At 26.6% G+C, this 288,358-nt stretch overlaps 2 protein-coding genes and 3 long non-coding RNA genes across 5 annotated transcripts; 2 read left to right on the top strand and 3 right to left on the bottom strand.

Annotated features, from left to right (window-relative positions):
• Positions 1-12,682: 12,682 nt before the first annotated feature.
• Positions 12,683-14,347, bottom strand: LOC135924668 (uncharacterized). Its single transcript, XM_065459765.1, has 4 exons — positions 14,260-14,347; positions 13,853-13,947; positions 13,552-13,659; positions 12,683-12,982 (listed from the first exon to the last, which is right to left on the bottom strand). The coding sequence occupies exons 1-4, from the start codon at positions 14,345-14,347 to the stop codon at positions 12,683-12,685; spliced, it is 591 nt and encodes a 196-aa protein (XP_065315837.1).
• Positions 14,348-45,776: 31,429 nt separating this feature from the next.
• On the bottom strand, positions 45,777-46,511 carry LOC135922306 (uncharacterized). The gene is made up of 3 exons (XR_010570838.1): positions 46,368-46,511; positions 46,184-46,278; positions 45,777-45,839 (listed from the first exon to the last, which is right to left on the bottom strand). It is a non-coding gene; the product is annotated as an uncharacterized LOC135922306 (long non-coding RNA).
• Positions 46,512-47,320: 809 nt separating this feature from the next.
• LOC135922274 (uncharacterized) lies at positions 47,321-49,092 on the top strand. Its single transcript, XR_010570824.1, has 3 exons — positions 47,321-47,648; positions 47,710-47,793; positions 48,956-49,092. It is a non-coding gene; the product is annotated as an uncharacterized LOC135922274 (long non-coding RNA).
• A 6,158-nt stretch (positions 49,093-55,250) lies between these two features.
• LOC135922273 (uncharacterized) lies at positions 55,251-57,515 on the bottom strand. The gene is made up of 4 exons (XR_010570823.1): positions 57,338-57,515; positions 56,039-56,175; positions 55,848-55,907; positions 55,251-55,307 (listed from the first exon to the last, which is right to left on the bottom strand). It is a non-coding gene; the product is annotated as an uncharacterized LOC135922273 (long non-coding RNA).
• A 23,105-nt stretch (positions 57,516-80,620) lies between these two features.
• LOC135924652 (voltage-dependent calcium channel type A subunit alpha-1-like) lies at positions 80,621-241,954 on the top strand. Its single transcript, XM_065459745.1, has 45 exons — positions 80,621-80,788; positions 119,081-119,313; positions 176,732-176,932; positions 178,736-178,841; positions 186,840-186,979; positions 187,562-187,662; positions 189,864-190,016; positions 190,411-190,610; positions 190,967-191,070; positions 191,128-191,243; positions 191,295-191,354; positions 193,204-193,269; positions 193,344-193,413; positions 193,814-193,941; positions 194,213-194,325; positions 198,149-198,258; positions 198,325-198,456; positions 198,513-198,585; positions 198,654-198,774; positions 209,780-209,883; positions 209,961-210,079; positions 211,069-211,166; positions 214,342-214,488; positions 215,586-215,713; positions 215,760-215,866; positions 216,461-216,563; positions 216,628-216,788; positions 216,997-217,140; positions 217,344-217,545; positions 217,651-217,815; positions 217,863-217,973; positions 220,419-220,502; positions 222,243-222,377; positions 222,428-222,493; positions 222,709-222,800; positions 224,233-224,383; positions 224,649-224,776; positions 235,407-235,503; positions 235,802-235,907; positions 237,106-237,210; positions 239,378-239,481; positions 239,616-239,752; positions 239,874-239,979; positions 240,112-240,481; positions 240,599-241,954. The coding sequence occupies exons 1-45, from the start codon at positions 80,642-80,644 to the stop codon at positions 241,888-241,890; spliced, it is 6,936 nt and encodes a 2,311-aa protein (XP_065315817.1). The 5' UTR covers positions 80,621-80,641; the 3' UTR covers positions 241,891-241,954.
• The last annotated feature ends 46,404 nt before the right edge of the window (positions 241,955-288,358 follow it).

Here is a 288,358-nt window from a genome sequence, read left to right as displayed (position 1 = left end):
AGTCCATTATTATGGTAAGAAATCAAGACAGATTAAATTTTTAGAATACATATTAGCATTATCCAACTATAAGAGAATTGATAGAATTTAAAATAAACTAATACCATAACATATTATAATAGCATTATGTCTAATGTAAAATTGATAGTTTCTAAATTGAAAGTTTGAATACATAAAATTATATTGATAAATGCCTGCTTTCATGGCAGATGGTGAACAACATAACTGCTAATTTGAAAGATTGAATGTATATAATTATTATATTCTTAAATGCCTGTAATGGATTGTAATACCCAATAGTAGACCCATATATTATGTTGGATAGAAGTTACTGTTCTCAATGTTCTATTTTAATACTTGGAATTTAAGGGCCCCTAGTGTGAATGGACAAAGATGCCATATTTCTGGCTCTGTCCCTTCTACCCCTCTTCTAGCAATCCCTCACAGTTCCCTCTTAAATCCTTTGATACAGATATCTATTCTATCTACATCAAATTGTGTTGATATTACAACTTCAAACATTCTCAAATCTAATCCAACTTCAAACATTCTCGAATCTAATCCTGACATTCATATCATAATTCCTTCATTGACCAATTCCTTGGCCTTCCCAAACCTCGTCTGATCTCTAGAATTCCAAGATGTGCCAGACAAGTGGTTTCTACCAATTATGCCCAATTTCTCTTCTAAGGACATGTGGTCAGCCTTCCTTTTATTTTGTCACAAATCTTTTCAAATTCCTGCTGCGAATGGTAATTCTTTTACTAGGAATATTATTCTAATGCTAATTATGAACCACATATTATCATAACTCATAACTGCAACAAAAAACAGGACGATTTAAATTTCAAAATTGATAACAAAATAAACAATTTGGACATAAACGGTGCTCTCAGACTATGTAGCTCCTTTGACATACTTGCCCAGTGGACGCAGTGTCATACCAAAGACTACTAGACAGGCATCCCCAGACACTGAAAGCTATAATGATTTATGAAACCAAAAACCACCCTTCTCCGATTTTCACTTCGGAAGAAGTATTTAAATCAGTGAGATCTTTTCAGAAACAAGGCTCCTAGATTTGAAGGTATCAAACCTTTATTTCTTCAAGATTTAACTACTCCCATCCTCAACAGTCAAACCTCTTTATTGGATAAAATAACTCAATTATGCAACAAGGTCATTAATGGTGAGGTACCAGATTTTGCAAGGGCCCTCTTTTTTGGAGTCAAACTTGTCGCCCTGAGAAAAAAGAATGGTGATATTAGGCCTATTGCTGTTGGTGCTTTATATAAAAGATTATGTTCCAAGTTAAAAGCAAGCAGAATTTCTGCACAAATATCTAATATACTTCTTCCTCTTCAATTTGGGGTGGTACGAGCTCAGGCTGTGAAGCAGCTGCACATATAACTCATATTTATGCTCAAAATACTACAATTGCTCAACATCTTGTAAAAATTGATTTTACAAATGCTTACAATAGCATTCACAGATAAGTAATAATTTCACAATTTATTAAAAGTTCCCAATTTTTATAAACTATATCCTCTCGTCCTATAAGAAACCATCACATTTGGTATTTGGCCATTATATCTTAACCTCTTCTGAAGGTATTCAGCAAGGTGATCCCTTAGGCTCCATATTATTTTGTCTTGGCATCAATGATTTGATTACTAAAATAAACAATGACTGCAAGTTGCCGTTACACTTATGCTATATTGATGATGGGGTCATCTCTGGCAAATCTGTAGAGGTGGTAAATCAATATTATTAAAGCTTCTACTGACAGCCTCGGACTGGCAATTAATCAAATCAAAACTGAGTACTGCGATATTATTATAATTCCGCAAAAAGTTTTTGGTTTTAGGCATGTTCCCTTAAAAAATCTATCGAATTTGGGCTCTCCCATTGGTGAGGAGTCAGTGAATTCTTTTTTTAGCGATATGGATGATATCTTTGAAAATTTAAAACGCATTCTTCCTTGTCTTTCCACTCATAAGGCCTTTTTCATAATTCTGAATTTCTTTAACATCCCTAAAATCCTTTATGCCCTATGATCGAGCCCATTATTTTTAGAGAGGGAACATTTAGTGAGATTCGAAACCAGAATAAGAGTCATCCTTAGCAACTGCTTAAATACACTTCCTTCCAAACATGGCGGCCTTGGTATAAGATCCCCATTGTCGATCTCAATATGTGTGTTCATTGCTAGCCACCTTCAGGCACGTATATTAATTGACCAACATCTATCTGTCCACGATCCTTTTTTGAAGACAGCTAAGAGAGAATGGGCAAAATCCGTCACAACCACAACCCTATTTCCGATCTCTGTAAAGCAGAAGGATTGGGATTTATCACCTGTGAAAAACTCCGTTGATTACCTTATTTTGAGTCTCTCAGACCATTGGCTAGATCCACATTTATTGAACTTATCAAAGATCGGAGATATGAATTTTTAGATGTTATTCCATTTACCAATCTCAAACTCGAATTGAACAACCATGAGCTCAGCTATGCTCTATGTATCAGGCTCAACATTCCCTTTTCATTACCATATAAATGCAGCAAATGCCATACTGATGATAACAATATGGCGCTGTATCCTTTATATTGCAATCGTAATCCTGGTCGGCAAACTCGACACTTGAAGTGCAATCAAATCATATCTCTTGCACTCAGGTCAGCTGGTTTTCCTAACTCAATGGAGCCTTCTGGCCTATTTTCCAATAGTAGGCGTCCTGATGGGGTCACACGTATCCCATGGTCTCAAGGAAAATTTCTAATATGGGATTTCTCTTGTCTGGACACTAACTCCCCCTCCAACTTTAACGTTACGCTCTGAACAGAGCTCAAAATTTTAAGATCGGCAAATATAGCGCTGATTCCTCAAATTACATATTCATAACTATCATTTGCCCCACCTTAACTACATATGGTTTGCTAAAAACATTTTTAAAGACGTTGACCGCCCAGTGGTCCCTACAAAAAGGGGGGGGGGTCCGAAGCAACTATATCAAAAAATTTGAGTGGGGGATTTTTTTTTTTAAAATTTATTTAAAATTTTTTATTTTAAAATTTTGAGTGGGGGTACTTTTTTAAAAAATTATTTATTTAAAATTTTTTGTTTTAATATTTAAAAATTTTTTAAAATTTAATTCTTTGTTTTGCTACATCTATTCATATCCAATTGATTTCTGGTTGATGTTTGTAATAATAAGATCCCCCTTCCCCTCCCCCTTCCCCTCCCCCTTCCCCTCCCACTTATTATTTAATTTAATATGTATTGATGGAAATTTTGGTCGATGTTTAATAAATTAGGTTGTTATCCAAGATTTCTTGCCATAAATTATTTTTCCAATTTCAAAATATGCCGAAAAATATTACCAAAAAAATAATATGTGTTAGAAAAAAATATAATGTTTGACTCTTTTAATGATCATGGAATTTAATCGTGATATTATTGCGCATGAATCTTCACAGGCACATATGATGGCCGATTATGGAAGGCTTTCACACAACAAAAATTCCATATTACAATTTATAATACCCCAGAAAGAATGTGTAGATAATAACCGTTCTATCATAAGAATAATAATAAGATGTCTACGTTATTTAATATCTCGTAACCAAGCCTTCTGGGAGAAAACAAGAAGGCAATATGACGGGTCTTATTAAACTCATTGCAGATTCTGAACCTATACTGGGAGAAAAAAAAATAAGGAATTAAAAACGAAATTATATTCAAATCTATTATCATATAATAACATAAATATTCTCATTGAAACCATGAATATGGTTATAAAAAAATTCAATATGAGATTGAATTTAACAGGTGATTTTCAATCATAGTTGATGGCACATGATATTTCGAAATCAGAAGCAATAGCTTTTATAGTAATATATGAAAATAGTGAGACGCCTACGCCCAATGAAAGACTGATAGACATACATTGTATGGGAAATACAAATTGTCTCGATATTAAAAATAATATAATATCCAAACTTGCATGAATTTACCTCTTGAAGTCCTAGTTGGGCAAAGCTATGATGGCGTCTCAAACATGAGTGGAAGAATCAATGGAGTGTAGGCTTTGATTAGAGCGGAGGCGCCAAAGGCAGCTTTTATTTAGTGCTATTGTCATCGATTAAATTTAATCATTGTTCAATTATGTCAATCAATAAATGAATTACGAAATGTTTTAGAAATATTAGACGAGATTATATATTTTAATGGTGTTAAAAGATATGAGGTGCTCAAAGCATATCAGAGTAATGCAGTGACAAAATCGCAACAATTTCTACGCATTAAGAATACCACTCGGTAATATAATCTTATTTGTTTAGATAGAAGCTGGCTATCGTCTTATTCTTATAAAGCTATTGTAAATTATTTTCTACTTTATGATGCCCTTTAACAAATTTAAAGGATTCTGAAGATCTGCCATTTCCACTATGGCTAGTGCTATAGTCTTTAGAATAGAAAAATTTGATTTTATCTTATCACTTTGTCTTTTGGATAAAATATTGTTGATAACAAGTTTGGCTTGAACAAAATTGTAAACCATTTCGAAGGATATAGGATTTGCAATAAATCAAATTCTGGCAAAAGATTGCTTAATTAATTTGAGAAGTATGATATAAATTATTGTCTTAATTATTTTTTAATCTTAAAAGATTATAACACTAAATTTTTGATGTTATTTCAAAGGCACAAGATTTTATGAAGGAGAGAAATCTACCTTTTGATTTTAAAAGTTCTAGACTTCAAACATTACAATCCAAAAAGGAGAGGTATATTATATATATACTTTCTCCATTAAATATAATAAATATTTTTAGCTTTAAAATAGGTGTGTTTTATGCTGCACTTGATTTGATTATTATGCAGTTTAATGAAAGATTTAATGATCAATCGATAAAATTTTTAAATCAAACATCATTTTTTACACCAAAGGGAATGGCGGAAAAGTCAATTATTAAAGAAGATATCGAGGATATCTGAATTTTACCATTTAAATTCAAGTCAAATTTTCGAAGAAATGTTGAAGTTTAGAAATATTTATAAGATGGCCAAAATGGGGGATGTAATTATTACTCATGACCTAGAGGTTCAATAATCTAAAGATTTGTCAGATTCTGAGAATTGTAAATTTATTTAATTAAAATACTTATACCAATACATTATTTAGCTTCTTCTGATGATGATGATAATTCAGGTACTTATGATTCAGAATGTAAAAACTATTCATTTATTTTACCATATCGTCTACTTTAAAATTTTTCTGCTTTCCCTAATTTAACAATTTTATATAAATATTTATTAACCATTCCTACAACCTCACGTACTGCCGAAAGAATCATGAGTAAAATTAAATTAATTAAAACAAGACTTCGTAGTACCATGAAAGATCCATTTCTCAATAATTTAACCATTTTATCAATGGAAAAATTTTTATTTAAACAATTAAATATTGATGAAATTATAAATTCTTTCGCTTTCTCTTCCCCTAATTTATCTAAATTATTAATTTAAAAAATATTTTTAAAGTAGGGGAAATGTGGCATAAATGGCCATGTTTTTGCTTTTTTGAAAAAAGGTATTAAAATTTATGTTTAACCAAACAAATTTTATACCAATGTGTAGCCTAAATATTAATCTTTAAAATAAAATTAGAATCAAAGCTATATGTATAAGTTTATGAGCTAGATGAGGTTATGTGAAAGTTGTTTTTCTGGCCAGTCCAAACATAGTATGTATTGACTGGCCATATACTATGTGTTAATTGGCCATAATATATTATTTAAGAATTTATTTATAAATATAAAATAATACAATATGAAATACTTGTTGATATTTCTACATTTTTTTAGTTATATAAAAAATTAATTATACACTAATTTAATTAGTATTAAAATCTCAATTTATTACCGCATCTATTTAATGATAATATTATAAATTAATATCTTAATTATCATTTTACTAAACATTCTTAAGCTTCTTCATCATTTTATTTCACCAAATGTTGTTTTGCAAGAGCTTTTCATTTTAATATGAGTATGTGAATGAGCGAATTGTGGCCAATCATACATGGCCAGTCAATACCCACCTATCTATTATTATTAAGCGCCTTATATGTCTATTAAATAAAGCTTTTAAAGTCTAATTTTTTGTGTGAATAATGCTAAATGCCTAATGATAATATTTATATAAAATATCAATAATCTAAATTAGTAATATTTTCACCAAACAAAAAAATGTGTAAGGTGATTTTTCCAGAAAGAGGTACTAAAAACAGTTTATTATTTTTTTATTCAATTACTATATTCAATAAATGAACTTAGGTAAGGTACATATCATAAATATACACATTTTGACCAATTTTGAGAGAAATTGGTCTAATAGATAAAAAAAAAGGGTGGTGGCCAGTCTTCAACCATGGCCGTTTATGGCACATTTCCCCTATATATTTTTTGCATTTTATTTATATTATATATTAAATGATGCAATAAAAATTATTTTTGAAATTTATGGGTGTCATAAAATAATTAACATTTTTTCGAAGGGGGGGGGGGTACTTTTCAGGGGGTATTCTGCTTTGTTCGCTATGAAAGTTTAGGGGCCACTGTGGCCGCCTAATCAGAAAAAATTCTGGGGAGCCTCGAGAAGGTTTTTACTTAAGGCAGAGCATCGCAATAGCCATTCTTAGGCTAATTATATTTGTTTTATTAATTCGGTCTCTCCTGTGATTAGGTGAAGGAGGTTTTGAATAATTTTGCTCCTTTCTTTCGCTTTTATTTATTTTGTATTTTACATTATTTTATAATTATGCCTCAATATTGTCCTCTTGTTATTATGATTTTCTTTTTCGTAATCGTTTACTAATTATATTAATTATATATTTTTCATTTTATAAATTATACAATTATAAATTAATTACTAGATTTAAATAAAGATTTTTATAACTTTATATTAATTAAAATATTAATTTATTATAATTATAACATTCGTATGATCTTTTATTAAATATATCGCGATTTCTACTTATGACCTTAAAATATATCGCGTTCTACTTATGAATAAAATATATCGAATTTACAAGCTTGAGTCATTATCGGCTAAATTGAGCCTATATACGCAGCTAATATTGAGTTAAAAAATATGAGGTGTATATTTGTATTAAATTTAATATTAAATGTATTTTATTCATAAAGTTTTGAAGGAATATAACACCATCCTTTTGAAGAAGGTGAACGTTGAAAGCAAATGCACTCGATTTTTGTCATTGAACGTTGAAGAAGAATGCGTCTGATTTTTTTTATAAATGCACTAGTAGTTTATAATCCCACATTATATGCTCACCCAAATGTTCAATCTACTATCATGTTTGTTCTATGATATAAATCTTAGCAATTTTTTATTATTTTGCCTGTAATCAGGGGCATCGCTGGCCTTTAAAATCTCAGGGGGCTCAACTAAAAAAATTTTATGGAGGGCTTCGCCCCCCATACCCCCCAATTTGCGGGCCTTCGGCCGGGTTATATATTTATATATTTTTTAAAATTTATAAAACAATACAATACAAGACATTTCTAAAAATAATATTTTTTAATACAAAATCTATTTATTAAAGTATAAATATTTTCGATTGTTGATAAAAAAATTTTGCGTCTAAAGAATTATAAATGATAAAAAAGGTTAATTAATTCATATATATGCCTCAATTGATAATGGGTTTTGAAAACTACATAATATAATATTAGCAACTTATATTGTCAAAAGGTCATGAAACTAATATAACTCTCTATTACCATTTTAGATAATAGAATGGACTAATAAGAAAAAATTTATAGACCTTACCAAATCAACAATTCTTGAAGAAGAGAATATAAACGACCAATCCAAATCATAAAACTATATGGTGGTTAGAGCTTCCTCTTAGATGACATGATGGAAGCTAGATAAGTAATCGAGAAAATTATTGTATGATATTAAATTTCTAAAAGATTATCTTCCATTTTTAATGATATATAAACGACTACACACTTGACCATTATTGCTTATCTAAAATATGCGATCATGTGCTCTCAGCCACTGTAGTAATAATCTTAAATTACATAGCCACACAAGATGCTGGTTAACAGTCCTAGCCATGACACTCACGATGGTAACCCATATCAGAATTTATTCTGTTAGATAAATTGATAAAACAAAAACACTAAAAACCTTTAAAATAAATTATGCAAATATATTGAAGCCTTGAGTTATTTACACGGCAAAAATGCCATATTAGAAATGAAACATTTTGTAACTACAAAATAAGAACCAGAGTGATATCATGAAAGCAATTAAGATTTTATATATTATTGTCGCACCATCTCTAGTTGGTATATTATATCTTAAAATAATAGTAGTTTGTAATAATATTAAAAATATATTCGTATTAAAAATTTAACTCAAATCTATATTCCTAAGAAGAAAATAGCTTCCTAAAAACACGTAAAAAAGAGAAGAAAAGATATCGAATTTATTACATCCATTGTGGGATAAATAATATAATACGCTTAATATTAATTATATTGTCAATTATTAGATGGCGTTAAATATTTATAAGCAAATTGTTACTTATATTTATTATCAAAAGCATTTATTAGTAAAATTTTAAAAATATTAACTGTAATATATTATATAACTGTCAGAGGCATTTTACCTAATATTTTATAAAAAATATATATAATAGAGGATTATAAACTATATGTCTACTTACTTTTTATAAATAAATCTTTAATACTTATTTCGATTTGGACCTTGAAAATAATTTTAGGAAGAAACATGATAATTAAATTTAAAAATCAATAATATAGTTGATTAGTGATTTTGAACTCGGCTAAAATATTAAATTATTAATTTTCAATTAATAAATGATTATATTTATTTAATTAGGGTTATATAATAATTTAAATAATAAAAGTCAATTAAGCTTCAACTGTTAATGCTAAATTAATATTTAGTGAGTGATATTGTTATATTTTTAACAAAGAATTTGATTGCAAGCTGACAGAGTATAATATATATGTAATAATCTAATCTAATAATTAAAATAGTATTCATTTAATAAAAATTAAGATAGTCTTATTAATTTTTTAATAAAATTAAATTTATATTTTACTCAATAGAATTATAAAAGAAATTATTCAGAGGGCAATTAAAAACATTTATTTTTAGCTCAAGGGGATAAAGGAGCCATTAAAAAAATTTTTTGCTTTAGGAGGCTATTCAAACTTGGGGGCTATAGCCCCTGCGCCCCCCCCCCTAGCGACGCCACTACCTGTAATGTTTATTTCTTTAAAATATTTATTAAGCGGATTGAAGCATTAATATAATAAATATTCACTAATTATTGATATAAGTATTTTCACTCTTAAGGCATGATATACATTTGGCTTATAATAAGGTTACTTTTTTTGTGGGTGGAAAATTGATCAAAGAATTAATTAGTATTCTATATTTTCTATTCTATCATGATGTCAATTTCGACCATTCTTATCTTGCTAATAGTTTTTTTTTCTTTATACTGTTTATTAAACGGATTAAAATAATATATAATTAACATGAAACATTGTTAAAATTTTCAGAATAAATTCTTTCAGTAGCTTTTTAATCGTAAGACTAGCCAAAATTTTGTTCCTTATATTTTTTTTATTTTTTTCTTTATACTGATTATTCAGGGGCGTCATTAACCTTTGCAACCTCAGGAAGCTCAAAAAATTTTTTTTTTCTTTTTTAAAGCCAACATTATCTAAAATTACTTTTTTCAAAGCTAATTCTTACCTATTTTTATTTTTTTAGTTGTATAAAAAAATTTAAATTTGGAGGGGGATCTTCAAATTTTTCAGGGCTCGAGCCCCTGCGCCCCCCCACCCCCTAGTGACGCTACTATGATTACTATACTGATTACACCCATTGGGACTAATAAAGCATGAGAAAACATTGACATATATTTTAGAATTAGTGTGTAAAATTGTTCAGTCAACTTTAATGGGCGATAATATTAAGATATTATAGCAAAATATTAATAACCACAGGAAAATCAATAATATCTAACCATAATTTTTATAAGAGGTAGCAGAAGGGGGCAAGTGTTGGTTTAGGGGGGAAGGGTCCACAATGATCTTTTTTAAACAGCCAATATCAAACAATTAAATATATATTTATTAAATATTAACTATTTTCAAACATATTTAAGTATTTAATTTCAAATTAAAATGAATAAAAATTATTTTTACAATATTTACCCTATGAAATTAATAATTTTTTAAATCTTTTAAATTAAATAATTTTGGTAGGAAACCTTATATAATTTATTTTTTATTTTTTTACCTTTATAATATTAATATTAAAAAAAATCATAATTAATCAATTGTGCTTTAAAATAATTTCAAATTAAGGTTTAGATTGTAAGATAAATACCATATATCTACAACATGTTTTAGTCTTCTTAATGATTCATGATCCATCATTTTAATAGGGGGAGGTTAACACTGTATGATATGTAATATTTATTCATATAAATTTTGGTAAATTATCAAATACATATCTTTTCATACTCATACCTTTCTGAACTATCATAACTTTCTAAATATGTTTTTGTTAATTTTCATGAATTGTTTAAGTATGGCAATTGTGAGATATTGACAAATAATATTTTGTTGTAATTGTATCGGTTCATATTTATCTACTATAATTTAATTTGGTAATTTTTTGTGGCACTAAGTAATAATGCCAAAATTCTTTATCTTTTATTTTTAATTAGTTTCTTCCCCACTATTAAATTGTCAATTTTTTAAATGTAAATTGCAATATTCTATACTGTTATCACTTTTATTTTTAAAAAAATATATAAATCTAAATATATCTAAAAGCATGACAAACCTGAAAATGAAAGTAAATTTAAAAGTATTTTCTGTTTTAATTTCCATAAATATTTATTTAAACCTTTGTTTTACTAATGTGAAAAATATTAAAATAAACATTTTTTTTCCTCTTTCTATTATAGATTAGATTCAGTAAAAAAAAAAAATTGTTAATAGAATTTGGACTCCGGGGTAAATAATTCTTTTCTATTAAATCCTCTAGCTTCCTCGATATATTCTGATTATTAAACATTATCCTTCAAAATGTGATTTATTTGAATTTTTTTTATATATATATTAGATATTATATGCTATAATTTTAATTCTATCTGTAATATAATTAATTATGTGCAATAATTATGCTCAAATTTATGTTCTATACTCTATAAAACTATGCCATTTATGATAGTTGCAATTATGACATAATTTATGGAATAGGCTGTTTAAATATATATATAATATATTTATAAAGTTTGCATTACCGACATTTTTTAAAACGTATTTGTATTTATATTTAAATACATACATTTATAAGTGTATTTTGAATTTGAGATATAAAACCCCGGCCCGGCTTCTACTCGTCCTGAGCCATTTAAAAAAAATAATCTTGGGCTGAGTTAGGCCTAAAATTTAAAAAAAGATTAGGGTATTAGAGTCGGGCCGGATCAAATTCTTGTAAGAAGCAAGGTACAGATATATATTTTTTAAAAATTATTGAATTTTCTAATTTCATTTAATATATTCGGGCCGGGCTGATAAATAATATTTTTTTATTTCATGTCGGGCTTTTCTGGATAAATGTTAAAAAAAAGTGTAGGATCAAGCCGGGCCGGACAAATTTAAAAAAAAAATTCGACCCTGGCTTGAAAAATATACTCAATGTAAATCACTAATTTGAATACATTTTTTTTGAAAATTTACCCAATCCTGGATACATTCATAGCTTGGTTTTCTACGATTAAAATATTTTCAGAGCCTTCATTACTTTATAGAAAAACAAAATAAATAAATTTTCTCAAGTAATTAAACCTTCAATTAGAATTTAATTTTATTGCAAATGTTTTGATCATTCAGTATCATGACAGTTAGTAGCCATTTAGACAAAGGGATAGGTTTAGGGTTCAACCCCCCCCTCCATCAATGGAAATTTTTTTTCTTTCTCTCTTTAGCTTTCACCTTTTCTAATGGTAAGCTCCTTCAATATCTCTCTCCACCTTATGCTATTTATACTATCTCTTTTATCTAGTTTATACTTCTTTACGTTTGCCCATCACTTCCAAACTCTCAACCTTATTTCCTATGTAGTTCATGGGCCTTCTCATTGTGTTCCCATACCACCTAAGTCTGTTCACCATTATCTTAGTTTTAATAGGCTAGGCACTACCTTTTAACTTCCTATTATTCTTGTAAGCCGACCATTGATGAACTTCCTCGGCTATTGTGAAGCCTTTGTGCTACGGACCATTGTTATATGGCCCATATACATACTGTATTATTCTTATATATTTTTTGGGAACCTTTTTGTGGCGTAGCGACCACCAGATAAGATTTCTTGGGATTCTATCGAAGGATATTTCTATATCGAGAAAGACCATGTGTAGCTTTTTGTTCTTTTCCCTATATTTTTCACTCATTTGTCTAATTGCGTGGATAGCATCAGTTGTTGATCTTCCAGGCATAAAGCCAAACTGAGTCTCTCCTATTTCGATTATGTCTCTTAATCTTTTTTCTATTATTTTTTCGTATAGTTTTAGACAGTGTGACATTAGTTTTATGCCCCTGTAATTTTGACAATTGTGTGGGCCCCTTTATTTTTGAAGATAGGGACTAGATAGATCTTCCTCCATTTTTGAGGAGGTATTTTATTGTATAGATTTGTGAGGAAATGTATTCCATCATCTCCTAGTGCTTTAAGGCTTTCTATTGGAATATCATCTGGACCCCTAGCTTTGTTGTTTTCCATATGCTTGAGGCGTATGATTAACTCTTGTTCTGTTATTGGTGGTATAAGGTTTTGACATGGGGAGTGTTCATCTAGATGTAGTATGTGGAGATTAAAGTTGAGAAGCTCCTGAAAATATTATTTCCATCTATTCATTATTTCTTTTTCCTTTATTATCAATTTACCATCTTTATTCTTGATTACTTTCGGAGCTCCGTTTATATCCCTAGAATTCTTTTCTCGCTGTTGGCTAATCTGTATATTTTATTTTGCCCTTCTTTGGTATGTAGTTCTTCATACCTGTAATCTTATGCCATAGATTTGGCCCTAGCTACCGCCTTTGTAGCTATTCTCTTGGATTTTTTGTATCTTGTATTGTCATCTGGGTTTTTGGATTTTTACCATATTTTACAAAGGGCTTTTCTCCTGTATAGTAGTTTGTACCTCTTCATTCCATCACCATAGTTCTTTGTATGATTTGTTACCTCCCCTTGTCAAGCCTAGTGTTGATTTGGCAGTGTCTATTAATCTGGATGAAATGTCTGTCCACATTTTTTCACTGACTTGTGAGGAATCTATTGTTTCAATGTTTGCATTGATTGCAAAGGCATCTGTCATTGATTTTAATTTACCCCATTTGATGCATGATTCAAGTTTTATCTTGCTTTGAGTGGATTTATTTTTGAGGTGTAAATAACTTGTGTTGCGCGGCAATATCTTCTCCTGGGATGACTTTGCAGTCTTTTACATCTTTTAATCTTCTGCGAGTGATTAGCATGTAATCTATCTGTGTTTTCCTTGTACCACTTTCATATGTTATTAAATGACTGTCATTTTCCCTATAGTAGGTGTTGGTTAAGGCAAGGTCGAAGGCTTGCACAAATTTCAGTATATGCTCTCCTTCATCATTTCTCTCTCCATATCCAAAACCACCATGATGCCTTTTGTAGCTGTCTCTTGCTTTTCCCACATGCGCATTTAAGTCACCACCATTATAACTAGGTCATCCTTAGGGTATTCCATTACAGTTTCATAAAGGATAGCTCTAAAGTCATCTTTCTCTTCTTCTTTGCAACCCGTTTGAGGAGCATATACTGAAAGAATGTGTAGGATTGACCAATGCAGAGTTTTATTTTCATTAGTCCATCAGAGATCCTGTTGACTTCTATCACTGAGGAAGTTAGATCTTGACTGAGGATAATGCCGACACCGTTCCTATTGCTAACAATTTCATTATAGTACAATTTATACCCATCTCCAATCATTAAGGTCTTATGACCGTCTCTTGTATGCAGGCTATATCAACTTTTCTCTTGTTCAACTGATGTCAATTCTCTCGTCTTACCTTTAAGTGTCCCAATATTCAAACTTGCTAATTGTCTTCTTTGCTTTGACCTTTATTTTACTTTTCACAAGATGGAGGTCTACACCTTGCGCTTCGCTTGGAGGGAAGGCCCTAGCTTTCATATTCCTATTTTTGTTTTTTTCCTTCATTTTTGTTTATCGGACAAGTATTCTTAGCATCCGGCTGTCCAGGCCTGTCGGTGATCGGAGATGTCATCTTTAAGCGCCGAAATTCATCTTACCATATGTCTTTACACATCAATCATCGAAGAAAAATCTGAAATTTTTTTGAAAATTCTTATGTTCCTTACCAGGATTGAATCTGGGACCTTCAGTTTTGTTTCCAAGCATACATCATAACCCACTGTGCCACCCCCGGAAAATATGAATAGGTAAAATTTTGTATTTTATTATGTTATCTAGTCGACATTTTTCTTTTATTTCTTTTAAATTAATTAAACCCCCTCCATACTTTTTTATTTATATAAAATCATTTAAGAAAATTTATTTATATATTTAAAGGTAACATAGAAAAATCTCAAAAATTTTAACAATACTCTGCACATTTAATTTTTAATCAAATTTCCACATAAGATTTTTTTTTAAAATTATATTAAAAAATAAATGAAAACGGAAGATTTTCTAAGATGTTATAAATCTTATGAGATGGATGTTTGATCTTTTCTTTTTCAAGTGTAAAAGCAAGTATGATTACTTTACTAGACCATGATTTAAACGCTTGAGAGGAAAATATAATCTATTATCGTTTTCAATTCCACAGTTAACAATCCATCTTATTTTGATATCACAAGTCGAATTTATTATTTTTCATGTTATCGCTACTAATTTATAAAAATATCAACTATACACAAGTATTAATCTAATTTTTTAAAATATATATTCAATTATATGTTGTATATTGCATGGTTCACTTAAGTAGAAGATACCCGGGTAAGTTGAGTTCAGGGAAACGTTGGCTCACTCCATTTATAATTTGAGCTATTATTTTATAAGATTAAAATTTGAGCCTAACATACACATGATTGACTAAAAAAAGATTTGAAAAATATTTAGTATTTTAATTTTCACAGAAGGAAATGTGTTTTGGTATGCCAAAAGTATAAAAAAATAATTGCCAACTTTATCGTATATATTTATAAATAAAGCTTTTAAAAATTTAATAAATAAATTTTAGGAAAATTTAAACTCTATTTTTCGGGTATGACTAAATACTGTCTTGCTAAACTGTCTTGCTAAAAAGCAATTAATTATAATTAATCATAATTTGATGATAAAATATCTTTTAAAGAAAATTTTTCAAAATCATTTTTTTTATTTTACATAAATCAATTTTTAATTAATTAATAAATTGATATTAAATATCAAATAATTTAAAATTCTATTTTTACTTAATATTTTTGGAAAAAAATTATATTTATTAGCTTATTACAACTTATATTTTATTTTTCAATTACAAAATTTAACAAATTTATATCCATAAGAGGGCGTTAAATACATAAATATGAAAATATATTCTATGGAAACCAGAATAAATATTGGATAGCGCTTTTTTTTGTATTTGGGTGTAAATACATGTGAAAAACCTAAAAAAATTTAAAAAATAGAGGTTTCTTTGAGATTTAATTAATGAGTAGGTTTAGAAGCGAAAAATAGTAGAAAGTTTGTAAGGAACATATTGCTGGCGTTATTGATCAAAATCTCTTCATTTTTGGTTTATACGTGTATATTTAGGTGTTAAACATTATCCTAAAAAATATTTTGAAAATATTATGATTTGACCGAATGCCGGGCTTAAAACCGACCACTTACTAAATATTCGATCTACCAAATTTGGTAGTATATTATTTGGAAAATGTTCATTTTTGGTTAATTTATCTATAAATACGTGCAAATCATTATCCCAAAAAATATTTTAAAAATATCACGATTTGACCGATAACCGATTTAAAACCGAAATACTGTCTTGCTGGCGTTATACATAGAAAATTCTTCATTTTTGGTTTATACGTGAACAATAACGTGTTTTCATTATCCTAATTAATTTTTTGAAAATATTATAATTTGACCGAATGGCGAGCTCAAAACCGACCACCTACTAAATATTCGATCTACCAAATTTGGTAGTAATATTATTTGGAAAATGTTCATTTTTGGTTTAAATATCTGTATATACGTGTAAATCATTATCCCAAAAAATATTTTAAAAATATCGTGATTTGACCGATACACGATTTGAAACCGGCCCAATGACTAAATACTATCTTGCTGGCGTTATACATGGAAAATTCTTCATTTTTGATTTATACATGAACAATAACGTGTTAAGCATTATCCTAATTAATTTTTTGAAATATTAAGATTTGACCGAATGGCGAGCTCAAAACCGAACACTTACTAAATATTCGATCTACCAAATTTGGTAGTAATATTATTTGGAAAATGTTCATATTTGGTTTAAATATCTGTATATACGTTTAAATCATTATCCCAAAAAATATTTTAAAAATATCGTGATTTGACCGATAACCGATTTGAAACCGAAATACTGTCTTGCTGGCGTTATACATAGAAAATTCTTCATTTTTGGTTTATACGTGAACAATAACGTGTTAAGCATTATCCTAATTAATTTTTTAAAAATATTATGATTTGACCGAATGGCGAGCTCAAAACCGACCACTTACTAAATATCGATCGAATATTTAGTAAGTGGTCGGTTTTAGGCTCGGCATTCGGTCAAATCTTTTCAAAAAATTAATTAGGATAATGCTTAACACGTTATTGTTCACGTATAAACCAAAAATGAAGAATTTTCTATGTATAACGCCAGTAAGACAGTATTTCGGTTTCAAATCGTGTATCGGTCAAATCGCGATATTTTTAAAATATTTTTTGGGATAATGATTTGCACGTATTTATAGATAAATTAACCAAAAATGAACCATTTCCAAATAATATTACTACCAAATTTGGTAGATCGAATATTTAGTAAGTGGTCGGTTTTAGGCTCGGCATTCGGTCAAATCTTTTCAAAAAATTAATTAGGATAATGCTTAACACGTTATTGTTCACGTATAAACCAAAAATGAAGAATTTTCTATGTATAACGCCAGTAAGACAGTATTTCGGTTTCAAATCGTGTACCGGTCAAATCGCGATATTTTTAAAATATTTTTTGGGATAATGATTTGCACCTATTTATAGATAAATTAACCAAAAATGAACCATTTCCAAATAATATTACTACCAAATTTGGTAGATCGAATATTTAGTAAGTGGTCGGTTTTAGGCTCGGCATTCGGTCAAATCTTTTCAAAAAATTAATTAGGATAATGCTTAACACGTTATTTTTCACGTATAAACCAAAAATGAAGAATTTTCTATGTATAACGCCAGCAAGACAGTATTTCGGTTTCAAATCGGTTATCGGTCAAATCGCGATATTTTTAAAATATTTTTTGGGATAATGATTTCCACGTATTTATAGATAAATTAACCAAAAATGAACATTTTCCAAATAATATACTACCAAATTTGGTAGATCGAATATTTAGTAAGTGGTCGGTTTTGAGCTCGCCATTCGGTCATAATATTTTCAAAAAATTAATTAGGATAATGCTTAACACGTTATTGTTCACGTATAAACCAAAAATAAAGAATTTTCCATGTATAACGCCTTCAAGACAGTATTTAGTCATTGGGCCGGTTTCAAATGGGTTTTCTGTCAAATCACGATATTTTTAAAATATTTTTCGGGATAATGATTTACACGTATTTATAGATAAATAGACCAAAAATGATTATTTTCCAAATAATATTAACACCAAATTTGGTCGATCTAATATTTAGTAATTGGTCGGTTTTAAGCTCGGCATTCGGTCAAATCATAATATTTTCAAAATATTTTTTAGGATAATGTTTAACACCTAATTTACACGTATAAACCAAAAATGAAGAGATTTTGATGAATAACGCCAGCAATATGTTCCTTACAAACTTTCTACTATTTTTCGCATCTAAACCTACTCATTATTAAATCTCAAAGAAACCTCTATTTTTTAAATTTTTTTTAGGTTTTTCACATGTATTTACACCCAAATACAAAAAAGCGCTATCCAATATTTATTCTGGTTTCCTAAGAATATATTTTCATATTTATATATTTAACGCCCTATTATGGATATAAATTTGTTAAATTTTGTAATTGAAAAATAAAATATAGGTTGTATTGAGCTAGTAAATATTTTTTTTTCCAATAATCTTAAGTAAAAATAGAATTTTAAATTATTTGATATTTAATATCAATTTTTTAATTAATTAAAAATTGATTTAAGGAGCCAAAAAAAAAAATTTTTTGCTTCAGAAGGCTATTCAAATTTTTCAGGGGGCTCTAGCCCCTACGCTTCCCCCTAGTGACGCCACTGCAGCTAAGATTATTTATATTATTATATATATTTTTAGGCATTCAAAAATCAAACATAGCAAGATATATATCAAAAAAGAAGAAAGTAGAAAATTATACATTACTTGCAATGAGAATGTATTTGCATACAACACCTCTACCCTTTAAGATTAGCTTTCCAAGGCTTCCTTCGTTAGTGCCCCACCTTCTCGCACTTCCAACTCTGAACCGTTCATTGAGGACGTTGTTGTCGTCCGACAAAACCTTAATTTATGCATTCCTCCGCATGCCCAACATGCTAATCGATTCTTCCTAACCCAATATGGCTCCATTCTTCGTTCTATCCTTTGTCTTCTGGGTATTTCCTGCAGTAACTCTCCGTATCTTTGTTGCGCTTCTACCCTTGCCGCTTCGAATCTGTTTGATTCGGCTGATCCATCTGCTTCCCTGATTTCCATCTTGATAATCTTGTTTCCTACTCTGACATATGATGCCATCTATAAAATTACTATAAAAATATATATCTTTCATAATCTTCTAATAATCTACTATTCACCTGATAATTTCTTCAGCGTTTAAACCCTCATATAGGTCTATCATTAAATTTATTTCCTCGAGAATGATTATACTCCTCATTGATCTCTTGAAATTATGATTCTCCTAATTATGTATCATCAATTTTCTTTCATCTAACAATATGATTCTCAAATTAGGTCTATCATCAATTTATCTTTTTTTAATGGTATCCCCTGATAAATTATGATTTTCATCATTATGTCTATCATCTATGATTCTCATAATTATGTCTATCCTCAATTTATCTCTTTAATTGTATTCCCCGGTATATTATGATTCTCATCATTTTGTCTATCATCAATATGATTCTCATAATTATGTCTATCCTCAATTTATCTCTTTAACAATTGATTCTTATAATTAAGTATATCATCAATATGATTCTCATAATAATGTCTATCATAAATTTATTTCTTTTAATTGTCTCCCATATCTTTTACTTGCCCTAAGCTTCTCAGTCTTACTTGTTTCAGGTGTTTATTAAAAGTGCCTTCTTGCCCTTCAATCTCTACTTCTACTTTCTTTTTTCCTACATTCTTACTTATTATACCCTTCCCCCATTTAACTGGACCCTCAAACAGTAGAATCCATACTAGACTTCCAACTTTAAATTTATCATCATATGTATTCTCCTTTTGCTTTATTCTTTCTTTCAGAAAATCTAATTCTGTTCTTGTTTTTCTACCTAAAAACATCTCAGATGGTGAATTTCCTTTGCTCGTTTTAGTATTGTTATATGCTAATAATAACAACCACCATTTTCCCTCTCCATATTTTTCTTTTTTTAGCCAGCTTTTAACAATAGCTACCATTCACTCGGCTTGCCCATTACTTCTCGGGTAATGTGGTGGCGATACTAAATGTTTAATATTCCACCTATCACAAAATTGATTAAAAACTCTACCTTTAAATGCTGGGCCTCCATCCGAAACTAAAGTTTCCATTAATCCATATTTACCTGCAAAATCTTTTATTTTAGTCAACGCTATCTTCGTAACCTGAAACCTGTTGAAAATCTATCCATTTCGATCCAGCATCTACCATAATAAAATATCTTCTTTTTTCATATTCTAAAAAATATACATGTATTCTTTTACATGGAATGTCCGTTTCTGGCCATTTATTAGCTTTATTCTTTGGTGGTACATTAGCCCACATGTTACATGTCTCGCAGCTTCTAGCTAATTCTTCAATTTCACTATTCATCTTGGGCCACCAAATATATTCTCTTGCTTTATTCTTCATTCTTTCTATGCCTTGATGTCCTGAATGTAATACGGCTAATGTATCTTTTCTTAACTTAATCGGTATCACTAATCGATATCCTCTCAATAAACAATTGTCTTCTATATTTAATTCATTCCTTATATTTTTAAAAGCTTTGTCTTCACCTTTCCATTCTGCCTCTCCTTTCAAACAAGTTCTAATTCTTATTAATTCTTCATCTTTTTTGGATATTTCCTCTATTCTTTCAAACGTTATCGGTTCTTCTCTTGTATCTATCTTCAAAGCTCTTATAACTTTACTATTTAATATTTCCTCCTCTTCTATATATTCTAAACTATTGCTACTGTATCCTTGTTTGTACTGTCTTTTTTAAACAATCTCGATAATATATCTGGTAAACAATTTTGTTTACCTACTCAAAATCGAAATTAAACTAAAATTAACCATCTCTGTAGTCTTGGTGACATCATAAGTTCTTTATTTTCTTTTTTGAATAAATCTACCAAAGGCTTATGATCCGTATATAAAATAAACCTTCTTCCAATCAGATATTCTTTGCACTTCTCTAGCCCGAATTTCACAGCCAGAGCCTCTCTCTCGATCGTGGAGTAATTTTTCTCAGTGCTACTAAACCGCCTCGATAAAAATAAAATCGGTTTCTCAACCTTATCAGTCATCTGTAATAAACCTCCTATACCTTCATTAGATGCATCAACCGCTAATATAATATCCAATTTCTCATTAAAACAATTTAAAATCGGTTTCTCTACCATCTTTATCTTCAATGTTTCGAAACTTTTCTCCTGTGTTTTTCCCCATTCAAACTTTTTATTTTTCTTTAATAAATCATACAACGGTGAGGCGATTTCTGCAAAATTTTTAACAAACCGATGATAATAATTCGTTGTTCCCAAAAACGCCTGTACTTCAGTCTTATTATTTGGGGCTCTCATATTCATTATCTTATCTATATTCTTTGCAATTGGAGCAATTTCATCTCCCTTTATAATATGTCCTAAATACTTTATTTTTCTTGTTCCAAAAACACTTTTATTAATATTAGCTTTTAAACCATTTTCTAATATAATATCTAACACTTTAACTAACCTAGCATTGTGTTCTTCTTCTGTTCTACCAGATATCAAAACATCGTCTAAATAATACATTATTCCCTTTATTCCTTGAAATAATGCCGCCATAGTTCTTTGAAATATTGGAGCTGATACTTTCAAACCAAATGGTAAACGACAAAAAGCAAATAATCCTCTATGCGTTGTAATCGTTAATATCTTACTTGTTCTCACACTTACCTTTATTTGCAAGTAAACATTCGAAAAATCTATCTTTGAAAAAATTGTTGCTCCTCTTAAATTAGCTAGCAATTGTTCTATTCTAGGTAATGGATATCTTTTTATTACCCATGGGTTAACTGATACTCTATAGTCTATACACAGTCTTAAACTGTTATCTGATTTTCTTATGGGAACTAACGGTGTTGCCCATACACTATGCATTGGTTTTATAATTCCCTCTTTTAACCATTTGTCTAATTCCTTATTTATATCTTCTATACACGAAAACGGCAATCTTCTTGTGCTGCAATATTTAGATTGATAATCTTCTTCTAATCGTATATCAACTTCAAAATCTCTAAGAGTCCCTAATTCTTCTTTATAGACTTCCTTATATCTATTCAAAATAATCTTTATTTCTATGTTAAAACTGTCCTCAACAACATTCCGTTCTACCATTTTATTAATTCCTTGTTGTTTATCTTCGACTGTATTTACCTCTATTGTCTTTATATCTATTTCCTATTTTCTTCTAAGTTACTTCTATATCTAATTAAAAATTCTGGTGTTCGATTTTTGAGTTTATCGAAAACTATATCCTGTTTAACTCTTAAACAAGGTAAATCAGTCTTCTCTTTATCCTCACTTCTTATTATCTCATTCGTTATTTTGTTTTTCTCACGGACATTTTCAAACAAAGACCACCAATTATACTCAGGACCTATCTTTTCAATGTCATTCCAACCTAAAATAGGCTCTATCTTTAGTGTCGTAATCCATAACTTTACTTCCTTATTTATATCTAACAATTTTATCACATAAAAACCTAGAATTTTAACCATGCTACCTTCTAATTGTCTAACGTTTATTCTCTTTGCAATGAATCTTTCTTTTGGAAAATATTTATTAAAATCTTTTACACTCATTAGGCTAATCTCCGCTACTGTATCCAATAAAAAACATATCTCTGCTTCTTCAGCCTTTATCTTGACTCTCGGACATTTATTTTTCATTAAAAAATCCTCTAATTTAATCTTTCGTACATCTACACCAGTTACCTTTTATTCTATATATTTCAAAATTCCTACTTTCTACCTTTATATTTCTCTCTTTACCTATACTTCTATTATTATTATCAACATTAACACACTCATTATCATCACCGGATTTATCATTAACATTATTCTTACTTGAACTAAAATTATCACCATTAGCAAAATTATTATTACAACCTTTATCCTTAAAGTTAAAATATTTATTCTTACCTGAATTAAAATTATCAACATTAGAAAAATTATTATCATTACAAAATTTATCATTAAAATTAAAATATTTATTATTACCTGAATTGAAATTATCAACATTAGAAAGATAATTATCATTACAAAATTTATCATTAAAATTAAAATATTTATTCTTACCAGAATTGAAATTATTTACCTTAAAAAAATTATTATCATTACTACATTTATCATTATATTAAAATATTTACTCTTACCTGAAATAAAATTATCAACATTAGAATAAATATTATTATTACCAAATTTATCATTAAAATTAAAATATTTATTCTTACCTGAATTAAAATTATCAACATTAGAAAAATTATTATCATTACAAAATTTATCATTAAAATTACAATATCTCTCTCTTAGTCATTTATTGAAATTTTCTTGTGTGTGTCCTTCTTGGGCACAACTATTGCACCTTACAATTGAATTGTTTACTCTGCAACTTATAGCCACATGGCCATTCTTGCCACACCTCGCGCATCTTAGATTCTTCGTTATTTCACATTGGCGCGACATGTGGCCCGGCTGACCACAACTATAGCAAATTATTTGTCTGTAATTATCCGTTCGTATGAAGTTGTTTTGTCAAAAAACAAAGAGTTCAAATGTTTAATCAGAAAGAATAACTAAAGAAAACACGGAACTGAAATTTGGATCTATATCTTTATTAAGTCACAGTAAGTAAAATTTCAAAAGTTTATTTAAAATTGAAAATCATAAAAATTACAAAGTCATGATCTATAAAAAAAAACCAACAATATATATTGTTCTCTAATAAAAAAAATGACTGACATTTCTTTAAATATATACACTAGATAAACAAATACATATATATATATATAAATTGATTGACATTCTATTATAAAAGGTATCATTTATGACAGTTTATATTTCTTTTCTTATCTTCCTCTCTTAATATATTCTTAATATTTTCTAACTCTTTACTCTCTATCTTAACGTAAGTCGTATTTCTTCCTATAATTAAACCTAACATGAAACTTAAAATTAGCAACAAAAATATAATTATGCTTATATTTTCAAGTATTAAACTTAATAAATTTATTTGCGTAATATACATTAAAGTGTACTCAATAGCCACTTGATTAAAATAATTTTAATTAATCTTAAACAATTAAATAAATATAAACATACGAATAAAACCAATACAATGATCCAAATTTTATATAACATCAATAAGAAAACCGAAATTATCAAAAATTTTATATATATTAATTTATTTATTTATTTTTTTAACCTAGTTCCAATGTATAATTAGACTGACCTTCGATCTTCTAAAGCCTGGATCAATCACTATAAGGCACCACTGTACCAATATGGGATTGATATTTATTGCTGAGGCTAGTGGGAGAGACTGAATATAATGTAATATATAAAATTTATTAAATTCGGTAATCTTACGGATGTTACTCTCAATATAATCACTAGTCGGAAATCGTAACCAGTTTAATTCTAATATCCTTTTTTCTTTTTATCTTTATGAATGATTTTCTTTTATTTAAAATCTTTTCATTTTATTGATCTTTTAATATTCCAAAATTATAATTTCGTAAAAATTCATCCAAAAAAATAAGTAATCAAAAATTATATGTTTCTTTTTCAACTATAATCAAAAATATTCATATTCATAGACATTTTCAAATTAAATATATTTATTTGCATGCAACAAAATTAATAAAAGTTCACCTATATAAATTTGAATACCACAAAATTAATAATGACTCATCTATATATGTATTTGCATACAACAATATTCACACCATAAAGGTGTTTAATAAAGTGGAGAGAGATAATATTGCTAATTACATATTAAAACATTTAAGAAATTTTATAGACTGACCAAAAAAATGGTAAATAAGATTAACTTAAAACTAGATTTTAATTTAACATCTTACATGCAATGTTAAGGTAAATTACATTCCAGTCCTTATTATAGGGTATGACTAAATACTGTCTTGCTAACTGTCTTGCTAAAAAGCAATTAATCATAATCAATCATAATTTGATGATATATAATATCTTTTAAAAAAAATTTTTCAAAAACATTTTTTTTATTTTACATAAATCAATTTTTTATTAATTAAAAAATTGATATTAAATATCAAATAATTTTAAATTATATTTTTACTTAATATTATTGGGAAAAAATATATTTACTAGCTTATTACTTAAATTTTTTTTTCAATTACAAAATTTAACAAATTTATATCCATAAGAGGGCGTTAAATACATAAATATGAAAATACATTCTTAGGAAACCAGAATAAATATTGGATAGCGCTTTTTTTGTATTTGGGTGCATCGTCTACATGACAGGATTTTCACTGGATGCAAACCCCCTTCAAAAACCTTTGCCTACCCCCTAAAAAATTAACGTCACCTTCGGCGGCGGTGTCTCTTTATTATTATTTTCACCTTTATAATTATATTAATACTCTTTTCAGAGAATTTATAAGAATAACTTAAATTAATCTATCTCTACTACCAACTATCGATATTTTGTGAATATAAAAAATTTATTTTTTAGATAATAGATTCAATTAAAACCTCCATTATTTACAATGAATTAATTATTATGGTATTATGAGCTTGCTGATATATCTAAACCTTTAAATTAAAAAGGATAGCAGAAAATTTTATTTGGAAAACAATGTGTATATTTGTTTGCAATATATGGATTTGGTCGATAATTGTATTATAATATTTCTATAATAAAAGTATTAATTTTTACAGCAATAAATTTTATCCTATTTCATCTCAAAATTTAATAGATAACCCCCCAAAAAATAAATCCTACCCCCTCAAAAAAATAGGATGCAAACTGTTCCTACCCCTCCCGCTCATGTAGACGCTGTTTGGGTGTAAATACATGTGAAAAATCTAAAAAAAATTTAAAAAATAGAGGTTTCTTTGAGATTTAATTAATGAGTAGGTTTAGAATCGAAAAATAGTAGAAAGTTTGTAAGGAATATATTGCTAGCGTTATTGATCAAAATCTCTTCATTTTTGGTCTATACGTGAACAATAACGTGTTAAGCATTATCCTAAATAATTTTTTGAAAATATTATGATTTGACCGAATGGCGAGCTCAAAACCGACCACTTACTAAATATTCGATCTACCAAATTTGGTAGTAATATTATTTGGAAATTGTTCATTTTTGGTTTAAATATCTATATATAGGTGTAAATCATTATACCAAAAAATATTTAAAAAATATCGTAATTTAACCGATAACCGATTTGAAACCGAAATACTGCGTTGCTGGCGCTCTCTATGGAAAATTCTTCATTTTTGGTTTAATAGTGAACAATAAGGTGTTAAGCATTATCATAAATAAAATTTTGAATATTGTGGTATTATGTAAATTTAATATTGTACGAAATTTAACTTTTTTATATTTGAATAATAATAGTTTAATTTTATATGTTTATTCTTCGAAAAATTAGTAATAGTTATACTAGATTTTACATTTTTATATTTAAATGATAATATTTTAATTTTATATTTTTATTCTTCGAAAAATTATTATATTTAATATGCAAATAATTATGTATATATATCAATTTTCAATAAAGTTAGTTAGAGAGTGAAATTTTATAAAAAAGAAAAATTTGTTTTACATTAATTATAGTATCTGAAATTAATTATAGACAGAGAGATTCTAAATATTTCTAAATAGAGAAAAGTAATACGATAATTTAATAAATTGGAATTATTTAAAAGAGTTTACATTATATTATTTTAGGTGTGCTCAAAAGTAAGTGGTTAACAATCGTTATTATTAAAATTAATCCTTTATTTTATTTATATAGATTTAATATACCTTTGATTCCTAATTAGCTCTCCCAATACAACATTAACACCCTGAGTTAAGTTCGGACTTGTAACAATTTGGACCGAAGTAAATCAGGGCCTGTTAGATATTCACTTAGGAATTCAAAGGTAAAAACAAATTTATTTTTATGTTATATAAATTATCATTACTTTTAGTTATTATAGTAGTAATTTTATATGTATGCAATTTTTTTAAATTATTTAAAATTTTATTAATTAAGTGGTTATTGAGTACTTTATAATGTATATTACACAGATTAACTTATTAAGTTTAGTTTTTGAATATATAGGTATAATTATAATTTTGTTATTAATTTTAAGTTTCTCGGTAGGATTAATCATAGGTAGAAAAACTTCGGTAATAAGATTGGAAAATACAGATTTAGAAAGAATAAAGAACGCTATAAGAAAGGAAAGCAAGATAAGTCAAATAAATAATGTAGGGACAATTAAATGTTACAGTTGTGGAAAGTTCGGACACATTTCGAGGCAATGTGATTTAACTGGACATTTAAATTGCACGAGATGTGGACGGAAAGGCCATTTAGTAACAAATTGTAGAAGTTTTGAAGATAATAGTTTAATATGTTTAAAATGTGGAATAAAAGGACATGTTCAGGAAACATGTAACAGATGACTATATAAAAGAGAGAATAATTATATAAATTATAATAGTAATAGTATATCTGATTTTTATAATTTTAATTGTAAATTAGGAATAAATGATAATAATTTAAATGATTTAGAATATTCGAATAAATATAAGATAAATGATAAAAAAATTTTTGAAACAGAAAACATATGCAAGATTGATTTGGAAAATATTATAAGGAAAAATAGATGTCCTAGGATTAAAATAAAGATAGGTGAAATGGAAATTAGCTTTTTATTAGATACAGGAGCCGAGATTAGTTTAATGAATGTAAAAGAATTTAATAAATATTTTTCAAAAGATAGATTCATCACAAAGAAAATAAAAGTGAGACAGGTAGATGGGAGCATGATTAATTCTTGGTTTTTATATAATAAAATTGATAGATATAAAGAAGGAAATAAAGTTATGGATAACGACACTAAATATGGAACCAATTTTAGGTTGGAATGACATTAAGAAGATAGGTCCTGATTATAAGTGGTGGTCTTTATTTGAAAATATACAAGAGAACAACAAAACAACTAAAGAGATAATAAGAAGTGAGGATAAAGAGAAGACTGAGTTACCTTGTTTAAGAGTCAATCAAGAGATAGTTCTCGATGAACTTAAAAATCGAACACCAGAATTTTTGATTAAATATAGAAGCAACTTAGAAGAAAATAAGAAAACAAGAGATATAAAGACAATAGAGGTAAATTCAGTCGAAATTAAACAAGAAATTAATATTATGGTAGACAAGAATGTTGTTGAGGATATTTTTGACAAAGAAATAAAGATTATGTTGAATAGGTATAAGGAAGTCTTTAAAGAGGAATTAGGTACTCTGAAAAATTTTGAAGTAGATATAAGATTAGAAGAAAATTATAGGCCTAAGTTTTGCGGCATAAGAAGATTACCATTTTCGTGGATGGAAGAAATAGATAAAGAATTAAATAAATGGTTAAAAGACGGAATAATAAAACCTATAGTGCATAGTGAATGGGCAACACCTTTAGTGCCCATAAGAAAACCAGATAACAGTTTAAGATTGTGTATAGACTATAGAGTAACAGTTAATAAGTATGTAATAAATGAAAAGTATACACTACCTAGAATAGAGGAACTACTAGCGAATCTAAGAGGAGACACCCTGTTTTCAAAGATTGATTTTTCGAATGCTTATTTGCAAATTAAGGTGAGTGAAAAGACAAGTAAGATACTAATACAACGCATAGAGGTTTGTTTGCATTCTGCCGACTACCTTTTGGTTTGAAAATATCGGCGCCAATATTTCAAAGAACGATGACGGCGTTATTTCAAGGAATAAAAGGAATAATGTATTATTTAGATGATGTTGTGATATCTGGTAGAACAGAAGAAGAACACAATTCGAGATTATTTAAAGTGTTAGATATTATATTAGAAAATGGTGTAAAAGCTAATTTGAAGAAGAGCGTTTTTGGAGTAAAAGAAATAAAGTATTTAGGACATGTTATAAAGGGAAATAAGATTACGCCAATTGTAAAGATAAGATCATGAATATGAGAGCCCCGAATAATAAAGCGGAGGTACAAGCGTTTCTAGGAGCAACAAATTATTATCATCGGTTTGTTCAAAATTTTGCAGAAATTGCTACACCGTTGTATGATTTATTAAAGAAAAATAAAAAGTTTGAATGGGGAGAAGCACAGTAGAAAAGTTTCGAAAATTTGAAAATAAAGATGGTAGAGAAGCCTATTTTAAGTTGTTTTAATGAGAATTTAAATATTATTTTAGCAGTCGATGCTTCTAATGAAGGTATAGGAGGAGTTTTATTACAGATGATCTATAATGTTGAGAAACCTATTTTGTTTTTATCGAGACGATTTAATAGCTCTGAGAAAAATTATTCCACGATAGAAAGAGAGGCTTTAGCAGTGAAATTTGGACTTACGAAATGTAAGGAATATCTGATAGGAAAAAGGTTTTTATTGTATACGGACCATAAGCCGTTGGTAGATTTATTTAAGAAGGAAAATAAGGAACTTATGATTTCACCTAGGCTGCAAAAATGGCTAATTTTAGTTGGTAATTTCGATTTTGAGATAAAATTCAGAGAAGGTAAACAAAATTGCTTACCGGACATTTTATCAAGATTGTTTAATAAAGATATTGAAGACAAAGAGCCAGTAATCAATAGTTTAGAATATATAGAAGAAGAAGAAAATGTAAATGGTAATATTATAAGAGCTGTGAGTATAGATACAAGAGAAAAACCTATAACATTTGAAATAGTAGAAAAGATATCCCAACAAGATGAAGAATTAATAAGAATTAAAGCTTGTTTAAAAGGAGATAAAGCGTTTAAAAAAGTTAAGAGTGAATTAAATATAGAAAACAATTGTTTATTGATAGGATATAGATTACATGCGAAAGAATACATGTAGATTTTTTAGAATATGAGAAGAAAAGATATTTTATCATGGTAGATGCAGGTTCAAAATGGATAGATTGTCATCAAGTTTCAGGTTTATCAACAAGAGTAGCTTTAGATAAGATAAAGGATTTTGTAGGCAAATATGGATTAATGAAGACGATAGTATCAGATGGAGGTCCAGCTTTTAAAGGTAGAGCATTTGATAAATTTTGTGATAGGTGGAATATTAGACATTTATTATCACCACCTTATTACCCAAAAAGTAATGGACAAGCTGAGCGAATGGTAGCGTTAGTAAAGAGTTGGTTGAAAAAGGAAAAATATGGAGAAGGTAAATGGTGGTTATCATTGTTAGCATACAACAGTACGGAAACAGCAAAAGGAAAGTCACCAGCTGAAATATTTTTAGGAAGAAAGACGAGATGAGAATTAGATTTTTTAAAGGAAAAAGTGATAAGGAGAGAACAAGTAGAGATTGAAAGATTTCCAGTAGGAAGTTTGGTGTGGGTATTGTTGTTTGATGGGCCTTTTAAATGGGGGAAGGGTGTAATAAGCAAAAATATAGGGAAAAAAAAGTAGAAGTAAAGATTGAAGGACAAGAAGGAGTTTTTACAAGGCACCTGAAGCAAATAAGGCTTAGAAGCTTAGGGCCTTAGAGAGAAATAAGAAATACACGAAGGATTAGAAGAAATAAATTGATGAAAGACGTAATTATGAGAATCAGATTTACTGATGAGACATAATTAAGATATTCATAATTTAGAAAGGAATAAATAGATGATATACATAGTAGAAGAATCATAATTGAAGGAAATAAAAGATAGACTTAAAGAGTAGAGAAGAAATTTTAACCTAGTATAGAGAAATAAGAGTTCGAAGAATATATATATGTGTATAAAGTATTTTATTTAGATGGCCTCATATGTTAGAGTTGGTAACAAGATAATGAGGATCGAGATAAGAGACGTTGACGGTTCAGAAGAATCAAACAGATGGGTAGAAGTGGCAAGGAATGAAGCCAGACGAAGATACGGGGAGTGGTTACAAGAAGTTCAGACTAGAGCAAGATGGGATCGAAGAACAACCCCATATGGTGCAAGAAGGAGATTAGATTGTTGGGCCTGTGGTGGAGAACATAAATTACGGTTTTGTCCCAGCTTGGAGTTAACAACGAATAATAATTCAAGTGTACCGAGCAGGAACATGGTAGAAGCGGCGAACACAATGGGGGTAAGGGAGAACTGAAGAAGGGAGATGTGGTATTATGTAAATTTAATATTGTACGAAATTTAACATTTTTATGTTTGAATAATAATAGTTAAATTTTATATGTTTATTCTTCGAAAAATTAGTAATAGTTGTAGATTTTACATTTTTATATTTAAATGATAATATTTTAATTTTATATTTTTATTCTTCGAAAAATTATTATATTTAATATGCATATAATTATGTATATATATATGATTCAATTTCCAATAAAGTTAGTTAGAGAGTGAAATTTTATAAAAAAGAAAAATTTGTTTTACATTAATTATAGTATCTGAAATTAATTATAGACAGAGAGATTCTAAATATTTCTAAATAGAGAAAAGTAATACGATAATTTAATAAATTGGAATTATTTAAAAGAGTTTACATTATATTATTTTAGGTGTGCTCAAAAGTAAGTGGTTAACAATCGTTATTATTAAAATTAATCCTTTATTTTATTTATATAGATTTAATATACCTTTGATTCCTAATTAGCTCTCCCAATACAACATTAACACCCTGAGTTAAGTTCGGACTTGTAACAAATATTCTAAGATTTGACCGAATGGCGACTCAAAACCGAATTTGATTTTATAGGTGTAAATTCATGCGATTCTTTAATAGATTTCTTATCATAATTATCATTAATTGGATAAAATTTTATATTATTTAAATTTAATTTTATAGGTATAAATTTAGGCGATTCGTTAATAGATTTTATATCATAATTATCATTAATTGGGGAAAATTTTATATTATTTAAATTTGATTTTATAGGAGTAAATTCATGCGATTCGTTAATAGATTTATTATCATAATTACCGCTGATATCATTAATTGGGGAAAAGTTTATATAATGTAAATTTGATTTTATAGGTATTGTTGGATTATGCAAATTTAGTTATAAGATATTTATGGAACAAAATTAATTTAAATGATGGATTTTTATTTTATGTGTTTATTTCTTCGAAAAATAATATTTGTATATGCAAAATAAATTTTACATTTTTTTATAGTTTATGGAACAAAATTAATTTAAATGATGGATTTTTATTTTATGTGATTATTTCTTCGAAAAATTATTATTTTAATATGCAAATACTTATAATGTTTAATGGCTATAAAAAAATATATAAATAGCTAAGAAAAATAATTATATTTAAACGGATGATATTTTAAAAATTAATTTAATAAAAGAATTACAGACGATATTTTGTTTCTTCGAAATTTGTGTGAAATTTAATAAAAAGGAAAGATTTAATACAGAAAAAGTAAGTCTACGATTTAATAAATTAGAATTATTTAAAAGAGTTACATTATATATTTTAGGTGTGCTCAAAAGTAAGTAGTTAGCCATCGTTATTATTAAAATTAATCCTTTATTTTAATTATATAGATTTAATACACCTTTGATTCTTAATTAGCTCTCCCAAAACTGTGTTAACACCCTGAGTTAAGTTCGGACTTGTAACAATTTGGACCGAAGTAAATCAGGGCCTGTTAGATATTCACTTAGGAATTCAAAGGTAAAAAAAAAATTTATTTTAGGTTATTTAAATTATTATTACTTTTATTTATTATAGTAGTAATTTTATATTTATACAATTTTTTAAATTATTTAAAATTATTTTAATCAAGTGGTTATTGAGTACACTTTAATGTATATTACGCATATAAATTTATTAAGTTTAATACTTGAAAATATAAATATAATTATATTTTTAGTGCTAATTTTAAGTTTCACGTTAGGTTTAATTATAGGAAGAAATACTACTTACGTTAAGATAGAGATTAAAGAGTTAGAAAATATTAAGAATATATTAAGAGAGGAAGATAAGAAAATAAATATAAACAACTTCATACGAACGGATAATTACAGACAGATAAGTTGCTATAGCTGTGGTCAGCCAGGCCATATGTCGCGTGATTGTGATTTAACAAAAGATTTGAAATGCGCGAGATGTGGCAGGAATGGCCATTTAGCTATAAGATGTAGGTTAAACAATATAATTGTGAGATGTAATATTTGTGGCCAGGATGGACACACTCAAGAAAAATGTAACAAATGACTAAGAAAGAAATATTTTGATAATAATTTAATAATTTTTTTAATGTTGATAATTTAGTAGAAAATAAGAATAAATATTTTAATTTTAATAATAAATTTGGTAATAATAGTTTTTCTAATTTTAGTTCAGGTAAAATTAAGCATTTTAATTTTAATGATAGATTAGATAATTATACTAATTTTGTTAATGTTAATAATTGTAGTAAAAATAAGTATTTTAATTTTAATAATGATAATTTGGATAATGTTGAAAATGCTAGTGCAAGTAAGAATAATTATTGTAATAAGAACGATAAATTTTGCGATGATAAAAAGTGTTTTGACGTTGATAATTATAATTCAAGCGATATTAATAGAAGTTATATAAAATAAAAAATAGAGATTTTGAAATATATAGAATTAAAAAGGCAACTAGTGTAGACGTACTAAAGATGGAATTAGAGAATTTTTTAATGAAAAATAGATGCCCTAGAGTAAAGATAAACATGGAGGAAGCAGAAATTTGTTTTTTATTAGATACAGGAGCAGAAATTAGTTTGATAAGTATAAAGGATTTTATGAGATTTTGGCCAGGGAAAGAATTTGTTACAAAAAAGATAAGAGCCAAACAATTGGATGGTAGCATGGTGAAAATTTTAGGGTATTATAGGGTAAGGTTACCAAGAGTTAATAAAAGTATAAATTTGTGGATAACTACGTTGAAGATTGAACCGATTTTAGGATGGTATGATATAAGAACGTTAGGTCCAGTTTATAATTGGTGGAAATTTTTCGATACTATCCCTGTAAGTAATGATGAAAATAGTGAAATGATAGATTTCGATAGATTTAAGTTACCTATTATAGAGGGTAAACAAGAATTAGTTCGCGAGAAACTTAGAAATCGAACAACAGAATTTATTGAGAATAGTGAAATAATAAGGAGTGATTTCGATAGATTTAAGTTACCTATTATAGAGGATAAACAAGAATTAGTTCTCGATAAACTTAGAAATCGAACACCAGAATTTTTGATTAAATATAGAAGCAACTTAGAAGAAAATAAGAAAACAAGAGATATAAAGACAATAGAGGTAGATTCAGTGGAAATTAAACAAGAAAGTAATAATATGGTAGATCAGAATGTTGTTGAAGATATTTTTGACAAAGAAATAAAGATTATTTTGAATAGGTATAAGGAAGTCTTTAAAGAAGAATTAGTTACTCTGAAAAATTTTGAAGTAGATATACGATTAGAAGAAAATTATAAACCTAAGTTTTGCGGAATAAGAAGATTACTGTTTTCGTGGATAGAAGAGATAGATAAAGAATTAGATAAATGGTTAAAAGACGGAATAATAAAACCAATAGTGCATAGTGAATGGGCAACACCTTTAGTGCCCATAAGAAAACCAGATAACAGTTTAAGATTGTGTATAGACTATAGAGTAACAGTTAATAAGTTCGTAATAAATGAAAAGTATCCACTACCTAGAATAGAACAACTGCTAGCGAATTTAAGAGGAGACACCCTGTTTTTAAAGATTGATTTTTCGAATGCTTATTAGCAAATTAAGGTGAGTGAAAAGACAAGTAAGATACTAACGATTACAACTCATGGAGGTTTGTTTGCATTCTGCCGACTACCTTTTGGTTTGAAAATATCAGCGCCAATATTTCAAAGAACGATGACGGCGTTATTTCAAGGAATAAAAGGAATAATGTATTATTTAGATGATGTTTTGATATCTGGTAGAACAGAAGAAGAACACAATTCGAGATTAGTTAAAGTGTTAGATATTATATTAGAAAATGGTTTAAAAGCTAATTTGAAGAAGAGCGTTTTTGGAGTAAAAGAAATAAAGTATTTAGGACATGTTATAAAGGGAAATGAGATTACGCCAATTGTAAAGAATATAGCTAAGATCATGAATATGAGAGCCCCGAATAATAAAGCGGAGGTACAAGCGTTTTTAGGAGCAACAAATTATTATCATCGGTTTGTTCAAAATTTTGCAGAAATTGCTACACCGTTGTATGATTTATTAAAGAAAAATAAAAAGTTTGAATGGGGAGAAGCACAGGAGAAAAGTTTCGAAAAGTTGAAAATAAAGATGGTAGAGAAGCCTATTTTAAGTTGTTTTAATGAGAAATTAAATATTATTTTAGCAGTCGATGCTTCTAATGAAGGTATAGGAGGAGTTTTGTTGCAGATGATAGATAATGTGGAGAAACCTGTTTTATTTTTATCGAGACGATTTAATAGCACTGAGAAAAATTACTCAACGATAGAAAGAGAGGCTCTAGCAGTGAAATTCGGGCTTACGAAATGTAAGGAATTAATGATAGGAAAAAGGTTTTTATTGTATACGGACCATAAGCCGTTAATAGATTTATTTAAGAAAGAGAATAAGGAACTTATGATTTCACCCAGGCTGCAAAAATGGCTAATTTTAGTTGGTAATTTCGATTTTGAAATAAAATTCAGAGAAGGTAAACAAAATTGCTTACCGGACATTTTATCAAGATTGTTTAATAAAGATATTGAAGACAAAGAGCCAGTAATCAATAGTTTAGAATATATAGAAGAAGAAGAAAATGTAAAGGGTAATATTATAAGAGCGGTGAGAATAGATACAAGAGAAAAACCTATAACATTGGAAATAGTAGATAAGATATCCCAACAAGATGAAGAATTAATAAGAATTAAAGCTTGTTTAAAAGGAGATATAGAATAGAAAAATGTAGATAAAGCGTTTAAAAAAGTTAAGAGTGAATTAAATATAGAAGACAATTGTTTATTGAGAGGATATAGATTAGTGATACCGAATAAATTAAGAAAGGAAACCTTAAATGTAATACATTCAGGTCATCAAGGCATAGAAAGAATGAAAAATAAAGCAAGAGAATATATGTGGTGGCCTAAGATGAATAAGGAAATAGAAGAGGTAGCGAGGAGCTGTGAAACCTGTAACATGTGGGCTAATGTTCCAGCAAAGAATAAGGAAGATAAATGGCCAAAAACAGATATTCCATGCGAAAGAATACATGTAGACTTTTTAGAATATGAGAAGAAAAGATTTTTTATCATGTTAGATGCAGGTTCAAAATGGATAGATTGTCAGCAAGTTTCAGGTTTATCAACAAGAGTAGCTTTAGATAAGATAAAGGATTTTGTAGGCAAATATGGTTTAATGAAGACGATAGTATCAGATGGAGGTCCAGCTTTTAAAGGTAGAGCATTTGATAAATTTTGTGATAGGTGGAATAGACATTTATTATCACCACCTTATTACCCAAGAAGCAATGGACAAGCTGAGCGAATGGTAGCGTTAGTAAAGAGTTGGTTGAAAAAGGAAAAATATGGAGAAGGTCAATGGTGGTTATCATTATTAGCATACAACAGTACGGAAACAGCAAAAGGAAAGTCACCAGCTGAAATATTTTTAGGAAGAAAGACGAGATCAGAATTAGATTTTATAAAGGAAAAAGTGATAAGGAGAGAACAAGTAGAGAGTGAAAGATTGCCAGTAGGAAGTTTGGTGTGGGTATTGTTGTTTGATGGGCCTATTAAATGGGGGAAGGGTGTAATAAGCAAAAATATAGGAAAGAAAAAAGTAGAAGTAAAGATGGAAGGACAAGAAGGAACCTTTACAAGGCACCTGAAGCAAGTAAGGTGTAGAAGCTTAGGGCCTTAGAGAGAAATGAGAAATAAACGAAGAATTAGAAAGGAATAAATTGATGATAGACATAGTAGGAGAATCATAATTTAGAAAAGAATAAATTGATGATAGACATAGTAGGAGAATCATAATTTAGAAAGGAATAACTTGATGATAGACAAGTAGGAGAATCATACGTTGTAGGAAATAAAAGGGATGTTAGACTTAATTATGAGATTTATATTTTATAAAGAGTTAGAGAAGAAATTGTAACCTAGTATAGAGAAATAAGAGTCGAAGAATATATATATATGTGTATAAAGTATTTTATTTAGATGGCCTCCTATGTTAGAGTGGGTAACAAGATAATGAGGATAGAGATAAGAGACGTCGACGGTTCAGAAGAATCAAACAGATGGGTAGAAGCAGCTAGACGAGGCGAAACAAAGATACGGAGAGTGGATACAAGAAGCGCCGACGAGAGGGGGTCGCAGAATAGCACCGTATAGCACAAGAAGGAGAGTGGAATGCTGGGCGTGCGGGGGTGAACACAAACTACGGTTTTGCCCAAGTATGGAGTTGACCACGAATAGTAATTCGAGTGCACCAGGGAGGAACATGGTAGCATCGGCAAACACGATGGAGTTAAGGGAGAATTAAAGGGGGGAGATGTTGGATTATGCAAATTTAGTTATAAGATATTTATGGAACAAAATTAATTTAAATGATGGATTTTTATTTTATGTGTTTATTTCTTCGAAAAATAGTATTTGTATATGCAAAATAAATTTTACATTTTTTTATAGTTTATGGAACAAAATTAATTTAAATGATGGATTTTTATTTTATGTGATTATTTCTTCGAAAAATTATTATTTTAATATGCAAATACTTATAATGTTTAATGGCTATAAAAAAATATATAAATAGCTAAGAAAAATAATTATGTTTAAACGGATGATATTTTAAAAATTAATTTAATAAAAGAATTACAGACGATATTTTGTTTCTTCGAAATTTGTGTGAAATTTAATAAAAAGGAAAGATTTAATACAGAAAAAGTAAGTCTACGATTTAATAAATTAGAATTATTTAAAAGAGTTACATTATATATTTTAGGTGTGCTCAAAAGTAAGTAGTTAGCCATCGTTATTATTAAAATTAATCCTTTATTTTAATTATATAGATTTAATACACCTTTGATTCTTAATTAGCTCTCCCAATACTGTGTTAACACCCTGAGTTAAGTTCGGACTTGTAACAGGTATAAATTCATGCTATTCTTTAATAGATTTATTATCATAATTATCATTAATTGGAGAAAATTTTATATTATTTAAGTTTAATTTTATAGGTATAAATTTAGGCGATTCGTTAATAGATTTTATATCATAATTATCATTAATTGGGGAAAATTTTATATTATTTAAATTTGATTTTATAGGAGTAAATTCATGCGATTCGTTAATAGATTTATTATCATACGTAAATAAATGTGGTACGTTTCTTCACCGAAAATTGCTAAAGACACAGCACGATATAGACAATTTCCATCACCAATCGTTTTCCTTGGTGAAAATCTTAATAATATAGTTTGTTTTTAAAAAAATATTCATTATTTTTAAACAATTAAAAATGATTCAAATAAAAGTTTAATATAGTTCATATTATCTAATCAATATTCATATAAAAGCAGATTTTCCTTTTAAACGGCCTGGCCGAATTTTTTAAAAAAAATACCAATCCGGGTAGAATTTTTATTTTACAAAATTTTTTGGTAAGGCCATTGTCTTTTTTATATTTAAAAAAATTAAAATATGGCCTACTACATATACCCGGGGCCAAGGTTAAAAGTCTCTTATTGTTTTTGTAATATATATATATTTATATTTACTTCAATAATATTCTTGGTTGAATTCTCTCTAATATATGAATAGCAATTACATCAACATACCCGACTAGTCTATTTGAAGAATGATACATCATAGGCACAATATCTTCACTTTTTATCTCTTTAAGAATTTCGAGAGCCACCTCAGGAGATGGCTTCTCTATTAATCTAATATAAAAAAAATTTAATATTTATAATTTTATAAAACTTACCGATTCATATAGGGCAGGAAATCAGGCATTTTATCACAAAAAGAATATTTATAATTATATAATAATAATAAATTTTAACGGAAAATATTTAAAATTATTTATTTATTTGTTTATTATTTTTTTATGCACATTAATTTTTAGGAATATGCCAAATTATTTTTTTTAAAAATTATAATTTTGTATAAATTTTTAATTTTTATGAAATATAAAAATAACAGAAACCCGAGAATTTTCGATGGAGGTGAGGTGAGGGATGATTTTTTGTAGAAATTATTTATTTTGGAGATTAAAAATTTATTATAATTAAGATTATCTGAGCTTGGTATTCGGTCATATCTAAATATTTTCAAAAAATAATTTAGGATAATGCTTAACACATTATTGTTAACTTATAAACCAAAAATGAAGAATTCTACATGAGAGCGCCAGCAACGCAGTATTTCGGTTTCAAATTAACCAAAAATGAACATTTTCCAAATAATATTACTACCAAATTTGGTAGATCAAATATTTATTAAGTGGTCGGGTTTGAGCTCGCCATTCGGTCAAATCATAATATTTTCAAAAAATTAATAAGGACAATGCTTAACACGTTATTTTTCACGTATAAACCAAAAATGAAGAATTTTCTATGTATAACGCCAGCAAGGCAGTATTTCGGTTTCAAATCGGTTATCGGTCAAATCACGATATTTTTAAAATATTTTTGGGATAATGATTTGCACGTATTTATAGATAAATTAACCAAAAATGAACATTTTCCAAATAATATTACTCCAAATTTGGTAGATCGAATATTTAGTAAGTGGTCGGTTTTGAGCTCGCCATTCGGTCAAATCATAATATTTTCAAAAAATTAATTAGGATAATGGTTAACACGTTATTGTTCTCGTATAAACCAATAATGAAGAATTTTCTATGTAAAACGCCAGCAAGGCAGTATTTCGGTTTCAAATCGGTTATCAGTCAAATCACGATATTTTTAAAATATTTTTTGGGATAATGATTTGCACGTATTTATAGATAAATTAACCAAAAATGAACATTTTACAAATAATATTACTACCAAATTTGGTAGATCGAATATTTAGTAAGTGGTCGGTTTTGAGCTCGCCATTGTCAAATCATAATATTTTCAAAAAATTAATTATGATAATGCTTAACACGTTATTGTTCACGTATAAACCAAAAGTAAAGAATTTTCCATTATAACGCCAGCAAGACAGTATTCATTGGGCCGGTTTCAAATCGGTTTTCTGTCAAATCACGATATTTTTAAAATATTTTTTGGGATAATGATTTACACGTATATATAGATTTCTAAACCAAAAATGATTTTCCAAATAATATTACTACCAAATTTGGTAGATCGAATATTTAGTAAGTGGTCGGTTTTAAGCTCGGCATTCGGTCAAATCATAATATTTTCAAAATATTTTTTAGGATAATGTTTAACACCTCAATATACACTTATAAACCAAAAATGAAGAGATTTTGCTCAATAACGCCAGCAATATGTTCCTTACAAACTTTCTACTATTTTTCGATTCTAAACCTACTCATTAATTAAATCTCAAAGAAACCTCTATTTTAAATTTTTTTAAAGTTTTTCACATGTATTTACACCCAAATACAAAAAAAAAATTGCTATCCAATATTTATTCTAGTTTCCTAAGAATATATTTTCATATTTATGTATTAAACGCCCTCTTATGGATATAAATTTGTTATATTTTGTAATTGAAAAATAAAATTTAAGTTGTAATAAGCTAGTAAATATATATTTTTTTCCAATAATAATAAGTAAAAATAGAATTTTAAATTATGTGATATTTTTAATATCAATTTTTTAATTAATTAAAAATTGATTTATGTAAAATAAAAAAAATGCTTTTGAAATTTTTTTTTAAAAGATATTATATTATCAAAATATGATTCATTATGATTAATTGCTTTTTAGCAAGACAGTTTGGCAAGACAGTATTTAGTCATACTGGTCCTTTATAGGCTTAATTTAATTTATTTATTCTGATCGATTGATTTCTCACCATTTAAAATATTATTCACAATACTAAATTAATGAAAATTAGAAAATTCATTTCATACTTAAAAAATTAACTTGTTTATAGATTCTCATTGTGAAGATGTTCCCACCATTAAAACAGGGACGTCACTAGCCTTTACAATCTCAGGGGGCTCAACTAAAAATTTTTTTATGGGGAGCTTCGCCTCCCATCCCCCTATTCCGGCTATTGCCCGGCCTTCGGTTGGGTTTTATAAAAATATATTATACTTTTTAATTGAAATTTCCAAACTATGAACAATTAATTCTTAGCAAACTACATTGACAAAAGGTCATGAAATATAACGTTGTGTTACCATTTTAGACAATGTTTTATAGAATTAGAATGTACTAATATGGAAAAATTAGAAGAAGGGAATATAAATGGCTAGTCTAAATCATAAAACTATATTTTTAGATGTTATGGAAGCTAGATAAGTAATAAGTAATCTATAAAATTATAGTGAGATATTAAATTTCTAAAGATAATCTACTATTTTTAACGATATATAAACGACTCAGTGACCATTGTTGCTCATCTAAATTATGCAATCAAATGCTCTCAGCAGCAAGAATAATAATCTTAAATTATTTAGACACACAAATAATAGATACTGGTTAATTTTCAATCATAGCGACACTCACGATGTGAACTCATATCAGTGTTTATTATGTTTGATAAATAGATAAAATAAAACACTAATAATCTTTAGAATCAGGCGCGTACGCAGGAATTTGGTCTGGGAGCAGGGTTGCCAGGTCAAAATTTTCAAATTGTGGGAGAAATTAGGTATTTTGTTAGAGAAATATAAAAATTGTGGGAGAAATTGCTAAAAAAAGATTTAGAATTGACTTAGTTATCCGCTTATTATTTTTTATAAATATAAAATCTAATCGATTTTCCAAAATAAAATAGGTAATTATTTTTCAAAATAAAATAGCTAACTTTTTTTCAAAATAAAATAGCCAACTATTTTTCAAAATAAAATAGCCAACTATTTTTCAAAATAACTATTTTTCAAAATAAAATAGCCAACTATTTTTCAAAATAAAATAGCCAACTATTTTTCAAAATAAAATAGCCAACTATTTTTCAAAATAAAATAGCCAACTATTTTTCAAAATAAAATAGCCAACTATTTTTCAAAATAAAATAGCCAACTATTTTTCAAGATAAAATAGCCATCTATTTTTCAAAATAAAATATCCAACTATTTTTCAAAATAAAATAGGTAACTCTTTAAAATAAAATAGCCAACTATTTTTCAAAATAAAATAGGTAACTCTTTAAAATAAAATAGGTAACTATTTTCCAAAATAAAATACGCAAATATTTTTCAAAATAGGTAATTACTGTACGACACAAAATTTCTTAGAGTACTATCTTTATTATTAAAATAACATATTGATTTATTATTATATATTAATTTTGTTTAAAAATAATAACCAACGATCTTTTTTAAATACAAAAGAATGTAAACAAGATAAAATTTTATAAAAAAATTGTAATTTTACAATGTAAAAAAATAAATGTATAAATAAGATTTTATAAAAAAACAAACAATTTTAAATTTACAATGTAAAAAATATTTATAATCAGTGCGGGGAAGTTGTTCTACAGTATTTAGTTAATACAATGGGGGAATATGATATTTTGAGGTATCAAAAATCTTCAATGCATAAATCAGTACAGGGCATTCTATCAACATCTATTGCAAAACAAAAATATTCTTCAAAAATAAGAAATAATATAGATGCAACTACAGCTGCGGAAATGGTAAATACCTACATGCAGTACAACATTCAGAGAGTTACTCAACATCTCAATGTTGGTTGAATCTTTCCCCATAATATTTAACGACTAATATAAATGAAAAGTATACTTTGTAGAACACAAATGAGCAAGGCTATCATCAATGTTATAGGATATAAATCCAGAAGGTCAATTCTTGACGATTTGATAGATGTGCAAACATATGCAATTCTAACAAATTCATCTAATAAGGAGATATCAAAACATTTTCCTTGATCCTCCCCTATTTCAACAAAATTAATGTCATTTCAATAAAACTATTAAAAAAATTTTCTCTAGATATGAAATATCCAAAGACATAGCTAACCATATATAATGGTAAATATGGCAGATTTGGCAATACCAATGAATTGCATGGCAGCTTTCTGATCTGATAATTCCTCAGTGAATTTGGCAAAAACCAGAGTGTATTTACAGATTTGAGTCAGCATAATGTTGTTTGACAGGTTCCTCCTAATACACGCCATCGTAGAATTTCAAAATTTTACAAACCTTTAAAAAATAAATATATTATAAAAACTGCCCTAATATTTTGAAAAAAATTTTCAAAAATAAATGGCAGAAGTATATTTAGGAATTTTACATATAGGAAATCTACTATATGCTGTTAATATGCAGTTGCAATCAGAAGAATATAATTTAATAAAGGTTCACTAAATTATGCTGCAGAAATACCAAAGTAAGAATATTATTACTCTTATCGGATAATTATTAATAAGATTTAATATCATGTCATGTTTGAGGAGATTGTAATGCTTCTTTATTTTTATGATTTGCCAAAATATTCAAAATATTAATTTTACAATGTAAAAAATTAATTTATTTGATTTTATGCAAATGTAAAAATAAGATTTTATAAAATATAGAAAGTCAAATAGTTATAGTTAATTATATTTTATTTGAGATTTAAATAATGGAACTAAACGTTTACCGTCGTTATTAAGATATTTATAAGATTCCTGGCATGACATTTTATAATTTTGTTTAACCATTAACTCGGCCTCTAATGTTGTTTAAGCAATTCGATTTCTCTCCTTTCTCCGGGCAGTCCTCATCAGGCTAAAAATGCGTTCGGATGAGGCATTAGAATGAGGTAAGGAGAAAACATACTCACAAATTTTTCCCAAGCATGGGGATTTATCGTTATTACAAAAAAATTTCACCCATTTCTCCTCTGCTTTTAGACCATCTAACTTTAAGTATTCTGGCGAATCATAAAAAATGGAAAAAATTACAATCTCTTAAAACAAGGCTTCAATGTCTATCGGTAATTTTAATATATTTATTAAATTACAAAAACCATCAAATGATGGTTTCTGTTCCAAGGTCATAATATTTAAACATTTGTAAATAGAGTTATTAAAATCAAATTTTGATTGTAAATATTCTAAAATTGTCTTAATAAAAATATCTGCTTCATTTAAAAATGTATTAATTAGAGTATTATTTGAACATTTTATTATAATATTTTTAGCAATAGCGCCATAAAATTTATTATCTATTTTTAACTGTAGAGATGAACAGAGCTGTAGCATGATTTTGTGAATCTTTATCAATAAGGAATCTTCTGATTGCAACTGAATATTAACTACATGAAGTAGATTTCCTACATGTGAAACTAATCCCAAATATGCTTCTGACATTTCAACCTCAATTTCAAAATTTTAGGACAGCTTTTAAAATCTTTATTTAAGAAGTATTTCTTTAATGGTTCGTAAAATTTTAAAATTCTCTCGATGGCAGGTATTAATGATAACCACCTGATAGGTACATATCGTAACAACTAACACCATTCCAAATCAGATCACTCCACCAATTCTTTTAATTCAGTGACTCTTTTAGTTGGTGAACTAAATTCGTTAAAACATTACAATTACTTCGATATATACAGATAGTACATTCATTGCCTTCTTGCAAGAATTATGCAGTATATGGCATATACAGCCAATTGGTATTAATTCATTATTGAGCTGCCTCAATTCTTGAATAATATATCAATTATATTTATAATCTTTTGCTTGACATATACTTTATGGAATAGTATAAAAGTAAGTAGTGAAAAATATTATTTAATCAATATTATTCATCCACTAAATTTATTTAAAAGAATTAGAGATATTCTTCTAACACAAAAATTTTGAAAATGTCGAGTGGAGCACTGCAATTCTAGATAACGATATAAAATATATTAAGTAATTTAAAATATATTTATAATAATTATACATACTGTTCTAACTTCTATTCTTTCTAACACAAAAATTTTGAAAATGTCTAGTGGAGAATTGGATAATTTTATAAAAAATATATTTTAGAGCGGGAAAATAAAATAAAAGAACTAGACATATTTTTCGAATAAATATTTTAAAAAAATATAAAAATAATCACATACTGTCTCTCAAAATTATTATTTATATATTAAAAACATTAAAATGCTAAAAAAAAAATTGTGGGAGAAATTAAAAAATTGTGGGAGCTTTTTGTGGGAGATTTCTAATTGTGGGAGTTTTGTGGGAGTGAGATGTATGTGGGTAAACTAAAAAATTGTGGGAGACTCCCACTGATGGGGGGAGATATGGCATCCCTGATTGCAAATAAAAAATTATTTTTCCTTATATTATATTATCCAGTTTATTTTATCAATAAAAAAAATATAGATTAAATAAATTAAAACATTTCTAAGACTTCAGATAAATTTAGCTTAATCTTACCTTTTTATTTTTTGAAGAATTTCATAACTTAATATTATGAGATTATTAATCTTATGATGAAAATCAATAATTGTTTATTATAAATTAATAAATAGAAATAATATTCATGAATTACAAAAAGGATTTATAGATATTATTTATATTTAAATATATATAGTTACAATATATATCTAATATCATTTAAATTAAAAAAGATTATATAGATATATTTATTGTCCTTTAAATAGAATGGTTTTGGTCAGCTTCTGACGAATGTTGGTATTTTCATTTTGTTTATCTGCAAAATGATAAAATCTTATGTTTATGTAACGTTCTATTAATCTAATTAATTTTTGATAATGGCTAGATGTTTCTTCTTGATCTAGCATCAGATTATCAAAAATATTTGTTTCTATCACTTTTGAAATCACAAAAGATACTATTCGTTTAAATATACAAGGCCTTTTAATTTGATTATTATGTTCAAATGTACGGAAACCACTTTCAGTATTGGCATAATCTAGATACATCTCTGGAAGGAATTATTAATCCCTGATTGTTTTTAATTTTAATTAAATTATAGCTCTCTTGATCTTTACAATTTTTAACAATCATTGCAGAAATACATATATAACACTTTACCTTATTTTCGGATATAAGTTTACGTGTTATATATCCTGATATATAAGTTGCGATGTTATCAACGAATGGCGATAATTTTTGGATATCTGGAACATCTATAAAAGAAAAATCTATAGCTTGTATATTGTCATCATCATTATCTTGATAATCTCCACATTTGTATTATCGAATGGAATACAATTACCTGTGCATAAGGCTCCCATCTTTGCTATCATAACGCCTCTTATAGCTGATCGTAATTGATAGGCAGAAGGGTTATTATTAAAACCTCCTCTGCTTCGTAAACAGCTAAAGAAGAGCTCTAGATGATCTTGAGATGTTTTGTAGGTTAAAATATCTAAAATATGAAAAGCAATAAATATACAAAATATATATAATGCTAAATAAAATACTTGAGTTTGGGGTTAGGTCCTAATAATAATTCCCTCCCAATTCCCAAAATGCTTTTCATTGACAAGATTAAGCCTATAATGCAGACTTTTTTTTTGATCTATAAACGTATTTTCCACTTTCAAACTTTAAGGATTTTAAAGTTGTAATGCACATCTCAAAAAAATTTTCATAATAAGAAAGTGAATTTGTAGTTAGAGGTTTTTTAAACCCTTTAGCAACTAGATTCCATGTATTTAAAAAGTCAAACATTCTATAAAAATATTATTTAAAATATTAATATATTTTAATACTGATCAATCATTTGAATAAAGTCAACTGTGCTCTCACAATTTTCAAACCCATCAATCTTTAGCTCTTGTGCCAAAAGAATACCTTTTGTAACTGAGCTACTAAAAACTTGTACAGCAAGTTTAACCTTTAAAAAAAAATATAAGTATTACTTTCATTTTTTGTTTGTGATAGTCAATATGAGATTTATTAATTTTATTAGCAGCACGAAGTCCTTCTTTATCTTGTAAATTGTGAAGATTAGCTATATATTTCCAATTAATTATCTATTAATTTATAAAAATATATATTTTAATAGTAATTTAATTTACTGATCCATTATTATAAATTAAAATTTTTTTATCACCGAGAAGATTACTCAACAACTTAATCATGTGGCATACGTCCAACATAATGTAGACTTTTTCATCAAAATTTAATGGGTGAGTAAAATAGGGTATACATAGATCAGGATCAGGGTTGCCATGCCTCCCCCCATCAGTGGGAGTCTCCCACAATTTTTTAGTTTACCCACATACATCTCACTCCCACAAAACTCCCACAATTAGAAATCTCCCACAAAAATCTCCCACAATTTTTTAATTTCTCCCACAATTTTTTTTTTAGCATTTTAATGTTTTTAATATATAAATAATAATTTTGAGAGACAGTATTTGATTATTTTTAAAATAAATTTTAAATATTTATTCGAAAAATATGTCTAGTTCTTTTATTTTATTTTTCCGCTAATCTCCATCCAACCAATCCAATCCATTCGACATTTTCAAAATTTGAAGTTAGAAAAGTATGTATAATTATTATAAATATATTTTAAATTACTTAATATATTTTATATCGTTATCTAGATTCTATAATTGCAGTGCTCCACTCGACATTTTCATAGAAGAATAGAACTTTTAGAAGTGAACAATAATACCAAACAGATTTAAGTAATAAAATGTTCTATTTTGCTAATAATTTTATCTTACTGTAAAATTAAAATATTATATTAAGCACTAAACATTCATAAAATTTTCATAATAAATGATTTTAAATGGCTGTTAACAACACATATGGTTTTTATGATTATCATGTCATCTTTTATACAAACATCCTTTTTTTATCACACATTTCTCATCATTTTATAATAAAACCAAATAAAATCTTACTTTTTATAACATGCTACAATTTGAATTATTCTCTTACAAATAAAAATGTACATTGATATTTTTTAGCTTCATTAGTTTATAAAATCTATTTCAAATTAGATTGAATCTTTTTGTAAATAATAAATAACATACTTTTTCTTATAACTATAATATTCATTGTTTAAATTTATTAAAATCAATGTAAGATATAAATATTTTTATATATAAATAATTAATATTTATTATAAATAGGCAAATATATATATAATATTGAAAATATAACAAGTATAAGCTTAGAAAGTACTTGTTTTGTTAATCAATAAACTGGATATTAATGTATAGTAATATAATTAAATGAATGTATGTTAAAAAATTACTTTTACTCTATAATATGCCCCAGTCCTAGGCAAATTTTTTAATATGATTTTTACATTTATTTAAATAATTATTATCATTTTGATATAAATCAAAAAAATCATTTTTTTAAATCAAGATTTATGCTAACCCTATATTTCTCACTTTTAATTTTTCTCTCAATTAATAAACATAGCATATTAACCTCAATCAGTTTAATTTATAATCTTTAAGTTTAATAAGGAGAGGAGACCAAAATAGTTATGTAAAATTTGTGTTTTTAAATATTAAATACCTGATTCAGTTTAATTTATAATCTTGAGGTTTAATAAGGAGACCAAAATAGTTATGCTTATGGAATGGACAACAAAAATAGGACATTTTTTTGGCAAGAAAAAAAAGAAGGTTGCACCATCCTTTGCGTATTTGATTTTAAACTTTAATGTTGATTTTCTCATTTTAAACATTGGCAGTTGGCACAAGTGGATCACTCCAATTCTAGATCGACGATAAGCTGTGTATAAATAATAGTACAAAAGCAGTTTTTTTTGAAAATAATTTTTATTTTTATATATTTAATTAAAATATATATGTTTTATTGTCCAAAAAGCAACATCATATTTGGTATTGGCACCTCAACAACCTCAACTGGTATGAAACAAAAATCAATTAAGAATTTCTTCAAGAAATCAGTGCCAGTGATTCCTGAGGTGGTGGAACTTAAGCATCTTTGTGATCGTGTTCGTGGTATGTATAATTAATGTATATAGTATGTATAATTATAAATATATAATAGTACATAAACAGTTTATATTGAAAATAATTTTTCTTTTTATATATTTAATTATAACATTTTATTGTCCAAAAAACAACATCAGTATTGGAAACTGCTTTAACCTCTAAACAATCTAAATCTCAAGAAGATGACTATCATGGTATATATAAATAAAAATATAAAATATGTATAATATTTAGGATTTCTTAAGCTTATATTAAAGATGATTAGGATAATAATATTTTCTAAGTTCCACTTTCATTGCTAATTTTTAAAAATATTACTTCTAATATTAATAATATATTTTTTAAAATATAATAGTATATAAGTAATTTATATTGAAAATAATTTTTCTTTTTATATATTTAATTATAACATTTTATTGTCCAAAAAACAACATCAGTATTGGAAACTGCTTTAACCTCTAAACAATCTAAATCTCAAGAAGATGACTATCATGGTATATATAAATAAAAATATAAAATATGTATAATATTTAGGATTTCTTAAGCTTAGATTTAAGATGATTAGGATAATAATATTTTCTAAGTTCCACTTTCATTGCTAATTTTTAAAAATATTACTTCTAATATTAATAATATATTTTTTAAAATATAATAGTATATAAGTAATTTATATTGAAAATAATTTTTCTTTTTATATATTTAATTATAACATTTTATTGTCCAAAAAACAACATCAGTATTGGAAACTGCTTTAACCTCTAAACAATCTAAATCTCAAGAAGATGACTATCATGGTATATATAAATAAAAATATAAAATATGTATAATATTTAGGATTTCTTAAGCTTAGATTTAAGATGATTAGGATAATAATATTTTCTAAGTTCCACTTTCATTGCTAATTTTTAAAAATATTACTTCTAATATTAATAATATATTTTTTAAAATATAATAGTATATAAGTAATTTATATTGAAAATAATTTTTCTTTTTATATATTTAATTATAACATTTTATTGTCCAAAAAACAACATCAGTATTGGAAACTGCTTTAACCTCTAAACAATCTAAATCTCAAGAAGATGACTATCATGGTATATATAAATAAAAATATAAAATATGTATAATATTTAGGATTTCTTAAGCTTAGATTAAAGATGATTAGGATAATAATATTTTCTAAGTTCCACTTTCATTGCTAATTTTTAAAAATATTACTTCTAATATTAATAATATATTTTTTAAAATATAATAGTATATAAGTAATTTATATTGAAAATAATTTTTCTTTTTATATATTTAATTATAACATTTTATTGTCCAAAAAACAACATCAGTATTGGAAACTGCTTTAACCTCTAAACAATCTAAATCTCAAGAAGATGACTATCATGGTATATATAAATAAAAATATAAAATATGTATAATATTTAGGATTTCTTAAGCTTAGATTAAAGATGATTAGGATAATAATATTTTCTAAGTTCCACTTTCATTGCTAATTTTTAAAAATATTACTTCTAATATTAATAATATATTTTTTAAAATATAATAGTATATAAGTAATTTATATTGAAAATAATTTTTCTTTTTATATATTTAATTATAACATTTTATTGTCCAAAAAACAACATCAGTATTGGAAACTGCTTTAACCTCTAAACAATCTAAATCTCAAGAAGATGACTATCATGGTATATATAAATAAAAATATAAAATATGTATAATATTTAGGATTTCTTAAGCTTAGATTAAAGATGATTAGGATAATAATATTTTCTAAGTTCCACTTTCATTGCTAATTTTTAAAAATATTACTTCTAATATTAATAATATATTTTTTAAAATATAATAGTATATAAGTAATTTATATTGAAAATAATTTTTCTTTTTATATATTTAATTATAACATTTTATTGTCCAAAAAACAACATCAGTATTGGAAACTGCTTTAACCTCTAAACAATCTAAATCTCAAGAAGATGACTATCATGGTATATATAAATAAAAATATAAAATATGTATAATATTTAGGATTTCTTAAGCTTAGATTTAAGATGATTAGGATAATAATATTTTCTAAGTTCCACTTTCATTGCTAATTTTTAAAAATATTACTTCTAATATTAATAATATATTTTTTAAAATATAATAGTATATAAGTAATTTATATTGAAAATAATTTTTCTTTTTATATATTTAATTATAACATTTTATTGTCCAAAAAACAACATCAGTATTGGAAACTGCTTTAACCTCTAAACAATCTAAATCTCAAGAAGATGACTATCATGGTATATATAAATAAAAATATAAAATATGTATAATATTTAGGATTTCTTAAGCTTAGATTAAAGATGATTAGGATAATAATATTTTCTAAGTTCCACTTTCATTGCTAATTTTTAAAAATATTACTTCTAATATTAATAATATATTTTTTAAAATATAATAGTATATAAGTAATTTATATTGAAAATAATTTTTCTTTTTATATATTTAATTATAACATTTTATTGTCCAAAAAACAACATCAGTATTGGAAACTGCTTTAACCTCTAAACAATCTAAATCTCAAGAAGATGACTATCATGGTATATATAAATAAAAATATAAAATATGTATAATATTTAGGATTTCTTAAGCTTAGATTAAAGATGATTAGGATAATAATATTTTCTAAGTTCCACTTTCATTGCTAATTTTTAAAAATATTACTTCTAATATTAATAATATATTTTTTAAAATATAATAGTATATAAGTAATTTATATTGAAAATAATTTTTCTTTTTATATATTTAATTATAACATTTTATTGTCCAAAAAACAACATCAGTATTGGAAACTGATTTAACCTCTAAACAATCTAAATCTCAAGAAGATGACTATCATGGTATATATAAATAAAAATATAAAATATGTATAATATTTAGGAAATTTATTTTTATTTTCTTAGATAAGTTCCACTTGCATTCAAATATTAATAATTTATTTAGTAAGGAAATAATTTTTATAATTATGCGCATTCTATATTTTTAACTATCGTATTAAAATTAATGACAAATATTCTTAATTTACATTTGAAAATAATTATATAGGAATAAAAGCTTTAAAACGTATGTCTCCAAAATATTCGCCGTCTATATCCGATTCGGATGAAACTGGAGATCTTTCTGAAAATAGTATTTATTTTTTATAATTTTTGAAAATAAGCATATAAAATTAGGATATGTTTTTAGTTCATATAAATCATTTTTTTAATAAAATAGCACTTTGATAATTAATTTTGCTTTAAATATCCTAACAAAATTGATTATCTTTTTATATTTTATATACTATAGAATCCGAGAAAGTCAATAAAAGAAGAAAATATATATGTAAATATAACAAGATATGGGAGCAAAAATATGTTTGGTTGATGAGGCTTACAGGTAGCCATGCTAAATGTAGAATATGTCTTACAGTATTTAGTTACTACAATGGGGGGAATATGATATTTTGCGACACCAAAAATCGTCAAAGCATAAGTCAGTACAGGGGAGTCTATCAACGTCTATTGCAATACAAAAATATTCTCCAATAATAAATAATAGAGATGCAACTACAATTGCGGAAACTGTATATTCATATCATGTAGTTCAACATTCACAGAGCTGTCATCACAATGTGGGTCGAATCTCTTCCCCATAATATTTAACGACTCCAAAATAAGTGCTAACTTTACTTGTGGTAGGACAAAAATGAGCAAGGCTATCACAAATGTGTTAGGATTCCAAAATTGTCTTAATAAAAATATTTGCTTCATTTAAAAATACGTTAATTATAGTTATATTTGAACATTTTAATATGATATTTTTAGCAATAGCGCCATAAAATTTATTATCTATTTTTAACTGTAGAGATGAACAGAGCTGTAGCATAATTTTGTGAATCTTTATCAATAAAGAATCTTCTGATTGCAACTGAATATTAACTACATGAAGTAGATTTCCTACATGTGAAACTAATCCTAAATATGCTTCTGACATTTCATCTTCGAAAAAATTTTTCAAAATTTTTGGACAGCTTTTAAAATCTTTATTTAAGAAGTATTTCTTTAAGGGTTCGTAAAATTTTAAAATTCTCTCGATGGCAGGTATTAATGATAACCACCTGATAGGTACATATCGCAACAACTCACACCATTCCAAATCAGACCACTCCACTAATTCTTTTAATTCAGTGACTCTTTTAGTTGATGAACTAAATTCGTTAAAACATTTCATCACAATTATTTCGACATCTACAGATAGTGCATTCATTGCCTTCTTGCAAGAATTATGCAGTATATGGCATATACAGCCAATTGGTATTAATTCATTATTGTGCTGCCTCAATTCGGTAAATACACTTTGATTTTTGCCAAAATTAACAGAGGCATTATCAGCGCAGAAAGCTGACATGCAACTCATTGATAACCCTGAATCAGCTATATTTAGCATTATGTGGTTAGCTATATCGTTGGATTTTTCACTATCGGATGAAAAAAATTTCAATAGTTTTATAGAAATGCCCTTATTCTTGTTGAAATAGCGAAGGATCAGGGGAAATGTTTTAATATTTCCCTTATTTGATGCATCTGTTAAAATAGCATATGGATGCCCTTCTTTCAAATCGTCTAGAATTGACCTCTTGGATTCATGTCCTAACACATTTGTGATAGCCTTGCTCATTTTTGTCCTACCACAAGTAAAGTTAGCACTTATTTTGGAGTCGTTAAATATTATGGGGAAGAGATTCGACCCACATTGTGATGACAGATAGCTCTGTGAATGTTGAACTACATGATATGAATATACAGTTTCCGCAATTGTAGTTGCATCTGTATTATTTATTATTGGAGAATATTTTTGTATTGCAATAGACGTTGATAGACTCCCCTGTACTGACTTATGCTTTGACGATTTTTGGTGTCGCAAAATATCATATTCCCCCCATTGTAGTAACTAAATACTGTAAGACATATTCTACATTTAGCATGGCTACCTGTAAGCCTCATCAACCAAACATATTTTTGCTCCCATATCTTGTTATATTTACATATATATTTTCTTCTTTTATTGACTTTCTCGGATTCTATAGTATATAAAATATAAAAAGATAATCAATTTTGTTAGGATATTTAAAGCAAAATTAATTATCAAAGTGCTATTTTATTAAAAAAATGATTTATATGAACTAAAAACATATCCTAATTTTATATGCTTATTTTCAAAAATTATAAGAAATAAATACTATTTTCAGAAAGATCTCCAGTTTCATCCGAATCGGATATAGACGGCGAATATTTTGGAGACATACGTTTTAAAGCTTTTATTCCTATATAATTATTTTCAAATGTAAATTAAGAATATTTGTCATTAATTTTAATTCGATAGTTAAAAATAAAGAATGCGCATAATTATAAAAATTATTTCCTTACTAAATAAATTATTAATATTTGAATGCAAGTGGAACTTATCTAAGAAAATAAAAATAAATTTCCTAAATATTATAAATATTTTATATTTTTATTTATATATACCATGATAGTCATCTTCTTGAGATTTAGATTGTTTAGAGGTTAAATCAGTTTCCAATACTGATGTTGTTTTTTGGACAATAAAATGTTATAATTAAATATATAAAAAGAAAAATTATTTTCAATATAAATTACTTATATACTATTATATTTTAAAAAATATATTATTAATATTAGAAGTAATATTTTTAAAAATTAGCAATGAAAGTGGAACTTAGAAAATATTATTATCCTAATCATCTTTAATCTAAGCTTAAGAAATCCTAAATATTATACATATTTTATATTTTTATTTATATATACCATGATAGTCATCTTCTTGAGATTTAGATTGTTTAGAGGTTAAAGCAGTTTCCAATACTGATGTTGTTTTTTGGACAATAAAATGTTATAATTAAATATATAAAAAGAAAAATTATTTTCAATATAAATTACTTATATACTATTATATTTTAAAAAATATATTATTAATATTAGAAGTAATATTTTTAAAAATTAGCAATGAAAGTGGAACTTAGAAAATATTATTATCCTAATCATCTTAAATCTAAGCTTAAGAAATCCTAAATATTATACATATTTTATATTTTTATTTATATATACCATGATAGTCATCTTCTTGAGATTTAGATTGTTTAGAGGTTAAAGCAGTTTCCAATACTGATGTTGTTTTTTGGACAATAAAATGTTATAATTAAATATATAAAAAGAAAAATTATTTTCAATATAAATTACTTATATACTATTATATTTTAAAAAATATATTATTAATATTAGAAGTAATATTTTTAAAAATTAGCAATGAAAGTGGAACTTAGAAAATATTATTATCCTAATCATCTTAAATCTAAGCTTAAGAAATCCTAAATATTATACATATTTTATATTTTTATTTATAACCATGATAGTCATCTTCTTGAGATTTAGATTTTTTAGAGGTTAAAGCAGTTTCCAATACTGATGTTGTTTTTTGGACAATAAAATGTTATAATTAAATATATAAAAAGAAAAATTATTTTCAATAAAAATTACTTATATACTATTATATTTTAAAAAATATATTATTAATATTAGAAGTAATATTTTTAAAAATTAGCAATGAAAGTGGAACTTAGAAAATATTATTATCCTAATCATCTTTAATCTAAGCTTAAGAAATCCTAAATATTATACATATTTTATATTTTTATTTATATATACCATGATAGTCATCTTCTTGAGATTTAGATTGCTTTGAGGTTAAAGCACTAGTTTCCAATACTGATGTTGTTTTTTGGACAATAAAATGTTATAATTAAATATATAAAAAGAAAAATTATTTTCAATATAAACTGTTTATGTACTATTATATATTTATAATTATACATACTATATACATTAATTATACATACCACGAACACGATCACAAAGATGCTTAAGTTCCACCACCTCAGGAATCACTGGCACTGATTTCTTGAAGAAATTCTTAATTGATTTTTGTTTCATACCAGTTGAGGTTGTTGAGGTGCCAATACCAAATATGATGTTGCTTTTTGGACAATAAAACATATATATTTTAATTAAATATATAAAAATAAAAATTATTTTCAAAAAAAACTGCTTTTGTACTATTATTTATACACAGCTTATCGTCGATCTAGAATTGGAGTGATCCACTTGTGCCAACTGCCAATGTTTAAAATGAGAAAATCAACATTAAAGTTTAAAATCAAATACGCAAAGGATGGTGCAACCTTCTTTTTTTTCTTGCCAAAAAAATGTCCTATTTTTGTTGTCCATTCCATAAGCATAACTATTTTGGTCTCCTTATTAAACCTCAAGATTATAAATTAAACTGAATCAGGTATTTAATATTTAAAAACACAAATTTTACATAACTATTTTGGTCTCCTCTCCTTATTAAACTTAAAGATTATAAATTAAACTGATTGAGGTTAATATGCTATGTTTATTAATTGAGAGAAAAATTAAAAGTGAGAAATATAGGGTTAGCATAAATCTTGATTTAAAAAAATGATTTTTTTGATTTATATCAAAATGATAATAATTATTTAAATAAATGTAAAAATCATATTAAAAAATTTGCCTAGGACTGGGGCATATTATAGAGTAAAAGTAATTTTTTAACATACATTCATTTAATTATATTACTATACATTAATATCCAGTTTATTGATTAACAAAACAAGTACTTTCTAAGCTTATACTTGTTATATTTTCAATATTATATATATATTTGCCTATTTATAATAAATATTAATTATTTATATATAAAAATATTTATATCTTACATTGATTTTAATAAATTTAAACAATGAATATTATAGTTATAAGAAAAAGTATGTTATTTATTATTTACAAAAAGATTCAATCTAATTTGAAATAGATTTTATAAACTAATGAAGCTAAAAAATATCAATGTACATTTTTATTTGTAAGAGAATAATTCAAATTGTAGCATGTTATAAAAAGTAAGATTTTATTTGGTTTTATTATAAAATGATGAGAAATGTGTGATAAAAAAAGGATGTTTGTATAAAAGATGACATGATAATCATAAAAACCATATGTGTTGTTAACAGCCATTTAAAATCATTTATTATGAAAATTTTATGAATGTTTAGTGCTTAATATAATATTTTAATTTTACAGTAAGATAAAATTATTAGCAAAATAGAACATTTTATTACTTAAATCTGTTTGGTATTATTGTTCACTTCTAAAAGTTCTATTCTTCTATGAAAATGTCGAGTGGAGCACTGCAATTATAGAATCTAGATAACGATATAAAATATATTAAGTAATTTAAAATATATTTATAATAATTATACATACTTTTCTAACTTCAAATTTTGAAAATGTCGAATGGATTGGATTGGTTGGATGGAGATTAGCGGAAAAATAAAATAAAAGAACTAGACATATTTTTCGAATAAATATTTAAAATTTATTTTAAAAATAATCAAATACTGTCTCTCAAAATTATTATTTATATATTAAAAACATTAAAATGCTAAAAAAAAAATTGTGGGAGAAATTAAAAAATTGTGGGAGATTTTTGTGGGAGATTTCTAATTGTGGGAGTTTTGTGGGAGTGAGATGTATGTGGGTAAACTAAAAAATTGTGGGAGATTTTTGTGGGAGATTGTGGGAGATTTCTAATTGTGGGAGTTTTGTGGGATGAGATGTATGTGGGTAAACTAAAAAATTGTGGGAGACTCCCACTGATGGGGGGGAGGCATGGCAACCCTGTCTGGGAGGGGGGGATAATAAAATCTTTTAAGAAATATTATTGTTTTTTAAAAATATCAAGCATAAATTTATTAGGACTAATAACTATTTCTAATACACAATTTTAAATTAATGTGAATTATAAAAAAATTATCTGTAAAGAATCACTTAAATGACCCAAAATAGAAATTTGAATTTTTTGAGCCTATACAAAAAAGGGTTCTTAGGAATAATTGCATTTTGTATGTTATACATTTACAATGTAAAATCCAATCTTCGTTGTGATTGAGCTAATTTTCAATTATCTCAACCTTACTTGTCGTCAAATGCCTATGAATATTCAAAAGATCCAACCTTTCAATCTACTTTCAGATGTTGTACATTTTGATATGTTTTTCAGAGACCTGCAGGCCCGGCCCCCTGGCCGGACATTATTTTATTTTTTTTAAATATACAATTTATTTTAAAAAAATCTGGGCTGGGCCTGAAAATTTTATTTTAAAAAAAGCCGGGCTGGGCCTGAAAATTTTATTTTAAAAAAAGCCGGGCCGGGTCTGAAATTTTTTTAAAAAAACCTAGGCCGGGCCGTAAAAAATCTTTAAAAAAATTCCGGGCCGTGCCCTGCAAATGGTACTTCTGCAGGCCTCTGTTATTCTTCTTAAAAAAGAGAATGTTCTCTTATAAGTTTACTAATGGGAAAAGTTTATAAACCCTTTTAATACATTGGGAATTTAATCTAAAATGTGTTTGAAATAATGCAGAGCATCCCATAGCATTTTTTGGGACTATATCAACCATAGTTAATCTTATGAACATAGTTTCAGCTAGTAAGGCTTCATAAGATACTTATAATAAAAATCTAACAAACATTATTTTTTTAACACCATCTAAAAAAGGTTAGCTTTTGTGGAAGTTATTTGCAGATTAGTAAGTGCTGCATGATGAATTAAAAAATTCAATTATTTGGGTTATAAATATATCTGTATTTAAGATATACTCTTCTACTGATCCTATATTAGAGCTTGCCTTGCGACAAGTCGAGGGAGACAAATATTAAACATGTATAGCTCTGCTCTGACTCAACAATAAAATATAAAATATGAAATTCTTCATCAACATTAGCCCTAATTTCCTTGAGTTCTTATAAAATGCTCTCCGCTATCATCTTCTTAATCAAGTTAGTCTTTTTAAAAGTAATACTTAAAATAGTTGTATAATTAAATAATACATTCTAATGAGAAATAAAATTTGAAATAAGCATTGAATCCAATAATTTTCTTGCTTCTGAGGATATATTTCTTTCAGGCCATTGTGATATTTCAGTAATAGCAAATAATTGGCTCTTCTAACTCCTTAAAAGCTGTTACTGCTTGATGGCAGAGACTCTATCTCGTTGGACAATGTTGCAATTTCTTTTTCCCTGTTAGACAAGAAGTTTCAGAAATAATTATTATTTGACTAGAAATTTGAAAATTGTAGATAAATATTACGCCACTAAAAATTTGAAAATAAAAAGTAAATATTACGCCGGAAAACTTAAAATCGAAATTAATTGATAAAATAACTTAGTAGATAAATGTGATAATAAATGTAATTAAATATATATTTAATATGAGATACGAATAAATATTAACAAATATAAATTAATATAAACAATAATATTTTAAAAAAATATATCGGTATCTTCATTTTTTGGCTTTGGAGGGGGGGGGGATTTGTCCCCCCCCCTTCCCGCTGCGTACGTCAATGTTTAGAATAAATAATTATGCAAATATATTGAAGCCATGATTTATTTACATAGTAAGGATGCCATCTTAGAAATGAATTATTTAGTAATTAGAAAATATGGAAGAGTGATATGAAGAAAGCAATTAAGACTTAATATATTATTGTCGCACCACCTCTAGTTGGTATATTATGTCTTAAAATAATAGTAGTTTGTAATTGTTATAGATGTTAAATAAAATGACATTTTTATATTAAATAAAATAAAATAATATATTAATTAAAATAAAATAATATATTAATTAAAATAAAATAATATATTAATTAAAATAAAATAATATATTAATTAAAATAAAATAATATATTAATTAAAATAAAATAATATATTAATTAAAATAAAATAAAATATTAATTATAATAAATTTAAAAAAAAATAATTATAAAAATATAATATAAAATTAATTAAAATAAATTATAATATTATTTAAATTAAATTATATAAATTAAATTATAATATTAATTAAAATAAATTATAATATTATTTAAAAAATTTATAATAAATATAAAATTCGAATAACCTTTTATAAATATATCGCGAGTTCTACTTATGACCTTTTATAAAATATATCGCTAGTTCTACTTATGACCTTTCATAAAATATATCGCGATTTCTACTTATGACCTTTCATAAAATATATCGCGATTTCTACTTATGACCTTTTATAAAATATATTATATTATTTTATAATACTATATAAACTTAAAATTTTAGATATATTGATTTATAATGTAAAAATCATTTTTATTTTAATAAAATATTTTGTTTAATCTTAACTTGTCATCATGTGTTTCCATCATGGTGGCAGCGGAGGGATAAAAAAAGATGGTATCTTCTGATTGATATATCAATGATACTTAAAATTAAATATGAAAATTCTTAAATTAAAATTAAATATAAACTTTAATTAAAACATATGGGCACTTGGCAAACTATAGTTGAAAACTATTTAATTCTTATCCTAGTTATTGAAATATTCAAAGATAAAAATTTCCTGGCTGATATTTTCCTGAAAACTAACATTGATGACGAAAATTCAAACCAAACCCAGGCGAAAAACGATTCTTATAACTCAGATTAAAATGAAAGAATTTTATATGTCAATTTGATAATATAATAATATAGTGCTGATATGATAATATTTATGCCGAAATATGATAAAATATAAGACAAAGAGACAATTCTAAGTTCATAATTTTCGATTAAACCTAACTGTTCCACCTCAGGTTTAGGATTTTCAAGGAGGGGAATGTTATGGAAAATTTAAAGTAATTAATTTAAAAAATAAAAAATTTAAAGCAAATTAAAGATTTAAATAGATATTCGCAATTCGTAAATTAATTTTTAAAGCAAAATATAAATAGAAATATTCATAAATATTGAAATTAAATAATATAAACTTGATGATAATAATAAACTATTCTCAAATTGTGATAACTAAATAAATACCACGATGATGCAAATAAAAAATTTTTTATGTTTAATGGTTTCGATATGGATGATCAAGATACGACGACGATGAAGCTAGTACTAAAAGATATTGATGCCGCTAATTAACATAAAACAAGATCGATAAACAACAAATTAACCCGATGACTAATTCGCGATAACAAATGCCAAAGAAATTAATTGCTATAATAAATTCGACGATCGCGGAAAACAAATGGAGTTCTCAGAGAGGGGAATGTAGGTGTTAAATAAAATGATATATTAAATAAAATAATATATTAATTAAAATAAAATAAAATATTAATTATAATAAATTTAAAAAATAATAATAAAAATATAATATAAAATTAATAAAAATATAATGTAAAATTAATTAAAATAAATTATAAATTAATTAAAATAAATTATAATATTATTTAAAATAAATTATAATATTAATTAAAATAAATTATAATATTAATTAAAATAAATTATAATATTAATTAAAATAATTTATAATAATTATAATATTCGAAGAACCTTTTATAAAATATATCGCTAGTTCTACTTATGAACTTTTATAAAATATATCGCGATTTTTACTAACTTATTTCATTTTATTATATTCAAATTTATATTATTTTATAATACTATATAAACCTAAAATTTTAGATATAATGAATCATAATGTAAAAATCATTTTTATTTCCCGGCCCTAAGCCCGCCCAGGCCGGGCCCTATTTTAAATTATTAAAATATACCCGGACCGGGCCGGGCCTGAAATTTTTTATTTAAAATACCAGGGCCGGGCCGTATTTTTTTAAAAAACTTATACAACATGAATTATTATATTCGTCAATTAGATATGATTATAATGATTATATTTAGTTATGATTAATATAATGTTGGTGAAAGTTAACACTAGCTAACACTCATAGTATCTATTACATAAAATTATAGTTTTCCTGCCATGAAATAAATACGCAAAGGATTAAATATACATTATTATATAATATAATAGAAGATAGTGAGTCAAAAATGACGGGGAATGAGAATTTTCTTACTTTTATGATAGTTGCTACCTCTTATTTGAAAATAATATCCAATTATTATTCTTTTAATCCCTTCCCCCCTTCATGCCTGGTTTAATCCATTAAAACTAAGTGTAAATACTCTGGTTTGGTAAAATTAAATTTAAAGCTTTTACTTGATAATACCAATATTATTTGATAAACATTACTGATCATTTATACCTAATATTAAAAAATTCCCAGGCAAAGTACAAAGCCATAATAATTTTGAAAAATTCTTCCAAGCCCAGTGAATATAATAATTTTGGTAGTTGAGAACTGAAATAAAATATTTAAATAATCATAATGTTAAAAATACAATCAAAATCAGATTTTCATGGGCCTAGGTTTTTTGATCAGGCCGAGCCCAGGCCTGCATAAAATTTTTTTTAGGCCAATGTCTGACACATAGTTAATAATAAAAAAATTCTCAAGCATTCTAGCTCATAATATTTTGAAAAATTTTCCCCAAGCCCAGCCTAATATAATTTATAAAAATATTTTTCAAACCCAGCCCAACCTATAAAAATTTTATAAAAAAAATTTTCCCAAGCCTGGCCAACCCATAGTAATTTTCAAAATGTTTTCCCAACCCGGGAGATAGGTAAATCTCTAAAAACCATATCTATTTTTTATTCTATTTTAACCCAGCTCACCCCTACTTCAGACAAAGTTTAACCCATAAGACTGAGAGTGAATACTATTTTTATAAAAATATATTTAAATTAGCTTTTACCTGAGGGCCATATAAATATTCTGTGTTAAATATTACATCTATGCCTAATATTAAAAAATTCACAAGCCAGGTCCACTCACTTGGGAAAATAATAATTTTGACAGTTGAGAACTGATAAAATATATAAAAAGTCACAATGCATTTAAAAATACAATCAGAATGTGAAAGTTGCATGGGCCTTGGTATTTGATCAGGCCTGGCTATGTCTCCAAAAGAAATTTTCAGGCCAATTTCTAACCCATATTTAAAATTAAAAATTTTCAGGAATCTACGACTATATTAATTTTAAAAAATGTTTCCCAAGCTACTTCCAAGTCCATATTAATTGTAAAATATATTTCCCAAACCCAGGAAAACCCAGAATAATTTATTTTTTCCTTGGATCCAGAAAAATAGGTGAGATGTAGGGGTTTATAAGAATTAAATCTGTCTAATATATATATTTTTTTTGCCATTTATATTATTGGGAAAATTTTTCAAAATTAGGATCAAATATCTGATTTACCTATCATTCTACTGGTTAGCTCCTGCCTGGTATTTATATGAAAATCATGAATACATATTAAAGTACCATGCTAAAAATATGTTCATTCTAATTTAAATTTTAAACAAACCACCACCCTTCCAAATGATTTATTACTTAATTACAAAATATAAATTAAAATTTAAGACATTGTTATTAAATTACAATAGAAAAAAAAGGAAGATATTCTAAGTTAACAAATAATAGGAGGTTAACTTTAATCATTAGTCAAATTATATATAAGTTAAACAAAAAAGTTATACATTTAATCAAAAATGTTATAATAAGTTATGAAAAATATACATTCTACAATTAAATTATGAAGTTATGAGAAAATAAACAAAACTATGGAATGCATGTAGAAAGGCCAATTTCAGAAAAGATAAGAGAGATGCAAATATTTACTTAAGCATAAAAATTACCTGAGATATAAAGTTGTATAAAATTCAATGTGGAATGGATCCTTCTTAAGGGTTTTAACATAAAACTCTCATCTGCAAGAATAAATTCTTAGATTATAAAATACAAATGAATAAAAATTTATTTTAAAAGACTTTTTAATTGTACACATAAATTAAAATTACTAAATATATACATTATTAACATATTTTATAAAAATAATGGAAAATTTTAGAATAACCCTAAATAAATATAAATTTTTAAATAACACCTCATAAGATAGGAAAATTTCTGATTCATCCCTCATCAAATAAAAGAGAAAATTCTGATTCCCCTTATAATGGTTTAAATTTTAAATTATATATAAATTCAAGAATTAAAAAAGTATAATAAATCTCGTACTCTTTGAATCGTATCTATTTGATTAATTTTGTCAGATTAAGAAAAAAATTTTTTTTACCAGATTAAGAAAAAAAACATTTGCTGGGATTCGAACCCAAGTCCAATAATCCAAGCGAAGTTCTTGCCCGATTGGGCCACAGGTACTTTTCAAAATTAACGATTTTTTGAATATATATTATAAAGTGGGACATGAAAAGTGGGACATGAAAAGTGGACATGAGAGCGTAACGCTATTTTTGTGACATGGCTTTTATATATATTATTATAGATGTTATATTTTTTATTAATTAAAATATCAGTTTTATTTTATAAATACAATTAATATAATATATTCTCAAAATATTATTTACACAAATTTTTTAACAATTTGTAATATACTAAATATCTGTTTAGAATAAAAAAAAATAATTTTTAAAAAATCCAGGCCAGGCCCCCCAATTTTTTTTTTAAATATCCGGGCTGGGCCGGGCCTAAAATTTTTAAGCCCAGTGTAACGTGCTATTTTTACTCTGTATGAAAATTACTCATTTATTTAGTGATATTGACATTTACGATTGAAGTGCATAAATTTAATATTATATTTTTTAGTGATATTGACATTTTTGACTGAATTGTAAAAATTAAATATAAAAAATTTAGTGAATTGACATTTTTAACTGACTTATAAAAATTAAATATAATAAATTTAGTGATATTGATATTTTTGACTGACATGTTTTATTCCTTATAAAAATTACTCATTTAGTTAAGGAAATTAACATTTTTGACTGACATATTTTACTCCTTAGAACAACTAATCACTTATTTAATGATATTGATATTTTAAACTGACTTGTTTTACTCCTTATAAAAATTACTCATTTAGTTAAGGAAATTGACGATTTTGGCTACTTGTAATGATTAAATATAATAAATATAGTGATATTTACATCATTATAAAAAGTATACACTTATTTGACATTTATGACAATTTTTATTCTCTTTGCAAAATTTATTTATTTATAACTTAAAAAAGTCAAAACTTATTAAAAAAAATATGATATAAATAAGATACGCGATATAAATAAGTTACGCGATATAATTAATACACGCGATATAAATAAGAGACGCTATATAATTAAGATATATGATGTAAATAAGATACGCGATACAGTTAAGATATATGTTGTGAATAAAATACGCGATATGAATACATATATATGATGTGAATAAAATACGCGATATAAATAAGATTAAATAAAATTTATTATGCGGTCAAAATGCTCGCAATAATTTCTTAAATATATATTTACATTAAATTTTTTGATATTATGTAATATTTTTATTGGGGTATAATAAGCCCATTTATAAATAGTATGAATAACAATATTTTGTTCCATAAGTTGCATTTAGAGCCATGCCCGTTCTCTCCAAATATACATCAACGAGTTCTCCCCAAAACCCCTCCATCTGTTCAACAATATTTTTGCTTCTCTTAAAGAGACAGCATTGCTGTCTCAGAAAATTATAATGGCATTCGTCATCACAAACTTCTTTGCTTATACATCTATAATAATGATTAACAATAATTTATTGTAAATAAAAATACCTGAAGAGACAATTTCCATCACCAATAATCCGTTCGGTAGAATAATCATTTCCAATCACACCCTTATCATATTTTGGATATCTTTTCTTGATCGCAAAATGAAAGCGTTCAGCAGAATAATATATTTTCCAATTTCTGTTAGTAGGCAGAAAAAGATTTGTCTCCTCTTTCTTAGAAATTACAGTATCTAATATAATTTCATCATTTAAAAAATATGTATTAATCTACTAATTATACAAATTTTTACCTTTCTTATTTTGCATGCCCACTTCGCAATCTACAATCTTCAAATTGTGAGGCGGGGCAATTGCCTATGGCAATATTATGTATGTCTTGCATCTTGCAAACAACACTTTGAAAATGTTTTTCCCTATCTATCTCCTCAACATTATCTGGATCTATATCATAATCTTCATAATCTTCATCATCCTTAAATATAATTAAGTATAAAATATATAGTATATGTTTTATAATTGGTTTATTATACCCCACAAGCTTGTATTGCTTTTCTACCATACATCAGCTCAAAGGGCGTGAATTTCAAAGATTCCTGATCAGATGTGTTATAGGCAAATAATATGCCAGGCAGGGCATCTGTCCAAGTCAATTGATCATCTTTAATACACTTTAGAAGTGCATTTTGGATAGTTCTATTCACCCTTTCAACCATGTCATTTGCTTGGGGGTGATAAGCACTTGTCACCCTCTGCATGGTCCCCACGAGTTTGTGACAATTAATGCTAACTTCATTCAAAACTTCCGTCCTTGATCATTAATTTGAATCTTAAAACTAAAAGTAAAATTAATATTTATTATCAAATAAATCATACTTTTGCCCTGCCATATGTGCATAGTAATGAATAAAGGAATTTCGATACTGAGTTAGCAGTTTTATCCTTTAAGCATGGCTACAACATATTTGCTGAAGTAATCAACAGCTACTTCAATATATTTATAGCCATCCTCACTTTCTGGCAAAGTACACAAATCTACTCTTATTTGTGACCATACCTGTTATAATTTTTTTAAATTATATTAAAAAGAGTTAATCTTGCTAATTAATTTTAGTGTGGTCAAAAGATTAGAGATGGGCCAAGTAAAAAAATTCATATAAATTATAACCTGAAATTGTAGAGGCTTTACTATATAAACTAAAATGGATAATCATATATTTCATGTAAAAAGATTCAATGGATAATTTAATAAATTTGCTTACCTACCACTTTATATGGTTCTTCTAATAAGGAAAGAATAAACTAACTTAAAATTTAAATGGTTCAATATGTGAAAATATAAATAACATAATATATAAAAATAAGTGTCACATATATATAATATTGTCATACCATTAATAAAACTATAAGTAAAAAATATATAAAAAAACATTATATACAGTTAAAATGACTAAAACTATAAAAAATTTAACAAATCAATGATTTTTATATAATAAATTTTACTACCTTTGCTCTAACAGGAATTGATTGTAACTCATTTGTAGTTTTATCAAATCTTGTATTACATCTTTGACAAGTGTCATAGGAATTAATAAATTTGACTACATCATTTTTCATATTTGGCCACCAGAAGCTAAAATATAATATTAATTATGACACTAAATACATTTTACCTATCAGCCAATTTTTTATAAGTTAATGCCAAAATGGCCAGCAAGAGAGACTGCTTCAATATTATCATCACAACCACTGTGATGTGATTTGATAATTTATTTTCTCCTAATTATGTTAATAATAACTTCCCCATTATTTTTATGGTGATATAATTTTTCTTTGCGCATAGTAAACCTAGATGCTTTCATTTTTAAATTCCTCTTTTCCCCATTGTTCTTTGCCAAACGGGTGGGGGGATACTTATGGTACATTATGAAGTTTTTAATTTCTTCATAATCTAAAAAAGTTATATAAATATTAAATATTTAATTTACTTTCTTCATTATCAACTGTCATGGCTAAGAGGAAAATGTCAAAAATAATAATTTAATAGAAAATTTATGTTTTTTGATTGACAAGTTAGAAAAAATTGAAATTAAATTATAAAACATTTTTTTAAAATATATCATTATTGCAAATACACTGGTAAAAACTTATTCAGATATGTAAATACATATAATAGAAGTATAAGTATTAAATTTACTCATTAAAATAGGCCATAAAGAGTGATTTAAATACATGAGTGATTCTGGAACGTTACGGGCATGGCCGTAAAAAATTAAAAAAAAAAATCCGGGTCGGGCCGAAAATTTTTAATCGGGCCAGGCCTTACAAATGGTACCTATGCAGGTCACTGGTACAAATAAAATAACGTTTATATTGAATAAAGATCAGAATGGGATAATTTTAGTTATTTTTTAATCGGTTCAAACCTTTTTAACCAAATAAAAAGTAAATGTTCCTGGATTAATTTCTTCAAAAGAAGGATGATCTTTTGTGGTGAGATAATTTCTAACGGCGTAATTCAGACGTGAATGCTGAGATGATTTATTTTTGCCCCTGCCAGTTATGACTGTCAATTTATTCCACTTGTATGATTCGAAGCTAATTTATCAGTGTTTAAAGGTGATTATTATACATATATATTCTAAAATTTAGTTTTTAAAAATTTAGAGGAGAAAAAGTAAAATTAACTCGTATAATTTTTTATTGATAATTTTATCTTGCGCCCAATAAATGTATTTTTTAAGTTCTATAAACACTTCTGAAACATGTAGACCGTGTAAATCCAAAGTATTTCTAGGTTGTCCGTAACTATTAGTTCTCATATTCACAGCTTTTTGGCTTTCCAATTTGAATTTTGTATCTATTCCTTATTCGTTGGCCTTTAATATTGAGCTATGCCTGACCTAAAGAGCTTATTAGTAGAGTTGGCCGATTGATCGGCTTTAACCAAATAATTCTTAATTTTCTGGAATTTTCCCTCAATCATATACTAAAGCTCTTTGATTGCCGATGACTTTATTGGACGAGCTAGAAAAACATTTGCTGTTGACTGTATCGACTTAACTTTTGTTTATGAGGAGAGAACCTGAATCGATATGTCCCGGATGGATGGATGCTGAGGTTTTGACAATATGTGTTTTCGATATATAATTCCCCATCTTCGCTATCTTAGCACTCCTCTTCGGTATCGATCGGAATTTGATGTTTGATTTAGATTTTCAGAACTTTCAATAAGCGCGGTCTTTAATTGATCGTTTTAATAAATCGTAATAAGTAGGACTCATATTAGTCGATGGTAAAAGGTACAAGTTGAGAGATACGCAAAATTTAATTTTTAGAATAAATTGATGGAAACACATGATGACAAACTAAGATTAAACAAAAGATATTATTAAAATAAAAATGAATTTTACATTATGATTCAATATATCTAAAATTTTAAGTTTATATAGTATTATAAAATAATATAAATTTGAATATAAAATAAAATGAAATAAGTTAGTATTAATCGCGATATATTTTATAAAAGGTCATAAGTAGAAATCGCGATATATTTTATAAAAGGTCATGAGTAGAACTCGCGATATATTTTATAAAAGGTTATTCTATTCTAATATTATAATTATTATAAATTATTTTAATTAATATTATAATTTATTTTAATTAATTTTATATTATATTTTTATAATTATTAATTTTTAAATTTATTATAATTAATATTTTATTTTATTTAAATTTTATTTTATTTTATTTTAATTAATATATTATTTTATTTTATATTAAAATGCCATTTAATTAACAGTAATAATATCAAAAATATACTCGTATTAAAAATTTAACTCCTAACTGTTTTCCAAAGAAGAAAAAAAAGATATCTAACATGGATTACATCCATTGCGGGATGAATAAAATGATGATTAACTTTTGATAATATTTTTTATTCAAAATAAATGGATGGCTTTAGAGAATTGAATGCAAATTGTTGCTTATATTTATTATCAAAAGCATTGATTAGTAAAGTTTATTAGCTGTAATATATTCTATAACTTTTGAAGTGGCATTTTACCTAAAATTTTGTAACCAATTTTATATAATAGAGAAATATCAACTATATGTCAACTTACTTTTTATTAAGAAATTCCTTATACTTGTTTGGACGTTGGAAATATTTTTAGGAAGAGGCATGGGGTACAAATTTAAAATTGATTAATTTAGTTGTAAAGTGATTTTGAACTTGGCTAATTAAATATTAAATTTGTTAATTATCAATTAATAAATGATTATATTTATTTAATTAGGGTTATAAAAATAACTTTAGTAATACATCAATTAAGTTTCAACAGTTAAGGCTAAATTAATATTTAGACATTATGAGTGATGTTAATATTCCATTTAACAAAGAATTTGATTGCAAGCTGACATAGTGAAAATATAATTAATTTAATCTAATAACTAAAATAGCACTCATTTAATAAAAAATTAGATAGTCTTATTAATTTTTAAATAATAAAATATAATCTTATATAATAATTAATAGAAATATAAAAGAAATTGTTCAGGGGCTATCAAAAAAATTTATTTTTAGTTCAAGGTGATATTAAGAAGCCATTAAAAAAAGTTTTGCCAGGTAGCTATTCAACCTCCTAGTGACGCTACTGCATTAAAAATTATATCATCATTCACAATACTAAATTAATACATATCATACATAAAAATTATTAACTTGTTTATAGATTTCCATTGTGATAATCGTATTTAATTTTAAAATAAAATCAATATTAAAAATCTGAATAAATAATATTAGAATATTCATTTTATACTTAAAAATTATTAACTTGTTCATAGGATTTTATTGTGATATTAAAAATCTCTCCTCATTTAAATTATTGTCATCATTTATAAACTAAATTTATATTAATTATTTCATAAGAGAGATACAATTTACTTGTTTATAAAATTATTATTATATATAAATGAATATAGAACATTATAATAATATTATATTTTAGACTATACACATAGAACAGTATAATATAGTTATTAAAAATGTTGTAATATGCAAATGAATGCCTTTATAAAAAAAATATATTATTCAAATTATTACGATATTATTATAGACTATATAAATGAAGGAAAGATATATTTGAGATTTTGTGGATATAATTTATTTTTATTTTTGTTACTTTTTGTTACTTTTTTTGATTTTGATTTTGATTTTTCTTTTTCTTTATTTTTATTTTTATTTTTATTTTTATTTTTATTTTTATTTTTATTTTTATTTTTATTTTTATTTTTATTTTTATTTTTATTTTTATTTTTATTTTTATTTTTATTTTTATTTTTATTTTTATTTTTATTTTTATTTTTATTTTTATTTTTATTTTTATTTTTATTTTTATTTTTATTTTTATTTTTATTTTTATTTTTATTTTTATTTTTATTTTTATTTTTATTTTTATTTTTATTTTTATTTTTATTTTTTATTTTTATTTTTTATTTTTATAATTCTTTATAATGTTAATTGCCACTTTATAATTTATTATTTTATAATTAATATATATTAATAAAGAATTCATAAATTATATTATTATTTTAAATTTAATATTAATTATTTTTTTATCTTTTTTATTTACAATGATACTCAAAACCATGCAATTCAAAGTGGTGCCGAAGAGTGGACGTGTTCCTGGGCCACTTGAAAATTTCAGTCTAATGTCAGTCAATGGTTATATGTGGACAAGGAGTGTTGTCAAACTGCATGCTAATGCAAAAATTCTAAAAAGAATAGGGTAAGAAAAATATTTACAGAAATGTAATTAAAATTGAAAGGACGTATTTTTTTAAAAAAAAGTAGTAGAAAATTTATCGTTTAAAATTAAATTTACTTTGTATAAGAAAGATAATTAGAGTTATGTAAATCAAATTTTAAAGAAGAAATAAATTATTTTACGGTAGCTCATTTAGGTTTCGGACTATTTATTGTAATTATTGTTAAGATTAAGATAAAAAATTGTGTAGGAATATAATTATCTTAAATGAAAAACAAATTATAAAGGTATTTATAGTAGATGAGATATAAAGTTGTTATTATAGTTATTTAAAGGTGATAATTTATGAAATTAAGAGAAGTTACTCTTAAACCAACTGAATCTAATTGAGACTATAAGATGTTTTAGATTTTAGAAATTATTATAAGTTATTAAATATTTGATCATTGGAGATAACTATGATAAAGAAAAATGAACATAAATTGTTGAGATTAAATAAAGTTATTTGTAAAAATATATTATAATTTAAAATATGTGAGATTTAAAAGATAATATAATTTAAAAGATTCGGGGAATAAGATTAGAAAATAAGATGAACATACAATTATGGTTAGGAAATATGTTGATATTGTAATTAAGTTCTTATTAAAGATTTACGTTTAATCTTTATTTTAAGAGCTGCGAGAGATAAACCTACCTAAATAATCTAATATGTGAATAAGATACGCATAAGTTGATAATATTTAGTAAAATATTAGGTTGTTGATTAACCAAAATCTTCATAAAAAGAAACGGCTTTCATCATTAGATAATTCATGTCGCAATCGAGCTCATTTAGAGGTCAGATTTTTATTTTGGATCATTAATAAGATTTAAGACCAATTATTCATCATTTTTCAAATAATATCAGTATGAAAAGCTAAAAAAAAGGAAATACCAAGGAAGAAATGATAAAGGCTATTTTAAATTGGAGGTTTTAGATATAAGAAAATAGAAAATCAAAAGAATCAATTACCCTGAGCTTATAGATAAAAGATCAAAGAGTTATTTTTGTTGAGATATGAATAAGAAATACTTCGAAAGTTGATATTACAAGAGTGAAGAAAAAGATGATATTTTAAAAGGTTTTAAAAAAGAATAATTTAGAGTAAAATAGTGATATAAATAAAAAAGTGCTTTAGAAATATAATTGATTTGTGTTTTAACTATTGTTGTTCAACGACTAGATTTGAGCCGAATTTTAAAAACGGCTAACTCAATATTTTATCCAGATAAATATTACTCAGGCCTGAAGATTTTGCTCGTAGATGGCCCAAAGGTCTAGACATCTATTATTCTTTGGCTAAAATATTGAATTAGCCGTTTTTAAAAATCGGTTCAAAATGAGCCGTTTAACATTAGTTTTAACAAGTTAAAATTATGATAATCATAATTTTGTGTGTTTGAAAATTAGACATAATTGATTTTTTTGTGTTAGAATTATGAGATCATAATTTTATGTGTTTTAAAATTGATGATAGACATAATTGATTTGTTTTTTAAGTTGAGTTAGAATTATGTGATAGACATAATTGATTGTTCTATAATTTATGAAAATCATAATTTTGGGTGAGAATTGAGGATAAATAATTGAGTTGTTTTTTAACAATGGATGCGAGACTTATGAGAAGATAAGTCAGTTGTTTTTCAACAACGAGAATGAACGAAAAAGAAGAATAAAGAAGATGTTGTTTTTGAATAATGGGTGTGAGCCACATAAAGAAGAAGAAAAGTATAATATATTTTATTTTTCTTTAAAGAACATGAGCGTACAAAGATTCATTAAGTTAAACGAAATAAATGGTTAATACCACAAGAAGACAAAAATATTTTATTTTGGGTAAAAATTTAGAACTAAGATTTTTAGATTCAAGATACTCAAGAGAATCTTAAATTTAAAATCAGCTTTAGTCATGGTTGACATAAGATGTTGATTGATAGCTAAAGGACTACTACCTCAAATGGTTCAATGAAGATAGGGATCTAGGCTTCTTTGAGGGTAAAGGGGTGGTAGAATTTGAAATAATTATATAATTTATGTTGTATATTTTGACTATGTATTATAATTTAAAAAATTTTTTAAGAGAAAAAGTGACCAAATATTACAGGAATTAACAGATAAGTTAAGCAATTTAATAGATTAAGTAGACAGAATTAGATTAGAGGAGATAACCTTAAACATTAAGATTAATTTGCTATATTTATATATTTTATTGATATATGTATTACCGGAGATCTTAAAACAAAAATCAAGTGAGATAAAGAGACCTTAAGACAAAGCAATATTTCGGCACTTGCAAATTGTCGTAGAAGACCCAGAAGTCTAAAAGATCTACACGGTTAAAGAAATAGATGCAAGGAATCAATTTCAGGAGAACGTTGAAAATAAGCGACTAGATAGAATAAATGGTCAGACGTTCATGCTGCCATCGTTTATCGCTGACCATTTATCGCCAATTCTTTACCGAAACTTTAATGTAAGATACGGAAGTCGACAATCATAGGAAGAAGAATTCATGAAAATAATAATCACAGACCAATTATCGTCAATCGTATACCGAGATAAAGCGCTAGTCATTTATTATAAGAGAATGTTAGAAAAAGGCGACTAGCTAGGATAAATTGTCAAGAAATTCAGATGGGTAAAAGTTGAAAAAAGCAATCGTAATCAATTACCAGTTATAGTCACTTACGCGATAAAGCGCTATTAGTTACAAGAGAACATTAAAACAAGCAAAGACTAGGATAATTTATCAAAAGAATTTAAGCCGTACTTTAGAAGAAACAAAGTTGTAAAGAAAGACTAGTATCAATCGATAATCGTTGACTTGCAATCGTGAATCGTTGAAAGCAAGCGATAATCTGGTTAGTCAATAACTTGCAGAGATAAATAGCTAATCGGTTACCGTGGGTTGACAAGTAACAGAAGATAGGATTCAAGAATTTCAAGCTGTTATTAAAAGAAATAAACTTTGTAAATGAAATAAAGCGGTAATCGGATACAAACGGTGTTAAATGCTAAGAATATTAGACAAGGGACAGCCATTGTTAGAATTAGACATTGAAGGTTAAGAAGAATAGATTTGGTGGAGATACAAGATTAGTAAAGCCGAAACCGAAAGAAGGTTGATCGTTCTAATCTAAATGGGAGGGTGGTAATATGCAATATGCAAATGAATACCATTCAAATGAATACCTTTATAAAAAAATGTATTATTCAAATTATTACGATATATAGACTATGTAAATGAAGGAAAGATATATATTTGAGATTTTGTGGATATAATTTACTTTTTATTTTTGTTACTTTATATTTATTTTTCTTTATTTTGATAATATTAATTATTAAAATTTATTTTATTAAGCCTATAAAGGGCTGCAATATAATTTTATTTACCTTAATCAGGCATATAAAATATTAAATTAAAATCTAGTATATTGAGATCTTATCCATATATTTTTTTAAATGATAATATTAACATTATAGGTCACAAAATAGGGTTGATTGGATGGGCACACGGGAGTTGTGCTAAATTTGATAATTTTTTAAATAAATGTAATTAAATACTCTTTTTTTACCAAAATAAATTTCCTAAATTTTGCGAAATTTTTTTTTATATTTTATGAATTACAATATTATCAATAAAAAATGCGTTAATATAGTCTTTATAAAATATATATTAATTATTTCAAATATACTTTTGGGATTCAGAAGATGCTTTACTTATTCAGATTAGTCTAATATTATTGAAATTATTTAGGTCTGAACGAAAATTACCCCAACCATTCCCGGCTCCCCTATTTCAGATCATATTTTTTTTCAATAATAATTTCTTTTAACTTCTTCTATATTTTTCACTCTATCTTGAATCTTTATGCCAATTTTGGAAATTTTCCTATTCTGCTAATAACTTCTTTTTTATTTATTGCCTACCAAATGGATTTAAACTAAACTAAAATGAATTTAAACGAAACTAAAATGAATTAAGCATTAAGAGTGTGTTCTAATTCGAACACCTAGCCGTTTAGCCGGCTAAATGGCTCAAATCACGCCTAAGGCTTGACGGCATAGGTTTTTATTAGCAACTCGATTTCTTTTTGTTGCTCGCAGAACTGATTGAGGAAATAACAAGTATTAATATACTAAATATTAGCATAAATCATATTTAATTCTATATTTTCCATTTCGGCATGATGTATTTGGCAATATTTTTATTAATTTGTGATGGCATCTTTTTTTATACTGTTTACAAAAATTAGCTGTAATGAATTTTCAGTATAAATTGGCATCAAGATTCAAGATAGAATAAAATACAAAAGCACTAAAGCTATTATAAATTTTTTAAAAAAATTTTAGAAGGTGCCTTAGGCATCATGGATTGATATACAGTGTGATGCGCATATTTCAATTAAAATCCGTTGCCATAAGTAAAAACCTTATTGAGGATCACCAAAAATTAAACTTATTATTTGGCTGAGTGCCTTTATAAGTTCCAAGCATCCATAAGTATAAATTGTGTAAAGTGATATTAGAAATGTTACTATAATTGTTAATTTCTCTAATTTTAGCTCTAACCAAAAAAGAATTAGAACTTAAGGATAGAGCAAATGACCAACGTATAATATTTACTATAAAATTTTTATTTTATTTTTTTGAATAAATTTTATTTCTTTTAATATTTTATTTTGATATCATTTATAATGTATATAATTTTTAAATTGGAACAGTTTTGTAAATAATATATTTACAATAAAAAAATAATTTATATTTTTATTTTGATATAGTTTATATTGTATCTTATTTTATAGATTGGAATCGGTTTTAAATAGAAAAATTTATAGGATAATTTAATCATTCAATTTAAGCTTAGGTAAAAAATAAAAAATATATAATTTTATTAAAAAAATAAATATGTTTGTGGTATTTTTTATAGAATAAAATTTTAAAAAATTAAAATATGAACTTATTGGATATGATTCTAAAAAAAACTAATTTAAAAGAAATATATGTAATATAAGTCGAAATATAAACACGAAAGTTCGATTAAATAAATTAGTATTCTATAAGCGTAGAAAAATTTTGTATCTTGGATATATATTTTTATATGGGAAAAAAATGTGTTGGACAATATATATTTTAATATTTTAATCTTATTAAAATCTTAGAATATTTGGTAAAAATAATAACCCAAAAGCTTAAAAGTTTATTTAAATATAGGAAAACCAAAGATTTTTTACCAAAAATATTTGGACCATTACTCCTATCTATTAGCTAGAGAACAAGTTTTGTTTTATAAAATTCTTTAAAATCTCTATAATTAATTAAATATTTCATGAGAGCAACCGGCCAAAAAATATCTTTTTAAAACTATTCTAAATTAATACGCCATTAAATTCGGGTGTGATTTAAACTAAAGTTATATAATTAACTTAAAAATGATTTAAAAAAGAATAGATTAAAAATAAGAATGGGATGATAAATCATGGACTTAGAGAGAGGCATAGCATTAATTCAATTATAATAAAACAAGTCAATCTTAAACATTAAAATAAGGTAATCATTTTTTTCGGCGGCATCTCAATAATTAGAAAAATCATAGAATAATCTATATAAATGAGACAAGTAATTTTGTCAAATATTAACTCCTTCGAACAATTTTATGATGGTCTCATTTTATATTATTAGCGTAAAAAATTTTATATAGTAAGTTTATATAATAACTTTTTTAAAATTTATAATACTTCAAAATACAATAATGATTAATTCGTATTAAATTGTTATACGTGATGATTTAATTTTTCTAACATTTCACCAAACATAATATAAAATTTTGTATCTATTTTTTAAATAAGAGTTATAGAAAAAAAACTCATCGAAAAAAAGGAAACAAACATACTTGAATATATATTGTAAAATAAAAAAAAATGAGCTGATCTTTTTAAATTCCCTTTATATATCTATATTTTTTTGAATAAGGCATCTTTAATTTTATAACATAGGTGGAACTATGCAGACCTCAGACATTTTATAAAGGTTATTACTTAAATTCTTTTCGTATTATTGTCTGAATCTTTTAGTAGTTTAATATTTTTAGGTAAAGTATATATGTTCAAAATTATTTTTGATTTTGCTTTAGAGCTTAAGATCTGAAAATTAATTTTTAATGATAATGAATATAAAATATTTATGTCCTAATCTGATTTAAAAATCTATTTGAAATTTATATTGATGTCAAATATTTCTTTAAAAAAGAACGGCTTTGAACACAGGTCCAGAGATGTTTGATAGCTAAATATTAACTAACATTTGTATTTAGGCAATCAACAATATAAATAATGCATTATACAATCACAAAAACTCTTTAGAGTTACTCTAAAAGATAAAATTCACAATAGTTCATTTAAAATATAGTCTATATTTGTATAATAATAAACTTCATAAATAATTCATAAAGATAATTAATACATTATTATCCTTTAATCATTTAGGTATTGTAAAGAAAGAACTTTCTATATCTTGGTTAGAGATTAGTTTTAGTATACTACAATTATATGCGCTTATTTTGAAAGAAATATCTTAAATTAAAATATTTAAGTTATTCTTCTAATGCATACCATATAGTCTAGTAAATTTTGCTATATTTCTCATTATATCAGTCATTCTCTTCTCATTCCTAAAAATGGTTTGAGGGCATCTATGCCTTACTTTTTAATATCATTGTAAAAATTTATAAAATGCCTTTCTGAGCAAGGACAGACGCAATGAGTTGAAATTCCTAAATAAATTTTTTGTATTTTGAGACACCCCATATAAAGCTTGAGGTTAATAACATTTATCTAATTCATAAAAAAACATAAAAATATTATTAAAGCTATCATAATTTTCGTTTATTTATCTAAAAAAAAGATATAAAAATACAAAATATAGTTAACCATCAAATATAAAAACAACAAAAAATATATTAATTTATTAAATAAAAGTCGAGAGAGATACAAAGAATTTGTAATAAAAAGATATGGTTATTGTTTGTAATAAACGATAGATGAAAAAACGATTATTATTTTTAGAGCTTTTTACGAACATTAAAAAAAATAGGCAATTTTGAAATTTCTTTTTTATAGTAGGGTTAAAATTTTTTTTTAAAATAAGATAATTTCCATTTTAGAATAGTTATGAGCGATATATAGGATCATGTTTGATCAAGAAATCATCAAGATTCCTAATCCTATTATTTTTTAATGGAATAGCCAGAAACATGATCTTAAATATGAAACGTTTGAGGAATATGTATAATATTTCAAATTAACAAACATAAATGGAAAGGATAAAAATCAGCGAATAAATATACATTAAAGAATAAACAGCAGTTTCACCAAAATAGGCTAGAGGTAGACAGCAAAACCTTCATTAAACCACTAGGGTGGTTACGTTAAGTTAACATGAAAGTCTTGGTGAAATTTTTATAGCTACATACAATTTGTTCCAAATTTATCATCTGCAAAATATAAAAATTTTTCTTAATATAATGTTTTTTCATAGATAAAGAAGTTTATCCAATTATTTATGTAAAAGAAGGTTTAAGATTGTCATCAATAATGGTATTGGCAAAACCCTTCAAAAAAAATTATTTGGAAAAAATGTAGAAGAAAAAAAACGAATTTAATTTTATTGTTAATTAACAAAAAAAAAATTCTTTAATTTTAAAAAAAGATACATCAATGTTTTATTTGCCTCTTATAATCGATAAAAAATTAATTTTGTATTTTATTTTATTTTATTTTAAAGTTATATTATATATTTTGAAAATAATTTATAGTATTATAACGATATCTTTCTTAATAAAATAATAATTTATTCCTTGATTTTATGATAGTCGGATAGTCTGCATATTATAAAAAATGTTACTGTAAATTAGTTTGCGCGTAATTTCTAATTGTAGCTAATAGAACAAATAAATAATTGAATTTGGTGAGAGCATTTCTTATGAAAACTAATATCAAAATAAAAAAAGAGGGGAATACATTAAAATAAAAATACTACCATTATTTCAATTGGAGATAGAACTTTATTATCAAGTGGAGGTTGATAATTAGCCGGCGTAACAAGCTTTGTAGGCTCAGCGTATCGGGAGGCTAAAAAAAATATAATTTAAGATCATTCCAGAATTTAAAAAAAATATTGCAAAACTTTCAATTCAAAATGTTTAAATAAGATGTTTTTAATTGGAAGCGTTAATTAAAATGAGATGTCAGGCCCAAGCATTTCTAAGGCTTATTGAAAATGGTAGCTCAGCGAATTGCTACTGATTTAGATTCAATTAATGATTTAAAGTATTTACATATACCTAAATGTCTGATTTGTGTTCCATTAATTGATTCACTTGCTTGAATACCCAAAAGTTGAATATATTCTGTTAATTATATTTTTTTTAAAAAGGAGGAGGGCGTTGTGTAATCTCTAAAATTATCATACCAATAAAAAACTTAAAATTGTTGCATTTCCAATATCGATTTTTGGTCCATAAACTAAATAAAAAGTTTTTTTTTCAAAAAATAAAATAGAAAATAAAATACAACCATCATTGATGTATCATTGGGGCCAATTATCAGGCGATTCATATATTTTTTCGAAAATAAAATTTTGGACGAAGTGAGAGATTTCACAAATTAAATTTTTTAAATTATTTTTCGCGATTTAAAAATTTAAAAAATAAAATTGGTATGCAATATGAAAAATGATAAAATTAAAAAAATGGGAATTATCTTTTACTTTAAAAAAAAATATTCACCATCGTTTCATTATGGGGGAAATATTTCTGCAGATTTTTTTTAAAACTCAAATAAACGTTGCAAAACCTCTGCAACTTGTGATATACTAAATTTTCATAAAAAAAACAAAAAAAATACATGTTTAATATTAAAAAAATATATATGCACCTTTATGTCACAGACTTTATACATTTTTTGTATGTTTAAAGCTATTATTATCAGGTTATAATTTATAACGAAATAATCTTAATTTAATCTTGAAACCCCTTTTAATATCCTTCCTAAAGCATTTTTTTTCTGAAAAATGATTCGATTCCGAGGATTTAAACCACGAGCTAAACCTTTACCCCCATCTCAATTGCCTACAAGTTATGAAAAGCCAAAAACAAAATCCCAATTCGAAACGGACATTGGTGAAGCTAGACAAGGCAGAACTGCCCATCAGCCCACTGTAATTTTTTTAAACAAATATTATTTGTATTATAATAGTGATAGATGTAATAAATAATGGGAACCCATTTCCTTGATAAATTTTACTAAATATACGTATATTCCTATATACCGTATAGAGATGAATTATAGTGATTATACTTTAGAGATTAACCTCATAAAGTGTGGTTTATTAATTGTTATTTTGACACGTGTTTAATATATTGATAGATTAATATAAATAAGTTTTTTAAAGCATTCTATATATCAATATTGACATCATCCTTTGTAATTTATATTCGATTAACATCTCAATCTTCATTCTTCACTAATTAGTTTTTTAATATGCACTAAGTAGAAATTTTAAGAGAAAATTGTCATTATATATTAGACGTTTGACAATCCTTCCCAAAATATTTTAGAATATAAAAAAAACTGGTAACAAAATAAACACGTGTTATATGTCTGAAACTATATCTAGTATGCTTTTTTGGGAGGAAAATTATTAGGCCTAGGATAATAATATTAAACTAATTATACCACGAAAGATTTTAAGTGAAAATTTATAATAGATTTTTTGCATTTTCATATATAACATTTATTTGACTTGTTAATTAATGCCAATTCGCGAATTATAATAAATATTGTAAAAAGCTATACTAATTATAAGAAATTAGGTTTTGGATGCTTGATAATGCTTTTTAATATCTGATATTGTCTTATACGGTACACAATCTAGTATTTACCTGTAGTAAACTTGCTTTATAACATGTTAAACCTTGTAATAATAATAGTATTTAATTAGTCAGTAGTAGTTGAAAATTTGTTGTGATGTTCAAAAAGTTTTGCAGGGATAATAATATAATCACTGTCAGGAGATTTTCTGTTATTTTGAAGGTTTAATAATCTGATTTATATATGCCTCTAAGATCAAATTTGTAGAAATTTGAAGGTCTTGTAGGTCTAAAATATGATTGAAACCGAATTGATTTGGTGTTGTATTTAAAGATTTTTATAGGGCCTACTTTTCAAATAATTTTCAAGGAATAATGTTAGATTCTCTTTTTAAATATTTTCAATTAACGCCTAGGATAAAAATTCACCCAGACCTCTGTAATTTTTTATTTGAATGGTTTTTTGAGAATCCTTTTTTCTCTTTTTTAATTTAATTTCCAAAACATCTTTTTGGTCAAATATCTTAATTTGGTATATATTTAGATCTTGAAGATCTTTTCATGATACGATACGTTGCCAACTTGGTTTAGTAGGGGAGACCGTGGTAAAGCGATTACAGGGTAAAAAAAATTAAAGATAACTTCTTAACCATCTTGATGCAAAGATGCATTTTTATATCTAATTTCATGTATCTTCATTTGAAATATCTTTCTGGTTTGATATATTTTGCAAACGTTTTTACCCAAAAATTATAAAAGTAACCTTTATTATAATTTGTTTTAAGCAAAATATATTAATTATAATGATTTAAAAATTTGCATACATGTTTCTTAAAGTTTAAGCTATAAAATAAAATTTAATGAAAGTTCAGTGCTTTGCTAAAAGTTACTCAACAACATCTGTATAATATATATTACCTTGGGGTGAAGTCGATTAAAATTGCAAAAGGTAATTTTTAAATATTATCGTCTACACCACATAAAAAAATATTTTTATGCAAAAAAAGAACAGTAGTAAATAGTTTGTATGTTATTTGGGATAAAATTTAAAAAAATACTCGCATAAGGGAAGAATAATTAAAATGTACGATGTTCTTAAAATGGGCACATTCACAATGGGCTATTTTTGACAAATTCTTTTATATTCCCTCATTCTACTAATTAGTTTAAACTTAAAAGTGATGAATAGATGTCAAAATTGCAATATTTGTTCAATATAACAATAATGTTGTGTTCAATTTTATTTTCACTTTATTTGGTGCTTATTCATTTTATTTTCACTTTATTTTGGTGCTTATTCATTTTAACCTGTGTATGGGGTAAAATAACGAAAACGGCAAACACTTCAAATAATTAATCATAGTTCCTAAATTACCTTTTTTATTTTGAAGATGCGAGATTTGATTACATATATATCTAGAATTGTTCTGTTTTATTTTATTTCAAAATTTTATGGGAAAAATTTAAAATACCAATCGGTTTACCGCGTGTTCCCCTATTAGAGTATAGCTTTTTTGGGTAAGATGGTTTATACAAATTAAAAAAAATATATGCTTGGTCTTCCTGTCCTAGATTTATATTTTAATGTCATAAATTTATGTTATAAGCTTATATAGAATGATAAACCTTGTCAATCTTAACTGAATTATTAAGCCATTTAGCATTAATAAGATTGTGGTCTAATCGCGTTTTAGATTGCCCCCACTCATGAACATCCAACAATGAGGAAAACTTTAGTAATATGGAATTGATGGTCTTTAAGTAGAAGAAAAATCTATGACCAAATTCGTTGGTTCTATAATAAAATATGGTATTGCATAGAGAGACAAATAATATGAATCTGTTATAAAATCCCCTAGGGTGATCACGATATGAAGAGTATAAATACATAGTAAACATTTTTAATATACTAGATTTGACTACTTTTAGATAATAATGAAACGACTCTTCTATTAGATAGATAAAATATTTGGAACTCTTATCTTTTTCATGACGGTTAAATATCCAGATTTTTACAAATAAGAGATGAGAAAAGATTATTTATGACTTAAATAATTATAATTATGAAATTTTTTTATAATTTTCTGTAGTAAACAGTATTTGATTAGATAAATAATAGATTTTGCATAATAATATATAATTGGGCCAGAGAAGACATCTGTAATTATTTAAAAAATAACATATGCTTTAGAAAGTAGAATTTTTAACAATAATTATTTTGAGAAGATTTTATATGTTCCATTGGGATAAAGAATCCACAGGGATTCGGAAACTCTCAATTTTATATTTATTGAGGAATTTTAAAGTAAAATGTATTTTAGCAGCATATGCAGAGTAACTACTTTATGAATTTCAGTATATTAGTGCTATTATATTTTAAAATTTGTATGAAAATATATATAAAAATGAATAGAAGTTAAATGGGGTGGTGGGGGAGGGTACTTCATATTTACTGGAATATATTTCCGGTCAAATCAGATTTTCTAAATTTAAAAATTATCTTCAGTAAATTATTAAAAATTGGTGGATTCCATATTTCAATATGTCATATATATATTATTTTGTAAATGAATAAAAAATAACATTTTTCAAAGAGATTCCTTCTTAAGCAGTGTACATTTTTGATTTGAAAGCTTTAGCTCTTAATGCTAATACCAATATTTTGTCGAAAAGGTTTGCAAATACCAGACTAATCAGAAGACCCCCCCCCCCCCCCAGAGTTTATTCTTCTCCATCATCATTCACATTGGATCTTATTTATTTATAAATACAATACACTTGCTCTTAGATTGTTCTTTTTCCCCTCAGTCATGTTCCATTTTTTAGAAACTTTAAATGAACTAATATATAATTAAATTTTTTTTATTTTTTGAAAAGTGCAAAATCAAAATTATTTAAAAAAATAATATAGTAAGCTAAGGTAATAATCGGGCAAAGCCCTCAGAATAGATATTGAAGGACCGCCCAATTGCGTTGTGTTGTTAAGCGGCTCGATTTCGCAGAATATTATTTTAGCCAATATTACGCAACTCGAAATTTTTTAATAGTTGTCTAAACCTTTCTACCCTCTATGAGCAAAATCTCCAGACCTGCTTAATATTTTTTAGTTAAAATATTGGGCTAACAGTTTTTAAAAATAGAGCCGTTTAACAACACTAATATCTCGGTAAACTCCTAGCTAGGTCTCCGATAGGACATTTAAATTGCTTCCAGCCATGCAACTTAGCAGCCCATAAAAAAAGTAAGTGTTTTTGAAATGCATTTTAAGGTACAATAAGATATCCATGTGATTTGTTTATTGGCAAAGCAGGCATTACAGACATTGTTATTATATTTATGGAAAAATCTTTGTCTATTGATCTATCTATAATAATAGTGGTCACAATCATATGACAAAAAATTATTTTTGCATATTTACATATAGGTATTGGCCATTGCATAGAATTGTTATTGCAGTGTGGTGCGCACTCATAGTCAATAAAAAATTTTTTTGCGCTTCTCTTATAAATTGCTTCTTCTTTTTTAAGTATTTAACCAGACAAGAATTAATATTTCCTCTAAAAGTATATAAGTTCTAAAAAAAATTGTTGTTCTTAATCAATGATAATGTTATATATTTTATTAAATGTTAGAATATTAATAAATAAACAACAATCTAAAAAATCATGAATCATTTTTCGTAAATTTTTTTTAGTCAAACATGAAAACTGGAAATTATTAAGATATACACTTAAAAAATACCATTAAAGGTAGGCATCGTAGTTACTTCAATAAAAAATACTTCTAGTTGCGAAATATATTAAAAACAATAAAATATAATCTTTCTAAGGTGCAAAGTTTTTATTCTCAAATAGGATAATTGTTTATTATTATTAATAAAATAAAATACAAAATGATCATGACAGGAAAGTAATCGCTAATAAGATTGACATAAAACCATTTATATATATATTTTTTAATATAATAAAATTTGATACCTTGACTTAATCTAAAATGAAACCTAATTACTCGAAGAAAAATAATATATTACCATATATTTTCTAAAAAAACATAAGTATTTTATTATGAATGATTTAAAATTTAATGCCATTTCTAAAACTGAATAGCTTAAAACCAATATAAAGCAATTATTTTCATCCAAATATTGTATTATATTTAAAAGTATTTAACACATCTTAGTTTTAACTTTATTCATCAATCTTAGATTTGAATCTAAATTTTTTAACTGGATATTTTACCCGCAAACTTTTAGTGTCATTATTTTTAATAGGATTTGTAATTGACCAAGAAAATTTAATAGCTGAACTATCATTTTGTGCTGATTTTTTTTTTCATTTGTAGAATCAATAAATATAAATATTAAAGTCGGATATATAATATAATTTACAGAGAATAATTAATTACCACACTGTCATCCATTGCTATATATCCAGTTTGTTTTAATTTTATGAAAATAAACTCTGACAGATAGACTAACTTTTGATAAATCTAAAAGATATTTAATAAATTTAATATAAAAAATATACTCCAAATTATTTCAGGAAATAAAGCGATTATTATATCAGTATATTTAAGGATGTGTCTTAGGTTATGATTCAGATACAATTTAAGCAATATCAAGATACAGATTCAGAATTTCTAAATATTTTTAAGAAGAGAACTGGGAATATAAATTACTAAGCAATTATTGGGAATAATTACTAGTCAACCTAATAATATAGATTTGTGTAAAAATTTTAAAACTATCCAAATTATTAAGTTTTTAAATTAAGAAGAAGAAAAAATGAAAATAGAGATTATTCTTTATTTACCAGGACAATAATAAATTCTTACCTCAACGAACCTAATTTTGCCTAAATTATAATCCAGCATTTATAGAGAATTTTAGTGTTATAAAGCACTATACAAAGATTATTATAAATATTGAGTAACAAAAATGTTCTCAGCAAAATTTTCTGAAATTTATGGAATAAGTATCAGAGTTGCGAAAGGATACTTTTCAAATTTATCTAGATGTAGATACATGGCCTAAAATAGTATCTAGATATATGGCCTACAAATGCATTTGATACAGGTAAAAATTTTCCAGGATACATTTAAGAGACAATTAAGAAACATATTTATTAAAATCATGTAAAGTGTGCATAATGTCAAAATAAAAAAATATAGTTAAACTCAAATGTGAAGTGAACTAAACATTTTTTTTTTCAGATTGATATTTTATTTTTGTAAATAATTAAAGGATTATAAATAATATTCTGAAGATAATATATCGGTTAAATTAAATCTTTAAGATTTAAAAACGGCCCAGTAAATCTATATTTAAAACTGTTAATAACCCAGATATGTTACATCTTTACGACATATATATATATCATGATTTTTCATTTTGATGTAAATTTTTTGCTCAAATTAGAGAAGTATTATTCCTAAGTATATGATTAAAATAGTTAGGAAAAATTATTTGGGTGCATAGATTTTATTCAAACCAAGAACTCTAAACAGCTAAAATCAATATCGAATAGATTAATTTATGTAGATTAAAATTTTTTTATAAAAAATCATTTTATTTAAATTAATAATCATTCCTATTGTGCATATTGGGAATTAATTTTAATATTTTCTATAAAGTAATTGTGAACTATAATATCTTATAAAAATATTGAATATTATCCCAAACCTAATAATGTTGGTTTTACATTTTGTCTCTTTTGCCAATCTTTACATGAGAATTTTGTAAGTAGTTATATTTAAACAAAAATAAATTTTTTTGAGGTTAGTTTCAAGAATTTAATGATGATTTGATAATTTATTTTGGATAACTAATTTCGAAGTTATGGCAATTTATAGGAAAATATTTTAATAAAAAAATAATATTTTTGAATTTCGATTTAGTCCTTGTTTTAAATGGTCAAAACTATTGACGGAGTAAAGACCAGATCATCTACTTTTAAATATTTTGCAAAAGCATAGTTAATCTTTAGTTTTTTATTATTATATTTCAATTTCAATTTCAAAAACCTCGCGGAATTCCAATTGAATCAATTATTCAGGAGAAAATTCTTGATTTGTATGGAAAAGAAATGAATAGTTTAGCCATAGTCAAATAACATTCACATAAAAAGACCAGAGATAATATTTAAATTATTATTAAATCTATTCGTATTCGTATTAAAGGGCATCTAAATGTGACATTATCTAGGGAAAAACGCAGTTTGCAAATCTTGTTAATTTGACTCAAAAAGTGAGAGAAACGACAAAAAATACTTTATCTATCTCTACCTGTGACAGAATGATTTATTTTGAAATATATAGTGATTTTCATACCGTAACACTAGTTTTTAGTTTAATAGGCCTCTATATTAACAGTTAACTAAAGGAATAAACGATACTATTCCACAAGGAAATATATAATTTGAACCTTACAGAATAATCAGTTTTATTTGGCGACCAGAATTTTGTATTAGAATTTGAAATTATTCTCAATAATGGGGTATGCAAGGTAAATAAAGCATTTCTTCTTGGTAAAATAAAAATTTTTGGGAAATATCTAAGCTCTGTTACCAGGGATTGTTCGAGCAACTTCTATAAGGCTTTAGTTTGTTATTAAGACGTTCCTAAATTTTGACTCTTAATATGTGTAACATATTATGCTCAATTATATGCATATTTAATATTATAATTAGACAATAAATAAAATATTTCATCCTGTCTTAATAAAGCGCTTAATATTGCATTTCACAAATAAAAACCAGCTTTATTTTAGGTTTTTGGTAGTACATAACAAAAATGGTTTAGTGTGTAATGAATTTGAGCATTCTTCAAATTGTTAAAAATTGATTTCATTTTATTTAACAAAGAGAGTTCAATCACCTTGCGAGACTGGGATCAAACCTTTCCGATTTTTATCAATTTATACTTTTTCTTCTGACCATTCTCTAGATTCATAATCTTAGGTCCTAGCTCCTCCACTGTAGTCCAACATAAAGGGATATATATAATTTATTTGAATAATGTTTATATAAATAAAATATATTAATAATTTTCATAAATATCAAAAACTTGTTTGGCATCTGCCAACTATTAAGGATTGTATACAAAAATAAATATGATTTCATGTCTAGAACATAAAATAAAAAAATTAGTTTCAATGGCATAGATAGCAGTGTGTAGGGAGGGGGGGGGGTGTTTGCAGGGAAAAGATGAATAGGCAAGATTTTGCGTTTTCATAATTTGATATCTAAACGAAAATTTGCTTTGATTTCTTTTAAATTGGGATAACTCTCTTTTAATTTGCTATTTTTATAAAATCCTTTCAGAAATATCTTTTTCTATCTAAAAATGTATGAAAGAATCTAAAATCGATGAATATATAGGCAAATTAAATTTTTTAATCAAATTACAGAAAATTTTTTGTTATATAAATTATATAAAAAAATTGAAAAACGGGGCACTCCCAGAAGTTGCTTAATTCTAAAAGTTTGATCTTTTCTTTTCCAAGTGTAAAATCATACTTAGTATTTGTATTATTTTACTAAACAATCGATCAACCTTAGCATTTGAAGGTAAATTTCTCCGAAACACTAATCTTATTTTGGATCCAATTTGACTACACTTCTTTTTATTCCACCACCAGTAAATTATAAAAATATTAAATCTAAGCCGGAATATCAAGGCTCATAATTAATACGATAAAAAATTATATTATTCTATATAATTTATTTTATAATTGCTTTAAATAATTAAAACTTATGTCAATTTAGTATTTTATACTTTCAGTAATTTTATTTTTAATTATGTATAGCAAAGCTAAATTTTACTTGTTTAATAAATTCTTGCCTCTTGTAAGGTTAATTAATTATATCATTTTCATAACTATAAACCGATTTCTACCTTATTAGGTCTTATCAAAAAATAACTAATCTTGATGTCATCGATACACTAGTTATGTATCAACTTGACCTAAAAATAATTCTATCAGGTTAATAATTATAAATATTAAAAATTATAGTTGTTTTAGATTAAACTATAAAAAGCAAACAAATAATTCAAATTAATGTGTTACACCACGGTTTCTAAAAAAGGCATTGTGATATAAAATATTTATAACTCTCAAACTCGTTCCTCGTTTTTATGAAATTTTATTTTATTAAAGAATATTAATATTATCAAAATTTTTTTAAATTCGAATCGTTTTTTTTAGAAAATTGAGATATAAAGGGCTAAAATTTGACAGATAACTCAAGATCATCAATTTTTTTTTCAAAAACTTGTTCAATAGGTTCTTATTATGTTGGACTATAGGACACTTTTCTTTTATCAAATGAATTTCCTAATCATAAATAATAATACAAAAGAGGTCATCAAACAAATTTAATTATTATATGGGTGCGTCCAAAGTTAAAAAATTAAAAAAAAAATTTTTTTTTTGCATTTTTTCTAAAGTCGGTTTCGTAAATTTCTATAATAATTTTGTAAAAAAAAGTTTTGACCTTGGACGCAAATTTTGCCATGAGAAAGAAATTAAAATGCATTAAGTTTGATTCCAGAATTCCCTAGGAAAAGTTGTAATATTTGTTTAGTTAAAAGAGCTCAAAAACGACTTTGAAATACGGAATTTATTTTTGAAAACAACAGTATTATCGAGTTTGAAACGAATTAGAGACTTATATAAAAATAGGCTAACCTTTGTATCTTTTGACAAACTAAGGAAAATTTATAAAGTATGCCCCTAATTTTTCAAAAAGATATTTAAGTTGGCGTTGAAAGATGACAAGATAAAAGAGGACTAGTATAACATATATTTTGTTATATTTATGTATTGACAATTCAATAAGGTGTTTAAATAGATCTCAAAAAATGCTGATTTGCATTAAAATTTATATTAAGAAAAGTTTGGAAAATCACGAGTGTCTGCTATATAGTCCAGCATAATGGGGACCCATCTAACCCGTTTTTTAAAAATAAATAATTGAGTGTCTTGAGTTTGTCGAATTTTAATATCTCTAATCCAATTTTCTAAAAAAAAACGATTCGATTTTAAATTTTAAAAGTTTGAGGATATAAGTTATATACATTTTCTGAATAAATTGCAAATTTTATAAAAAAAACAAAAGACATGTTTTAGAATGATAAAGTTTTTAAAACGAGACGTTTTTTGAGCACGCAAGTATATATATAAGCGTAATCACGATTTTGCTAGGGAGAGGTTTCCACCTAAATTTCATTTATTATAGACCTTTTACATTAGAAAGGAATTAGGTTTTACAATTTTTTTAAATTAAAATATATTATAAACATATGGTTTCATAAATTTTCTGTCATTATATTTAATAGTTGAATATTTGAAAGAATCATAAAAACGACCTTTTCAGGAGTATATCTAAATATTCATTAATTAAACAGACTAATAGAGAATCAATTAGTAAAATTTACACTATATTCTTTCGCATAAAAATGATTACTAATACGAGGCCTTATAGTAATTACCTAAAATTATAAATTTTTATTTTTTTTTATAAATTAGAGGAGACCGGGGATAATATAATGAACCCGGGGTTATAGCGAAACGTGACTTTATTTTCTAGAGTATTAAACTCTAAGGGACAATTTTTTTACCAAGACTATATAATTATATAAAGCATATGCGGCTATAATTTTTATTTCTATCGGACAGCTTGAAGAATTTTTATAATTCATTATATGATTCATACCTGCAATAGTAACTTTTTAAACCTTTAATATAAACCTTTACTATTTTTAAAAAATAAAGATTAATTTAAATTTTTACCACCCAAAAATCACCTTATATAAAAGAAAAAAATCCTATTTTAGAATATCAATTTACCCGAATAAAATGGATATTATAAATACTTCAAAATATGATCTTAATCAAAATGGTGACGTTGGGGTTTTATGAGATTAAATCGAACCTTTTTAGCCATTTTTAAAATTTTAACATTGGTAGAAATTACAAATCCAAAACCAAAAAATTTTCTCAAAATAATTGATGATGATTTTTTCCCAAAATAAATCATTAATCAATATTATGAGCATTACAAATCTTAGTTATACAACAGTTAAGAGATATATCTCAAGATTCAAGAGAGAAGAAAATTATTTTACCCAATACAAGACAGATTTTTAATATTGAAAAAGAGGCTTATGGGAAGGCGCGTAGGCAGCGGGGGGATCAATTGGACAACCCCCCACCACAAGCCAAAAAATGCAGATGCCGGATTATATTTTTCAAAAATATTATTGTTTATTAATTTCTATTTATTAATATTTATTCGTATCTCATATATATATTTAATTACATATATTTATCACATTCATCTACTAAATTATTTTATCAATTAATTTCGACTTCAAGTTTTCCTTGGCGTAATATTTACCTATTATTTTCAAATTTCTAGTGGCGTAATATTTATCTAAATTTCTAGTCAAATAATAATTATCTTTGAAACTCCTTGTCCAACAGGGAGAAAGAAATAAGCTTGTCCAACGAGATAGAGTCTCCGCCATCAAGCAGTAACAGCTTTTATTGAGTTAGAAAAGCCGATTATTAATACTAATTAATTTTCTCAGAAGCAAGAAAATTATTGGATTCTATACTTATTCCAAATTTCTTTTGTCATTAGAATGCATTATTTAATTATACTATTTTATGTAATACTTTTCAAAAACATGACATTGACTTGATTAAGAAGATGAGAATAGCGGAGAGCATTTTATTTTACTCAAGGAAATTAGAGCTAATGTTGATATTTTTGAGTAAAAAACAGAGCTATACGTATTTAATATTTGTCTCCCTCGACTTGTAGCAAGGCAAGCTCATCGTTAAAACATTAATATTGGATCAGTAGAAGAGTATATCTTAGATACAGATACATTTATAAACCAAATAAATGAATGGTTATTAATTCATCATGCAGCCCTTACCAATCTGCAGATATTACTTCCACAAAAGCCTTCCCAACTTTTTTTAGATGGTGATAGAAAAAAATAAATATTTGTTAGATTTTTATCATGAAGATATTAAAGCATCTTATGATACCTTATTAGCTGAATAACTATGATTAAAAGATTAACTATGGTTGATATAGTCCTAAAAAATGCCATGGATGCTTTGCATTATTTCAAACACATTTTAGATTATATTCTCAATGTATTAAAATGATTATATATATATATATATATCCCATTTGTAAACTAATGAGAAAACATTCTCTTTTTTAAGAAGAATAACAAAGCCCTGTAGAGGGACCATTATAAGTGGACGGTCCGGATTTTTTTTTTCAAAATTTTTTTCAGCCCTGACCGGGTTTTTTTTTAAAAAAAATTTTCCGGCCCGGTCCAAATTTTTTAAAATTAATTATATTTATTTTTGATTGTTATAGCTAATAATGGCGATTTCAAATATTTGGTTTTAAAATAAACAGCCCGGCCCGGATATTTTTTTAAAAAAAATTTGGTCCCGGCCCGGGTATATTTAAAAAAATTAAAATACGGTCCGGCTCGGGGGCCGGGTCTGCAAGTCTTTGAAAAACATACCTAAGAAGTATAACTTCTGAAAGTAGATTGAATGGTTTGAATCTTTTGAATATTCATAGGCATTTAACGCCGCAAGGATGAGATAATTGAAAAATTAGCTCAATCCCAACGAAGATTGGATTTTACATTGTAAATGTATAACATATAAAATACAATTATTCCTAAAAAACTTTTTGTGTATAATATAAAAATTTTAAAGGCTCAAAAAATTTAAATTTCTATTTTGGATCATTTAAGTGATTCATATGTAGTTATATTCATTTTATAATTTATAATTCACATTTATCTTGTAGTTTTTTAATGCCGTCAGTTATATCCATTTAATACATTTTAATTCACATTTATTTATATATATAATATTTTTATAATTCACATTAATTTAAAATTGTGTATTAGAAATAGTTATTAGTCTTAATAAATTTATGCTTAATATTTTAAAATAAAAATAATATTTCTTAAAAAATTTATTACCCCCCCCCCCCCCCCAGACCAAATTCCAGCGTATGCGCCTGCTTATGGGCTTTGTCCTAAAAAAGTAAATTTATCAATAAATGTTTATTATTCATAATTTATTTATATAAAGGCCAGAAAATTAGCTTATCAAACTTTCATGTAAATATATAATATAAAAGTATCACTATCATAGGCATAGCCAATATTTTCCTAAGGGGGGGGGATTTAATTTCTGGGGGCGAAGCCCTCAGAACCCATTTGGGGCGAACCGGGTTACCTTGGTCTGTTATTGTCATAACATATTTTTACATGATAGGAGGTTTATTTTAATAAAAAAAATGCCTGGAACAAATATGAAATATATTATTATTAGTTTATATAAAATATAATAAATTTCTTGTATATACGTTAATATAAAAGCATGGTAATAATTTATTCCAAACAAGTATATGAAATTTATTTATAAAAAGTAAGCAGACATATAGTTGATATTCCTCTATTATATAGAATTGGTTATAAAATACTAGGTAAAATTCCACTTTTACAGACATATTTGACAGTTAGACAATATATTACAGTTAATATTTTAACAAATTTTACTTATCAATGCTCTTGATAATAAATATAGCAACAATTGCATTCAATTATTTAACGCCATCTATTTATTTTAAATATAAAATGATATTAAAAATTAATCTTCATATTATTCATCCCACAATCTCTTTAAAAGATATTTTTTGATGTCTTTATCAATATTTTATAGTTTTCTGTAAAATATATAATACGCTATATTGATATAAATTATTTGATTGTCATATGATAATTATTAGATATACTGTAAATCTACGACATATAATACTCCACTGTTTGTATTGTGTTTTAATTTTTTATTTAATTTATGATTTAATTTTATCAATAGCTATAATTATATTTTACTTTTATTAAGATAAATAAATTAAAATTACTCACTTTATAAAAAATTATATTTGATATATTATATTATTTCGTAACTATATGTATCTATTATTATAATTATAATATATTTCATTTTTGTCTTAAGACTTATCTTTGGCTTATATTCCTTTTCTTTAAAAACACTTTTGGTTCACTTTTCTTATACATAAATGTTTTATTCCAAAAATGTATAAATTATGATGAATAGTTTTAGTTTAAAAAAATATCAACTTTACATCCTTTCTTTCAAATTATTGTTTAAGATATATGCTTACATTTTTGGGGGTCAGGAGTGTGAGGAGACTAAAGGTGATATTTTTTATTAGCTTAAAATGATATTCACAAAAAGTGATAAATTTTTGAAGAGGGGGGAAATTTACCCTTGCTCCACTTGGCTACGCCTATGCATATACATTGATCCTGTGGGGTAATGGTAAAATTTGGGACTTTACCTGTAACAATATTTTTAACACTTATCATAAAAATTACAATCCACAAATTCCGAGAGAAAGAAAAGCCTAAAATATTCCCACATTTCTGTTCATAACTTCATTAGTGGTATCAACTTCATATTCTATTGTAAATGGGCTAAATCTCTTATCAAAACTCATAAGTAAGAAGCTGAAATTCAACACAGCTTATTTTTATAATTTTTAATTTACTAAATGTTTTCTCGCAATTAACCTGAGTAAATGACAAAGTTAAAATGTATTCATATGCCAATAAATTAGAGTCACTTGTATGCATATTGCACCTTTTAAAAATTTCATACACGCATATTAAGCACTTGTTACACTTATTATCACACTCTGAGTTATTATCATATTGTAATATTCCGTCTTCTTCATATGACTCCTCACTTGTTCATACGATCATCTTCCGTTTCATTTATTCTGCTACCATATCTTTGAATATACTGGCAAATGGACATTATTCGTTACGTAATTTAACACGCAATATATATATCTTTCAAGATAGAAATCCTGAGATCATACTTCCCAACCTCATAGGATTTTCCATACATTTTAAGAGGAAATAAAAAATTATTCTATCTGCTGAATATCCTCAGCAATATAAGATTTGTAATCTAAATTTTAAATAGTTAAACATTTTAAAAGGGGGTATATCATTAAATTATTTTTCCTGGCATAATTCCCTTTTTTTTCTTTTTCTCTTTAGCTTTCACCTTTTCTGGTGGTAAGCTTTTTCAACATCTCTCTCCACTTTATGTTATTCATACAATCTCTTTTATCTAATTTATACTTCTTTATATTGGCTCTAACTTTAAGGCCCCATTGAAGTTTTGGCCTTCCTCTTTTACGTTTGCCCATCACTTCCAAACTCTCAACCTTATTTCCTATGTAGTTCATAGGCCTTCTCATTGTGTGCCCATAATACCCAATACCATAAACTTAGTCTTAATGAGCACTACCTTTAACTACTTAGTATTATTGTACTGCGCACTTTATCCTTTCTTGTTACTCCAGCAATCATCCTTAGCATTCATCTCCATAGTTTGTAGACTTCTCTCGTCTGATTCCTTGGTTGGCCATGTTTCCGAACTATATAGAATAGTTGGTTGTAATATGGAACTGTAAATTTTTCCTTTTAATTTGTCTGGGATTCTTTCGTCAATAGCATTCCAGATAAAGATCTCCACTTTAATCACTCTTGATTAATTTTAGTCTTTATCTCTTTTTCGATTGTGCCGTTTGTTTGTATAGTGGAGCCCAAATATTTGCAGCTTTCAATTGCCGATATCTGCCATTCATTTATATAAATACTCTCTGTTTCATCTCCTCCTATCACCATATATTCCGTCTTTTCTCTATTTACTTTTAGTCCGTGCTTTTCTAGGATATTTATCCAACTCACTAATCTTTCTTTCATTTCATCCTTGGATTCGGCAAGTATCACAATATCATCTGCAAATATCATATTCCACGGGACTGTTTGAGGTATAGACTGTGCTAATACATCTATTACTATAATGAAGAGAAGTGGGCTAAGAGCCCACCCTTGATAAACTCCTTCGGCTATTGTGAAGCCTGCTGAAGTACCTGTTGTGCTACGGACCATTGTTGTATGGCCCATATACATATCCTGTATTTTTCTTATATATTTTGTCCACCAGATAAGTTTTCTTGGGATTCTATCGAAGGCCATTTCTAGATCGAGAAAGACCATGTGTAGCTTTTTGATCTTTTCCCTGTATTTTTCACTCATTTGCTAATTGCGTGGATAGCATCAGTTGTTGATCTTCCAGGCATAAAGCCAAACTGAGTCTCTCCTATTTCGATTATGTACTTAATCTTTTTTCCATTATTTTTTCGTATAGTTTTAGATAGTGTGACATTAGTTTTCTTCCCATCTAATTTTGACAATTGTGTGGGTCCCCTTTATTTTTGAAGATAGGGACTAGATAGCTCTGCCTCCATTTTTGAGGAACCTCTTCATTTCCAGGTATTTTATTGTATATTGTGAGGAAATGTATTCCATCATCTCCTAGTGCTTTAAGACTTTCTATTGGAATATCATCTGGACCCCTAGCTTTGTTGTTTTTATATGCTTGAGGCATATGATTAACTCTTGTTCTATTATTGGTGGTATAAGGTTTTGACATGGGGAGTGTTCATTTAAATGTATTATGTGGGGATTAAGTTGAGAAGCTCCTGAAAATATTATTTCCATCTATTCATTATTTCTTTTTCCTTTATTATCAATTTACCATCTTTATTCTTGATTACTTTCGGAGCTCCGTTTATATCCCTAGAATTCTTTTCTCGCTGTTTGGCTAATCTGTATATTTTATTTTGCCCTTCTTTGATATGTAGTTCTTCATACATGTAATCTTATGCCATAGATTTGGCCCTAGCTACCGCCTTTGTAGCTATTCTCTTGGATTTTTTGTATCTTGTCTTGTCATCTGGGTTTTCGGATTTGTACCATATTTTATAAAGGGCTTTTTTCTCCTGTATAGTGGTTTGTACCACTTGATTCCACCACCATAGTTCTTTGTATGATTTGTTACCTCCCCTTGTCAAACCTAGTATCCATTTGGCAGTGTCTATTAATCTGGATGAAAGGTCTGTCCACATTTTTTCACTGACTTGTGAGGATGTTTGCATTGATTGCAAAGACATCTGTCATTGTTTTTAATTTATCCCATTTGAAGCATGGTTCCAGTTTTATCTTGTTTTGAGTGGATTTATTTGTGATGTGTAAATCCATGACTAGTAGCTTGTGTTGCGCGGCTATATCTTCTCCTGGGATGACTTTGCAGTCTATTACATCTTTTAATCTTCTGCGAGAGATTAGCATGTAATCTATCTGTGTTTTCCTTGTACCACTTTCATATGTTATTAAATGACTGTCTTTTTTCCTATAGTAGGTGTTGGTTACGGCAAGGTCGAAGGCTTGCGCAAATAGAGCACACTCCGTACCCAAAACCAGATGTCTTTTGTAGCTATCTCTTGCTTTTCCCACATGTGCATTTAAGTCACCACCTATTATGACTTGGTCATCCTTAGGGATTTCCATTACAGCTTCCTCAAGGATAGTTCTAAAGTCATCTTTCTCTTCTTCCTTGCAACCCGTTTGAGGAGCATATACTGAAAGGATGTGTAGTATTGATAGAACAATACAGAGTTTTATCTTCATTAGTCTATCAGAGATCCTGTTGACTTCTACTACTGAGGAGATTAGTTGACTGAGTATGATGCCGACACCGTTCCTATTGCTAAGAATTCCATTATAGTACAATTTATACCCATCTCCAATCATTAAAGTCTTCTGACCTTTCCATTTCGTCTCTTGTATGCACGCTATGTCAACTTTTCTCTTGTTCAACATTTATACCAATTCTATCGTTTTACCTTTAAGAGTCCCAATCTTCAAACTTGCTAATCGTCTTCTTTGCTTTGACCTTTATTTTACTTTTCACAGGATGGAGGTCTACACCCTGCGCGTCGCTTGGAGGGAACGCCCTAACGTTCATATTCATATTTTCATTTGTTTCCTTCAATTTGTTTATTAGACAAGTATCCTTAGCACCCGGCTGCCCCTGTCGGTGACCGGGGTGTCATCTCTAAGCTTCGAAATTTATTTTACCATGTGTTTTTACACATCAGACATCGAAGAAAAACCTAAAAATTTTTATGCTCCATACCAGGATTGAACCTGCGTCCTTCTGTTTCCAAGCATACATCATAACCCGTTAGGCCTACCCGGCGATTGGCATATTTTCTTAAATTTAAAATAGGAAATTAAAAAATTTTCTATCTGCTGAATATCCTCAGATGTCTAGGATGCAAATATTGCACATTCAAAATAAATTCTCAATTCGAAGAGAGCCGTTCCAACAAGCTGTTTATTATTTGATCAATTAGGATGAAATGCTCCGAACCTATAAAGATCAATCGATTCTTGAGGACGTTTATCTTGGCATTTGTCACTATATATTCTCTTCGCTCGTCCTATTCGATTTTTTGGCAGAGCATTATGTACCCTGATACTCTTCGAAAGCTTTAAATATTAAAGTGTTTCATTTGAATTAGAAGCCATTTTATTGTTTTATTTTGAATCGATGTAATAATCGATGATACAGAAGACTTAGCATTTTAAGCTGACAAAGTACCTAATTTTTTGGTTTGAAGATATGGCATCAGCCAATTATTTCAAAAATTTCCAAATATATTATAGCTGTACTTAGAATCTTAAATTTAATAAATTATCAAGTTTTTGTATCAAATGATTTATTATCTATTATAAATTGAAGTGCATGTATCGTTATTGGGAGCAAGCTCTCTTACCATATATCCTCTAAGGGCTTTTTCACGTGTACTTTATCTAACCTATTTTTGCAGCTTTCTCAACTTATTTTGGCCAGATGAATTATTCTTTTCGCCCAAGCATCCATCCTTTAATCTGATTTACCGACCTGGATTTTATTTGATTTCAATGAATTAAGAACAAGAAATGTTGGCTATATTATTTCTACAATAAATCAATGTATAAAAATGTAATATAATGAATTAATCAAAACTTAGCTTTCACTCTACTCAAACGGAAGCGTTTTTACTTCATTTGAAAAAAAACAAAGAAAAAAAAACAAGGTAATGATGTATAGCGTCAAGCGACATTATTGGTATTTTATGCATAATTATTATAAACGACATGACAATTGTCAAGGAATGTGATATCATTAAAAATAAATAAATGATAAGAGAAAATAATGTGAACATAATAATATATTTTTTTTCTAATCGGCCTTTTTTTGATATTTTCCTCTGATCGGTCTCAAAAATCGACATTTCTCGCGGCCTCGTGGGCAAAATGCCCACCTGGTCTTATGCCAGTCCGCCCCTGAATTTATATATAAATATAATCTCTATAATATTGAAACCCTACTTTTTAATCTAAGATTCATTAATATTTTGCTAAGTAGAATAGTAATATATCACTCAGTATTGTGATTTTAATCTTGACATTTATCATATGTTCTTCAATAAAATTCTAATTTAATTTTAATGAATATAAAATTATTATGCCATTATTATATGAAAATATTATTATTATAGGTTTAACAACTGTTCAGAAGCCTGCTAAAGTTTTAGCCATGAAACCAACAATAAGTTGGAGTTATCATATCAGATGAGAAGGGAACCCTTATGACTTTAGAAATTGCAGTTAATGCACTGGGAAACTTGCACCAATGTTTATATATCCTAGGAAAAAATATTATAATCACTTTTTAAGAGATGGACCATTTGGTGCTATTGGTGTATCAAATGGTTCAGGCTGGATGTTAGAGGATGACTTTTTTATTTTCTTAAATCATTTTGCCACACATGAGAAACCCAAAAGATAGAAAGGTCCTTTTATTTGGAAGAAGGATAACAATATTAACTCTCCCACTATAAACTACAACCTTTGAATAAAACAGTGTTTGGCCCATTAAAGAGATATTATAACTCTTCAGTTGATTCATGGATGAAGAACTAATTATGGTAAACATTTTACAATCTATGATATACCAGGTATAGGCAAGGATATTTTACCTAAAGCATGTGCTCCAGCTACAGTTTAAAATGGTTTTAAATCATGTGCAATTTGGTCATTTAATCTAATTTTTAATGATGAAAGTTATAATACACTAATGATAATTTAGCAATGTTAATTTTGAGAATAATGATAGTAATGATATGTCATTGAGAATTAGACATGAGTCTGAAGTCAACTTCTTATTCAAATGAGCCAACAACATCTAAAAATTTTGACTCAGAATCAATTTTTCCATGCCCAATTATTTATAGAAAGAAACAAAAATAAACAATATTCTTCTATTTTTCTTCGCCATATAAAAAAAAGCCATGGAGAGAGCAAATAAAAGAAAAAAATCAAAAAATGTTATTAATAAGAAAAACAATTGTTTAGTGTGCAAAAAAATATTACAAGTAACAATCTAGACCGGTTTCAATGTCGTAAATGTAGTTATTGGCCACATGGAAGCTGTTTCAATTTTAAGTCTTTTTTTATTTGCAAAGATTGTGAATAATGTTTCCATTTTTTTTGTTTTAAATGATTTTAATCATTAAATATGTTCTAATAAAAATATATATAACTTATATGTGGAAAATTAAACAGAGCTTATAATAGTCCCGAGCAAAGGCTCGTTCGTCCTCGGGTAGGGTTCACTCGTTCCCAAAAAAAAATTCCAGAAAAACTAAGATTTTGAAAAAAGTATTAGATATGTATTTTTGAAATTAAACCTACCATAAAACTAATAGAGCTGAACAAAATGAGATAATTTTTGTTAAAAATGAAAAAGCACTTTTAATTTTATTAAGGTTTGCTTTTTGGCGTTCGCCATAACCCCGGTCTTCCTATCATTATTAATGACATATTATCAAGTTTTTAAAAAAGTGAGGTGGAAGATGTAAAGAGGGCGACTTTTATTGTATAAATGATATTTCCTCAAATTTATCAGCGGGAAAGTTCCCTGACCCTGGCTACATATATATATGTTCATATAACTAATAAAATAAAGATTGTCATGCTGATGGAACCTAACAGGGTTGACACGGTGTATGGTTATCAAATTGATAGCATGTATCTTAAATTATTTTAAAATCTTTTCATCTTAAAATATTAATTAATGTATAGTAATTTAAAAATCACTTAAATTAATGATTTAAATCTATTAGGGATTGATTTGTCAACTTAATTTAAGGCATAATCAGTGCTGTGTTACTTAAATAGGCGAATAAGACACGTTTCCTCTAAATTATATATAGGGACATGTAAAAATAGGCAACATTTTTGTAATTTAAGCAGAGGAAGAGAGCGAACTGGCCCTCATAACTTATTGAACCATTAACACCTTTTTACTATAATCCCTAAAAGAGAATCGAAACTTTTATAAATTTTCTTGAACTAATTTAATTAAAACCATTATCTTTAAAAATTTTAATTGATTTAAGATTATTTTTTGGAAATGTATATATATTTTATTATTACTTGGAGTTATTATATTAGACTTTGAACAAGCAAAATGTTGACCTAAATGAACTATGTATTAATTTTAAAATCGTAAAAGATCCGTAACCTTTATAATATTTTGCTCTTTAACTGTAATGTTCTTTTCCAGCTAGATATATTATGGTTATTATAATTATAATCCCAAATTTTAAGGCCAAAAAATTGGAAAAAATTGAGGTGTTACATTTTATATGAATAATGATATTCACAGTCGTTTAATGAATATTATTTGTTATTTTGTAAATTATTTATAAATTATTATTAATACAAAAAGATTATTGTTATTTAATGAGAGCGGTGGATCAGAGAGTTTAGTGATATGAATTATTTCTAGTGAGGCGCAGCTTCCTATTTTAATTTTCGATTTTAAATATAAAATATGAAATTCAAAACATTAAATATTATAAATGTGATTTTTGTTTCTTGATATTTTATAAGAATATTTTGAACCAAACTTCGATTCTCTGCTTAAATTTAGTTTTCCATGAACAAAAAGTATACGCTTCAATTTGAATATAAATATCTAACTGGAATTTGCTATTAATAGATATTTTTTAATTATAAAAATATGACTTTTCTAAAAATATATATTATATTTAAATAATCTTCATTATTCTTAATATATCTTGTCAAGTCATAAACCTTATACAAAGCTATAAGGGCTTTAATAACACAATATTAAATTAGCTTTAAAAAGAATAAAAAAAAAAATTGAAAATTAATATACTCACTTGGGATTTATTTGAGATATAATGAGAGTTTAAGATTTTTTTTAATTTTATAAAACAACAGGATCGACCAGAAATAAACATAAGTTTTATATGGTATATCACCGGACTAGAATTAGAGATGATTCACTTAAAACTTTAAAGATTTTTCAGTTAATAGTGGATATATATAAATAAAAATATATTTAAAAATATTAATTTTGGCGACATTCGAGCTTTTAATTTTTGCTATACATTTTATTTCAAAATCACCATGTACACTTTTTAGAATTTCATAAAAATGTTATGTAGGAAAAAAATTTTCAATTAAATTTTTGTCCGATTTTTTTAATTCAGTTAAATTTTTATTTCTATAAATAATTGGAATTGAGTAAAAATTGTGGGTCTATATTATATAATTAGACGATATATCTCTATTTATTTTTCATTCTATTTAATAAATCCTTTTCCTGACATTTAGACATTATTATTTAGAATATTCTTTTGTAAGTTTTTTAATTTTTTTTTGGAGTACAAAATAAACAGCTGTGATAATAATAGTGTTTTTTAATACTCTAATTACATATAATTGTATAAAATTTTTTGGAGACATGGCAAAACTTCCATCCATATACCATGCTGTCGTATTTGCTATTAAATTTAAGGATTCATTTGCTGCAAGCATGATTATACGTTCTTCATCATGTGAGCCATTACCAAATAATAAAAATCTTTTTGAGTTCTGGGAACCTAAATTTACCCAATCATCTATAATATTTAAATTTTTATGAACCATGGGGTTCTTTTTTCATATTGCCATTTATTTGATACATTTAAATATTTAATCGTCATAAATTTTTTCACCGGTATACTATGTATATTAATATTTTTATATTATATTATAAATCATTAAATTTTTCAGTAGAAAAAATATATAATATCTAGTAAAATAGAATGAAATAAATTTTAACATTAACATTTTTTTAAATAGGTGAATCGGGGTAGCACATAAAAATAGGTGAAATAATGATAAACTTCCTTTTTATCAAATATTTTCTCCAATGGAATTTTTGATCAAAAACAATAATTTTTTGTTTCTTCATATATTTCGGTACCTGTTATTTTATCAGTTATAATAATATATAAAATGTTATATACAATAAAAACTTATAAAATTTAATATATATCATTAGGTCTATTTATTTATCTCAATAATGAACGCCATTATAAAAAAACTTATATAATACCATAAGAGTAATTCGGGGGGAAATGGTAGATAAGAAATGAAGAATGCTCAAAATATCTATAGATTATTATTATTTGTGGTCTACAATAAATTTGGATGCATTGAAGTAAAACAAAGCATATAATTAAATCGGGTTTTAAAAAATTATTACATGATTTATAAATGACTATAACCAACTCCTAATGCAAAATATTAAGTTTTCTAAATAGGTGATGCATAATAATTCTACCCTTGAAATATGGAAGATTAAAAAGAGAAAGGGTCCAATGGATAGGATAATGAATGGATGACCCGTGAGACTCTCAAAGACCATATCCATAACACTAAGATATTATAAATGTGATATTAATAGGGGTTAAACAGAGATAGACCGAGATAGAATGAACTACTTATCAGAGATCGAATAAATTTGGTCAACCATGACCGGATCAGACAAATCAATAGTATTTCCTTAAAAAAAGTTATCGGTTGCTTTCAAATGATACAGATTGATTCCAAAAACTAAATTGAATATGGTTATTTGATCTGCCAAAATAGTACAGACTGCTTCGTTCACCTGAAAAATATGTGAAAAAAAAAGTAGAAAATTTCTAAAGGGGTTAGGGATGGTGTCATATTATTAATAGCGACATAGATAAACATATAAATTAGTATTTATAAACGGTTGTATAAATCGAATTAAATAACAAATAATCAGTTAGACAACAAAAATAGTGAAAATAAATGATGAAAAAAAAAATATATAAATCTGCCGGACCAGTTAAGAGTACAAAAATTTATAAAAAACTATTAAATTGGACAAATTATATTTATTTCTTTAGACTGTTACATTTTCTGCAATTTCTAAATAAACTGGGGGAGAGTGTTAGGAGCCACTTGCCTCATCTTTGAGGTGAATAGGGTATAAGGAGTAAAAAAAATTTTTTTCTCATGTAGACGTTGATTTTAGTAAGTAATTTTACTTTTATATAATTTTCTTCAAAAGTTTTTTTAAAATAAATCTTTAGTCATGAATACTTTATAATTACTTTCTTAACATATTAGGAGTCAATCATAAAGCAAAAAGTTATAATTATTTAACATTTTCGGTGGCAAAATATTTATTTATTATATCAAAATAGATATTCTTAAATTTTATCGTTTAGATTTTAACGGTCTAAAATTTCATTGAATATATATATTTTTTAAATTATGTATATTGTATAAATATATATACATATACACATTATCGACTTATATATTGTTTAAATGAAACTAGTTTTTATTTTTGTATAAACGATAACTTGAATAGCACATTTAATATCTTTTTAGCAGGGACCCGGAGTGAACCGTAACGAACCGTTAAACCATTATAAACCGTTATAAATATCTGAACCATAACAGTAACCGAACCGATGTAATTATTTTTTGACCGGTTTAAACCGTTTCAAAAGGTTCAGTTTTTATATTTTAGAAAAAAAAACATTATAAATTATTACCAGGTTTTATATCAATATATATATGTAATATATATTTTTATATAAACAAATATATTACCTATATGTTATGGAAATGGAAATAATTTGAATATCCAGAATTATATAAACTTACTTTTATAGTTAGGCGGTTCCCGCAACACAAGTTTCTGTAGAAAGAGCTTTTTGGGGCTAAAATTTGTGTTATCTTCACAACGAACAAAAAGAAATCCATTTATATTAGAAAATATATACTTTCAAATAATATATTTAAAAATGAGTTATTTTGAATTTTATATATTTTTTTTATATATAATTCATAGATGCTTATAATAAAAATAAATTAGAAGATGGTGTTGCTTCGATAAAAAGAAATTTCTAACCTTAATGAACCTTTATAAACCTTTATAATTAGCTGAACCGAACCGAACCCTTATGAATTTCTTCTTAAGAACCGTAACCATTATAATTTTTTATATACTGAACCGTAACCAAACCGAACCGTTATAAATAACGGTTCGGGTCCCTGCTTTTTAGGCAAGTAATAATCGAGTTGTTTTAAAAATCTTGAGTTTATTCTAGGAGCTGTTTTTTTAATTTTGTACAAATTTTAATGACTTCATTTTTATTATAAAAAAATTATATTTAAGTTTTATATCATTTTCTCATTTCCAAGAATATTTAATTGACATTCGAAAGAATTACCTTTATCATCTTTCACTTTTATTTTTATTCATTAATGAAGAAATTCTACTAATTTCTTAAAAACATTGTGTTTCAAACAATTGACCCCATAACTTTCATGATTATAAAATAATAAATCTTGATTAAATTCCCACTTTCAGTTCCCCACAAAATACAATACATATTTTTTCACAAATATTTTTAATATAGTAGGGGAGATGTGCCATAAATTGCCATGTTTTTGTTTTTTTCAAAAAGAGGCATTCAGGTTTGGATTTAATCAAACAAATTTTATACCAATGTTTAGCCCAATTCTTAATCTTTAAAATAAAATTTGAATTAAATCTATACCTATAGTAATTTAATATCCAGATGAGGTTATGTGAAAGTTGTTTTTTTTTTGACAAGTCAAAACATGATATGCATTAGCTGGCCATATACTATGTGTTAACTGGTCATAATATATTATTTGAAAATTTTTAAATATGAAATATCCTATGTTTATATTTCTTCATTTTTTAGTTATATAAAAAATTAATTATACACTAATTTAATTAGTATTAACATTTCAATTATCATCATCTATTTGAGAATATTTTATAAATTAATATTTTAATTATCTTTTTGCTAAACATTCTTATTTTAATATAAAATTAACTGTTGTTTTGAGCGAGCTTTTCATTTAATATAAATGTATAAATGTTGGCCAGTCAATATATGGCCAGGCAATACTCACTTGTCTATTATTATTCAACGCTTTTATATGACTATTAAATAAAACTTGTAAGCTCTATTTCTTTGTGTTGCATAGGATAATATTTATATAAAATATCAGTAATCTAAATTAATTTTTTTGGTCAAACAAAAAAAATGTATAAGGTGATTTTTCTAGAAAGAGGCACTAATAGCAGTTTATTTAAAATATTTTTACATTTGATTGCTCTCTTCAATAAATGAACTTAGGTAAGGTACACATCTAAATTGTATACAATTGGTCAAATAGATAAAAATTTAAAGGATGGTGACCAGTCTTCAAAAATGGCCATTTATTGCACATCTCCCCTACTTATTTTAACTGGGCACTTTCAGGACTATCAGCTCAATCAGGAGGTTTTGATTTTTTTAAAATTAATCTTTCAGAATTCTTCGTTATATTCCCCAAATTAATAAATAATTATATAATTTTCACTTCCATATCTTTATACAATTGATTAGTGACCGATTCAATTAACAGATTTGAGGCCTCTTCATCCTTATTCTTTCCCAATAAATTTTTTTTACACCCCCGGATATAAATTTTTTTTTATATTTTAAACAGCAATTTCAACAATCCCTTTTAATTTATACACAAACAGTCAATGACAAATATGGGCATGAATGACGGAAGCCCTCTCTATTCCTAACAATCTTTATCATATGTACTCTTAATATGTGTCATTGATTTACATATAAAAATACATAGTTTAACCACATATTTACGTGAATGTAATTTGACGGTAAATTCAAAAGTAAGGGGTTTGAACTGTATTTATAATCAAGACATTACTACACTGCATAAACCATATAATCAATCCGGAGTTAACAGCGACTTAAACAGCAAACCCAATTGCGTCCTTAACCTATCCATCACTAGAGAATAATTTTTAACGGAATGAAATATCTTTTAGACAAATAGTTACAATGGCTATGTTTCATTAGTAGCAATCAAATATTTTAAAAACTTCAGCATCAAAATTTGAAGCTTCACTGATAAAGGCAACAAATTTTTATGTATTAGACATAATATTTAAAATGAAAGTTTTAAGATAGAAATATAATGTAAATTAGCAAAATCAACCCATCACAAATTATAGGGAATTACAAATAATGCAAAATCGAAGATCCCAATATATCTAACAGAAAATATATGATTAAAAAAACAGCTAGTTATTATTATGCTCTTATCCAGGTTTAAAAATATGCCGTGACCTCATATAACCCCGTTTAATTAGAGGGATTGTTTACTATTGCAGCCAAAAAATATTTTTATTAGTTATATATCCAATATTTGATATTTATCTTACAAAAATTAATTGACATTGTAGTCAAAATATTTTTATAACCTTTCATTTGATACTAATATTTTTCATAAAATTGTTTATAAAATAATATCTGATCACCCAAGCCTTTTCCCTCCTTTCCCACTTAGATTAATTATTATTATCCAGTCAAAAGATATTTTATCTTCAATATATATGTACAATCAGTCAGAGTTGTTAATTCATTTTTAGAAGTAGCTCCCGCTTCAGATTTTGCCATTTCAAGAGGAGCTAGCTCCCACTACTGAGTTTTTAAAAGGAACTCGCTCCCACTTTAAATTAAAGAGGAGTAATATTTATCTACCGCTCTTTGATTTTCATTGTTATAAGTAAAGTTATATTTTATTCAAAGAAAATGATGCATCAAATATTGGTAATTTTTTATTTGCTTTTAAAAGTAACATATTTTTTAAATTTTGATCTAAAATGCAGCCATGCCTAACACCTAACACCTGGTTAGCAATACTAATCAAGTCATGAACTATCAAATATATGTGGTATGTTTGTTAAAAAAAAATTGTCTTGTCTTATTTTCTTCCTTATTAACTTGATTGAATCCCCCCAAAAAATTATAAATCATTGGAGGGTACTTTCGGTGTAATTGTAGATATTTTTATTTTTGGAATTAGTTTACTTATTAATTAATTAGATCTATAATTCTTAATTTTGATCCCAGGATATTCATTCCCTATTCATTTTGAATGCAGTATAATAGCTGCGAAAATTTACAATAAAGTTATGTAAAAATATATAATTTATTTTTAAAAATATAAATCTTTTATCAATATCACCTATGAGAGAATATACAAGATGTTTGCAAAACACAAAGTAAAATCATTTATTTTGAAGTGAGTCGTGTAAAGCTCATCCAAGGTCTCCATAACCTGAAATTTAGCATTAAAAAAAATAATGATTTTATTTATTTACTTGGCTATTCTTTAATAAATTTACGTTCCTGAGAGTCAAAGATATGGACTATGTTATCATATAAATTAATAAGATCTTAAATTTTTTCACTTCTTTTAACCAACAATGCCATGGATAAATATGAATACCTTCTATAGTTTTTGGACATATCAAATAACATCTTTAACTATATTTTCGGCCATATCAGGGGACAATTTTTTTTATTCCATAAAGATTGATATTTTTGAATTGAGCTTTGGGATATAATTTGAAGGCTTTCATTTTCTAAAGCTTTTTTCACATTCACTGTGTCTAAATTGATGTTGTGACAGGTAAAAAGTAAATAAATTCTGTGAAAGATAATCATAAATATTTGATCTCTTAGGATATCCCCGATATTACAAGTTAAAATCTTTATTTCAGAACTCTTATCCTAAAACATTATCAAAATAAAACAAAATATAATAATTGCAAAATGATTGATTTGAATTATCCCTGTGATGCGGTCTTTTCTAGTGATAAAAAATGACATTCCTGCCTATGAGCTGTAAAGTTTAATATTGAGAAATTTAAAAGAATTATATTACAAATATAATTGTGAGAACACAAATTTAATAGCCTTTCTTTAATAAATACAATCTTTAAATGTATTTTATCACAACGGAAACACATTAAATCTACATATAACTGTGCACCAGAACGTTAAACTAATGATTATTGCAGGGAATTTTTATCAAATATTTTTAAATGACTTTATATTATTTGATTATAAATATTTTATTGCGCAGAGCTTCTGTAATCCACATCATTAAAAAAAAATTATTTTAGGAAAAATAAAATTTAATAAACGCACCCTTTATTTTATATATCTGTTTGAGTCACAAATTACATTTTTTTTGCCTTAAAGTAATATAAAAATGCTCAATTTGACAAATTTCTAAAAAAGAACAAGTGCCTTTAAAAATATATTTGAATGTTTTAGTACAAAATGTCTTACATTATTTAGTTATCTCTGATCTTTGTTCTTATTAGCGATATTGTTGATCAAAATGTCAATATTTCACATTTTGTTGAAATTCGAAGGGTAATATCTCCACCTGTGGGCTAGATTAAAAGCTAAAATTTAGTCAAATTAATATTTACCAAAGGTATCCTATATTTGCCGAGTTTCATTAAGATCCAAAGGGGTTGACATGGTCTCTAGATTTGGCATGGAATTCATATTCATATTAGATGTTTATGCTAGTAAAAAATTATAAAACAATCTTGAACCCACTTCCCCCAGGCATAGATCCGTTCACTAGAATTATGATTGCGATTGAAATCAAATTTTTAACATAATAAATTTTTAGATTATAAAAAAAATAAACGACTCCTAAAAAGTTTTAAAACATTGATTAGCATCAATTTGATAAGCAAATTGCTTAGAAAAGGTTTAAAAAATAATTCCCCTCCCCAGACCTTTCCATCTTGATTGATTTTCATTATTACAGTTAAATAATATTTTAATTATCAATCTTCATATAATAGCCATATCATTTTTTTACTATAGAATACTTACTGAGACAACCCTGATACCCAAGCCAGAGCCAGACTCTTAGATTGATTGTCACTTTTACGTTCAAAAAATATTTTAATTTATTTAATAAAAAGGTTTTAAAAAATCTGACCGTTGTACAGAATTGCCAATTTATAGCTATTTGCACTATTGCTGTCAAGAGATTTTTAAATTAGTTTTTATTTGATTTCATAGTATTTTTTATATGAATTTAAAAAAAAGATAATTATTATTTTTAATAAAAAGATTAAATTGATTAACTGTTATTTGACACCAATATATAATTTTATGTAACAAAAAGTTAAAAAAAAACAATTTAAACACGAAAGGAGGGAGTAAAAGGATAATATTGCCATTGGCTTAGGGGGTGTAGAAGTACCAGCGCACACTTAGAGTAATGATAAGCATTGCATTTTAATTATCTTCAATTTGAAACTTATGTTATTTTATATTATACCTCCCCCACCCCACCCTCCCACTCACACAAAACCAAGTCCAACTCCAACCCATATAATCAAGAGTGAATATATACTATCATTGTAGTCAGATGCTATTTTTCGATAAAAATATACCTGACCTCCCCTTCCCAAGATCTAGACCACCCCCATAGGGGAACCCGGGGTAAAGCGATTGACGGGGTAACAGTGTAAATGCTAATAGCTTTTTAACACTTGAGTATAAAAATATATTTTTATGTTCATCTTTTAGAAATCTACCAGGTTTGGGATATTTTAACAAAAAACCCGTTTTACCCATAAATTATAAAAATCATTCTCTATATAATTTATTTTTATCAAAATTTATATGCTATGCATGTTCCTTAAAGTCTAAGAAATAAAATAATGGTTTATAGGTTAACTAAAAATCACGATTTTTATAATATATATCACCGCTGTTATGAGTAAAATGGTTAAAATGTCCCGTCTGATTAAAGGTAATCGGTCATAAGTGTCCTATGAAAAAAGACCTGGGGAAAAAATACCCAGGGTAAAAAGACATTGTTCAAAAATACCCCTGGACAAAAATATCCCATGAAAAAAAGACACTGGATAGCGTACAAAAAGACACCGAACAAAACACTCAAATTTTAATAATTTTTGTAAATGTTGAGAAAAAGGGGAAAGTTATAAATAAACTCTAATTTCCTCCTATTATATTTATCATTAAAAATATATATAACAAATGATAATGACCCTCATCTTGTCATTTTTGCACAAATTTTTATAAAAAACCATGCACATTGTCGAGTATTAGGGTAATGTTTGGATGTTGCCCAAATATATTGCTAAGCGGTTCATAGTAAGAGCTGATCTAGGCTGGGGCTAATCTAAGTGTAAAGATAGATTATGAGAAATACTTAATTTTATTAGACACTAAGCCAACTACATTAGGGTATGCGAAGCAACCCTAAGTATCAGTTAGTTTTTACAGAACTGTGCGGTTTAGACTAAGGTCTAATACTGAGCTCGTGGATCGCTTTAACGGTTAGTTTGTTTAGGGCTGTGCAACAAAGATAAGGGTTTAGTGTTTGTATAAGATAAAGAGAAATATTAATTTTATAAAATAAAAAAATTTGTCCAATGGCACCCTTAATTTCTCGACTAAGAAGAACTTTTTAAAAATATGACATTTCTTGAGTATTTCTTTCATATCACCTTAGATATTTTTTTCAACTCGAGTGTAGATAAGGTTTAAAAAAGTTGTAGAAAAGTTTGGGGAGGATTAATATATATCAAGAGACCTGCAGATGTACCATTTGCGAGGCCCGGCCCAGGTTTTATATTTTCCGGTTCGTTCTTAATTTTTTTTTAAAAAAAAGTATTTTTTGGCCCGGTCCGAATTTTTTCAAAATAGATTACATTTATTTTTAATTTTTACAGCTAATAATGACGATTTAAAATATTCGGTTATGGCCCAGCCCGGCCCGTGTAGAGCCGTATTTTATTTAGGCCCGGTCTGAGTATATTTATAAAATTAAACTATGGCTCTACACGGGCCGGGCTGGGTCTGCAGGTCTCTGAATATATATTTAAAAATTAAATTTATTTTTTCTATTTTTTTCGAAAGCGATAGTTACATTTATTGAATTTTTGTAATAATTCCATTGAAAATATAATTTATTTTCTCAGTATTTATTTAAATAAAAATTTACCCTATTAGCACCTGATTTTTACTAAGTGAATCAAGTTTAAATTAATAATTTTTATAAAATTTCTGTCGACCCAAATATTATAAACAAAAATTTTAAAAATAATTTGTGGGTCGCATAGTATATCAATCCATGGTGCCATCATGTTCCTTCTCTCTCTTTTTTTAAATGGGGCATTTTTGTCCGGTGTATTTTCATACGGTGTCTTTTTGTCCGATGTCTTCTAGTTCTGTGTTTGTCCAGTTTCTGTTTGCCCGAGGTATTTTTGTCCGAGATTGCTGATTAAAGCTGCAAAAAGAGAATCATATAAAAAAATGATTTTTAGCAAAAGGAACATTAATCAATAATTTTTGTATTATATAGAATAAAATTTTTTAAAAAGTTGCAAAATTAAAATGTGTAAGTGCCTAAAATGGGTGCATTCAAAATTTGTTATTTTCAAAAAATTATCTACCCTAATTATGTTGATTAATTTATAATTAAAAGTATTTAATAGATGACGAAATTGCTAATATTTTATTTAATGAAGCAATAAACTTTTATTCAATTTTACAATTTATCCAGGTGCTCACCCATTTTACTCTATGCTAGGAGTAAAATAGCGAAATAACACACTTCACATAATTAATACAGCTCCTAAAGTACTACAGGCAGAGAGCTATACATTTATTTTTATTTTGTAGGCAAGGAATGGGGCTACATAAGAATTTATAAGGTTTTGTTTTGCTTTTGTTTAAAATCTTTATAGTAAAAATGCGAAAAACTAATTGTTTTACCCACTATTAAATGATTAACATGGTAGTTAAAAATATTTTAACTACCTTTTATTTGATACCCATATCGAATTTATATGTTATAATCCCCCTCCCACCCCCCAGTGTAACCAAGTTCCATCCATTAAGACTAAAAGTTAATGCTATCATTACATTCAAAATTGATACATGCATCGATCTATTATATACCTACCCTGACCCCTCAAGACTGCCCCCTTAGACTCAAGACTATAATTACAGTTAAAATATATTTTTATTTTTTGGTATGAGATTTATTTACGGAGATTTTTTTTGTTGTTAGATCTAATTATGGAGATTTTTTTGGTATGCGATTTATTTACAGAGATTTATTTGTTAGATTTAATTACGGAGAATATCAAAGTAAATTCTGACCCGAGCCAAGAAAAAAAACAATTAAATATTCTAAATTAACAAATAACATTTTTTAACAATCGTTATCTCTTACTCTGGACAAATGTCAAGCGTAACTTTAAAATTTTTTAAAAATATAGGAGGCGAAATAAGAGCCCTTATCAAAACACAAAGAATATTATTTTTTAAACCATTTTAAAATATAATTATTCATGTTTTTTGAGAACTTATAGACTCACCTGTTTATGTGTCTTATAAAAAAATACAAAATTTTACCAATAAAATAAAAATAAAATAAATAAAAAATATAAATAAAATAAACTTAAACTAAAATAAAATTAAAATAAAATTAAATAAAATTAAAATATAATTAAATAGGCAAATTAGATATTATTTAAATTATAAATAGGGGTTAACGAATTTGAAGAAATTGAATTTTTTAAATATATCTTATTCAAGTTTAATATTAATATTAATTTTAAAATATTGAATAAATAGCGTATTTTGGAACTATTCAAAAAAAATATTGATACTATTGTTAGCTCTTCTTAAAAAATCAAAAATATAACCTCGCTACTATAGATAGTTACTTTTAATAGCTACTATAACATTGATAATTTTTATTTGGAGAGATAAATTTCAAAAAATTAATTTAGTTGTTGATTTGATTTAAACTCAACTCCAAAAATTATTTTTGATTTTATAATATAATTTAACATTGTTAAGAAATAATTTCTTAAATCATAAAATTAAGTTTAAAATTGTGATCAAATAAAGGGGAAAATTCAGTTTCATCTATCAATAAATTAAGGATAGAATTCTGATTCCCTGTCATTTTTAACGGGTTATCAATTAGTTATTTATAAAGAATGGTACAATAGTAAAAAAAAAATAATAACGATAATTACAAGATGAACAAAAGATATGCTAAGAAAAAGGCACAAAAAAAAGGCACAAAAAAAAGGCACAAAAAAAAGGCAAGAGTTTGCTAAAGAAATGGAATGAGCTGAAGGAATGGAAAATGTGAAATGGCAAAGCAGATGGCAAAGCCAGGATGTGGTAGGTGTTAAATAATATGGAAGGAAATGATTGATAGTAATGATATTAAGAACACCTGGAAGATCTACTTGGAAGGAATTTTGAAAATGGCATAATAATGTTAGTTGTGCAAAGATAGAAGGTCCAGGATGTAAATTTGGCAAGGACGAAATAAAGAGAACAGTGAAAAAGATGAAAAAAAAGGCATCGGGTTTAACGAGGGTGGTTCAGAAATGTTTAAAGGTGCTGATAACTTAGGGATTGAATGGTTAATAAATTTAGCCAATTGAATTGTCACAGATGGAACTATCCCGAGGACGGGCGAAGAAGCATAATTATTCCAGTATACAAGGGAAAAGGTGATATTTTAGATTGCGGGTCTAACAGAACTATTAAATTGTTGGATCATGCAATAAAGGTAGTTGAAAAGGTGTTAAAGCGGATAAGGGAACAAACTAAAATTGATGAAATGCAGTTTGGTTTTACATCGGGGAAAGGCACGACAGATGCAATTTTTATGGTGAGACATATATAGGAGAAGTATTTTGCAAAAGAAAAGACTCTGTATTATGCGTTTGTTGATTTGAAGAAAGCATTTGACAGAGTGCCGCGCGAGGTTACTAGATGGGCCTTGAGAAAATCAGGTGTGGGAAATGGTTGGTTATGGTAATTATGACAATGTATGTGGAAGTACAAACTGCAGTAAGGACAGATGAGCAGATAGTGAAAGCTTTGAATTGAAGATAGGGCTTCAAGGATCCGTGCTAAGTCCATTATCACTTAGCTTAGTAATAGATGTGGTGGCTAGAATCCGTGAAGGACTTCCCTGGGAGCTATTATATGCTGATGATCTTGTATAAATGGCAAACAGTGAGTAAGAATTGAGGGATAAAATTAGTAAATAGAAGATAGCTATGGAAGCAAAGGGCCTGAAAATGAATGCAGCAAAAACAAAGGTGATGATTGGTGGGGAACTTCCAAAGATGGAGGAACCCGGTAAGTGGCCTTGTGGTGTATGTGAGAAAGGAGTTTCTAGAAATTTAATCCAATGCACCAGATGCTAGAAATGGGTACATAATAGATGTAGCAGGAAAAGGGAAGTTTGATGTTAGCAAGAATGACCTTTATTTATAGAACGTGCATTAAAGGGGTACATAATAATGATAACATATAAAATGGTGGTCTGGATATTGGCAATAGGTTAACCCTAAGTAATATGGATAAGTTTTGTTATTTGGGTGATATGCTAAACGCAGATGGTGATGTAGATTCTGCCGTTGTTGCCAGGGTCAGACAAGCTTAGAAGAAGTTCAGAGAAATGTCATCTATTCTAACAAATAAAAAAGTCTCCCTGAAGTTAAAGGAGAAAGTTTAAGTATGCTATGTGAGGATATGTTTGGTATATGGCGGTGAAACATGGGCAATAAAAGCGACTCACGACACGAAGCCAAACAGAGATGAGGATGATTATATGGATGTGTGGGGTATCTCTGAGAGAGAAAAACTAGCAAGGAATTGCGAGCAAGTTGGGTATAGAAATGATTAGAGTGGTAATGCAACAAAAATATGATAAGGATAAGATAGTTTGGGCATGTGGAACGTAAAACAAAATATTACTGGGTCTGATGGAAGTAGGAGAATCAAGACCTAGAGGAAGGCACAAGATGACGTGGACAAATGTGATAGCGGCGAATATGAGAAGCATAAGTCTTATAAATATTGATGCTCAGGACCGTTAAAAAAGAAAAATCAGAGGGAAAACTGGCCTACCTGGGTAAACCTGGAAGTCGTCATAAAACGGAGAAGAAGAATTTATAATGATTTAATTATATATTTTGTATATAAATTATTAAAATCTAACAATCCTTATTTTAATTATATATTTTTACATAGATGTAATATCAGCTCATTAAATAAATTTTGCTCACTTCGAAATTTGAATTTTAATAATTGAATCCTAAGCTTTAAACATACCATACATAGGTCTAATAAAAATTGTATCTGTATATAGGTCCATTTTTGCAAGATGTATCTGCATCTAGATACATTTGGAAAGTTATCTTTTAACAATCTGCTACAGGCGCGTACGCAGGAATTTGGTCTGGGGGGGGGATAATAAATTTTTTTAGGAAATATTATTGTTTTTTAAAAATATCAAGCATAAATTTATTAGACTAATAACTATTTCTAATACACAATTTAAAATTAATGTGAATTATAAAAAAATTATATGTAAAGAATCACTTAAATGATCCAAAATAGAAATTTGAATTTTATGAGCCTTTACACAAAAAGTTTCTGGAATAATTGCATTTTGTATGTTATATATTTACAATGTAAAATCCGATCTTCGTTGTGATTGAGCTAATTTATCAATTATCTCCCTAGCTTGTCGTCAAATGCATATGAATATTCACAAGATTCTTTTTAAATATACCCGGGCCGGGCCCGAAATATTTTAAAAAAACACCCAAGCCGGGCCTGAATTATTTTAAAAAAACACCCAATCCGGGCTGTATTTTTTAAAACAGCCTATATTTGAAATCGTTATTATTAGCTATGAAAATCAAAAATAAATATAATTTATTTTAAAAAAATCTGGGCCGGGCCTGAAAATTTTATTTTAAAAAAAGCTGGGCCTGGCCTGAAACATTTTTTAAAAAAGCCGAGTCTGGCCTAAAAAAAATTTTAAAAAAAGCCGGGCTTGACCTAAAATTTTTTTTAAAAAAACCCAGGCTAGGCCGTAAAAAATCTTTAAAAAAAATCCGGGCCGTACCCCGCAAATGGTACTTCTGCAGGCCTCTGTTATTCTTCTTAAAAAAAATGTTCTCTCATTAGTTTACTAATGGAAAGAGTTTATAAACCCTTTTAATACATTGGGAATTTAATCTAAAATGTGTTTGAAATATGCAGAGCATTCATAGCATTTTTTGGGACTATATCAACCATTGTTAATCTTATAAACATAGTTATTCAGCTAGTAAGGCATCATAAGATATTTAACATCTTCATAATAAAAATCTAACAAATATTTTTTTTTCTATCACCATCTGAAAAAGGTTGGGAAGGCTTTTGTGGAAGTAATATTTGCAGATTAGTAAGTGCTGCATGATGAATTAAAATTCATTTATTTGGGTTATAAATGTATCTATATTTAAGATATACTCTTCTACTGATCCTATATTAATGTTTTAACGATGAGCTTGCCTTGCTACAAGTCGAGGGAGACAAATATTAAACAAGTCTCTGCTTTGACTCAACAATAAAATATAAAATATGAAATTCTTCATCAACATTAGCCCTAATTTCCTTGAGTTCTGATAAAATGCTCTCCGCTATTCTCATCTTCTTAATCCAGTCAATGTCATGTTTTTGAAAAGTAATACTTAAAATAATTGTATAATTAAATAATACATTCTAATGAGAAATAAAATTTGGAATAAGCATTGAATCCAATAATTTTCTTGCTTCTGAGGAAATATTTCTTTCAGGCCATTGTAATATTTCAGTAATAGCAAATAATTGGCTCTTCTAACTCCTTAAAAGCGGTTACTGCTTGATGGCAGAGACTCTATCTCATTGGACAAGGTTGCAATTTCTTTTTCCCTGTTGGACAAGAAGTTTCAGAAATTATTATTATTTGACTATAAATTTGAAAATGGTAGATAAATATTACGCCACTAAAAATTTGAAAATAATAAGTAAATATTACGCCGGAAAACTTGAAATCGAAATTAATTGATAAAATAACTTAGTAGATAAATGTGATAATAAATATAATTAAATATATATTTAATATGAGATACGAATAAATATTAACAAATATAAATTAATATAAACAATAATATTTTAGAAAAATATATCCGGAATCTGCATTTTTTGGCTTTGGTGCCCCCCCCCCCCGCTGCGTACGCCAATGCTCTGCTATAATTGTACAATTAAAAATCTTTAAAAAAGAGTTTTAATAATAAAAAAATGTAATATTTATACCATTTAAAAAATATAACCTGGCCAAAGATTTAAAATGCAAAAGTCATATACGCCCCCCCCCCCCCCACCACCCTAGCGACGTTTAAATTACAAAATTATATTTTTGAATTGTTAAGTATAAATTTTCTCCTATAAAAAAGTTTTACATATATTTGGAATTCAATTCAAAAAAACACAAATCAGGAAGCTAAAACAGAAAATGGTAAACGGAGAAGGCGCAAAAGTTCGATATTTAACCCTTTGAGAGATCGTTCGCTTAAGGCTAAAGGGGCGCTTAAAGATGACATTAGTGGGGATTCGAATATTTACCTCAATCCAATGTTCGATGCAAAATCTCAACAGCTTTACCCGCATCACATGATCACACCATCTACCCCACTAAAACCGAACTTATTTGATATAGCTAGAATGGCCGAGTAATAAAATTAATTAATTATAACTTTTGTATTTACAAATGAAATTTAGTTAGATGAAGAATGAATTAAATTATGTCTATAATATGATTATATAATAAATATTCTTATACATAGAAATATATAGGAATGTTTCCAGGATGGAGGTTATAAATATTTAAAAACATAATATTATTTATACAGGTTAGAGTGAACAGATACTGATAAAAAATATAAATATCCACTGCACATAAGACATTTAGAAGTGAGGGGGGTGGGGCAATAGAAATATAAATATAAAAGAAAAATAGAATCATTTTAGATCAGTTGATGTTGAAAATTATTAAATAATGAGACATTATAACGTAAATAAACGATCAACACAATTATAGAATCGATAATATGGAAAGTATTTATAAAATATTTTAAAGAGTTTTATATGATATACTAGATGATAACCTGTCAACAATTACGGGGAATCAGAATTTTCTTCTTTACTCAATGATTTTTTGGAAAAACCCACAGATGGCAGATTCAAGAATTGCTGTCATAAGGGTATTTGAGGATTATTATAATAGATAAATTGAGCACATATATAATTTTTACAGATTTTTAATAGCCCTCAAGAATGACAGGGAATAAGAATTTTTCTTTATTCAATGATGGATGAATAATAAATTTTACCTTTATTTGGTGATGAATGAATCAGAAATTCCTATCTTATGATGTTCTAGCAAGAAAATATTTTTTATATTATAAATTAAATGAATAAAAATTTAGTTTAAAAGATTTTTTATTGTGCACATAAATTAAAATTACTAACCATATACTTCATAAACATATTTTATAAAAAATAATGTAAAATTTTAGAATAACCCCTCATCTAAATAAATATAAATTTCTGAATCACATCTCATAAGATAAGGGCCGTAGCCAGGAATTTTTCGTTAGGGGGGGGGGCACTATTTTTTAAATATAAAACAAATAAATAAGCATTCATAGAATTTTTTTTGCTATTTTTATTAAAAAATTATTAATGTTATATGAATACAAAATAATACTATAATATGAACATACAAAAATAATACTATAATATAATATGACGATTTTTATTTTTAAATTTTAACATAAATGAATTAAAGGATAAATTTCGTGTTATTTTTTTCATAAGCCATCAATACTAAATTTTGCTTACTTTGATCTTTCATCGACCTTCTAGTGCTCGATAGAACTCTCTTTATTATAGAGAAAGAAGCCACACAAGAAGCCGTTGTTGCCCCAATGCTGAGTAGCATTTATACAATTCTTTAAATGCATGATGATATTTTTGTATACATAATATTTAGGATATTTTCAAAATTATGTGTTTCCTTAACTTAGCCAATTTTCATTTCATGATGTAAAGTTTCCATATTTAAGTTTAATAATTATTCTAATCGGGCCATTTTGTACGATATAAAATAATCACTATCAAAGGGGGACAATGCATTAAAACTTGATAGATGATTATAATCATCTTGTGTAAATCTATCTAAAAAATTATCAACAAAGTAATCAATAATTTCATGCTAATTCTATTTTAAAGAACTCCAATTGGAGTCGTTTTCGCAATCAAATTGTAATTTGGTTTCGACTAAAAAATCTTGGAATTTATGTTTTACGTATGCTTGATGATTTGTGGGGTAGAGATTAAATTTTGTTAAAAGTTTTTAAGCCTTTATTCTAATCAAATCAATACAATTATAGCTTCTTATATTTTTTAAATATATTGATAGTGGAATCTATACAATTTTTACATCCACTTGATAAGTACCTACTAACTGTAGATACATAATGGATCTATTGTTATTAATATCTCATAAATTATAATGGCTAATATAATATAATTTATATTAACGTAATGAGATAAAAGACCAGAGGCTTTGACAGAATCATGAGTGCTAACCTCTGAATTAAAAGTTCTATTAGAAAAGTAAACTAATACTTCACCAATAGCCTCAAAATTAACATAAATGATGTGAGATGTTTCTAAATGACTAGTCCACCTCTGGTCTAAAAGTCTTTTAAGTATGGCCTGCATATTTACAGGATACATTAAACTGCCTAAAAAATTATGCAAAGCATTGAATAAATTAAAAAAATTAGAAATGATAACAATATTATATACTAATTTTGAACCACAAGGTGCAACATGTAGTTGTAGCAATGTATAAAAGGAGCTTTTTTTTAAATTTTATTTTGAAATAGGGTTTGCACTCTTCCATTTCGGCCAGACATAACGTTTGCACCATCATATGCCTGGTTTATCATATTCGAATTAATATTTAACTCATTAAGTTGCTTTAAAATGCAATTAGTAATGCTTTTAGCAGAAAGACACTGTAAATTAATAATCCCTATTAAATTTTCTAAGACTTCTCCAGAAAAAATATATATAATTATGCTCAGGGTTTCAAAACCTGATGCATCTTTTGTCACATCAGCCGTAAGACAAAATAAAAGGCATCTCACTTTTATTATATTTATCTGAAATATAATCAAGCATCATATCTACCATAATAGATATTACTTCGTTTTAAATCGGGTGATGATCGCGTATTTTTGTATATAAATTTCGTAATTTTATTTAATTCAGGATCTTTTTGGATGGTGTATGAAAACATTGCTATAAAAAGTCCAGAAAGAATAAATTATGTTTTCTACATTTGCAGCATCCGTAATTTTTGTTGAACCAGTCCCAGGGAAAGGTAGCTTCTTATGTTAAGAAATATCATGAAATATTTCTTTAAGATCCTAAAGATTACGGTAAATTTGTTGGTTTATCAAAATTGTTGTTATCTCAGTATTTTCTTTATAATGCTAAAATATTCACCGCTCTTTTAAATAACTGGTTATATCGGGCTTAGATAATATTATTTTGTCTAAGATCTTAATCGGACCATTTTCAAAAATCGGCCCAAATCAAGTTGTTTAGCAACACTGCACAATAATTACCAAATTTTTTAAAAATTTAATAAGAAACTTTTTTATTTTAATAAATATTTACGGATCGGTATCAATCTGTTTCCTTATATTTGATATATATATATATCAAGCCTTGAGTAACCACTTGATTAGCTTCAGAAAATCTTGGTTTTTTATGATTTGCACACAGATCATAATATTGTGATTGAACCATACTAAATAAAATAATTATCATTGAAATAAGTACAATTTAAACTTTATAATTAAGCACCTATATAATGTTATACACAAACACACAAGAATGATAAAATATGAATGAATGATGATTTATTATTGGATAAAAATAAAACAGAATAGGAAAAAATTCATAAACAAGACATTTTTTTTGAATAAATATTTAAAATTTATTATAAAAATAAACAATTACAAATTTTTTTTTTAAATTTGGGGGGCCGAAAAAATTTATGGGGGCCATTTTTGCGGGGCAAAAATTTTTCCCGTGACTACGGCCCTGCATAAAATAGGAAAATTTCTGATTCAATCATCATCAAATAAAGGTAAAATTTATTATTCATCCATCATTGAATAAAGAAGAAAATTCTGATTCTCCGTCATTCTTGACAGGCTATTCTTATATTTTTGATAACGGGTTCTTTAAAAATCTGTAAATTTAATGCAAGGTCACAACAGGCATTATTTATTTTGGTTGTTTATGCTAAAAAAAATGGATTAATATTTTCTCCATATATACACTTCACAATGGCTTACTTTATTTCCATGTGTCCAACGATTTTTTGAATCCAGCAATTATCAGAAATTTTTTTGCAAATGATTTAAATAAAGCATATCTATGGTTTGCTCACTCCTTCAAGTTCAAATAAAGTTAGATGGGAAATGAAATAAATCAGTTATTGAAATTAGAGACCTTCACGGGCCTTGATTTATTTATCAGCCTCCAGCCCAGGTCAGCAGTAATAATTTACAGGCCCATTCCATATTTAATAAAAAAATTCAAACCCAAGCCCATCATAAGTTTCAAATATTTTGCCCAAGCCCATATCCAAAAATTTAATTTATTGCTATAAATGAATATAAACAATATTCAAGTGTTAGGCATTCACTTTGTTTGCAATACTGAAATTTAATATCATTAGAAAAAAAAAATGCAATATATTTTTAAGTTAGTCACAATTTAATAGGCTAATTTTAAAGAAATATTTTTAGGCTTTTTATCAAAACCCAGTCCAGGCTTAGGCATATTAGTAAATATATTATTTATGCTAAAAAATGGATTTTCTACCCTTCACGGCTTTCTTTATTTACTTGTGTCCAACAATTTATTGAATCCAGCAACAGAAATATTTTTGCAAATAATTTAAATAAGGCATATGAAAGTTTACACATCAAAAATAAAATAGGATATACTGAAATAAATAGGGTTTACTTTGGTGTTCAGCAACAAATATTTTAAAAATATTATCTAAAAAATTTGTTGAAAAAAAGAATATTTTCCCCTCAGTGGCAAATTTGATATTGATATTGTGTTGAGTATATTCGCCATATTATAAATATGGGAATTACTAATGGCTTTAAATTGCTATTATCATAGGACAAATATTTTTTAAAAAAACACTATTGGTTAAATTTCGACGTTTTTGAGGATTATTATAATAGATAATAGTATTAATGTTGATTCAGCTATGGTTACTATATCCATTAGGTAAGGACCCCCCCCCCCCCGGTTCGCAACAATTCTTTAATTAAATAGTGATAATTTTTATTGCACTATTAGATAAAGATTGAAGGGTTTATATTGTGAAATAAATTATTGTATACTTACAAGAAAAAAATTTAAATATCTAGATTTATATAACTTTTTTATTTATTATATCCTAATCAATTACGGTTTGGTTTGCCGCTTATGTAAAAATCAAATTTAAACCAACATTTGAATAATATTATTTTAACAGTACCTTTTTGAGATTGATTTTCAGTAGAATCAACTTAACCTTATTTTTGCATTTGGTTAGATAATTTAGATATACTATACACAATAGGTTTGTAGGGAATTAGAATTCAATGAGTATACACAATTTGTCAAATTGATTGAATGTATTTACAAGTAATAATGTTCTAATATTATATTGCCAAATAGTAACCAGCAATTAACTTGATAATTAATTATATAACATATTATGTTTATTTATATATTACATCACAATTGGATAGGATACCTTGCAAATAAGAAATTCTTTCTTGACACATTTGTTTGGTTTTTGATTTGAATGCACTAAAATTATAAAAATAAATAAATAATTTTAGCCAGATGAAGATTTTAACTCTCAACCCCCTCCCCTCGGCATATGCGTAAGTTCTTATGAGTTATTATCATTCATTATTACGTTTTTGGCAGATGCCGAAGAGTTCTTGTTTTGACTTTATCCTGACCTGCCACAAAATGAATTAGGAATTTGTCTTGATATGCTGTGCTTGTGTATATGTTATATTTTATTACTTCTAAGAGTTGATTTATATTTTAAAATATTCCTTTCTGCAGACCCTGTTAGAACGGCCCATAAACCAGGCCATTGAAAATATTGGAAAATAATGTAATGGAGCGTTTAATATTTAATTACTGCTCATATTTTCAATTTCCATTTAAAACAATTTCAAAATTTAGGCGAAAATGATTTAAAATAACCAAATTAATTCCAGGCGGCCCGTAAAATATTGGGAAATAGTATAGGCGCCTAAAATTTTGACTTCTTCAGGTCTCTAATAAAAATTGAAGAGATGTTTAATATTTTTTAATATTAAATTTAGTGATGATATATTTATCTAATAATTAAACGTTTTTTATTTACAAAGTAATGTATTGAGTAAACAATGAATAATGTTTGTTTTGTGTAAACCAAACAATACCAAAAATTAAAGATATAGCTGATAAGGAAATTGTGTTTCCTTTTAAAACCATCATCAACCTTTCAACATTTAGATTAGCATGCAAATTATCTTTCAAAAATCAATAGCTGATCTATATATTCATATATAAACAATAAATTTTGATATTGAATCTCCCTTCAAAAAATATAAATGTTAAGTTTTGATATTTTATTTAAATGCTTATTAAGTGAAACTATAAATAATACATATGAAATTTTGAAGTTAAATTAATTTATGAGTAAAAATAAAGCAAAAGTGAAATGAATATTAATTTTACTATAAAATCAACTAAAAATTTTGTTTTCAATTACTGATGTGTTTTTACCTATAAAGTTAAAGTTTGCTTTTTTGAATGATCCATTTTATTAAAAAATAAATTTGGAGGCTAAACATAGACAGAACTTTTCACTCATAATCGCGAGGGCCAAAAAAGGCCACTATTTATTTTGAAAAAAAGGATTTTGAAATAGGGATTAAATTTTAGGTAACTCACCGGTATGACTAAATACTGCATTGCTAAAAAGCATCAAAATTTGATTATATAATATTTTTTAAAAATAATTTTCAGAGACATTTTTTTCAATGTACATAAATATATTTTCTTATTAAGTAAAAAATTGAGATTAAATATCAAATAATTTAAAATTCTATATTTACTTAATGTTATAAAAAATATATTTAATAGCTTATTACAACTTAAATTTTATTTTTCAATTGCGAAATTTAACAAATATATATCCATAATAGGGCGTTAAATGCATAAATATGAAATATATACTTATGAAACCAGAATAATTATTGGATAGGGCTTTTTTTATATTTAGGTGTAAATATACATGTGAAAAACCTAAAAAAATTTTAAAAAATATTGGTTTCTTTGACATTTAATTAATGAGTAGGTTTAGAATCGAAAAATAATAGAAAATTTATAAGGTACATATTGCTGGCGTTATTAATCAAAATCTTTTCATTTTTGGTTACATATGTATTTATTCAAGAGAAACTAAATATAATTTATATATATATAATATTGTTTGTATTTGTTATATAGTCATACTTATTTTTCGAACAGATACTATATATACTCCTCTTAAGCGTGAGTTTGTTGCAAACATAAGGCGTTTAAATAAAAATTTAGTTGAAAAATTATCTTTATGGATGAAAACAAGAATTTTTATACCAATTTTAATATTTTATAAATCGATCACATCCCCTTACTCATTGTTAGATAGACTTGATGATATATATTATATTTTTTAAATATTCTCAAACTACTTGATTTATTAATCGTTTCTATAATATTATGCAAGATACTCATTGTCCGAGTCAAATGCCCCGGTCCTAAGATATTATTAAATTAATTGCCAATTTACAAGAATGGATTTAATAAATATCAAGTCAATAACTGAAAAATCATAAACCAAAAATGAACTCTTTCCAATTAATGTTACTACCAAATTTGGTTGATCGAATATTTAATAAGTGGTCGGTTTTGTGATCGGCATTCGGTCAAATCATAAAATTATCAAAATATTTTTTAGGATAATACTTAACACGTTAATGTACAAGTATATACCAAAAATGAAGAATTTCCAATGGATAACGCCAGCAATGCAGTATTTCGGTTTCAAATCGGTTATCGGTCAAATCACGATATTTTTAAAATATTTTTTGGGATAATGATTTACAGGTATATTTATAGATAAATAAACCAAAAATGAATTTTCCAAATAATATTACTACCAAATTTGATCAATCGAATATTTAGTAAGAGGTCGGTTTTGTGCTCGTCATAAATCATAATTTTTTCAAAATATTTTTTAGGATAATGCTTAACACGTTATTGTACACATATAAACCTAAAATAAAAATTTTTCCATAGATAACGCCAGCAATGCAATATTTCGGTTTCAAATCGGTTATTAATAAAATCACGATATTTTTAAATTATTTATTGGAATAATGATTTACACGTTTTTATAGATAAATAAACCCAAAATGAACTATTTCCAGTTAATATTATTACCAAATTTCGTCAATCTAATATATATTTAGTAAGTAGTCGGTTTTGAACTCGGCATTTGGGCATATCTTAATATTTTCAAAATATTTTTTAGGATAATGCTTAACACCTAAATATACATGTATAAACCAAAAATGAAGAGATTTTGATCAATAATGCCAGAAATATGTGCCTTACAAATTTTCTATTATTTTTCGATTCTAAACTTACTCATTAATTAAATGTCAAAGAAACCTATATTTTTTAAATTTTTTTTAGGTTTTTCACATGTATTTACACCCAAATATAAAAAAAGCGCTATCCAATAATTATTCTGGTTTCCTAAGAATATTCGTATTTTAGCGTTTAACGCCCTCTTATGGATATATATTTGTTAAATTTTGCAATTGAAAAATAAAATTTATTATGTAATAAGCTAGTATAATTTTTTTCCAATTACATTAAGTAAAAATAGAATTTTTTTGATATTTATTCTCAATTTTTTACTTAATAAAAAATTGATTTATATACATTAAAAAAATGTTTCTGAAAATTATTTAAAAAAATAAAATTATATAATCAAATTTTGATTGATTATGATTAGTGTTGATGAACGCGTTACTAAGTTCGTTTTTTTGAAAAAAATGATGAACGGCGTTCCTTTTATTTTTGACGAACTTTGAACATGAACGCGTTCCTTTTTTATGACGAACGCGTTCGAATTTAACATTCTTTCAATTTTAAAAATATTTTTATTTATTTGAAAAATTTAATATTTACAAATTTTTTAAAAAAAGTATTAGGGGAGACCGGGGATGGTTGGGACACTTTTCGTTCAAACCTTAATAATTTTAATATTAATAGACTAATCTGAATAATTAAAACATCTTCTGAATCCCAGAAGTATAGGCTATTTGAAATAATTAATATATATTTTATGAAGATTATATTTTTTTATAAAATTGAATTTAAAAAAAAAATTTTTTTTGTCCCAACTATGACAGACTCTGTGTTCGTTGGGACACACATATGTGATAGTTGGGACACTCGTGAAATAGAGGTCTAAATAAATTTAAAAATTTAAAATCAGTAATCCAGTAAGACTAGAGACTATGACACATATGATTTTATTGATAATATTGTAATTCATAATCAATAACTATATAAAAAATTTTTAGCAAAATTTAGGAAATTTATTTTGGGGGAAAAAAAATTGTAAAGAAAAAAATGCAAAAAAATTTTTTTTTTAATCATAAACATAGCGAAAGATAAGTATTTAATTATTCATTATTCACAATACTAAACTAATAATAAAATAATAAAATTGTTTATAAAATGAGCTAAAATGGCGTGTCCCAACTATACTATGACCAACTATGACCGAGCCCACTAACTTTATAAATATCATCCAAAATCATATTAATTCATGTTTATTGATTTTGAAAGTTTGCCAGATTGGAAAATAGGGTTTAGGCTTTCCTAAAATCTATTTATTATGATTTTTGAAGCTTTATTTATAAATATAAACGATAAAGTTTGCAAATATTTTTTATTACTTTTGGTATGCCAAAACACATTTTCTTCTGTAAAAATTAAAATACTAAATATTTTTCAAATATTTTTTAGCCAATCATGTATGACTAAATTATCGATGTTAGGCTCAAATTTCCAGTCTTATAAAATAATAGCTCAAATTATAATTAGAATATCCTAACGTTCCATTGTACTCAATGTACCCCGGTTTCCCCTATTTATATTTTTTAATCGGCTGTGTATTTCCTTTTCACATTTCAATTTTTTTAACATATATTTTAATTTAATAGATAAGCATAAGCATGGATATTATTATTTAATCCTCATCATCTGATTCTGAAAATCCAAAATCAGATGAATTATCATTACTATGGCCAAATATGATAAATGTTTTACATTAACATCCTATATTGAAGGAACTAATCTAATGCTTACCAAGTGTAAAGTGGCCAAAAAGTATTATATTGTCAAAATCTTCAGGTTCAAATTTAAAACTACATTTGATTTTAATATTAATTATTTGATTTTATATGATATAATTAAGTTAAATCATTAAATTTGAAGAAATAATGCATTTGTGATATTTGACCCCAACAATAACGATAATTATTTTAAAACTATGGCCTCAAATATGGTCAACCATTGATAGACGCCGTATTAAATGGGATTGATAAAAGGTATTAAACCTATTACTCTCAATTAGTTACATATATTTTATTTTTTTAAAGATTTGAACATATATATAAGGATCAATATGTTCTTTCTGCAATTATACATCCAGCATTCAAACTTCAATGGCCATGGATAAAACTTCCACAGAACGAACCTATTAAAAATAAACTTATAGCGTCATTGAAAAAAATGCTATGAAAACCCCAGAGAACTGTTAATTTCGAGATATCCTTTTTTTTTGACGAGAGTAGAGAATGGATTGGAGGAGGATAACTTATCTCAATTTTTTGCAAATAACAAAACAAAACAAAACAAATATTATATTATATTATATATTTTTTTGAAATGTTTATAGCACTAATTATGATTAATTGCTTTTTAGCAATGCAGATTAGCAATGCAGTATTTAGTCATACCCGGTAACTCACTGAAACTCGGGGAAATTTTTAATATTATTTTTTAAAATTTTTTTAAAAAATATTGTTAAAATTTTTTTTTATTAAAAAATAATAAATATGCGATCGTTTGGATATTGGTTGAAATTTTTTGATATAATAATAATTCAAAGTTTCATTACTCAAAAGTTTTAAATATATATTTTTTTAATTCCCCAGAACTGGAAGAAATTTTTCCTCTCATTTATATATATATGCGAATATTCTAATTTTCGTAATATTAAAAATATGTCAAATTTAGGTAAATTAATTAAATTTTTAAATGATATAAATTTATATAGAACTATTTATGTTTTTCCTTAAATTTATATATATCTATATATTATCAGTTTATATCTTATGTTTATTCAAATAAATTGCTTAATTATCTGGTATTTGATTTAATAGTCCTAACTTAGTAGCATCCAACATAGCACATGGCTTTTTAAAATTTTTAAATAATATATTCTATTTTTAATGTAAAATTAAAGAATTATAAAAATTTTCACAAAAAAAAATTATAGTCCTAACTTAATAGCATTTTATATAGCACCCCTTTTCCATTTTTAATGTAAAATTAAAGAATTGTGAAAATTTTCACAAGAAAAAAATATGGAATTCTTAAAACTTTTGAGCAATGAAACTTTGAATTATTATAAAATCAAAAAATTTCCTCCTATATCCACACGATCGCTTATTTATTATTTTTAAATAAAAAAAAATTAAAAAAAATAATATTTAAAATTTCCCCGAGTTTCAGTGAGTTACCAAATTTTATTATACCCAGAGTCTTGAAATTAATATCAAATTTAATACTTTTTTTTGTAAATCATGCACTTTTTTTAATAAAACATGCAAATAAGCTGAATTAATATTTTTTTAGAAAAACTTTTCAAGTGATTTGAAAACTATGCATGTTATTAAAAAATTGCATAACCGATTGAAAAAAAGGGTAAATAATTAAAAAAACTACACAAAAGATAAAAACTAGGAAATTTGAAAACTACTTATTTCGGTTTAAGACTGTTCACATAATTCATTCATTCATTACCACGCCTAGAAATTGCACGAAGTGCAATTTCATCACTCACCAGGAGTTGGGCATGCACCAAGTTTATTCACTAGTATATAGATCCTATACATGGTGTATATCCGTTTTATTATAGTGGACGGTACCACTATGTAGCCAGCTAGCAAAGTGAAAAAGAGAGAAGTACGAAAGTGGTGATGTATTAGTTCAGTTACCGGCAGAATAGTGTTAAGAAATATAATGTCATGTAATAATGTACCTGAATCCTGATAAGGTTATTTAGTGAGGCATCAAAAAAAACAATAATAACTCTTATATCTTGGTGAGTATTGAGAGTTTAAGTTAAGTTTGCATGATGAGTCCCTTTGTTTGTTGTTCGGTGTGTCGATATCGCGTGTCCTGTAGACCTTGTATGCGCTGTGCAAATGATATTTGGGTTCGTAGGTGTTATTGTGTTATTATCATAACCAGTGTTCGTTATCATTATCCATTATTCTATTTTGTTCTAGCTGTTGTCGTTATTGTCGCCGATATCGTGTGTCCAGAAGAAAAAATGTCGTGGGTTCATATGAGGAAAGTTGCGTTATCCAGATTATTATCATCATCAAACATGCTTTGCTCTGTTCTAGCCATTGCTAGAAAAGAAAAAGAAGAGAACGGTTCCTATTTTAAGGCCATATTTTAGCATGTATTTTAGATGTTCTTTTAGGTGTTTCTTGTTGCTGAATGCTATGAAATCTGCAAACGAGAGATTGATCAGGTCCATATCCTTCAAACATTTCGCCAACCAATAGTATTTAGGGGTACTTTTCTTCCTACCGTCAGGGGACCCTTTCATGGACGAGAATATCATATTTTCCTGCGAGTGTTTTAAGCTATGGCCTAGTAATAATTTCCTCATGGGAATGAGTCGATTGATTGGTAAGATGTCGCATCTATTCCAGAGCGTTGAATTTGAGGTGTTGTGTGGGTAATATGTTTTGGTGATTCTTTTTAGGCATTTGTTTATAAATGTTTGAGTTGCGTTGATGTTGCTTTTAGTGTCCTGCCAAGTCTCCAGTCCGTAGGTAAGAATATGTACAATTAGGGACTTAAAGAGTCTTATATTTAAATTAATTGATATTTGGTTGGATGACCATAATTTCAACAGTTGATGATACCGGAGTCTAGCATTATTAGTTCTCGATTTCGTATCTAATATTGTGAGGCCTAGTGATGTTATCTTGGTTCCTAGGTATTTGAAATCTGAAACTAATTCTATCGTATTACCCTCAAAGTTAAAGGGGTTTAAGTTACTCGCATATGTATTTGAGGTGATAAGCTTGGTTTTTGTGTAGTTAACTCTTAATCCATATTCATAACAGTTGTTGATAAATAATGATAAAATATTTCTTATCTTGTATTACGAGTTAGCTAATATACACACGTCGTCGGCATAACATAGAAAATTCAGAGAGTTATGCATGTCATTGTGGTGCTGTTGATCCCTGTAATGTGGGTTGAGTGCATATTCTTGTTTAAAGGATTTATTTAGGATATCATTCATTATTACATTAAAAATAATAGGCGATAGAATGCATCCTTGTTTAAGGCCCCTATTTGCTTTAAAAGGTTGTGATTTTACATTTAGATGTTGAGGTATTACGCTATGATTGTTATAAATTATCTTAAATAGCGATATCAGATGCTTATCTATTCCTATGTTTTCCATCAAGAGCCATATCTTGTGCTGTATACTGGAATCGAAGGCTTGACTTAAATCAATCATTAGGGCAAAGATGGGGGATTTGCATTCTAGCCTTTTCCAGAATAACTTTAAGTGCCATAGTCAACTCCGTAGTATTTCTATCCTTCCTGTATGATGTGATAGTGTTAGAGAGGAACCTGTTGATGATTGATTTAATCCTGACAGATATGATGTATGTGAACATTTTTAGGGTAAGTGGAATCAGTGCAATACCTTTGGGGTCTTGTTTTTAAGGAAGTTTAGTATTATTGATGTCATCCATTCGTCAGGAAAATTACCCGTATTCCATATCTCTCTAAAGAGGGGAAGTAGTAAACTGGCACTTAGGTCTACATCTATCTTCCAGAGTTCTGCAAGATCCCATCGATTCCAGCAGCTTTATGCATTTTTAGTCGTTTAATGGCACCGATTATATCCAACTTGTTCAGGTTCTGACTGGGTGATTGGAAAGGGTAGTCACATATAGGACTGGGCCACCTCGTTCTGTAGAGGTTCATGTAATGGTCTATCCATATGTCTACTTGTTCCTTTGAGTCAGTTATAATCTTATTGTTATTTAAGTGTAGTCTTGGTAAAGGATTAGTCTTGAAGGTGGTGAGTAGTTTAAGAGATTGGAAAGCCTTATAAATGTTATTGTTATCAAAATTGAATTGGATAGATTTAGATAAATTAGCGATAAACAGCCTTTTGTCGGCCCTTATGCAGTGAGTAATGTACCTCCTGTGATGTTTAGCGTCATGGTAATGGGATATATTTATTGTTAGGTTCTTAATTATTTGTATAGTCGAAGGGGTGAGCCACTCTCTGCGTTTAATGCGTGGTCTTAAACATGATGTAATACTAACTAATAAATTCAGCTTAATGTCCTTCCAGGTCAGATTTGGGTTAATCATGTCATTTAATGTATTCCTCCATGTTGCTAATTTAGTGACGAACTCTTCCTTCACCTCTAAGTCATTGAGCTGTGCCACGTCTCTTACACTGGTGAGACAGTTCTGATTAATGTGATTTGGGAAAATGCTATTATTGATTCTGAGTTCACAGCCCAGTGGGTAATGGTCTGTAAAAAGTGTAAGGTTTAGTTTACTGATTACTCTGATGTCTCTTACCCACTTGAAGATCTTTGTGGAAATTATAAAGTAATCTATCTGTGAGGTAGTGCCAAAGGAAGGACTCTTGTAAGTCATGATGTGATGAATAGGATGCTTGAAAAACGTATTTCCAATTTTCATGTTGAAGAGTTCACAGATTTCTATTAACCTTTTACCGTTGGGGTTCGTACTTTGTACTAATGCTGCGTTTCCAAGGCAGGGAGAATTATTAGGTTTGCCTTCCGAAGCATTGAAATCGCCTGCTAAGATGATACCATCCCGACACGGTAGTTCCTTTAAGATATTTTCCAATTCCATATAAAAAGTACTATCATAAAATGAATTATTAATTATAAATATTATGCATTGATCATTAAAATATAAATAAATTTATTCATTAATTAAAAATTAATAAATGATAGGAATATCACATGTAATAAATAACACACTGCTGGAATATTACACAACTTTAAGAAATCTTAAGTATTTTTTAATACATGTTCTAAAATATATAAATATAAGTTTGCCATTAATAAATTATTAATTTTTGTAATTTGAATAAGCAGAATTTACAAAATAAATAATTTTCGCCTAATAGTTGTGTTCTGTTGTTACTTGTAACTTATAGTATTTATTTGATACTAAAATTAAAATAATTAAAATAGTTATTAGCATCGTTTAAGTTACTTTTGAAAAATAATTAGCTTAAGTTACAAGTTGCATTCTTAATAAAGTAACTAGCTACAGTTATATAAAAATAACTAGTTGCATTACAAGTTACTTTATGAATTTTACATATATATCATTTTTAGTATAATTTTTTAAACTATGCTTTATCATTTTAATTTACAAATTTTAATTTTACTTACTTTGAATTTAAATTTAAAATATTGAAAATCAAACAACATCCTTTTCCTCAACTATATGGACATCTGAAATGTGATTGTCTTTGCTATTCCATGATTTTGCTATAGTATAAAGAGAAAAACTAATGATTGTATTGTTATTTGAAATATTAAAATTGTGTTGATTATACTTATTTATTTCTGGAAATTTATCAATTGGTATATTTTTTATTTTTATATTTCAATAACTTCAAAATTAAAGTTATCGGGATATCACAAAAATAAAAAATATACCAATTGATGAATTTCCTTATTAAATAGAAAAAATGTTTATACTGTTTATAAAGTTATCTTTCGAAAGTAGGCATTAAAAAGTTACCTTTATTTTTTTAAAAGAATGATGTTAAATTATATGTCAATACATTAAACAAAACAGCTTTTGGAAAAATACAATCATATATTTACTATTATTTTTAATTTTTTCCAAAATAAGTAAATAGTTCATGAATCCATATTTATTCCATTTATTGATGTCGCCATATATAATATCACGAAAATTCAATTTTACCATACATTTGTTTTAGACATAATCAAATTATAATAATCTCTTCTAGAATGAGAATAATTGATTTCTTGTTGCCATCACTTGTAATCTTCGATAGTAATTCCTTACAGACATATTTCTCCCTATTTTTAGGGTTGTAAATTAATACAGCTTCCAAATAAGAAATATTTTAACTATATAAAAATTATTTAGAAAGAGCATACAATAAATTATCTCTCGATTATTTTTCATCTAAAATTTATCTATATAAAGATTTGTAAAAGATATATTGAACTATTATCCCCATATTTTTATAATAATTTATAAAACTAGGCCATTGGCATTGATTATTATCACATTTAATTGTTTTTCACCATAAATATGCAATCTAATAAGATGAAGTAAAGCTTTAAATCAATGTGTTACAATGGTAGAGATTTATTAATTATTTCTGATGCTTCACCGAATAAATTTAAAGTAAATAGTTAATAAATACAATATATAAACGGAATCTATTTGTTATACAATATTAAAATTATATGGGTAATTTAATTTACAAACAATACAAAAATCAAAAAATTTTTTTTAAAAATTGTCTAATTTAAATTGCCCTGCTTATAAAATTTTAGGTAAGCGGAACATATTCCCCCGGAAAAAAAATCCAAAAAATATCCCATAGAAGATAATTCCCCGGAAAAAAATTCACATAGAAATTATTTCCTGGAAACAAAACCCATTTTTTAGATTTTAACTTAAATATAGCAGAAATTAAATCCCCGGAGAAAAAACTGGAAAAATATACCTCGGATAATTTTTTTTTAAATTATAAAAAATAACCCCGCCGCTAAAATAACGAAAATATTTCTAAAAATTCTATTCAGTTATTTTCTGAACGTTGGTATTTATTCTCAACGTTTAAGGATTTTTTTTGAACATTTATGTTTTAATTCTAAGCGATTAAATAGGGTAGTCTTAAAATATAAGAATTTATAAATCGGTTGTTAGCTTTGATACTATATAATTTAGTAGGTAGCATAAAGAGTATAGATTTGTGACATCTTGGAAAGAAAACATGATGGATTTTTATATAAATAAATGGAGGAAGAAGTTTTACAATTTAAAATTGAAAAAAAAATGTGAAAGTAATTTTTTTTTCTAGAAAGAGGGAGATTATTTCCATAATCCACTTCTCATCTAGATATCAATAGATATTATGAAAACAAATCATTTTACCACACTATATTTACCATGAAGAGGGGGGAGGGGTATTTTCAATCCATACGCCACTAAGGTTAAAAAGATATATAACATTAAATATGAATAATAGAACACTATTCTGTTCCATACGTTTATATCAGTCTGAATCCCGGACAAAAATAACAAAGTGGAAATTTTTTGAATACTATGATTTTAAAAATTGTATCTGATTATAAATCTTCAAAAAATTATTAATCCAAATCACTGGCAACTAGGGCTTATTTCAAAAATGGTTGAAGATGTTAATCCAATAATTAACCACTACCCAAAAATATACTATTCTAAAAATATTTATTTTTATTATAATTTTAAAAATATTAATTTATTTACATTGTCTAAAATATTACAAATAAAATTTTCGTCAATTTTTTGTTAAATTATAGAAGTAGAAAACACAGGAGGGACCCCTTTAAAATTTTATTTTGATAATATTGATATTAGCATAATTTAAAAAAAATGATAAAACACTAAAATATTAAAACAACTATATAAAAATATGTAAAAATATAAAAAATTACTAAATAAAGATATATATTAATAGTATCGAAGGCTCTAAAAGGAGTTCAATTTAATAATGAAAATGTACCTAAAAAACAAGTATAATTGTGTTTAAAAATTTCCAATTGAAATTTTTGTTAAAGAAATAAAGCTTCGCGATTTTCGTTTGTTATGCTAAAAATTTTACGTGATAAAGTTTTTTAAAAAATATATGTAGACTGTGAAAAATTGCAGTTAGTTGAAATGACTATTGGCTAAAATATAAAGTTATTTAATTTTGAATATTTATTAATTTTTTTATTTTCCCCACAAGTAAGAGGGTTTGTATTAATTGATGAAGGAAAGGATGATACTCAGGTTGCATCCCAAATAAGGGATCTCCCAATGGACCAGGGGGTGCAGGTTAAGCCGTCGTGTCTAAGGCCGTCCTATAATGAGAGGTTGATAGATTCAAGGATGTTGGGTATTTTAGCCTTATTAAAAGCGTTATGTATGATTTATTAATTACTTTATGCCGGAGATGGCGACCTTGGCTGCGGGTGCAATTTAGACCGTGTATGGTGTTAGGTTGAACGGGTAGGCTACATTGGTGGCAAGAGTGTGAATGTGTAAACGAGGATCCTAGTCTAAAGCCTATAGTTACTCTCAGTTGGTCATTGGTTAAGAGATTATCTAAGGTTTGGCTTGGAAGTGCTTCGAGCCATTCATGCCCGCCGTATTTATCGTAGTTTTGTAATAGATGTATATCGCTGATTTCGGTAGGGCTAAGACTATTTTGTAATTTGATGATAGATTTGTTAGAGATTTCGGTAGGAAATGTATAACCGTCTGGGGTTAGGAGATTCCATTTTTCAATTGCCGCTGAAAGAAGATCCTCATGGGGAGTTATGAATGATAAGATCACAGAATTGAGCTATAGGCGATTTGATATAGAGAAAGGAAAAGTAGTTCTAATGGGATCAAGTCGAGACCATCTAGTTTAGCGGGTAATTGGGCTAGGTGCCAATTAAAGTCTGATAATGAAAGGAGGGTCCTTCCTATAAAGGTCTTTAAGAGAATATTGTGATGAATGAAAAATTTTGAGGAGGTGAATGAGGAGGATGAGTGGAAGAGATGTGAGATTTTGAGAAGATATAAACACTTTTTTAATAAGTAAAAAAGCTGGTGCGATGGAATGTGGTTGATGAACTTTTTCAAGTTTTGCATCTCAAAAAATGTTTTATCGATAATTTTTTTGGATATATTATTATTAAGTAATGGGGAGCCCACGAGTTGGATGTCTTCTTTTTCGATAATAGTGTATTCTTTAAATAAATCTGAGGGAATCTCGGGGTTGAGGAAACAAATTTCAGTTTGAGTTTTATTTAATTCTAAACCTATTTTAGAGCATTCTCTTTTGAGGAAGTTAAGGGCTTTGCTTATTTGATTTGGATTACCACAAAGGGTGCCATCATCAAGATACCATAGGTTTAGGTCGAGAACAAAATCAAATTTAAGATCTTTAATCAAATTATGGACAGCTTAGCAGAAAAGAATAGTGCCGAGGGGGTCGCCCTGTTGTACTCTCTCTTCAGAGTATATAATGCTATCATTAAAAATGAGGGGAGTGCTATTGTTATAGCAGATGTCTATGAAGCACCAGTATTGGGAGAAATTATCGAAGAAAGATTCGAGAGCCGAGGAACGTGAAATTGTATTGAAAGCATTTTTAAAATCGATTTTGCATAAAACGGAGTTTTTTTGTGGATGTTCGAGGTAGATTCGCAGTGAGAGGCTATATCTACGCCTCCTTTAGTTCCGCATCATAATTGGTATTTGCCAAGCAGGGAGTGAGTATCGGATTTTATTTTTTTGCTATAATTTTAGCTATCAGGCGTCTGAAAAATGAACCAATTGCGATTGGGCGGATGCCACCATTAGGTTTTTCAAAAGCAATCAAGTTAGCTCCAAATATAATTTGATGAGCTAATGTGGGAATATTTTTAGTAGTAATATTATTAAGGAAGGTGGTAGTGAGTTAAAAAAATTATTGGAATTATGAGATTTTAAAAATGTTTGGAAGTAAGAAGGTCTATAGCCATCCGGGCCAGCTGCTGAAATTTATTAAATTCACTTATTGTATCGCGAATATCTTGGTTTGTAATTATGAATGGGGGAATATTGAGTGGTGGGTTTGGTAAGCCAGTATAAGAGGCACGTGGATGAAGGAATTTTAGGTTGTTAAAGGTCTCGTCGTTAGATGTTTTGTTTGTGAAGAGATTAATTTTTGTGCACCACATATGTCACCTTCATTTATTTTTTTGGAAATTTTGTTGCAGGTATTACTGAAACTTTCATTAGAATTATTGGGATTTTTAACGTATTCTAATAGTGTTAAATATTCCAAATTTTTGAGTCTGTCTTTTATTAGGTTAGGTAGTGAGATAGATTTGTTATCTTTTGGGATTGAGAGGCATTTGAATAGGAATGTGAAGAGATTATTCCAATGATATAAATTTGACAAATTTTTGTTAATATTATCAAATAATTTAGTAAGATGGTCATTGATTTGGTAATTAACACTAGATGGGATGTGTTTTATTGTTGATATTTTTTTAATAAAGATAAATTCTTCTAGTGATTTGTTATTTACTTGTATGTGTTTGGTATTGATTGGGGGTTTTAGTTTTGTGCAAAGTGTATTAGAACCTGAGCAAGGTTGGAGGGCCATGTTTGTATAGATGGTCATCTTTTGTTTATATTAATAAGTTTGTGATAGGTTGGGTAGATTCCTTTCATGCTAATGATGAGAAGGCGGTTTAATACCTGAGAAGTTTGTTACTTTGAGTCTAAGGCAAAAACATTGGAGTTGGGTTATTTGCTGGCATGTTGGTATATAAGGGTTTTGATGTAGATGGAATCAGAATAATTAATTTATTATGAGGGTTGTATTTTACTTCCAAGATAATGTGTTATTAGTAGTTTCAATTGAAAGTTAGCTTGTTATAAACTCTGAAGGTATAGGTGCAGGAGGTATAGGAAAAATAATTTTTCAATTCTTAATATAAGTATTGTCAATTTTGTTCTGAGTTGAGTTAACGTATTTTGGAAATTGGTTAAACTTTTAAATGGTTTTTAACTGATTAATATATATTTTGAGCTTAATTGTAATACAAAAAACAGCTGACAACCGAACATCAATCTATAATCTTGAAATAAAAACTTATTTATTTGAAAAATTTTTAACTCCGGAAATGTTATTACATAATCCCAGTTTGTTCCTTGATTTTATTATTATTTATAACGTTGAAAGGAGTTATGTTCAAGAATAAATATTTATAAATTTGGGTTGTATATTGTTTGTATTTTGAATCAAACGGTTTTCAATGTTATTTTCTAACTTTTTATAAAATTTACTTTTACCATTTTAAATATTTTTTATAATTATAATAAATTAATTTTTTATGTATATTCTTCCGTTGAGAACGCTAAAATTTTTCAAGAAGGTTATTCCAACAATTATCATAAAACTACGATAAATTTTAAAAGGTACAAAAGTACATTATATAATGCTGAAAAATGCCCAGTTATTTTGAAATATTAGATGAAAATAATTATTTATTGGAAAATATGCCTCATATTCATCATATAAATCCACAAGAATATAAAATTAAAGAAACAAATCAAAATCCTTGTCAATATATATGCAGAGGAAATTTGATTGTCTCTCGAATCAAGAAAAAGACTTACAAATGAGGATAGCCTCAAACGGACACTTAGAAATCACTAAATAAAGAGGTTTCCTCCTATTTTGACCACATTGGAAGAATTAAACATTTCAGATCAAATCGTATTTAAGCCTATAAATAACTTATTATTTTTTTGATAATATCTTTTAATATTAGAAGATTGGGCTACAACAGCTTTTGCATGATAATGGCGGAGATTCAAATGAACAAATAATTATATTTGTTATCGATCATAAGCTTAAGATGTTAGCCCAAATCATGTCTTTGTATATAGAGGGGAATTTTAAATTGGCTACTCTTTTTCTGCAGTTATATGAAATTAGGGTAACCTGGCATATTTTTTGTTACAAAGAAAAACGTATAAAACGTATGAAGAAATTTTTAAGATTTTACTCGAAAATGCCAAAAGTGATAGATCCCGCAATAATTTATATGGATTTTGAAAAGGCTGCAATCAATGTCATCGAAAATATTCTAGGTTTCTTTTTAATGATTTAATTATATCAATTTATAATTGAGATATGTAAGAAATTTGATTTTAATTTTTGTATTTTGAACTAGTGGACCTTGAAATTTTTTAATTTTTTATTTTCCTTTTCCTGATGTTTTTAGAAATTATTTTTGAGTATAATCACAAAATTATTTATTATCCTTTAGTCACTGTTGAAAAACTAAGATATTTTGATTAAATAGTAAACATGAGTGTCAAGAAATTAAAAACAATTTTGGGATTATTGAATAATAAAAACATAAATATTTAATAAAACCTATATAAAAAGTTCAATAGATTTATTTTTTCAACTTTTAGGTAGAGATATCACCATCCAAAGATGTTTCTATCATCTAAATCAATACTCTTAGGAGGATTCAAGAATAACTATTAAAATCAGCATAAATGATCCATAGTAATGTTTATTTGCATGAATGATTGACGGATTAGCATTCTTAGTTGTATATTATGTCAAACGAGGGATGGAGTATTTAAGACTATTGCATGGGAAGGATGAAAACAGAGATTTATTGTTATATTTTGAATATGTGAAGGAGTGTTAAGAAATGGGAGAAACTCGCAAAGGCAAATAGAGCCATTGTTTCCACCTAAAACATTGAATGCATTCAACATTGCTGGTGAAAATCGAACAAATAATGTATGTGAAGGGTTGAATAATCGATTTCAGCATATTACAGGTCACAAAAAACCTATGATATAGGAACTAATCAAAAACATGAGATTAGAAATAGCCGTCGATATGGGCAAGATCGGCGAATGGAGTATTGGGACCTACACTCCCAAAGAAAACATAGTTACGAGGCAAAATATAATATTTTGAATAATTAATGTATTGATTTTTTAGAAGAGAGAAGGGACTTACCTAATTTTCTCTCTTCAATTGGAGAGCTTATACGTTCTAGAATTGTCTCATTTGAATAACATGACTTCTGTTTCATATATCACTTAAATAAAGTAAAAATATAATTATTTCCTTTCTGTAAATTAAAAAAAAACAATTCATAAGCAAAATAATAATTGTATGATTTGAAATATATAATACTCAGTGCTGATTGAAATAGATGTTTTTTGATCAAAATGGTCAGCATTTTTTTTAAATTTTGGCAGTAATTGGGCAGTAAAAAATATAATTTGGCAAATTTTATCTTGATTTTGTATTCAGCCAGTTAAATTTTTATAGTAGGCATTAAATACCTCATTAAAATATATACATTATACATATATATATCAAATTATAATTAAATATAAATATATACCTTTATTGGTGTATATAACTTTATTGATTCTTTATTTTAGAATTCCAAATTATAAATTAAAAAATTAAAATCAGTAAAAATTAAAAAAAAAACAATATTTAAATTCAAATCATCATAATATCATTAAAAATTATCCAACAAAATTTCGCATGATTATAAAATAAAAATGAATGCTCTCCACTTTCTTCTTTCTATTCGTCACATATATATCATCATATATGACAATAATTTTTATCAAATCTATTGAATTGCAAATTTTCACTTTCGCCACAGAATTTATATATTTCGGTATTTTTATCCATTATATTGGTTAGGGTTAATTAATAATAATTAAAAAAGGTTAGGTTTAATATTAATCATAATCACTAGTTATTATTCATAATTTTGTTTAAAAAATTTATTTGAGAAATTTTTACAGGAATTTTATTTTATTTTGTTGATTTTTTCAAAATTTTAGATATTTTATTTGGGGATTTTTTTTCCTATTTTGTTAATTTTCGAAAAATAATTTAATATTTTAATAGATCTAAAAAACGGGGAATTTATTTTCGGGGAAATTTTTTCCATGGAATTATTTTCTGTGGGAATTTTTTTTCCTATTTTGTTAATTTTCTAAAAATAATTTAATATTTTAAGATCTAAAAAATTTGGGAATTTATTTTCGGGTAAATTTTTTCCAGGGAATGTGAGAATTTTCTTCCGGGGAATTATTTACCAGAAGTATTATTTTCCTGGGGATTTTTTTTTCCGGGAGTAATCTTCTGGGAATTATTTTCCTAGATTCAAAATTTTGAACAGATTACTATAAAAATATTTTGATTTTCAACATAATTGGCGAAAAAAAATATAAGCAAGTTTTATTTTAAACTTTAATTTAAAAAATTAACACTTACAAAGACAACCCCAACAAGTTATATATAAGATATATAAAATTATTTTAAATGTAACTAATTAATAATTACTTTCCTATAAATGTAACTATTTAAGATTTCACAAAAAATAAATTAGTACCTCAAATTAATGAATCAATTAAGGTATTCACCATTTGGGCGACAATAAAATTTTTTTAAAATAAGTGGATTTAGAATATTTATAATAGGCACCATGCCTCAAAATAGGAATTAATATCGAATAATTTATTTTAAAATTTGGTTAAACATATATAATTATATAACGCCTAATTTTTTCCAATTGACACTGAGAGTGTGGTTTTAAAAGATCGGCGAATTCATTTTCGCCCTGGATTATCAAATGTCTTGGGCCCTGCTAATCTATTTTAATAAGATCTTGTAAAAACGGATATTTTTAATATTTATAAATAATTCAAATATTTATAATAATTCGAAATATATATAGTAATTTGAAACTTTATGTACAATTAGAACTTCTACAAATAGATGAAAATTCACCTAAGGTACTTAAATATCAAGAATATTTGTCCATGCCTTACATGATGATTGCCAACTGGACATTTACATTTGCATCACTACCCATTGAAAATGTATATACAGTCTAGTTTAATTTGTCTTAAACTTTTTTTTATGCACCTTATTAAATTATTTTTGTTTTCTTTATTTATTATATTATATTTATCATGGTTAAAAACATCTAATAACGTCGTAAAATTATTTTATTAATATGATATAATTTATTTATTGAATATGTTTATTATAATTATGTTTCAACTGAAATTTAACATTACCCTCCTTCCTAATTCATAAGGCAGAATATTAATTAGTGGTATAATAATTATAAATAAATGATATAATTAACTGTACATTGACAAATTTAAATTTAATAACATGAAATTAATATGCTGACTGGGTATTAGAACTTTCAAATTATTACCTATAAAATTGTCAAATTTTTTAAAATATTATTTGAATTTTGTATTATGTTTGGATCAAAAGTTGACGTGGTTAATCTTTTAATTTCTTAATATTTTGATCAAAAATAAATACTATTATTTATATAGATATGTTAAAGAAACATAAAAAAAAGTAAAATTTTTATTATATCATTTTATACTAGTCAAATTAATAGTAAGTTATGAGTATATAAAGTCTAATAATTTACAATTTCATTTACTAAAATTTCTTATGATTGTCACTGCATTATAATATATAAGCGCTTATAGATATATTTAATAATGAGTTTGATTTGAGATAAGCAAACTTCAGAGCATCGGTTATGTTAATCGATCATTTAAAATAGATCTAGGGCCTTAATTTTATGATCAAGCCTGACCTGGCCCGGGCCGATCATAAAAATATTTTGTAAGCCCAAACCCAAATAACTATTTTTTATTATCAGTTAATATTTTTGTAAATTAAAAATTCCCAAGCCAAGTCCACAATAAGCTTCAAAATATATTTCCAAGTTAAATAATTTTATAATGCTGAAATAGTACTAATAGATATATAATTTTAGTAATTTATAAACAAAATTTTAATCTATAATTAATTATCATTTAAAAATAATATATTATCAACAATTGCTTTGTCATTTTAATGGATATAAGGAAGTAAATTTCATTAACAATTTGATTTGCATTCATGACTAAATAAATGTGAAGACCCTACTTTTCGTGACTATGTAAGTATGTTCTGACTTTTTTTATATTGAACAAATCTAATTTTTTGACTTATGATTGTCAATTATTATTATATTAAAAATGTCCCATACTTTACTCTTTAATAAATTAATTTCAAATAATATATATTCATGAGAATGAAAATTTTTAAATATTTCTAAAAAGAAGATGCTATAATTGTTTTATGCCATTTTTGATTTATAATATATAGAAAGAAAAGGTTTTAATATAAAATAAAAAACTTGATTAAAATTAGTATATTTGAAAAATTTATCTACCAAAGTTATAGATTCATGCATTTTTTTCTCTTATCCTATAACACCCCATGATCAGTGGCTTCGAAAATAAATTTTTTTAAAATTTTTTTCTTAGCAAATAATTTTATTTAAAAAATGGTTTCAATTTATAAATAAAATTATATACGATATGAAAATGAAATATATTTAAAAAACAAATAAGAATTTTTAATTTTAAATGATAATATGGTTTAAAAATATATATTTAAAATTATATGTAAAATATTAAATAACAATATAAATATATTGTAAATTTTTTCTCGCATAGTTAAATTAGAATTTATAAATTTAATAATAAAATTTATAATGTTAAACTAATTAGATAGTTTTAAAAATTTTAATAATTTTTTATAATTTTTAAATAAAATAAAAATCATTTCATTTGGGAAATATAATAAAAAAGTAAAGGTGATCGGAGTAGTTTCTAGATAGTCCAATCGCTTAAATATTGATGCATCTACGATTAAGGATTTTTATAAAATAAATATTTTTACTCCCCTTATTGATACATTTATATTTCAATTAAAGGAAAGATTTATTAGTCACAATTTTATTTTAAATAGCTTTTATTTTCTTTTGCCGGTTTAGTCTAAATACACTTGAAACGCGAGAGAATATTAAGAAAATCTCAGAGTTATTCTGATAAATTATCAAGATCGTATGATAAATTACTTTGTGATGTCGAATTTTGGTATAAAATTTTTGACAGAATAGAGTACTCTTTGAGACTAAAATATTCTTTTCAGGCCCTTTCTATGTATAATTGCACTTTAGAATCTTAGCTACCTTACCGATTATCACCTGCACTAATGAAAGGTCTTTTTCAACTTTGAAAAGGTTAAAAACCTATTTAAGAAATAGCACTCGTGAAAGCCGTTTAAATGATTCGCAATATTAAATATTTATAAGGAGATTATTCTAGATAAAAATATGATTCTAGATGAATTAGTCAAATCTCAGAGAAATTTTCTCTTTATAAGTTCAAATAATAAAATTGCTATATTATTGTAATATGATCATAAAATTTTTATATTCAAAACGTAATTAAAATGAATTCTTAGTCATAATATTTATATATTATACTATTTTTTAAAAAAATATTGCATTTGCACTAAGAATTAATAAATTTTTCAAGCCCGGCCCTGCCCGAAATTATTTTAAAAAAGTTTTGACGGCCCGAACCCGAATTTTTTTTAAAAGGTTTTGTTTGCCTAGTCGGAATTTATTTAAATATAGAAATTATTTTTATAATTTCTCAAAATCAAAGATATATGTTATATGGCGTCTAGTTTTTATAAATAATTAAATATTTTTATTTTACATAAAAAATTTAACATAAAATTGATATATTTATATATATTTTAAAAAGTTTCCAAGGCCCGACCCAACCCGGCCCGAATTTTTTAAAAAAAATTAGCCCTGACCCAGCCCGATTTTCCTACTTTTGCGGATTTCTATTAAGAATTATTTATGTTTTATTAATATACTCATTTGTATCGACCGGGTGGCCTAATGGGTTAGATGTATAGAAACAGAAGGACGAAGAAGGACAGAGGTTCAATCCTGGTAAGGAGCATAAAAACTTTCAAGTTTTTCTTCGATGACTGATGTGTAAAGACATATGGTAAGATGAATTTCGGAGCTTAGAGATGACACCCCGGTCACCGATAGGCCCGGACAGCCGGGTGGTAAGGATACCTGTCCAATAAACAAAATGAAAGAAACAAATACGAGAGAATTGGCATCAATGTTGAACAAGAGAAAAGTTGATATAGCGTGCATACAAGAGACGAAATGGAAGGGACAGAAGACTTTGATGATTGGAGATGGGTATAAATTGTACTATAATGGAATTGTTAGCAATAGGAACGGTGTCGGCATCATCCTCAGTCAAGATCTAACCTTCTTAGTAGTAGAAGTCAACAGGATCTCTGATAGACTAATGAAGATAAAACTCTGCATTGGTCAATCAGTACTACACATCCTTTTAGTATATGCTGCTCAAACGGGTTGCAAGGAAGAAAAGAAAGATGACTTTAGAGCTATCCTTGATGAAGCTGTAATGAAAATCCCTAAGGATGACATAGTCATTATTGGTGGTGACTTCAATGCGCATGTGGGGAAAGCAAGAGATAGCTAGAAAAGGCATCTTGGTGGTTTTGGATATGGAGAAAGAAATGATGAAGGAGAGCACGAACTGAAATTTGAGCAAGTCTTCGACCTTGCCTTAACCAACACCTACTATAAGAAAAAAGACAGTCATAATAACATATGAAAGTGGCAGAAGGAAAACACAGATAGATTACATGCTAATCTCTCGCAGAAGATTAAAAGGATGTAATAGACTGCAAAATCATCACAGGAGAAGATATCACCGCGCAACACAAGCTACTAGTCATGGATTTAAACATCTCAAATAAATCCACTCAAAACAAGATAAAACTGGAACCATGCTTCAAATGGGATAAATTAAAAACAATGACAGATGCCTTGCAATCAATGCAAACATTGAAATATCCTCACAAGTCAGTTAAAAAGGGCAGACCTCATCCAGATTAATAGACACTGCCAAATGGATACTAGGCTTGACAAGGGGAGGTAACAAATCATACAAAGAACTATGGTGGTGGAATCGAATGGTACAAACCACTATACAGGAGAAAAAAGCCCTTTGTAAAATATGGTAAAAATCCAAAAACCCAGATGACAATACAAGATACAAAAAATCCAAGAGAATAGCTACAAAGGCGGTAGCTAGGGCCAAATCTATGGCATACGATGACATGTATGAAGGACTACATACCAAAGAAGGGCAAAATAAAATATACAGATTAGCCAAACAGCGAGAAAAGAATTCTAGGGATATAAATGGAGCTCCGAAAGTAATCAAGAATAAAGATGGGAAATTGATAATAAAGGAAAAAGAAATAATGAATAGATGGAAAGAATATTTTCAGGAGCTTCTCAACTTTAATCCCCACATAATACATTTAGATGAACACTCCCCATGTCAAAACCTTATACCACCAATAATAGAACAAGAGTTAATCATATGCCTCAAGCATAAAAAACAACAAAGCTAGGGGTCCAGATGATATTCCAATAGAAAGCCTTAAAGCACTAGGAGATGATGGAATACATTTCCTCACAAATCTATACAATAAAATACCTGGAAATGAAGAGGTTCCTCAAAAATGGAGGAAGATCTATCTAGTCCCTATCTTCAAAAATAAAGGGGACCCGTACAATTGTCAAAATTAGATGGGAATAAAACTAATGTCACACTATCTAAAACTATACGAAAAAATAATATAAAATAGATTAAGAGACATAATCGAAATAGGAGAGCCTCAGTTTGGCTTTATGCCTGGAAGATCAATAACTGATGCTATCCACGCAATTAGGCAAATGAGTGAAAAATACAGGGAAAAGAACAAAAAGCTACACATGGTCTTTCTAGATCTACAAATGGCCTTCGATAGAATCCCGAGAAAACTTATCTGGTGGGCGCTACGCCACAAAATGATTCCCGAAAAATATATAAGAAAAATACAGGATATGTATATAGGCCATACAACAATGGTGCGTAGCACAACAGGTACTTCAGCAGGCTTCACAGCTCTCAGCCCACTTCTCTTCATTACAGTAATAGATGTATTAGCACAGTCTATACTCGAATCCAAGGATGTAATGAAAGAAAAATTGGTGAGTTGGATAAATATCCTAGAAAAGCACGGACTAAAAGTAAATAGAGAAAAGACGGAGTATATGGTGATAGGAGGAGATGAAACAGAGAGTATTGATATAAATGAATGGCAGATATCGGCAATTGAAAGCTGCAAATATTTGGGCACCACTATACAAACAAACGGCACGATAGAAAAAGAGATAAAGAGTAAAATTAATCAAGGGTGGTTAAAGTGGAGATCTTTATCTGGAGTTCTATTTGACAAAAGAATCCCACACAAATTAAAGGGAATATAGTACAACCAACTATTCTATATAGTTCGGAAACATGGCCAACCAAATAATTAGACGAGAGAAGTCTACAAACTATGGAGATGAGAATGCTGAGGATGATTGCTGGGGTAACAAGAAAAGATAAAGTGCGCAGTACAAGAATACTAAGTAGTTTAAAGGTAGTGCCCATTAAGACTAAGTTAATGGTAAACAGACTTAGGTGGTATGGGCACACAATGAGAAGGCCTATGAACTGCATAGGAAATAAGGTTGAGAGGTTGGAAGTAATGGGCAAACGTAATGGGCAAACGTAAAAGAGGAAGAGTCAAAATGGGGCCATAAAGTTAGAGCCAATATAAAGAAATATAAATTAGATAAAAGAGATTGTATGAATAACATAAAGTGAAGATAGATGTTGAAGGAGCTTACCACCAGAAAAGGTGAAAGATAAAGAGAAAAAAAAATATACTCATTTGTATTAATTATATTATAATTGTTAAATTAGATTTTTTTAAATACCGCACAATAATTACTCATATTTTATTGTAATTCTATTTTTTTTAATATAATTATTTAGAATAAATTTTTTATATAATCTGTATAAAAATTTAAACATTTTGAAATTTATTTTAATTCAATCAAAAAAGGAAAAGGTCCGATCTAAAAAGGGAAAGTCCCAAAGGCTTAGAAAAAAGTCTGATAAAAAAGGAAAAGGTTCAATAAAAGGTTCAATCAAAAGAAAAAGTCTCAAAAGAAGGAAAAGTGTAAGAAAAGAAAATTCCCCTTCAAAAAATCAAAATCGTTATTTTTTTAAATAATTTGAAAAAAAAATTATAAAATTTTTTCTTGTTATTTTTCTTAAATTTTTAGTTTCTTTTAATTTTTCTTCTTGTTTTATCTCTAACTTTTTGAGATTTCTTTAAGTCGTTTTTAATCTTTATTTTTCTTTTTTTTATCAATTTATTTTTCTTCTCATTTTTGATAATTCATTTTTGTCTTAAATAATTTATTGATTTTCCCTGTTATTTCTCTTCATTTCTCTACTCCATTTTTTATGTCATTTTTTAACAATTCTCTCTTTTTTCATCCTAAATAACAATTTCTTTACTTTTTATGATTTTTTTCTTCTTATTTTTATCTTTAAATTTCACTTAATTTTTATTTTTCTTTTGCAATCAAATTTTTTTATTAATATTTTTTGCATATCAAATTATTTCATTACAATTACGTTGTATATATTTCGTAATTTTTAAAGGGATTATTTAAAGAATCCCTTTAAGAATTCAATTTTTGAAAGAATATCAATGAATTGTTAATCAAAACATCCATCTCTCTCTTTAAATGGGCGAGTTTAGGTCACGTGGGTCAGGAATATTTACTAGCTAATTTAAATATTCTTTGGCTGAAAGTTTTAGTTCTTGATCTTGATGGGTAGGACTTGGTCTGTGGGTAGATTAAGGGGGAAAGGGGGGGGGTTGGTAAAAGATAAAAATTATTCCTGACATCCCCCCCCCCCGACCAAGTCCTACCTATCAAGACCTAGAATGAATATTTTCAGTCAAAAGATATTAAATTATTATTTGATACCTATATTGTTTTATTTTAATAAAAATATTTCTGAACCACCAGAACAACTTGCCCATTAAGGGGAGAGATTGTTCTCCATTTGAATATTTTTTGATTAGCTATCGACTGATATCCTTTAAAAAATTGAATTCTTAAAGGGATCCTTTTAAATCTCGTGATTATCTAGTATAGTTCTTATTCATTTTAAAAATTATGACACATCCTAATTGTAATGATATAATTTAATATGGAAAAATTATTAATAAAAAAATTTGATTGCAAAAAAGAAATAAAAATTAAGCGAAATTTAAAAAATAAAAATTTAAGAAGGAAAAATTTATAAAAAATTAAAAAGTTATTAGGATGAAAAAAATGAAACAAAATTGTTAAAAATAACATTAAAAAAAGATGTAAGAAAAATAACGAAAATAAATATATATTATTTTTAAAATGACAAAAATGAATTTTCAAAAAGCGAAGAAAAATAAATTGAGAAGAGGTAAGAAAAATAAAGATTAAAAATGAAATAAAGAGATTGCAAAAAGTTAGGAATAAAATAAAAAATAACTAAAAATTTAAGAAAAATCGACAAGAAAAAAATAAAATATATTAAAAAAATAACGATTTTCCTTTTTTGAATGGGAATTTTCCTTTTTTGATTGACACTTTCCCTTACCTCTTGAGATTTTTCCTTTTTGATTACACTTTTACTTTTTTGATTGCACCTTTTCTTTTTTGTTTGATACTTTTCGTTTTTTGATCGGACTTTTTCTTAAGCCTTCGGGACTCTTCCTTTTTAGCTTGATACTTTACTTTTCCTTTTTTGATCGGACCTTTTTCTTTTATGATTGACATTTTCCTTTTTTGATTGATACTTCTTTTATGAATGACACTTTTCCTTTTTTTATTGGGACTTTTCCTTTTTTGATTGGGAAACCCTGTAATTCATTTTTAACTCTTTAAAAATAATTTATTAATTTTCCCTGTTATTTTTCTTCACTTTTCTACTCCATTTTTTATGTTATTTTTTAACAATTTTTTCCTCTTTTTTCATTCTACATAACAATATTTTAATTTTTTATCATTTTTTCACCTTATATTGTTATCTTTTATATTTCTAACTTTTCAATCTCTTTAATTCATTTTAATTTTATCTTAACATTATACAATTTTTTTTATCTTCTCATTTTTGATCATTCTTTTATGTAATTATTATTAATCTTCAATTAATTTTTATTTTTCATTGGCAGACAATAATGTTTGCGGAATAATTTTTTTAAAAAAATTGCGATTCATGAAAAAGTCAATATTATATTGATTAAAATAATATCTTATATACATTATATAGCAATACAAGTTGGAAGATTGTATTATAATGAATACACAAATTTTATGCAATTAAAGCTTATAGCTGGAGAATGGCTGAATCACAGTAACTTTACATAGTTATCACGTCATATAAATAATAAAATTCTCAACATTCTCACAATTTACAAAGGAGACTTATGAAACCTATAAAATCGGCTTCACGATAATGGCAGATAAAACCATGGATATCACAATATCACAAAAAGCTATCGATAGATTTTCGTTACTTGAAAGAGAATTTAAATATAAATAAAATATTTTAAGGATTCGAAGTATATTGTAATTTTAAAAACTTCATCAGTATCAGCATAGTTGTTTTACCCCCCATATTTAAATAATGATTATAATGAATTAATTTATAATTATTATGTTAAATAAATAATTAAATTTTTTTCTCATATTTTCGAGCTTGTAACGAATGCCATTTGCGTCCAATGTCGTAGAAAAGGATCTCACCATTTAATTTTCTGTATTCTCAACATTTCTTTTGTTTTATTTGAAAATGCCTTTGAATTTCATGACCATTTCTAAAATAACAATATTGAATTACGTTAATATCTTCTAAATATCTGAAAAAAATCGAGGTTTATTGGGTAAAAAGAAATAATTATAATAAAGCTCTAAAATAAGTAAGGGACGCAGTGAAAAGGTTTAATTTATCTTTTATTTTAAAATAACCTATTAAATTATAATTTTCAACAACTAAAAATAAAAAGATCTTTTCGATATATATAATATACAAAATAATAATAAGCAAAATTAAATAAGGTTAGGATAAAATTTTACAAAAAAAGTTTAAATAAAATATAAGTTAAAAAGCCAAAGTCAACCAAAATAATTTCAAACTATCTTGTTCGTTAAAATATTTAATTTAAATAATGAAATAAAAAGAAATTTTTTTTTTGTAAACTAGTTTAAAAATGTAATTACAAAAATGATTTACATTTCATAATATCCAAATTTAATAATAATTATTTTAAAGGATTTAAAGTATCTATTATGAGATAAAAGAAAATACAATGATTGATGTATATTACTTTATTATAGAAGATATCTAAAAATTTAATTTTTATAATTTGTTTATAACATATGAAAATGAATCTCAATTCAATTAATGTAAATTATATATAAAATCTTTACCTAAGCATTTGCAGTTTACCTTGGAATTTGTAGTTTACCTAGGCATTTGTAGTTTAGTCAAACCGTGTTTTAACCTTATAATTTGTAAGAATATTTCTAAATTGTTTGGGCATTATTTAATTAATTGTATATAGGAATTTTTGTTTAAACATTTATTTGTGCTAATAATAATTTTATTTTTCTTGTTCCGATATTATAAAACTAGATACTCAAACGAATGTTTTAAATTTTTTTAAAAAATATTGTCTAATTTTTATAATAATTTTTAAATTTTAGAATGTTATTAGATTTATCAAGTAGAAATCTTTTGAATTATTAGGAATATTGGTGAATATAGATTAGCAAACAGCATCAATTTAACCTGAGTTACGAGGATCGGAATTAAAGTGAGGAAGATAGCAAAAATGAAGGTGAAGATTGTATAATATATGATCTTAGTGGTATGCAGTTATGATAGAAGCTATCGATGATGGGGTTTGAATATCATAGAGAAAAAATTTATATTGATCAAGTAGATGATATTATCCAAAACAAAAAACCAAATAAATTCATATAAACTAAAATATAAATGATAAGATCATATCATCGATTCTCTCTTATTTCAGAATAATTACAAATACATCGTATCCATTAGAATAGTTGAAAACTTTTTCAGTTATTTTTTATTTTTTGAATACAAAAATAGTATAAATGTTTTATACCAGAAATCTAAATGTGTATATTATTTAAAAAAATTATGAGAAAGGCACGAAAAAAATGTGATGTATCTCCATTTTCTTTTAAAATATATAATATTAGATGTTAATAGTTAAAGATTATATCATTTACATATTATGATTATATTACTTGAATATAAATTTAAATTTATTTGAAAAATTAAATTTTTTTTTACCATTTGTAATGCATTTAAGTTCTCGGTGTTCCAATAAAGAAACAAATTTTATAGAGAAGTAAGATATTTTTAAAAAAAGTAATCATTTTTCTTAATTGAACAATATTTAGAAATATTATTAAAAAAAATTTTTTTTAATCCCCCCAAAAAATTAAGTCTGGGCAAAAACGGGTTAGTATTGTGCTATATATTCAATCAATATTAAAAATTTGTTATCTTTTCTGTACGGTTCAATTTTCTTAAAAATTAAAATTTTTACCTCAGCACAGATTGTTGATTTTATTAATATTCATAAAATGATTTTAATTGTCGCTATTTCCTCGAATTAACTGGAATCTATCATTATACTGACTAAACATCTCACTGTATGTTTCCATATCGTTTAACTAAAATTTTATCTATGAATGAATGATTTAAAACTTAATTAACCATTAAAATCAAAATAAATATTTACCAATAGATTGCAATCCTTTTACCAGGTATTTCTTGTCTTTAATCTTCAAATTTTTTACTTCATCCTACCCACCAGTGGTATATTGCTTAAAAACTTGGCTGAAGGATAGAATCAATATATTTAATTACGAATACGAATAAATTCTTTATTTATTATATTTTAAAAATAATGTAATAAATTTAATACCACCGATATTTATACAAATTAAAATATATATAAATATGTTTCGTTTTCTTTGGGCTGTATTCTTCTTTTAAAAGATTCATTTGCCTGTGTTTATTCCTTTTTTTGTTATATGTTTCTAGAAATCATTCCGATACCGAAAGGTCTATTAATATTTATGAACACTAAACTTGTCACATACTCATAAACTCGTTCGTTTATCTGCCATAATCAAAATCATAGGATGAAAGCCCTTTTTCTTGGGCAGTAGAATAAAGGATTCACAGCTAAGGAATTTTTAAATTTTTTAATAGTAATATTTTCAACAATATATTGTCGAACCCATCATATACATTTAATTTGAATTTTTTTATTCATTTTCGCCAAATCACCCATCTAGGTTCTTAGGCCAATTTTTTGAATAAAGTATATATCGGAAAGAATTTCTAAAATATAAAAATAATTTTATACAAATTTATTCAAATCATTTTACCTTCGTTTCTAAAGCTATCCATTAGACGGGACTGCATGATGCTTTATAGTAAAAATTAGTCTATTTTTAACCTTAAACTAGTTGTGGATTTTTTAATTGTATATTTTTAAATAAAAATGGAATTTCTGAACAAGATATTTTTTCCAGTCAGTTATCCTTTAAGTTTAAACCTCGATCGAAGCTAAGATGAAAGATTTCGTTTAGAAAATTGGTTTAGCCTTTAGAGTTAGACCACCTTTTAAAAATGGAGATAATTATCACCACTACTTGTTGGCGATCAATCTCATATACTTTAAATGAAGCAGAAACTGACGATTTATAAATATTTATATAAAAATAATGAAAAAAATATTTAAAAATGAGATTTTTTATTTATCTATCTTCTATGTGGCTATTAAATTTATTTGATTAAGATATTTGAATATATGAAATTTTTAATTTTTATAACATTAAAGGAAAAAAGGAATTCAAACAAAATTTTAAAAAGCCGACTAAAAATAAAAAAAGTAGCAGGGGAGCTTAGACCTCATAGTCCACCTCTCAATAACCCCTGCTTTCTACTTCCCTTCAAAAAAATTGGAGGCATCCAACTCCCATTAAGTAAACGCTATTTTTTCTCAATCTTTTTGTATCATTCTATCACATTTTAATTTGAATTCAAATTTCATATCTCATTAGAATTTAGTAAGAAAATTATTTTATGATTTTATTATGATGTTATATGCAATGTTGAAAATTGCCGATTGTGTATTCCTTAGTTAATATATGCATTTGCCTTAGTTAATACGTGTATCCTTAGTGAATACGTGTATCCTTAGTGAATACGTGTATCCTTAGTGAATACGTGTATCCTTAGTGAATACGTATAATATTTTAATCAATCCAAATATATTTAGTATAAAAAATATCAAAAGTTTGTAACAAAATTTCTTGAAATTTATAAAGATAGGTATTCAATAACTGGAATATTTTCAATAAAATTTATTTATTGAGTACGCTTTTTAAATTAAAAAAAAATTGATTTTTCCAGAAATTGATTTAGGTGTGTATAGTATAGCTATCATATATATTTTAGACTATTATATTTAAGATAACTTGGAACTAAGGTTGGGTACTAACTTACATAGGAAACTTTATTAAATTATCTCTGAAAATATTTCACATACCTTAATATTGGATTAATTTATTTTGCAATTGTTGCTAAATACATTTTATAATGCTTTTATTAGAAAATGATTGAATGTAAATGTGTTTAGATGATTTCTTTAATATTAATTTTGTAATTTTGATAATAGGTTTTTCTAGACATTCTAATATGATAAAATGAAAGCTATAATCTGTTTTGACAAGCGATCGATAAATAAAGAATAATCTTAAAGTTTTTAACATCTTTGCAGGGATATTTATTTTAATTTTGTATTCAAATAATATTATATTTTCATGATAAATTTAAATATTGTGATTGGAAAATTTTACGATTTGAATAATAAATTTAGTGTAGTTGTTAGTACATGTATATTTTTTTGTTAGATAAATATCTAAGTTTTTAAACGATTATTATGTTAGAAAACTATTAACATCAGACATCCACTTTGCGAAACGATAATAGTTAAGCTATAGATAACTTATATATAAATATCTATTTTATATAAACAAATTTATTTTGTATTTCTTTATTCATTTATTTTTAGAAATGAAAAAAAAATTGATTATGTAATACTAAATGAGTGAGTAAACTCTGAGATTTGGAAAAATATATATAGCTTGATTATACATATTAAAATCTATTAATTTTGAGGTGTATATACACATACATAATACACATACTTATATAAATGCAACCTTGCCGAGCTGGAAGTTTATACCTAAGACGGTACAACTCTCTCTCTAAACGACTAACTGAGTCGCGAATGAGAATATATCTGAAACCAGAATCAATCAATTTGAATAATGAATTCTCGGAAGATGACATTCCCAGTAGTTCAGCTAAAAGATTATCTAGGAAGCAATCCCACATTGAACAAATGATTGATTCAGAAATATCGGAATATAGTAGAAAGGTATTACCCCTGCAAAGAAAATACACTCTCAAAAAGAATTTAATTATTTTGAAGGATGCGGTAAAAACAAGTTCCACTCTTCCTGAGCCCAAATATATTCACAAAGAAATTAAATCTAAGTATGATTCTACTATCATAAATACATACAAAAGAAAATCGATCAAATCGCGTCCGATAAATAGTTATTCAGAGCAAATACCATTATCAAATGAAAGACATAAATTTGAGGTTTTTTCTAATAGCCCTATCAAAAGTGAGAAGCAAATCATAAAATATCCGATTCCATCTTGGTATCCTGAGGACCATAATGAGAGATTGGTGATTGAAAATACTAAAGCATCTCTTTTTAAGGTTAACATTGAAATCCCATCCTCTAAAATAATTATTGACAAAAACACTGTTAGAAGATTTCAGAGAAATGTACGAAAAGACGATGTTAAAGTTAAAAACATCAAGCACAGATCCCAAAAAAATATTCTAATAGGTATAAATTACTCATTATAATAGTAAATTCTAGGTATATGCATTAAATTTACCCTATATTTAGTGGACTCTCAAAGCTCAAAATTAAATTTAATGTTACACAAAGAAGATTCCTTTAAATTGCTTTACGATTTAGGGTATATATATTTTCTTAGTATAATACACAAAACATCTAATTTCTTGAAAAAATATAGCTAAAATATCACTAAAAATATATTTAATTTATCTTGAAGGCATTTAATAAGATTGATTAAATGACAAGCATTGTATAGAATATTTTAAATCTCTGTATCCTCTAAAATTAGATAGTAAAATATGAGAATGGAAAAGAAATGTGAATTAGATAGAATGGGAAAAATAATTTTAGGAATAGAAGATAAATGGATTAATAAGAATATGTAAAATAATGGCATAGAAAAAATATTGTAAAATGGGTGTTTATAGAATATATTATAGTAATAAATTATTGGCTGAAATTTGAGTATTATATAGAATATAATTACAAAGAATAAGGTACCTGAATAAATGCCATATAGATGTTATTCTTGAACAATAAATATAACCAATCTTGAAATATATGTTCACTATCAGTGGCGTATCCAGGATTTTCTTATGGGGGGTGGGGAAATTTTTTGGGGGGCTTCGCCTCAAACCTCTTTTACCTGGACTTCCACCAGCTTTCCCCTGACTTTTGGCCGGGTCTTATATTTTAGCTATTCCATTAAATTATTCATAATTTAATAATAAATATATTTCTATTTTTAACTATTATTTACTAATTCGTGCTTATGGATATTACAAGCCTATTTTTTATTATTTTAAGTTAGGTATATTATATTTAATAAAGTTTTTTTAAATGTAAAGTTGAAATAAAGTTTAATGTCATTTTTTTTATAAAATTTGCTTAAACTAGCCTCAGCTTAAATTCTCATACAATATAAGTAGAATATAATTTTTTTATTGAAAATACTAATAGTAATGTGTATAAAATATTGACTAGAAAATAATTTAAAAAACAAGTTTTTTTTAACTTCTTATCAAATACAATATTATACAAAAATTTTTATTAAATACTATTATAATGTGATTTTTAATTTTCGTGGGAATGTTGCCAATTCATCAAGAATTCCGTTTGTCGTTGGAACCAAATCTCTGTGAATATTTAACAGAGATAACCCATTTAGCCAAGATTCAGAAGTAGTACTTCGTAAATATGTTTTCAACCTTCTCAAGTTGGAAAAAGTCCTTTCATTCGTACATGTTGTAATAGGCAAACATGCAAGAATATAAAACAACTTCAAAATATTAGGAAATTGAGCCAAGGTTTCTTTACACCGATTGAGCGCATCAAATAGCATGCTCAGGTAAAATAACTAAATGTAGTAAATATTTATACGACAATTCGAATTCACTGATTAAATTTATTTCAGTATCAATATCATAGGAATAAAATTTTGCTAAATATTTAATTTTACCAATTTGAGCCAATTTTTATTTTAAATCTCAATAATTGCCTAGATGCTAGACGAGGTTTAATTAGTGTTATATCATATTAGCCTTCGATTCAACGTCTAGATAAATATTATAATATTTATCTACATTCATTCTTATTGTATCTACCTGTTCACATTTATTTTCCGCCAAATCAATAACCTGAACCAAATCTAAATTTGGTTTTTGTAAATTTCTACAAAGTAGTGAGCTATAGGAAAATAATTTATTGATGCAACTAGCAGCAATGATAAACTCTGATTGATCAATTGAATTTAATAATGATATCGCTTCTGAAGAAACATTACTTTTTTTCATGCTCTGCCTTATTTAACTTCTGTATTTCTATTTCTTCTGTTCTACAAATTGGAAGTAAAAATGAAAAATATTTAAAAATTTATAGATATTTATTAATAATTAAAATATTATTAAAAATACTTATTAATTCTAATTTACTAATAATTTTGATTTTAATAAAATAATTATATATAATAATAAAATAAATTACTGTTTGATTTCAATCTCTTTGACTAAAATTTTTCCCATTTTATTAATATTTTTGAATACACAAGGAAGAGAAATTTTAAAAAAATTTATTTATAAAAAATAAGTTTTATGTTGAAAAATTGATATTCAAATATTTGTAAAATTTTGATTGAGGAGGGTGGGGGGGGGGGGGGTAAAATTTTTATTAGTTTAAAATGATATTTATGAAAACAGTCAAAATTGCGATGGGGGGGGGATTGGTTACGCGCCTGTTCACTATATTTTATCAATAATTTGTTTTGAAAATTGCAAACTTGACCTTTAAAATTTGAGAAACATCTAAATATCTACATTCAATCATTTCCTATTTCGAAATATTTAACATAGACCTATTCCAGCATCAATCCAACTAATCACATTCTACATAATACCAACCTCGATTCGAGAATTTATTATATTTCTCTCAACTTCTACTCATTCTACGAAGATACATATTTAAAAGAATAAATAAAAATTAGAAAAATTCAGTTTAATAAGTGCGTGTCTCTTCCCTCAAACTGAAGGAGGGTGGGGCTTCAAAAATATATTTAAAAAATGTGAAATAGGTTACCATTGGCAAAAACGACTAACAAGGTGAGTTCTATATACTTATATATCTTCATAAATTATCCCTTTTCTTAAAGATTTGTCTTTTTTTCATAATAAGATAATCCTAATTTTTGCAAATCAAATTAAATATTTAAAGAATAAATATTTTATAAGACTATATGTATTTTCTATTTTATCATTTCGCCTTTTATATAATTTTTTTTTTATTGATTTTTAATATTTTTAGTCACAAAGAAGGTTTATCAGTAAAATATATATTTTTGGATTATTTGAAAAAATGCTTACATATATTAAATTCTTTTTGGGAAGTTCTCAAAGACAATTAACGTATTTAAAATTAAAATTGCTTGATCAACAATTTTTTATTATCTATGATATAAAGCATAAATTTTTTACATATATTTTTTAGTAATTAAGACTTAATTGACAAAAAATAATTTTTTATTTACAAAAAATAATAATTAGCTGGTATTGAAGTTGAAGTGTATTTTATTAGAATTGCATTCATAAGTCTTATAAATGATCTGCGGAAATGAGAAATCGTTCCTATGCATATATTTACATTATTCATCGTGCAAAACAACGAAGAAATTTATTCTATCAGTGAGATATAAAAATCACTACCATATAATTGTGAAAGTTCTTCATTTGTGAAAGAAATTAAAATTGACCTCAAGAGGTGATGTTTCCTTATAAAAAAACAGTAAAACTTTCAGCTAACATTTAAAAGAAATCTGGTCACCACCATTGTTGAATAGTTTAAGGTGTTATCCAACTCGGTAGTTAGAAATACTTTTTTTAAATAAAAAGTTTATTATAATATAATAAAATTACTTTACTCATTTTGCTTCCGATTTAGTAATAACTATTAAAATATAGCTTTACCCCTAAATTGTGGCTTTTTATATATTTTGACTTTTAAAGGATAAAAATGTTATACATTTTTTAATATAGAATTTAATGTTGAGAATATATTTAAATCACTTAAATTGACGTATTAAAAAATCTAATAAAAAAAATTAATTCACTTGAAGGTTATTATTTCATAATATTTATCTCAAAATAAGATTTTGCTAATAGATGTCCTAATCTTTGTGCCATCTCTGACCAAGATTTTCAGACTTGCATAATATTTTACTGGATAAGTTAGCCATTGCACAAATCGCCCATTTAATAAAAAATAAAGATTTTTTATTAATCTTCTAGGCGATGCAACACATGTGATCTATTTTACTAGCTATAGGATCCAATATTTGATCACTTCTATTATTATATGGGGAATTGTAAATTATTTTTTTATCATTTACTCTTATAATTTTATTGATTAAAATTTATCAGGTAAAAAAAATAAGTAAAGGAATATTATCAAGTGCAATATAAATATGTAATTATCTGACTCCTTGATTTAAAAAAAATATTAGGCAAATAATTTTTTCTTATAAAAATAAATAAAATGACTGTTTCATGGAAATTATTATATGATTTTTATTTTTAATTTTTCCAAAAAATAGCTATCCTTATTAAATAAGTTGTTTATAAATGTAGCAAAAACCAGTAATGAAAAAATGAAAATTATGCATCTAGTAGATCATTTATAAAATAGCCGGTATTGTAAAAAAGTGACAAAAACTGATATATCTTATATATAAAATTGATCAATCCCCTTAAAATAAATAATAACATTTAAAAATTTGAAAATATTTTCCGGCTCCATTCGCAATTATTTTACACTGCCTGTACAATTTGGTAAAAGTTGTCTAACTCAAATATTTATTGAGAGACAAAAATTTGTTCTAATAGAGTTGTCCGGCCCTGCAATAACTTTTCCTACTTGAAAATAGAGCTTTCAAACTTCTGGCTAGGCCACGCCTACTTCTACAATTATCTACTCGGCTAATATTTCATCAATCTTAAAACCCGTAATATTTCACTTCCATTACTAGGCCGTATAGAATGAAATTTACTCCAGGGTATAAGGAACTCCCACTACCATGGGATCACACATGAGTAAACAGTTACCTAGCATAAAAATATAGTTAGGGTAATAATTAAAATAACCCAATAATAGAAATATACTTTATATCACATTCATTTGTTTCAGAAAAAAATCGGTATGTTTGGATCTTGCCGAGATTTTTTTAAAATTTTATGTAAAAATTCATAATAATAATTTCTGGTCATATTAAAAATTTTAAAGTTTGTGGGAAAATGACTTGGAAATGGCTTATTTCCACTTCATAAAAATAGCCCCAAGCCCAGACTCTCATCGAAAATTATATTTAGAAGTATTAAAATCGATATTCTATAAAATAAGTTTTCTTTTCTCTTTCATATATGATAGTTTTGGGGTAGTAAAGATCTATTTAATTATTATGTTTGAAAATTATAAGATCCTAAAAATCTGATTTTGTAAAAATCATATAGTGAATTATATTAAAATCTTGAAATAATTTTAAAACTTTAGGTTTAAATTAAAATATTTTTTAAATATTGTTACTTTTGCTACAGTAGAGATTATAAGTATATAATTATTATTATATTATTTTTCACTCTCTACCAGATATAATACAATAACAAATTTAAAATAATTTTTCATTACTTTTCTATTAATATAACCTATAAAATTATTTTTTGAAATGGGTATACTTAAAAAATATTATATTGCTTAACAACATTAATATATTAATAATTTAATTAATTTTATAGTAGGCTGTCCTAAATATATTGAAAAAAATCTCAAGATTTATAAATTTTATTAATAAAATTATGTCCGAAGTCTTCTATTAATTTTTTTTTAAAGCTTTGTAAAAATTTAAATAAAAGAAAAACAAAGGCCGTCACTCTCTACACTGCAAGCGTTGTAGAGGCATACACATTAGGCATTTAAAATGCAATGATATCATTGCCAGGGCCTTAAAAGCTGCCGGCATCCTATCAACCCTCGAACCTACTTGCCTTTACAATTCCTATGGTAAGCGGCCCAATGGTTCGACTATGATCCCCTAGAAGAAGGGGGAATTCCTAACTTGGGATTTCTCATGCATCAATCCTCTTGCTCCTTCCAATATAAATAGAGATGCCATACTAGATACCCCGCCAATTATACATTCCTACCATTAATAGCCACGACTCTAACGTCGTTCGGCTCTCATGCCCTGGCCTTCTTTAAAGAGCTGGGGAAAAGGATCTCTGCTAAAACTGAGGATCCCAACTACCTACGCCAAAGATTAGCCATAAACATAATTAAATACAACTATCTCAGCTTTATTCTTTCAATGTTCGAAACCCTCTAATTGAATATTATGCATAGGATAGACTTTGGCTATTTTGCTCCAAGGGTGGGGGCAAAAAATGTGGATTTTCCAGGCAAAATGATTTTATTATTGTTTCTTACTTGCATGACAATATTTTTGCCAACGTTGTATTGATAAGTAATCCCTTGCAAATTATTTCGAAAGTATATTAGAATTCGAGATAACATATTTTTTCACCATATCAATGTATAAGTTTTAAAACTATGGGCTATTCAGTTAGTAAAACCAAAATATAAATTAAAATTTTAATATAATATCAAATAAACCGTAATTTAAAAATAATAAATACCGAAATATCCGATATTCTAATGTTTTTATTTTCATACACTTAGAAGTAAATTGTAATAAAAAAATATATAAAAATTATGCCATTTTTCAATTATTCTTTTTGCATATTTTTTATTTGTTTTACCTAATATTCTAATCAACTCATTCATTAATCCCATTTAAAAAATGACGAAGAATTATCTAAATATGCAATATTGTCGAATTCATCATGACATACAATTTCTGAATGAAATATGCAAAAAAACTGAGCCCCCCCCCTCACCTAGTGCTACCTCCAAGAAAAGATAAGTTACGGCCTTCCAATTATTTTTCTGACTTTGATTTGTTTTTAAGATAAAATAGCAAATTATTTAAGGAAATGTTAAATACTGGTATATCTATCAAATGTAACTTTAAAAAATGTATTCGTTAGCATCATAAACTACTATTATTATAGGTGGTTATCAATTCAATTTTTATATCCTTGGATTACCAATCAAATTATTGTGTTCTAGTTTATTATAAGCATCTTCACACTGTAGGTATTTAAGTTTCATTTAGTAATAGTTTATCGCTAATATATGATTATATTATTTATTAATATTAATATGTTTGGACTACTTTATATTATATCTAAAATATCATAACGATATATGGTCAAAATGGTGATCGTATTTTTATTAAATATTGCCTATATATACTTTGTAAACGATAATATAATTATTTAAATTAATTGACCTTTTAAATAACCTATAATTTTTAAATAATATCGTATTACAGTTACGATAATTTATATAAAAATGTGACAAATTTCCCCCAAGTTAAGCTCAACTCTTTTGCTTCGTTAACTCAACTTACGTATTAGGACTTTGAAATCTTTATTATTGAGTTGGTCACATAGATTCTATTATTTTATCTCCTAACTTTATTTGCTCATTTATTATAATGGATTCGAAATTAGTTTTCTTTTTCTTCAACCTTTTAAGCTAATTTAGCTAGTTTTAACTTTTCTTTTAATTTTACATTTAAGATAATTTTGCTTGTTTTATTACAATTTTCATTTTTCTATCATCCTTTCTTTATTGAATTTTTGCTCTCAAATATCTGCATTAATATTGTTAACCCTTAGCATTTATATCGTAATAATTTATATGTCCATCATTGTAATCGTTGCTTTGTTATTAGGCGTTCTTTTATTTCCATATATTTTTATTTTCAGTTTATTATCCGTTCTTATTAACTCTTACTTATTTGTCTATTGTAGAATACTTGATTTTAGCGTTATGTAATGTCCTTGAGTCATATGCTATTGTACATACGCTATAGGTAATTCATCTCCGTTATTATATTTTTGTTAGATTAGTTTATTTATAATATCAACTCTACTTTTTTAACTTTTAATCTCGAGTTTTTGTAATTTTCTATGTGCCTATATTCCGCCTATATTCTAAGGATAAAAAATTTTAATTCTACTCTAAGGATTCTAAAAATTACAATTTTATTTATTTATCATTATTTTATTTTGCCATAAAGTATTTTATCCATTTATATTTTTTATTAAATAGTCAGAATCATCGCAGTAGCTATTTTTATTGTAATTTATACCTTATACATATTCTTCATTTGACAACATATGAATTGGTTTAGCTTTCCACATTTATTACACGTTTTTCCGTAGGCTGGACAACTTCGTATAGAATGATAACGATTACAATGATAACAGAGTTTTCTCGTGTTGTTATTATTATTATTATTATAATTTTGACCTGATTTCTTGGCGTATTTATTATCATATTGATTATCAACATTATTTTATCATATCATTAATTTTATATATCATTTTCGTATTGTATAATTCGTAATATACTCTTTCCATTGCTGGAGCCATCTCGATTATCTTGTTTAAACTTAGGTTGATCTCTGTCTCTAGTATCTGGATATCTTAATAGTAATTTTTGATCTAATTGAGATAGTTTTAATGTCATTAATTGATCACTATATGTAGTTCTATATTGTCATCAAATTCGCATCTACAAGCTAACTCTTGTATTTTCTTTAAATATCTGATATCTCTCATAAGGCCTCATGAAATTTGATCTAAGAATATTTACAATAAAAATTCCAAATAAATTATAAGTTAGATTATATTAATTATAACCTTAATTATACAAAAATAATATTTTAATTTCTTTACCATTACCATTTGGATTTTTAATTACATAATCTCTATTATTTAATATTGCTAAAATTTGATTCTACTGTGTAAAAATTACATAATCTCTATTTTAATATTGGTAAAAAATAAAAATTACATAAAATTATTATGATCATATCTTAAAAAGACGGATAAGGTATTAAAATTTAGCTGTTAGTTTTAGTGGTCCTTGTTGATTTACAGTCTTATTTAACATTGTAATATTAATTCATCAAATTTTAGTATATTTCTAGATATCATTAATATAAAATGTAGTAGGACCTTTGTAATTTTATTGGATTTGTATTTTTGCACCATATCTAATAATGTAATAATAATCATTCAAATTGATTGACACGTATATGGTTTAACAAGCCCCGCTAGCTCTAAATTTACTAATCATGATTGAAATAATATCAAGACATAAAAAAATACTCATAAAACGTTCTCAAATTATAAAAGAGAGTTACATTTACTATAAAATTTAATTTATATATAAATGACTATATATTTAAAATAAATTAAAATTTTGTCATGTAAAAATCTTTAGAATTTTACATAAATTTTATTTCTCAAATAAAATTTTTTTTTTTTTTTTTTTTTTCTCTTTAGCTTTCACCTTTTCTGGTGGTAAGCTCCTTCAACATCTCTCTCCACTTTATGTTATTCGTACAATCTCTTTTATCTATTTTATACTTCTTTATATTGGCTCTAACTTTATGGCCCCATTGAAGTTTTGGCCTTCCTCTTTTACGTTTGCCCATCACTTCCAATCTTTCAACTTTATTTCCTATGTAGTTCATAGGCCTTCTCATTGTGTGCCCATACCACCTAAGTCTGTTTACCATTAACTTAGTCTTAATGGGCACTACCTTTAAACTATTTAGTATTCTTGTACTGCGCACCTTATCCTTTCTTGTTACCCCAGCAATCATCCTCAGCATTCTCATCTCCATAGTTTGTAGACTTCTCTCGTCTGATTCTTTGGTTGGCCATGTTTCTGAACTATATAGAATAGTTGGTTGTACTATGGAACTGTAAATTTTTCCCTTTAATTTGTGTGGGATTCTTTTGTCAAATAGCACTCCAGATAAAGATCTCCACTTTAACCACCCTTGATTAATCTTATTCTTTATCTCTTTTTCTATTGTGCCGTTTGTTTGTATAGTGGAGCCCAAATATTTGCAGCTTTCAATTGCGGATATCTGCCAATCATTTATATCAATACTCTCCGTTTCATCTCCTCCTATCACCATATACTCTGTCTTTTCTCTATTTACTTTTAATCCGTGCGTTTCTAGGATATTTATCCAATTCACTAACTTTTCTTTCATTTCATCCTTGGATTCGGCAAGTATCACAATATCATCTGCAAATATCATATTCCACGGAACTGTTTGAGGTATAGACTGTGCTAATACATCTATTACTGTAATGAAGAGAAGTGGGCTGAGAGCCGACCCTTGATGAACTCCTTCGGCTATTGTGAAGCCTGCTGAAGTACCTGTTGTGCTACGGACCATTGTTGTATGTCCCATATACATATCCTCTATTATTCTTATATATTTTTCGGGAACTTTTTTGTGGCGTAGCGCCCACCAGATAAGTTTTCTTGGGATTCTATCGAAGGCCTTTTCTAGATCGAGAAAGACCATGTGTAGCTTTTTGTTCTTTTCCCTGTATTTTTCACTCATTTGCTTAATTGCATGGATAGCATCGGTTGTTGATCTTCCAGGCATAAAGCCAAACTGTGTCTCTCCTATTTCGATTATATCTCTTAATCTTTTTTCTATTATTTTTTCGTATAGTTTTAGACAGTGTGACATTAGTTTAATGCCCCTGTAATTTTGACAATTGTGTGGATCCCCTTTATTTTTGAAGATAGGAACTAGATAGCTCTGCCTCCATTTTTGGGGGACCTCTTCATTTCCAAGTATTTTATTGTACAGATTTGTGAGGAGATGTATTCCATCATCTCCTAGTGCTTTAAGGCTTTCTATTGGAATATCGTCTGGACCCCTAGCTTTGTTGTTTTTCATATGCTTGAGGCATGTGATTATTTCTTGTTCTGTTATGGGTTGTACAAGGTTTTGACAAGGGGAGTGTTCGTCGAGATGCAATATGTGGGAATTAAAGTTGAGAAGCTCCTGAAAATATTCTTTCCATCTATTCATTATTTCTTTTTCCTTTATTATCAATTTCCCATCTTTATTTTTGATTACTTTCGGAGCTCCGTTTATATCCCTAGAGTTCTTTTCTCGCTGTTTGGCTAATCTGTATATTTTATTTTGCCCTTCTTTGGTATGTAGATCTTCGTACATGTCATCGTATGCCATAGATTTGGCCCTAGCCACCGCCTTTGTAGCTAATCTCTTGGATTTTTTGTATCTTGACTTGTCATCTGCATTTTTGGATTTGTACCATATTTTATAAAGGGCTTTTTTCTCCTGTATAGTGGTTTGTACCTCTTGATTCCACCACCATAGTTCTTTGTGTGATTTGTTGCCTCCTCTTGTCAAGCCTAGCGTCGATTTTGCAGTGTCTATTAATCTGGATGAAAGGTCTGTCCATATTTTTTCACTGACTTGTGAGCAATTTATTGTTTCAATGTTTGCATTGATTGCAAAGGCATCTGTCATTGTTTTTAATTTGCCCCATTTGATGCATGGTTCCAGTTTTATCTTATTTTGAGTGGATTTATTTGAGATTTGTAAATCCATGATTAGTAGCTTGTGTTGCGCGGCGATATCTTCTCCTGGGATGACTTTGCAGTCTATTACATCTTATAATCTTCTGCGAGAGATTAGCATGTAATCTATCTGTGTTTTCCTAGTACCACTTTCATATGTTATTAAATGACTGTCTTTTTTCCTATAGTAGGTGTTGGTTAAGGCAAGGTCGAAGGCTTGCGCAAATTTCAGTACGTGCTCTCCTTCATCATTTCTTTCTCCGTATCCAAAACCACCATGATGCCTTTTGTAGCTATCTCTTGCTTTCCCCACATGCGCATTTAAGTCACCACCAATTATGACTAGGTCATCCTTAGGGATTTCCATTACAGCTTCATCAAGGATAGCTCTAAAGTCATCTTTCTCTTCTTCCTTGCAACCCGTTTGAGGAGCATATACTGATAGGATGTGTATTATTGATTGACCAATGCAGAGTTTTATCTTCATTAGTCTATCAGAGATCCTGTTGACTTCTACTACTGAAGAGGTTAGGTCTTGGCTGAGGATGATGCCGACACCGTTCCTATTGCTAACAAGTCCATTATAGTACAATTTATACCCATCTCCAATCATCAAAGTTTTCTGTCCTTTCCATTTCGTCTCTTGTATGCACGCTATATCAACTTTTCTCTTGTTCAACATTGATGCCAATTCTCTCGTCTTACCTTTAAGCGTCCCAATATTCAAACTTGCCAGTCTTGTCTTCTTTGCTTTGACCTTTACTTTATTTTTCACAGGATGGAGGTCTACACCCTGCGCGTCGCATGGAGGGAACGCCCTAGCTTTCATATTCATATTTTCATTTGTGTCCTTCATTTTGTTTATTGGACAGGTATCCTTAGCACCCGGCTGTCCAGGCCTGTCGGTGACCGGGGTGTCATCTCTAAGCTCCGAAATTCATCATACCATATGTCTTTACACATCAGTCATCGAAGAAAAACTTGAAAGTTTTTATGGTTCTTACCAGGATTGAACCCGCGTCCTTGTTCATGCTCGTGTTTCCAAGCCTACATCTTACCCATTAGGCCACCCCGGCGATAAATAAAATTTATATTAATTAATTTTTCAAAAGATTTTTCGTATATAGATGTAAACTAATAAAAGCATATTAGGATAAAATTTGAACCTTCTGATCAATTTAATTTTAAAATGAGATCAAGTGGTTTGCCTAGCTCCTGAATTTACGTAACACCAGTCCCTTCTCTTCCAAATAATCATCTATCGTTAGATCTTTGTGACGTCACTAGGGTTTAACATTTGCTCAAAATTCAAAAATCTTGATCTTGCTCTTTTGGAGATCAAAAAAATTGAAGATATTTTTGTAAAAAAAATTTTAATCATACTCAAAGAAGATTTTTAAATAAGAAATGTTTTTTTGCGAAAAAATCCACTATAATTTTGTGCAAATAATTTGGGATTTTTATAATATAATAAATGTATTATTTTTCTTTCAAATTTTTAAAACAATGATTTCCCTTTTTATTTTATGCTATTTTATTTTAAAAAAACATCTGGGAAATTATTTTTTATTTTTTTTAAAATCTAAAATAAAAAAAACATTAAAGGGATAGAAGACATTTTTACAAAAGATATTGATCAAATATCTCCTTTGAACATGCTCAAAATTTTTTTTTACAAAAAAATCTTCAATTTTTGAGGGAAAAAATCTTCTTTTTGTTAAACCCTGTCACCCATTATTTCTAAAATTTGTAAACATTTTTTTTATGTAAAATTTCTAAAAAATTCCCTAACATTTTACTTGACTCATAACCCATGATCAATAAAATTTATTCGTTACCAAATATTATATCTAAAATTGCGTAATGATATATGGTCAAAATGGTAATTGTCTTTTTATTTAATGTTGTCTATATATTTTGTAAGAGATAATATAATTATCTAACTCAATTGACCATATAAATTTATATAATATTAAAACCTATAATACTCAAATAATATCGAATTTCATATACGATAGCCTTTTTAATATATAAGATATAATACTTTACTTCTATGTTTGTTTTTATCAATGAATTAGAATTTAAAAATTTTTGTTATATCTCATTTATCAACCTCATGATTAAAATAAGTTTATTTTAATTACTGGGCTAAATTGAATAATTTATTGCTGGTTCTTCTATTTGTTTTTGAATAGGCCTGGTTTACACTTTAGCCTATGCCACATGGTAAAAAACAATCTATTTTTTTTATTAAAAGTGTAGACAGGGATGGGGGCTAAGGCAAATTTTCCTCTTTTTAAAGAATGCATATTTTGTAAATTCAGTTTACAAATTTCTTCCCATACTCTCCTGTCACCCCCTTACCCCTCATCCCACTATCGCTAATAGAATATTATTGAAAACAATTATAAAAAAATATTTAAGTTAATTGCTCTTGAAATAATGATTATAATTAAAATATTTCCCATATATTTTTTTTTAAAAGATGTAAAATAGAATTTAAAAAGAAATGCGATCCGGTCATGCCTTCAACAAAGAGCACCATTCAATATAATTTATGAAGCTAGGCCCAAAGCCCCCCCCCCCCCAATGTGTATGAGAAATTTTGGATAATTATAATAATTATGTCAACAGTTTTTTGTAAAATATTTAGAAATTTTGAATATATAAAAAATCTTATAGATAATTTTTTCAAAATAAATATCTAGTTGGGATTCAAAACAATTTTTTGTAAGAGATAAAAATACCTTTTATACACTTTAGTATGGCCAAATTTCATGAAAGCCGTTTTATTAAATAATAAATTTTATTAAATAATAAAAAGGAGGGTTGTAAAGTGATAAGGGTGAAAGAAACTTAATTAGTAAAATGGGGTTCTTTATGTAGGAAAAAAGAATTTCATTTATTATTTTGAAAAGGAAAGGAACACCATGCGTTATTTTTTTGAATTCAAGTCCTTAAACATTATTAGCGACGCATTAACAGAGCAAATATTATTTCAACCCTTTAAATTTACAAATATGAGAACATCATATTAGGTTTAATTTATTATGCCTGTGAGTCAACGTAAAAGAATATTAGAGGACAATAATTTATTTACTTTTTAAAATCCCATATCTTTATTATTCGACGACTTGAATAACTAAATTAACATGTATTCCATACCTGGCAATTCACATTTTCTTTCTCGTTATTATCATTATTATATTATTACTAATATTTTTGTAAACTTGGAATTTCAGAATCCATCTTTTTCATTTATGATTTTACTCTTACCAATACATTTTTACATTTTCTCATATACATTAATAATCATTTTGTTGATTACATTGGTTCTATATTTATGGATACCATTTTAAATACATTTAACCTTTTTGTTCAGGTCAATAGAGGACAAAAATAAATCGCTTAGAGTATATATAGGTGTATCCGAAGAGAGGGGGCAAGGGAAAATCTTTCCTTCAAAAATTTGCCTGTTCTCGTAAATAGCAGCAAGAAATATTTTTAACCTATACAAATTACCACCCTCTCCCCGAAATGTATAGAATATTATAATATATCACTATAAACAAGAATTGGGAAAGAAAAATTAGTAAAAGTTGATAACTTTTTAGAATACCACTATAATTCATAATTTTTAGAAAAAAAGCATTTTAATAAAAATAAGAAGTGAAAAATCAACATTATTTTTATAAAAATCTATCTCACCAAAGGCCTACAATTGGTGGATCTAATGACATCCAATAAAATTTATTCAATAAATCCCTCATGGTAGTGCCTCCCCGTTTAGCAAAATCCTGGCTACGCCTTTAGAGTTTGAAAGATAAGGATTAAAATAGAAAATAGAACTAAGTGAAGACATGACATGGTGTAAGAGATAAAAATTATGTGAGATAAAATTACAATAAAATAATATAGTAAAAAGTTTTAAATTTTAAATAATCACTATAAAAGCTTTAGGTCTCAAATTCAAATACAGGGAAGTTATTTTTATTAGAAAATAAATTCAATTAGAAATATTTATTTAGATATAACTATGGTTTCTTTATACCAACGTAAATATTTTATAGTTATAGACAATTAATTAAATATAATTTTATAAAATATCATAAATTATTGTTATAGAAATTTTTTTTAAAGTTGAATAAGTAAAAATATATTTTTTAAAAAAAAGAATAATAAAAAAATGTTTTTTATATTTAATCTTAGATGACAAATATATAACCACTATCTTTAATTAATTTATTATATTTTAATAAAAGCCATTTTCAAAAACGTTATATGCTATGCTTTATCATAATATCAAAAGAAAATTGTTATTCATTACAATTACAACACAATTCTACTGAAATTTATAAATTTCTATTATTATTTGGATCAATTATATATTTATGTTTTGGAAGTTTGTGAATATTTCTGCTAAATCCTTATTTAAACTTTTTAATTTTCTTAAAATCTATAAAAGATAAATAAATTTTAAAAACTTTAACAAAAATAAATATTTTTCTCTTTTAGAGAAATAAATTCAAAGTTTTAGACAAGGCTTTCTAAAATAATTCTAGAAAATTTAATGGATAATGGTAAAATATCCGAAACGTCAGAAAAATTAAATTTTATTGACTTAAGCAATTTTTAGATTAATCGGCTCATATCGACAAACAAATTGCCAATCCTAGTTCAAAAACTTTGAGACAACTTATCTGGGCCGGCCCGAAAGTTAAATTATGTGAAGAAACGAAGTATTAATGTTATGCTTTTTTTGGTAATAGGAAAAAAACCATGGGAAAAAGCCCCATGGAAAAAAAAACCCCATGGAAAAAAAAACCCCATGGAAAAAAAATTTAAAAAAAAAGAAAAACGTTATTTTTTAAAAAATTTTCAATTTATTATTTTCTTCCCATTTTTGCCTAAAGTCATTGTTAATCTTTATTTTTCTGACCTTTTCTCAATTTTTTTCTTCTCAATTTTCACTTAATTTTTTTAGTATAACCTAGCAATAATTAATATTGATAAATAATTTTATAAGCGAATGCCACAATCATTAGCGGCTATTAAACTCCAAAAAAAATACAAAATACTTATGAAAAAATATTCGACGTAATAATGTCTAAATGTCAAGAACGGGATTTATTTCCTGATCTATTATATATATATATACATGGATTTCGAAAAGTCTGCTATGAGCGCGGTTAAAACTGTCATTGGTATGATTATTAATGTTAAATTATTTATATTTATTTTTTCAATTAGGGGATCACATCATAATCAGAGGATGCTTTTACCATTTGTGTCAAAGTACCCATAGAAAAATTCAAAAGCTAGGTCTGGAAAGCCAATACAGAACCGATGAAGCCTTAAGCTTCTTTTGTGACATAATGGACGGCTTAGCATTTGTTCCTTTATGTAATATGAGGAATGCAATGACATTCCTTAGATCGGTTACTCCGAGCAATAGTAAGGATATTCTTGAATATTTCGATAAAAATTACATCAATGGAGTATCAAGAGAGGTCACAAGAAGCAATTCTCAATTCCAGACAGGTCGAACTGGGCCTCGATTTCCTCCAGAAACTTGAATCAGGCATTCTATCCAACGAATAACTCTTAAATAAACAATGCGAAGGTTCGAATAATTGTTTTTTTTAATCTGATTGGGAATAAACACCCATCAATCTGGGTATTAATTAAAAAAAATGAAATGCGAGGTGGCTGCCGATGAAACCAAACTTGAAGGATGGCGTGTAGGTAGTTGGACACCCATAACAAAATCGCATTGCTTAAACAAGAAAAAATGCTGATGTTCAAATTGGTACTGGGGAAAAAAATATCCCAGTAAAATAACCCATATATTACTTATTTTCGTAAAAATTTTTGCTATAGTAATAAATACAATATCCATCAATTACTATATTAAGTAGACTAAATTTGACAAAATTTGCAATAAGATCTGTTTATTTTATTGATAAGTCATTATTTTGTATATGATTTATTATTAAATTATATTTTTATAATATTTTTTTCTAAAATACTAATTTATCTATACCTTATTAAATCCAAATAAAAATATACCGATATTATTAGATCTTAAGTAAATTCGAAAAAAAATTTCGGGGTTTTTTTTCCTGGGGGTTTTTTTCCGGGGGTTCTTTTCTGGGTTTCGCTTTTTTTATTAAATCTACAGCGAAACTATTTTTCATTTTATCTCTATTGAAAAGGTTGAACAGAATATTCATTCTTCAAACAGATTATATGTTTATAATAAAATTAATTGAATGATATGTATGGCTTTTAAAATGTTAAGGAATCCGAAATACCATAGATGCCAATAGTTTCATGGACTTTTCTTTAATTTGCAACGATATTATGAAAAGTGTAAACATAGAATATTCATTTTTCAAACAAGTCATATATGTATATATACAATATAAAAAATTGGATAGTATGTTGGCAATTGCTTTAATAAATGTTAAAGTATCTGAAATTGAATAATTGTTAATACAATTATAGGCAATTTTCTTTATATCTTCATATTTAAGGCATATGATTCGCGTGATAAAATACCGTATGACCAAGTGTCGGGGCAAACATTTTGACCAAATTTTGTCAAAAGTGTGGCTATGTAACGATCCCTGTGAAAACTTTGATTCGAGTTTGATATTAACTTATTAATAATTCTGGAAATTGGGGTGGTCTATTAAATATGTATTTACTTCAATGTTTTTTTTAAACCATGAATCACTGATTAGACTATCACCTGAGAACATGTTAAAAAATAATTTTATATTGTATAAAAAGAAATCATAAATATAATACATCAATCAGATCGAGCTGTGAAAAACCTTTCATTTATCAAATTGTAATTATCTATATTATTTATATACCTGATTATTTTTTCAAAAACATAACATTCACTATAGATACATATTAAATCGATGTATTGAAGTAACACAGATGGATTTTAAAAAAAAGAAATATTAAGTATGAGCAAAACATGTTTCAAATTAAGATATCTGTAAAATCTATAAGTATTTTCTCAATCTGATTTAATTTTCCTAAATTGGCTTAAAAACGTTTATTGATTAGATCGATCTATGTCTATAAATTTAGAAAGTGTTGCCTAATAATAGTTTAATATAATTATCTATTCAAACAACCTATGTTAATATATAAATATATATTTTAAACTTGAACATTTTTTTAAGAAAAATATTTAAAATAACTACTTATTAATGAACTAATGATTGTGAAAAATTTCTTTGCTCTATATTAATGAGGGCATTTTAACAAAACATATCACAACATTAACAAATCTCTATAAAAATCGATTTTTAATGCATTAAAAAATGGCCAAAATAATATTTATATATTTAAGATTAATATTCAAATTTACAATGTTTAATTGATAATATATACAATTTTTTAGATAATAAACAATTTTTTTTTATTATTGGCCAATAATAATGATACTTAATAATCGAATAAAATTATATACCTAACACTTCCATATCTATCCATAAAATTATGTATCCATTACAAATATCTTTATAATCGTATTAACGTTCCTTTTAAGAGTAATACGGCGTTTATTTAACCCCATTTCAACTTTGGCTCAAATTTTACCAAATTATTTTCGAATTTGTATTGATTTCAAAATTAACCTATTGTAAAACCTTTCGTATTTTTTAAAGATCAAAGGAAATCAAAAAATTTCTCATAAAAAATAATTTTTTAATTAATAAAAGAAAAAGGTTCATATAATTAATAATCTTTTACTTAGTTAAAAGTAATAAAATTAAAATGTTTTTAACAAACTTTAAAAAAACCTTAAATAAATATTTATTTTATATGATATGAACCCACTTATGATAAGGTTGGCCCAGGAGGAGGCCCTTTTGCAAGAGACCCAAGATCTAGATGGATCGCCAGAAAAAAATAGATGGAGTATATTCAAAAGGATCAAGAATAGGGATTGCAAAATACCTCTCTGGATTACCACTGACAATAATTCCTTGTTTATATTTTGGGACCATCAATGTATTCGCAAATATGCCAAGCTCATTATAGAATGGGGATATCCTTTTTTATTCAAATTATCTTATAGTTATAAAGTCTTTATAATTTACATATTGTTATAAACATTCCTAAGGTAAACATTAAATTTATATAGCATACTTTAAATATAAAGCACGAACTCTAAATGCCTCTATATTCTGAACTACTTCTTTGACACTAAATTCTTTTCGAATCAAGAGAAATAAGAAAAATTATTTCTTGATATAGTTAAAGAAAAAAACTATTTTTGATCAGTTGTAATTCAAAGTTTATCTTCAATCATGATTAAAACTCACACCACCCTGAATTATTTTTTATATTAAGAGAAATATATTATTCAGCTAAATATAACCTAATCATATCTACCTATCATAAATAATTCTTTTATTCTATATACTTAATATCGGCAAAATTTCTGGTAAATTATATAAATTTTTTCTAAAAATAAACTGCTTGAAAGGTGTAATTAGTATTCTTTCAAGGCTTACAAATTTTATTAAATTAATTATATAAAATAATTATTCTCAAAAAATATATTTTATTTACCCAGAATTTTTTTAGCAAACAATAAATTTGTAGTTCTATGTCTATCTTTTTCCCCATTAGCTTTTAATGTTATAAAATAATAAAATTGTTAGTATGTTACAATGGTAGATATAGCATATTCATTAATTATTTTAATTTCCTATAAAATCTACTTAATAAATTTAAACCATAAAAAAATTTTTTTTAGGTAATAAAATATAAATTTCTCACAAAATCTTATTTATAACACATTCTTTATTACATATTATTTTATTTTTTAAAAATTTCCCTAAAATTCAGATGTTTTAAATGGCGAAAATCAATAATTTATAAATTTTATATAATAATACTTATACATCCATAATGGGTTTATTATTATTTTTTTTATCAAATTTATAAAAAAAATTGAAAATATAATTCATAATATTATAAATATTATTTGATTAATAATTTATAAATTAAAATTATACCATACATCAAACAATATTTCAATAGACAAAAATATAATCTTATGAAATCAGAAGATTTAAATATCTATCAGTTTTAAGTCAATAATTTATTGGTTTACCTAATATTAAATATTTTTATATAATATATAAAAAAAAGGGATAAATTATGCAGTAGCTTATTATTTTCCACACTAAACTCCCATTTTCTGATAGGATTTAGAACTATTTCTGAAAGAAATTAGCCTGAAAGGTTTGAGTGATAATATTGTCACATTACATATCCCAATTGAAATGCATTTCGATCAGCGAAGCAATGATTCCTATTATAAAAGCCGGAAAAGTTCCCGGAAATTTAGGTAATAAGTAATTCATTTTTAAATTCCCAGAAATATTCAAATATTTATAATATCATTAGAAAATATTCAAATGCATACATAGTAAACTTACAAAATCTATATCGCAATATTTTGATTTTCTTCAATTATTATATCAGGTGATTTTATTTTCTTCCCTAAGGCAAGACTATTAATAAAATATTTACTTAAAATTTATTACATATATTACGGTTGATAATTATTATTTGCTAATTTCAATTGTATTTGTTTTAAAAATTATTTTTTTTTACAGTTGCTGTCATGGCTTCCTTTCGATTTTTGCCTCATTTAGTATATTTTATTCACAAGAGCCAGCGATTACTCATTTCATTTTGGGTTCAAAATTTCCTCTTTTCTTTTTTCTTTCATTTCCTCTCTTATATGCCTCTAATTTTAAATTATTATATTTCATATAAATTTTCGAATATATTATTTATTTGAACAATTTTCCTTAATTCTGAATTACAATAATACGCCATTTGAGTATATGGTCCTGTTAACAATCATCGCTAATTGTATAGTTTTGGCCTTGGAAGAACATTTACCTCATGGAGATAAAACTACTCTTGCGCAGAAATTAGTAATATTATATATACATGTATTACTTGATATGGGCCAGATGAGAAATCGTAATGAACAAATTGACTGATTTTTTCGCCTCTAAAATAAATGATGTTTATTTTAAAATATTATCATTTTATATTATTAAAAAATCAAAAATATCTATCAATTTATTCATAAAATTTCTTTAGTTTATTTATTTTTTCCAAATTTTAAATGTTAAAGTTTTCATCTTTTGATAATCTTAGTTTTCTGAAATATCAACATTTGGCCCTTCATTTCGTGTATTTTATCTAAAAAATGTTATTATGGTGCAAGGTGATAGTTTCAAATTAGTAATTAGAATAATTTAATTTAGATATTTTTAAAAATTTTAAAATCTAACAGAATGTTATTTTAAAGTATTTACTTGTATCGTCACTATCATGCCATCAAAAGTTACAGTAAAGTATTTTTCCTATCTAACAAGGTTTTTAAGGGTAGATATCCACAAGTATTTAGTACCATTTTTATTTGTTACCTTTTAAATTTATTAAAAATTTTTATAATAATTGCTACCAAAATAAAACGGGATTTACCATGAAATTAAAATTTTAACTTTATTTAATTAGAAAAGGTACATCTAAATTTATATATAAAGCATAATACAAAAAAGGTAATGTTATAATGGTTATATGCTGTAAATTTTTAAAGGGATCATAACTATCCAGTGACATCCAGGATTTTAAATGGATATCTAAAAAATAAGGATTTTAGTTAAGAAATGAAATGGGGAATTTTATTTAATAATGCTCTTCGCTCTATTTATATTTAATATTATTATTATTTAAGCCACAAAGTTGTTTTTTTTGCCTTTAAGTAAGTAGATATGTTCAGTATAGACATCAATCAATAACTAATAAAAAAAAACTACCCAATTGACTAACACTTTTGATGGACGAATCTAGGCTTTGGAGGGTCAGCGACATGGACATCAAATAAAAGCTAATTGAAATATCTCGACTGAAATAATGGTATTCACGCTTGGTTAATGGGATGGACTTAGTCTGGGGGGGGGAGGCTAAAAATATAAATTTTATATTGGTATCAAATAAAAGGTAATTAAAATATCTATTGATTGCAAGTGGGTCAGTTTAGATCTAGAGTGGGGGGGGGGGTCAGGAACTTTAAATATTTATTTTCTACCATAAATGTTTAATGTAAGTTTTATCCTTTAAAACTTAAAGAAAATATTTGATAATTTAAATAATAATTAAACATTTTCTCTTATATTAAAATTTTGCTTATAACCTTTCCCCGCAGTTAAGTCCAACCACGATTCTAATTGGGTAATAGAACCAAAGGAGACGATTTACAATCCAAAATAATTTTATACAACAAATTGTTTTTCCCCATTTCACCTCTTCCATTGGTAACCTGTATTCCTTTGCTGACTGTTCTTCGACTTTTTCTTTTTTCAATGATAGAGTTTTACCATCAATATATTCCTAGTCTTTTTTCTCCTAATTGCTTCTTCCAACGACATCATTTTTAGTTTCTTCAGATCAAAAGTATCAATAAGGATTACTCTATTTTTTCTATCCAACGAAACTTGAGCAATTGAACCTTATTTTTTTACTACCATTTATTTCTTCCCGCGATAGCTTGTAACCTATTAACGAATGAATATTTTGTCAACCATTTAAAAGAAACTACTCCATTACATTTTTACCATATTGACTTAAAATAAAGTCCAGGTTTCACTATCGTACAAAAAAAATCATCACGCATGCATTTCATAATTATTTTAATGTATCACACATGATTTACATGCTAGAAAAAATATATAATGCATAACATTCCCATTTAAATAATATAAAACATTTTCTCGAATATTCAAATTTTATCTACTCACAAATTTTTATAATTATCTATTATATATTTTTCCATTTGATTTTATTCCTCGCTTTTGAATAATATATCATTTAAAGCTTTATTAAGAAACATGGACTACTTAATAAGGAAATTAGAGAGCTATCATAAGCATCCACCATTTATAAATAGAGATCAATAAGTCCATATATATTATTGGTCTATAAATTTAACTTTGATAATATTTAAACTTTAGAACAATTATTATTTTATTAAATAAATCAGAAAAATAGTATAATTTATGCTTCATTTTCTAAGGTCCATACAAATTTAGCGTTATAATTTGCACCTTATCCTTTCGTTCTTGCCTGGTTGAATATTAATGAATTATTAAAATAAGAAAAGTTTACCAAAAGTCAGAATTTGTGAATTATTTCATATTCCATTTTATATCACATTTTTTGATAAATAAAATAGATGTACATCTTTAAAGAAAAGTTATTGCTGAATATTAATACAGAGAATAAAATTGTCAGTTTGAGATGAGATAATATCCTAATTCCATTTATAAAAACCAGAAAACGTAATCTGGCTAGATATAAAAATTTAAATTAATATGAATTATTATTAATCTTTCGAAATATATTTTTTTAAATATTATTTAAGAGTTACTTTATAATAAACCGTTGTTCTATAAAAGTTAAATTTATAAACTAATAATATAGAGTTATTAATCTCTACTTAAAAATGTCTTTCTATAGATATGCCTTTATAGAAAACGAATACGGTGTTAAGCAGTCTAATGTATTTTATAAGTGTCTAAACAGGTATTTTTTCAGTGAATTTGCTAGTTCTTTTTAAATATTCTATAAGAAACGATTAATAAATTGGTAATAGAATACTTTACCAGCCAAAATTTAAAATCCTAAAAAAATGGTCAGAAATATAGCCCATTTTCTAAAATTAAAACATTTAACGGGTGATTATCTGATTAATTCATTTATAAAATAAAAGTCATTAATTTTTAAAAATTAAATTTTTATATCCTAAATAGATTTTATTTTTTAAAAAAAGATAAGGAATATGAGCCCTAATTCAAATTAAAAGATTATAAATTTTATTTTCATAACTAATAAATTTCAACATAAAAATTCATTGAAAGAATAATGTGATAACTCTGCATAAATCCCTTATAAATTAAGGGTAAAATTAATAAATTGTATCAATGTAATTAAAAATATTTATCTGAAACCAAGTAATTAGCGGTTTAACAAAACTACAAATGCTAAGGTAAGCTGCAAATGCTTAGGTAAAAATAGGTAAATAATTTTGTTATATTCTCTCTTAATTGGAGCGAAGTTCATTTTCTTATTCTCTAAATAACTTAAAAAAGATTATATTCTTAGATATATTCAATAATAAATGAATAGACATTAATAGTTGTATTTCCTATTATCTCATAATAAAGAGTTTAAATCCTTTAGCATAATTAAATTAAAAATAATAACTATTTATTATGAGATAAAAGGATCAACAACTATTAATATCTATTCATTTTTTATTGATTATATCTAATAATATAATTTTTATAAGTTATACATATCGTAAGAAAATGAATCTTACTCCAATTAATAGAATATATATCAAAATTTTTTACCTAAGCATTTGCATTTTACCTAAGCATTTGCAGTTTAGTCATACCCTTTAAAAATAATTTATTTTATTATACCATTATTAAAGTATTTCAATGTGATAAATTTTGCTTTAAAAATTATTTGACTAATTCATTTTCCGGTGTTTTAATATGATTTACGTAATTTCAAAAAATCTTTTTATATATTTTAAAAATTTTTTAGAAGAGGATTTAAAAACTATCTCGTACTCTTATCTTGAAATATAAATTTGGAATTAAAAAACAATTTTAAAGGACAGCCAATTTTTCTTAATCGTTCAAAGTCTCAATCATATTCAGATTCTTCTTCTGACTTATTTCATTATACATATAAAAGATTTACATTTTATTAATAATATAATTTTTAAACATACAATTATATAGTTTCAGAGCAATCGCAAATTTTAGCAACTTAAGTCATTTACAACGCGCGTTTTTTATAAAAGACCAATTTTGAAAGAATCATATTTCAGCTATAGAGTATCTCCAGAAGGTAGGTATTTATATATACTGGAGGGCGATTCCGGCAAAGTCAAGTTTTACTATTAAAACCTTGCGTTATAAATGAAAATGATTTATTAAGCTTAAAAAATTTGCTGAAACCCAACCCGGGGCAATGAAACATAGCCCTTTGACATATATATACAACTTATTTATTTAAGCGTTCCATCACTATATCATCTATTTTGAAGCAAAGTATGAAATAAAAATACCCTTCATTTTTTTCAAATCTATATAAAAATAAATAAATTGTTATTTAGATTGGTTTTTTATAACTTTCTTATTACCCATTAAAAATTTCTCTTTGTTTTATACATTATGAAAGATAATGTTTTTAAGATGTAATGTTAAGAAAGAGACTTCACGTTCACATTTTCTTAAATTTCCATTACCATATTTCCTCAATATAAAACTAGTATCGATATTTTTTCGTGCATTATTATTTTTAAATCAAAAAATATCGAAGACGTTTATTTGTTTAAATGAGCTTTTAGAACATTATAATACAATTATTGATTAATTTTTTGTTAAAAATTTAATTATGTTTAATAGTCAAATCATTAAAATACACATTTAAAAGTATAATTTATAACTAAAAAAATTTAACATTTTAAAAAATAAATTTTTCAAAAATATAAATTACCTACCATAAATTGAGATTGCATATGACCTGCACAATTCTAATCCTATTTCTTATCGAATATAGAAGCTTTCCACAGTTATTCCAGTGTTGCTGGAAATTTTCCTACTGAGTATATTTAAAAATTTTAAGAAGGGGTCCCATAAATAATTAACGGGATAAAATTATGATTTGATAAAAAGTAGTATTTTAATATTATATATGACTAACCGGAAACTAAACATAATTTGATTCTGCAGTTTCTGTGGAATGGTTGTTATTATTAGATGCTACAAATATAGCCTATACACGAGCAGTCTCAAACTATCAAGGCGTTTATTGTCACCTAGGTTCCTTCCGTTTAGAATTGAAGGTATGTTTGGTTAAGACCTAGCTAATTATGTTATTTATAACTTTGTATCTAATTGATCTTTTGGATTATTTACAATTAAGAGGGTGGTGAAAGTTATGTGCAACATGCACGTTGTAAAACGTGCATTAAAGGGAGTAACTATGGGCCAATTAGTTCGGAGTCCCATGGTTATCCATAACTTTTTCTTGGATAAACATAGTCCTGCACTTTGACTTGGTATTGGCTTTAGACATTCATATCTGTTATTGCTTTTGTATGAGATGTCTGTTCATTTCCAAGGATAGTTCGTTCAAAAGTATATATCCACCGGACACGCTATTAATCAGGTTCCAAACTTTATATGAAGAAGTAAAAGGTTGAGGAAGATTGGGAAGTAAATTAATCTTAACCTATCAAAGCCTTGTCTAATTAGGGGTCATTATTTACCCGAAAACTGGGTTCGAGTTAGGACACGCCAGTCAATGTAAAATAAACCTGACAGAGTTATTAAAGTATTTAGATGTAAAAATATGGCACCTGTATCTAACATTTTTATAAAAAGTATCTGAATGAGGTACTATTTTAGAGGTATCTTTAGTTATTTTTAGATACATTTTGATATAATTTTAGTTTACTTTTTTTTAATTAAAACTACTATTTTAATTAAATTTGATAATATGCCCGAGTTTATTTCATTAAAACCAAACAAATTTTATTTTATGCAATGGATGACGTCAACATGGTAAAATTTTATGTTATAATTTATTTTATTTAGATTAATTTAAAATATATAAATTATTATTTTGATATCAATATTTCTAGACAATCTCTAAAAAGAAATCATTAGATTTTATTTGGCACCCCTTAGATTATATAGATATTTATATAAGTTTTGACACATCAAATTTTGAATGGTTTTATAAAAATGAGTGCCGGGATTGTATTATATGTCATAATTATACCAATATGAAGTTGTTATTCATTAAATATAATAACCACTCTGCCATCTAGTGCCCCGGTAGAAAGAGTTTAGTGTAGCAAAAATTTCTCTAGAGAAAAACGTGGTGGATTCTCAAAATCTAACAATTATTTATAATCATTTAATAATATATTTTGTATAAGAAATATTAAAATTTAAGGATCATTTTTTCACTGATTCAGCTCAATATATTTTTTAGCTCACTTAGAAATTTGACATAATAATTCTGTATGTATATAAATATATTTGTAAAAATGTATATGTACCATCTGTATCTAGATCTATTTTTAGCTATCTAAATCTGTATCTAGATTCATTTGAAAATATCTTTTTACATCTCTCAAAGTCAGAAAGAGAGCGTGATAGGAGGGCGGCAGATATCTCCGAATTTGCTGAGTAAGGTGGCCTGCAGTTAAAGGAGAGTAAGAAAGTCAGGTTTAAAGTTTCTTCCAACAGGAAATTGAGTTGCCCAGATCACTAATTGGGGCCGAAATGAGAGCTTGTGTAATTATTGGGATACTAACTTTTTAATAATAAAGAAAGCCTGATGAGCAGGTAATAAGTAGAGTTGTTTCAGGTGATTCAATTTGATGCTAATGCTATTTAAAAAATTATAGGTGGCTATGGAACCTCCGATGGGTGGGCTAAAATTTGTCATAGCTAACTTGCTCGATACGATAGTTTGAATGATATGACGATGTTTAAATATATATCTGATGAAAAGAACTCACTCTTTTTGTTAAATACCAAACTGGAAAGGTATCACGATGTCTTGGTATTTTAAGGAGGTTATAGAGGAATAACTATCTTATGTATTTGAAATAAATAGGTAATTTTTGAATAAAGATAGGAATTAACTATATAAAACTTACATATTTTCCTCTAAAACTTAAGTATTATTTGATAGAATATTTTATATCTGGATCATTTTTAGGAGAGCACGCTTCATTTAAAAAAAAATAACGTCATTATATAAATTTTTATTTGGAAAATAATAATACAAGAAAAAATCAAGGTGAACTTTTTAATTAAGTGATGTTATAATTTTATTATATAATAAATATTTCAAATTTCATTATTGCTGAATGATAGTACTTTAAAAAAATCATTTTTATAAAAGTTAAATATCTAAAAAAAATTCTTAAAATAAATATTGAATAATATTTAAACTATGCTCTAAAGATCTCGTGAAATTTTCATGTGCAAAATTTTAGTTTAGGTTTGCACAATCTTTGAGGAGTTACGAGGTAAGTAAGATCTCATGTTATCTCATGTTTACCCTCCCCAGTTACCTTTTCCATCTTACCTTTCCAGGGTAAAATTACAGTTAACTGGGTAGTTTTCTCCCTTAGTTTTTCTTATTTATAAATTTTTCCAAACTTATTATAACTATTTCACATTAATTTAATAATTTTTATATTTATTTGTCTTGTTCGTTTCTATATTAAAAAATTATTTACAGCTTTAAAGTAGACATTTGCAGATTTCTAAAAATCTTTATTTAATGAACCTTATTTTGTCTAACTTATAAGAAGTTTTTTAGATTTGGATTGAAATCTCTTGCTAAGTTTTTATTCCACTAAGAGTAATTATTTTTATTTGATTTAGAATTTCTATATTTTATGGCAAAGTTAAATATAAAGATAATTTTATTTCACCTTCTCACAATCTTCATTTTGCATCATGTTTTACTTACTTTTTTATCAAATTTGTTATTAATTTATTCAATATTTAATTATCATGAAACTTATATAAACTAATTTTTCATGTTAGTATTATTCCCGTTTATAATAAAATTAATGCTCATAATAGCCTAAGTATCATTTTGCGATGATCACCAGAAAAACTATATTTCCTTTTACCCTTTTTATATTTTTCTATCCTTTTTTAATTCATTATTGTGACTTTTCATTTCTGTTTTATTATTTTTGCATTAATATCTAAACTAAAGTTGTGTTTATTAGTAAAATAAATTTCTACCATAAATGTTTTCATTGTGATGAATTTTTTTTAGTGTATAAATAACTGTTTAATAAATTTTAGGATAAAACCGAAGTGTATTTTTTGGGAATATTTTTAGTGGAAGCCTCTGTTAAAATTATAGCCTTGGGATTTATATTTCACAAAGGATCATATCTGAGAAGCATTTGGAACATTATGGACTTTATAGTAGTTGTCACTGGGTAAGTATTGCTAACTATATATAGTGTATACTATGATTTAAAATAATTTTGTATAAACAAATTTTTTTTACTCTATGGTTGCTATTATAAATTTAATAAAAACAGAACTATATGCACCTATGTTATCATAATCATCAATAATAATATTTAAAAACTAATAGAATTTGCTCTTGGATATTCAAACAGTTTCAATAAAATTAGGGACAATTTATTATTTTAATAAATCAATACTTTAAAAAATATAAATTATTTAGAATTTTTTATTATTCGTTATTTATAGTCATTTATAAAATATTTATAACCAATTCTAAATTTTTGCCATTTTTTTAGAAAAAATAATTTTATCCTTTACAAATATTTACATTTGTGATTAAAATATTGTTTCTAGCATAGCTAAATTTAAACGTTACTTAATATTTCCGCCTAAAAGGACCATTAATGTTAAATGCAAAAAAAATTTTTTTTAGTGAGAATTATGAAAAGTAATAAATATATATATTTAAGATTATTTTTTCATTACAGACATATATTATATGTTATCATTTATGATAACTATTTCCCAAAACATAAACATACATAAAGGTTAGTTACCGTTATGGCCACTAAAAGTACATCTTTCGACCTTCGTACTTTACGGGCAGTTCGCGTTTTAAGACCTTTAAAATTGGTATCTGGCATTCCAAGTATATTTTTTTACTGCTGAAATGTTTCCATAATAATTTATTTTTATTTATTAATAAATTCAATGAAGTTCAATTATTTTAACATGCTAAAATCATATTACAATTAAAATATTAGTTCCATCTCTCCTCGTCACAATCTAAATTTGTTAAAATATTTAAATTAAAAATATGATTATAATTGATAATTATTCCTATGATTAGAAAAAATAATTTACTGCAAAAGATTTAAAAAATATATATTCAAATAAAATTTTAAAAAAGCATATAACAAATATACCAAAATTTTTGCATTCACTTTCATGCCTTCATTAATAAGTTAACATTATTATTTGCTTAAAAAGAATTTGACAAAAAAAATTTTATAAAAATTTCAACCGGTTGATCTATGATTTTGCTAAGAGTTTATGAAATTATGTTTAAATTAAATAAACTTCATTATTATAAAAATTTTATTATGTAATATAAAGGTAAAAACAAGGTCCGTTATACATTCTTAGTATTCAGTCATAACTTTAATTAATGGAATTTAATCACTATACCAAAATATTATTGATTTTTAGTTCCAAATCTTATTATAATTAGCTTCTACATGAGAGAGAATAAAATTAGATGAAATATGTCTGAGATTATCCCTCTACCCCTCAAATTACTTCTTACCCCCACAAAAGCCCACTCTTTAGCTTCTCTATATAAAGTGAAAAATAGCTCTTATCCCCTCGTTCATTTAGATTAATTATAATGAACAGAAATTAATACCAAACTAGTTAAAAATATGAATGATATTATGCATCAATTTTATAATTCCTTTTTTTTTGAAAATTTTATGACAATATTCATATTTGTTAACACCAGAGCTTGGAACCAGATCCCAGAAGCCCTTTTGTTAAAATTAACCCGAAGGCCTAGAAGATTAAAGCTTATTTAGGATTTAAAATTTAAAGAACTCAGATTAAATATTTAGATACAGAACCACTTTTTTTAAAAACCCGTAATCAGAACCTTTTTATTGATTCATATTTCTAACTATGAATAATATATACTTTCATATTTTTATTTAATAAAATATGATAAACCTGAAATAATTTGGTTAAAAATTAAAGTGATCATATCAATTTTTTTCTATAACTGTTAGAGATAAAAAAGGAATTAGTTTCGAATTTTATTACAAACTTTAAAAAAAGTAATCGTCAGCAATTTTCGATAACATTTTTGCACTCATATATCAATTGCCTGCTTAATCTAAATTACTGTGTTTAAAATAACGCAAGCTGACTCGTTGTCTGGGCTATTTACACCAATATCCAATATATATATTTATAAAAGTAATTTATCTCCAGAGTCCAAAATATCTATTAAGGAAACCAATTTAAGCCCGGTTGGATTTATTTTATTTTAGATAGTATTTTATAGTGCTGCAAACATTTCTAAAAAATTGAACGCGTTCGCGATCAGCGTTTATTGATAAAAATTGACCGCATTCACGTTCAATGTATCCCAGTATAATAGATTCAAAGGAGCCATATTCATATTAAAACTTTTATCTATCATATAAAATTTAATTATTTATAATAATTTAAATTGTGTTCATCAATTAAAATATAAAAACTTTGATTAAAACTTAAAAATAATAGTGATTAGAATATAATTTCAAAAAATCACATTAAAAAATATTATATGAGATATTATCTATTTTATAATATATAATATTTAAGGATTTTTACTTTAAATATCTATTACAATATAATAATTTAATATACCTATGAAATATAACAATCTAAAGTAATCATTATTGGGCCACTTATAGTTAAATTATATAAAATAATAAATATTACAATTAAGTTTATTTAAATTAGAAGTTGAAGATTTTTAAACTGGTATTAAAAATTCAGAATCAGATAATGAAATAACATCCATGCATATGCTAATCTATAAAATATAAATAGTAATATTCGATAGTACAGAAATAGTGGCGTTAAAAACAATCACATATGATAAAGGAAACAGCTAATTAAAAAATACTATTTTATCTTAAAAAATTCGGATTAATATTAAATTAATATTTTCTATTTTTAAATGAATTAAAATAACAAGATTTTTTAAAATTAAACGAATCTGAAACAACGTTAAAGGAACGCGTTTACGTTCAAAGTTCTTCAAATCTATCAATTGGGATAGCTTTATATATTTATTTACTAATTTAGGTTTACAAGTAGTGCTCAAGTCAATATTGAAGGCTATGGCACCTTTATTACAAATAGGCTTGCTTGTATTGTTTGCAATAGTAATTTTTGCTATAATTGGATTAGAGTTTTATAATGGAGCCTTTCATTACGCCTGTTATAATACAAATTCAGGTTTATGCGCATAAATTTACTTATATGTTTGTAACTATAATATATAGATGTTTAATCAATTATTTCATTATAACAGAGATGCAAACTTCTTAAACTCTCATTAATTCTATTTTTTTAATAATATAGGATATATAAATGTAGTTAACGCTTTTTTTAATACCTATTGGTTACATAAATTTTTAGGATATAAATTTGGGGTTTCTAAAGTTAAATAAAAGAGAAAGTTTTAGGAATTGAGATTGAGGTTGACATTTAATTTCAAAAATTCTCTAACTTTTAACAATTAAATTTTTCCTCTTTGTTTTAAACTTTTATTCCTATTATTTAAATCTTGATGGATATGGAAATCTATTTTATTTAAAATAGTTATGAGTTTTCTTATTATTCTTAATAGGGAAATTGGTAGAAAGCCCAACCCCTTGCTCACAAACAGGGGAATCTGGAGCTTTTAAATGCGATTTACTGACAGAAACATGCAAGGATTCATGGTTAGGTCCAAATTATGGAATAACTAGCTTCGATAATATTGGATTCGCTATGTTAACAGTCTTTCAATGCATAACAATGGAAGGATGGACTACGGTTTTATATTATGTATGTTTTTTTTCTAATTATTATAACTGTTTATTAATTTTACTAGATCATCTACTATATACTATATGTGATTTGATCTATAACACCTTATAACATTATGTAAATATGTAATAAACATAAAAGTAATCCTTAAATCTAATCTATTAATATTAAGAAGTTAAATACATAAAATTAGTAAATATTTATATTACAATGTACACTTTTATCAAGAAATTTACTAAAACTTTGATAAAAATAATAATATTTATGCAATTTTTAATATTAGTAAAAATATTGTCTCAGAGAATAATTATTTTAAGCTCTTAGCTAAAATCTATCCTTTACAATGTTTATGATAAATTTTCAAATAATTTTAGACGAATGATGCATTTGGTAATACTTTCAATTGGATATATTTTGTGCCGTTGATCGTCTTGGGATCTTTTTTTATGCTAAATCTTGTTCTGGGTGTGCTAAGTGGGTATGATGTGATTTATTTAAAATTTTTTACCTATGAATAAATGTTAAAAAAACCTAGAGAATTTGCCAAAGAAAGAGAGAGAGTAGAGAATCGGAGAGAATTCTTAAAATTAAGAAGACAACAAATGATGGAAAGGGAATTGAATGGATACTTGGAATGGATTTGCAAAGCAGGTAAACCACATTCCTCTACTTATAAATTTTTAAAAATGCTTGTTTTTCAAGAGGAGGTTATACTAGCGGAGGAAAAAACTACTGAAGAAGAAAAGAAAATAATATTAGAAGGTTTGAAATATACTATTTTGAGAAGTGTAAAAATTTTATATAATATTGCCTCTATTACATATAATATAAATTCAAATGTAATTATAATATATTTGGTGATTTAGTCAAAACTCATTTATTTTTGGCAAATCCCCAATGTACTAGAGATTATAAAATCTCTTTTATTAATTTTAGGTTAATTTTAAATTAGTACCTTTAATTAGTTTTTAAGATATATTAGAAAATTTAGAGTACATATATGATATCAAATAGCTATTCTGATTCGACTTTGTTAGGTCGTATGAGTATAGCACATAACTACTCTTGATATCATTATATGTACATTAGAGATTTGTAAAAGTAGGCTAGGCCCGAACCCGGTCCGGTCTGTTCCGGCCTATTTTTTAAAAAATCGGGTTCGGGCTGGGTCGGGCCTAATATTTTTTAAGAAAATTCGGGCCGGGTAGGGTCGGACCTTAGAATTTTTTTTAAACAATTTTCTGTTAAATTTTTTATGTAAACTAAAAATATTTGATTTTATTTATAGAAACTAGATGCACTATAACATATATCGTTTATTTTGAGTTATTTATAAAAATTAATTTCCATATTTATAACTTCGGGCCGGTATATTTTTTCAAAAATAATTTCGGGTGGCCAGCAAAATTTAAAAAAAAAATCGCGTTAGGGCCGGACCGGGCTTGAAAAATGAGGCCCGATGCAGATTATTAATGTACATTAGCTGATGTAAAACCGCGGAATTTAGGCCATGGGGAAATTTCCGTGAAAAATATCTGGAAAATAAGGAAAAATAAGAAATTAAACACTGAAAATATTATATTTATACTTATAATACATAGAAATAAATAATAGTATGCATCCCCAGAATTAAAAATGCATTCACATATATGTATCCCATCATTGGTTGTTCCCATTTTATTGGATTCTGGAAAAATTTTATAGTGTAAATGTTGATTATAAAGAATTGAAACCAATTTTTTACTATTTCATGGTAGAGTCTATTTCTTATCTTTGTTCGTGTTCTTCCCATATAGCACGACATTTCCAAAAGCTTTCTTTCCTACGATATTCAGATAGATTTGCTAATACTCTATCTTAATTTATATTTAAATGATTGCCTAATATATGTAGAGCGGACGCAGTTGAAAGATAAAAAACGGCAAAAAACATAAAAATAAATTACCATTTATAAAAACGAAATAGGGAATATTCATAGGGAAAATAAATAAATCTATAGGGCAAATTCTCGGGTGTTTGCCCTATGCTTACATCATTAACATTGACTATGTATTAAAACAACTCTTGATTATTTTAGGGTTACGGTCTTTTTATTGGAGAAACTTTATTAGATAAATATAATAAAATTTTGGATAAAATCAGATAGTTGTTATTATATAAAATTTTAATTTTGGATAAAATCAGATAGTTGTTACTATATAAAATTTTATTATTCTTTAGCACCATCTATTTTATTTATAATAATCATATTGCCATAATTTACTTATTAAATGGTGTATAAAAGTGGTGATTGATGTCAAAATTAACTCATTTTTAGCAATTCAACATATTATAGATTATAAATCTCTTTTATTAATTTTAAGTAAATTTAATTAATTTTAAATGTATTTATTATAGATAAATATTAAAAAATTTTAAGTACATAATAAATTTCGTAATTATAGATTAATTTCGACCTTGTTAGGTCTCATCAATAAGCATAATAACTCTTGATATAATTGTACGCACATTGGTTATGTATGTGTAATCAATATAATTTGATTATTTTGGGTTAGGAATTTTTCAAGAAATAAATAAATTTTGATATACATATTTTTGTTTTGTTTATTAGCTAGAAGGAAAGCTGCTTTTCAAAAAACTATCAATTCTAAGGATACTGATGATCAAGATGATGAAAGTACATTTTTTTATATTTTAATGTTAATTACTCTTTATTGCAGAGTCATATTCTTCTTTTTATTATATATTTAGATGAGGATCAAGAAAACGAAAAAAAGCAAACTCTCATGCATAAATGGAAACATGCATCCAAGCGCCTCAAGTATTATAAATCATTTTTAACCAATTATTTATTAGATACAATTTTCTATGAATACACTCTATTTATATATAATATTGTCTAACGGCAAATTCGAAGTTAAGTAAAAAGTCATCTCAATTTTAAGCCGACTAAATAGGCGCAAGGAGCTAGCTTTTAAATTTAATTCGTAAGTTTTACTCCATAACCGACCTAGTTATTTGGATTAGGAGTTGAACTCATGAGTCGGCTCATACTGCCTTGGTCGTATGAGTCAGAGTTTGAAATCATAAAAACTCCTTTTTTATCAACATTATATTTAATATTTTATTAATTATTATAATTGCAAGGGGTCATTCATTCACTTAGTATTTTGTAATAAAATTTTTTTTAAATTTCAATTTATTACATATTATAATTAAAGATTTTTTCTAAGACGTACAGTCAAGACTCAAACGTTTTATTGGGCAGTTATTGTTTTGGTATTTCTTAATACATTATGCGTCGCAGTAGAACATTATGGTCAACCGATATGGCTAGGCACAGCTTTGGGTAAAAGAAATTGAGATAGTTTGTATTAATTCATTGATAAAAAAATAGATAAAAAAAATGTATCATTAAAACTAAGAAAGCATTACTATGCATATCAATTTAACATTTAAGTATGTAAATTAATTAAATATATAAAGTAGAATGTATATCGGACTTTTTTGAAACTAAGAGGGGGACGATTTTACACTTTTTAAAATAATTTTGAAAATTAGTTAATTTATAGAGAAAATTTGTTTATACAATATAATTATTCAAATTTATTTTGAAATAGAGACGACGGAATATATATTTTTAGCCTTATTTATTATGGAGATGAGCATAAAAATGTATGGCCTAGGAATACGCACTTATTTCAAATCCTCCTTTAACAAATTTGATTGCATAGTAACTATTTATAATTCATTAAAACTTAGAAATCATGTAATATTAAATTTGATATAAGTAGCAGAGTTTTAATAAAATATTTTTAGCCTTTAATATTGAAATATTTTCAAAACTGGTGGGTATATACTTTCTGACACTCATTTTTTTAAAAATCCTTCCTTTGATAGTTATCAAAATTTGTATCCATATCCTATAAGGGGTATTGAAAAAAAATAAATGATTCGATTTTATTTCAGGAATACATCAATTCTTTATTTCTATTTTCTGATATTTGAAGCTGAGTCTAATCAATTTTATAACAAGAATTAAATATCACTATAAATTATATTTAAAAAATTCAAACAATTTTTTTATCGCGTCTTTAACTTATAAGTCAATTTTTTTTATTATATCATCCATATAATATTTTCGATGCATAACAGATACTGAAGTAAGTTTTTTCTGTTCCAACGTACTTCTAAGATAATTTGTAATTGTTATATATGCCGATACATCAGTTTTTATTTAAATAATTATCAATATTTAAAATTTAAGTAATTATAAACTGAAATGAAGGGATTTATTTATGTATAAAAATAAAATATATTATATGTTTACAATAAGAAAATATATATCCATATATACTCTTACAAAATCGTTTATCTATTTAATCTATTCAATAAATTGTAGCTTAAAACCAGATTAACAAAATACAATTTATATTTATATAAATACATTACAGTTCTCCCCACTACAAATTGAATTCATCATGATAACGTATTGGGGGTTTCGAAACTCTTTTTTTAAGAGTTGCATTTCCATTATGTTCTTCATTGTTCAAATCCTCATTCATTGTTGGGTATTTTCTTAGTTTGTATCTCTCAGTTGGTCGGCATGCTTATTTTTAACAAGACCCTCAGATTCAACATCATACAATATCGCACTTTTCCGTTGAACACTGTCCCTGTAGCCATATCGCAGTCCTTCCGTTTTCTACTCATACCTTTTGCTTCTCTACAAATTCACGGGTCTCAACGTTCCTATCTTTATAATATTTGTTTTCATAATGCGTTTTCAGTCCTTTTTCTCGTAGATAATTTCCATCTAACGCTGTCATGAGCGGCTTTCCAATCATCATTTCAGCAGAGGATTTACCAGTAGTTGCATTTGGAATATTTATGTGATTAATTAAAACATTCGCTAAATTTAACTTCTCCATAGTCCCACATCTCCTTCCAGCATATCAACGCGTCTTTATCGTACGTATATAACTCTCAGCCAAACCATTCGATTTGGGGCTATAAGGGGCCAATTTAAAATGTTATATTGTTTTTAAAAAGAAATGTTTTGAATTCAGATCCAATAAACTAAGTACCGTTATCTGAGACAATGTAAAGAGGTAACCCAAATCTAGGGAAATAATTATGCTGATTATTTATTACACTCTATGCGTTAAAATAGCAACTTCAACCCATTTGGTGAAAGCGTCTACGCAAATTAACCACTACGTTCCAGATAGGGGGCCTACCAACTCAGTGTGTATTAGTTTCCAAGGTCGGGTAGGAATGTTCCAATTGTATAACGGCAAGTTCCCGGTCTTCCCTCCTCACAACTCTTGCAGCATTTAATGAACTCTTCAACATCACGATTAAGATTTGTCCAAATAACATAGTATCTACTAATTTCCCCAATATCCCAGGATTTCCTTGAAGAATAACATTCAAAATCTCCTTCTTTAGATTATCGGGAATAATAATTCATTATAAAATAATAATCCTTCTTCGAACAAAATGTTATCTTTAATTAAAATGAATTTTTTTAAAATCTCCGAAATATTATTTATATTATCAATATACCAATGATTTTTAATAAATTTAATATTCTCTTTCAGATTGATATCATTGCTAGTTTCATTTACGACTTTATTGCGAGTGAAAGGTAAATCTTCTATTAAATTAATTTTTAATTCTCTTATTTCATCCTCGAATTTTTTGGTAACATGAGTTTTTTTTCTCTCTCTACCCACAAACGGGACAAAGCGTCGGCACATTTGTTTTGATTACCAGGTCTATGAATTATCTCATAGTCGTAATTTAATAGTTTCGTCGCCCACCGTATTAAACGGTTATTTGTAATTTTATTTAGGTCTCTTTTATCACCTAAGATATATTTTAAAGGTTTATGATCCGTAACCAAAATAAAATGTTTTCCATAAATATATTGATGAAACTTCTTGATAGCGAATATGATCGCTGAAGTCTCCCAATCAATGGTGGTATAATTCTTTTCAGCCGCCGATAGTGTCCTCGATGCGTAAGCACTCTGTTTCTCCTGGACAGTAAGAAATCGGTGTGCAATAACAGCTCCTAGACCATCTTAGGATGCGTCAAAAGAAATCACGACAGGAATATCGGCTGAATAAGGAATTTATTGTATCTTCTTTTGATAATATTTTTTTAACTCTATTAAATATTTCATTTTCTTTAGCTGATCAAAACCAACTAACATTTTTACTCGTTAGTCGGTGTAAAGACCCACAAATTGGATGTAAATTTTTTATAAACGACTTATGGTAATTCATCATTCCAAGAAACGAACGTAATTTTTTAACATTAGACAGTGTTTTACAATTTTTAATGGCATTAATCATCTGTAGGGTGAATTCCGAATTCGTCAATAACATTACCTAAATAAGTAACTGACTTTTCTCCAATTTTAATTTTATCGGTCGTCGTTGTCAGTCCAGCCTTATCAAATCTTCTTAATACTTCTTCTAGATTAACTATATGAAAATTATTCTCGCCTGCAATAATTACATAGCAATTAATATATTTCTGTTTTATAATAATTGCATAATTCTAAAATGATCAGATCTAATGAGTTCTAAAATGATCTTCGCCATTCTCCCTAAACATTATTACAGGAGTGTCATACTGAAAATTATCCATTTCCTTTAGAAGTTTCTTATGACAATATAACTGTCATTATGGGATACATCTTGCTGCTCAATGTGGCAAAAGTTTTAAACTTAAAGAAAAAATAAAAAATTAATATGACGTACAATATTAATTAAAGTTTGTGATAATCACCGGCACGATATCCATATGGTGTAGAATATATTTTAAAAAAATGCTATTTTTAAATGACTTGATTACACAGAGGTAAAAACCTCAACAAGAATTGCAGCAATTCAGATCTCAGCATTTGCCTTATCCCATCAAAACACAGATATGGATATATATTTTAGAAGTTTTATTTGTGGTGATATTTTCATATTCTCATAATATTAATACCTATCCATTGAAATATGTATAGATGATTGAAATAATTAAGAGTAAGGGACTGGGCTAAAATAATTTCATGCCATATGTGTGAAGCGGGTTAGAGTGAGTCTAAAGTTTTATTAGTTCGGCCGATAAAAATTTTTAAAACTACATAAATATATCGTGTTACAGATAAACTAATTTCTCTAAATGACTAATTTATGTTATTCGCTCATAGCAATTTACTTTTAATTTAACACCAATTTAAATTATTTTCATAAATTTAAAATTTATGAGGAGGGGCCGTATTTCTTAATACAACCCCGCATTTACAGCCCTTCTTAGATTAATTATTGCATCATTACTAGGAACAGGCAATATAACGGGTTAAGGTTACTATTTATGTAAGTTAAGGCGTATATCTACTAATTATCCATTATTTGAATAACATTGAAGGCAGGATTAATTACATTAATATTAATTAGCTATAATTTAATAAAATTATGCGATAATGTTATTTGGTTATTAATTTTAAAAATTGGAATCTAATAATTTTCCACACCTGGAATTTTTATATATAGGTTATAGTTGGTAGTATATTTGAAGTAATATGGAGTCATTTCAAAGGCGGTTCCTTTGGCATAAGTATATTGCGAGCTCTAAGGCTTCTACGAATTTTCAAGGTCACAAGGTTAATTATTTTTAATTTTAACCCGAATATTTATAGATTTATTTAAAAAATATATTTTAATTATAGATATTGGTCATCTTTGCGCAATTTAGTTATATCTTTGCTAAGTAGTATGCGATCAATTATATCGTTGCTATTTCTTCTTTTCCTTTTCATACTCATTTTTGCGATGTTAGGGATGCAATTATTTGGTGGCGAGTAATAATTAATTCTATAAATGCGGTAGTTTTTATTTAAAAATCTCTATTTTGTAGGTTCAATTTTCTAGAGGGTACTCCTCCAAATAATTTTGATAGCTTTACAGTCGCTTTGTTAACCGTCTTCCAGGTTGAATATAATTTTAACCAAGTTATATTAAATTTAATTATACTTTATATGTATAAACATGTAAACAGATACTTACCGGTGAAGATTGGAATGAAATTATGTACAATGGTATAAAATCTCAAGGGGGTGTGGCAAATGGCGGCATGATATATGCAATCTTTTTCATAATTCTAACTTTATTTGGAAATTGTGAGTCTCTAATTATTTATTTAATAATAATAAATAATCTTATATTATAACTGTACTGTCAAACAATTTCAGAAATAAACTATAACAAATAAAAAAATATATTATAGTTGTATTATTTAAACATTATGCCGCTGTATTCCTGATGTCATATTTTCTTATTTCTGCGTTTGTTTTAAATGTGTACTAACTAAACTCTTTAAAAAGAAGGTAACCATCGAATAGTATACCTTTTTTTTGAATATCTCATAACTGTTCTTAATTTTTGTTTTAAATCTAAATAGAGTAAAATTTGGATAGAAAAACGTATATTTTCTAATTAAAATGGTCCTATTTAAAAATAAAAATAAGTATATAATGTATGAATTCCTATGCTCCAACTTCATAATTGTGATCATAAAGGTGTTTTATATATAGTCTTGTGCAAACGAGAAATCGGCCGGGGCATTGTACCAAAACCGCTATGGCCACCAAATTATTTTGTCTCTTATGTATTTAAAGGTGAATAATGTTAAAAAGTATAAATTAATTTAGTAATTTATTACAAATTATCTATATATTGCTAAAATCTTAACGCCTTATTTACGTTTAAAAATGACCCTCACCTAGTTTGTTAATTTAGGATTTTAAAGCTTAAGTAAATTGGGAGTTTTTAAAGGTCATGCCCCAGACTGTCAAAAGTCTTACCAAGGCTCTTCTTTCATATCATGCTAGACTGTGGCGTAGCCAAGATTAATCCATTAGGGGGGGGGAGGGGGGGTTTAATTTTTTTTGAGGCTTCGTTCCCAACCCGCATTTTAAAAATTTGTCAATTTTATGATTTATTGGTGTCTAACCACTATAGTAGCCAGCATAAATGAAAAAAATATTAGTTTTCTATATTTAAATAAATTCGAGCCAGGCCGACAAAACTTTTTAAAAAAAATTTCGGGCAGATCCGGGCTTGAAAAATTAGGCCCGATGCAGATCACTAATTCTTAGTGCAAATGCATTATTTTTTTAAAAATAGTATAGTATATAAATATTATGACTAAGAATTCATTTTAATTACGTTTTGTATATAAAAATTTTATTCCTAAGATCATATTATAGTAATATAGCAATTTTATAATTTGAACTTATAAAGAGAAGTTTTCTCTGAGATTTGACGAATTCATCTAGAATCAAATTTTTATTTAGAATAATCTCCTAAACAGCTTTCACCGGTGCTATTTCTTAAATAGGTTTTTAACCTTTTCAAAGATGAAAAAGACCTTTCATTAGTGCAGGTGCTAATCGGTAAGGTAGCTAAAATAAAAGGCAATGTTTTGATATTAGGCAGGGACACATGGAAAGGGCCTGCAAAGCATATTTTGGTCTCAAAATACTCTATTCTGTCAAATTTTTATACCAAAATTCAACATCACAAAGTAATTTATCATACGATCCTGACAATTCAGCAGAATAAAACTCTGAGATTTTCTATATATCCTCTCGCGTTTCAAGTATATTTAGACTCAACCGGCAAAAGAAAATAAAAGCTGTTTAAAATAAAAATGTGACTAATAAATCTTTCCTTTAATTGAAATAAAAATGTATCAATAAGGGGAGTAAAAATATTTATTTTATAAAAATCCTCAATCGTAGATGCATCAATATTTAAGCGATTGGACTATCTAGAAACTACTCTAGGTTTAAAATTTTTAATCCCAAACATATTAGCGATCACCTTTACTTTTTATTTATATTTACCAAGTTAAATGATTTTTCTTTTATTTAAAAATTATAAAAAATTATTAAAATTTTTAAAACTATCTAATTAGTTTAACATTATAAATTTTATTATTAAATTTATAAATATCTAATTTAACTATGCGAGAAAAAATTTACAATATATTTTTATTGTTATTTAATATTTTACATATAATTTTTAATATATATTTTTAAACCATGTTATTATTTAATTTTAGGACCAAGCCCGGCCCAGGCCCATCGTAAAAAAAATTTTAAGCCCAGGCCCGGCCCGTTTTTAATATTTAAAAAAATTCCCAAGCCCGCTATAATATTTAAAAAATTTCCCAAGCCCATAAAATTATTTTATGTATACTTAACTTATGCTGAAGTAATACTAATAGAAATATAATATTTTATTTAGTAATAATATATATAATATTAATAAATGATATAAACAAAATTTTAATTTATATTTATAAATTATCATTTAAAAATAATATGTTATCTACAATTTCGTTATTTAAATTTGTTCTTCTTTCTTCAATAACCCTTCCAATAGTACTGAAATTCCGTTCACTGGAATTTTTTTGGATTTTTTCATGCTTCTTCCACCAATCTAGGATGCAGTCATCATAGTTGATATTCTCTTCATTTAGCTGAATATCCATATATAAATTAATCTCATCAGCATCCGTCTCATTATGAAGTATTGTATCATCCTCCCATGAAGACATATCCAATAATGAGGATGAAGCTAAAAATATTATATAGCTAAAAATATTATATAGCTAAAAAGATTTATAAAGAATAAATTACTGGTAGCTCTAGTAATCCTCGAAGTAGGAATAGGAACATGCACATGCACTTCATCCAGATCTGAAGTATCTAAAAATATTATATAGATAAATATATTTATAAAATATATGTTACTTGAAGCTCTAGGGATATTTGCTTCATCTAGATCATATATAGGAATTGGATGATGATCTGAATAATCAATCATTAAGGCCCTTGTACTATTTTTTACTTCAAGTGCTTCTTCCAAAGTAAGTATTTTTAATTGGCGGAATTTAGGATTTAAAAATGTAGCGATTTTGTGTAAAATATCTATTTGGAATTTTGATATTAAAAATTCCTTTGCTCTTAATTTTAACTTTCCAATTTCACTATTATTTTGATACGCTTCGTATAAAATATCAGACACTGGTAACTTTTCCAATGTTTTATAAATTAATAAAACTTTAAATAATATAGAACTTCTATCTCCCTCCAGCTCCTTGGCTGCCTGATCATATGGGGTCAACATGTCTATTAATGATTTCAACCCATTTTTATCAATAGAATTAAGCTTATCCTCCATATTTCTTTTCTGTAAACAATCTAAAATTTCTTCATATTGTTCATAAATACTTTTAAACATTTTTAATTTCGAATTTAACCTTGTTAAGATATTTGGCAAACAGTCTTTGATAAACTCTTATTTAATCTACTTTGCTTAAAAAATCTTGTTAGTGATTTACATTGAAGAATAAGGTTATATAATAAGGGTGTAGATATTTGCATATATTTTGGAGAAAAAGTATTTCTTAGAATAGTGTTAATGAGATGAGCAGAACAGTTTAACCGTTTATATGGTTCTAAAGCCTTTATCAAATTGCTACCTTGATCAGTGATGAATGTGAATTTATAAAATGCATCAGAAGCATATCCAAGTTTAGCAAAATTAGAAACAAGTTCTTTGTGTATATTTTCACTTGTTTTTTTATCTTCTAAAAAAAGAGAAGTAAACAAAACATGTTTTATTAATTTCCATTTAATTATGTAGTGAAGAGTTAATGTTATATATGTGTACTTTTTGAAATCATCTGTGTATAAATCAGTTGTTGCACTACAAAAATAATTTATTAAAGCATTTTGTACTTCTGGGAATATTTTTTTGTGCAAATTTTGAGAAATATCATTCATATGCCTTGATATAGTTATAGCACTTGGCAAAATATTTACAATATCAATCAAACCCTTCTTTGAACCAACTTCAATAAAATATTGTGCTAAATGTTTAAAGCCTTTACCAGCTATACATTAAAATGGGCGAATATCCACAGCACAAAATTTTACACATCTATTGATAACTTCCTTTTTTTCATTTGTATATGATGTTTTATCATTTTTAATTGGATAAAAAGAAGATAATTTAATTATAGGATTTGGTTTACATTTATGTCTTGATAAATGGGATGATCCTACTTTATTTGAATATGAAAGTATGTCTTGGCATCTTTTACATTGGACATATCCGATTTTATTATTCTGATTGTCTATTATTATACTAAAAGAATCCCAGACCTTGCTCTTCAATGAGTTGTTTGCTAATAATTTGTATTCTTGAAAATGTAATTTTTTTAACTATTTCTTGATTTTTATTCATTATATCTAAAATAAAAATTAAAAATACTACAATTTATTACAAAGGAGAAAGTAATATAATACCCATCCCATATATAAAAAAAACATAAAAAAATAAATTAGTTCAGAAAAAAGAGTATGTTATGTAATTTTCCTCAAAATATAAATAATATTTAATACCTATAGTAGCTATACACTCTAAACCAGTTGTGTTGAATTCGGTACGAAACAGCGAAAACCAAAATAGCGAAAAATAAAAAATGTTCCCATTTATGTATGACTCCACTAAAAAAGTCATAAATTTAAATAATATATATATTGTTAAAATATTAATAATAATGCTATTATCTTATATATTTTGATATAGTAAATATTTATTATATTTTTAATTAAATATATTAAAGATATTATAAAAATGATTTATATAAAATGATTTAATCTAGAGCAATAAATATGTATTAATTTTTTTTCCAAAATTATTGCCTAATATAAAATATATTTATGTAAAACAATATTCAATATTTTTATCATAGCATAGACCATTTATAATACAATAATATTGCTAAATATCTACCAAAATTATACATAGCATACAGTAATTAATTTTCAAAATATCTCCTTTTGTATATATCTCCTTTTGTATATATCTCCTTTTGTATTTATCTCCTTTTGTATATATCTCCTTATATATCTCCTTTTGTATTTAATATTTTGGTATAAATTATATGTCAATGATTGCATATAGGTTTCTTCAAAAGTCAGGATAATCTGATCATTTTTGTTGTACTTCTAAATATGATTTAATAAGTTCCATTGATATTTTATATATATAATTACTTCTTAAAATGGATATTTTTATGTTTGCTATATCATGTGAATTAATTGATATTATGTTTAGAAGTGTGTAAGACCGGCTTAAAATTGTATCATTTTTTGTCATTCAATACACCATATCTAACCTACCTTTAGTCATATTATAAAATATTATAATTTCAGGATTTCTTGTATCATTTGTATCAACATTTTTATTATGGTATGTGAAAAATGATATTACATTATAAATTTTATTATACTTACTTTCAGAATATGTGAAAATCAGAATAAATGATAAAAATAATCATCAGAGTATTGAAGGGTTAATGGATAATTTTCTAATTTTTTTAAATTTAATTTAAAAGCATGCCAAGCACTTTCTATCTTATAAAAATTTACTCATTTTAAATGAAGGGTTTTTTTAATTATTTATATTTTAAATAATAACTCATTTACATTCACAATTTATCTTAACTATTTATACTTTCCATAGAAGGATATCATTTATATTTGCACTGGATAATATATAATATTATAATAACTCAACCATATAGAAACAGAATAAATACTTTATTAAAAATTCATATAAAATATACATCTCAACAATATTTATAAATAATATGTAAATTAAAAGTGAATGGAATATTTACATTGTAATTGTATGGATAGATTTATTTGATTAATTGTTTAAAGGAATATTATACATTATTTGCAAATTTCAATTAAACTTGCATCTAAATTACATTTATTACAATAAATATAAAACTCTAAAAGAAAATCTTTTTGTAATAATTTGATTATGATATTTATGTACCTTGATTTGATTTGCAAAGTATATCATGTTTCATATTTATTATTTTTTATGGTGTATATATTCATAACCTTTATAGTTTATGAAATTATGTCCTTTTTGAGTTTTCTAATTAAATTTTATTTTCAAATATTATAAAAAGTTTACTTGAATATCTATGTCTACGTCTAACAATTGTTTTTAAATTTTCTGCTACTGTTGGGATTTTGCTTTGAATTTGATGCTAACTTGAGAAAATATATGTCATATCGAAAATGTTGGCCATCTTTGGGAACATTTTTGGGAATATTCCCTGAATTTCGCTGTTTCTTTTTTCGCTGTTTCGTGCCCAGGCCGTTGTTTGTGTTAAGTTAAGTAAAATTATACCAATTTCCGATTTAAAAAATATATACTCTCCCAAAGTGTATAGGAAATTTGATAAATAACACTAATAAAATCAGAATGATTTGTTATATTTGTCCTATTAAATATCCTTAAAATAAGCTAATAGAAAATTTATAATTAGGACCAGGGACATGGGCCGGCCCGGCCCATGAAGGTCTCTAGTAGGATTAAAAAAGAGGAAAGATTTAGTGTTGTTAATCGGCTTAGCCGAGTCGGCTCGAACAGAGCTCACCCAAATTTTGGGTCGTTTTTTTCGACTTCGACCCGAGTTCAAGCCGAAAAAAACGACTTCGACCCAAAATATGGGTGGTTTTTTTCGACTCCGACCCAAGTCCAAGCTGAAAAAAACGACCTCGACCCAAAATATGGGTCGTTTTTTACGACTCCGACTCAAAATTTGGGTTGTATTTTTCGACTCAAACTTGAAATTTGGGTCGTATTTTTCGACTCAAACTTGAAGTTTGGGTCGTATTTTTCGACTCAAACTTGAAGTTTAGATCGTATTTTTCGACTCCAACTCAAAGTTTGGGTCGTTTTTCTGATTCAGACTCAAACATCGGGTCGTTTCATTCAATCAGACCCAAAATATGGATCTTTTTTTTTAAAGACGACTTAAAGTTAGGGTTGCTTTTTTTCACCCCTAACCCAATATCTACATCATTTTTTTCGACCAAAAGTCAAATAAAATTTAGTATATATTAATATTATAAGCGGGAAAGTTACTTAAAGCTTCTTTAAATTATAATGCTCTGATTAACTATTCATCATAGTTATATTTTAAAATTTTTAAGTGAAGATGTACCATAGAAAAGTGCCATTTGTCATGATGGTTATTTTTGAACTTTTTTAAATGAAATAGACAAAAATATATATTGTAGACATGTTAAATCAAAATTTCAGTGATGATGTACCATAGATAAGTGGTAATTGTCATATTCGCTATTTTTGAACTTTTTTGAGTTTTTTTAAAGCAAATTGCTAAAAATATATATTCTAAACATGTTAAATTAAAAATTCAGTGAGGATGTATCATAGATAGGTGACAATTGTCATAATCGCTATTTTTGAACTTTTTTTTTAAAGGAAATATCTAAAAATATATATTCTAAACATGTTAAATTAAAAATTCATTGGGGATATATCATAGATAGGTGACAATTGTCATAATCGCTATTTTTGAACTTTTTCAAATTTTTTTAAAGGAAATAGCTAAAAATATATATTCTAAACATGTTAAATTAAAAATTCAGTGAGGATGTATCATAGATAGGTGACAATTGTCATAATCGCTATTTTTTAACTTTTTTGAGTTTTTTTAAAGCAAATTGCTAAAAATATATATTCTAAACATGTTAAATTAAAAATTCAGTGAGGATGTATCATAGATAGGTGACAATTGTCATAATCGTTATTTTTGAACTTTTTCAAATTTTTTTAAAGGAAATAGCTAAAAATATATATTCTAAACATGTTAAATTAAAAATTCAGTGAGGATGTATCATATATAGGTGACAATTGTCATAATCGCTATTTTTGAACTTTTTCAAATTTTTTTAAAGGAAATATCTAAAAATATATATTCTAAACATGTTAAATTAAAAATTCAGTGATCTATGGTACATCATCACTGAAATTTTGATATAACATGTCTACAATATATATTTTTATCTATTTCATTTAAAAAAGTTCAAAAATAACCATCATGACAAATGCCACTTTTCTATGGTACATCTTCATTTAAAAATATAACTATGATGAATAGTTAATCAGAGCATTATAATTTAAAGAAGCTTTAAGTTACTTTCCCGCCTATAATATTAATATATACTAAATGTTATTTGACTTTTGGTCGAATAAAATAGTTCAAAAATAGCGATTATAACAATTGTCACCTATCTATGATACATCCTCACTGAATTTTTAATTTAACATGTTTAGAATATATATTTTTAGATATTTCCTTTAAAAAAATTTGAAAAAGTTCAAAAATAGCGATTATGACAATTGTCACCTATCTATGATACATCCTCACTGAATTTTTAATTTAACATGTTTAGAATATATATTTTTAGCTATTTCCTTTAAAAAAATTTGAAAAAGTTCAAAAATAGCGATTATGACAATTGTCAACTATCTATGATACATCCTCACTGAATTTTTAATTTAACATGTTTAGAATATATATTTTTAGATATTTCCTTTAAAAAAATTTGAAAAAGTTTAAAAATAGCGATTATGACAATTGTCACCTATCTATGATACATCCTCACTGAATATTTAATTTAACATGTTTAGAATATATTTTTTTAGATATTTCCTTTAAAAATATTAGAAAAAGTTCAAAAATAGCGATTATGACAATTGTCACCTATCTATGATACATTCTCACTGAATTTTTAATTTAACATGTTTAGAATATATATTTTTAGATATTTCCTTTAAAAAAATTTGAAAAAGTTCAAAAATAGCGATTATGACAATTGTCACCTATCTATGATACATCCTCATTGAATTTTTAATTTAACATGTTTAGAATATATATTTTTAGCTATTTCCTTTAAAAAAATTTGAAAAAGTTCAAAAATACCGATTATGACAATTGTCACCTATCTATGATACATCCTCACTGAATTTTTAATTTAACATGTTTAGAATATATATTTTTAGCTATTTCCTTTAAAAAAATTTGAAAAAGTTCAAAAATAGCGATTATGACAATTGTCACCTATCTATGATACATCTCTACGAATTTTTAATTTAACATTTTAGAATATATATTTTTAGATATTTCCTTTAAAAAAATTTGAAAAAGTTCAAAAATAGCGATTATGACAATCGTCACCTATCTATGATACATCCTCATTGAATTTTTAATTTAACATGTTAGAATATATATTTTTAGCAATTTGCTTTAAAAAAACTCAAAAAAGTTCAAAAATAGCGATTATGACAATTACCACTTATCTATGGTACATCATCACTGAAATTTTGATTTAACATGTCTACAATATCTATTTTTATCTATTTCATTTAAAAAAGTTCAAAAATAACCATCATGACAAATGGCACTTTTCTATGGTACGTCTTCACTTACAAATTTTAAAATATAACTATGATGAATTGTTAATCAGAGCATTATAATTTAAAGAAGCTTTAAGTAACTTTCCCGCCTATAATATTAATATATACTAAATGTTATTTGACTTTTGGTCGAAAAAAATGATCTAGATATTGGGTTAGGGGTGAAAAAAAGCAACCCTAACTTTAAGTCGTCTTTAAAAAAAAAGATCCATATTTTGGGTCGGATTGAATGAAACGACCCGATGTTTGAGTCTGAGTCAGAAAAACGACCCAAACTTTGAGTTGGAGTTGAAAAATACGATCTAAACTTCAAGTTTGAGTCGAAAAATACGATCTAAACTTCAAGTTTGAGTCGAAAAATACGATCTAAACTTCAAGTTTGAGTCGAAAATACGACCCAAATTTCAAGTTTGAGTCGAAAAATACAACCCAAATTTTGAGTCGGAGTCGTAAAAAACGACCCATATTTTGGGTCGAGGTCGTTTTTTTCAGCTTGGACTTGGGTCGGAGTCGAAAAAAACGACCCATATTTTGGGTCGAAGTCGTTTTTTCGGCTTGAACTCGGGTCGAAGTCGAAAAAAACGACCCAAACATTGAGTCGGGGTCGAATAAAACGACCCGAGCTTTGGGTCGGGGTCGCGACTCGCGGCGTTTTAACAACACTAGAAAGAATTGTTAAAAGATGGAGTAGAAAAGTGAAGAAAAATAACAGGAAAAATTAATAAATTATTTTTAAAAATACAAAAATGAATTATCAAAAATGAGAAGAAAAATATATTGAGAAAAGATATGAAAAATAAGGATTGAAAATGACTTAAAGAAATCGCAAAAAGTTAGAAATAAAATCAGAAGGAATAATAAAAAAATATATTTAAAAAAATTACGATTTTCCTTTTTTGAATAAATTTCCTTTTTTGATTGTCACTTTTCCTTTCCTTTTGGGAAATTTTCCTTTTTTGATTGGCACTTTTCTTATTTTGATTGTCACTTTTCCTTTCCTTTTGGGAAATTTTCCTTTTTTGATTGGCACTTTTCTTATTTTGATTGGATTTTTTCCTTTTTTGTTTGACACTTTTCTTTTTTTGATTGAACTTTTTCCTTTTTTACACTTTTTCTTTTTTGATCTGACTTTTACCTAAGCCTTTGGGACTTTACCTTTATTGATAGGACCTTTTAATTTTTTAATTAAACCTTTTCCTTTTTTGATCGGACCTTTTCCTTTTATGATTGGCACTTTTCCTTTTTTGATTGGCATTTTCCTTTTTGAATGGGAAATCTTGTATATACTATATACTTGGTTTATAATGATATGTATTGTTTTTATTTAAAAAATCTTTGATCTAAATAGTTATTTTTTCTATTCGGTTTAGAGAAAGCTATATAGACTGGTAAACAAAATTCTATTTAGAAATAAGAATAGTCAAAATACAGCCTTTGGGTGTTTTTAAAATAGAACTAACCCAGTTATTTATTTCAAAAAGGAATTGACTCATTCACAATTTCTTCTGTCTAAAAAGAAGGTGAAATCAAAATCTTCCAGTTTATTAATTTTATTTTTATATCAAATCTAACTATATTACACATTTTTGGAAGTTTTAATATTTTGAATCAAAAATTTAGTTGACAATTAAATTTAAAATAGGAAATTTCGACTCCAGTTATTTATAAAGCGAAAACGGTTTTTTTTTAAAATATTTGAATAGTCATAAAAGGTTACCCTACCATTAATGATAGATGTAGAGGTTAATAGAAATAAATAACAAAAACAGAGTAAATAAAACTACATATATTAATATTAAGATACACTCTTAAATGTATTTTTGGCTATTGCTGTTGATAATCTTGCAAATGCTCAAGAACTAACTGCTGCTGAAGAGGCTGCTACCATTGCTGAAAATGAAAAGGTACATAAAATTTAAATAAAGCCATGAGATAAAAAAAATATATAATTATATCCTTTTTGTTTAAATTTGATCATAAGAAAAATGCCGAAATTGAAATCGAAGCCAACAACAACAAAATGAATGAGTATTCACAATACATTTCCAGTTTTCCAACGCTATATTCATATGACGAAAAACAGACTAACAATATTTCTAAGTATATTTTCACGATGCTTATTAATTTATCATCATGCAACCATAAAACAATCTTTGAGTGATCAATTTTTAAGATGAATGAATAATAGAGTATACCAGATTCTCGAAAATGTTTATAATAAAATATGTTTGACATATATAATAAAATTGTTTTTTTAATTATTATTTTACAGGTAGGCTAATCGCAGATAAGGCATTTTGTAACCAATTTTTTATCTCCATATTAATTTATACGAATCAATAACTTTTAAGGGTTAATAATATAATTATTAATATCTAATTAAAATTTTATCGAATTGATACCTTCATTGGTTTAAGCCGAACTTGAATCGTGAATTCAGTTAAGCCTATTTTCACTGTGAACCGAAGACCATTGCAAATTTATCAACCAATTATTAACTCAAAAAAAATTTGTGCTTGGTTTGGGTTCAAATGAATAATTAACTCATATGTCACTTCCTGAATAAAATGAATACAATAAATTTAGATTTTTGATAAGGTTATGTTCAAAACTTAAAACAAAGGTCGTATAAAAAACAATTAACGATTATAAAAATAAATGCTATATATAAATAAATTTTGAAAAACAAACAACTGAATAAAAAATACAATTTAATTTAATATAAACAATTAAGATATCGACTTACTTGCATTGCTAAAAGTTATTATAAAAATAAATAAGCTTTTTTTTATCTAAAAAAGAAAAAATATACAAAACATTTCTAGACAATTTTAAAAATCTAACATACAATTTCCTTAAAAAATATAAAAGTAGCAAAAGTTATCAAACTTTTGAAAAAAAAATTCATTAAACATAGCCTAATAAAAACTTTTTTTTAAAATTAACCTAAAAAAATATCATTTACTCTAATACTACTCCAAACCAATTTCCTTAACATGAGAACCCAAATCAAACTTTCCGAAACCATATAAAATTCAAATTGGGTTCAAACCACTATGTAATACATCAATCTTATTATTATTTATTAGCCATAGAGATAAAGATCTCATGATAAGCATGTATCAAAACTCAAATCATTTAATGTCACCAAACAAGGTTATAGAAATCGACAATGGCAATCATGAAAGTAAAATTTACTCAATTTTTAAATTTTCCAGATGAGATTACTAGATGACTAATTTTAGAAATAATATAGACTGAACTAATAAATTTACAAAAGCCCTAATCAAAATTTAGTTTAGTTGACAATAGTTTATTGTTTATATTATGATAATGTAGTAATGTAATGCCATTTATTAAAGGGTAATGATATGCAATGCTTAGCGAATTATAAAAATTCATGTTGTTTTTCCTTAAATTTTATTGGAGGTTTTTACGCTCATCTATTGCAGGTTCTTGGGTTATATTAGATTTTTTAAAATAAGTTTGGTTTTTCATATATTTTCTCTTAAAATAATTTGTTTCTGAAAATTTTGAATTAAATAGTCATTATTTTAAAAAAAGTTAACTTCTTTTTTTTCAAACTTATAGTGTAATATTGCATTATTTTGGGCTGGGGGGGGGGGTAGGTAGAAGTTTTCATTAGCTAAATTGATATTTAAAGAATTGCTATATATGAAACCACACAGTGGTCACTAGGGGGTGGGAGGGCGCGCAGGGGCTCGAGCCCCCTGAAAAATTTAAATATCCCCCTTAAGCAAAAAATTTTTTTTTAATGGCTCCTTAATATCCTCTTGAACTAAAAATAAATTTTTTTGATTGCCCCCCTATATAATTTCTTTTATAATTCTATTAAGTTATATATAGATTTAATTTTATTATTTAAAAATTAATAAGACCATCTAAAATTTTATTATATGAATACTATTTTAATTATTGAATTAGATTAATACATTATAAATTATATTTTCACTATGTTAACTTGCAATTAAATTCTGTGTTAAAAATAGAATATAAATATCACTCACTAAATATTAATTTAGTATTAACAGTTGAAGCTTAATTGATTTTTATTATTTTAATTATTATATAACCCTGATTAAATTAATATAATCATTTATTAATTGAAAATTAACAAATTTAATATTGTAATTAGCCGAGTTCAAAATCACTAATATTATTAATTTTTAAATTTAATTACCATGCCTCTTCCTAAAAACATTTTCAAGGTCTAAATAAATATAAGAGATTTCTTTTTAAAAAGTAAGTAGACATATAGTTTATAATCCTCTATTATATATAATTGATTATAAAAAGTAAGTAGACATATAGTTTATAATCCTCTATTATAAATAATTGATTATAAAATATTAGGTAAAATGCCACTTCAGACGTATTTGACAGTTATATAATATATAACAGTGATAGTTTAATAAATTTTACTACTAAATCCTTTTGATAATGAATATAACAATTTGCATTCAATTCATTAACGCCATCTATTTATTAAAATATATTATTAAAATATAAACATCTTATTATTCATACCACAATGGATATAATAAATTAGATATCTTTTCTTCTCTTTTTTACGTGTTTTTAGGAAAGCTATTTTTTTCTTCCTTGATAAAAAGTTTTGAGTTAGATTTTTAATACGAATATATTTTCGATATTATTAACTACTATTATTTTAAGATATAATATACCAACTAAAGGTGTTTGCAAAAATAATATATAAAATCTTAATTGCTTCCATCATATTACCCTGTTTCTTATTTTATAGTTACAAAATGTTTCATTTTTAATATGGCATCCTTGCCATGTAAATCACTCAAGGCTTCAATATATTTGCATGATTTCTTCTAATTATTTTTAGTGTTTTAGTTTTATCAATTTATCTAACATAATAAATTCTTATATGAGTTAACATTGTGGGTGTCATATTAAATTAAATTAAATTAAATTAAATTAAATTAAGTTAAATTAAATTAAATTAAATTAAATTTAAAATTAAATTAAAATTATAATTAAAATTAAAATTAAAATTAAAATTAAATTAAATTATTTAATAAAAAATTGAAAATTTGTTTAAATCGATTATTGGAGATAATCAAGGTTGTCAGACCTCCCGATTTAGACTCTTGATTTCCCCAAAATATTCTAGGTCCTGAAATTAAAAAACACTTTAGAGGATTTCAAGGAAATCATACCTCATCTTTATGTATCAAATAACAGAAATACTAAAACATTCCCATAATTCTCCCCTATTTTAATAAAGAAAGAAGGGTTTCAAATAAAGTTCGAAAAAAAATTTCATCAAACAGTTGAAAATTCTAATCTTTCAATTTCAAATGTTTTCTGTTGAAAACACGAGTGTGTTGGAATTAAACATATTATCTTTTTTGGTAGCCGGTTTCATATAATTTATAAAGAAAATGGATATAGTTGATATGAAATGTTATGCCGAATTCAGCAGATTTACAGATATAGTACCCATTTAAAAGAAAATTATATATTCTCTAGATATCAAATTTTCAGAACTTCCACTGAGTTTTGCAACTAGATGGCCATAATTGATTCCGGCTCTTGAAAAAGTTTATAAAAATTTAGCTGATAAATCCTATTTTTATCCTCAAAAAATCCCAATTCAATATTAAAATAATTTTTGAAAAATGGGAGAGGCTTAATTATTTTTAAAAAAGACATTATAACAGAAATGTTTTTAATTAATAATATATATATTAGTATAAACTTTAAGAGCTCAAGTTATTAGTATCTTTTATAGCTCGGTTAAAAGAACCTATAAAATGTGATGATCATGATAAAATTCTATCATTTCAAAATATAGCTAATAAAACAATAGTTTCGATTTAGAAAAAAACAAATTTATAAACAATAAATGGGAAGATCTAAAAGTATTATGACGACGTTTGATAATAAATTTAAGTTTGAAGTTGAATATAAACAAATTTGAAAAATTGTAAAAGATTTCAAAAGAAAACTTTTAATTAATTGCATAAAATCTTCTAAAATATATGAATGAGAATAAAAATAAATAAGTGATTTTTTCAATATTTTTTGTGTATAATATTTTTTAAAAAAATAATTTTTTTGAATTATGGTCAAATTCTCCCCCTTTTTGTTTGAATAAATCTGGCCCTCTTGGAGATGACTTCAAATGAATTAATTATTGTTCAGTTGTTACCTTATATGAGTTCCATTCTTTTAAATATTCTTGTTTTCAATAACATATATGGAAAACGAGATATCAAATTGAAATTGCAAACAAAAAATTTTATTATTTGTACATTTTAAATTTAATTCAACAATATTATAATTTTATATAAATTTAAATTTTTCAGATGCAATTCTCGACGAGTCTTTTGACGATGGGAAGAAAAAATTGATACCCTTTACTTCCTTTTTTATACTTAAACCGACAAATTTTATCCGCCGTGGAGCCCATTTTATCGTTAACTTGAAATATTTTGACCTATTTATTATGTTAGGTAATTCATATATTCTAATTTTATAAATAATCTGATCTTTTACTAAAATATGTTCTCTTTGTGCTCCTTACATAAGAACAAAGCAGAAATTTATTATATTGAAAAATTATTTTTCTTTAATAACTGGTATCTCTCATGAAATTTATTGATTAAAAGAATGTATGATAATTTAAGGGTAGGTAAGTGGCATAACAGGCCTTGATTTTAAAAGTGGCTATTAATTTTATTGAAAAGATTTAATATAGTATATAGCCCAGTTTTTAATCTAAAATAAAATTAAGAACTTTTTTTGTAACCGTTTTTGAACTAATTGAGTTTATGTAGTCATAGTATATTAATTGGCCGTATTTTTTTTAAGAATTTAAATAAAGATATTAAATATTACAAGATAAAATATGTATATAAGAAGCTAAATTTAAAATACTATAATATAAATAGTTTAACCTAATACAAATTTAATTTAAATTCACACTCATCTAATAATAATATTTTATAAATTGGAATCTTATCATTTGCAGGTTAAAGATGCTTATTAACCAGATATAATGATAATATATTTATGTGTAATAACCTGACCATACAATCCTATTTATTATTATTAAATGCTTTTATAAGTACATAAGTTCTAATTATTTGTGACAAAGCATAACTAGATCAGAAAGTTAAAGTGATGGCCAGTCTACACTTATGGCGATTTAATACTTCTTTCCAATATATAATATTTGAATGTTCCTCACAATTAGTTTTGAACAGTGGCCTTTATCAATCTCCGGGTTTGGGCTTACTCCATGAAAGAGCTAACCGAGTTTTATCCATAATATCATCAAAGTTTTACCCTAAGGAACCCTCGATCTTGTGAAAAGTTTTCAAAAAAATAACTCGGGCTTCAAGAGTTATCAGATTCTATAGGCACATGCTTTATAATTGAGCCATATTTGCCTAATTAATCACTATATGGCCAAGAGTGGATAAAGAAATGAATGTTAAGATTAAGAATGTGAACACAATAAATAAATCTAAGTTTAAAAATCATATAATAAAATTATCCTTTTTTCAAAAATTTACAAAATTCAAATATCATTTTCACTATTTATAAGTTATATGCGGAAGTAGTATTACTTTAGCAGCTGAAGATCCTGTCAACGAAAAATCCCATAGAAACAAAGTTTTAAATTATTTCGATTACGTATTTACTGGAGTTTTCACGATCGAAATGCTTTTAAAAGTATTATGATTTTATAATTATTATATAATTTTACTATAAAATTTAGATGATAAATCAGGGTTTACTACTGCATCCAGGTTCTTATTTCAGAGACTTGTGGAACGTTTTAGATGCAACCGTAGTTATATGCGCTTTGATTGGTTTCGTATTTGCGTAATTTTTTAATGAATTATACTTTTATTTAATGTCTGATATTTTAAGTTGTTTATAATCATAATATTTAATTTATTTATGAATTAATAATATTCTTCTTATTATTTTTAATGAATATAAATAAATCTCTGTAAATTAAAGATTTGCAAATCACGGCCCGGCCTGAAACCGACCCGACAAAGGGGTTTCGGGCAGGGCCCGGTCTATTTAAAAAAATTATTTTGGTTTAAGTTGGGTTGGGCCTAATATTATTTAAAAAATTTCGTGTCAGGTCGGGTCGGGCTTAAATTTTTAAGCATATCATTACATTTTGTCAAATAAATAGAAATATTTTAAAATTCTTGCAAAAAACAAGGCGCTAATATTTTTTTTTACAATAAAAAAAAATTAAATTTTTCTATATTTAAATAAATTTAGGCCGGGTCTGGCGGTCAAATAATTTTTATTTTGGGTCGTTGGGGACAAATAGAAAAAAAATTTATTTGGGATCGGGCCTTTTTGTTTAAAGGTTTTTTAAATTTCGGGCCGAGTCGGGCTTGGAAAATGGCCCGATGCAACTATACTGTAAATACAATATACATATTTATAAAATAGCGATAGTGAAGGGGCAGCCAAAAATTTGAACACAATAAAATCCTTGCGAGTTCTCCGAGTATTACGACCATTGAAAACTATAAATAGGGTTCCAAAATTAAAAGTAAATTTTATCAGCAATAGATCTAATTATATACTAATTAATATTTTATTTATAAATAATATAGGCAGTATTCGAATGCGTAGTAAATTCTTTAAAAAATGTCTTTAACATAATGATAGTCTATATGCTTTTTCAATTTATATTTGCCGTCATCGCTGTCCAACTATTTAGCGGGAAATTTTATTATTGCACAGATTTTTCCAAAAAGTTGAAAAATAGTTGTAGGTTAAATATTATACATGATATATTATGTTTTTTAAAATTTGAATCTTTATAATTTTTTATGCAATATATAACTATAATTTTTATTAAATGGCTCACTTTTCATTTGCATAATAATTATTATGCTAAATAACTTTATATAAATTTAATACTTATATTTTTAATCACATTACTTTCTTAATCTAAACTATTGTATTTTTTCTGCACAAAGGGGGGAATATTATGTGTACAAAGATGCCAAAATATTACCAGAGGTTCATTTGAGAGAATGGAAAAGACATAATTTTAATTATGACGATGTGCTGAGGGCTATGCTTACTTTATTCACCGTAACTACGGGAGAAGGATGGCCAAAGTATAAGATATACTGATTTTAAATTATATTGATTATAATTTATAATTGATAACTTAGTGACATTTAACCTTTAAAAGTGAGAATAATTGCTTTAACCAAATTTAGTCATTCTATGCTTAAAAATATTAAAAAATAGAAGATTCATAGTTAATAAAATATTATACTGAATAAAAAATAATATTTTGATTGTTCTATATTTAAAGCGTTTTACAAAATTCCATGGATGCCACTAAAAATGATCAGGGGCCTCAGCCAGGATACCGAATGGAAATGGCGATTTATTATATAGTATTTTTCATAGTATTTCCTTTCTTCTTTGTGAACATATTCGTTGCACTTATCATAATCACGTTTCAAGAGCAGGGAGAAAAAGAGTTGGAAGAAGGTGATTTAGATAAAAATCAGGTCATCATTTTAAACTTGAATATTATAAGAATTTTATTAAATTAATAAATAAATTGAAAAACTTAAATATTAATTGATTTACTTATTACCTTATTATATTTTTAGAAACAATGCTTAGACTTTGCCATAAATGCCAAGCCTATAGAAAGATACATGCCCATAAACAAAGAAACTTATCAATACAAAGTTTGGAAGTTGGTAGTTTCGATATGGTTTGAGTATTTTATCATGATTTTAATAGCACTCAACACTATAATTTTGATGATGAAAGTAATTATGAGTTTTAACCATATTCCCTAAACTTAAAAAAAATATAGCACGCTAACCAGAGCTTCAAGTTTACACTCACTTTGCATTATCTAAACAGTGCCTTTACAGTATTATTTACCATAGAGTGTATATTGAAGATAACTGCTTTTGGAATCAAGGTTATATTTATATTTAACTACTTGGATTCGTCTATAAGATCCTATTATATATAGGAGAACAGGGTTAGATAGTAACCGTGGTAAAAAGATAACTACTTATAACTTTTCAACCTTTTAAAACTAAAGAAATTAGCATAAAAGTGTTTTTGAATATAAATTTTCCATCATATGCTCAATTTTCAGACAATCAACATTTAGCGCCAATAATATTTTTAATTTAGATATAAAAAAAAAGGGTATCATTGGCTTTAAGAAATATTAGTGACCTATTCAAAATTTATATATAAGTTTTTTGATGACTAACTATAAATTGATTTATAATTTATAGATGCCGGTGTATGTTAGACTAGTTACCCATGAAAGAATTTTCATTGGCATTTTTAAGCATTCTCAAGATACTAAATTTCTATAAAGGAAATTGAGTTAGTGATCTACATCGGGCCTAATTTTTCAAGCCCTGCCCGGCCCGAAATTTTTTTTAAAAAAGTTTTGCCGACCCGAACCCGAAATTTTTTTAAAAAGTTTTGCCGGCCCGGCCCGAACCCGAAATTTGTTTTAAAAAAATTTATCGTCCTGGTCAGGCCCGAATTTATTTAAATATAGAAATTAATATAATTACTTAAAATAAAAGACATATGTTATATAGCGTTTAGTTTCAATAAATTAAATCAAAAATTTTTATTTTACATAAAAAATTCAATATAAAATTGATAAATTTAGATATATTTAATAAAATTTCCAAGGTCCGACCCGACCCGGCCCAAAATTTTTTTAAAAATATTAAGCCCGGCCAGGCTCGAGCGATTATTTAAAATAGCCCGAAGCCAATTCGGGCCTGGCTGGGTACGGGCCGGGCCAAACTTTGCAGATCTCTAAATTGAGTATTACAATAAAATAAAACCAAAAAAGACATTAATTGCTAATTTGCGATAACAAAATGATAGGTATGCGTTGAGAAATTTTGAGACAATTGTTTGATAAATTTTTGATGATGAATTGTTTTGCTTAAAAAAAATTTTCAGTCTATAGGTTTCCAATAACATTTATATTAAGCTAACAAATAAAAATAAAATTCTCTTTCAATAAAGGGAATAACCTGCTCTCTGCAAATTGTAATTATTTATCAAATGCAAATATGGATACATATTTATTTTATAGTATATAAATCGCTAGATAGGATAATTATTTTAATTTAACATATTTTAAATATAATTTTTTAAAATATATTAAAGTATAAAATATGTACCTTATACAATAACCAGACAATCTCTGAGTTTAATAATTGTTCAAAATTTAGGTCAAGTAAACCTACTGAAACTTGTCTACTCCCTGCCACATAGTACCGACATCATTCCATGATTCATATTCATGAGAAAAATATTGAAAATAACTGAGTACCGGGTATTCATAATAAAAAAACAGGTCGTATTTTCTATTAGACAACAAACTTGAAGTGTGTAGAACACATAAAATTATCTAAGACAGAATGGGGAAATAAATCCGCTTACAATGATTTCGTCTTAATGGTAGATGAAAAATGCAGAACTCGAGAATTAATATCTTTGAAATAAATACTATAGAATACATGCACCCAGCAATGACTCTAAGTCAAAGATCCTCCATAGCACTTCCACTCTAGAAGTCCCCCAAAAAGCTTAAAACCCAAAATCGTTCCTTATGCGACATCCATACGAATCTCTAATAAAATTTTTAAACTTTAATATCGGCTCTTCCAGGAATATAACTCCCCCCTCCCTCCCGCCTAAATTAACAATCGATTCTAAGATTCAGAACTAAATTTATTCGTTTTCAATATAAAAGAAAAAAAGGACAAAAAGGGAATAAGTGTTATATATTTAAATGAACTCTTTCAATATTTAAAGACATAACTTATTTTACTAAAATATCTACTTATTAAAATCGTTATCGCTTATCAAAAGCATATTTAGATATATACAAGCAGTCATTTCGCGTATTACAAATATATATATCAAGAATGATATAAAAGTTTATTATCAAATAGTCTAAAATTTATTGGATGTGTAAAGACAATATGCGTATTGAATGATTACGCAAATTGACTTTAACATACACTATATACTAAATATTTTTATTTTTTTATATTCTAAGTAAACATCTTTATTTCTTCTAAATAATGTTCATGATCCTCTAACCCCGGTCTATCTTAGAGGCAAAATCATAAAATAAATATAGTAGTTTGTTCAAAATAGTTAATTAAATCCTTTCGAGTAAGATAATTTTATTTTGTTATTATCGAATAATCCATATGCGCATATGTGAAAAGTTTAATTTTAGATATTTAAAGCATAGCTAAGTGACTTTGGTGGGAGAAATATGACCTATCTAAAAGCAATAATAAAAGAATTTTATTAATAGATATATTTATTTCAAATAATTATTTTACTTGAACCCATTATATTTCAGAACTATTTTAAAGATGCTTGGAATGTGTTTGATTTCATAACTGTAGTTGGAAGTATAACAGATGTAATGGTTACCGAGATTAAGGTATTTTAAAAATAAAAATTTTTGATATTTATTTCATCGATAAGTGTGATTTTTTTAAAAATGATTAACTTGTTATGGCAGTGTTTTATTGTGATAAAGCTTATATGATTCCATACAAGATATTTATAAATTACTTCTATAAAAATATAAAATTGGTACCAAAAATTTTAGAATGAGCATGTATAACGCCAGAAATAGCATATAGCAACTTACTAAAATAAATAAAATTTTAAAAATAAATTATGCCAATTTTTAATATTAACTAACCTTGAAGCTAATATGTGTTTTGAGGGAATGAGTTAATTTAGGTCAAAATTCCTAAATCACTAGAGTCGAAATATTTTGTTGCATCTCAATTCAGATCTATATACCATTAGAAAAACACTTTTTTTGGTTTAGAATTATAAAGATTTCAAAATGCTACACTATTTTTGATTAATTCGATATTTATTTATTTTTTGAGGATAAGGTAAAAAAGTAAATCCATGTAATTTAATATCATCGTGCAAAAATAAATATAATCTATAACAATTAAAATTATATATTGATATCTATAAATATCCATATTTGTATGATTGGGTAGCCTATGATTTAAGTGCATGACATTTTAAATAAATAATAAACGATTATATTGAAATACTTTCCCTTCCTATATTAAAGCTCACAACTTTGAGGTCCTTTATTATGAATTTCCCAAGGACCATTCACTCCCCAACTTATCGCAGCTTTAGAGAATTCACAATTATAATTAAAAATTTTGTTCTGTAGTTATTTAGAAAAAAAGTATCATAATTTTCACAATTAGTAGTCTTGATCTTATTAACAATATTATATAAAGATTGGTTATAACGGATAAAAATCTTCGGTAATAGTAGGAATTGATATTTTATGTGGAAAAGATTAAGGATATAAAATATTTTTCAAGGGAGCCTCCGATGGTTGCTAACTCATAAGCCTAAGCCAGTCATCTACCGACAAAATATTAAATCTAGAATATTTAAGATATTGAGTAGTTATGATATAACGGCTTATTATTTTGTTAACCGGCAAATGTCTTAAAATCAACCTTAGCTATTACTATTAGAATAACTGTCATGTCACAGTCTTTGAAATACATCTACAAACTTATGTGTTAAAAAAAATGAAATCTTTAAAACTTGTTTAAATTGATAGTTGAATAGATATCAACGTGAAAACTATTTTGTGTTGGAGTATTGTACAGGAATCCTTCTACTTTATGATATAATATTTTTTTTGTTTAAAGTTATGTAAACTAATCAAAATATAATTGTGAGGATAATTTATATTAATGGAAGAAAAAAATTAAATTTTTTACAATTTTTAAAAATTATTCAATATGTATTTATTTATATGTTTCCAATCAGAAAACTAAAACGTTTATTTCCTCAAGTAAATTAAATTTAAAATATATCAAAGCAATTATCAGAGTCAAAATCAACTTTGCCCATTTCACACTTTTTTTAGAAGTCTTAATTTTAAACTAGCAATAATCAAATGTAATTGATAATTTATTTGAGGTAGAAGAAAACATAACGAATTGTAAATCACTGAAAAAATATTTTACTTGTTTTAATTTCACATAACTAGCCACTATATCTAATTTTAGGAAGGAGTATAAAATAAATGCCTCCACCCTGGTGAATAATTTTATCCCCAAACAAATAGCTCAATAAATTAATGATAATAAATTACTTATAATTTTTATTTTTTCAATTTAAGTCTTTCACTCTAATACAAACCAATTTTATTAATCTGGGATTCTTGAGATTGTTTCGAGCTGCTCGCCTCATAAAATTACTGAGACAAGGTTATACAATCAGGATGTTGCTATGGACATTTATCCAGTCTTTTAAGGTAACTATTTTTAAAATCTATTATATTTTATAAATTATTTTTTTTAATAGGCTTTGCCATATGTGTGTCTTCTCATTGGTATGCTGTTTTTTATATACGCAATCATAGGAATGCAGGTTTAATCATTTAGTTATACTATAATTAGCGAAAGGGGGTTAAGGTGGGTGACCACCTTTAATATAATGTTAAATGCACAGAATCATCTATTTTATATATAGAATTGGTCCACTTCTACTGAAAGACTAATACCCTTAAAAATTCATTTTTACATATATTCATTCATTTTCTAAACTTAAAAATTGTATATATTATCTAAAATTCCTATAATTAGATATTTGGAAACATCGAATTAAAGGAAGATACCGAAATAAATCGACATAACAACTTTAGGACATTTATTCAAGCTTTGATGTTATTATTTAGGTTAAACTTATTTATTCTCATTGCATCCTAGCTTTACATAAAAAGGAGGGAAAAGGCCCTTTTAGGATCAGTCAAAAAATCTAGGGGTTTTTATTCACACCTTATAAACAAGTTTAATAGTTTTTATTCGAAAATTATCATAAAATTATACAATATGGGGTTTCATCCCTTTAAATGTGAAATTGCTTGAATACGTCATAAAATATTATGTAAGTATAGATATTTCATTTATCGATATTATTTAAATACTGATATAATCATATAACATCAACTCCCTATTTCTATTAGATTCCATATTGCTTGATGTAGACTAGGGCTAGGCTGAATCTATGTTCAGAGGAAAATGGCGTGATATCGCGCTCCATATTTACGTAAGATACCCAAATTAGGCCAATACATCACTATGGGAGTTATAGCGCTATAAATTCAATTAGGCCTATACTAAAATTTTTTGAATCGTTTAAGCATAAATTGATTTAATATAATGTTGTTAATAATGTATCAAATTTTATTCAAATATTTTATGTCCCTGCCTGGCTATTCTACCATACTCGATTTGATCTTGGTGGGCGAGTGAAATCTTTTATCCAAATAAATTCGTGGAATTCCTTTATTAAGCACTTTTTATCCAAGTCAACCCTAAATGTCTGTTTATTATTAGCCCTAAATAATGCAAGTTTTACTGCTTCCACCATCAACTGTAAATATTCTTCCACTTCATCATATTTCGTTGAATTTAAATATAAGCATACCCTTTTCCTCGACTCTATAAATATTAGAGACCTGCAGAAGTACCATTTGCACCGACCGGTCCGGATTTTTTTTTTAAAAATTTTTTCAGATCTGGAATTTTTATTAAAAAAAATTTTTCAGCCCGGTCCAGGATAAAATTTTTTTTAGCCGACTTGGATAGCTCAGGCCGGGCCTGCAGGTCTCTGATAAATATTGAAGAAACCAAAGTTTTGAACATAACCCTAATTCCCAATATTTCCATCATGAAATAACATCACCGACTTGCATTGTACATCATAATATATTCAAAACGAGTTATTCCTCCAACATATAAAGAAAAGTCAAAATAATCTTATATTCATCCATATTTTATACTACCATATGCTTTCTAAACCGACTATATAGCTATTTCTGTTTTTTTAACTAGCCTACACATCACTTAACTAAATCCATTCATAATATTTTTCAATCAAATCTTCCCACATCTAGATTTGCCTTAAGAATTTTACTCCATTGTCATTTTTATAAATTGGTATAATCAACATTAGCAATTTTAAAATATTTTTAAAATCTGCAACCGATGACCTTAAACCTCTCTTTTGACTATTTCTACTATAATAATTTGCAATCTACAAACGATGATTTTTTCATAACACGGTTATCCTAATATTTTACATTTTATTTGATAAATGTATTATAGATGTGCCACGGGGGAAAGTTGGCAGTTGATAATGTTGTCTTGTATTGCACAACGACCATGCGATCCGCTATCTGGTAAAAGTAAGCCAGAATGTGGTCTCAATTTGGCTTTTGTTTACTTTTGCTCATTCATTTTCCTATGCTCATTCTTAGTATATTTATAATTTTTATAATATATTTTAATTTCATAATATATTTCACTTATATTTCAAGTAAGAAATTTAAATTTCTTATTTAAGTTTAGGATTATCGTAAAATACTTAAAATACGATAGAAAAAAATTAATTCTGCTATTCTCTTCTATGCAAACTTAATTTTACCTTAGTGCAAATCACATCTAACTACATGAAATAATTAAATAAAATATATTATCGTAGATTTATATCTTAAGCATGATGTCTTATTCATTTAATGCAGATGTTGAATTTATTCGTAGCGGTTATAATGGATAATTTTGACTATCTAACTCGCGACTCCTCTATATTGGGTCCTCATCATTTGGATGAATATATCAGAGTTTGGTCTGAGTATGATCCTGCTGCCACGTAATACATACATAATTTATTTTTAAATTCTCCTTTGAAGGGAAAGCTATATATTTACTAATATTTTATTATGGTAAATTAAATCTGAATTCAAGATATAGGTATTGTAGTCATGATGACTTACGAATTACAATTATTTTTACTTACATCTAATAATTAAATTTCTTTGAAATTCTTTAGAACAGACTTTATTTTCAGTTATACATTCTTTGCTAATTTAAACAAACCGTCGACGATTTATTTTTTAAAAATCTTTCGGTAAAAATTGGTTATTATATTTCATCATAATATCACTAAACACCTCAATGGGCGTACATCTAGAAATTCCTCAAGACATTTTTGCGACTAACTACAGAATTATATTTTCAATTCCATAGAAATATTTTCGGGTATCAACCAAAAAGTCAAGTCTATTAATAATATTCGCCATAATGGTAGTTTTCATATGCATTAAAAGTAAGTTAACTCACAGAAGATTTACCATCTACAACTATTTTCCAAACGATTGGGATTAATAATTTCTTGATGGGTCCCAATTATTTTAAATATTTTTGAAAAAATTTATGCCGTTAATAATGCTTTAAATTTGCATATATATAAAGCTTTCGATTCCAATATCGTTTTTGATTAAAACATTTTTTGCTATATATATAATAAAGAGAGTTAGATTATTCGGTATTAACGCATTCTTGCTAATCCAAAAATGCCTTCTAACTTGCCCACTATCTTGTTTTACCAATTTTTTTCAAATCTTCCAAGTTTTTAACTATTAACCTGGTTACTTTTTAGCCCACATCCATCCTTTTATATGATTCTTTTTAAAAAGTCGCAACTTATAAGTAAGATTCTTCGCCTCAAGATTATTACATGTAAATGTATAAATTGAAAATAGGGGCGGACTGGCGACGCCACGGCCTCGTGGGCATTTTTTTAAAGCGGCCTCATTTTTATGGGGGCTTCGCCCCCATACTTTCAATTTTGTTTTGCCCGGGCTTCGGCCGGGTTCCCTTAAATGGCTTCTATGAATTATATGATTTTTATAACTTCTTATTTTTGAAAATAGGTACAAACGATGTACATTTTTTTTTAAAAAAAAGAATAATGACACGATACTCATATATATTTTATTTCATAAAATTGCACATCTAAAATCATATTTATTGCACATATATTTTATATTAGATATACAAAGATAATGCACTATAAAATTAAATCATACATCACATGTTAATTATAAAATAATACATAATACTCAATATATAACAATTAATTTCACATAAAAAATTATTGCAATTATACAATATTGCACAGAAAATAAAATTGCTACCGCCGATCATATTGTAAATAGATATAAATAAGATTTAAATAAAAGAATTAATATAAATTTTTAAGTTAATAAATCTCTCATTAACTTTGAACCTTTGCGCAAATAAACAAGAATATCTTTTAGTTCAATCTGCGCTAAAAGTTCCCGTTCAACTGACATCATTAATGCTTCTAATTTTTCTTGTCCTATATTTGGTCTCAGCCTATTTTTTATAATTTTTAATTTACTAAATGTTCTCTCACAATTGACTTGCGTAAATGATAAAGTTAAAATGTATTCAATTAGTGTAAGCACTTGTATGCATATTGTATCTTTTAATAATTTCGTATACACATATTAAACACTTGTTACATCTATTATCACATTTTGAGTTATTATCATTTTGTAATATTTCATCTTCTTCATATGATTCCTCACTTGTACATATGATATCATTGTCCGTTTCATTTAATTCTTCCACTAAATCTTTGAATACACTGGCAAATGAACACAATTCGTTACGTAATTTAACACTCAATATATTTGCCAATTGTGCCAGTTTTTCTAAGGCCTTTTCAGAAATACCTTTACTATTTATATCCTCAAAATTCCTTGGATGCAAATATTGCACATTCAAAATAAGCTCTTTATTCGCAGAAAACCGTTCCAAGCTGTTTATAATTTGATCAATTATAGGACGAAATACTTCGACCCTATAAAGGTCAATCGATTCTTGAGGACGTTCATCTTGGCCTTCGTCACTTATATATTCTCTTCACTCGTCCTATTCGATTTTTTGGCAGAGCAGTTTGTACCCAGATACTCTCTGGGAGCTTTAAATATGAAAGTGTTCCATTTAAATTAGAAGCCATTTTTGTTATTTTGAATTGAAGTAATAGTTATAGATAACACAGAAGACTTGGCATCTTCTATCATTTTCCACGCTGATAAAATATCTAAATTCTTAGTTTGAAGATATAATACAATGGCCCCATTATTTCAAAAATTTCTAAATATATTATAGCAGTACTTAGAGTCTTAAATTTACATAAATTATCAATCAAAGACTGTGCTTCTGATGAGGGTTTTGCCTCAAATGATTTATTATCAATTATAAATAGTAAGGCACTTATCGTTATTGGAAGTAGGCTCTCTTTGCCATATATCCATCTAAGGGCTTCATGTGGCCACCACCTTGTCTCTCCTATTTTTTGCAGTCTTCTCAACTTATTTTGGCCAGATGAGTTATTCTGTTTCACCCAAGCATCCATCCTTTTATATGATTCACCAAAGAAAGTTGCTAGTCTGTTCAACAATCCAAATAAATTTTTGCCTTCATGGCATGAATCACATATACATAGATTTAATATGTGACTATAACACCAAATATACAAACTACTTGGAGCCTCTTGTCTAATAAGAGCTAGCAACCCAACTAATTCACCCCGCATATTTGCCGCACCATCAAATGATTCTCCAATTATATTTCTCATTTGAATTCCATGTTTAAATAAGCATTCACTCAAGATATCAAAAAATCCTTTTCCAGAAGAGTTTGTAACTTTTGTAAGTGCAAAAAGCCTTTCTGTTATTTTGCCATTATATATGTATCGTAGGCAAATAGTTGCTTGATCATAAACACTAATGTCTTGAGTACTATCCATTTGCAAACTAAAACGTTTGTTACCAATCTCCTTTTTTATTAAATTCCTGATCTGATCAAGAACAACATCTATAACTTTGTTAACAGTTGTTTTCGACAACAAGTTTATGAGAGAACCTCTTCCCTTTGATTTTGATTTTTCAGTGAGTTTAACTTTTCTTTTCTACGTTTGCTCTTTAAAATAGCCTTCTCTAAATGATCTCTTAATATTTGATAATTTTTTGATATAATACGAATCATTTCCAGGAAATTCCCATGATTCAAATTTTCATTTTCAAAGTGGCTAAGTGTTTCAGTAACATTTGATCCTCTATAGGGTAAGTTTTGTTTGCCTAAAAACTTTATTATTTCAAATATTTGTTTTATTATGTGGACATTGCTATAATGTCGATTTTTTTCATTTAATATTTTAATACTAATTGAATTATCAAATGACTTATTTTTTGATGATCTGAGGTAGGCCTCGACAGCACTAATATGTACTTTCATGTATTTTAACTACTGAATGCATATGACGAAAATTTGTTGAGCCTGTTGTAAAAGTGTTTTCACATACTGCAAATGCCAGGCAGATTGAGCAGTACACAGCTTTGGCTTTATTGCACATTAGTTCTATTGTAAACCATTTTATAGGTATTTTTTCATTCATTACCATTCGATAATATAAATAGGATGTTGCATTAAGAATGCAAGTTTTTGTGGTATAGTAGTTGTTAATTGCAGCTTAAAATTTTGATGTTTATGCATATCCAATTCTGATAATCCACTTTGTGAAATATCTAAAGGCATTATTGATTTAGTTGCTTCTGACAAGTGTGAGGATAATAAAGATGGAATTGCTGTAATTATAGATAATTTATTTTCAGGGTGTGTGAATGATTTATCTGAATGGTTGGTAATATAGTTATAGGTGGGTGTGGCAATGATTGAACTGATGCAATAATAAAAGAAGATGTTGCAGATAATGTAGTTGTTTCAGGTAGATGTGAATAGGAGGTAGTTGCTGATATTCCTAAAATAATAGATTTTTTAATATGAAGTACTAGTATTATAAATACTTGGTATTGATTTATCAAAGAAAGATAATTTAAGTTGTTTTGGATCAGCACCAGCTGCTTTGAGACAAGCAACATCTTTTTCTCTTAATTTTTCAGCTCCACCCTTAAATTTCCTTTTGGCATTTCTATGCATGATAATATAAAAATTTATTATTATTAATGTATAACTTAAGGCTAAAAAAAATATTACAAGATGTGAACTGGAAATTCAAATAATTTTATAAAAATCTGATGAACCAGCCAGTAATAAAAAAAACATTAATTACTATCTATGGGTTATGAAATATAAATAAGTTACTTTTGACTTTTTACATACATTTCAAAAAATAGCTATATAAATATTAAATTAGATTTGTTTGCAAATGATTAGTAAATTGTTGCAATCCAAATATTAGGTGAGATTTTAACAATCTGTGTTCGTTGAGTTAAGCTTATTTAGTAATAATATAATAAAATAACAATAAATTAATATTAAAAGAAACTTTAGAAAATCAAATTGATCAAAAATTTATTTATTAAAATTATTATTATACCTGGATTTTATTTAATTTCTTTTCTTGAAATAAGAACAATACAATAACAAAAGTTTGCTATATTATTTCTACAATAAATTAATGTATAAAAATATAATATAATAAATTAATTAAAACTTAATTTACACTCTACTCGTAGTCAAGCTCAAAAGGAAGCGATTCACTTCATTCGAAAAAAAACAAGAAAAAGCACGTGATAATGATGTATAGCGTCAAGCGACGTTATTAATATTTTATGAATTCAAATATAGTAAATTAAATGATAATAGAAAATATTATGGACATAATAATATTATTTTTTTTCTAATCGGCCTCTTTTTTTATATTTTCCTCCGATCGGCCTCAAAATCGACATTTCCTCGCGGCCTCGTGGGCAAAATGCCCACTGGGTCTTATGGCCAGTCCGCCCCTGATTGAGAATGTGGCTATATAACACCATATAAATATTATCTGATAACAATTGCATAATGTGAGCATGCAAACCAACAAATTCACTTCGCATCCTTGCTGCTCCATCAAACGATTCTTCAATTATATTCTTTATTTGCAATCATTCTTAAAAATTTATTTTATAAAATCTCTAAGGACCCCAGTTATATAATCTTGATGTCCTGTAGGATTTCCCACTAGGCTTACTGGTCACTTTACTCCTGAACTTGGCGATGCTTTAATACTATCAATATTTACAGGGCTTTCTATTCAGGAAAAGTCGCAATCAAAAAAGGAAAAGCGTCAAACAAAAAAGGAAAATGTCCAATCAAAAAAGGAAATGTGTCAATCAAATAGGGAAAATTCCCAAAAGGAAAGGAAAGTGGATAATCAAAATAGGAAAATGTCCAATCAAAAAAGGAAAATTTTCCTTCAAATGAGGAAATCGTTAATATAAATATTTTTTCTTGTCAATTTTTCCTAAATTCTCATTTTTTTATTATTCTTATTTTACTAACTTTTAGCGATTTCTTTAACTAATCTTTATTTTTCTTAGATTTTCTCAATTTATCTTTCTTCTCATTTTTAATAATTCCTTTTTGTCTTTTTAAAGATAATTTTTTAATTTTCAGTTATTTTTCTTCAATTCACTACTCCATTTATTACAGGGTTTATTATTAAAAAAGGAAAAGTCCAATCAAAAAGGAAAAGTGTCTAAAAGGAAAAGGTCCGATCAAAAAAAAGAAAAGGGTCAATCATAAGAGGAATAGGTTCAATAAAAAAAGGAAAAGTCCCAAAGACTTAGGAAAAGCTACAATCAAATTAGAAAAAGGATCAACCAAAAAAGAAAAAGTGTCAATCAAAAAGGAAAAGTATCAATCAAAAAGGAAAAGTCCCAAAAACTTAGGAAAATGTCCGATAAAAAAAGGAAAAGTGTCAAACAAAAAAGGAAAAGGTTTAATCAAAAAAGAAAAAAATCTCAGACAAAACAGGAAAATGTGTAATCAAAAAGGGAAAAGTGTCAATCAAAAAAGGAAGATTCCCATTCAAAAAAGGAAAATCGTTATTTTTTTAAATAATTTATAATTATGTTTTTTTATTTTCCTTCTTACTTTTTGCGATTTCTTTAAGTCATTTTTAATCTTTAATTTTCTTATTGTTTCTCAATTTATTTTTCTTCTCATTTTGGATAATTTATTTTTTTCTTTTCCCTGTTATTTTTCTTCACTTCTCTACTTCATTTTTTATGTCATTTTTTAACAATTCTTTCCTCTTTTTCCATCCTACATAACAATTTTTTGTAAACACGCCCATTAAGGGGGAAAGATTGATCTCCAGATGAATAGATCTTTTGATTAACAATCGATTGATATTTTTCCAAAATTCTTAAAGGGATCCCTTCAAATCACGTGATAATCCCGGATAGTTCTAACCCCTTTAAAAATTATGAAATATATACATCGTAATTGTAATGAAATACTTTCATATGCAAAAAATATTAATAAAAACATTTTATTGCAAAAGAGAAATAAAATTAAGTGAAATTTTAAAGATAAAAATATAAAAATAAAAAAATTGTTATGTAGGATAAAGAGGAAAGAATTGTTAAAAAATGAGAGGAAAAATGGAGTAGAGAAGTGAAGAAAAATGGCAGGGAAAATTATTAAATTACTTTTAAAAAGACAAAAAGGAATTATTAAGAATGAGAATAAAAATGGTTTAAAGAAATAGCAAAAGTTAGTAATAAAATAAGAAGGAAAAATATATAAAACTAAAAATTTAAGAAAAAATAGAAAAAAATTTATAATTTCCTACCTTCAGCCTCATCGTGGCGGAGGAGTGGCAACGTCTTTTGGCGGCAAATGGAGGTCTAAAAGGTTCCCTGTGATCTGGGTCTAGAATAGGATCACCGTCTCCTCGACGGGGTGTAAAAACCACTTAAAGAGGTTGATGTCAGGAAGGGCATCCGATTGTAAAAACCATGCTACAAAAATTTCCCTATGGTTACAACAAAGCATGGGCGGGGTACAGCCCAAAGTACCCCGTGGGCCTCCTCATCCGCCTACGACAAAAAGAAGGATGGGAAACCTGGTGGAACCACTATTCATGAAAATGAAACCTATGACGGCCATAAACGACCTAATAAAAAGTGGAGAAACCAGTTTACGGGTGATCGAGTTAGGGTCGCGACATGGAATGTTGGGAGTATGACGGGAAGAGCGGGAGAAGTCGTCGATGTATTGCACAGAAGACATATAGATGTGTGCTGCATACAGGAGACTAGATGGAAATGAAATGGGACCAGAATGATTGGCAAGACTAGCGAAAAGTATAAATTCTTTTGGCAAGGAGGTAATGATGGTAAGGCTGGAGTTGGGGTATTGGTTGCGGAGAAATTGGTAGACAAAGTAGTCGAAGTGAGAAGGCTAGACAACCAGATAATGGTTATCAAGATGATTATTGGTAGAAAGCTATATAATATGATCTCGGCATATGTTCCTCAGGTTGGAAGAAGTGAAGAAGAGAAAGATGTATTTTGGGACAGTCTATTGGGGGTGACATCGAGACTGGCAAATGAAGAGGGGATTATCCTGGCTGGCGATCTGAATGGACATGTGGGAGCGAGTAGTGAGGGTTATGAAAGAGTACATGGAGGGTTCAGTTACGGCATGAGAAATTTGGAAGGAGAGAGGATTTTAGAATTTAGTGATGCATTTTGTTTGTAATACAATGTTTAAGAAAGAATCAGAGAAGCTGGTGACTTATAAGTCGGGTAGTACCAAAAGTGTTGTGGATTACTTGTTATTAAGGAGATGTGATCGATGTATAATAAAAAATGTGAAAGTGATACCGGGAGAGGAATGTATAAATCAGCATCGACTAGTTGTAGGAGATCTCACTCTTAAAGGTGCCAGGGTCACTAAAAGAAAGTTTGTCCCAAGGCTGAAGGTTTGGAAATTGAAGGAGGAGAATGCTAGACGTCAATTCAATATGGCATTGGCGATTAGGGAGGCGGAGGTGGCACAAGCATCTGGGGTGAATGACAAGTGGGAAGCCATGAAGAAAGCTTGGGTAATGACAACTGAGGAGGTATGTGGATGGACAAAAGGGCCGCCTAGACATAAGGAGACTTGATGGTGGAGCCCAGAGGTAGCGAAAGCCGTGGATGAGAAACGGAGGTGTTTCAAAGTATGGTATAATAGCAAAGAAAATAGTGATAATGATATTTACAAGATGGCTAAAAGAAATGCTAAGAAATTAATAGCGAAGGCTCAAGAAGAAAAAAGACACAAGTTTGCTAAAGAAATGAAATGCGCTGATGGAATTGGAAATATGGTTAGAATGGCAAAACAGATGTCAAAAAAGAGGCAGGATGTGATAGGTTTAAAGTGTTTGAAAAATATGGAAGGAAAAATGACGATTGATAGTAGTGGTATTAAGAACACCTGGAAGATTTACATGAAAGGACTTTTGAATGAAGAAAATGAATGGAATAATAATATTAGTTGTGCAAAGGTAGAAGGTCCAGGGTGTAAATTTGGCAAGGACGAGATAAGGAGAGCAGTGAAAAAGATGAAGAAAGGGAAGGCATCGGGTTTAACGATGGTGGTATCAGAGATGTTTAAAGGTTCTGATGATTTAGGGATTGAATGGTTAATGAATTTAGCAAATCAGATTGTCACAGAAGGTACTATTCCCGAGGACTGGCGAAGAAGTATAATTATCCCAGTATACAAGGGGAAAGGTGATCCTTTAGATTGTGGGTCTTACAGAGCTATTAAACTCTTGGAACATGCAATGAAAGTATTTGAGAGAGTGTTAGAAAAGCGGATAAGGGAACAAATCAAAATTGATGAAATGCAGTTTGGTTTTACATCGGGAAAAGGCACGACAGATGCAATTTTTGTGGTGAGACAAATTCAGGAGAAGTATCTTGTGAAGGAAAAGAAACTCTATTATGCGTTTGTTGATTTGGAGAAAGCATTTGATAGGGTGCCGCGTGAGATTACAAGATGGGCCTTGAGAAAATCCGGTGTGGAGGAATGGTTAGTTACCGCAGTGATGGCAATGTATGTTGGAGCACAAACAGCAGTACGGACGGATTATGGTGATAGTGACAGCTTTGAGGTGAAGGTAGGACTTCATCAAGGATCCGTGCTGAGTCCATTATTTATCTTAGTAATGGATGTGGTGGCTAGAGAAATGCGTGAAGGACTTCCCTGGGAGATATTATATGCAGATGACCTTGTATTAATGGCAAACAGTGAGGGAGAATTGAGGGATAAAGTTTGTAAATGGAAGATGACTATGGAAACAAAGGGCCTGAAAATGAATGCATCAAAAACAAAGGTGATGATTGGTGGGGAAAATCTAAAGATAGAAGAATCAGGTAAGTGGCCTTGTGGTGTATGTGGGAAAGGAGTTGCTAGAAATTCTATCCAATGCACCAGATGCCAGAAATGGGTACATAAAAGATGTAGTGGGAAAAAAGGCAGTTTGATGTTAGAAAGAATGACCTTTATTTGTAAAACATGCATGAAAGGGATACATAATAATGATAACCTAAAAAATGGTGGTCTGGATATTGGCAATGGGTTAACCCTAGAAAAAGTGGATAAGTTTTGTTATTTAGGTGATATGCTAAACGCAGATGGTGGTGTAGATTCTGCTGTTGTTGCAAGGATCAGACAAGCTTGGAAGAAGTTCAGAGAGATGTCATCTATTCTTACAAATAAAAAAGTTTCTCTGAAGTTAAAGGGGAAAGTTTACGTAAGCTGCGTGAGGAGTTGTTTAGTTTATGGCGGTGAAACATGGGCAATGAAAGCAATTCACGAAGCCAAATTAGAAAGAACAGAGATGAGGATGGTTAGATGGATGTGTGGGGTATCTCTGAGAGAGAGAAAAACTAGCAAGGAATTGCGAGCAAGATTAGGTATAGAAATGATTGGTATGGTAATGCGACGAAATAGACTAAGATGGTTTGGGCATGTGGAACGTATGACAAGAGATGACTGGGTAAAGAGATGCACAATGATGGAAGTAGGAGGATCAAGACCTAGAGGAAGACCCAAGATGACGTGGACAAATGTGATAGCGGTGGATATGAGAAGCTTGAATCTTACAAATATTGATGCTCAGGACCGTCAAAAATGGAAAAGAAAAATCAGAGGGAAAACTGGCCTACCCGGGTAAACCTGGAAATCGCCATAAAACGGAGAAGAAGAAGAAGATCTTAATAATTTTTTCTTATGCAATTTAATGTTACCCCCAGACATTTAGCCCCTGCGAACTTTATTTGCTAAGGAAGCTTATATTGAACCAATCTTAATTTAGAAAATTCCATCTCTGAACATAAACTACTTATATAACTAAGACTTATTAATAAAAAAAAGTGATAAAATAACAAATATTACGCTAACAATTTAACCTTTCTTAAAGATGTATATGAAAGCGATATATATTTTATACAACCTTTACAAATTTTCAAAAAAAATTTTGGTCTTCATCTTACGTTATTTTTGGAGTTCAAAAAATCTATTTGAATTTTAACTTATAATCAGTCTCCCCCACCCCCTTAATTCCTGGTAATATTAATTTATGTAATAACTTATATAATTTTCATACATTCTTAAATAAAAAGCGGTAGAATTCATTATTCGCAAATGTATGACATGTTAAGAAACCTCGCACCTCCAGTTGGATTTGGAAAAAAATGTCCTTACAAATTGGCTTATAAGGTAAACTCTTTTTTTAGATATAAATCGGAATACCATTGTCCTTTAAACTAAATTTTGCTTAAAGAAGAAAAGAAAATCTTAATATTCTTGATCAATATACTTAGCTGCACCTCAGAAATTTTAAAATATTTATTACAAAGATATATTTAACATGTGGCATTTTATGCTTTCTATTTTATGATAAACCATGTTTCGGTAATAGGATAACATTGAAAAAAATTCCCCTATAGGAAAACCCCAGCCCCTCTAAAAATACAACTCTTTATTATTAGTAATTGGTATTTTAATATAAATTTAGCATTTAATACGAATGAATATGCCAGTTGCTGAAGATGGAACCGTTCATTTTGTAACGACGCTATTTGCACTTATTAGGGAAGCCTTGAGCATCAAAATGAGATTGGGTTACAATATTATTTAAATATTTATACACTTATTAATATATTTGAATAAGAATGATAGGCGAAACTGGTAATATAAATTTATCGCATATTCATATTCCTGAAAAAATTCAAATGTGTTGACTAAAATCTATTCTATTTATGTAAAAGAAGTATAATAACTCAAAACTTAAGGGGAGACCAAGCTATTCCTACAAATGTTTTGTTTTGCTCATTGGTGATAGAATCATTATTTAAAACCATACAATCTACCGATAGCGCAACATTAATCTACAATATAAGTTAAAGCCTTTTACCTCAAATGATGTGGGATTTATTATAAGAATTATAGAATAATTTTTTTCACAATTTTACCCCAAGGGTAATGTTGCATGGCTATAAAGCAATTGTGCAGATATAATAGGGTAATACATGGTTATAAATCAATTGCAAATGTATTAATAAGGACATTAAGCATAATATAATAAAATATATTAAAAAATAAACAAAAGTAGGAAAATAATCATAAAAGTAATATCAAACCAAACATATATATTGATAAATTTATTCTTAAAATAAATTTTATAAAAATGAAAACTTTATCAACATATATCTCGTATTTAGATATGGAATACATGGGGATACAGAATCTCAATTTTATATTACTGAGGTCGATTTTTAAATTTGGAAAATCAGACTTGACTGGAAATGTATTTCCAGCATATGTAGAGCAAAGATCTTATAAATTTCAGACAATTTTTGTCATTTAATTTTGTGTATTAATCAATTATAAGTAAAGTTTGATTTAAAAGTTTACGACAAAATGTATGAAATTCATAGTACGGGTACTTCACACATGCTGAAATACATTTTTGGTTAAATCAGATTTCCCAAATTTAAAATTTTCAATAAATGATTTATAATATACGACATATAATACATTATGTCATTTAAAATCTTGATTATGATTAAAATTAAATTAATACTTTTAGCTCAAAACAAAAACAACAAATTGAAAAAAATTGAAAATGGGATTTACAGTTTTTCTCTCCGCTTGTGGGAATTCCCTGGTCTCCCTTATAGAATATAATCTGCTAACTGTATACTGTTTTTCAGAATTATAAATTTAGAATAAATGTAGTATATAAATTAAAACGGTAAACATAAAAAAGTAATTTTAATATATATCAAATTATAATGGTAACCATGTAAATTAAAAAAGGTGATGAAATGGAATTGGCTAATGCAGAACTCAAGGAAATCGTTAAAAAATTATGGCCTCTTCAAGGCAAAAAAATGATGGAAGTTTTCATTCCACCAAAAGAAGGCATATTTATCATATATATTCTTTTTATTATAAATTTTCTTATATGAATATTTGAGTAAAATAAAATACGTAGAATTTCCTAAGAAGTCATAGCTGCCTCAATAAAAAACCACCACCTAAATTTTTTTTAATGCATCATATTTAAAAAAATTTTTTAAAATATATAAAGGCGTTAATTTTTTAAATGTGCATTTATGGGGAGATGGAGAGGGGGGAGGGGGTGCTGTAATCAGGCTTGTAACCAATGGGGCTTCATCGCAAATTTGACAGTTTTCATAAATTTCATTTTAAGCTAATAAAAATTTTACCCCCTCCACCCCTCCCTCCCCCGTCAAAATTTTGCAATATCAATCAGAGTTTATCTTTGCTGCTGGTTGCATTAATAAATTATTTTCCTATAGCTCACTACTTTGTAAAAATTTACAAAAACCAAATTTAGATTTGGTTCAGATTATTGATTTGGCGGAAAATGTATACGAACAGGTAAATAGAATGAATGTAGATGAATATTTTCATTATTTATCTAAACGTTGAGATAAAAGCTGATAAAACCATAATTAAACCTCGTTCTAGCACCTAAGCAATTGATGTAATATAAATGTTAATATTATAAAATATCCATTTTCTCCCATTCTTAGATACTTTTTTATAGCAAAGTAAGGTAAAGTTTTTAGGTAAAAAGATAAGTCTTTAGCAACCTTCAAATTTTATTACCTAAAGACCCTTCTTCGTTTTCCGATGCCACTTTTGGTAAAATTAACTATTTAGCAAAATTGTATTCCTATGATATTAATACTGAAATCAATTTAATCAGTGAATTCAAATTTTGGTATAAATATTAACTACATTTGGCTATTTTACCTAAATATGCTATTGATGCGCTCAATCGGTGTAAGGAAACTTATCTCAATTTCCAAATATTTTGAAGTTGTTTTATATTCTTGCATATTTGCCTATTACAACATGTACGCATGAAAGGACCTTTTCCAACTTGAGAAGGTTGAAAACTTATTTACGAAATACTACTTCCGAGACTCGGCTAAATGGCGTAACTCTGTTAAATATAGACAGAGATTTTGTTCCAATGATAAACGAAATTCTTGGTGAATTGGCAAATTTTCTACTAAAATTAAAAATAGCATTATAATTATAGTATTTAATAAATTTTTATAATATTGTTTTTGATATGTTTTAAAAATTTTCTAATCAATATTTTATACACACTACAATTAGTATTTTCATAAAAAAATTTTTATTCTATTTATATTGCATGAGAATTTAAGATGAGGCTAGTTTTTAAAGCCAATTTTATAAAAAAAAATGACACTAAACTTTTTGTAACCTTTATTTCTTCTTTAAATATTCATAAGCGCAAATTAGTAAATAAAAGCTAAAAATATTAATATAATTATGGAAAATTTAAAAGAGCTAGATATTTCCCGGTCTGGGGGGGGGGGGTGTGAAGCCCCCCAAATTTCTCCCCCTATAGGAAAATCCTGGATACACAGCAGGCTGTAATTATTGATGGCATTCTAAAATCTCAAAATCAATTAAAATATGTTATTCTCCGTAGGCAAATGCTGTTTAAATGAACAGAGATTTTGACGAAGAATTATTAAAAAAATGTTATTAAAGCATCTTTCTGATATAAAAAGAGATTTTGCTAATAAAAATTTAACCTATATAAAATAGAGTAGCATTAAAGGCTTTGTCTAAAGTTAACTATTCCAGTTGGAATTTGGGGTCATTTAAGTTTTGTGAAAAACCAAATTTTAAATCTTATGAACTTTTTTAAATTTATGTGTTCGTCAGATCGTAGATTCATGTATTCTGGCATGGTTAGAGGGAGGGAAATAGCTGTTTTCAAATTTTTTTTTAGCCTAAAGGATTGTACAATAATTTAAAAAAATAATCTAAAGATCTAAATCTTTAATGATTTATTTTAATTTAAAAAACTGCGTGTGATGAGAAATCGACACTTTTTTATTGAGGCAGAATGGTTGATTTAGAATTTAATCGATCTTTAATTATAGTATAACCAAGGCCCGCGTTATGGGCGCCTATAATCCTCAACCATAAATTTTATGAATTAAGATTCTCAATTTTAGCATATGTAGTTTATACATTACTACAAAAGATATAACTTTCCATCATAACTATAATGTAGAAGTTGGCACTGGAAAATTAAGCATCGGTAAGATATATGCTGGATTATTAATTCTTGAAAACTGGAGGACTACTCGATTCCGAGAATCAAATGATTCTGATAAGGTAAATATTTTTACCCAATTATTTAATCTGAGTAGCTGAAATAATTTCCTAAATAATTTTTATTATTAGCTTTCAGTTCTATAAATCACTTCTATCTAATACAATCTTAATTCGAAATTGTTAACAAAACTTAGCCATCCTCATTGTTTCGTAAAATTATGGGAGTCGTTAAAACGAATACCAATTTATCGACTTTAAATTTGGTGAATGACGAAGTTGTTAATAACCGATCCTCTCTATTAGAGGGTGATCAATTCACAGATTCAAACATGTATAAACATTATAAGTATTACATTATATTTTTTATAGTTTATAATTCAAAAATTAAATAATTTTACAATTAAATTTAAATAATTATTTTTAATAAATTCCATCTCATTATAAATAATTAGTGACTATAGGAACAATGGCTTGAAAACTACCGACACCTTGCTTCGTAAAAAAAGCTTCTTTAGAAGTATTTATCGTCATAAAGATAAGGGAAACTCCAGAGAAAGGGTAAAGCTAATTTCAACTTTTTTCTTGGGAATATAAAGTTCTATTTAAATTTTAGCGATAACCCTTTAGTTATTTATAAATTATAAAAGATAGGTATGTGTATATAAAAGTATTCACTTAATCTTATTACAGAAAAAATTCACTCAATCGAAAGAGGATGTCGTTTCTAACAATGAGAGTGAACAAGTCACATCCCAACCAACCCAGTTGCTCTTAACATCTCTATCTCCAACATCTTCAGATATGTTTACATTTGCAGGTATTAACTTAATCTGTGACAATGTTTCTCTGCCACAGCATCTCACGGAATATAAAATAATGAAATCACTAGAACTTCCTAATCCTTCGGAGAACTATGAGGTTAATGGAATGACTCACACCAAATCAATTCGTTCGAGTTATGTAATACATGATGTTAGAAATGAATTAATACCGGAAGAAGATGACTCCATTTTAAGCGATCGTGTTGATCCAACTTCGACCACCACTATATTGACTAAAAGTTTTTAATTTTGATCATAAATGGCGTTATTCATATTTATAGAATCGTACAAAAAAACTGTTATTTAATCAATCATTCATAAATATATTTTATTAACTATAATATAAAAAAAACAAGAAATTGTTCTACCTGATACATATACGACGGAGAAATACAAGAGACGATTACCCAATATACATAATTTTTCTTCTCACCAAACGCATGATTACAATCCCATTCAAAAATCGGAAGTAATTATATATCCCAGAGATTTAAGCAATATGAATTTAAATATGACATTCAAAAATGCTCCCAGTCTTTTATCTCATGAAATTAATTCCCACCCTTTAAAACATTACAAAATAGCCGATATTGATAATCAAATTGGTAATGTTTATAAAACAGAATGGAGTACACTCCCCCCCTATTTCGAAGGCTCCATTAATAAATATAAGCAGAATGAATATTATCAACCTGATTTAGAGAGCATAGAAAAATATTCTCGAATCCATAGAAAACCAATGCTATCCAAAATAAGAACTTATAACACATTTTCGTCAACTGATTCACTGTCTAAGCAGCCCAAACTTGACCAGCATGCTCGCTTAGATAGGGGTAATAGCGTTGATGATGAATTTCATTTCATCAATTTAAATTTTGAACATCTTAATGAAAATTCTAAATATGATAAATTTGAATTTTTTAAAAGAAAGCAAAAGTTCATACCTCATTCCTATTCTCGTGATCGCTCGAGACACTATTTAAACTCAATTGATTCACATCGTGGTTCAAATTCATTTGATAACTATCTATATTCAACTTCTGAATTCGATAGAAAAAACGTTTACTTGCATTCTTCGACGAGACCATTAAGCAATTACGAGTTTCATTTAAATTCTAAAAATAAATCTGACAAACAGGATTACTATCCATACGGTGATTCTGTCGAAACTGCAACTCCTTATAGTGGTATCAAGAGGTCTGACAACCTCAATGACAATTATATTTTGCATTTTCATGAACTCTTCAAAGAAAATTCCCTTTCAACTCCTTTCCCTAAAATCAAAAGAACATATCCTAATATTTATCATGACACAATGTATCACCCCATAACTTCTCTCACTAGCAAACAACCAACAAATAAGTTTGATTCGGAAGGCGACCTTCATCTAATGCCCAGTAATCAGAGAGCTAACTCTAGAATATCATGCAAATCTCATACCCTTCCGCCCAGAAATTTGTTCAAAAAAAATTACAAGATGGATAAATCATCAAATGTTTCCACTTTTAACACGTTTAATCATAATAGTTTTAGCAATAATCAGAGACCTGAGTATCAAGCTTCATCCAACAATGAAAACTGCATAAATTTTCACTCGTTTGAAATACCAAATTACCAAGTAGATGAGTCTGATGAAGATTGGTGTTGATAAAATATTTTGTAATGAAATAAAATAACGAAAATCATTATCTATATAATATATATAAAACTCTTTGTTGCCTTTGTTATTTTTCGTTTTATATGATACATTGGTTGTTGAAATTTATTATATACTATATTTTTTATTCAGAAAAATGCTTTTTAAAGATTTTTAATTTTATTGTAACAATAGATTAGTGCCTTTCACCATTTTCTAACTCATGCCTTATTAATTATTATGCAGTTACTCCTATCCTGTAATTAGTTTAATCATTAATTTATTTATGCAATATTTAATCAAATTTTACTTGATAGGTAGTAAATTAAAGTGAATATTGCTCTTTCTCAAATATCTACAAACTGGTAATTAAAGTATTGCATTTATGTGAATAAATTATTGCATTTAAATTAGTGTGTCATATTTCTAAGCTAAAAGAATTTATTTAATAACCCACCCATATAAAAACTTTATTAATAAAAATGCTACAATAATTATAAAACATTAAGTGCTCATGTTAAACATTGTATTAACCCATGAGAGGTAAGATGGAGGAAAATACCCTTAACTTGTTTTGTAAAATAAAATTCTAAAATTTTCTTAAAATAGGGAGGCAGGGGCGAGATGGAACAGAGGGCACGTCAAACATTATATTTCCCTTAAAAGTTATAAAATTGAGAGTGAAATTTAGTTATTATAGATAATTTTATTATGATATAAATGTTTGAAAAAAATATTTATCTTCTGTAGCATAAACATATATCACTAGGATTCATATCTTTTCAAAATTTAAAATCAATACCGTTCTTTATTACAGTGACGAAGCGTCAAGTTTACTATTAGGGAATCAAACGAAAAAAAATTTTTATTTTTATTATTTAGTCAAACCATAAAAAAATTAAAATATTTAAAAAATAGAATTGTTTTTGTTTTTGAGTAAAATGATCAAGTACTAAATTATAAAAGTTATTGCTAGAATTTAAATTTTTTAATAAGTTTTTTTCAATCGAAATCAAAAATAGATTAAAAATTTTAAAAAAACTTAAATTTAGTTATTAAAGGTTAGTGGAATCTATAAAATTATTTTACAAAATTCTAAATAAATTTATTTGCTCAAAATAATTTTGTACATCAATGGTATTGTTTATAATTAATGGGCGTCATGACTAAGCAAGGATTTATAAATTCCTATGCATGATAAAAATATCCTTCACAATCTTGAACTGGGGAAAAATATAGTATTTCTATCCTTTTTTATATATAAGTTTTAATATTATATATATTTTTATATTAGTCGTAATATTTATATTATATATATTTATTTTATATATTCTCATAGATATGATATAAAATTTGCATTTAATTATTTTTATTTTTTAGATTAAAAAGCGTTAAATAAAAGTGAAAAAAATTTTTTATTTAAAAAACGTAAGGAAAAAATATAATGTAAAAAATTTTTTTCTATTTATTTATTAAAAAATAAGCATTTTTTTATTTGCTTCACCAATGCATTAAATTTTTCCTCGTGTATATTTTTTTTGGGTAGGTCTGTGAGTCGAAAGGCTTGGTAATACGAAAGGCTAAAAAATAATATTGAAAATAAAAATAACAAAGAAAATGTTTAATGAGATATTTGATTGATTTATTGCTTTTTTTCAGGGATGTGAACCCTACGACAAAAAAAAGGTCCGGGTCCGGGTTGGGGTCCGGTAATAAATTTAAAAGGACCCGGGTCCAGGGTGCAGGTTCGGGTTCAGAGGAAACATAAAAATAATGACTCAAAATAAGACTTTTTTTTATTCATTTTTTATTATACTTCAATATATACACATTTATAATTCGAAATGAGATAATTTATATTTTAAATATTTTATTCAATCGCACAATCATGATATCTTCTAAAATATCATCCTTCTGATTTCCACGTAAATTAGTCAACGATGAAAATCCACGTTCTACGCTTACCTAAAATAGATAGTCATTTTTATAATACATAAATTATTGTACTTGTGTCGCCGGTACAGCCATGACGATTCTAGAAAAGGTATATAATTCTGGATATATTGAAGAATTTTCCTCCCAGAATTTTAAAATGTTTGCATCTCTATTTATTCTCATAACTTCCGAGACCTTTTCTATTAAAGATACAATAGATATTGTTTGCTCCTTTCTATCAGATGATAATTTTTTTTTTTTCTCTATCTAATAGTAAAATTTCCAGATCATCAATATCATTATCATTGTTATCGCTACAACCAGTAGATATTGTTGTAACCACCAATGTATTGTAAATAATAGAGTTTTGGGTATGCCATAAATCTTCAAGATGGTCTATAGCCATTTGTTTTTGCTCACTACTTAATAAAACCTGATATCGCGGGTCTAAATATATCGAAGCATATACAACACTATTTTGTAAATATTGTTGCTCTCTTATTTTCGTATCTTCTAATACTTCATTTGAAAAAGAACTTGTTAATCTCCCTAACTCTAATCGACATCTTAACCATATACCATAAAAATCCGATAAACATAATTGTTCAGCTTGCACTCTTAATGTTGTTATTTTTAAAGGAACCAGCAAACTAGTAAGCTCTTTTACTTGATTCCAATCATCTTCTGAAAAAATGATTTCACATGCTCCTATCATTACAGAAATCTTTCAAACTTAATAATCGCTCTAGCATCATACACATAGAGGACCAACGTGTTGTGCAATCTAAAATAGCCATTTACCTTTTCATGGATTTTAATATTCTAACAATTGTGGGAGTACTTAAATATTTTACAACATCTATTGCTTTATCAATTATAGTTTTAAAGTGACTATTTTTTAGGGAGATTCCACGAAAAAAATTAATAAAATTATAAAAATTTTACATTATTTTTTAAAAATTAATAAAATTATAAAAATTTTATATTATTTTTTAAAAATTAATAAAATTATAAAAATTTTATATTATTTTTTAAAAATTATATTTTTACATTAATTAAAAAAAAAAAATTTTAAGTTAAAAATTTTTAACACCCTAAACCATTGGACTCTCCACTTTTTAAAAGGGTCCGGATCCAGGTTCAGCCAAAATACGAGGGTCCAGGAGGGTTCAGGGTCCGGGTCCGGGTTCACATCCCTGCTTTTTTTATAGAAAAAATATTATTATAACATTACATTATAATATATTAAAAGGTTCCACGTCTTTATAGAGAAACCATTATAGAGAATGTATTTTATAGAGAAACATTTATAGAGAAAACAATTATAGAGAATGCATTTATAGAGAATTGTTTTATAGAGAATGTAATTTATAGAGAATGATTTTAAAGAGAATTATTTTATAGAGAATGTCCTTTATAGAGAATGACTTCAAGGAGAATGATTTTATAGAGAATGCCGTTTATAGAGAATGGTTTTATAGAGAATGTCGATTATAGAGAATGATTTTAAAGAGAATTATTTTATAGAGAAGGTCCTTAATAGAGAATGACTTCAGAGAGAATGATTTTATAGAGAATGTTGTTTATAGAGAAGGATTTTAAAGAGAATTACTTTTATAGAGAATTATTTTGTAGAGAATTTCATTGTAGAGAATTATTTTGTAGAGAATTACATTGTAGAGAATTATTTTGTAGAGAATTTTTTCTAGATCTTGATTTTATAGAGAAATATTGTATGTTCAAAAAATTTATGCGGGATTTGAAAATATATCAAAATTAACATTTTAATAATACAATTCAGTTTATTTGTTAGTATTTTTTCGATGACTTTATTTGTTTCAACAATGGTTTTTTTGTAAAATCTTTTTAGTTCATATCAAGGTAGCTTGATTATTAACTCAGCTAAACCAACCCTGAAACGATTTGTTAAATATGTATTAACCGTTATTAAAGAGAATCTAAACTGAACCAACCATTTTTAAAATTTTTATATATTGCATTTATATGTCAGCTATCTAAATTAGCCTTTAGAAGGGTTCTTAACTTTACCCTTATGGATATATGACGGATGAGAATCTTATTCTAATTTTAATTAAGAAAAGGTTTTAACCAGTTGTTTGGGTAAAAAATATGTCACATTCCCGTTCGTTCTGCGTTTCGGAACACGTTTCTAAATATAATTTTCTTTCTATTTTATTATACAAATTTTATTCATAAATCTTTTTAATATAGATAACTAAGAATTCATTAATCTCTAATGATACACATTTAGATGTATGCGATGGCTTAATATATTGAGTGTCGAAAAGTGCCGATCTCTAGGGGTTCCACATATTTATAGAGAAACCAATATTTTTGATTAAATAGAAGCACCACAATTTTGTCCTACCTAAAAAACCAAAACCGTCAATTGAAGGTTTCTATATAAGATATTATAGAGAATGCATTACCGCGAATGCACTATCGCGAATGTATTATAGCGAACGCATTACCGCTAATGCATTATAGCGAGTATAATATAGCGAAAATATTATAGCGAATGCATTATCGCGAATGTATTAGCGCGAATGCATTATCGCAAGTGTATTATCGCGAATTCATTGTCGCGAATGCATTATCTCAAATGAATTACATCAGTTGCGATATCTGGAATGGAGTTTGATGAAACTATAATTTTATATTTATCGGCCTTTAGACAGACTTAGTTGAACCTGGAAATTAAGTTAAAGTCGGGCTTGGGTCTAAAAATATTTTTTTTTAAAATAGGGTTATTGATTTTTTTGACTCAAAAAATGTAAAAAAGATTATAAGCAATAAAATAGATTTCTCTAAAGATTTGGGTAAAGGAATTAAATTTTTATATTAATTGATTGTTTAAATATGCGTTTAGTTATATTTTCCAATTAAATTTGGGACAGGACAGGCTCAGGCCTAAAATTTAAAATTATGGCTAGGGTCCTAAAAATAAAGATTTTGGATGGAGCTTTGGCCGAAATAAATAAAATTTGCAAGGCACTAAGAAAAAAAGTTTTATTTAAAACATTGAGCCAAACAGATAATTAGACCTTGGATTTATATTATTCTTTGACAAAGAATGCTTTAATTAGTGAGGGATTTCGTATGGACTTGATAAGCATTTTATGATAATAAATTTGTATTAATTGTTTAATCAAAACGACAAGGTCAAAGCTTATCACAACAAGACATGAAACAATATTCAGCATCATAGGTAGATTGTTGAATTGAATTTCTATCCATCTCAGTACTTAATTCGTGTGATCTCTGATGATGAAATTGCCACTATTGTGACTAAGGAATTATGAAAAAAATAGATTATTGATTTCCTTAATTGATTCTTGCTAAGTTCTTGCTTCCTGACGAGTCTTTTTTCTAATTATGTGATCAAAGACAAAATTGTATAAAAATGGATATAGAAATATAAAAAATATAAGTAGAGCTAAAATTGAATGAATTGAACATGCCTCATATATTATTAAAAATAACTTAGCTATTTTTAACACAAATTACAGTATATTTCCATTTCAGTTCAGTTGCTATATTTTTTTAATCTGATGAATGTCATAAATTTTATTAATGTGGCGATAAAAGTGATTGGACATTACTATCATCGCTGAAGATGAGAAAATTTAATGGAATAAAAAATTTACTTTTGAGTTTTACTTCAAGGAGTAGATACAACCCTAAAAAATCGAAAGGTGGAAAATATCTCTTTTTTACATTTTATATGCCTTCATATTTTTTTAAATGTGTAATTCTTCAAGACTAAAAGAGGGATTTAAAATAAAAGTTTTAAAAGCAAGCATTGATGGATATAAAAATTAATTAAACAAGCTGAAGCGATCATTTATGACTCCTCTTTTTACAGTAGAAAGCAAGGCCCTATAAAAAATATATAAGAAAAGTAAGATATCTGTCTCAGGAAGCGTAGATAATGAAAATCCTTATGTTATGCTGAAAAATAAAAATATTGCTTTTATCATGAAAATTTTTTTATTAAGAAACACCCACCCCTTCCCCCCCCCTCCCAACAGAAAAGTTTGAATAAATAATTAGCCCTAATGATACGAAGTTAAATATTAATGATAATTATACTTGCTTATAACCAGATCTATAGACCGACTACCGATAATAAAAAGACGCTTAACCATTCAAACAATGTTAAACAGGACCTTTTACCACAGGAGAAGGGGTTATAACTCAAGATTGGCATTGAAATTAAAATGGGTAGTTTGTATTTGGTCCGTTGTTCTAATTTTGATGTGGTATAGGAAATGAGTGAAGTGGGGGAAGAAGGTGGTAGTATTATAATATATGATGCAAAATCTTTTGATAATTAGGTATTTAAAATATCTTCTAAGTGTAAAAGAATTAGTAAATATTGTGCAATCTGCTGCAAATATCAAGCTTAGATATTTGCTAAAGAAAGACATTACAATGCGATGGAAATCAGTGTATATCATGATACAAAACTTCTTATAATCATATGATGAAATTCAAGTTTGTCTGTGAACCAACCATATTTAAACAAATTGGTATCAATAAATATAATCCCTATATGTAAATAAAAAATTTCTTATAAATATTAAAAGTCTGATTTTCGGAATGTTTAACAAGTGCAAAAAACCTATAAAACATTTTAAAATTTGATTCATCTTTCTCTACACTGCTAAGGAGTTTAGGCTTGTAATAAGAAATTTTCATTTTACTAAAATCAATTTAGAGAAAAAAGTGTATTATTTTAAATTTTGTCGGTGTATAATTTTTAGGTAAGGGTTTGAACTATCATCTTGTAAATTCAGATACAATTATTTTCGGACCTTTGACGATTTTGACAGAAATGATCTAACCACCCCCTGGTCTTCCTTGCTTACCCTGTGAATATTAGACAGCTCTAGTGATTTTTTAACTAAACTTAATTTTGGTAAGGCTATAGTTTGATGGGTATTGTTTGTTTTTGTTATTATTTGCATTTAAAATCATTAATTTAGTGCGTTTTATTAAATTTAAAAATCTGATTTTGTCAGAAATGCACCTGAATAAGTGTAGAATGCCCACCCTTAATGTTGCGCAATCGGTTAATTTAGGCAATTCCAAAACGGTTAGCCAAGTTTTTAGGTTAAAAAATCGGCTAAGCATAATTAGGCTTAGCATTAAAATAGGCGAGAACTAATTATTCAAAAATTAGGCATTGGCTAAGGAGCTCGGTTAATCGCCCGTCATATATCGTTACATAATAAATATATTAAATAATTTTAATAAAGGCTAGGCTTAGTGATGCGTAACGCTGACGAGCGATTAGCCTAGCTCTTAGTCCCTACATTTTGTCTAATTAGTTTTAGGCGATTTTTCGGTTAAGCCAAATTAGGTTTAGCTGATTTTTAGGCTACTAACATTACTTAAATTTCAGATTAATGTAAATTAAAATTTCTTCAGAGGTTCAATATAAGATCTTCTGAAATTTATAGGGTGGGTATTCTATACATACTATAATGCATTTTCAGCGAAATCAAATTTAAAATTTAATAAAACGCGCTCAATTTATGATTTAAAATGAAAAAATAAAACAAAATAAAATTATTAAATACAAAAAAATATTGGCGCAATCGTATGAAATTCCCAGGGTAGATTCTCTTCGGAATTGGTAAAATCAGATTTATTAGGGAAATTATAAAAGCGCACTATAAATCAGAGACCTGCCCGACCTTAAGCCCGGGCAGTATTTTAATTTTTTTAAATATACCCGCCGAGCCTAAAATTTTATTTTTTTAAATACACGGGCCGGGTCAAAAAAAGCTTTTTTTTAAAAACTCGAGCCGGGCCATATATTTTAAAACCAAATATTTTAACACCATTATTATCTAGGCAAATTAAAAATATATAATATATTTTTAAAAAATCGGGGCCGGGCTAAGCAGATTAAAATAATGCACAAAGCAACTAAATATTGACAAAATTTTCTAAAACAATTGGTGTAAGGCTGGCTTTGTTGCTAATAGTTTTTTTTTTAAATGGCTACTCTACTAGTTAAAGCAAAGCACTAATAGAAACTGATAAAGAAGGAAACATTTTCATAATTTTAGCATTACTACTTCTAATTGTTCAGCGTATTTTAAAAAATAACAACAGAAAACTCAAAAATATTATCATAATTATTCATAAGCAATACAAATCAGGAACGTGAATAATTTTTTTTAAGATTATTTTTTCCCTTTTTTTATTCAAGGGTTCCGAGAATTTATATGACGGCATATGGCTTGTTTTTTTTGAGAAAATTTATTTCTAAAATAATACTTAATTCATTTTCTATAAAATTCTATAAAATTATTCTCTATAAAATCCTTCTCTATAAAATAATTCTCTCTAAAACAATTCTCTGTAAAATATTCTCTATAAAATAATTCTCTGTAAAACAATTCTCTGTAAAATATTCTCTATAAAATCATTCTCTATAAACGACATTCTATCTAATTGTTTTCTCTTTAAAAGTTTCTCTATAAAATAAATTCTCTATAAAATCATTCTCTATAAACGAAATTCTCTACAAAATCATTCTCTATAAATGAGATTCTCTATAAATGAGATTCTCTATAAACGACATTCTCTATAATTGTTTTCTCTTTAAAAGTTTCTCTATAAAATAAATTCTCTATAAAATCATTCTCTATAAACGATATTCTCTACAAAATCATTCTCTATAAATGAGATTCTCTATAAACGACATTCTCTATAATTGTTTTCTCTTTAAAAGTTTCTATATAAAATAAATTCTCTATAAAATCATTCTCTATAAACGATATTCTTTATAAACGACATTCTCTACAATTGTTTTCTCTACAATTGTTTTCTCTATAAAAGTTTCTCTATATTTGCATCTATAAAAGATTCTCTGTAAAGACGGGATACCATATTAAAAATATGGAAATTTTAAGATCTTTTCAATTTTTTTAATAATTCTTTGAAATAATTTGCGTTTTTTAAAAATTAATTTTATTATATTAATTTAAAAATAATATTATAATTAAAATAATATTTGGTTATGATTTTATTTTATAGTAAATATAAATATATTGCAATTACTTGATAAAGAAGTAAATGAGAAACATAAATTTAAGGTATTTTTAATTTGAGAAAGCATTTAAGAGGGGAAAGGCTAACATCTTAAACGTAATTTTGAATATAATTATATCATTAAACTCAGAATTTAACCGCTTAGATGTATTTTTTTACGTTTCCGGTTCACAAAATAAATTTTTTGTCGCGAAAGACATTTATAGGTGAAAGGCTAACATTTTAAAAGTAATTTTGAATATATTTATATCACCGAACTCAGAATTTAATTCTCTATCCAAAACCTCTTAGATGTATTTTTTAATTTCCGGTTCACAAAAAAAATATTTTGTCGCGGAAGACATTTATAGGGGAAAGGCTAACATTTTAAAAGTAATTTTGAATATATTTATATCATTGAACTATTTTGTGAACCGGAAAAGTAAAAAAATACATCTAAGCGGTTTTGGATAGAGAATTAAATTCTGAGTTCAATGATATAAATATATTTAAAATTACTTTTAAAATGTTAGCCTTTCCCCTATAAATGTCTTTCGCGACCAAATATTTATTTTGTGAACTGGAAATTAAAAATACATCTAAGCGGTTTTGGATAGAGAATTAAATTCTGAGTTCAATGATATAAATATATTCAAAATTACTTTTAAAATGTTAGCCTTTCCCCTATAAATGTCTTTCGCGACAAAAATTTTATTTTGTGAACCGAAAACGTAAAAAAATACATCTAAGCGGTTTTGGATAGAGAATTAAATTCTGAGTTCAATGATATAAATATATTCAAAATTACTTTTAAAATGTTAGCCTTTCCCATATAAATGTCTTTCGCGACAAAAAATTTATTTTGTGAACCGGAAACGTAATAAAATACATCTAACCTCTTTTGGATAGAGAATTAAATTCTGAGTTCAATGATATAAATATATTCAAAATTACTTTTAAAATGTTAGCCTTTCCCCTATAAATGTCTTTCGCGATAAAAGATTTATTTTGTGAACCGGAAACGTAAAAAAATACATCTAAGCGGTTTTGGATAGAGAATTAAATTCTGAGTTCAATGATATAATATATTCAAAATAACTTTTAAAATGTTAGCCTTTCCCCTATAAATGTCTTTCGCGACAAAAGATTTATAAACCGGAAACGTAAAAAAATACATCTAAGCGGTTTTGGATAGAGAATTAAATTCTGAGTTCAATGATATAAATATATTCAAAATTACTTTTAAAATGTTAGCCTTTTCCCTATAAATGTCTTTCGCGACAAAATATTTATTTTGTGAACCGGAAATTAAAAATACATCTAAGCGGTTTTGGATAGAGAATTAAATTCTGAGTTCAATGATATAAATATATTCAAAATTACTTTTAAAATGTTAGCCTTTCCCCTATAAATGTCTTTCGCGACAAAAATTTTATTTTGTGAACCGAAAACGTAAAAAAATACATCTAAGCGGTTTTGGATAGAGAATTAAATTCTGAGTTCAAAGATATAAATATATTCAAAATTACTTTTAAAATGTTAGTCTTTCCCCTATAAATGTCTTTCGCGACAAAAGATTTATTTTGTGAACCGGAAACGTAAAAAAATACATCTAAGCGGTTTTGGATAGAGAATTAAATTCTGAGTTCAATGATATAAATATATTCAAAATTACTTTTAAAATGTTAGCCTTTTCCCTATAAATGTCTTTCGCGACAAAATATTTATTTTGTGAACCGGAAATTAAAAATACATCTAAGCGGTTTTGGATAGAGAATTAAATTCTGAGTTCAATGATATAAATATATTCAAAATTACTTTTAAAATGTTAGCCTTTCCCCTATAAAAGTCTTTCGCGACAAAAATTTTATTTTGTGAACCGAAAACGTAAAAAAATACATCTAAGCGGTTTTGGATAGAGAATTAAATTCTGAGTTCAATGATATAAATATATTCAAAATTACTTTTAAAATGTTAGCCTTTCCCCTATAAATGTCTTTCGCCACAAGATTTATTTTGTGAACCGGAAACGTAAAAAAATACATCTAAGCGGTTTTGGATAGAGAATTAAATTCTGAGTTCAAAGATATAAATATATTCAAAATTACTTTTAAAATGTTAGTCTTTCCCCTATAAATGTCTTTCGCGACAAAAGATTTATTTTGTGAACCGGAAATGTAAAAAAATACATCTAAGCGGTTTTGGATAGAGAATTAAATTCTGAGTTCAATGATATAAATATATTCAAAATTACTTTTAAAATGTTAGCCTTTTCCCTGTAAATGTCTTTCGCGACCAAATATTTATTTTGTGAACCGGAAATTAAAAATACATCTAAGCGGTTTTGGATAGAGAATTAAATTCTGAGTTCAATGATATAAATATATTCAAAATTACTTTTAAAATGTTAGCCTTTACCCTATAAATGTCTTTCGCGACAAAATATTTATTTTGTGAACCGGAAATTAAAAATACATCTAAGCGGTTTTGGATAGAGAATTAAATTCTGAGTTCAATGATATAAATATATTCAAAATTACTTTTAAAATGTTAGCCTTTCCCCTATAAATGTCTTTCGCGACAAAATATTTATTTTGTGAACCGGAAATTAAAAATACATCTAAGCGGTTTTGGTTAGAGAATTAAATTCTGAGTTCAATGATATAAATATATTCAAAATTACTTTTAAAATGTTAGCCTTTCCCCTATAAATGTCTTTCGCGACAAAATATTTATTTTGTAAACCGGAAATTAAAAATACATCTAAGCGGTTTTGGATAGAGAATTAAATTCTGAGTTCAATGATATAAATATATTCAAAATTACTTTTAAAATGTTAGCCTTTCCCCTATAAATGTCTTTCGCGACAAAATATTTATTTTGTGAACCGGAAATTAAAAATACATCTAAGCGGTTTTGGATAGAGAATTAAATTCTGAGTTCAATGATATAAATATATTCAAAATTACTTTTAAATTGTTAGCCTTTCCCCTATAAATGTCTTTCGCGACAAAATATTTATTTTGTAAACCGTAAATTAAAAATACATCTAAGCTGTTTTGGATAGAGAATTAAATTCTGAGTTCAATGATATAAATATATTCAAAATTACTTTTAAAATGTTAGCCTTTCCCATATAAATGTCTTTCGCGACAAAAAATTTATTTTGTGAACCGGAAACGTAAAAAAAACATCTAAGCGGTTTTGGTTAGAGAATTAAATTCTGAGTTCAATGATATAAATATATTCAAAATTACTTTTAAAATGTTAGCCTTTCCCCTATAAATGTCTTTCGCGACAAAATATTTATTTTGTAAACCGGAAATTAAAAATACATCTAAGCAGTTTTGGATAGAGAAATAAATTCTGAGTTCAATGATATAAATATATTCAAAATTACTTTTAAAATGTTAGCCTTTCCCCTATAAATGTATTTCGCGACAAAATATTTATTTTGTGAACCGGAAATTAAAAATAAATCTAAGCGGTTTTGGATAGAAAATTAAATTCTGAGTTCAATGATATAAATATATTCAAAATTACTTTTAAAATGTTAGCCTTTCCCCTATAAATGTCTTTCGCGACAAAATATTTATTTTGTGAACCGGAAATTAAAAATACATCTAAGCGGTTTTGGATAGAGAATTAAATTCTGAGTTCAATGATATAAATATATTCAAAATTACTTTTAAAATGTTAGCCTTTCCCCTATAAATGTCTTTCGCGACAAAAATTTTATTTTGTGAAGCGAAAACGTAAAAAAATACATCTAAGCGGTTTTGGATAGAGAATTAAATTCTGAGTTCAATGATATAAATATATTCAAAATTACTTTTAAAATGTTAGCCTTTCCCCTATAAATGTCTTTCGCCACAAGATTTATTTTGTGAACCGGAAACGTAAAAAAATACATCTAAGCGGTTTTGGATAGAGAATTAAATTCTGAGTTCAAAGATATAAATATATTCAAAATTACTTTTAAAATGTTAGTCTTTCCCCTATAAATGTCTTTCGCGACAAAAGATTTATTTTGTGAACCGGAAATGTAAAAAAATACATCTAAGCGGTTTTGGATAGAGAATTAAATTCTGAGTTCAATGATATAAATATATTCAAAATTACTTTTAAAATGTTAGCCTTTTCCCTGTAAATGTCTTTCGCGACCAAATATTTATTTTGTGAACCGGAAATTAAAAATACATCTAAGCGGTTTTGGATAGAGAATTAAATTCTGAGTTCAATGATATAAATATATTCAAAATTACTTTTAAAATGTTAGCCTTTACCCTATAAATGTCTTTCGCGACAAAATATTTATTTTGTGAACCGGAAATTAAAAATACATCTAAGCGGTTTTGGATAGAGAATTAAATTCTGAGTTCAATGATATAAATATATTCAAAATTACTTTTAAAATGTTAGCCTTTCCCCTATAAATGTCTTTCGCGACAAAATATTTATTTTGTGAACCGGAAATTAAAAATACATCTAAGCGGTTTTGGTTAGAGAATTAAATTCTGAGTTCAATGATATAAATATATTCAAAATTACTTTTAAAATGTTAGCCTTTCCCCTATAAATGTCTTTCGCGACAAAATATTTATTTTGTAAACCGGAAATTAAAAATACATCTAAGCGGTTTTGGATAGAGAATTAAATTCTGAGTTCAATGATATAAATATATTCAAAATTACTTTTAAAATGTTAGCCTTTCCCCTATAAATGTCTTTCGCGACAAAATATTTATTTTGTGAACCGGAAATTAAAAATACATCTAAGCGGTTTTGGATAGAGAATTAAATTCTGAGTTCAATGATATAAATATATTCAAAATTACTTTTAAATTGTTAGCCTTTCCCCTATAAATGTCTTTCGCGACAAAATATTTATTTTGTAAACCGTAAATTAAAAATACATCTAAGCTGTTTTGGATAGAGAATTAAATTCTGAGTTCAATGATATAAATATATTCAAAATTACTTTTAAAATGTTAGCCTTTCCCATATAAATGTCTTTCGCGACAAAAAATTTATTTTGTGAACCGGAAACGTAAAAAAAACATCTAAGCGGTTTTGGTTAGAGAATTAAATTCTGAGTTCAATGATATAAATATATTCAAAATTACTTTTAAAATGTTAGCCTTTCCCCTATAAATGTCTTTCGCGACAAAATATTTATTTTGTAAACCGGAAATTAAAAATACATCTAAGCAGTTTTGGATAGAGAAATAAATTCTGAGTTCAATGATATAAATATATTCAAAATTACTTTTAAAATGTTAGCCTTTCCCCTATAAATGTATTTCGCGACAAAATATTTATTTTGTGAACCGGAAATTAAAAATAAATCTAAGCGGTTTTGGATAGAAAATTAAATTCTGAGTTCAATGATATAAATATATTCAAAATTACTTTTAAAATGTTAGCCTTTCCCCTATAAATGTCTTTCGCGACAAAATATTTATTTTGTGAACCGGAAATTAAAAATACATCTAAGCGGTTTTGGATAGAGAATTAAATTCTGAGTTCAATGATATAAATATATTCAAAATTACTTTTAAAATGTTAGCCTTTCCCCTATAAATGTCTTTCGCGACAAAAATTTTATTTTGTGAAGCGAAAACGTAAAAAAATACATCTAAGCGGTTTTGGATAGAGAATTAAATTCTGAGTTCAATGATATAAATATATTCAAAATTACTTTTAAAATGTTAGCCTTTCCCCTATAAATGTCTTTCGCCACAAGATTTATTTTGTGAACCGGAAACGTAAAAAAATACATCTAAGCGGTTTTGGATAGAGAATTAAATTCTGAGTTCAAAGATATAAATATATTCAAAATTACTTTTAAAATGTTAGTCTTTCCCCTATAAATGTCTTTCGCGACAAAAGATTTATTTTGTGAACCGGAAATGTAAAAAAATACATCTAAGCGGTTTTGGATAGAGAATTAAATTCTGAGTTCAATGATATAAATATATTCAAAATTACTTTTAAAATGTTAGCCTTTTCCCTGTAAATGTCTTTCGCGACCAAATATTTATTTTGTGAACCGGAAATTAAAAATACATCTAAGCGGTTTTGGATAGAGAATTAAATTCTGAGTTCAATGATATAAATATATTCAAAATTACTTTAAAAATGTTAGCCTTTACCCTATAAATGTCTTTCGCGACAAAATATTTATTTTGTGAACCGGAAATTAAAAATACATCTAAGCGGTTTTGGATAGAGAATTAAATTCTGAGTTCAATGATATAAATATATTCAAAATTACTTTTAAAATGTTAGCCTTTCCCCTATAAATGTCTTTCGCGACAAAATATTTATTTTGTGAACCGGAAATTAAAAATACATCTAAGCGGTTTTGGTTAGAGAATTAAATTCTGAGTTCAATGATATAAATATATTCAAAATTACTTTTAAAATGTTAGCCTTTCCCCTATAAATGTCTTTCGCGACAAAATATTTATTTTGTAAACCGGAAATTAAAAATACATCTAAGCGGTTTTGGATAGAGAATTAAATTCTGAGTTCAATGATATAAATATATTCAAAATTACTTTTAAAATGTTAGCCTTTCCCCTATAAATGTCTTTCGCGACAAAATATTTATTTTGTGAACCGGAAATAAAAAATACATCTAAGCGGTTTTGGATAGAGAATTAAATTCTGAGTTCAATGATATAAATATATTCAAAATTACTTTTAAATTGTTAGCCTTTCCCCTATAAATGTCTTTCGCGACAAAATATTTATTTTGTAAACCGTAAATTAAAAATACATCTAAGCTGTTTTGGATAGAGAATTAAATTCTGAGTTCAATGATATAAATATATTCAAAATTACTTTTAAAATGTTAGCCTTTCCCATATAAATGTCTTTCGCGACAAAAAATTTATTTTGTGAACCGGAAACGTAAAAAAAACATCTAAGCGGTTTTGGTTAGAGAATTAAATTCTGAGTTCAATGATATAAATATATTCAAAATTACTTTTAAAATGTTAGCCTTTCCCCTATAAATGTCTTTCGCGACAAAATATTTATTTTGTAAACCGGAAATTAAAAATACATCTAAGCAGTTTTGGATAGAGAAATAAATTCTGAGTTCAATGATATAAATATATTCAAAATTACTTTTAAAATGTTAGCCTTTCCCCTATAAATGTCTTTCGCGACAAAATATTTATTTTGTGAACCGGAAATTAAAAATAAATCTAATCGGTTTTGGATAGAAAATTAAATTCTGAGTTCAATGATATAAATATATTCAAAATTACTTTTAAAATGTTAGCCTTTCCCCTATAAATGTCTTTCGCGACAAAATATTTATTTTGTGAACCGGAAATTAAAAATACATCTAAGCGGTTTTGGATAGAAAATTAAATTCTGAGTTCAATGATATAAATATATTCAAAATTACTTTTAAAATGTTAGCCTTTCCCCTATAAATGTCTTTCGCGACAAAATATTTATTTTGTGAACCGGAAATTAAAAATACATCTAAGCGGTTTTGGATAGAGAATTAAATTCTGAGTTCAATGATATAAATATATTCAAAATTACTTTTAAAATGTTAGCCTTTCCCATATAAATGTCTTTCGCGACAAAAAATTTATTTTGTGAACCGGAAACGTAATAAAATACATCTAAGCGGTTTTGGATAGAGAATTAAATTCTGAGTTCAAAGATATAAATATATTCAAAATTACTTTTAAAATGTTAGTCTTTCCCCTATAAATGTCTTTCGCGACAAAAGATTTATTTTGTGAACCGGAAACGTAAAAAAATACATTTAAGCGGTTTTGGATAGAGAATTAAATTCTGAGTTCAATGATATAAATATATTCAAAATTACTTTTAAAATGTTAGCCTTTTCCCTATAAATGTCTTTCGCGACAAAATATTTATTTTGTGAACCGGAAATTAAAAATACATCTAAGCGGTTTTGGATAGAGAATTAAATTCTGAGTTCAATGATATAAATATATTCAAAATTACTTTTAAAATGTTAGCCTTTCCCCTATAAATGTCTTTCGCGACAAAAATTTTATTTTGTGAACCGAAAACGTAAAAAAATACATCTAAGCGGTTTTGGATAGAGAATTAAATTCTGAGTTCAATGATATAAATATATTCAAAATTACTTTTAAAATGTTAGCCTTTCCCCTATAAATGTCTTTCGCCACAAGATTTATTTTGTGAACCGGAAACGTAAAAAAATACATCTAAGCGGTTTTGGATAGAGAATTAAATTCTGAGTTCAAAGATATAAATATATTCAAAATTACTTTTAAAATGTTAATCTTTCCCCTATAAATGTCTTTCGCGACAAAAGATTTATTTTGTGAACCGGAAATGTAAAAAAATACATCTAAGCGGTTTTGGATAGAGAATTAAATTCTGAGTTCAATGATATAAATATATTCAAAATTACTTTTAAAATGTTAGCCTTTTCCCTGTAAATGTCTTTCGCGACCAAATATTTATTTTGTGAACCGGAAATTAAAAATACATCTAAGCGGTTTTGGATAAAGAATTAAATTCTGAGTTCAATGATATAAATATATTCAAAATTACTTTTAAAATGTTAGCCTTTCCCCTATAAATGTCTTTCGCGACAAAATATTTATTTTGTGAACCGGAAATTAAAAATACATCTAAGCGGTTTTGGATAGAGAATTAAATTCTGAGTTCAATGATATAAATATATTCAAAATTACTTTTAAAATGTTAATCTTTCCCCTATAAATGTCTTTCGCGACAAAAGATTTATTTTGTGAACCGGAAATGTAAAAAAATACATCTAAGCGGTTTTGGATAGAGAATTAAATTCTGAGTTCAATGATATAAATATATTCAAAATTACTTTTAAAATGTTAGCCTTTTCCCTATAAATGTCTTTCGCCACAAGATTTATTTTGTGAACCGGAAACATAAAAAAATACATCTAAGCGGTTTTGGATAGAGAATTAAATTCTGAGTTCAAAGATATAAATATATTCAAAATTACTTTTAAAATGTTAGTCTTTCCCCTATAAATGTCTTTCGCGACAAAAGATTTATTTTGTGAACCGGAAACGTAAAAAAATACATCTAAGCGGTTTTGGATAGAGAATTAAATTCTGAGTTCAATGATATAAATATATTCAAAATTACTTTTAAAATGTTAGCCTTTTCCCTGTAAATGTCTTTCGCGACCAAATATTTATTTTGTGAACCGGAAATTAAAAATACATCTAAGCGGTTTTGGATAGAGAATTAAATTCTGAGTTCAATGATATAAATATATTCAAAATTACTTTTAAAATGTTAGCCTTTCCCATATAAATGTCTTTCGCGACAAAAAATTTGTTTTGTGAACCGGAAACGTAATAAAATACATCTAAGCGGTTTTGGATAGAGAATTAAATTCTGAGTTCAAAGATATAAATATATTCAAAATTACTTTTAAAATGTTAGGCTTTTCCCTATAAATGTCTTTCGCCACAAGATTTATTTTGTGAACCGGAAACGTAAAAAAATACATCTAAGCGGTTTTGGATAGAGAATTAAATTCTGAGTTCAAAGATATAAATATATTCAAAATTACTTTTAAAATGTTAGTCTTTCCCCTATAAATGTCTTTCGCGACAAAAGATTTATTTTGTGAACCGGAAACGTAAAAAAATACATCTAAGCGGTTTTGGATAGAGAATTAAATTCTGAGTTCAATGATATAAATATATTCAAAATTACTTTTAAAATGTTAGCCTTTTCCCTGTAAATGTCTTTCGCGACCAAATATTTATTTTGTGAACCGGAAATTAAAAATACATCTAAGCGGTTTTGGATAGAGAATTAAATTCTGAGTTCAATGATATAAATATATTCAAAATTACTTTTAAAATGTTAGCCTTTCCCCTATAAATGTCTTTCGCGACAAAAATTTTATTTTGTGAACCGAAAACGTAAAAAAATACATCTAAGCGGTTTTGGATAGAGAATTAAATTCTGAGTTCAATGATATAAATATATTCAAAATTACTTTTAAAATGTTAGCCTTTCCCCTATAAATGTCTTTCGCCACAAGATTTATTTTGTGAACCGGAAACGTAAAAAAATACATCTAAGCGGTTTTGGATAGAGAATTAAATTCTGAGTTCAATGATATAAATATATTCAAAATTACTTTTAAAATGTTAGCCTTTTCCCTGTAAATGTCTTTCGCGACCAAATATTTATTTTGTGAACCGGAAATTAAAAATACATCTAAGCGGTTTTGGATAGAGAATTAAATTCTGAGTTCAATGATATAAATATATTCAAAATTACTTTTAAAATGTTAGCCTTTTCCCTATAAATGTCTTTCGCCACAAGATTTATTTTGTGAACCGGAAACATAAAAAAATACATCTAAGCGGTTTTGGATAGAGAATTAAATTCTGAGTTCAAAGATATAAATATATTCAAAATTACTTTTAAAATGTTAGTCTTTCCCCTATAAATGTCTTTCGCGACAAAAGATTTATTTTGTGAACCGGAAACGTAAAAAAATACATCTAAGCGGTTTTGGATAGAGAATTAAATTCTGAGTTCAATGATATAAATATATTCAAAATTACTTTTAAAATGTTAGCCTTTCCCATATAAATGTCTTTCGCGACAAAAAATTTGTTTTGTGAACCGGAAACGTAATAAAATACATCTAAGCGGTTTTGGATAGAGAATTAAATTCTGAGTTCAAAGATATAAATATATTCAAAATTACTTTTAAAATGTTAGGCTTTTCCCTATAAATGTCTTTCGCCACAAGATTTATTTTGTGAACCGGAAACGTAAAAAAATACATCTAAGCGGTTTTGGATAGAGAATTAAATTCTGAGTTCAAAGATATAAATATATTCAAAATTACTTTTAAAATGTTAGTCTTTCCCCTATAAATGTCTTTCGCGACAAAAGATTTATTTTGTGAACCGGAAACGTAAAAAAATACATCTAAGCGGTTTTGGATAGAGAATTAAATTCTGAGTTCAATGATATAAATATATTCAAAATTACTTTTAAAATGTTAGCCTTTTCCCTGTAAATGTCTTTCGCGACCAAATATTTATTTTGTGAACCGGAAATTAAAAATACATCTAAGCGGTTTTGGATAGAGAATTAAATTCTGAGTTCAATGATATAAATATATTCAAAATTACTTTTAAAATGTTAGCCTTTTCCCTATAAATGTCTTTCGCCACAAGATTTATTTTGTGAACCGGAAACGTAAAAAAATACATCTAAGCGGTTTTGGATAGAGAATTAAATTCTGAGTTCAAAGATATAAATATATTCAAAATTACTTTTAAAATGTTAGTCTTTCCCCTATAAATGTCTTTCGCGACAAAAGATTTATTTTGTGAACAGGAAACGTAAAAAAATACATCTAAGCGGTTTTGGATAGAGAATTAAATTCTGAGTTCAATGATATAAATATATTCAAAATTACTTTTAAAATGTTAGCCTTTTCCCTGTAAATGTCTTTCGCGACCAAATATTTATTTTGTGAACCGGAAATTAAAAATACATCTTAGCGGTTTTGGATAGAGAATTAAATTCTGAGTTCAATGATATAAATATGTTCAAAATTACTTTTAAAATGTTAGCCTTTCCCCTATAAATGTCTTTCGCGACAAAATATTTATTTTGTGAACCGGAAATTAAAAATACATCTAAGCGGTTTTGGATAGAGAATTAAATTCTGAGTTCAATGATATAAATATATTCAAAATTACTTTTAAAATGTTAGCCTTTCCCATATAAATGTCTTTCGCGACAAAAAATTTATTTTGTGAACCGGAAACGTAATAAAATACATCTAAGCGGTTTTGGATAGAGAATTAAATTCTGAGTTCAATGATATAAATATATTCAAAATTACTTTTAAAATGTTAGGCTTTTCCCTATAAATGTCTTTCGCCACAAAGATTTATTTTGTGAACCGGAAACGTAAAAAAATACATCTAAGCGGTTTTGGATAGAGAATTAAATTCTGAGTTCAAAGATATAAATATATTCAAAATTACTTTTAAAATGTTAGTCTTTCCCCTATAAATGTCTTTCGCGACAAAAGATTTATTTTGTGAACCGGAAACGTAAAAAAATACATCTAAGCGGTTTTGTATAGAGAATTAAATTCTGAGTTCAATGATATAAATATATTCAAAATTACTTTTAAAATGTTAGTCTTTTCCCTGTAAATGTCTTTCGCGACCAAATATTTATTTTGTGAACCGGAAATTAAAAATACATCTAAGCGGTTTTGGATAGAGAATTAAATTCTGAGTTCAATGATATAAATATATTCAAAATTACTTTAAAAATGTTAGCCTTTCCCCTATAAATGTCGTTCGCGACAAAATATTTATTTTGTGAACCGGAAATTAAAAATACATCTAAGCGGTTTTGGATAGAGAATTAAATTCTGAGTTCAATGATATAAATATATTCAAAATTACTTTTAAAATGTTAGCCTTTCCCATATAAATGTCTTTCGCGACAAAAAATTTATTTTGTGAACCGGAAACGTAATAAAATACATCATAGCGGTTTTGGTTAGAGAATTAAATTCTGAGTTCAATGATATAAATATATTCAAAATTACTTTTAAAATGTTAGCCTTTTCCCTATAAATGTCTTTCGCGACAAAAGATTTATTTTGTGAACCGGAAACGTAAAAAAATACATCTAAGCGGTTTTGGATAGAGATTTAAATTCTGAGTTCAATGATATAAATATATTCAAAATTACTTTTAAAATGTTAGTCTTTCCCCTATAAATGTCTTTCGCGACAAAAGATTTATTTTGTGAACCGGAAACGTAAAAAAATACATCTAAGCGGTTTTGGATAGAGAATTAAATTCTGAGTTCAATGATATAAATATATTCAAAATTACTTTTAAAATGTTAGCCTTTTCCCTGTAAATGTCTTTCGCGACCAAATATTTATTTTGTGAACCGGAAATTAAAAATACATCTAAGCGGTTTTGGATAGAGAATTAAATTCTGAGTTCAATGATATAAATATATTCAAAATTACTTTTAAAATGTTAGGCTTTTCCCTATAAATGTCTTTCGCCACAAGATTTATTTTGTGAACCGGAAACGTAAAAAAATACATCTAAGCGGTTTTGGATAGAGAATTAAATTCTGAGTTCAAAGATATAAATATATTCAAAATTACTTTTAAAATGTTAGTCTTTCCCCTATAAATGTCTTTCGCGACAAAAGATTTATTTTGTGAACAGGAAACGTAAAAAAATACATCTAAGCGGTTTTGGATAGAGAATTAAATTCTGAGTTCAATGATATAAATATATTCAAAATTACTTTTAAAATGTTAGCCTTTTCCCTGTAAATGTCTTTCGCGACCAAATATTTATTTTGTGAACCGGAAATTAAAAATACATCTAAGCGGTTTTGGATAGAGAATTAAATTCTGAGTTCAAAGATATAAATATATTCAAAATTACTTTTAAAATGTTAGCCTTTCCCATATAAATGTCTTTCGCGACAAAAAATTTATTTTGTGAACCGGAAACGTAATAAAATACATCTAAGCGGTTTTGGATAGAGAATTAAATTCTGAGTTCAATGATATAAATATATTCAAAATTACTTTTAAAATGTTAGGCTTTTCCCTATAAAAGTCTTTCGCCACAAGAATTATTTTGTGAACCGGAAACGTAAAAAAATATATCTAAGCGGTTTTGGATAGAGAATTAAATTCTGAGTTCAAAGATATAAATATATTCAAAATTACTTTTAAAATGTTAGTCTTTCCCCTATAAATGTCTTTCGCGACAAAAGATTTATTTTGTGAACCGGAAACGTAAAAAAATACATCTAAGCGGTTTTGTATAGAGAATTAAATTCTGAGTTCAATGATATAAATATATTCAAAATTACTTTTAAAATGTTAGCCTTTTCCCTGTAAATGTCTTTCGCGACCAAATATTTATTTTGTGAACCGAAAATTAAAAATACATCTAAGCGGTTTTGGATAGAGAATTAAATTCTGAGTTCAATGATATAAATATATTCAAAATTACTTTTAAAATGTTAGCCTTTCCCCTATAAATGTCTTTCGCGACAAAATATTTATTTTGTGAACCGGAAATTAAAAATACATCTAAGCGGTTTTGGATAGAGAATTAAATTCTGAGTTCAATGATATAAATATATTCAAAATTACTTTTAAAATGTTAGCCTTTCCCATATAAATGTCTTTCGCGACAAAAAATTTATTTTGTGAACCGGAAACGTAATAAAATACATCTAAGCGGTTTTGGTTAGAGAATTAAATTCTGAGTTCAATGATATAAATATATTCAAAATTACTTTTAAAATGTTAGCCTTTTCCCTATAAATGTCTTTCGCGACAAATAATTTATTTTGTGAACCGGAAACGTAAAAAAATACATCTAAGCGGTTTTGGATAGAGATTTAAATTCTGAGTTCAATGATATAAATATATTCAAAATTACTTTTAAAATGTTAGTCTTTCCCCTATAAATGTCTTTCGCGACAAAAGATTTATTTTGTGAACCGGAAACGTAAAAAAATACATCTAAGCGGTTTTGGATAGAGAATTAAATTCTGAGTTCAATGATATAAATATATTCAAAATTACTTTTAAAATGTTAGCCTTTTCCCTGTAAATGTCTTTCGCGACCAAATATTTATTTTGTGAACCGGCAATTAAAAATACATCTAAGCGGTTTTGGATAGAGAATTAAATTCTGAGTTCAATGATATAAATATATTCAAAATTACTTTTAAAATGTTAGGCTTTTCCCTATAAATGTCTTTCGCCACAAGATTTATTTTGTGAACCGGAAACGTAAAAAAATACATCTAAGCGGTTTTGGATAGAGAATTAAATTCTGAGTTCAAAGATATAAATATATTCAAAATTACTTTTAAAATGTTAGTCTTTCCCCTATAAATGTCTTTCGCGACAAAAGATTTATTTTGTGAACCGGAAACGTAAAAAAATACATCTAAGCGGTTTTGGATAGAGAATTAAATTCTGAGTTCAATGATATAAATATATTCAAAATTACTTTTAAAATGTTAGCCTTTTCCCTGTAAATGTCTTTCGCGACCAAATATTTATTTTGTGAACCGCAAATTAAAAATACATCTTAGCGGTTTTGGATAGAGAATTAAATTCTGAGTTCAATGATATAAATATATTCAAAATTACTAAAATGTTAGCCTTTCCCCTATAAATGTCTTTCGCGACAAAATATTTATTTTGTGAACCGGAAATTAAAAATACATCTAAGCGGTTTTGGATAGAGAATTAAATTCTGAGTTCAAAGATATAAATATATACAAAATTACTTTTAAAATGTTAGCCTTTCCCATATAAATGTCTTTCGCGACAAAAAATTTATTTTGTGAACCGGAAACGTAATAAAATACATCTAAGCGGTTTTGGATAGAGAATTAAATTCTGAGTTCAATGATATAAATATATTCAAAATTACTTTTAAAATGTTAGGCTTTTCCCTATAAAAGTCTTTCGCCACAAGATTTATTTTGTGAACCGGAAACGTAAAAAAATACATCTAAGCGGTTTTTGATAGAGAATTAAATTCTGAGTTCAAAGATATAAATATATTCAAAATTACTTTTAAAATGTTAGTCTTTCCCATATAAATGTCTTTCGCGACAAAAGATTTATTTTGTGAACCGGAAACGTAAAAAAATACATCTAAGCGGTTTTGTATAGAGAATTAAATTCTGAGTTCAATGATATAAATATATTCAAAATTACTTTTAAAATGTTAGCCTTTTCCCTGTAAATGTCTTTCGCGACCAAATATTTATTTTGTGAACCGGAAATTAAAAATACATCTAAGCGGTTTTGGATAGAGAATTAAATTCTGAGTTCAATGATATAAATATATTCAAAATTACTTTAAAAATGTTAGCCTTTCCCCTATAAATGTCGTTCGCGACAAAATATTTATTTTGTGAACCGGAAATTAAAAATACATCTAAGCGGTTTTGGATAGAGAATTAAATTCTGAGTTCAAGGATATAAATATATTCAAAATTACTTTTAAAATGTTAGCCTTTCCCATATAAATGTCTTTCGCGACAAAAAATTTATTTTGTGAACCGGAAACGTAATAAAATACATCTAAGCGGTTTTGGTTAGAGAATTAAATTCTGAGTTCAATGATATAAATATATTCAAAATTACTTTTAAAATGTTAGCCTTTTCCCTGTAAATGTCTTTCGCGACCAAATATTTATTTTGTGAACCGGAAACGTAAAAAAATACATCTAAGCGGTTTTGGATAGAGATTTAAATTCTGAGTTCAATGATATAAATATATTCAAAATTACTTTTAAAATGTTAGTCTTTCCCCTATAAATGTCTTTCGCGACAAAAGATTTATTTTGTGAACCGGAAACGTAAAAAAATACATCTAAGCGGTTTTGGATAGAGAATTAAATTCTGAGTTCAATGATATAAATATATTCAAAATTACTTTTAAAATGTTAGCCTTTTCCCTGTAAATGTCTTTCGCGACCAAATATTTATTTTGTGAACCGGAAATTAAAAATACATCTAAGCGGTTTTGGATAGAGAATTAAATTCTGAGGTCAATGATATAAATATATTCAAAATTACTTTTAAAATGTTAGGCTTTTCCCTATAAATGTCTTTCGCCACAAGATTTATTTTGTGAACCGGAAACGTAAAAAAATACATCTAAGCGGTTTTGGATAGAGAATTAAATTCTGAGTTCAAAGATATAAATATATTCAAAATTACTTTTAAAATGTTAGTCTTTCCCCTATAAATGTCTTTCGCGACAAAAGATTTATTTTGTGAACCGGAAACGTAAAAAAATACATCTAAGCGGTTTTGGATAGAGAATTAAATTCTGAGTTCAATGATATAAATATATTCAAAATTACTTTTAAAATGTTAGCCTTTTCCTTGTAAATGTCTTTCGCGACCAAATATTTATTTTGTGAACCGGAAATTAAAAATACATCTTAGCGGTTTTGGATAGAGAATTAAATTCTGAGTTCAATGATATAAATATATTCAAAATTACTAAAATGTTAGCCTTTCCCCTATAAATGTCTTTCGCGACAAAATATTTATTTTGTGAACCGGAAATTAAAAATACATCTAAGCGGTTTTGGATAGAGAATTAAATTCTGAGTTCAAAGATATAAATATATTCAAAATTACTTTTAAAATGTTAGCCTTTCCCATATAAATGTCTTTCGCGACAAAAAATTTATTTTGTGAACCGGAAACGTAATAAAATACATCTAAGCGGTTTTGGATAGAGAATTAAATTCTGAGTTCAATGATATAAATATATTCAAAATTACTTTTAAAATGTTAGGCTTTTCCCTATAAAAGTCTTTCGCCACAAGATTTATTTTGTGAACCGGAAACGTAAAAAAATACATCTAAGCGGTTTTTGATAGAGAATTAAATTCTGAGTTCAAAGATATAAATATATTCAAAATTACTTTTAAAATGTTAGTCTTTCCCCTATAAATGTCTTTCGCGACAAAAGATTTATTTTGTGAACCGGAAACGTAAAAAAATACATCTAAGCGGTTTTGTATAGAGAATTAAATTCTGAGTTCAATGATATAAATATATTCAAAATTACTTTTAAAATGTTAGCCTTTTCCCTGTAAATGTCTTTCGCGACCAAATATTTATTTTGTGAACCGGAAATTAAAAATACATCTAAGCGGTTTTGGATAGAGAATTAAATTCTGAGTTCAATGATATAAATATATTCAAAATTACTTTAAAAATGTTAGCCTTTCCCCTATAAATGTCGTTCGCGACAAAATATTTATTTTGTGAACCGGAAATTAAAAATACATCTAAGCGGTTTTGGATAGAGAATTAAATTCTGAGTTCAAGGATATAAATATATTCAAAATTACTTTTAAAATGTTAGCCTTTCCCATATAAATGTCTTTCGCGACAAAAAATTTATTTTGTGAACCGGAAACGTAATAAAATACATCTAAGCGGTTTTGGTTAGAGAATTAAATTCTGAGTTCAATGATATAAATATATTCAAAATTACTTTTAAAATGTTAGCCTTTTCCCTGTAAATGTCTTTCGCGACCAAATATTTATTTTGTGAACCGGAAATTAAAAATACATCTAAGCGGTTTTGGATAGAGAATTAAATTCTGAGTTCAATGATATAAATATATTCAAAATTACTTTTAAAATGTTAGGCTTTTCCCTATAAATGTCTTTCGCCAAAAGATTTATTTTGTGAACCGGAAATTAAAAATACATCTAAGCGGTTTTGGATAGAGAATTAAATTCTGAGTTCAATGATATAAATATATTCAAAATTACTTTTAAAATGTTAGCCTTTCCCATATAAATGTCTTTCGCGACAAAAAATTTATTTTGTGAACCGGAAACGTAATAAAATACATCTAAGCGGTTTTGGTTAGAGAATTAAATTCTGAGTTCAATGATATAAATATATTCAAAATTACTTTTAAAATGTTAGCCTTTTCCCTATAAATGTCTTTCGCGACAAAAGATTTATTTTGTGAACCGGAAACGTAAAAAATTCATCTAAGCGGTTTTGGATAGAGATTTAAATTCTGAGTTCAATGATATAAATATATTCAAAATTACTTTAAAAATGTTAGCCTTTCCCCTATAAATGTCGTTCGCGACAAAATATTTATTTTGTGACGGAAATTAAAAATACATCTAAGCGGTTTTGGATAGAGAATTAAATTCTGAGTTCAATGATATAAATATATTCAAAATTACTTTTAAAATGTTAGCCTTTCCCATATAAATGTCTTTCGCGATAAAAAATTTATTTTGTGAACCGGAAACGTAATAAAATACATCTAAGCGGTTTTGGTTAGAGAATTAAATTCTGAGTTCAATGATATAAATATATTCAAAATTACTTTTAAAATGTTAGCCTTTTCCCTGTAAATGTCTTTCGCGACCAAATATTTATTTTGTGAACCGGAAATTAAAAATACATCTAAGCGGTTTTGTATAGAGAATTAAATTCTGAGTTCAATGATATAAATATATTCAAAATTACTTTTAAAATGTTAGCCTTTTCCCTGTAAATGTCTTTCGCGACCAAATATTTATTTTGTGAACCGGAAATTAAAAATACATCTAAGCGGTTTTGGATAGAGAATTAAATTCTGAGTTCAATGATATAAATATATTCAAAATTACTTTAAAAATGTTAGCCTTTCCTCTATAAATGTCGTTCGCGACAAAAGATTTATTTTGTGAACCGGAAACGTAAAAAAATACATCTAAGCGGTTTTGGATAGAGATTTAAATTCTGAGTTCAATGATATAAATATATTCAAAATTACTTTTAAAATGTTAGCCTTTCCCCTATAAATGTCTTTCGCGACAAAATATTTATTTTGTGAACCGGAAATTAAAAATACATCTAAGCGGTTTTGGATAGAGAATTAAATTCTGAGTTCAATGATATAAATATATTCAAAATTACTTTTAAAATGTTAGCCTTTCCCATATAAATGTCTTTCGCGACAAAAAATTTATTTTGTGAACCGGAAACGTAATAAAATACATCTAAGCGGTTTTGGTTAGAGAATTAAATTCTGAGTTCAATGATATAAATATATTCAAAATTACTTTTAAAATGTTAGCCTTTTCCCTATAAATGTCTTTCGCGACAAAAGATTTATTTTGTGAACCGGAAACGTAAAAAAATACATCTAAGCGGTTTTGGATAGAGATTTAAATTCTGAGTTCAATGATATAAATATATTCAAAATTACTTTTAAAATGTTAGTCTTTCCCCTATAAATGTCTTTCGCGACAAAAGATTTATTTTGTGAACCGGAAACGTAAAAAAATACATCTAAGCGGTTTTGGATAGAGAATTAAATTCTGAGTTCAATGATATAAATATATTCAAAATTACTTTAAAAATGTTAGCCTTTCCCCTATAAATGTCGTTCGCGACAAAATATTTATTTTGTGAACCGGAAATTAAAAATACATCTAAGCGGTTTTGGATAGAGAATTAAATTCTGAGTTCAAGGATATAAATATATTCAAAATTACTTTTAAAATGTTAGCCTTTCCCATATAAATGTCTTTCGCGACAAAAAATTTATTTTGTGAACCGGAAACGTAATAAAATACATCTAAGCGGTTTTGGTTAGAGAATTAAATTCTGAGTTCAATGATATAAATATATTCAAAATTACTTTTAAAATGTTAGCCTTTTCCCTGTAAATGTCTTTCGCGACCAAATATTTATTTTGTGAACCGGAAATTAAAAATACATCTAAGCGGTTTTGGATAGAGAATTAAATTCTGAGTTCAATGATATAAATATATTCAAAATTACTTTTAAAATGTTAGGCTTTTCCCTATAAATGTCTTTCGCCAAAAGATTTATTTTGTGAACCGGAAATTAAAAATACATCTAAGCGGTTTTGGATAGAGAATTAAATTCTGAGTTCAATGATATAAATATATTCAAAATTACTTTTAAAATGTTAGCCTTTCCCATATAAATGTCTTTCGCGACAAAAAATTTATTTTGTGAACCGGAAACGTAATAAAATACATCTAAGCGGTTTTGGTTAGAGAATTAAATTCTGAGTTCAATGATATAAATATATTCAAAATTACTTTTAAAATGTTAGCCTTTTCCCTATAAATGTCTTTCGCGACAAAAGATTTATTTTGTGAACCGGAAACGTAAAAAATTCATCTAAGCGGTTTTGGATAGAGATTTAAATTCTGAGTTCAATGATATAAATATATTCAAAATTACTTTAAAAATGTTAGCCTTTCCCCTATAAATGTCGTTCGCGACAAAATATTTATTTTGTGACGGAAATTAAAAATACATCTAAGCGGTTTTGGATAGAGAATTAAATTCTGAGTTCAATGATATAAATATATTCAAAATTACTTTTAAAATGTTAGCCTTTCCCATATAAATGTCTTTCGCGATAAAAAATTTATTTTGTGAACCGGAAACGTAATAAAATACATCTAAGCGGTTTTGGTTAGAGAATTAAATTCTGAGTTCAATGATATAAATATATTCAAAATTACTTTTAAAATGTTAGCCTTTTCCCTGTAAATGTCTTTCGCGACCAAATATTTATTTTGTGAACCGGAAATTAAAAATACATCTAAGCGGTTTTGTATAGAGAATTAAATTCTGAGTTCAATGATATAAATATATTCAAAATTACTTTTAAAATGTTAGCCTTTTCCCTGTAAATGTCTTTCGCGACCAAATATTTATTTTGTGAACCGGAAATTAAAAATACATCTAAGCGGTTTTGGATAGAGAATTAAATTCTGAGTTCAATGATATAAATATATTCAAAATTACTTTAAAAATGTTAGCCTTTCCTCTATAAATGTCGTTCGCGACAAAAGATTTATTTTGTGAACCGGAAACGTAAAAACATACATCTAAGCGGTTTTGGATAGAGATTTAAATTCTGAGTTCAATGATATAAATATATTCAAAATTACTTTTAAAATGTTAGTCTTTCCCCTATAAATGTCTTTCGCGACAAAAGATTTATTTTGTGAACCGGAAACGTAAAAAAATACATCTAAGCGGTTTTGTATAGAGAATTAAATTCTGAGTTCAATGATATAAATATATTCAAAATTACTTTTAAAATGTTAGCCTTTTCCCTGTAAATGTCTTTCGCGACCAAATATTTATTTTGTGAACCGAAAATTAAAAATACATCTAAGCGGTTTTGGATAGAGAATTAAATTCTGAGTTCAATGATATAAATATATTCAAAATTACTTTTAAAATGTTAGCCTTTCCCCTATAAATGTCTTTCGCGACAAAATATTTATTTTGTGAACCGGAAATTAAAAATACATCTAAGCGGTTTTGGATAGAGAATTAAATTCTGAGTTCAATGATATAAATATATTCAAAATTACTTTTAAAATGTTAGCCTTTCCCATATAAATGTCTTTCGCGACAAAAAATTTATTTTGTGAACCGGAAACGTAATAAAATACATCTAAGCGGTTTTGGTTAGAGAATTAAATTCTGAGTTCAATGATATAAATATATTCAAAATTACTTTTAAAATGTTAGCCTTTTCCCTATAAATGTCTTTCGCGACAAAAGATTTATTTTGTGAACCGGAAACGTAAAAAAATACATCTAAGCGGTTTTGGATAGAGATTTAAATTCTGAGTTCAATGATATAAATATATTCAAAATTACTTTTAAAATGTTAGTCTTTCCCCTATAAATGTCTTTCGCGACAAAAGATTTATTTTGTGAACCGGAAACGTAAAAAAATACATCTAAGCGGTTTTGGATAGAGAATTAAATTCTGAGTTCAATGATATAAATATATTCAAAATTACTTTTAAAATGTTAGCCTTTTCCCTGTAAATGTCTTTCGCGACCAAATATTTATTTTGTGAACCGGCAATTAAAAATACATCTAAGCGGTTTTGGATAGAGAATTAAATTCTGAGTTCAATGATATAAATATATTCAAAATTACTTTTAAAATGTTAGGCTTTTCCCTATAAATGTCTTTCGCTACAAGATTTATTTTGTGAACCGGAAACGTAAAAAAATACATCTAAGCGGTTTTGGATAGAGAATTAAATTCTGAGTTCAAAGATATAAATATATTCAAAATTACTTTTAAAATGTTAGTCTTTCCCCTATAAATGTCTTTCGCGACAAAAGATTTATTTTGTGAACCGGAAACGTAAAAAAATACATCTAAGCGGTTTTGGATAGAGAATTAAATTTTGAGTTCAATGATATAAATATATTCAAAATTACTTTTAAAATGTTAGCCTTTTCCCTGTAAATGTCTTTCGCGACCAAATATTTATTTTGTGAACCGGAAATTAAAAATACATCTAAGCGGTTTTGGATAGAGAATTAAATTCTGAGTTCAATGATATAAATATATTCAAAATTACTTTTAAAATGTTAGGCTTTTCCCTATAAATGTCTTTCGCCACAAGATTTATTTTGTGAACCGGAAATTAAAAATACATCTAAGCGGTTTTGGATAGAGAATTAAATTCTGAGTTCAATGATATAAATATATTCAAAATTACTTTTAAAATGTTAGCCTTTCCCATATAAATGTCTTTCGCGACAAAAAATTTATTTTGTGAACCGGAAACGTAATAAAATACATCTAAGCGGTTTTGGTTAGAGAATTAAATTCTGAGTTCAATGATATAAATATATTCAAAATTACTTTTAAAATGTTAGCCTTTTCCCTATAAATGTCTTTCGCGACAAAAGATTTATTTTGTGAACCGGAAACGTAAAAAATTCATCTAAGCGCTTTTGGATAGAGATTTAAATTCTGAGTTCAATGATATAAATATATTCAAAATTACTTTAAAAATGTTAGCCTTTCCCCTATAAATGTCGTTCGCGACAAAATATTTATTTTGTGAACCGGAAATTAAAAATACATCTAAGCGGTTTTGGATAGAGAATTAAATTCTGAGTTCAATGATATAAATATATTCAAAATTACTTTTAAAATGTTAGCCTTTCCCATATAAATGTCTTTCGCGACAAAAAATTTTTTTCGTGAACCGGAAACGTAATAAAATACATCTAAGAGGTTTTGGTTAGAGAATTAAATTCTGAGTTCAATGATATAAATATATTCAAAATTACTTTTAAAATGTTAGCCTTTTCCCTGTAAATGTCTTTCGCGACCAAATATTTATTTTGTGAACCGGAAATTAAAAATACATCTAAGCGGTTTTGTATAGAGAATTAAATTCTGAGTTCAATGATATAAATATATTCAAAATTACTTTTAAAATGTTAGCCTTTTCCCTGTAAATGTCTTTCGCGACCAAATATTTATTTTGTGAACCGGAAATTAAAAATACATCTAAGCGGTTTTGGATAGAGAATTAAATTCTGAGTTCAATGATATAAATATATTCAAAATTACTTTAAAAATGTTAGCCTTTCCACTATAAATGTCGTTCGCGACAAAATATTTATTTTGTGAACCGGAAATTAAAAATACATCTAAGCGGTTTTGGATAGAGATTTAAATTCTGAGTTCAATGATATAAATATATTCAAAATTACTTTTAAAATGTTAGTCTTTCCCCTATAAATGTCTTTCGCGACAAAAGATTTATTTTGTGAACCGGAAACGTAAAAAAATACATCTAAGCGGTTTTGGATAGAAAATTAAATTCTGAGTTCAATGATATAAATATATTCAAAATTACTTTTAAAATGTTAGCCTTTTCCCTGTAAATGTCTTTCGCGACCAAATATTTATTTTGTGAACCGGAAATTAAAAATACATCTAAGCGGTTTTGGATAGAGAATTAAATTCTGAGTTCAATGATATAAATATATTCAAAATTACTTTTAAAATGTTAGGCTTTTCCCTATAAATGTCTTTCGCCACAAGATTTATTTTGTGAACCGGAAACGTAAAAAAATACATCTAAGCGGTTTTGGATAGAGAATTAAATTCTGAGTTCAAAGATATAAATATATTCAAAATTACTTTTAAAATGTTAGTCTTTCCCCTATAAATGTCTTTCGCGACAAAAGATTTATTTTGTGAACAGGAAACGTAAAAAAATACATCTAAGCGGTTTTGGATAGAGAATTAAATTCTGAGTTCAATGATATAAATATATTCAAAATTACTTTTAAAATGTTAGCCTTTTCCCTGTAAATGTCTTTCGCGACCAAATATTTATTTTGTGAACCGGAAATTAAAAATACATCTTAGCGGTTTTGGATAGAGAATTAAATTCTGAGTTCAATGATATAAATATATTCAAAATTACTTTTAAAATGTTAGGCTTTTCCCTATAAAAGTCTTTCGCCACAAGATTTATTTTGTGAACCGGAAACGTAAAAAAATACATCTAAGCGGTTTTGGATAGAGAATTAAATTCTGAGTTCAAAGATATAAATATATTCAAAATTACTTTTAAAATGTTAGTCTTTCCCCTATAAATGTCTTTCGCGACAAAAGATTTATTTTGTGAACCGGAAACGTAAAAAAATACATCTAAGCGGTTTTGTATAGAGAATTAAATTCTGAGTTCAATGATATAAATATATTCAAAATTACTTTTAAAATGTTAGCCTTTTCCCTGTAAATGTCTTTCGCGACCAAATATTTATTTTGTGAACCGAAAATTAAAAATACATCTAAGCGGTTTTGGATAGAGAATTAAATTCTGAGTTCAATGATATAAATATATTCAAAATTACTTTTAAAATGCTAGCCTTTCCCATATAAATGTCTTTCGCGACAAAAAATTTATTTTGTGAACCGGAAACGTAATAAAATACATCTAACCTCTTTTGGATAGAGAATTAAATTCTGAGTTCAATGATATAAATATATTCAAAATTACTTTTAAAATGTTAGCCTTTCCTCTATAAATGTCTTTCGCGACAAAATATTTATTTTGTGAACCGGAAATTAAAAATACATCTAAGCGGTTTTGGATAGAGAATTAAATTCTGAGTTCAATGATATAAATAAATTCAAAATTACTTTTAAAATCTTAGTCTTTCCCCTATAAATGTCTTTCGCGACAAAAGATTTATTTTGTGAACCGGAAACGTAAAAAAATACATCTAAGCGGTTTTGGATAGAGAATTAAATTCTGAGTTCAATGATATAAATATATTCAAAATTACTTTTAAAATGTTAGCCTTTTCCCTGTAAATGTCTTTCGCGACCAAATATTTATTTTGTGAACCGGAAATTAAAAATACATCTAAGCGGTTTTGGATAGAGAATTAAATTCTGAGTTCAATGATATAAATATATTCAAAATTACTTTTAAAATGTTAGGCTTTTCCCTATAAATGTCTTTCGCCACAAGATTTATTTTGTGAACCGGAAACGTAAAAAAATACATCTAAGCGGTTTTGGATAGAGAATTAAATTCTGAGTTCAAAGATATAAATATATTCAAAATTACTTTTAAAATGTTAGTCTTTCCCCTATAAATGTCTTTCGCGACAAAAGATTTATTTTGTGAACAGGAAACGTAAAAAAATACATCTAAGCGGTTTTGGATAGAGAATTAAATTCTGAGTTCAATGATATAAATATATTCAAAATTACTTTTAAAATGTTAGCCTTTTCCCTGTAAATGTCTTTCGCGACCAAATATTTATTTTGTGAACCGGAAATTAAAAATACATCTTAGCGGTTTTGGATAGAGAATTAAATTCTGAGTTCAATGATATAAATATATTCAAAATTACTTTTAAAATGTTAGGCTTTTCCCTATAAAAGTCTTTCGCCACAAGATTTATTTTGTGAACCGGAAACGTAAAAAAATACATCTAAGCGGTTTTGGATAGAGAATTAAATTCTGAGTTCAAAGATATAAATATATTCAAAATTACTTTTAAAATGTTAGTCTTTCCCCTATAAATGTCTTTCGCGACAAAAGATTTATTTTGTGAACCGGAAACGTAAAAAAATACATCTAAGCGGTTTTGGATAGAGAATTAAATTCTGAGTTCAATGATATAAACATATTCAAAATTACTTTTAAAATGTTAGCCTTTTCCCTGTAAATGTCTTTCGCGACCAAATATTTATTTTGTGAACCGGAAACGTAAAAAAATACATCTAAGCGGTTTTGGATAGAGAATTAAATTCTGAGTTCAATGATATAAATATATTCAAAATTACTTTTAAAATGTTAGCCTTTTCCCTGTAAATGTCTTTCGCGACCAAATATTTATTTTGTGAACCGGAAATTAAAAATACATCTAAGCGGTTTTGGATAGAGAATTAAATTCTGAGTTCAATGATATAAATATATTCAAAATTACTTTTAAAATGTTAGGCTTTTCCCTATAAATGTCTTTCGCCACAAGATTTATTTTGTGAACCGGAAACGTAAAAAAATACATCTAAGCGGTTTTGGATAGAGAATTAAATTCTGAGTTCAAAGATATAAATATATTCAAAATTACTTTTAAAATGTTAGTCTTTCCCCTATAAATGTCTTTCGCGACAAAAGATTTATTTTGTGAACAGGAAACGTAAAAAAATACATCTAAGCGGGTTTGGATAGAGAATTAAATTCTGAGTTCAATGATATAAATATATTCAAAATTACTTTTAAAATGTTAGCCTTTTCCCTGTAAATGTCTTTCGCGACCAAATATTTATTTTGTGAACCGGAAATTAAAAATACATCTTAGCGGTTTTGGATAGAGAATTAAATTCTGAGTTCAATGATATAAATATATTCAAAATTACTTTTAAAATGTTAGGCTTTTCCCTATAAAAGTCTTTCGCCACAAGATTTATTTTGTGAACCGGAAACGTAAAAAAATACATCTAAGCGGTTTTGGATAGAGAATTAAATTCTGAGTTCAAAGATATAAATATATTCAAAATTACTTTTAAAATGTTAGTCTTTCCCCTATAAATGTCTTTCGCGACAAAAGATTTATTTTGTGAACCGGAAACGTAAAAAAATACATCTAAGCGGTTTTGTATAGAGAATTAAATTCTGAGTGCAATGATATAAATATATTCAAAATTACTTTTAAAATGTTAGCCTTTTCCCTGTAAATGTCTTTCGCGACCAAATATTTATTTTGTGAACCGAAAATTAAAAATACATCTAAGCGGTTTTGGATAGAGAATTAAATTCTGAGTTCAATGATATAAATATATTCAAAATTACTTTTAAAATGTTAGCCTTTCCTCTATAAATGTCTTTCGCGACAAAATATTTATTTTGTGAACCGGAAATTAAAAATACATCTAAGCGGTTTTGGATAGAGAATTAAATTCTGAGTTCAATGATATAAATATATTCAAAATTACTTTTAAAATCTTAGTCTTTCCCCTATAAATGTCTTTCGCGACAAAAGATTTATTTTGTGAACCGGAAACGTAAAAAAATACATCTAAGCGGTTTTGGATAGAGAATTAAATTCTGAGTTCAATGATATAAATATATTCAAAATTACTTTTAAAATGTTAGTCTTTCCCCTATAAATGTCTTTCGCGACAAAAGATTTATTTTTTGAACCGGAAACGTAAAAAAATGCATCTAAGCGGTTTTGTATAGAGAATTAAATTCTGAGTTCAATGATATAAATATATTCAAAATTACTTTTAAAATGTTAGCCTTTTCCCTGTAAATGTCTTTCGCGACCAAATATTTATTTTGTGAACCGAAAATTAAAAATACATCTAAGCGGTTTTGGATAGAGAATTAAATTCTGAGTTCAATGATATAAATATATTCAAAATTACTTTTAAAATGTTAGCCTTTCCTCTATAAATGTCTTTCGCGACAAAATATTTATTTTGTGAACCGGAAATTAAAAATACATCTAAGCGGTTTTGGATAGAGAATTAAATTCTGAGTTCAATGATATAAATATATTCAAAATTACTTTTAAAATCTTAGTCTTTCCCCTATAAATGTCTTTCGCGACAAAAGATTTATTTTGTGAACCGGAAACGTAAAAAAATACATCTAAGCGGTTTTGGATAGAGAATTAAATTCTGAGTTCAATGATATAAATATATTCAAAATTACTTTTAAAATGTTAGCCTTTTCCCTGTAAATGTCTTTCGCGACCAAATATTTATTTTGTGAACCGGAAATTAAAAATACATCTAAGCGGTTTTGGATAGAGAATTAAATTCTGAGTTCAATGATATAAATATATTCAAAATTACTTTTAAAATGTTAGGCTTTTCCCTATAAATGTCTTTCGCCACAAGATTTATTTTGTGAACCGGAAACGTAAAAAAATACATCTAAGCGGTTTTGGATAGAGAATTAAATTCTGAGTTCAAAGATATAAATATATTCAAAATTACTTTTAAAATGTTAGTCTTTCCCCTATAAATGTCTTTCGCGACAAAATATTTATTTTGTGAACCGGAAATTAAAAATACATCTAAGCGGTTTTGGATAGAGAATTAAATTCTGAGTTCAAAGATATAAATATATTCAAAATTACTTTTAAAATGTTAGCCTTTCCCATATAAATGTCTTTCGCGACAAAAAATTTATTTTGTGAACCGGAAACGTAATAAAATACATCTAAGCGGTTTTGGATAGAGAATTAAATTCTGAGTTCAATGATATAAATATATTCAAAATTACTTTTAAAATGTTAGGCTTTTCCCTATAAAAGTCTTTCGCCACAAGATTTATTTTGTGAACCGGAAACGTAAAAAAATACATCTAAGCGGTTTTGGATAGAGAATTAAATTCTGAGTTCAAAGATATAAATATATTCAAAATTACTTTTAAAATGTTAGTCTTTCCCCTATAAATGTCTTTCGCGACAAAAGATTTATTTTGTGAACCGGAAACGTAAAAAAATACATCTAAGCGGTTTTGTATAGAGAATTAAATTCTGAGTTCAATGATATAAATATATTCAAAATTACTTTTAAAATGTTAGCCTTTCCTCTATAAATGTCTTTCGCGACAAAATATTTATTTTGTGAACCGGAAATTAAAAATACATCTAAGCGGTTTTGGATAGAGAATTAAATTCTGAGTTCAATGATATAAATATATTCAAAATTACTTTTAAAATCTTAGCCTTTCCCTTATAAATGTCTTTCGCGACAAAAGATTTCTTTTGTGAACCGGAAACGTAAAAAAATACATCTAAGCGGTTTTGGATAGAGAATTAAATTCTGAGTTCATTGATATAATATATTCAAAATTACTTTTAAAATGTTAGCCTTTCCCCTATAAATGTCTTTCGCGACAAAAGATTTATTTTGTGAACCGGAAACGTAAAAAAATACATCTAAGCGTTTTTGGATAGAGAATTAAATTCTAAGTTCAATGATATAAATATATTCAAAATTACTTTTAAAATGTTAGCCTTTTCCCTATAAATGTCTTTCGCGACAAAATATTTATTTTGTGAACCGGAAATTAAAAATACATCTAAGCGGTTTTGGATAGAGAATTAAATTCTGAGTTCAATGATATAAATATATTCAAAATTACTTTTAAAATGTTAGCCTTTTCCCTATAAATGTCTTTCGCGACAAAATATTTATTTTGTGAACCGGAAATTAAAAATAAATCTAAGCGGTTTTGGATAGAGAATTAAATTCTGAGTTCAATGATATAAATATATTCAAAATTACTTTTAAAATGTTAGCCTTTCCCATATAAATGTCTTTCGCGACAAAAAACTTATTTTGTGAACCGGAAAGGTAATAAAATACATCTAAGCGGTATTGGATAGAGAATTAAATTCTGAGTTCAATGATATAAATATATTCAAAATTACTTTTAAAATGTTAGCCTTTTCCCTGTAAATGTCTTTCGCGACCAAATATTTATTTTGTGAACCGGCAATTAAAAATACATCTAAGCGGTTTTGGATAGAGAATTAAATTCTGAGTTCAATGATATAAATATATTCAAAATTACTTTTAAAATGTTAGGCTTTTCCCTATAAATGTCTTTCGCCACAAGATTTATTTTGTGAACCGGAAACGTAAAAAAATACATCTAAGCGGTTTTGGATAGAGAATTAAATTCTGAGTTCAAAGATATAAATATATTCAAAATTACTTTTAAAATGTTAGTCTTTCCCCTATAAATGTCTTTCGCGACAAAAGATTTATTTTGTGAACCGGAAACGTAAAAAAATACATCTAAGCGGTTTTGGATAGAGAATTAAATTCTGAGTTCAATGATATAAATATATTCAAAATTACTTTTAAAATGTTAGCCTTTTCCCTGTAAATGTCTTTCGCGACCAAATATTTATTTTGTGAACCGGCAATTAAAAATACATCTAAGCGGTTTTGGATAGAGAATTAAATTCTGAGTTCAATGATATAAATATATTCAAAATTACTTTTAAAATGTTAGGCTTTTCCCTATAAATGTCTTTCGCCACAAGATTTATTTTGTGAACCGGAAACGTAAAAAAATACATCTAAGCGGTTTTGGATAGAGAATTAAATTCTGAGTTCAAAGATATAAATATATTCAAAATTACTTTTAAAATGTTAGCCTTTACCCTATAAATGTCTTTCGCGACAAAATATTTATTTTGTGAACCGGAAATTAAAAATACATCTAAGCGGTTTTAGGTAGAGAATTAAATTCTGAGTTCAATGATATATATATATTCAAATTTACTTTTAAAATGTTAGCCTTTCCCCTATAAATGTCTTTCGCGACAAAAAATTTATTTTGTGAACCGGAAACGTAAAAAAATACATCTAAGCGGTTTTGGATAGAGAATTAAATTCTGAGTTCAATGATATAAATATATTCAAAATTACTTTTAAAATGTTAGCCTTTCCCATATAAATGTCTTTCGCGACAAAAAATTTATTTTGTGAACCGGAAACGTAATAAAATACATCTAAGCGGTTTTGGATAGAGAATTAAATTCTGAGTTCAATGATATAAATATATTCAAAATTACTTTTAAAATGTTAGCCTTTCCCCTATAAATGTCTTTCGCGACAAAAGATTTATTTTGTGAACCGGAAATTAAAAATACATCTAAGCGGTTTTGGATAGATAATTAAATTCTGAGTTCAATGATATAAATATATTCAAAATTACTTTTAAAATGTAAGCCTTTCCCATATAAATGTCTTTCGCGACAAAAAATTTATTTTGTGAACCGGAAACGTAATAAAATACATCTAACCTCTTTTGGATAGAGAATTAAATTCTGAGTTCAATGATATAAATATATTCAAAATTACTTTTAAAATGTTAGCCTTTCCCCTATAAATGTCTTTCGCGACAAAAGATTTCTTTTGTGAACCGGAAACGTAAAAAAATACATCTAAGCGGTTTTGGATAGAGAATTAAATTCTGAGTTCAATGATATAAATATATTCAAAATTACTTTTAAAATGTTAGCCTTTCCCCTATAAATGTCTTTCGCGACAAAAGATTTATTTTGTGAACCGGAAACGTAAAAAAATACATCTAAGCGGTTTTGGATAGAGAATTAAATTCTGAGTTCAATGATATAAATATATTCAAAATTACTTTTAAAATGTTAGCCTTTTCCCTATAAATGTCTTTCGCGACAAAAAATTTATTTTGTGAACCGGAAACGTAAAAAAATACATCTAAGCGGTTTTGGATAGAGAATTAAATTCTGAGTTCAGTGATATAAATATATTCAAAATTACTTTTAAAATGTTAGCCTTTCCCCTATAAATGTCTTTCGCCACAAGATTTATTTTGTGAACCGGAAACGTAAAAAAATACATCTAAGCGGTTTTGGATAGAGAATTAAATTCTGAGTTCAATGATATAAATATATTCAAAATTACTTTTAAAATGTTAGCCTTTCCCATATAAATGTCTTTCGCGACAAATAATTTATTTTGTGAACCGGAAAGGTAATAAAATACATCTAAGCGGTATTGGATAGAGAATTAAATTCTGAGTTCAATGATATAAATATATTTAAAATTACTTTTAAAATGTTAGCCTTTTCCCTATAAATGTCTTTCGCGACAAAAATTTTATTTTGTGAACCGACAACGTAAAAAAATCCATCTAAGCGGTTTTGGATAGAGAATTAAATTCTGAGTTCAATGATATAAATATATTCAAAATTACTTTTAAAATGTTAGCCTTTCCCCTATAAATGTCTTTCGCGACAAATAATTTATTTTGTGAACCGGAAAGGTAATAAAATACATCTAAGCGGTATTGGATAGAGAATTAAATTCTGAGTTCAATGATATAAATATATTTAAAATTACTTTTAAAATGTTAGCCTTTTCCCTATAAATGTCTTTCGCGACAAAAATTTTATTTTGTGAACCGGAAACGTAAAAAAATTCATCTAAGCGGTTTTGGATAGAGAATTAAATTCTGAGTTCAATGATATAAATATATTCAAAATTACTTTTAAAATGTTAGCCTTTCCCATATAAATGTCTTTCGCGACAAATAATTTATTTTGTGAACCGGAAAGGTAATAAAATACATCTAAGCGGTATTGGATAGAGAATTAAATTCTGAGTTCAATGATATAAATATATTTAAAATTACTTTTAAAATGTTAGCCTTTTCCCTATAAATGTCTTTCGCGACAAAAATTTTATTTTGTGAACCGGAAACGTAAAAAAATACATCTAAGCGGTTTTGGATAGAGAATTAAATTCTGAGTTCAATGATATAAATATATTCAAAATTACTTTTAAAATGTTAGCCTTTCCCCTATAAATGTCTTTCGCGACAAATAATTTATTTTGTGAACCGGAAAGGTAATAAAATACATCTAAGCGGTATTGGATAGAGAATTAAATTCTGAGTTCAATGATATAAATATATTTAAAATTACTTTTAAAATGTTAGCCTTTTCCCTATAAATGTCTTTCGCGACAAAAATTTTATTTTGTGAACCGGAAACGTAAAAAAATACATCTAAGCGGTTTTGTATAGAGAATTAAATTCTGAGTTTAGTGATTTAAATATATTCAAAATTACTTTTAAAATGTAAGCCTTTCCCATATAAATGTCTTTCGCGACAAATAATTTATTTTGTGAACCGGAAAGGTAATAAAATACATCTAAGCGGTATTGGATAGAGAATTAAATTCTGAGTTCAATGATATAAATATATTTAAAATTACTTTTAAAATGTTAGCCTTTTCCCTATAAATGTCTTTCGCGACAAAAATTTTATTTTGTGAACCGACAACGTAAAAAAATCCATCTAAGCGGTTTTGGATAGAGAATTAAATTCTGAGTTCAATGATATAAATATATTCAAAATTACTTTTAAAATGTTAGCCTTTCCTATATAAATGTCTTTCGCGACAAAAAATTTATTTTGTGAACCGGAAACGTTATAAAATACATCTAAGCGGTATTGGATAGAGAATTAAATTCTGAGTTCAGTGATATAAATATATTCAAAATTACTTTTAAAATGTTAGCCTTTCCCCTATAAATGTCTTTCGCCACAAAAGATTTATTTTGTGAACCGGAAACGTTATAAAATACATCTAAGCGGTATTGGATAGAGAATTAAATTCTGAGTTCAATGATATAAATATATTCAAAATTACTTTTAAAATGTTAGCCTTTCCCCTATAAATGTCTTTCGCGACAAAATATTTATTTTGTGAACCGGAAATTAAAAATACATCTAAGCGGTTTTGGATAGAGAATTAAATTCTGAGTTCATTGATATAAATATATTCAATCCCCTATAAATGTCTTTCGCGACAAAATATTTATTTTGTAAACCGGAAATTAAAAATACATCTAAGAGGTTTTGGATAGAGAATTAAATTCTGAGTTCAATGATATAAATATATTCAAAATTACTTTGAAAATGTTAGCCTTTCCCATATAAATGTCTTTCGCGACAAAAAATATATTTTGTGAACCGGAAACGTAAAAAAATACATCTAAGCGGTTTTGGATAGAGAATTAAATTCTGAGTTCAATGATATAAATATATTCAAAATTACTTTTAAAATGTTAGCCTTTCCCCTTTAAATGTCTTTCGCGACAAAAATTTTATTTTGTGAGTAAACGTAAAAAAATACATCTAAGCGGTTTTGGATAGAGAATTAAATTCTGAGTTCAATGATATAAATATATTCAAAATTATTTTTAAAATGTTAGCCTTTCCCCTATAAATGTCTTTCGCGACAAAATATTTATTTTGTGAACCGGAAATTAAAAATACATCTAAGCGGTTTTGGATAGAGAATTAAATTCTGAGTTCAATGATATAAATATATTCAAAATTACTTTTAAAATGTTAGCCTTTACCCTATAAATGTCTTTCGCGACAAAATATTTATTTTGTGAACCGGAAATTAAAAATACATCTAAGCGGTTTTGGATAGAGAATTAAATTCTGAGTTCAATGATATATATATATTCAAAATTACTTTTAAAATGTTAGCCTTTCCCCTATAAATGTCTTTCGCGACAAAAGATTTATTTTGTGAACCGGAAACGTAAAAAAATACATCTAAGCGGTTTTGGATAGAAAATTAAATTCTGAGTTCAATGATATAAATATATTCAAAATTACTTTTAAAATGTTAGCCTTTTCCCTATAAATGTCTTTCGCGACAAAATATTTATTTTGTGAACCGGAAATTAAAAATACATCTAAGCGGTTTTGGATAGAGAATTAAATTCTGAGTTCAATGATATATATATATTCAAAATTACTTTTAAAATGTTAGCCTTTCCCCTATAAATGTCTTTCGCGACAAAAATTTTATTTTGTGAACCGAAAACGTAAAAAAATACATCTAAGCGGTATTGGATAGAGAATTAAATTCTGAGTTCAATGATATAAATATATTCAAAATTATTTTTAAAATGTTAGCCTTTCCCCTATAAATGTCTTTCGCGACAAAATATTTATTTTGTAAACCGGAAATTAAAAATATATCTAAGCGGTTTTGGATAGAGAATTAAATTCTGAGTTCAATGATATAAATATATTCAAAATTATTTTTAAAATGTTAGCCTTTCCCCTATAAATGTCTTTCGCGACAAAATATTTATTTTGTAAACCGGAAATTAAAAATATATCTAAGCGGTTTTGGATAGAGAATTAAATTCTGAGTTCAATGATATAAATATATTCAAAATTACTTTTAAAATGTTAGCCTTGCCCCTATAAATGTCTTTTGCGACAAAATATTTATTTTGTGAACCGGAAATTAAAAATACATCTAAGCGGTTTTGGATAGAGAATTAAATTCTGAGTTCAATGATATAAATATATTTAAAATTATTTTTAAAATGTTAGCCTTTCCCCTATAAATGTCTTTCGCGACAAAATATTTATTTTGTGAACCGGAAATTAAAAATACATCTAAGCGGTTTTGGATAGAGAATTAAATTCTGAGTTCAATGATATAAATATATTCAAAATTACTTTTAAAATGTTAGCCTTTCCCATATAAATGTCTTTCGCGACAAAAAATTTATTTTGTGAACCGGAAACGTAATAAAATACATCTAAGCGGTTTTGGATAGAGAATTAAATTCTGAATTCAATGATATAAATATATTCAAAATTACTTTTAAAATGCTAGCCTTTTCCCTATAAATGTCTTTCGCGACAAAAAATTTATTTTGTGAACCGGAAACGTAATAAAATACATCTAACCTCTTTTGGATAGAGAATTAAATTCTGAGTTCAATGATATAAATATATTCAAAATTACTTTTAAAATGTTAGCCTTTTCCCTATAAATGTCTTTCGCGACAAAATATTTATTTTGTGAACCGGAAATTAAAAATACATCTAAGCGGTTTTGGATAGAAAATTAAATTCTGAGTTCAATGATATAAATATATTCAAAATTACTTTTAAAATGTTAGCCTTTTCCCTATAAATGTCTTTCGCGACAAAATATTTATTTTGTGAACCGGAAATTAAAAATACATCTAAGCGGTTTTGGATAGAGAATTAAATTCTGAGTTCAATGATATATATATATTCAAAATTACTTTTAAAATGTTAGCCTTTCCCCTATAAATGTCTTTCGCGACAAAAATTTTATTTTGTGAACCGAAAACGTAAAAAAATACATCTAAGCGGTATTGGATAGAGAATTAAATTCTGAGTTCAATGATATAAATATATTCAAAATTATTTTTAAAATGTTAGCCTTTCCCCTATAAATGTCTTTCGCGACAAAATATTTATTTTGTAAACCGGAAATTAAAAATATATCTAAGCGGTTTTGGATAGAGAATTAAATTCTGAGTTCAATGATATAAATATATTCAAAATTACTTTTAAAATGTTAGTCTTTCCCCTATAAATGTCTTTCGCGACAAAATATTTATTTTGTAAACCGGAAATTAAAAATATATCTAAGCGGTTTTGGATAGAGAATTAAATTCTGAGTTCAATGATATAAATATATTCAAAATTACTTTTAAAATGTTAGCCTTGCCCCTATAAATGTCTTTTGCGACAAAATATTTATTTTGTGAACCGGAAATTAAAAATACATCTAAGCGGTTTTGGGTAGAGAATTAAATTCTGAGTTCAATGATATAAATATATTTAAAATTATTTTTAAAATGTTAGCCTTTCCCCTATAAATGTCTTTCGCGACAAAATATTTATTTTGTGAACCGGAAATTAAAAATACATCTAAGCGGTTTTGGATAGAGAATTAAATTCTGAGTTCAATGATATAAATATATTCAAAATTACTTTTAAAATGTTAGCCTTTCCCATATAAATGTCTTTCGCGACAAAAAATTTATTTTGTGAACCGGAAACGTAATAAAATACATCTAAGCGGTTTTGGATAGAGAATTAAATTCTGAATTCAATGATATAAATATATTCAAAATTACTTTTAAAATGCTAGCCTTTTCCCTATAAATGTCT

Source organism: Gordionus sp. m RMFG-2023, chromosome 1, assembly GCF_954871325.1.
Source record: "Gordionus sp. m RMFG-2023 chromosome 1, tfGorSpeb1-WG-v2, whole genome shotgun sequence".
NCBI classification, from domain to species: Eukaryota; Metazoa; Nematomorpha; class Gordioida; order Chordodea; family Parachordodidae; genus Gordionus; species Gordionus sp. m RMFG-2023.
Note: the sequence above shows the minus strand (reverse complement) of the source record. Positions and strands in the feature narration are given on the sequence as shown.

What these genes read in the sequence shown, in the direction of transcription:
- LOC135924668 (XM_065459765.1), bottom strand. Translation starts at nt 14,347, where the DNA reads ATGAAGGAAAAAAACAAAAATAGGAATATGAAAGCTAGGGCCTTCCCT. An exon ending in AATACCCTAAGGATGACCTA is followed by an intron (nt 13,660 to 13,852) that starts GTTATAATGGTG and finishes AACATATGAAAG; the next exon opens with TGGTACAAGGAAAACACAGA. An exon ending in GATATTGCCGCGCAACACAA is followed by an intron (nt 12,983 to 13,551) that starts GTTATTTACACC and finishes TAATATTTTCAG; the next exon opens with GAGCTTCTCAACTTTAATCT.
- LOC135924652 (XM_065459745.1), top strand. Translation starts at nt 80,642, where the DNA reads ATGATTCGATTCCGAGGATTTAAACCACGAGCTAAACCTTTACCCCCA. An exon ending in TTAACAAATTTGATTGCATA is followed by an intron (nt 194,326 to 198,148) that starts GTAACTATTTAT and finishes TTTTATATATAG; the next exon opens with GTTATAGTTGGTAGTATATT. An exon ending in CAGACTAACAATATTTCTAA is followed by an intron (nt 210,080 to 211,068) that starts GTATATTTTCAC and finishes ATTATTTATTAG; the next exon opens with CCATAGAGATAAAGATCTCA.